General features: G+C 40.0%; 3 protein-coding genes across 6 annotated transcripts in view; all 3 read left to right on the forward strand.

Annotated features, from left to right (window-relative positions):
* The first annotated feature begins 23,813 nt into the window (after positions 1–23,813).
* HTATIP2 (HIV-1 Tat interactive protein 2) lies at positions 23,814–38,904 on the forward strand. 2 transcript variants are annotated; one of them, XM_042958843.1, is made up of 6 exons: positions 23,814–23,858; positions 24,403–24,598; positions 26,927–27,034; positions 34,735–34,872; positions 36,908–36,969; positions 37,685–38,904. In XM_042958843.1, exons 2-6 carry the CDS (start codon positions 24,404–24,406, stop codon positions 37,908–37,910), a joined length of 729 nt encoding a protein of 242 aa, XP_042814777.1. In that variant the 5' UTR covers positions 23,814–23,858; position 24,403; the 3' UTR covers positions 37,911–38,904. The 2 variants fall into 2 exon arrangements, with proteins under 2 accessions (XP_042814777.1, XP_042814776.1); XM_042958842.1 differs by lacking the exon at positions 23,814–23,858 and adding an exon at positions 23,868–24,061.
* A 1,983-nt stretch (positions 38,905–40,887) lies between these two features.
* PRMT3 (protein arginine methyltransferase 3) lies at positions 40,888–178,814 on the forward strand. Of its 2 annotated transcripts, XM_042957741.1 has the most exons (16): positions 40,888–41,082; positions 41,366–41,501; positions 43,104–43,186; positions 44,883–44,932; positions 45,713–45,815; positions 52,811–52,970; positions 54,725–54,869; positions 58,975–59,040; positions 69,942–70,063; positions 89,441–89,540; positions 116,083–116,161; positions 129,465–129,652; positions 131,608–131,694; positions 161,290–161,340; positions 161,536–161,623; positions 174,914–178,814. In XM_042957741.1, exons 1-16 carry the CDS (start codon positions 41,055–41,057, stop codon positions 175,021–175,023), a joined length of 1,596 nt encoding a protein of 531 aa, XP_042813675.1. In that variant the 5' UTR covers positions 40,888–41,054; the 3' UTR covers positions 175,024–178,814. The 2 variants fall into 2 exon arrangements, with proteins under 2 accessions (XP_042813675.1, XP_042813676.1); XM_042957742.1 differs by lacking the exons at positions 161,290–161,340; positions 161,536–161,623; positions 174,914–178,814 and adding an exon at positions 147,559–147,694.
* Positions 178,815–229,252: 50,438 nt separating this feature from the next.
* The window catches only part of SLC6A5 (solute carrier family 6 member 5), a 64,913-nt gene continuing 5,807 nt past the window's right edge, over positions 229,253–288,358 (forward strand). The window contains exons 1-14 of one of the 2 annotated variants that reach the window (XM_042959191.1): positions 229,253–229,353; positions 239,977–240,528; positions 243,121–243,259; positions 245,941–246,072; positions 246,419–246,592; positions 254,749–254,890; positions 257,633–257,765; positions 265,594–265,728; positions 267,451–267,554; positions 270,464–270,588; positions 275,498–275,610; positions 276,360–276,491; positions 277,433–277,532; positions 285,226–285,326. In XM_042959191.1, coding sequence (XP_042815125.1) covers positions 239,998–240,528; positions 243,121–243,259; positions 245,941–246,072; positions 246,419–246,592; positions 254,749–254,890; positions 257,633–257,765; positions 265,594–265,728; positions 267,451–267,554; positions 270,464–270,588; positions 275,498–275,610; positions 276,360–276,491; positions 277,433–277,532; positions 285,226–285,326 — 2,061 coding nt within the window. In that variant the 5' untranslated portion in view covers positions 229,253–229,353; positions 239,977–239,997. The remainder of the gene's footprint in view (positions 229,354–239,976; positions 240,529–243,120; positions 243,260–245,940; positions 246,073–246,418; positions 246,593–254,748; positions 254,891–257,632; positions 257,766–265,593; positions 265,729–267,450; positions 267,555–270,463; positions 270,589–275,497; positions 275,611–276,359; positions 276,492–277,432; positions 277,533–285,225; positions 285,327–288,358) is intronic. The other variant, XM_042959192.1, reaches the window with a different exon arrangement.

Here is a 288,358-nt window from a genome sequence, read left to right on the forward strand (position 1 = left end):
TGGGAAATAGAGTGGCAAGATTCTTGCTAGGAGACCCAAACCACAAGACTGGTGTCTCTATTCAGGGGTTATAAACAGGATTTCTGGCTTTGGACCTTACTCCACTGCCACTGACAGAATACTCACAGTCTAGCAGCCTACCCTGATTTCAAGGGTTGTTGTTGCCAGAGAGATCACAAGCTTGCAAAATAATGTCTTGAAATCGATCAGCTTCGTTTGCAATCCCTAGATGCCAGAATTGAAACCAGTAGACAGAACTGCTAAAGCAGTACAGCCCTCAGAACAGGAATTCCCCCAGAATATACCTTCCTGGAGTGGCCACGAGGCAAAAGACAATTGGATTTCTGTCACTTGCAAACTGAAAAGCCTTTACTAATACAAACAGAACTTTGTTTCTCTCTTTTCCTGGCGAGGATGTCTCAAGACGCCTGATGTATATACTCCTCCCAGCTCTTACCAGACCCAAGATCCCCTCTGGGAGTCATCCCTCCAAGTTCATCCTGAGAGTAGAACTGAAAGCAGAGAAGAAAGAGGGACCATATTCCCTTTGAACCCAGCCGACATCTGGATGTTCCAAGCCTGGCCTGGTATGTTTTTCCCACTTTAAGAAAGATCCCAGTTTTGATAGACTTCATCACTACTGATTGCAATTTCCTTATTATCTGTTAAATTGAGAGTTTGAACTATAAGAGTATTCAAGTTTTTTTTTCCAGATTCCTCTGGGGCATGGGACTCAGGCATCTCATTAACTAAAGTGCACCCTATTTAAGGAGCCACGGCATATGAATGGGTCCCTCTAATTCCCTGGCACAATGCCATGGCTTCAGTAGGTTTCTTAGTTACTATTCTATTGATTACTAATCTGGGGCAAAGCCAACACAGCTAAACCTTTTTCCATATAGGTTCATTTTGCCTTACTGTTCTTGCCTTGGGCTGTTGTAGTCTTTTGATGAAGGTCTTAAATTAACAAGCTCATTTCACATCTAGAACTAAGACAACCCTTCCTGTTCTCCCCATTCCAAATGAGAACAATTTCATCCCTATCACTGCAAGATCCCTCGTCCCCAAAAGCTCAGATACCAATTAGCCTCCATTGGAGATTAATAAACAATACAATAATGACAGATAAAAAGACTAATTCTTTGGCTGGGAGAATCACTTTAATTAATTTAATCCCGGCTGAAAGATCAGCTGTGCTCAGGCCTGCTCACCAGCAGGGTCCATTTATCCCAGTCTGTCCCTTCCTTGAAAGCCAGGGTGAGCCTGGGAGCTGGCACTTAAGCAACAATGAGAAACAGATTGTACTGTCAGGCTTCATTAAAGGTCATCATTAGTATTCCAATTTGAAGACTGTCGCTCTAGCTCAACCTTTTACCAATTCTTCCCTGGCTCATTGTGAAGTTTGGTTCAGCTGTGAAACGTAAAAATTCTCCCTGGGCTCCCCATGTCAGGATGGGTATCATTTGACGCCTGTCGCTTTGCAGCTTAAGGGGAAAATCCCCTGGGAAGTGACGGTCCCAGGACTCTATTTGAAAATCAAGCCATGTGCAGCTGCCTGGGATCCAAACATTTCAAGGGTTGGAACTTTCTAGGAGTCAGCCATAGCAATCAGAAATAGGACGGTCTCATCATCTTCCCTGGGAATCTATTCCAACTGTTCTCTTGCAAAATAGCTGAAAAGGGATTCTTAGTGGAACCCAAGCTGGGGACAAATAGGAATCACCATCAAAGTGGGAAATAGCTCTGGGTCAAAGACTCAATAGAATGACGGGAAACTACCCTGGTCTGCTTTCCAGTGCTCAGAGCACATACTCAGCTGGCTTTGGGAGACCGTTTTCAGCCTGCTCACTTTGCACCGGATATGAAATGATCATTTTCTTTCTCTGCAAACAGCCAATTTTTAACTGCTTTCCCTCTGCTGAAGCAATCTTTATTTTTAGGTGATTTTGTGCACAGGGGTAAAATTTTACGTGCTTTTTACTCCTTTTTTTCTAGTAAGTAGAGCAACAGCCTAGTCTGCCTGTTTTTGGAATTAGGTCACCTCCGCTCGGTACTGCTCCATCGCCTTTCTTTTCTCACTTACTCCTGCCAGGTTGTTTTCAGCTGCTTATTTGGTTGTTATTATTTTGACTTTTTTTAAAATTTTTTTTAACATTTATTTATTTTTGAGACAGAGAGAGACAGAGCATGAACGGAGGAGGGTCAGAGAGAGGGTGCACAGAATCTGAAGCAGGCTCCAGGCTCTGAGCTGTCAGCACAAAGCCTGACGCGGGGCTCGAACTCACGGACCGCGAGATCATGACCTGAGCCGAAGTCAGACACTTAACCAAATGAGCCACCCAGGCGCCCCTCTTTTGACTCTTAACCTTCTTGTCTCACATCTTATTTGGTGCTGGGCCACGCTGTTCCTTTTTAAAACTCTCTCTCTTTTTTAATGCTTATTTATTTTAGAGAGAGAGATACAGAGAAGGAGCCAGTGGGTGAGGGGGACAGAGGATCTGAAGTGGTCCCCCACTGACAGCACAGAGCCTGCTGGAACTCAAGAACCATGAGATCATGACCTGAGCCGAAGTTGGATGCTCAACAGACAGCCACCCAGGTGCCCCTAAAACTAGTGTCTCTTTTGCACTGGATTCTAATCTCCAAACCAACATGTCTCTGGAATAATCTCTATCCCTTCCTTCTTTCCCTCCTTTCCACCATCCCTCCCTTCCTTCCTTTACTCTCCCTTCCCTCCTTCCCCTCCTCCTCCCTCCCTCCCTCTCTCTCTCTCCTTTCTCTCTCCTTCACTTTCTCTCTGCTTTTCCATTGTTCAGGTTGGTAAACATTGTCTAGGAGAGAAAAAGTTAAAAAAGGAAAATAAGGGGGCGCCTGGGTGGCTCAGTCGGTTAAGCATCCGACTTCGGCTCAGGTCACGATCTCACAGTTCATGAGTTCGAGCCCCGCATCGGGCTCTGTGCTGACAGCTCAGAGCCTGGAGCCTGTTTCAGATTCTGTGTCTCCCTTTCTCTGACCCTCCCCCATTCATGCTCTGTCTCTCTCTGTCTCAAAAAGAAATAAACATTTAAAAAAATAAAAAAAAAAGGAAAATAAGTGGACTGTCAACCACACTTGTCAACAAATCCCTGATCTCACAGTGGTATGTTACTGATGACAAGGTCTCACTGGGGACATTTTAACAAAATCAGGGGAGAACTAATTTTTAAATAACTACACATATAAATGAGCCAAATTAAGCCTAAATCCACCTTGCTGCAGTAGTTTCTGTTTCATGAGTGTCTTCTGAAGCTGGATATTTTGAATGCTACAGCATTAACCGTAAGGATCAAGTCTTAACATTCACAGATCCGTCTGATGAACTCAGCTTCTGACAAAGCTCAGCCCATGTCACTGTTTCCTTGGAGCTTCCTCTGACACCCTCTCTTCAATTAAAAGTAACAGCAGTGGGGGCACCAGGGTGCTTCAGTCAGTTAAGCATCAGACTTCGGCTCAGGTCACGACCTCACAGGTTTGTGGGTTTGAGTCCCGCGTCAGGCTCTGTGCTGGCATCTCGGGTTGGGATTCTGTATCTCCGTCTCTCTTCCTCTCTCTCTCTCTCTCTGCCCCTGCCCTGCTCATGCTCTACCTGCCTCTCTCTCTCTTTGTCTCTCTCTCTCTCTCTCTCAAACAAACAAACAAATAACATTAAAAAACAAAGAAATAACAGCAGCCTTCTCTGTGCCTGTAGCTGTCCCAGTACATGTTGGATGATAATAATTTTAGTATGTCATTCTAGCTGCTTATTTGTGTGTTTGTGAGTAGCCTGTCAGCAGGGAGGAGTTGTGGTTGTTCTCCTTTATTTTATTTTTTTTTAATCTTTGTACCCCCAGCACAGGCCTGGGAGGAAATTATAATCACCACATGGCTCTCAGCCCTCAGCCGGCTGGATTGTAAATTCCGTGAGGACACCTAATGCAATATCTTGTTCGCTGCTGTATCCTCGGCAGCTACCATAGTGTCTGGGGAATATAGTAAAAGATCAAATGCTCAAAAAATAGTTTTGGAGTTCCTTCCTCATCAACACAAGGCTCTAGACTTCTGGAAACTGAAGCAAGGATCATATTTTGAACCTCTCAAATCTGCTCCATAATGATGTTGATAATAATGGAAATCCCTAATTATCTGTGTGATACTCTATAGTTCACAGAGCCTGGCTCTCTAACCTGCCCTGTTGGACCTATGGTACCAGTGCCTTTCAGAAATAGTGAGTCAAGAAAAATGTTGATGATCTCTTGGAGATCATCTTGTGTTTTGCTAGACAGATCAATCAGTTGACAAGTACCTGCTGCCTGGGAGATAGCAGGTACATGAATATTCATCAAATGAAAAAATTAGTGAAGTATTTACTGAGCATGGACTGAATATACAGCTCTGTGTTAGGGGTCCTGGGAAATATGTTTTTTAAAAAGTAAAAGACACAGATTTTTGCAAAATAGGCAGAGGCAGCCCTCAGCAACCCTGTTTGTGCCCTGCCCTTCTGCCCAAAATGGCCCTACTGCCTTCATTCACCTGGATATCTGTGCTCTTTGTGGTTATAAGTCCTACTAGTTATAAGGAAAACAGATCCAATAGTCATTCACACTTTAGTGTAAATTAGTGACAAAAACTCCCACCATAGGTTGAATTCTGCTTCTCAAGCATCCAGAGTAGGGCCAAGCACTGAGTAGACAATGTATAAATTTGTAGAATTTGATTGAAACAGGAGTGGAGGAAGAGGACCCCAAAGGAGGGTGTCACCAATGGAAGGATTTACAATATACACTAAGGTGGCAGGGTCTGCTTGCATTCTGTTAAGCCCTAAACAGTAACGCTTTCTTTGCCTAATCCACGCAAGACCCCATGCATTCCGCAGAACCGTAAGAGATCAAATAAATGCCCTCTGTTACAAATCATTGAGTTTGGGGAATGGTTTATTATGCAGCTTTATTGCAGCAATAGATGACACAGTGTTGCACAGGTACCTGGAGGGGCTTGTCGGGCGGGGGCAGGGAGGATGTGGATGAAGTAGGGGAAGCTACACAGGTGGCTCAGGGCTGCACCCAGCTTTAATCACGGCAGCCGTACTTTTATCTACTTTACATACCAGGCTTTGAAAAAGGGTGTCCAAAGCAAAAGCATTCTCAAACCAACGTGCTATTTGATCTAACAATTTTTACAGATTGGAGCTGTTAGGATTCTATGAAAACTCCCAAGTTCTGAATTTTAGTCTCACTGGAAGTAAATGTGAATCCCAGAAATAAATACCACAGGGAAGGAGAAAACAGCCCTACCCATTGGGCCTTTCCCGAGCCATCCCTCAGACACCCTGCATGTCACACAAATGAGACAAATGAGAATTTGGAACTTCGTTAGGTCCCTTCTTGGTACTCATCAGTGGTGCTGTCTGGCTGCCCATATCATGCTACCTTTCAGTCCCCGGGTGGTGGGGTAGGTGGCTTTTTCAGATGGCAAGCTCAGTTGTCTTTGGAAAATGCTTTAGTGTAGAAGCCCCTGTACTGGGCAATTGCCACTATTTGGCTGCCCAGCAATTAGTCCCACTACGTTTTAAAAATGCCTTTTATTGAGATAGAATTCATACACAAAAACTGCACGTATTTAACATATACAATTTGATGAGTTTAGACATATGCGTACACCTATGGAACTAACACCACAATGAAGGTAATAAACGTAACCTTCACCTTCAAAAGGTCTTTTGTGTCCCCCTTTTTTCTTTTGTGTCCATCCTGGTAAGAATGCTTAATGCGAGATGCACCCATTTAATAAATCTTCAAGCGCACAATACCAGGCTAACTATAGGCACGATGTCGTACGGCAGAACTTTAGAACTTATTCATCTTGTATAGCTCCTGGCAACCACCATTCTACTCCGCTTTTATAAGTCTGACTGTTCATGTAAGTGGAATCCTAGGTATTTGTCTTTCTGAGATTGGCTTATTTCACCTCCAATGATGTCTTCCAGGTTAATCCATATTATTGCAAGTGGTAGGATTTCCTGCTTTTTTAAGGCAGAAGAGTATTTCATTGTGTGTATATGCCACATTTTTTTTATCCATTCATTTGCTGATTGCAATTCTTTTGTATATATACCCGGAAGTAGAATTGCTAGATAATATGGTAATTTAATCTTTAATTATTTGAGGAATCTCTATACTGTTTTCCTTAGGAGCTGCACCATTTTGCGTTCCCACCAACATTGTACAAGGGTTCCAATTTCTTCACATCCTCGCCCATGCTTATCTTTTTTTTTTTTAATAATAGCTCTCCTAAATGGTGCGAGGTGATACGTCATTGTGGTTTTGATTTGCATTTGCCTGATGTTAGTGATGTTGAGCACATATTCATGCATCAGTGGCCATTTCATATGTTGTCTTTGGAGAAATGTCTATCCAAGTCCTTTACCCATGTATTAATCAGGTTACTTGGGGTTTTTTTGCTATTGAATTGTAGGTAGTCCCGCTTCTTATTTCCTTTCTGGATACTTCTCTTTTTTGTGTAGTCTTGGTAGGAGGTAGTAGCTAGTTCCTACCCCAGAAGTCCAAAGTGCTAGATTTCACAAACTTTGGCTTGACTGTTGGTGTGGCCGATCCCGATGCTTAACCTTCCAGGTATCTCATGCTTTCTTCATTGTCTCCAAGCCTGGTCCCTCAGCCTCCCGTCAATTCTGTGAGTACCTAGTGTCTACTTAATGGACTTCTTTTTTCCCTAATGTGGCCAGAGTCTGTTTTCATTGTTGCAATAAAAAAGTTTCAATGATATTCTCTGTAAGTTCACTTTCCATCTGCCTCTTCCTCTATAGATTCCCATGTGAAGAAAGTGGTGTATGTATTAAATGTTCGAAGGGACAGATACAGGCAAGAGACCTGAGCTCTTGTTTATAGAGTATCATGTATAAACATGAGTCTCAGACCTCTTTCTCTCTGAGTACCTTTGGAATAAGAATAAATGGACTTGTGCTTTACCAAGTAGTTAGCTTAGAGCCTTATAGTCATTAAAGGTTGTGACAGGAAAATCTGGAATAGACTATGTTCTTCCAACCTTGCTCTTTCAGGGCTATCCAATGGTTCCCAGTCTTTAGTATGCTTAAGAGTTACCTGAAATATTATTAAGACATAAACTTCATGGATACTCCCTCCCCACCCTACATCCCCAGATTCTACCTCAATAGGAGATTTTGATGAGGGTGACCTCGGGATCATACTCTGAAAAACGTGGAAAGCCCATCTGAAAATGAAACCATTACAGAAAGAAGGAGAAATCAGAGAAATTCAGAAAGAAAGGTAGAGCCCTAATCAAGCTGTGCCTAAAGCTCAATCCATCTATGGAGTTAAAATAATACATTCCTTGTATTATTTAAGCCAACACTAAAATTGGTTTTCTGTTACTTACAACTGAAAGCATCCTAACTGATATGAAAACAGTTTCATCTCATACATATGATTGGTTAATCACAACCACCCATGAAGACAGTTTTAGTTTTAGTCCTATTATCAGATGATGAAAACAGCTTTTTTAAAAAGCTGGAATCATTGCTTACATCAAGCATAATTTGGAGCTGGATCCATGGAGATAGGTCTTCTTGAGGCTTAGGGACCCTCTATTAAGAAAAATAGGATTTTTGCCCCTACTCATACTCATTTTGTGTTCCATTATCTTCCTGAAGTCTTTTCTAAAAACTGGGCCCACTCTGATATTCATTATGTGGCTACCAATTGGAAACAGGTTCAGTGTCACATATAATTTAGTTGTTCTTATATAGTTTTATGTTTCAATGTTTTTCTTTTTTTTTTTCTCCAACTCGACTGTGAGTTTCTCAAAGACCACATCTTGAATCCCTCACATTCCCTAGACGATGCTCAACCTAGAAGATTGCTAGTTATTGGTTAACTGAATTAAAAGGACAGGTAAACCCAGGGGTAGAATAAACTGGTTTATTCAAATGTGTAACTGAGTTCCAGTAGTTTCTGACACATAGTTTGTCCTCAGTAAATGTTTGCTGAATGAATGAATGAGTATCAATTGAGCCTTTCTTTTATAATGAGACTCTACATCCATGACATTGGAGAGTGGGCCTTTGAGCGAAATGCTGAAAAACTAACAGCAGGTTAATAGAAGGTCCCACTTTGTCTTCAAAGAATAACGCTTTGAGGCTGACAGCAATTTGAAGATTCTACGGGATGCTTTTACATCAGTGCTAGTAGCACTAGCCATGAGATGTTTATAACCCAACTTTCATATAATTTAAGACCAATATTTCTTCTTTGTTTTACAGTGCAGAGCAAGAACTGCATGACACTCAAGGAAAATTCCAGCATACTCAGACCACAGATTAGGATCCATATGGCAAAAAAGATTTAAAAATTAAGGCATCCAAGCACTCCCGAGGACCAAAGATAGGGATTTTAGATTGTATAATATGTGCCTACCCCATTTTAGTAATATTAATAATTACAAAATCTTATATGTTGCCTAAGTCATAAAAGTTCAAGAATCTGCCCAGAGGTTGGCATTTCAACATGACGTGTTCGACCCAAAAGCAATTATTTTAGACTAGAATACCTGATTCCATTTCCGGCTCTAACACTTACATGGTATGGACAGACCTTAGGCAGTTCACAAACCTGAGACTTCTTTCCTCTTCTGTAAAAGGGAGATGACACTAAGACCCACTCTACCAAGTCATTGTGAGGGTCCAGTCATAGAATATAGAATGAGAAAGTACTTTATTAAATATATCATTTAGGATGATTTGTGTGGCAAGGACAGAAAATCAATTTCAAAGTAGCTTAAATACAGAGAGAAGGTATTGGCTTTCATAACTGAAAACCCTGAGATGGATTGGGCTCCACCTCTTTTCTCTATGCTTCTCTGCTCTGCTCTTCGGAGTATTTATCACTGGGTTGACTTCATTCTTAGTTTTACAATGGCTTCCAGCAGTATGCTGGGCTATGGACTTTCTCATTCACATCCTGGGAGGAAAAGATGCTTCCTGTATCCTTCAAACAAAACTTTTAGGTTTTCTTGGGATCGGACTAATCCTGAATACTGACAGAGGTCAGGATTATTCAGATTGCCCCGGAGCTATCAGGGCCAACCCTAAGACCAAAAGATGATGTCAATACTACCAAAAGTACATAGATGCTAGAAAATGAGTAATGTTTTCCCAAAGGAAAGTTAGGAAATGGGGGGGCGTGGGGGAGAAAATAAATGCTGAGTGGGTACAAATCCTCACTCCACTGTATAAATGGCACAGCTTTATATTTTGATTGATATTAGTGTCATACTCAACTTAGTATACATCTGTGTATTTAATCTATATTCCAGTTTGGCTTCAAGATATTTAAGTGGTTTAACTCATGCTATTTCCTTCCTTACTTTTGTTGCCACTTCTCAAATTACTGGGAGTGTTCCCATAATGAGAGTCATATACACATTTGATTTGTAGCATATGGAAGAGTGTAGAAAACTGGAAAGCACAATGCAAATGGCAGATATTTTCCCTGCTACTTTGCTTGTCAATATGGGCCTTTGACTTTGGGGATGCTGACTAGCATGTTAGGGCTGTGTGATTCTCTGGATGGTCAAATTCCTTGGAAGCTACATTTATTCATAAAGGATATGCTTTATAGGTTCCAAGAAGAAATCCCTCAACCCAGACCTTATTAGACAATCTAGCCTCAGGCTTTTCTTAAACAGGTGGCTCACTGGCTTTGCGTATAATAGTAGTAGTCATTTTGGTAACAGCTTAATTTGTGTAATTCTGACAGTTCATAGACTGCTTAAAAAGAGTCTAAGAGCAGTGGATGGATGTGGAATTTTTATAAAATTTAAGCCTAAATGTGAGATCCCTGAGTGAGTGGTATGTCTAGTGTAGCTTGAGAACAATCATAACCAAAATTCCGAGTAGCATAATTATTTAAGATATAAACCCTAAATCTTTATTTATAAACTTCCTAAATGTCTGCAGTTTTATAATTACTGTGTGTTGTCGCATACCTTTAGCCCGTTTGATTCCCACAACCTCCTTTGAGATAGGTAAGGATTATTAGCTTTACTTTACAGAAGAGGAAACTGAACTCCAGAAAGGATAAAGGATTTGCTGAAGATCAAATAGAAAGTGTCAGTGCACCTGAGTGACTCAGTTGGTTAAGCATCTGACTTAGGCTCAGGTCATGATCTCACAATTCATGAGTTCAAGCCCTGCGTCGGGCTCTGTGCTGACAGCTCAGAGCCTGGAGCCTGCTTCAGATTCTGTGTCTCCCTTTCCCTGTGCCCCTCCCCTGCTCAAGCTCTGTTTCTCTCTCTCTCAAAAATAAATAAACATTAATAAGATAAAATAAAATAAAATAAAATAAAATAAAATAAAATAAAATAAAATAAAAAGTGTCAAGTCCAGATCTTTTGATTCCAAGTTCAGTGTGCTTTCTACATGCATACTGGATTCACTCTGGACTCCAGGGAAGGACTTAAACATTTGTGTTAGTAAGCACATAGAATCAATTAGTAAGATAGGAATAGAATCTTGGGGAGTTTTACAAAGTCAGAAGACTCTCCACCTTAATCCAAAAGAGGCTGCAGGAAGAACTAAATGGCTTAAAAATTCCTCCAACTCTTAAATTCTCGAATTCTGGAATGCATAGTTCAAGGGTACATCTTCATTCCAAGAGCTTTGATTACATTGTCAGGAATGACTTACCCATATTAAAGCATCTGTTTCTGGCAGTTGGCATGTTTTGCTAACAATTAGGTTCACTTTTGAACCATGACGGCAGAATGAACTAATGTTCTCTGGCAGTCCATCTTATCCCAGGGAAAGAGTAATACCAACCAAATGAATCCATGTTGGCCCTGTCGGAAGTATGTGATCTCCTCCATGCAGTTCTAAGGGAAAGGGCTATCCGGCTTTAAATTGAAGAATTTGGTTGACAGATCAAGTCATTAATGTGGACACTAATCATAGTTACCCAAGTTTATAAGCATCACTCTCTTAGAATTAGACTAGGTTTGACTTAAATCACTAGTTTTCCTACAAAGGACATACTTTTGCTTTGTGTTGTATAGTCCTATCTACAGAGTCCTTGCAATTCAGATAGTTGCAGTGTGCATTTCATTACAAAAGCACAATACATTTAAGATATTGCTTTTGATATCCATTTTTGTACACTATTGGAAAACTGAATGATGATTTTGTAATAAGGAGAGCTAATTAAAGCTGATGCTTTTAAGTTACAGGGGAGGGTGGTGAATCCTCTCCAATCTAACATAGATGTGGGGAGATTGTGTTTTGTTATATTAGCAAAGCAAGAACATTGCCCAAATTATGTCATCTTCAAATAAATGCTTGAGTTTTGGGTGTTTTATCTTCATAAGCATGTAAAATTATTTTAACACAACAAGCACATGTTTATCTTAAAACTTAGTTACTGTGTTTGCATTTCATTCATTTACATGTAGTTGCTTTTGTACCAAAAAGGATATAAGGCAGGATGCTACATTTTAATTAAAAAGTAAGATTTTTTTAAATGCTTATAGGGAGAGTATTTCAGATCGTCATCAACAACAACAACAAAACCCCAAAATACTAGCAGCTAACTTTGCACTCTTCCTTTTGTTTATGTACAAATTTGAAAATAAACTTAAGCCTTTCCACTTTTTAATTCCCAAATGAATTCTTGATTCAGCCTGAGTTTGTCCAGGCCAGTAATGATAGTAGAAATCTCTCTGAACCTGCAGAATATTTACTGCTATTAAATATTAGACTCTCATGCAATAATCGCCAGGGGACAAGGGAGCTTCAGTGACTCCTGGTCATTGATGCTCCTTTCTTAAAACTCTCACCAACCAACATTTTTTTGCTGAGTGATTTATCCATAGCTCAGTAATTTATTGTGATTGCCATCATGGCAGGATGGCTGTTGCATGCCCAGGTGAATTCTTTTTACCAACGAAGGCTTGGAAAAATAAGCACTAACATTATCGTTACTACTGTTATTAAATCAGATATTGGGATTTGACAAGAAAAATGGGATTATGAATTCTTGGCTTGCTTGGCTCTACTCAGAAACCTTTCTTTGTTGTTGGTGGTGGTGGTGGTGGTTTTAAGATTTTATTTTTAAGTAATCTCAACACGCACCATGGGGTTCAAACTTACAACCCTGAAATTAAGAGTCGCATGTTCTACCGACTGAGCCAAACAGGTGCCCCTCATAAACCTCTCTATAACAACATTTTAATATATAATAGGACCTTTTCATCGGCTGTGTCTCTGCAAGAACTCTAATTTCTATATTCAAATGAGTTATACTGATCTCCATAGTCATTACATGGTTTTTTCGGCCTGAAAATGAATGTGGCAGGCCTAACATAATTACACTTTTCACCCAGGATGAGGATGAAAATGAACTGTCTGCTGTTGTAATCAGATTGTGTATTACTTGTTTTGTTCAGAAATGGTAAGTGTTGTGAAAATAAAATTTGGCGATAATAATAGTCATGCTGCTGCTATATTGTCCCAAGCGCTTCTCATGCATTTATTTAATCCTCCCAAGAATCCTGTGTCCCAAGGCATCCATTTTACAGAAAGTGTGTACCCTTTTATCAACTTTCCCTACTTCCCCCACTTCCCAGCCCCTGACAAACACCATCCCACTCTCTATTTCTAGGAGTTTGACTTTTTTCTTTCCTGATGGCCTGTTTGTCGAGAAGTCTTTGCAGTCAGCTCTGAGATATTTAGCACTGCACTGCCCTCTTGTGTTTTTGTCTGCATTTACAACATCAAGACAAGTAAATACCTCTCCCTGCCTCCCTCCCACCCAATCTTTCCTTTTGCACTTCAACAGTTGAGTTTGCCCTCTAGTTTTAAATTTAAATTGAGGTTTTAGAAGGCTCTTAGCAGATAATGGTGTCTTTGTCCACACTGGAATCCTGAATGCTTCCTCCCCTGCACTCAAGATTTTCTCCCCTTCATTGCTCTCTCTTAACAGTAAATTGCATAAAAGTGGTAAAAAGACCCAAAAATAGCCAGTTTCTCAGAGCTCAAATGTTTGAAAGGGAAACTGCAATATTGATTGAGCTAAGAAGTTGACTATGTTCTGACAATTCATTTTTATAATTACTCAATTATGAATTCCCGGTTATAAATAATTAATCAATGCTAAACAGATCTCCTGAGAGGAAACACATTTAACAAATGACCAAACTGATGAAAAACCCAACTCAAAGGAGTACTTAAAATGACCTAATAGGAAAAGAAAAGAAACAGAAATTCGTCAAAATGACAAAAATGCTAAAAGATGTTAAAAAAAAAAAAAACCCAAAAAACAAAAAACCTCTCTCCCCAAAGTAAACCAAACAACCAATTTTTGTAAAACCAATAACTGAGAAAAATAAGTCTTCTCACCGAACTATTATTTTGGCCAAATTGTCCTATGACTCAATTCATTTCAACCTAATTGCTTTCTTCCAAATCAGATTTGTCTAAATTACTTCCAATTTGCATTTGGCCAAATCCTATGCTACCTTCACAAGTCAATCACTATAAGGAATTCAGTCATCAAGAGGAGATTTTTTTTTAAACTTCTTTTACACAGCAATGGTATATATTAAATTTATGTCTTCCTGGGGCGCCTGGGTGGCTCAGTCGGTTGGGCCGCCGCCTTAGGCTCAGGTCATGATCTTCCGGTCAGTGAGTTCAAGCCACGGGTCGGGGTCTGTGCTGACAGCTCCGAGCCTGGAGCCTGTTTCAGATTCTGTGTCTCCCTCTCTCTGACCCTCCCCCGTTCATGCTCTGTCTCTTTCTGTCTCAAAAATAAATAAATGTTAAAAAAAATTAAAAAAAAAATTTATGTCTTCCTTTATATATCTTGCTTGGTTTTTCAGCCTTTTCATAACCATACAGTTTGATCCTCACAAAAAGCTGAGAGATCATTCCTATTTTACACCTGAGGAAACTGAGGCTCAGTGAAGCTAAAGGATCAGCCTTAGCAAGGCTAGGATGAGACCCCAGATCTTTTAGGCTCTATACTGGGGCCAATGGAACCTAGAACAGAGTTTAGGAACACTCACATTCAGTTCCAATGTACTAACCAGGCACTCACAGGATCCTGCTGTGGAATCTGCAGGAAAGGATTTCCTTTTAAGGATAGAGTTGAAATATCTATGAGTCATTGTGTGTGTGTGTGTGTGTGTGTGCGTGCTCGTGCATGCATGTTTAGCTCCTACAACGTGACAATATAGAAGAAATAAACAAAAAGGGATTTTTGACGAATGTTGTCAAATGTGTAATGTTCTCAAATAATCTAGTCTCCAAGTTGCCCAATGTGGTCAAGGAAAGCTAACCCACATTTGTTCATTCATTCATTCAGAAAACATTTATTTAGTACCTATATTGTGTCAGGCATCATCCTAGATGTTGGGGATACAACAGTGAGCAACACAAAGTCCTGCCTTCATAGACTGTTCATTCTAGTAAGGCAGTTACTAAATAGGAGAGCATAGTAGGTAGAGGGATAAATCTGGGGGCTCTGAAAGTGACCTTGACCCATACTCAGGGAAAGGAAAAGTCAGTAAAGGTTCTAGTGATGTGGAAATGTGCCTGTTACATGCAGCCTCAAGTGACCGAAGTCATGCTTTCTAAACATGTTGTACCAGCGCATATTTTTTGTCATTTCTGGGAATATCAATTTTGTAATAAGAGTAGGACTCGAAATGGATTCAGATTTTGATTCTTGCATTTATTAGTTACATGACCTTAGGTGGGCTACTCTCCTAAGTAATGGTTTTTACTCTCAGTTTCATCTGTAAAATGAGAATGATATCTCTCTACCTCTCTCATCTCTACCTCATAGAGCTCTGATGAGAATTAAAAGATATGGAGAGCGCTTTGCACAGAAACTGACACAAGTTTAAAAATTAATAAATATAGGGGGGCCTGGGTGGCTCAGTCGGTTAAGCGTCCGACTTCAGGTCATGTTCTCGCGGTCTGTGAGTTCGAGCCCCGCGTTGGGCTCTGTACTGACAGCTCAGAGCCTGGAGCCTGCTTTGGATTCTATGTCTCCTTCTCCCTCTGCCCTTCCCCTGATCATGCTCTGTCTCTCTCTTTCTCTTTCTCTCAAAAGTAAATAAACACTTAAAAATTAAAAATTAATAGATATAGCTGCCGTATCAGTCAGGATTCTTTCAGTTGACCCACTTAGTTGATTGAAACAAAAGGGAATTTATTTGCTTGCATAATTATATCAAAAAATGCCTTAGGACCTAATCTCTCCATCTGTGATTTCATCTGGACTCCCAAGGATGGGTAATATCTGAATGTGAATAAATAGACACTGAGCTCTTAAACATGACACAGTTCCAAGCACAACACCCAATGAGGTAGGTACTGTAACCACCCCAGTTCACAAGTGACGAAAGGAGGGCCCAGAGAGGTTAATAGCTGGAAAGTGGCAGAACTAGTAATCGAACCCAGCTGTCTTACTGCAAGGCCTTTGTGCTTATCCCTTCCATACACTTCCTGTGAAGACATTTAATGATGAATAGATGAAGGGGATAAGGAGGGTTCCAAATAGCATTATGAAAATTTTGACTTGTGAATTACTAATGGGTTCAGTGGAAGATCATGTGTTCACTTATTGCGGTACTGACAGCATCCAACCAGCAGGCACACAGAAAGCAGCTAATAGACGTTTGACAAATGAATTAACTCATCACCTGCAATCTCCTTTACTTCTGCATTCTCCAACACCGCTTACTTATTTTAGCTTTTTCATTTGCGAGCTACACACCTCACCCAAAAGTATTAGCCAGTGAACTTAGGCACACAGTCGTTTCATTTTTTTAAAAAAATCAAAAGAACTAATAATAAGCATCCTTATACATACATAAAGATCAGAGAGGATTTTCTAACACTGAGGGTTGGGGGGGGGGTGGTCTCTGAACAAAAGTTTCTGCCTTCTGTGGCGCCCCCTGGTGCTTTGTGGTAGAAACTAATTGAGGCCGCTGATGCCGGCTGGAGCTGAGGAGGCATGAAACTGAACGTGGGTTTGTCTCCTGCATCGTACACACACAGCCTTACAGATCACACTTTTGTTTTCTTTCTCAGCACGCTACTCTACCAGTGCCTGTGCCAGTAATTGTAAAATATTATGTGACCTGGGTTTCGCCAGTCCCACTAGGCTGTGATCGACCTTATCAACTTGACTTTGCTTCAGCTCCTCTTCCTAGAGACTCACACAGCCTATAAAAGGCATTTATAGGAAGTGTGTGTCATGTGTGTTGTCTGGCAAGACTGTTCTCATTGGCCTCTCTCTCTCTCTCTGTCCCTTTTCCTCAGGCCAACAATCTGAATTCCTTGAGAGGTTAAAGCTGAGGGAAGTTCTCTTTGGAAGAAGACGCACCTGCTCTCCATTCATTTTCCCTTTACTTAAAGGGGCGCTCAGAGCACCACTGCCTGTCCCTCGGTGAAGGCACTGAAGAACAGAGCGTGTTGTGTTGCTGCTAACAAAATGGGCCTTGTACCTCTTCAAGTCCTCCTGTGCACCGAAGGACCCTTACACGCGAGTGCTGGAAACAAACAGAGGTTCAGAAGTTAATGCAAGTAACAGGTCCCACGTTGCCTTGAATCAGGTGTCCTGCTTCAGCAGCAGGAAAATAGGCTCAGACCCTTAAGATTCTTAGACTTAAGCTGGAACCTGCATTATATTTCCATGTAACTGAATAATTAGTGATAAGTATATTAAAATTATGAGTAATAATGGCTGACTTCCATTTGGTGCTTAGTAAATTCTAAATACATCGCTAAGTACTCTACATATAATCTCTCTCTTCATTTTCACAAGTCCCCTATGAAGTAATGTTACACTTTACAGATAGGGAAAATGAGGTTTAGAGAGGTTACATGCGTGAGAGACACTATAACTGAGAGAATCCGTTTGATGTAGTTGTTCAAGCCAGAAGACTGCCCTTCCAATACTGGTGCTCCCTGCCACTTTTTAGCTGGGTGACTTTTGGTGAGCTGCTTAACCTCTCTGTGCCTCAGTTTCCTTATCTGTAAAAACAAAAATTCCTACTTCATAAGGATGTTGTGGGTATTGAATGAATCAATACATATAAAGTGATTAATGGTACTTGACATATAATTAGCATACACCTTTTTAAAAGGAGAGGTTAAGCTCAGGATGCTTCAGGTCACTTATATCGTCTCCTTAAAGACCGTGTTTGTTCTCCTTATGGATATTATTAGGAAATGGATCCTAATAACATGTCCTGCCAGGGTAAATTTCTCCTTTGTGCAACAGATTCATCTGAGGAGATTTAAAAACTGTAGATCTTGGGGCGACTGGGTGGCTCAGTCGGTTAAGCATCTGACTTTGGCTCAGGTCATGATCTCCCGGTTTGTGAGTTTGAGCCCTGCATTGGGCTCTGTGCTAACAGTTCAGAGCCTGGAGCCTGCTTTGGATTCTGTGTCTCCCTCTCTCTCTGCCCTTCCCCTGCTCATGCTCTGTCTCTCTCTATCTCTCTCACAAAAATAAACATTACAAAAAAACAACTATAGATCTTGATTCAGTAGGTGTAGGGCAAGGCCCAGACATATTCGTTTTTCTGAAGCTTCAAGAGATGTTTCCGTATAGTCAGAATTGCAAGTCACGGTCATAGTACTTAGATTCTTTTTTTTTTTAACAAAGTTTACAAAGTTCTTCCTTGTAATAAGATGTTTATTCAGTACTTGCTACATGCTACGTACTAAGTGCTTTATTTATTTATTTTTAGTGTTTATTTGAGGGAGAGAGAATGAGAATAAGAAGGGGAGGGGCAGAGAGACGGTGACAGAGGATCTGAAGCTGGCTCTGCGCTGATGTGAGGCTCAAACTCATGAACCATGAGACTATGACTTGAGCCACAAAGTCCCGACACTCAACCGACCGGGCCACCCAGATGCTCCACTAAGTGCTTTATTTGGATCGTCTCACTTAACCCCACAACAAAACCTCCACGATAGGTCATTATTATCATTCATGCTTTACAGATGGAAAAACCAAGGAATAGAAAGTCTAAGGAACTTGCTGAAAGTCACTTAGCTAGCTGGTGGCAGAGCCGGGATTTTAAACCAGGTGCACTGATGCCATGGCATATACACTTAACTACTAGCCTGTACTGCCCTCCCATGTCCTAACTTGAAATTTGCCATGAAGCTGCCCAATAAACTGGTTTTGCCATTACCCACCCTGTCCCATTTATAGATGAGGAAACTACAACCAAAGACTTGACCAAATGTATACAGCTAGTCAGTGTATATAAGCTGAGTGTCAGTGTATATACCAAGGATGATAGTTATTTTATAAACTTTTTCATATGCATTACTTCCTCCTCTTTCCTGCAGTGATTTTCTGGTTCACACCTTCATGCCATAGATTATTCTGGCAAGGGCTTCAACCACAAGCCTTCTTCTGTCTTTATTCCTTTTCTGCAACTACTTCCGGCTTCATCCTCATCCACTAAATGTAGAGCTCATCAAGCAACTCTTTTTTAAGAAATTTTAAAATTTCCCCATTTTTACATGCTGTATGAAATGTATCAGCAGTAATAAGTACTAAAAAATGTACTAATAGTAATTAAAGTAATATGCCACTACCTTAAATTGAAGAAACCATTGAATATACAATGAAAAGAGATCAAGTTAGTCAATTTAAAAATTAAATAGTAATTACACATGTTAATTTATCTTATGAGGTCTTCCGGTAAGAGTCTGGACCCCACCTGCCTCTCCAGTGTCATCTCCCCCCCCCCCCCCCGCCCCATTCTTTTGTCCTTCTATTTCAGCCGAATTGCTTTTTTGGCCCCTCAAAACCAGCCACACTTCCACCTACCTTCCCTCAACATAGATCACTGAGAGGACATACCCCAAAATGCTAGGGAAATTGAATAATACAACAAATACGGGACAATCGGCTAATTTAAGAGGCGCTATGCTTTCATGGAAAAGATCCTAGAATTGCTGTAGATATTTTGTCATTGACTTGGATATCTAGGTTCTTGTCCTGATTAACTCTGATCTTAGATAAAATATTTAACAGATATGTGACTCAGTTCTTCCACCTCTAAAATGAAAAACAAATTAGCACGGAGGCAGGAAACATAGGCACATATGCCAGCAGCTCTCAGCTCCCACAACTTTCAAAGGGGAAAAAAAAATCACTGTCAAGAACATCATAGAAAACTAAATCAGCTACCTAAGTTGTTGAATGCAATTAATGGTTACATTTGTCCTGTGATAGGGGAATATTACCAGATTTTCTTCTAAAACCTACCTCTACCAAAACCTACCCCTACCTCTACCCCGCCTTTCTGGCCCAACCACATGTCTCAGTCATGCTGTATTTATTTATAGGTCTCCTTTGCAAAAAAAAAAAAAAATAATAATAATAATAATAATAATAATAATAATTATCCTGTATAGATATTTAAGTATAAATGGGATAACAAATGGAGAAGTATGGCCACTTTAGATGCCATTTTACATCCATGCTTCTTTCTTTTTGTAATAGTGACCCCTACTTTCCTTGGGGGCTCTACCTCCTCCCCTACTCCCAGATGTGTGGAATGAGTTAGCCCCATCCAGGCTTCATTCCCTCAGTTACAGGGATGATCAGGATATAATCCGAATGAAGGAGACACAGCTTGGGACTTTGGCCTACAATTGTGCCCTTTTCTGCTAGACTTGAATCTGGGATGTTGCACTTGATGTCTTGAATGAGCCACTCTCCTCATTTCTTCCCCCTGCTCTATGCCCTGAAGAAACCTGGTCTGCACAATATAAGTTCCCCTAACTTCTAGTTGAGTTCAGCCAATTAGAAGTACCAGCAAGAGATCAAAGGGAGGGAGAAGAGAGGTTGGGGTATTATTCCCCTGACTTCTCCTTGGTGGGGGTCTCTTCGACTGAAGATCACAGCTCCTATGAGACAGTCCTGTCTAAGTTTTGGTAACTTATCCCCTCCCCCACCTTTGATCTTTCAAACACCATCCATTTAGTATACTTACCCTAGATTACCCACTTGAAGTGCCATTATCTTTCCTATCTTTGACCTGGGTAAAGGGCTGGAGCTGCTCACAAACTTCAGGTCATCATGTGGCATATGAGAGAAGATCAACATGAAGGAGACCAGAGCCAAGGGAGCCAAAGGGACTGAATCCTGGCCCTGTTGGCCAGGGCCTGACTCCGGTTATGTCTGAAGCTGTCACACACACTAATTTTTCAGTTGCATGAGCCAGTATATTTTCTTTTTTGTTGAAAACATTTTCAGTTGGTATTTCAATTGCTTGAAATGGAAAGAGTGTTAATTAAGGTGTAACTAAAAATATAGCTCTAAAGTGAAGATGCATGGATCCCCAATCCTAAAGCCCCTCCATTTGACCTAAATACAGAACTGCCTTCCCATTCCATCTCCATGAGGCCCAATCCTACAGAAGAACCTATTTTCAGATTTCTCTGAGATTCTGTCTCCCTTACACAATTTGTGTATCCTTATAATATTCACCATCTTTACTCAAGTTTTCATGCGTGTGTCTCTGTTCTTTGGAGCAAAATGAACATAATAAAATGGTTCCCATTTTACAGATAACAAAAAGGAGGCCAAGATAAATGAAGAAACTTCATTTAAGTTAAAGGTGGATATCAAACCTGGACTTATCAGGTAGGTCTTCTGGCCCGAGATTTTTCTTTGTTCCTTTTTCCCTCCTTCCCTTATGCCTTTCTTTTCCTATTTGCCATAATCGTTTGTTACCCTATTGCCCTAGTAGCCTAGGACATGTCACATTATCGCAGGGCCTTGATGCTAGCCAACTGTCAGAGAAGAAAAGTCATGGGTTTGTCTTTCTCTGAGTTTCCATTTCTTGTGTGTATACTTATTTGGCATTTAGCATGTGCTACCCTATGAAGGTTTGGGGATGCTTGATAAGGTTTACATGTACTTCTATTTAGCTCCCGAAGTATTCATGACTTGCTGCCTCAGGTGAGAGTAAATTTATCTGGTATCTGATTCATCTTGGAAAAATCCATAGTGCCTAGCACAGTATTTACCTCACATTAAATAATCAGTAAATATCCATTGACAAGATTGACTGAAAGGATTTTATATAGGGCAAATGCTGGCTAAGCTGCTGAAACAAAATTATGGTAGCTCCAACATGACTTTAGTGTACTTTTCTCCCATTGCCCACAGATGGGCAGGCAGTCCAGGGTAGGTAAGTGTCTCTGTTCTTTGAAGTCATCCAGGGACTCGGGTTCTAACTTCTTGCTCTGCCATCTCCTAGGGTATTTTTCTTCCCAGGACCAGAGCTGGCCCACTAGTACCACATTCACATTCTGGCCTAATGATAGGAGGAAAGGGAAAATGAAGGGAAAGCAGGTAACTTCCTTATTAAAATCTGATTCAAATATGTACATATTATCTCTGCTTGAGGTTCATTGGCTAAAACATTGTCACATGGTCACATTGTCTTGCAAGTGATACCAGGAAATATAGAATCTAAATGGACAGCCATATGGTCAGATATAACTTAGAGCCCTATTGCTCAAAGAAAGACGAGGAGCCCTGTGATCATTCAACATCCACTAAATGACTAAAATTAAAAAGTTCAATGATACCAAGTGGGTAGGAGAAGAAAATGGTATGTGAACCTTAGCAAACGCTTTGGTCCTTCCTCTTGTAGGTATTTACCTAAAAGTTATGAAAACATATTCCCACAAAATGACTGGTACAAGAGTGCTCATACAAGTCTTATTCATAAGAGCCCAAACCAGGAAACAAACCAAATGTCCATCCACAGGAGAATGATGGAACATGTTGTGGGATATTCATGTAATGGAATGCCACTCAGCAACAGAGGAACAAAGTACTGATACAAATCTAAATTTAAATTTCTTTAAAATCAGGAGGAAAAAAATGAACTTTCAGGCTGAAGAAAACATTTTATTAATATATAATATGGATATGTTTGTTTTTATAGTAACACAGTTATAAAATATAATTTTTTAACTTCATTTTTTATGAAGAAAGGGGCCCATGAAGTCCCAAGGGCCCACGGAGGTCATAATGCAGCCCTACAAACAACAGGGATGAGTCTTAAGAACATTATGTTGAGCAGAAAAACTTGGGGCACAAAAGAGTATATGCTGTATGGTTTTATTTAATGAAGTTCTGTAACAGCCAAAGTAATCTGTATCAACAGAGATCAGAAAATGGTTGCTTCTGGGATGGGGAGGGATTCCCTAGAAAGAAGAATGAAGGTGCTTTCCAGGTTGACAGAAATGTTCTGTATCTTGTTTTGGGTGGGTTACCTAGGTGTACATATAATTGTCTAAAATCATGGAACTGAACCTTTAGGACCTGTGCCTTTTATTGTATAGCAATTATGCCACAACTAAAAACAGGAAAGAAGGGGAGAATGGACATTGGGGACAATTAATCTCTGCAACAGATATGATGAATAAATTCTTGAGACAGTGCTAGTTGACAAGATTTTAAATTGCATTTTTGTGGAAAAGCTTTAGGAACTCAAAGGGAAGGGTGCAAACACTGTGACAGGTCAGTGGGGAACAAATCACTCTGCTTTGTATCATTCAAGGTTTTTTATTGCAAGCAAGAGAAGTAGCTCTGGCTAGCTGAAGCAGAAAACGAAATTACAGGAAGAATAGCAAACTATAAAGAACAGGCTCTGTAAACAGGCAGGAATTAAGGAGGCAAAACACGGAAAGGATCACACCATCAGCTCTCTGACAGATCAGAGGATGATGCCCTTATCCTATGGCTGGTTCGCCCAGTCGAACCCTATCTGAGGCTTCCACTGCATCTATTTTCACTCCCCCAGAAGTGAAAACCTGGATGGCAGTGTCTGATGAGCTGAGCCTAGGTCTCACCTATATATAACAATTCACAAGGAGTTGGGTGAGGGAACACATGGTTCACTTGGCTTCTAGAGGGGGAGGTGGGGTCCTGTGTCCCACTTACTTTGGAACTCCCAAAAATAGGGATAGAGTTTGAATGCTGGGCAGCCCAAAATAACCAACGTTTACAACGCAGTCTGTCTCTGTTGTTCAGATTCCTACTTGTGATTCTGATTCCTGACAAGGACTTCAAGATCCAGGGCAGGCCCAATGTAGATTGTTATGTTGTAAACACCACTGATCTGGGAGAGTGAACCACGGGATCAGGTGTGGAAGATCACCCTGGCTCACAATCTGGGACCTGGGTAGGGAAACCAGTTTTACTGGTGAGCTCTGGTGAGAGAATTACACAAGAGAAATGTCTGAAAGGCATATAGGATGGCAGGACTTGGAGATTAATCTGGACGGTGGAAAGGCCAGGAAAAAGGAGTCAATGGGGACAGCCCAAATTTCTGACTTGAGAGAGGAGGGGTGAGGATGTGAGAATGTATAGGCAAAGCAAGACCCAAGGGAGGCAAGGAGGTTTGTTTAATTTCTGTTTGGGGTGGCTGGATGGGAACGGTTAAAGTTTTGTCATGGTGAATTCGAGATAGAGATGTCCAATACACGACTGAAATGACACGTTTTAGAAAGAGACCAGCGAAGGTCGGGTCTACTGGCCGAGGCCTTGGATGAGGGCGACCTTAGCCTAGGTGGCGGCACGAAGGTCGCAAAAAGGATGCAGGCGAAGGCTGGCATTTAGGAGGCGGTCTCCAAGCTTCCCACCCAGTCGCGCTGCGCACGTGTTCGCGGCCCGCCCCGCGCCCTCCCCCCAGGCCCCGCCCCCCCCCTGGGCGGGGCGAGGCAGCGGCTCTGCTAAGTCACCGGAAGACATAGTCGGGTAGGCGCGCGCTTGGGCAGCCAGCGACCCCTGCGCGCACTTGGGAGGGGCATCCGCCGAATGGGGCGAGGGGACGCGGATCCGCGGGGAAGGGGGGATTCCCTGATTCCCGGGCCCGCGGCGCTAAGCGCGGCGGCGGCGGCACTGCTGGCCGCCTTGCTCCTGCTGTGGCTTGAGGACGCGGGGCCGGGGGCCGGCTCCAGGTAACCCCTCCGTGCAGGGGACCGAGCTAGGCCCCTGCATCCCAGTGGGCGGAGGAAGGAGGGGTTGGAACCGGAGGTAACGGTGGAGAACCAGGCCCATGGGTGCCGTGGCACCTGGGCGCATTCTCCTTAGGGCCCCTTCCGAGCGGTAGATTGACTCAGGTGCGGGGACGGCCAGGGCGCCACGCCCTGCAGGTGATTCAGCACTTTCCCCTGGGCCCAGACTGCGGAGAAAAATAGTACTGTTTTCTAGAACAAATAAACCACCATTGTTCCCCAGGATAAGCAAGGGCCATCCTTTAAACATCCCAAGACCACATCTGTCGATGTTATTTCTGTAGCATGGCCAAGACTGAGGCGCTGCCGAAGCTTCGGGAAGACTTCAGGATGCAGAATAAATCTGTCTTTATTCTGGGGGCCAGCGGGGAAACCGGCAGAGTGCTCTTAAAAGAAATCTTGGAACAGAACCTGTTTTCCAAAATCACGCTCATTGGCCGGAGAAAGCTCACCTTCGATGAGGAAGCTTATAAAAATGTGGTGGGTATTTTAGCTGGGACTCAAAAATGTATTTGCAGCGATTCTGCGGAGTGAACATATTTTTAAGCCTAAAGGCTGAACATTGCCTGTGCAGTGGTAGAGGTGATCAGAATGTGGCCAAGAATGGTCTGTGAGAGCCCATTCTGGAAGTTTTTGTCGCGGTTTTAAGCCCAGGTCAGCCTACCCACTCACCGTGTGACCTTGGGCAAAGCCCTTCTCTCAATCTAGACTCCTGTAAGGCCGGCCTGGATTGTAATGGGGCCTGGGGGGACAGAGAAGAGCACATTTTCAGGGCCATTCAAGCTGGGTTCTAGAAGCAGACCTGTAACCTGGGGCAATTTTCTAAACCACTTTGCTTGTCTTGTTTACCTGTCCACTCAATACTAATGTCAGTGAATTACAAGCAGAGTCTATGGCAATGAAAGGTGCGGTTATTCACTTATAAGATTGCCCTCTTAACTTCCCAGGGCTGCAGCCTTGTGGATGTAAGTGGAATATTCTCTCCACTGCCATGCTTACATGGTTAGCCAAATGGTATATGCCAGATTCCCCTAAATATTTGAAGTCTGAGCTTTGTAAAGATTCCTTTCCTCATTTAAAGGGAGTTGTGAACTGTGGCAGATTAAACTATAATGTAATTCTGAGACCCCACAACTACAGAACTTGGTCCCATAGGCTTCACAGGTGGAACATTCTAGGTAACAAGTGTCTCACTATACATGTTCTTAACCCCTGTATACCCACGGTCAGTCATTTTGCATAGATCTTATGTCCACCAGGACTTTTCTATTTAAGATGGACATCTTTGCTCAGACTTAGGTAATAAGTAGTTTTCATAGTCTGCCTTCATGGAATATGTCAAATACTCCTGGTAATTAAAAACGGAAATTGAGTTCTGTGCTTTGATAAATGAGTTCTGGTGGCACATCTTTTGGTTATGCACTTAATGCGAACATACTTTTCTTCAGCATTGCACATAGTGCCCTGAAAATCCTTTTGAAAGAGTTGTTACTAGGGAAGGAAAACTACATTTTATTTGAACTCCTGGGTGATGGGAACTTCTCAATCTTTTTTTTTTTCCCAGTCTTTATTTATTTTGACAGAGAGGGTGCACACACAAGTTAGGGAGGGGAAGAGAGAGGAGGGCAGAAAATCCTAAGTGGACTGACAGCAGAGAGCCCTATGCGGGGCTTGAACCCACAAACCGAATCCACAAACCACGAAATCATGACCCAAGCCAAAATCTGATGCCTAACCAACTAAGCCACCCAGGCATCCCTCAATCTTTCTTTTTTAGGTTTCACAACAAATTTATGAGGTTTCATGAAGGTTCTTAAACCTGAGTGAGCATGAAAATTACTGAGGGTGCTTATTACAAGGGCATTTTCTGCTTCAAAAGTATTGGTGCAACACCTAAGAATAAGCCTTTCTATCAAACACTCACTGGCCGATTCTAAAATAGGTGGTTCATGAATTGGACTGAAGGAAAGATTATCATTCACATTTTATTGGTGGAAAAACAGGCACATGGTAAATAACTTGGCCAAAATCATAGGCTTAGTAAGTAGCAGGCTCAAGAGTCGAACCTAGGTCTTTGAGGTTCCAAACACCGTTCCTTGCCCTGAAATTATACCTCACTGATATCCCTTCTGGTGGTATAGACAGGTCTTATTTTTCCAGAGAGAAAATGATAATTGAACTTGACTTTAGAGATCTAGGGATCACTTAAAGTCCAATTATATATACCGTGGACATCTAAGTGCATTGTTGATTTTGAATTCAGGTTAATAACTTTTTAGTGGGAGAAAATGAGCTTGCAAAATTTTTAAAAAATATGATTATGCATTTTCCTTAATTGAATTTCTATTATGTTACTAAACTTGGTTTTTCTCCTGGCAAAGTATCAATTTTATAAATAGTATCTGTAACAATCCTGTGATCATAGGTCTTAAAAACTACCCAGTACCTTATTAATTCTGTATAAAGCACAAATGTGTCCATGCTTAATGTCTAATGCCCCAGCTTTCTGCCACTCTGCACCAGTGCCGCTCTGGCCCTTTCAGAGGTTTCTTACTAAGTAAAAGAAACACTATGCGGCGTCGCAATTTCCGTACCTAGGAATCTGCCCTGCTAAATAGTCTAACATGGAAAAGATAGAAGGAGACTGGCAAGAGAAAGAGATGCCAGAGCAGAGAGCTTGCAAAATTTAATGGTAAGTGGGCAGCCTCTTCAATAATGTTCTGTAACTTATTCTTTAAATCTAGAGGGGTATTTTTCTCTGTCTTTTAATAACATCAAGTTATATACAGCTTTGTCCTTGTCGTCTAGAATCAAGAAGTGGTGGACTTTGAAAAGTTGGATGACTACGCTTCTGCCTTTCAAGGTCATGATGTTGGATTCTGTTGCCTGGGTACGACCAGAAAAAAAGCCGGGGCGGTAAGGAAGAAATAGACCCCTTTCCCTTTTGCTGGCCAGAAACGTCAAAGATTCCTTTCTTCCTCTTTTTCTTTATGTTTGTGGTGCTTAAATGTAAATAAGCTCTTATCATTTAAGATTTCATAGGCTGCCCTAGCTTTTACTATTCTTTGGCTAGTACTGATAAATTCATCTTTCCTTCAAAGTAATCCTTGAGTTCAGTCCTCGTGCTGAGAGATGTCGTAAATATTTGCAAGATCTTGCCTCTTGCAAATGTTGCTGTCACCACATCCCCTGATGAAGGCAAACCATTATGTCTGAGTAAAAGTAACTGGCTCATGCTGTTGGCAGTAAACTTTTTTTTTCTTTATAAATGTTTTAAACTTAAAGCGTTCTCTCTCACATGAATGATTTGCTGGAACCTATTTTCATGCCAAGCTTTAAACTTCCGATATAGGACGTCAGAACGGAGGCACGATTCAGCTAGCCTTTAGTGATGACTCAGCCTTCGGCGATGATTCAACCCCAGTGGTGATTCAGCCTTAACTGACGCAGAACTGTTCTAATCCATGTTTTATTTTCTTTTTAATGGTATTCTAAATTGCATCAGCCTCTGTCCAGAAGGCATAGTTTACTACCTAGTTAGAAGTCATTGCTTACTATGTAGATTCTGGGCAAGTGTTAATACATCTTGATATATACCTTGACTATAGTTTATCCCTCTGGCAGAAGATTGCTGGAGCTAAATGTATCTGTTAAATATGCAGGACCACAATGCTGCTATGGGGGCTTATCATAGATTTATACACAGGCCCACGCATCAGCACCATTAGGAGAGCGCATGACTAAGAACTCTTGGTTTATACCAGCTAAGGAGTTTAGCTCAGATGTGTTTCTCTGGGCCTGCTGGTGATCCAAATAATAATTCTATTTATGCTTTCGGTAAGGATGTATTTCCAAATTTTTGCAGTTCTGTTATGTCCACTTGGAACCCAGCTGGGTTTGAGCTCTGTGCTGGAAAGTATGGATTATAGAGAAATTGGACTTTCCCGGGAATGGGCAGATTATGTCTCCTAGAAAGGGTCATGTTCCTGCTCAGCAGCTGGTGCAGGCTTTTCTGTCCCAGGGCCAGTCACAAGCAGTGTGCCCTCTGAGAGCATTGAAGAACTTTTGTTCTAGTGCATTGCAGGTTGAAGTGTCTCAAGTGCCAACCTGATTTTGGTGGTGACTCAGCAAAATTAAAAACACTGCATTAGGTATGGAGCAGTTGATATTCATGACACAAGGCAAATCTCATTATAGGATGCTCCAGGAAAAAGTCTAAATTGTTTTGATGTATTCAAATCATGTAAAGCAGTTTTAATAAGAGGAATCAAGTGTCTTCCCTATCCAGAATATTTTTTTAGATGGAGTTGGTTCCCCTCCCGCCACCCCATCCCACCCTCAGGCTACTCGATATCTTTTGTTTTCCAAAATCAGTTTGAAAAGAAAAGTATTGGTGGGGAAGCAAGAGAAATAACCGCTAAGCCAGCTATAATCTCAGAAATGAGTTGGGGTTTAAATGGTTCAAGAGGATAGTGGCAGCAAGTAAGTTGACGTTTCCTCCAGAAAGTCTTTTTTTTTTTTTTTCTAATTTGAAACTAATTTAGATTGGATGCAATATAAAGTTTGAGAGTTGTGACAACTTTAGGTAATTTAAAAGAGGCGACAGTTCACAAGTGGCTGGGTAATAATAGTTGTCTGAAGGGGGATTGTGGATTTCCAAGCTCACCCTACTCCGAATTATGAGTTGGCAGCCCTCTCTATAGAAAAAGAGCTCATCAGGTAAATACTGTAAAGCCAATGCAAGCCTAGTGTCATTCTGTAGCTGTTTGGTAACTGGAATACCCCACATTTTTCCTCGGCGATATGACTTTCCATCAGAGAAACTCCAAGAAACTCATGGTTTCTGTCTCATTCACTGTTGACACTCTGAGTAGCCATCTTACCTCCTTATGATCTTCAGTGTCTAAATTTGCTGTGGCTCTCATAACAAGGTGCCATAACCAGGGTGGCATAAACAACAGAAATGTAGTGTCTCACAGCTCTGGAGGCTAGAAGTCTGAGATCCAGGTGTTGGCAAGTTTGGTTACTCTGATGGCTGTGAGGGAGGGAACTTTTCCAGGCTTCTCTCCTTGACTCATAGATGACCGTGTTCTCTGCGTGTCTCTTCACTTGGCGTTTTTCCTGTGTGTGGGTGTGTGGCTGTGTCCAAATTGCTCGTTTTTACAATAGTCCAATTGGATTAAGAATCATCCGACCCAATATGACCTCACCTCAACTAATAATGTCAGGAATGACCCTGTTTCCAAATAAGGTCACAGTCTGAGGTACTGGAGGGTACGACTTCAGCACAGGAATTTGGGGGAGAATATTCCAACCCATAAAATTCAGTCAACCCAGATTTCTCTTGAAACTGGAGCTAGGGATAGGTCTGTTAGCCTCATCAGCTATTTGGATAACCATTTCCTTTAGTCGTGTTAGGTGCTGATCTTCTTTTTCACCTTCACAAGCCCCATTTGTCTCATTGGTGCAGCGGCTTCCTTACTTGGCCTCCACCCAGATCTGCTGGATCAGAATTTCTAAGGTTGGAAGCTTGGCAACTTATTTTTAGCAAGCTCCTTGGGAGATTGTGATGTGAGCCAACCTTCCTCTTCTTGTTGGACCTGCTTTCAGGAGCCTGCTTTTCTAGGTACTGTAGTCCCCAGGTGGCCTTCACCTTGCTTTAATACATAACTCGTGTGCTAGTGAAGGTTGAAATACCCTTTGAAACCCAGATCTACATTGGCCTGGGCTGTGGAGCAAAAACTCACAGATGTCACTGAGAGTGGTGCTTTCCCCTTATGTGTTTTAAGGGAAGGATGTGGTTAGTGAGTTTGAGGTGGTGTAATATGGTTTCACCTCTTCATTTGTTTCCTCGCAGTCCAGGTTCTTGGATTCTGTTGAATGGACAATGCCCTTAATGTGATTCATGGAACGATTGTAACGTTTATTAGGCATCGTTAGAGTCTCCTGGCTTCTGATTCTAATGATACATTCTTTTAATCCAGGTTGCAGACCACAGACTGTGGGTCACATCCAGCCCTCCTGTTTTTCTACAGCCCATTTAGCTAAGAATGTTTTTGTATTTTAAAATGACTAAAAAAAACCCCAAAGGGGAATAATACATCATGACGTGAAAATATAAGAAATTCAAATTTCATTATCCACGAGTAAAGTTTTACTGGAACACAGCTGTTCTCATTACCTAATGTATTGTCTGTGGCTGCTGTTGTGCCCTGCTGGCAGAACTGTGTAACTTAACATAAGCCTGCAAATCTGATAATTTTTGCGATCTCATCCTTTATAGGAAAGGCTCTCTGACTCCTGTCGTAATCTGTACTGTTTAATTTGATGCCTGAGAGGGTGCTTGGGAAGTGATAGGGCCCCCGCTGGTTTGAGGCTCTGGATACCAAATAGCCATGGGTGTCCTGGTTAGCTCCCATGGGCCACTGCCTCCTCGTTGGTAATGAGAAGGAGGTGACCACTGAGACCCCTTTGGTCTGCAGAATTCTTTGACTTCCATCACACAGAAAGAAGAATGCCCCAACTGGAAACATTTTGTGAGAACGTAGAGATGAACTCAGGAATCTCAGTACCTGTTTGATTTTTATTTTTTTCTCCAGAGCTTTTTCTCTAATCAAGATCTTGGTTCCCGCACTGTGCATCAAATACAGAGATGCCCTCCAGGACACAAACAGACGGGGTTCAGATTATACCATTTGTTGTTTGTCAGCATCTCTGTTTTCTAGTCTAATTTTATGGGCTGGATTGCAAAGGGAGTAAAGGAGAAAGAATCTGAAGCAGGAATATGGCTAAGTGGGCCCCTTTACAGGATGATAGATCCTCCCTCCTTGGAGAAGGAGTCCCCAGATATTGAATTGTTGTGGCAGGCTCGTTGACCATGCCAGTCAGCGCTGAAATACCTTGTTAGGACGAGTTGTATCTTAAGTCACAGTGTTCCCACTTTTGAGACATGTGTAAAGAAGATGAGAAGAAATACTTAGTAGCTTTGGATTTTAATACAATTCAAAGAGTCAATGGAGAATATGTCTCCCTGGATGTTTGTGGAGCCTGTGAAGATATGTCTGCCGAGTTGTATTACATTGTGCTTATTCTTTTGAGCAGGTGCTGGGAAAGGAAATTTATAGCGGGAACTTATTTGATCCATTCTTTTTTCTAGCTTAAAGTAAGGCACACTGGCTATAACAGAATGGATGTAATGTTCTCAGAAGAGATATCTTTTTCTCCTGCCATATGGTTAGGGAAACTAAACACTGTTTTTCCAAAAATTGTGTTTCTTGGATATGAAGTAGCTTGTTTCAGCTTGTTTTTCCTATTGTTTTTTTTATTTGTGCAGTTAGAGAACAAGAAAGGATGTTATTAAGATTTCAAAGATAGCTTCCTCCTGTCTCTAAATGGAATCTTCCTCACTCCAGAGAAAATTAGTCTGGGTTGGTATCTCCGAGTCTGTCACCAGGATCCACGTTTAAGTTTGGTTTCTAAGTCCTTGAAAGCCGTTGACCCCTTTGCTTTTGAGTTTCATTCACAGCTAAAAGGCCATGCATCAGGGCGGGGGAAGTGAAATTCAAAATTTGTGGGCTTGGAAAAATGCGTATTTATAATCAGCTTGAGGGCTCAGAGGATTTGTGAAATCATTTTGGATTAACAGCCATTGATTGCTAATAAAACAATCTTTAGCTTTGTCCAGAGAACAGCAATGGAAAAAGGTATGGGCACCTTGTCAACAGGGCCCATTGAGCAGGGATGACGGGCTAAGCGTGGGGGTCTCTGCGGCAGCGTGGGTGCTCGTCCTGCAAGGAGTGGTTGTCAGTTGTTCGCCGGGCCGGTGAAAGGAAGGACGCCAGAGTGTGATGGCTGGGGTGGTATTGATGTGCTTTAGCGGACTAATCAGATTGAAAAAGTCCCATGGCATTTATGTCACTCTAATTTTCATCTAACAATTGGAGACGGCAGCACTCTATTAAGGAGAGGTTGATCCAGAACTAAAGCCAAATAAATTAGGGTCTCAGTTTAATCAAATTATCCCTTTACTGGCCCTGGATTAAGCGAGAGAGACAGCGTCGGTCCAGGCACTTGTGATTGGCCAAATCTTTCCTTTATTTTTACAGAAGCCGATGGAAGAGAAAGCATTTTAACAGCGACAGCTATGATAACGCTCCCAAGCAATAGTGCTAAAACAACTGAAAAGACAAAAAGGAATTTATTCCCCTAGTCCACTCTGTAATTTCATTGTGAATAACGAACCTGTTATTGAAATCAGAGTTTGGGGAGTGGGGTTGAGGGGAAGAAGTAGATGTGGAAGAGGAGCCAAGGGCTTTAGAATTTTTCTTTGTAGCTTTGGATTATTTTTCTTGGCACACGCTCAGCACATGTAAAATCTCAATTCGGAGACTGGCCCTGAAGGGAATGCCATCCCTCTCTCAGGATGAGCTGAGTCGTAAACTCAGTTTGCTTCATACTGGTGTAAAAGAGCAGCATCGTGAGTTGGAATGAGTGTGTAGGGGAGTGTGCTGTGAGGAATGAAAGTGCAAGTGTACAACACAGAAGGAGATGGTGATGACGTGTGGGGACCGACTGAAGTTTCTGTTGTCTCGAATAAGGCAGAAACGTAGCCCTGCCCTGCAGGTAGTGGATGTAGTTGGAAATGTACTCTCAGTGATGACCAAGGACAGGAGAGGCTTTTGGGGGAGGAGTGACGTTCTAGTTCTCGATCTGGGAGCTGGTTGCAGAAGATGCTCAGTTTATGAAAATTCATCGAGCTCTATATTCACGACATGTTCACCTTTACGATCTGTTTTTATACAAAGTTGGAAAAGTTTGCTTGGGCCTGTTGTTTTCAAACTGAAATCTCTTAGTTTCCTATTGCTGCTGTCACCAGTTGCCTCAACTTTAGTGACTTGGGACCACATGAATGTATCATGTTGCAGGTCTATAAGTTAGAAATCTGACACAGATTTCGCTGGGATAAAATCAAGGTGTCGAGTGGGCTGTGTTCCCTTCTGGAGGCTCTGGGGAGAAATCCATTTCTGTACCTTTTCCAGCTTCTAGAGGCTGCCTGCATGCCTTGCTTCACCGTCCCCTCCCTCCATCTTCAGGGCCGGCAATAGGGGACTGAGTGCTCCTCACATTTCTCTGCTTCCTTTTTCCACCTCTAAGGACTCTTGTGACTAATTGGGCCCAGTTAGATAATACAGAATGATCTTATTTTAAGGTCAGCTGATTAGCAACCTTAATTCCACCTGCAGCCTGAATTCTCCTTTGCTGTGTATATTCACAGGTATGGGGGTCAGGACATGGACATCTTTGAGGGGCCATTATTCCCCCCCCCCCCCCCCCCCGTTATGAATTAGTCATTGTCATTAGCTAGAGGCAGTGTGAGATAAGAAGGAAGATGGATACAATGGAGACACCACTCAGAGTCAAGAATTTGCATTCCACTCTCAGCTTTCTCTTCTTAGAAGGAAGTTCACCAGACACCGGCCCTTGTTTTCACATCTCCATGATGACGGGGTTGGATGTGATGCTTCCTGAGGTGCAAGACAAACGTCTCCTTACGAAATAAAACATGTAGGATCCAAAACTACTACAGGGAAAATTTTTAGTGAAAATAAAAAAAATCACCAGGGTAGTAATATGGTCTTCAGATTTGGAATTGTCATTATAGAAAACCTCATCATAGAGTTGTGGGTGTGTATGAAGTTCAGCTTCACTAGGCTTTAGACTCCTGTCCAGCCGTGTGGAGATCGAGGATGCCAGCATCCTGGTCCTGAGAAGCCGTTGCTTCATGGAATTCTGTGTTTTGGGTACTGGCATGTGACCTTCCGTTAGTTAGGCCCTGGAAGTGAGTTTCCGTTCTGTTGTTTGCACCATGCTTCCCCTTCCTCCTTTATTGCTACTTAGTTCTTCTTTTTTTTTCTAATTGGATTTGCCTTTTCTCTTCTTTCGTTGGACTTGTATTCGTTCATTCAGATATTTTTAGAGTACCTCTTGTGCGCCAGGCACACACCGATGCTGAGATATGAATTAAGAAGAAAGACCCAGCCACTGCCCTCACCAGACTGAGTCTAGACCGGGGGCCCCCAAACATTCCCGATCATATACCTCTCAGTAAAACAATTTGAGGATTCACTCTTCATTAATATGTAAAGTATGATGTAAAACATATACAAAAATTAGAAATTAAATAGACTTCGTTCTGGTAGTGCCCAGATAGTGTTCTCGGCTGTGCCTTCAGACCCTGTACGTTAAACCTGACACAGACAAAACAGAGAAAAGAGAGAGAGGGTTGTAAGCTTGTAAAGTTATTAAAAGACAGAGAAATGTGTGAGTTAAAGCAGTTTCTCAGCCTGACCTTACTGTTCCTTTTGCTCCTTGCAGATTTGTTTGGTGTCTGTGTTTCCATGTCACCGTCCTTATTTTCTCACTGGCCTCGCTGCTAAAGCTGGTCCGTCTATCCTGAGGATCATATTTGGAGTCTTTCCCAGGGTCTATGCTTGGTTGCATTTTATTTAGATCCCCATTCCCCTGCAGGCCTCCTGGCCTGCCACCCAACCTGAATAGTAATCTTTAAGATGAACTCACAGCTTTTTGGAAATAACTCCCATCCTTTTCACCCTCAGGAAGGATTTGTTCGTGTCGATCGAGATTATGTCCTCAAGTCTGCGGAGCTGGCAAAAGCTGGAGGCTGCAAACATTTTAACTTGCTGTCCTCTAAAGGAGCTGATAAGTCGAGCAATTTTTTATATCTGCAAGTTAAGGTTTGTGCACATTTCTGTCTTTCATATATTTTGGAGAACCCTGGTTAATTGGCAATACTAAATAACGTAAAATTATAAATAATACAGAAAGGCATTAAATGCATTAGATTCATTTTTTTTTAAATAATGACAGGGACTGTTTTTTGCAGGGGTATGTTTAATAAACAGGAGTGATTGGAAAGATAATTCCCAGTGTCTTTCCCCCTGTTGAATATCTGGTAATTATGAAATAAGATGTAGCAGCTCTCGTCTTGAATATTAGCATGGAATCTTAGCATGAGAAAAGACTTCGAGGCAGTGATTCTTAAACTTCCTGAGTAGGTGATATTTTATTATTGGGTATGGCTCTTGCGCTCAAGTTTTCTTGTTCGGGGATCCCGAAGGCTAGCCCCCAGTTTGGCAAATTGAGAGAAGTTCTCACAGGCCTCAGCATATAGTTACACTCACAGCCACAATTTATTACAGGGAAAGCAAAGGCAGTAAACAGGGAAGGATGAATGGGGCGAAGTCCAGAGGAAATAGGCACAGGCTTCCAAGAGTCCTTTCGCAGTAGAGTCGCACAGGCTTAATATTGCCGCAGTGCGTGTTGAGAATATGAGAGAAAACTTTCTGACCCCAGGAGTTGAGAGTTTTTATGGGGTCAGTCACATTGGCACCCTGAGCCTGGAAAAAATTATAAACTTCCAGAAGGAAACCAAGTGTTCAGCATAAACCACATTGTACAGGCAGTTTAGGCGCTATAAACTACCCTACCGGTTGGGTAATGACAGGGACACTCCTGAAATCCAAGTTCCTAGACACAAGCCAAAGGTCAAGTGGGCCTTTCTAAGATAGTAGAGTCTCAGCCTGCTATCTTAACTCTTTTATGCACGCTGCAGATAGAGACAAAACATACCTTTGTAAAAACTAAGGGATTTGTCCACATAAACACTTGCATGTGAATGTTCATAGAAGCATTTTTCATAATAGCCAGAGTGTGAACAACCCAAATGCCCATCAGCTGATGAATGGGTGAATAAAATGTGGTATATACAAACAAAAGAGTATTATTCAACTATAAAAAAGACATGACACATGCTATAACATGGGTGGACGTTGAAAACTTTATGAGGGGCTGGTCACAAAAGGCCACAACTTGTATGATTCCATGTATATGAAATACCCAGAATAGACAAATCTATAGAGACAGAAAGATTAGTGGTTGGATAGAGCTTGTGGGAAGGGGATGGGAGTGAATGCTGGTTGGTGTGGGGCTTTTCTGGGGGGGAAGGTGATGAAAAAATTCTAAACTTACATGGTGGTGAAGGTGGCAGAGCTCTGTAAATATAGTCAAAAACATTAATTTTACAAAAGTGTTTAAAACTACCCAAGATTATGTGATGCGTCAGGTTAGGTGCCGAGTGAATGGTATGAACAGGCCAAGAAAGAGGGGGAATTCGTGCCACTGAATCCACACGGCCTTTAGACGTTCCCATGGCCTGAGCTCCTCTGGCATTTCTGTTCATAGAGATGTCTGGCATGAAAATTCATAGTTTGTTTAATAAATTTAATTGAAAGCCATCATGTAGATGTAATCTCACTGTCTCTTGAAATTTGATGGGATTTGTTAGGAAGACAGTAATGTAGAGGATCATTGGGTCTTCTGACTTTACTGGAACTACCTGGAAACCAAAAAAGGTTGATGTTCATCAGCCTGCGACATTAATTCTAGACTAAGGGGAGGTTATTCATTGATGGTTGAACGCCTAACATGTTACTTACCCTCTGGATCTATTTTAAAATCAGTCACACGAGAGGCCGGGCTGACCATGCAGCCATCCTCTCATTCAGTACATCTTTTTGAAGTCTCTACTGCCTATGAAGATTAAATGATCTCTTCCTTAACTTCCCAGAATCTAAAATTCTGGATAAGGATATTTATAATTATTCGACCTCCAGAAGCAGATTATCTTCAAAACCCCAAGGTATTCCCTCTTAAGCATTATGATGCATTGGTCTTCTTGATTAAATGCCAAAATTTCGTTTTTATTAACAGGGAGAAGTGGAAGCTAGGGTTGAAGAATTACAATTCGAACGTTACTCTGTGTTTAGGCCTGGGTAAGTATTCATCCTGCCCACGAGTATGCTGCTGTTCATTCTTCTCTAGAAGTTAGTTTTTCATTTGAAGCGGCTGACAACTAAGCTCTCGAAGATATGAAAGAAGCTGGCTGGAGATAGATTGCTTCTCTGAAGAACATACCTTTGGCTTTGGAGGAAAGGGTGGACAGTTTGGTAGTGCCAGGTTCAGAGTAGTCTGGAATTTCCTGGGTAGCTTTTGCTGCCTTAAAAAAAAAAGTCCTCTTCATTCACCAAACAAAATATCTTTTACCCATTGGATTAATCTGTTCAGGCTGCCATGACAGAATAACACCACAGACTGGGAGGCTTAAGCAACAGAGATTTATTTTCTCACAATTCTGGAGGCTAGAAGTGCAAAATCAAGGTGCCATCAGAATTAGTGTCTGGTGAGGCCTCTCTTCCTGGTTTGTAGATGGCCTGACGTGGTCTTTCCCTTGTGTGCACATGGAAAGATCTCTGCTATCTCTCCCTCTTCTGTAAGGATACCAGTCCTATCAGATCAGGGTCTTACCCTTATGACCTGGTTTAACCTTAATTACCCTCATAAGTGCACTGTTTTCAAATACAGCCACACTGGGTGTTAGAGCTTAAACATGAATTTGGGGGAGGGCATGGGCACCGTTCAGTTCATAACACCCTCTATGGTCTGAATACAATAAACCATCTCTTCCTCGGTTTTTCTTTTTCCCTTTAGAGTTCTCTTGTGTGATAGGCAAGAATCTCGTCCAGGTGAATGGTTGGTTAGGAAGTTCTTTGGCTCCTTACCAGAATCTTGGGCCCATGGGCACTCTGTGCCGGTGGCGACTGTGGTTAGGGCAATGCTGAACAACGCAGTGAACCCAAGTGGCAAGAAGAAGGAACTGCTGGATAATAACGCCATCCATGACCTGGGAAAAGCCGATGACTCTCTCAAGCCGTGACCACGCTGGGGAAATGCTTCCCTCTGTAAGATGCAACACTCCCCACCTAATTGGTACTCTCGGTGTCTAAAAGAAGTCATTGTGTCTTAACTGCGGTTTCACTATTCTCAGCTGCCCAGATCCAGTGAAAAAATTATTGTGTTCTGCATCAGCAGTGCAGAGCCTGCTTGTATGTATATGGACGTCACCCAGGGAGCTTTTCAAAAGTAGATTCACAGGCTGTGCCTCAACCTCTGAATCAGAATCTTCAGGGTGTGAGCACAGCGATCTGTTGATTTGTTTTAGCTTCCCCTGGTGGTTCTGGTGCCACTGGTGGGGAGGCCTGCTTTGAAAGGCTTGTCTGCAGTCAGCAGCAGCAGTACAGACCTTTCATATTTTGCAGGTGAGTTCTGCTCCAAAATTGTCCTATTTGTGTTTCTTAGTTACCCGGTGCTGACTGCTGTATTTGTGTAAAGGAACATTGTGCCTTACTACTTCTTTAGAATATGTAATAAAATGTATTACATAACTGAGCTTGTATAATCATGGGGAAATTAAACATAGGAAGGAAAATAAATGAACAAGTCCCGGGTGCCTCTTATATGGTTAGGAAATGTCCAAGTATTAGTGGAAATATGTAGCATTTTGGTCAGTTGGGTGGTATAATACTGGTTAGTATTTATCAAGTGCCAGCCTTTACATATGCTATGTGTCTTGTAACCCTCCAACAATCCTTATAATCCTTATAGGTTTGAGTATTATCCCCATATCTTAGATGGAGAAACTGAGCCTCACTGTGGTTAAGCGCCTTGCCCCAAAGTCCGAAGCTGAAGACCTGAAGCTAGGAAATGGCAGAGCCAGGATTCTAACCCAAGTCAGCCTGACTGCATAGCTTGTATTTGTAACCGCTCTATAAAAGCCTCCAGTATCTGTGTATTTCCAGGAAGTTCCATTAATTGTGACTGGATTAGTACATGCTATGGATGAATAAAATTGAAATATGTGGTTTCTTTTATAGGGTCTAGGATCCCTGTAGTAATTAACCATAAAATGTTCACATAGCCAGTAGAAGTGTATGTCAAGGTGCACACTTTAAAAACTATGGACAAAGAAAGAAAGATGCAGAAGGAAGGATCAAAGTCAAGAGGAGTACACAGTGTTAATTTCCATCCAGGAACAAAGGGTAGTGGTGAAACTTGTCTTAACTTCTGTGCTGAGGAAAACAAAGTGATTTGAGTGATTCAATTTTTACAGGGTCTAGGGGATGCCAGGTACCTTTAAAGCTTCAGTGAACACCAGAGGATAAAGGCTATCCCCTTTAATTGGGAGGGTCTATCTGTAGAATGGACTGGACATTCCCATTCTCAGTCACCTAGGAAAGAGATGTATTTTAGGATGGGGTAGGGTCTTAGGATGTGGACTTCAGAAAGGAGAGGGAACATCTTGCTCCTGCCAGGCGGGGTTCCTTTGGGGCTGGACTCTGAAGAGCCTGTGGTTTGGGTGATAACAAGCGTGGGCTCCAAGAAGGGAGGCATGAAATGAGGGGACCCTATGAGGATATACTGAGGCCTGTGGGAAACTAATATTTGATAGATACTGTCCTCTAGGAAAGGAATACATTCAGAAGAGTTTAGCAATACAGGGCATCATTTTCATTCAGCAAATTTAATGAGTACCTATTAGGAGTTAAACCATGTTTATGTGCCAGAGAAATGAAAGCAAAGAGACAAGGCCCTTACGTTCATACACAGTGCTGGGGGTAAGACAAAAAAACAAACAGAAAACAAAACAAGCAAATGGTAGGTGCTAAGAAAGAAACTAAGTGGGGGCTGCTGGAATGGCAGTGGAAACTTTTAGAAATGGTGGTTTGTATTTGTAGAGTATTCTTAGCAAAGGCCTCATTAGCTCTAAATCAGAGGCTGGAGGGTGGGACCCAGAGCGAAGGGTTGAGTTGAGATGGAAGTCAGGATTACGCCCAAGCCAAGGTAGTACATTTAATGGGATAAACGTGCTAGCCTCTGGGACTAGAAGCCTGCGACAATTCCCTACAGAAGCGACTGCTGTCAACTCCCACCTGACAAAGCATTCTGTGGCTTGAGTACATGCTCAGAAGGAGGAAAAATGGCATGAAGTAGGAGAACGTTTGTGTTCCTCCCACATAGTGGCCGTAACATTACTTTATAAACGTATGGAAGAGCATCTCTCCTTCGCGTAACCGACAGGGTCAGCTGCTTCCCATTGTTCAGGACAAGTTAACACTTATGTCTAAGCACTTTACATGTATCAAGTCATTTTATTCCTACAGTAGTTCTGTGGCTAGTGAAGTCACTATCCCCGTTTTGTAGTTGAGGAAGTGGCGGCGGTGAGAGGTCTTGATCTTGCCCAAGACCACAGTAACAAAGTGACGGAAGTAGGATTCAGACTGAGTAGGTCGGCTCCGGAGTCTGTGCTCTCACTTAACCACTGCACTTTAAAGACTAAAATCCTTAAAACGGCGCCAGGCTTTGGTCCCTACGTAGGCTCTTGTACACCCACAATGCCTCCTGTAGTTCCCTCTCCCCACCCTGTTGCACCCTGCTGTAGGAGATCAGGTAGCTCAGGAATTAAAGAGTGGAGGCCCAGGCTCTTGCCTGCGCTCCGCCGCCTCCGCCACCAGAGGGCGCCCCAAGCGGGCCGCTCCTCCACTAACTGCCGGTTCCTAGAATAAGGGACGCACAGTGGGCGCGGTGCCCGCTGCAAAACCGCTGTGGCGTCTCTCCGCCTCTGGGCTCCGGGGCGCGAGTGAGAACCTCCCGCTAAGACCCGCCGCAGCGCGAGGAGGAGACAAAGTCACGTCAAAGCCTGCGACGTTCAATCCCCGCTTCAGCGCTTACTCTGCACGCACTACGTCAACCCGGAGGCTGCAGGAGGCGGAGCTCGGGCTCTCGCCCCGCCCACCAAACTCACGTGACCAACAACCGTGGCCTCGGGGCCGGAAGCGCTCCCGAGCCCACGCGCGCGCTCTCGCGTTTCCAGGCGACCGGGAGCCTCCCCAACTCTGGGCCCTGCCGCGCGCTGGCGCTCGTTCCCGGTTTTCCGGGCCCGGAGAGCTCGGAAGCGGCTGCGCGCACGCTGCCCAGCCCGGTCCCCGCCCCCAGGCGCGCGGGGTTCCGGGGCAATACAGCCATGTGCTCGTTAGCGTCGGGCGCTGCGGGTGGGTATTCCTGGTCCCTTAGCACCCGGTTCGCCCAGCCCGAAGGCCGCGCCGCAGCGGGGCGGGAGAAAGACCCTCCTATCCCGCTGCGTCCCCTGGACGCGGGGTTGGACGGTGGGGCCTGGCAGGGAGGGTGAAGGAGGTGCGCCGGCAAGGGCCGCGGGGAGCGGGGCGGGGGCAGTACCACCCCCCCCCTCACCCCCCCCCCCCGCCCCAGTGCTTCACGTGTGCCCTGCTCGCACTGGTGTCGTCTGGGGCAGGGCTAATCGTTTGCGTGTGCTAGGCGGCCGGGGCGCTATGGAGGACGAAGACGACCTGCCAGAGCTGTCCGACAGCGGTGACGAGGCCGCCTGGGAGGATGAGGACGATGCTGATCTCCCCCACGACAAGCAGCAGACCCCCTGTCTGTTCTGTGACAGGTTCGTCCACCCCAGTGCCAGGCGTCACCCCCAGGGTGCCGGGCCCTGTGGGTACCTGTGGTCCGCAGTCGAACCCGAGCGGCCTGCCCTCAAATCCTTGAACCAGTGGAGTGATGGTTTGTTGAGAAGGCAGAAGCACAGTAGCTATAGAGGGAGAGCCATGAACTGGAAGGCAGGTTATACTAGTTCTCTTCGACAGCCTCAGTTTCCCCTTGTGTGAAATAAGAGGGTTTGGACCGAATCTATGGTTCCCAAATCTAGTTGAGCACCCTTTAAAGTCTCACCTGAGACTTTGAAAAGATACTGAACTCTGCACCACAGCACTTCTAAATCAGTCATGGGATCTAGGAATTTCCTATTTTTATAAAGACATTTTCTGAGGTTATTCTAATGAATAACCCGTTTGGGAGTCACTAAACTAGATAATCCCTTGGGACCCTTCAAGCTTTACCATTCTATAATTCATTTATAAGTAGAGAGCTACTCAAGTTACAGCAGAGCTTCTCAAGTTACAGCATTATTTCCATTTGAACTACCCAAAGAATCGTCTTTCCTAGGTAGGAGCTCCCCACCTATGGAAGAGAAAGGAATTGATGCATTTTTCACTTAGGGAAAAAGAGACTGCAGTTTCAATAACTGGTTCAAGGTCACAATGCTGTGGTTTTCTTATATCCAAATCCCTATACTTTGCACTTAAAAGTTCTGCCTATTCATCTCAGTAAGCTTTGACTTTGGCCGACTTTCTGGGCAAGTGGCTTGGCTTTGGCCAGTATTACTTTCATAAACATTTGCCAGTTTCCCATAAATCTGGGCATGGTGCTGATTGGTGGTGTATTAACTCCTCTTGATTCGTCATTGTTCTCACATGTAGCCTCATTTGCGTAGGTACAGAATGTCTACGTTTCCTTTAGTTGTCATAAAATAATATTTATTGAGCATCAGGGATGTACTTCTCTGTGATAGGCTGTATATAAACACAGCAAGGTAAACATTGGTTGTAAACTAACTGCTGCATTTGTGCCAGGCGCTCAGAAGTATGCAGCTTCTCTGCTGTGTATTTCTCTCTTAAGTGTCCTTCAGTTTTGCAGGTCACATAATAAAGAGGCCTGGTCCTCACAATGTCCGTAACACAAGTACTTTCAGAACACTACAAGATTACCTTTGAAATATGGCACTTTGGGAATATGCCGGCTGTAAAAATTACATGTTATGCTTTATTTCTAAAAGCAGTTTGAGCTGTTGCAGTTCAAAGCCTCTGGAAGCAGCACTGACAGAGAGGAGAAAAGAATCTTCTGTAGGGAATTTTCATGTCTTGAGGGAAATAGAATCTATCAAAGGGAGTTCTCTTCCTTAAAAGCCTTCTGATCATCTCAGTGCTATTATTTGGCAAATAAATTAACTTTGACATTTAAAAAGGTTGTTAGGGGTGTAAAATGGGACTCAGAAGTTCTAATTCCCTGTAGTGGTGCTGGGTTCCTCTCATGTACAGGTACGTTTGGTTTTTTCTTAGAAACCCCCAGAAGGGGGGTATATATTTTACATGAAATCCATATTTAGACTTTTGAGGGGACTGTTTCATAAAGCTGTCACTTGATTTTTCAGGTTATTTACATCTGCTGAAGAAACATTTTCACATTGTAAGTCTGAGCATCAATTTAATATTGATAACATGGTCCATAAACATGGTGAGTATTTTTTAGAATAAAGGAAATTTTTGTTGTGAAATTTAAGTTCAAACTTTGTATTCTTCCAGAACTTTCCCTTCCTCTACAAGTTCAATATGGTGAAAAATATAGGAGCAGCCTATCTAATGAAGTTTTTTTGACAAGTGGCCTTTGAAGGACTAATTATAAGTCATTCTTCTAGATAAGATTCACTGTATTTAAGCTTATATTGACTTCACAACTAAAAAGGAAAAAACAACGTTGGCATGTGATTGCATTTTTATCGTATTAGAACTAGGGAGAGCAAGGACAGAAGTGGACTTTGGAAAAGGTGGTGGTCATTATGGGAAAAGCTCACCAGGTCAAAGCATAACATGAACTTCAGGGCATACAAAGTTGAGTTTGGTAAGAGTATAGAAAAAGGAATGATGAAGTTAAGGTGGTAAGCAAAATACTTAGATGATGATTCTTTTGAAACTTGCATTTACACATGCTTTATAATTAAAGTCTTCTACTTCTTTAAATGGATGCAGAAGTGCTACACTATTCCACTAAAATTAAATACAGAATTGTTTTTTTAGTCCCTGCATTTACTATCAACTAGAAAAGACATTAAACATGTGATACGTTTATAAATCATAAATTCAGCTGCAACTGCTTTTGTAAGACATGAATGACTTATTCTCATTCGTTTTTTTATGTGCATTTTTTAATGTTTATTTATCTGAGAAAGAGAGCGTGCGCACGAGAGGGGGAGGAGCAGAGAGAGAGGGAGAGAATCCCAAGCAGGCTCTGCGCTGTCAGTGCGTCCCTTTATGTGCATTTTAAAACTGAATTGGAATCATACTTTAAATATAATTTTGAGGTATGCCTGGGTGGCTCCTTTGGTTAAGCACCTGACTTCAGCTCAGGTTCGTGAGCTCAAGCCCCACATTGGGCTCTGTGATGGCAGCTCAGACCCTGGAGCCTGCTCCGGATTCTGTGTCTCCGTCTCTCTTTCTCTGCCCCTCCCCTGCTTGTGCGTGCTCTCTCTCTCTCTCTCTCTCAAAAATAGTTACGTTTTTAAAAATAATTTTGTAATTTTTTTCATTTAATAGAGGTTTTTGTATGCTATTACGCATATAAAACATTTTCAATGCTGTTATATTTCTCATAACAACATTATTCATGACAAATAATACCCAGTTGGTTGGACATTCTATTGCTTTTCCTTGCTTTAAATCCTGCTTCATTTCCGGAAAGAAGAGAACCAGAGAACAAGCCTCATTGTTTTTTAACTTACATCATTTAACTTAATATAAAAGCTATTTCACTTTGTATACTCCATGTCTGACAAAATTATAATTTGGTAGGCACCCTAAAAATAGGGGATTTAAAACTTTTGGCTGTAATATCAACTGTCAAATAGTTGTTAAAATCTACAACCAAATTTTCCTGATTTGTGTTGTTTTTACAAATGAGGATTTGAATTCTAAAAATTAATTTCCTACTTTTTAGAAATGCAAGAAAAACATTAAAAATTGTCATCCATGTGGCTGTTTCTTCAGATATTCAGAAGTATTAAAGTTACTATTTCTAGTTCTTAAGAAATTCAAAATATTGTAAGTTGTAGTTTAGAGGACAGAAATATTTTATTATTTAACCTCTACAGAACAGGTCAATTAGACAAACTCCTCTTATATGAAAATAGATGAATTATCTTTTTTTTCCTTTTTAGGACTGGAATTTTATGGCTACATTAAACTAATAAATTTTATTAGACTTAAGGTAAGTTGGTAGCTTAATTTATAATTTTGTTTGGAAACAAAAGAAACACCACAGTGACTAATGATGCCCTGGTTTTAGAAAAATACAAAGAACTGCTAAATGAGAAACTGTTTTAGATTTAGTAGTCATCACATTGGGGGAATCGTGGACGTTAGGAACTTGTCCAACATGCAGCACCAAGTAAATGAATACACACCATGCTTAGTAACGTTTCATTTTTAACTGTGTCTAGGAGGTGAATTGCTGTTATGTGAAAAAGTAATTGAGTGTCAAATAATGGGAAATACTGATACACAATATTTCTCTAAGATCAGAAATAATTTCTAGTGTGATTCCAAGTACTGTGGTTGTCTTTTCTATTTTTCAAATACTTTGTCCTTTTTTCTCTTCTACTCAAATGAATGTTTATGTTGCCACTTCCTCCAAATCCAAACAATATTGAATCCAACATTGAAACCATATTGCATATTAACGTAAGCAGTCATCCAATCAAGTTAATGAAGTGAGAGGTGAACATAGACTCCGTAAATAGAGGTTTTACATAAGGTAGACATGGTTCCTTTTTTTTTTACTTAATTTTCCTAGTTTTTGCTAGGGGTGATTTGTGATTATATACAATGGAAAAACATGCAATTAATTTTTTTTGTTTGGGAAGACCTTTATCTCTCCTTCTATTCTAAATGACAGACTTGCTGGATAAAGGATTCTCGGCTGTATATTTTTTCTGTTTAGCACATTGAAGATATCGTGCCAATAACATGCAATTAATTTTATATCCAGAATCCTACAGTTGAGTATATGAATTCCATATACAACCCAGTGCCTTGGGAGAAAGAAGAGTATTTGAAGCCAGTATTAGAAGATGACCTATTACTTCAATTTGGTAAGATGAACTTACAGTATCTACTTTAATGTAGGGTCATTTGTAATGGCAAAAGGGTGGTTAAAAGTGTTCTAGGAAAATATATTACCTCCTTAATTCTCTGAAGACTTCACCAGGTGGTTGGTCTCAATAGGAAAGTTAACTTTAAGAATTGCTAGTCACACTGATCATTACCAGAGAGAAATTTAGAAGTAGGAGCTTGTTTAAACATTGTATACAAGATGTTCTGAAACATAGGGAGATTTGAGAGAATAATTTTTAATTGTAGGCTACTTTTTAGTCTACTAAAATTGACTAAAATTTTAATTTAGTTTGCTAAAATTAATTAAACTTTTAATTTATTTTAAATTAACCATAATTTTAAAATCTACTGATTCAAAATAATTTTAAAGCAGACAATAATATTTGCTTTTGTCTGACATATTTAAGTCTGATAATTGACTTTTCTTAAGACATCCAGTTTACTGAGATTTTATTTTGATGCAGAACAGATTCCACTCATTTCCTTGGGCTTGCCTACATGCACTAACTCTACGGCCTTCCTTGGGGCAGGGCCACTCTCATCTCCTGGCTGTAGCTTTCTTACTTAGTTACTTGCTCTGTGCATTGACCATTCCTTATTGAACAGGGATCTTATGAAAATTCTGTTGGTTTCTTACAGATACTTGAATGTTCTAATTTACCAGGGTTAATGATTTATGTTTTTTCCCCTTGTTTATATTTGCTTCTATGTTTCTTGTGTCAGTAAGGTGAGGTAGAGGGTTTGCTCTTTTCAGACCAGTGAGACCAATCTAAACAGACATGTACCTTCACATATAGTAATTTAACAGTGTGTATTTGAGCAGTTCTCTGAATAGTGAGAACTGTGGAAAACTACTCATTTCCTTGAGTAGTACCATCATTTGGTTGTGTGGTGGTACAGTGTAGTATTAAGGACCTTAATGTAGGAGTCAGGAACTATGTGACCCTGGACAGAGCTTTCTGTTTTTAGGTCTTCATGTATAAAATGAAGAACCCAGACCAGATTTCTGATATTCTTGCTAGTTCTAAAATTTGTTGAGTCCCAGGTTGATTCTTTCCTGTTTTTACAAATTCTCCTTAATCCAATTTCTCCCCAGAGTGACCAAAGTGATATCCTTAATAAATGACAAGTGCCCACTAAGTGTTCTTCATGACTTCCTAAATTCAAAGTCATTCGCTGAGCACTCACAGGATGAAAGTAGTATGTTAAATGTAGTAGAAACATGAATAAGTGAATCCTTCACACAGGGAGTCTGCAATCTTAATAAGAGTGCTTTGTTTTTAAATGTCTGTCATGTATGATAGTATAAGGTCAAATATGGTAAGTTTCATGAGAAGTAGAAAAGGTAGTACAGTTCAGAAGAGGAAGAGATTATTCAGATCAACAAATATTGAGTGTTGTATGCTGGTCACTGTGGGTACAGATCAGTATTGAATCTAACTCTCCAATGGTATAATAAAGTTAATTTCTTTCAGCCTTAACTTGTAAAAAAGGTGATAATGAGCCCTACCTTATAAAATTGTTGCAAAGATAATGTGTATTAGCACAGTACCTGTCAGAGGGCAAGTGCTTAATAAAGGAGAATTTATTGTTATTAGTAAATGACTAAGGCCTCCAGGAGTTTGGATGAAGTCATGACTGTGATCTGGAACACTTAAAGAGACCTAGTTAAAAAAGGAGAATTTGAACCAGGCATGCCCTTGAGTGCACTGCCTGTGTTCTCTGTCTGTGCTCCTAGCCATTGGTGGAGTGGAATGGAAGAGAAGGTCGTGTCTGTTAAGTATTAGGCTTTGAGGATGTAAAGATGCTAAATTAATAAAGATGACTAAGAAAATAAGCAATGAAAGTATAAGGGAGGAACAGTAACTTTACAAGGGATAAACCTGGCAAACACTACCATAGCCAGATAATCACATCAAAGATAAACCATGTTGATAGTGTGAGCTCTTTATATGATGTCATGAGAATGGTACTTTCCCTCTGGTCTTTCTCCCCAAAACTGATAACCTCAGTCTGACCATGAAAAACCATCAGACACACAAAGTAAGTGTCATTGTCCAAACTACCTGACCAGTACTCCTCAAAACTGTCAAGGTCATCAAAAACAAGGAGCGTCTGAGAAACTGTCATTGCTGCAGATAGGCTTAAGGAGACCTGACAATTGAATATACTGAAGTATCCTGGATAGGATCTTGGACAGAAAGGAGACATTAGGGAAAAACTAATGAAATACGAGTAAATAAAATGAGTTATTTTTTTAAGTACTGTGTAATATTTGAAACATACTCTACAAAGGGTTAATATTCTTTTATATAAAGAACTCTTAACCACTGAGAGACAAAGATCTCTTGATAGAACAATGGGGAAAATTACATGATTAGACAGTTCACCCAGAAAGGTTCAAAAATTGCCCAACAGTGAGATACCATTTCTCACCTGTCAGACTGGTAAGTATTTTTAAAGTATGACAACATTTCTGTTGTCAGCGTTGTGGAGATACAGGCAGCATTGTGGAGATACATTGCCAGTAGAATGCGCGTTTGGCAACACCTCACCAAACTGCATATGTACTTACTTTTTAATACAGCAGTTTCTCTGATAATAATCTGTCTTGAAGGTATACCTCCAACAGCCTGAAAAGACATATACACAAGATTATTCAATACAGCATGATAATTTCCAAATATTGGCAACAACTTAAATCCCCATACATAGGAGAGTGATAGAATAGGCTATGGTGTGTCCACACTATGGAGTAGTATACATCTATTAAAAACCACGGAGATCTCTGAACTGATAGAGTGATATCCAAGACATACCGTGAAACGAGAAAAGGCAGAGCTCAAAGGAGTATCTATGGTATGATACTCTGTTCATGTAAGAAAGAAAGGGATTTGAGAAAGTACATGTGTCTGTTCGTTTGTTGAAATAAATACAGGAAGGATACACTAGAAACTAGAGAGAGTAGTTACTTACGGGACTTAGTGGGACAGGGATGGGAAGAAAGGCATAACGGGGTTGAGGTTACAGGGATAATGAGGGAGTGACACTTCTCTGAGGGTACCTTTTTGTATAGCTCCAACTCTTAGAACTGTGGGAATATTTCTCCTAGCCTTCGTGTAAAACAACAACAACAACAACAACAACAAAGCATCCTGGATGTGTGTGAGGATACTGGGGGTGCAAAATGGAATACAAACACTAACAAATGAACTTAACTATATTACAGAGGAATAATGTAATAGCTGAAGTGGGTAGGGAAGAAAAGAACTGTGTGAGTAACTGAAATCTTGACTGGATATTGTGCTGAGGCTATAGGTAAAAAGAACTACATAAATGCTGTAATCTACTAAGTAAAGGTGTTTCTCGCAGAATATGGATTAGCAATTCTGGCACTACTTTCTGTATGTAACAGCATGGACAAGTAAGTAAATATATTATGGATAATAAGAGCTAGGTTTTCACTGTTGGAGAAGGAGGTTTCAAATAAGGAAATAGGGAAGGATAAAATGAGTCCTATGGTGATAGATTGGAATCAGAAGTATCAGTATAAATTCCACACTTTTTAATATATATTCAGATAAATACAAAAATATAGATGTGTGTGCATGTGTGGGTTAGTATAGACACATATATTTCCTAGCTCTGTTGAAAGAGCCTAGAAAAACCCCAGTAGCAATGAGTACACTTACTGCCCAGATTTTAACACCATTATCCAGTAAAAGGAGCCAAAGCTCTTTAGAGAAGTGAGTGATTCCTTGGATGGGGCAGGATGATACAGGATGAGTCTGGGAAAGCTTGTGCCACAGATTAAGGACGTACTTGAAAAGGTGGTGGCGGGGCGCCTGGATGGCTCAGTCGGTTAAGCGGCCGACTTCGGCTCAGGTCATGATCTCATGGTCCGTGAGTTCAAGCCCCGCGTCGGGCTCTGTGCTGACAGCTCAGAGCCTGGAGCCTGTTTCAGATTCTGTGTCTCCCTCTCGCTGACCCTCCCCTGTTCATGCCCTGTCTCCCTCTGTCTCAAAAATAAATAAAACGTTAAAAAAAAATTAAAAAAAAAAAGGTGGGGGAGGAGGGGACTTAACAAAAGAATACCAGAGCCAACCTGAAGGAATCCTAATGGTCAAAACTGGAGTAATTTGAGCAACACAGAAAGTGATACTATTGGGTTTTATCCACATGGATATTAATAAATATCCATGAATCCATAATAACATAGTCAATCAAATAAATGGAGAAGGAACAGCTTGATCTTAGAGTAAAATTTTCATTAATAAATGTGGAAGAGAAGAGAGAAATAGAAAATCACTGTTAGGCAAACACCACAGTAATAATTTGCAGAAAAGATCCACCAATGGATGCTAAGATTAGTGGGCAGAAATTTAAGGTGAAACAGGTTCAGAGTATCTCCCTCAAGAAATTTAAGTACAAAGGAGATGTTAACTTTTCCAGCAGACACTACCACAACCAAGTGATCAAGGTTAACATCATCATTAATGAGTCATACTGACACCAAGAAACCCCTTGGTAAAATGCACTCAGAACACAACATCATTTTTCTGCTGTTCTTGCCAAGAATGTGTAACTTTATTCCACTAATGAAAAAACATCAGACAAACCCAGGTTGACGGACAAACTACAAAATTAGTGATCGGTACTCTACGAAAAGTGTCTGATACAGTTCTTGGGTGCAGGATTCTAAAAATAATTCGTTCAAGGTGCTGATTATTTTAGTTCTGACTTTTGTATATTTTTGGATTTTTCTAATCTAATTCATCAGTTGTTGATAGAGGTGTATTTACATTTCTGTGATTGAAGAATTGTCTGTTTTTCCTTTTAATTCTATCAGTTTTTGTTTTTGTGAGATTTATACTCATTTATAATTGTTATGTCGTCTTGACAAATTGACCATCCTTTGTGGTAGTTCTCAGCTGCCAAAATGAACCTCCTAAGACAGAATGTAGGTGATTTGAACCTCCTAAGACAGAATGTAGACGTGGAAATTCATCTTCCTGAATATGGTTTAAGACTTTGAATTAGACTGTTTTGATAAATTGTAGTTATGGATCTTAATGTTTACTGGATCCTTCCTCCTTTTCAACATTTAAGCTTTAGTATATGGTTGTCTATGTATTATTAGTGTTGAAAGTTTTTACTTTGCCTTTCATTGCAGCAAAAAGCAAAACAGAAACTTGCTAAAACAAAGAAATCAATTCCTTTAATCAGTTCTAATCTGTAACTTAAACTAACAGCTTGGCTGGCAAACTGTGTGGAAGTTTTTGTTTTTTTTTTTTTTTAATGTTTATTTTTGAGAGACAGAGACAGAAAGACAGAACACAGTGGGGGAGGGGGCAGAGAGAGAGACACACACACACAGAATCCAAAGCAGGCTCCAGGCTCTGGCTGTCAGCACAGAGCCCGATGAGGAGCTTGAACCCATGAACCGTGAGATCATGACCTGAGCTGAGGTCAGGCACTTAACCGTCTGAGCCACCCAGGCGCCCCTTGGAGAAGTTTGAAAATGAGATACACAGTGAAAGTTGTAGTACGAAGTAGAAAATATGGTGCTGTCCTTAAATAGTTTGGACATACTTTGTTGCTCTCGTTAATTTTTGGTGAATTAAATAGTGAATGAATCTATAGTTTTTTAAAACAAATGACTCAGTATTCTGCCAGATGGATTAGAGTTTAGTGGTATACTGCTGTACTGTTTTTATAAGAAGTTGAACTTAGGCTCTAGTGTCTAAGTTATAATATTCTAATGTACTTGTTTCCCTTTTTTTTTTTTAATCTTTATTTTTTGAGAGAGAGAGAATCCCAAGCAGGCTCCACACTTAGCATGGAGCCCAACACAGGGCTCAATCTTACGACTGTGAGATCATGATCTGAGCTGAAATCAAGAATCGGATGCTTAACCGGCTGAGCCACCCGGGCACCCTCTCGTGTATTTGTTAAGCTTGGTTATTTTGTCCCAACTCTAAAGAAGTATCACCGCTAACAGCTGGTGATAAGAAAAAAAGCCATATTTCTCCCAGTGCTATACTGAAGAGAAGATGTATCTTCATTGCTTTTATTGCTTTATGTTGATCTGAAAGTTAATTGGACTGGTAAATAGACATGGGATTTTATAACACTCACTAGCTCCATGTGTTAACCTCTTTTTGCAGAGTTATTAGTTCTACAGTGGAAGTTAATAATTATACATAGTGAAATCAAATTTAAACCAAGAATTTTTAATAATGTTAGGAATCAGGATATTCAATATCAGCAATAAGACCTCAGTGTATAGATTGCACTACCCCTTACGCAGGATGAAAAACTTACCTGACTATATAGAATTCTTTATGTGCATACTGTCCTTAGTGAATATGTAAATGTAATACCTGTTATTCTATAGATAAAGACTCAGAGTCTGAGAAGGAACCATGTGTAGTGGCAAGAACGTGAGCTAGGAGGGCAGGCATGGTGGGAATCTTAGTTTTTTTATGAAACGTTCAAATGACTTTGGGCTAGTCACTTAATTTCTCTGAAATTTATTTTCCCATGCCCTAAAATAGAAATATTTATATCCTAGGTTTGTTTTGAGGAGAAATGAAATGTAATATGTGTACTTGAAAGAAATATGGTGATAAGTACATATTAGAGCTGTTTCCTTCCACTTTTTTGTTTCTTCTTGGGTTTGGTTCAGTGTAATTAATGCCTTTTTGTTTCTTTCTGGGTTTGGTTCAGTATAATTAACACTTTTATATGTGGTTAACTTAGCTACCTAATGAAAAACTTTAATAACATGCTCTTTAAATTTAAATGGAAACAGCTTCAGTATTAAATATTTATTTAATTAAAAGTACTTTTACAAGTTTTTCTCAGCTGGCTGCATAACAGGCCCTCAGAATATATTTATTCTGAGTTAACATGTTTGTATTTGCTTCATTGTTAGAAGATAGCTTAATAATAACGTCCATTCTTTCCTTAGATGTAGAAGATCTTTATGAACCGGTGTCACTCCCATTCTCGTACCCCAATGGACTCAGTGAAAATACATCTGTTGTTGAAAAATTGAAACATATGGAAGCCAGAGCACTGTCTGCTGAAGCTGCATTAGCTAGAGCACGTGAGGATCTGCAAAGAATGAAGTAATTTATCAGTCTTAACAGAAAATTCGTTATTTAGATTCTGAAAGTAATATGACTTATATAATAAAGTGGAATATGGTAAAACATTTTGTATATTGGAAAGCACAATGTAGGTATCTAACGTTAATTTATTTTAAATTAATTTTAATGATATGCAACATTTTAATATGTTATAGATATAGTTGATTAACATAAAATTCTGTGGTTTTACCTGTTCTCACATACTTCTTTATAATTACTTTTGTACTAATGGTAATTTTTCTGGGAGTGTTACCCTCTTGAGAGCTTTTGTTCTTTGAATTACTTCATATCTAATAGATTTCTCCATTTTACTTTTTCTCTCCTAGGCTTTTAAAGGGAAGTGATTAATATTTTTTAGGTTTGGGGAAAATACAGTGTTGAAATTTTTGTTTTTAAAGAATCAAAGTATAATTAGGTAGTATTTAATTAGAAAACCACTGGGAGCCTGGGTGGCTCAGGTCATGATCTCATGGTTCTTGAGTTCAAGCCCCGCATTGGGCTCTGTGCTGACGGCTCAGAACCTGGAGTCTGCTTCGGATTCTGTGTCTCCCTCTGTCTCTCTGCCCATCGTCCCCTGCTCATGCTCTGTCTCTCTCTCTCTTTCTCAAAAATAAGTAAATATTAAAAATAATTTAAAAAAAAAAGAAAGAAACCAGATACATAGGATGATTTTCTTCAGTGGGTAAATTAGCTTTCTACTGGCACTACACAGAATTTAATGTGCATATGAATCACCTGGGAATTCGTTAAACTGTAGGTTCTGAGTCAGAGATCTGAAACAGGGCCTGAGATTCTGCATTCCTACCAAGTATAGTGTTAGCTATTGGATTTGTAAGTTGGTTGCCATTCCCTCAGTACCCATTTGATGGTTTGCTAGAATGTTCAATAGGGAAGATAGTATAGGTGATTGTGGTTCTCTTTCCCTGTTTTTGAGATTATATGCTGGGTAATCCAGTAACCAACAACAACTCTCCCCCATTATATACATATAGATTCTTTTTTTTTATGTTTGTTTATTTTTGAGACAGAGTGAGAGAGCCCATGCATACTTGTGAGTGGGGGGGGGTGCAGAGAGAGAGGGAGACAGAGAATTTCAAGCAGGCTTTGTGCTAGCAGTGCAGAGCTCGATGTGGGGGCTCGAACTCAGGAACCGTGAGATTATGACCTGAGCTGAAATCAAGAGTCAGATGCTCAACTGACTGGGCCACGAGGCGCCGCATTATAGATTCTTAGTGTATTGTGATCAGAGAGAGAACTGAGTTTTAGAGCTGGAGTACATGGTGGTGGTGTATGTAAATAATTCTCCATTTGGGTCAACTTTCTGCCCTTAACTACCTTTCCATGACATACATAATATGGTTTTAAAGAATATTAATAGTGTTGAAATAAACCACATTGATTCAGCTGCTACAATAAGATTTTAGAACAATAGAAATAATAAAGTTGAATAAAGACAATGTGCTTTTGTTCAGTCGAAAGATACAAACAGCTCTAATCTGCAGTTGGCAGTGTTTTTGTGGTTTGCAGAAGGAATGTTTACAACCGGGTTTGCATATGCCATTGCTTGAGATCCAGCAGGGGGAGCTTTCAGTTGCTTAAGATAGAATGGAGTTAGAAGGCTCATCACACTGCACGCCCCACTCCCTCCCCATTCCTCTCCCTCAACCTCTAGCCTTTCCTTTTTTCACGGTCCAATAAACCTGTCTCAAGGGTCTATTTCAAATTGATTACAGACAATTTGCTCAGGATTTTGTGATGAACGCAGATGTCAGAACCTGCTCGTCATCTACTACTGCCATTGCAGACCTCCAGGAAGATGAGGATGGTGTTTATTTCAGCTCATACGGGCATTATGGGATACATGAAGAAATGCTAAAGGTTAGAGAAGAGCACGAAAGTACCAAGTCCATACTAAAGGAAAAATAGAATAAAACAAGTTCTTAATACATATGCTATAGGAGAACTGGTCATTTTTTGTTTTGTTTTGTTTTGTTTTGTTTGAACTGCTTGTTAAATCTCTTTGGTGCTTAATAGCACATCTTGGGTTCAAAAGGCTACAGGAGCATCACAGTCACTGTAAATTCTATTGAAGATCATTATTAATCTTTATTAGGAAATCTTTTGCTTGAAATAGAACATCGGAAAAAAACAACTGCTGCTGATTTTTGTCTTCTCAGGAGCAACTGTTAAATAGGAACAAATAAGTTATACATTTGCCTTTTAATGTACAAAGGGAATGATTAATTTTAGTATGTTATATGGTAATATTGACCTCAGTTTGAGCAAATAATTCTTTGGTACAAAGTTAAGAAATAATTCTCACAGTTGTCATGGCATAACTTTTTTACATTTGAAATCAATTTCCTAAATTGATCAAATCAGGTTTTTAAATTTGGTTGGTTTTAATTTTTATAATGATAAAACCTATGTAAAATATAAGTAGATTTCTAGCTGTACCTGGCAATTATGCATTGTATCATGTATTATAGATTATAAAACAGTAAGGTGTAATTTTTTAATGCATTGAAACTAAAAGTATTTATAGTAAAACAAACATTGGAATGTAAAAAATTTATTGAAAATGTTAGATGTTCATCTCTGTGCATTTTTGGAGGCCACTACCTTTTCTTAAAACCAGCCAGCAAAAAATTCATTCGTAAATCCTTCCACACAAGATTGTTTTATTTTATGGAAGCCCTAAGACCATGTTCCCCTGACAGCTATGCATTTAAAATAACCAGGGATATTTAATAACATGTATGTATTTATTGAGTCAGATTTGCAAGATCACAGAGTGGAGGGCTGCTGATTAATAGTAATTGTAACTACTTGGGGTCTTTTAAAGTAGTGTCATGTCATTTCTTTACCAATGACATGTCACGGTTGTACTTCTTGTTGTCACTTGAGTTATGGCATAGCATTACAAATAACAGTTATCTTATAAATGATAAGTTATTTTAAGTCCAGAGTGAGTTTGTTTAAAAAAAATTGATTTGCTCTGTGTCCTTTGTTAAAATTAATTTTACCGCATCTAGAATTTTTCTTTTTAAGGAATTCACTTAAGCCCATGTTTGTAATTTTAAATCACCCCATCAATTTAAATGCCATGAACCTTTAATGGCTTTGGTATGGAAATTGTGTTGGATTTTCTGACAGATAAGATTACTGAGACTTCAAGTAGGTAGTACATAAAAGTGTCCTAGGTACAGTCATCAGGGAAGTCCAGTTTGAGTACTTACTTCCAAATGTCTGTCGTGGACATTTGTAGCTGTATGTCCATAACTAGAGGATTTTCACACCTGATCGTATATCTGTAAGTCATTTTGACATACACGTGGATTTAAGAAGTTCCGTCTTGAAGTTTCCAGTGCTACTTTTTTCATTTTAGAGAATCATTTAAGAATTCCTATCAATCCAGTTTTCCATGCCTCACTTCCTGTTAGCTGTTACACAACGTACTTACCTCTCCTTGGGGATGACCTGATTAAGTGTTCATAGGAAGTAAGTGTCTGCTCCATGCAAAGAGAACTATTTATCCATTTTATATTTTGCTAAGCTATGTGCTGTGGATGAGTAGGAAATGTTCTGTGTATCGAGTAATATTTTGTTTCTTATCAAAACATTTTTTAGCATACATAATCTATTTAATGTTGTGCTACTAGATCTCACTTGATCTTTGTCAAGAACTTAGAATGGAGAAACACGTATACAACTTATCTTAATGCTCAGAACTGGCCTTGCTTTTATAGGAATAGTATTTCGATTTTTGGTTGCTTAGCCTCAGATAGTTCAATGACACTGTTTTGGCATATGCTGTGATTATAATTATAAAGAAAGGTACTTTGTGATCTTACTTTCTGGAGTTCAGATGAAGATAATGGTTTTGAATTCCAGAGATACAGTCAGTGGAGGGATGGATTACATGAACTTACAAAATCCTTCGCCACTTTATCTTTCTGAAGTCATTGTTGACTAATGTTGTAAGTCTGAGATGCATCACTCTCTTTTTTTTCAAGAAAAATACTGTTCATCCTGGTGAACGTTTATCACAGATCGTAGTACCATTAAATAACTTTTCTTTACCGCATTCTTCTCATGGTGTCTGCAGCTGACTTGTGCAGTCCCTCCCCCTTCATCAGCCTATCCATTTGAAACACACTGCTGTTTATATGTACATAAAATTTATGCTATATAACTCTTCTGTAGTCTCATTTTTAATATTTTTTTTTATATTTGTAGGAATAATTCCATGGGACTTGACTAGTCTTAAAAGATTGTTTTGCTTCTTAGTAATTCTATTTTTCTTGTGTGTTTCTTAGTTTTAATAGGTTGGTGAAAACGGTAATTTTTAAAATTTCTATTTATTGCCTTATTCTGTATTGAAGTGTTAGTCTTTTCTGAGAATACATTCTTAGAAGTGGTTAGGAGTGCTAGTCTTTTATTTCTTGCATTTTCATGTTCACTGGATTTTTTTTTTCAGTTATTAAATTGAAACTCTGCTATGTCCAAGGCACTGTGTTTGGTATACTTTGGATTTTATTGCAGCAGGGTGAGCATGTGAACGAAAGCACATGAATCTGTAGGATGAGCCCGGCATGGAGGAGACGAAGGACTGCAGTTGCGGGAGCAGTGGTGCACGGATTTAGGACAGGAGTTGGGGTGCGAGTGATGAAGTTGGAGTAGTGGTGAGGCGGTGTGATTGGCGAGAGCTGACGGGCTGATGTTCACGCAGCAGAAAATCACCGCTTGTAGTGTATGGAGAGTATAAAAATGACCCAAAAATGTATGGAATGGTATATTTTTTTTAAAGAGACTTTTCATTATTTAACATGTGTGAGTTTATTTAAACATTGGATTCTCTCAGTAATTATTAAAATAACTTCAGGGAAAGGATTAATAAACCTGATTTAAAATTTTTGTTTGTGAAGCAATTAGAATTCCAACAGAAAACACAGAATTTTAATTGTGCACCTCCCCATTTTTATATCCTGTAATTAAGTAAAAACTACATGGCTTTTAATCTGAGAACTTCTTTATATTTTTTTAATAAAAAATTTCCCGGTATTGGCTTAAAAATGTCTTTTGAAGTATATGTATTGCCGAAATTTTGATATTGTAGCACTTGGTGTAACATTTCTTTTTACCTGGTGTGAAACCCCAAACTGGAATTGCTGACCTCTTTTTATTGTGCTCATTTTATTTACTTGGCAGCAGAGCCCCTTCCTGCTTAATTCGCTGTCTTTGTAGGTCTCAACTGAAGTAATTTAAAAGGGAATCTGCTCTTTTCATGAGCGAAACTAAGTGTTCACATTCGATGCCTGTCTTAGGTACAGGTCATGTGAGACTTCAGAGTGGAGAAGGCTCATAAATGTGGGCTGCAGGGCTCCAATGATTTATCTTCAGGATTACAGGCTTTTAAGCATCGTTTCCTACAACAGACATTTCTATAAACAAAACAGGATTATAAATCAGATAGGTGCTGATCGGTGACTTTCTTAGAATAACCATACTCAGTGTAAATTCATTTTTTGTATGTAACTGTAAGTTTTACATTTATCTGTTTTGGATATTTTTCTCCCATGTTTTGATACAGCATTTTAACATTTAACATAGCAGTGTCCCTCTACTACAAGGAGTCAGCCTCTATTGAAAGGAGCAAGACATCATGTTCATCTTCTATTAGCTTTAATTATTAGTTGAAGTCTTATAATGACAATGCATGTCAAGACAAAAAATGTATACATCTTTTAAGAACTTCGATTCTGTTTGACTTTTAGTGATTTTCTGAAACATGTCATTTGGGTGTTGCTGGTATTTCTGGTTTTTTATTGTTTCCTTTTAGGACAAAAAAATTAAGCTTGGCTTTCCAAGCAAAAAATAACTATGGAAATTAGCAATTTGTGATAAAATAACAAATAGCTTCCTAAAACGTTTTATATTTTTAGTCTATCCTGTAAACAGAATGTTTTTCTCTCCCCTCTAGGACAAAGTGCGAACAGAAAGTTACCGAGATTTTATATACCAAAATCCACATATCTTCAAAGACAAGGTGAGTAGCACAGGTTACAGAATTATAGCCACATTTCATGTGGATCTTGGGTAGTAGAAGTCCCCTCTTGGGTCATCGTTGTGATAGCAGTTGATTCAGTGCACTCTGGCTTTATTTCATGGAAGACTTACGATGCTGCTCTGTGGTGCAGGATACTGATAGCAGGCATGCTCATCGATGCTATCATTCAGTATACTGATTTTTTAAATTGAGATTCATTAATTACAGTGATGTGGTTTTAGTTAAACTTTGCTTATCCAGATTATGTTGCTGAAACCATATTTTTGATTTACTATGATGCCTATGAATTTCCAATGTATCAGATAAGCCCCATACCAAAGTGTACTTTTAATGATTACTCTAGTTTGTGTTAATTAGTTAAAAAATAATAATTTTAGGAAGTTATTAATAAGTAGGGGCAAATATTGTAAGGTAGGACTTACGTGCTTTCTTTTCAGATCTCATTTACTCCTTTATGAGACACGTTATATCTTACCATTAGTCTTAATACTCTTTCAGGTTATGTCAAAGATGAAATTTCACACAGTGTGTGTGTGTGTGTCTATTTGAAATTTGTGTCATTTATTTTTCCTCCCTGTGAATTGTGTTCATTTTTTCTTCTTCACTTCACTTCCTCCTTCCCTCCCTTTCTACGATGGCATGTTGACCTAAAAGTTCAGGTTTTCTGTTCTTCCTTATTGGAAATTAGTCCACTAATTTAGTCAAATATCATCTCTGCCACATGTATATCTTTGGGAATTTCCTCCACTCTTTCCACATCAAGAACATGTGTATTGATTACGTATCAGCTTTTCATAATTCCTTCTTCACCTTCACTTTAGAAGGTACTTCTCCAAGCTCTTTCATAAGCTTCACATGATATTGCAGCAATGAATAACAGTTTTTATATTTTGAAAAATTTCTTTCCTTGATTCTTATATTCTTTGGAATATAATATGGATAGGCTTTTCATTTTCCATATCTATTTCCCAAGAGCAGTGTTTCACTTATGACTTAGCTGAGTTAACTGAAATTTGTTTTGTTTTTTTTTAATTTTAATGTTTATTTTGGAGATAGAGCATGAGCTGGGGAGGGGAAGAGAGAGAGGGAAACACAGAATCTGAAGCAGCCTTCAGGCTCTGAGCTGTCAGCACAGACAGCTATCAGCACAGCCCCTGACATGGGGCTCAAACCCACAAACTGTGAGATCATGACCTGAACAGAAGTTGGAGGCTTAACCGACTGAGCTACCCAGGTGCCCCGACAGCTGAAATTTATATGGTACTCTGCTCTCTTGGCCAACAAAGCATTACCTAACATGAGAGGTTTATGATGGTATGTGTTTCTTTGTATTTGCTGATCCCCCTCTATAGATAAATAGGTGATTTCATTTTTAAAATCTTAGTTTTTATCAGTTCTTTATATTCAGCTTTTTTGTATGCTTTTTATATGTTATTACAGCAGAGACTAAGAATTTTTTTATAGTTGGCTCTTACATTTATACCCAAGTGCTGGAACATTTTATCTTACATGTCTAAAAACCGACTTTGTTTCCAGCGAAACAAATATATTACCATTAAAATTTTCACTTTATATTTATAGTTAGATTATGTCCAGATTTTTATTTTATTTTTTCATTAATATGTTGTGGAGAAATTAAGCATGTACTGGTCTGGGCATTTTTAATCCTGCTTGACTTCTCAGGAAGCAGATATATAATAATTTTAGACAAGCAGTGGATCTCTTTAGACCTCATCTGTAAAATGAAATCATTTTAACCCCTCTGGTTCAAAACTTTTATGATTTTTTTAAATTGTAAAATCATGGTCTTTGAGCCATCTTTTCTTAATACTTTTTGATATGAATACAATATGAATTCATTAAGTAAAATTAAGTTGAAGTTTCTTTTTCAGTATGCTTCTGAATAGACTTTTGTCCTATAATATGTAAGAATATACTGAAAAGGCACAAATTTTTTTTTTAATTTTTTTTTAATGTTTATTTTTGAGAGAGAGAGAGAGAGCGCGCGCGAGCATGAGTGGGGGAGGGGCAGAGAGAGAGGGAGACACAGAATCTGAAGACAGCTCCAGGTTATGAGCTGTCAGCACAGAGCCTGACACGGGACTCAAACTCACAGACCGCAAGATCACGACCTGAGCCAAAGTTGGACGCTTAATCGACTGAGCCACCCAGGCACCCCGAGAAAGCGCAAATATTTGTAATCAGAAGATTAATCATTGAGAAATTAAATAATTCTGAATATTTCTGTGTATATAGAATACATCTTACTAGATTTATCAATTTATATACATAGTTACTTTCTGCTTCTAGTTTTTTGTTTGCAACAGTATTATAGAAATGTTACGTATAGGGGGTGTCTGGGTGGCTCAGTCAGTTAAGTATCTGACAGTTGATCTTGGCTCAGGTCATGATCTCATGGTTTGTGATTTCAAGCCCCGAGCCCTGCGTCGGGCTCTGTGCTGGCAGTGCAGACTCTGCTTGGTATTCTCTATTCTGGCTGCTCCTCCCCTGCTGTCTCATGCTGTCTCCATAAAAATAAATGAAAAATCTTAAAAAAAAAAAAGTTTTGTGTATATTTTATACATTTTCAGACAAAATACATGCCTGTGGAAAATAATAATGTTTCAGTTATTTTGTGTTTTACTTACTGTTCTTACTGAAGACATTAACTCTGCCAAAGTCAGGAAACAGCTAATAAATAAGTTGGGAGCACTTTTCCTTAGCACTTTGTCTAAAATGCTTTCATGTAAGTTATCTATGTGTTATTAGTTTTGCTTGGCACTTACAACTTCTCAAACATGTATTATAATGTAAAATATTATACCTATCAATTTTTAATTCCCTAAAACACTTTAAGGGTTTAATCTTCTGTAATTATTAATATTAAATAATCTAGAGCTTTCATATTTTTAGATGATGTGGGATACTGTATTATGTTATGGCTACAGAATTAGAAAATATACTACCATATATTTAAATAGCACTTGATAATTTATAGATTGCTTTCAAACATGTTGTCTCATTATTAGTATACAATAACTTGTAACTGGGCAGGGCAAATATTTATCTTCTTTTGCACATGTAGGTATTTGAGGTTAGTAGGTTAATTGACTTGCCCTAACACAGGCAACTAAAACAAAAACAACTTACTCCTTGTTGAGTGCCTTTAACCCTGTGCCACTACACTTAAAACACCATTATGTTAGAATGAGTAATTAGAGTGAGATGCATTAGTTATGCTTTAGTTCACATTATCTTTTATATATAGGTTATATGATTTCTGTGTGCCATGACAGAAAATTACTTAATTCTTTTTAAAAATTTATGAAATGACTTGTTTTCCTGAGTTTTATTATCATTGTTTTTATTTGCTTTTATTTCTCATCAGGTAGTCAAACTTCATACACTAGCTTCTATATTATATTACGTAGTGCATAGTAGAGATTTATTTTTCAAAAAAGTACTAATATTTAAAACTGTTTCTTCTGCCTTTCCTTCTCTTCTTCCTCCATCCCTCGCTTCCTGCTTCCTTTCCTTGGTTTCTTTTTTTTTTTTTAGGTTTATTTATTTTGAGAGAGAAAGTGTGTGTGTGCACACGAGCAGGGGAGGAGCAGAGAGAGGGGGATGGAGAGAAAATCCCAAGCAGGCTTTGCACTGTCAGTGCAGAGCCCGACTGCGGGGCTCGATCCAGCCAACCGTGAAATTGTGATCCACCGGAGCCAAAATCAAGAGTTGGAAGCTCAACCGACTGAGCCACCCAGGCACTGCCCCTCCTTCATTTCTTTCTGAATATGGTTTCGATTCACAAAGCTCCTGTGGAGGCCATATGGTTTCTCAGATTTAATTTAACTTTGGGTGGCATTTAACCGTGTTATCACCCACTCATAATTAATTTCTATTTGCAGTACATTGAAGAAATTCACAGTTAGGTGCCTTCTCTATGCTTTTGGTTATTATCCACAGTTAAATAGATTCACTTTCTTTGTTTCTTTCTTTCTTACTTTTTTTTTTTTTTTTTAGAAGAAGTGACTCAAATTACTTCATTATTTTATAAAATAATGCTGGTTTATCATTTCTGCCTTCCTTTGATTCTGTTAAGTTTTAGTTTCTTACCTAATTACCTAATTTTGAGCTAGATGTAACATATCATTAATGTATAATTAAAAGTATATTTTAAATATATGCTTTAGAAGCAGATTGACCTTTGTTTGCATGCCAGCTTTACAAATTACCAGCTATATTATCTGGGACCTATTACCTTCTCTCTCTAAAGCTCTCTCACTTTCCTCATGTGCAAGATGAGGACTGAATAAGACTTTTATATATATGCATATGTATACAAATTATATATATGTGTGTGTATGTATATATGTACATGTTACAAAAGAACACATACTCTAATTGAAGTATATGACATATATTCTTCTCTGTTAGCTTTCTTACTCAGCAACTTTTCTTAGAGATGATTCCTTATCATTCTTTTAATGGCTCATTTGTCCAATGTAAGAATGTCTGTAAGTTTTAATTTTTAATATTAGAAACAATGCATATAAAAATATAAAATATTTAAAATGTTTTAAATACATGTGAGAGTCCGGTAATAAGATAAAATCCTAACAGTGGACTTCCTGGGTCAAAAAAGTAATTTATTGAGTGCATGGGTGGTTCAGTCAATTAAGCATCTGACTCTTGATTTTGGCTCAGGTCATGATCTCACAGTCCTGAGGTTGAGCCCTGTGTCAGGCTCAGTGTGCAGTGGGGCCTGCTTGGGATTTTCTCTCTTCCTCTCTCTCTCTGCCCCTCCCCCACTTGTGTGGTCTCTCTCTCAAAATAAATAAATTACTTTTTAAAAAAAGGTAATTTATACCTTGGATGGAGTTAGTGCTGCCAGCTTGTCTTTCCATAAACAGTATGTGAGTGCTGATATTCCCAGTCACCTTTGCCAAATATTATAGTATCAAATATCTAAATTCCACACTGACCATTTAGGTTTAATTTTTTAATTTTGCAGATATCTTATTTCAGTGAAAGTTTCTGGAAACTTATCACTTACGATTGTGTTGTATATATTTTTCCATTTTTATTTTAGCCATATAATATTTCAAAATAATGTACCATAACCATACTCTAAGCATACATACTATCTATTACAATATTTTCTTGCTGATATGGTTAACACATTTTATTGGTAACATAACAAAATGTTTCCTTTTTGTTTGCAATGATACATAGTTTCTGTCTTAAAATTCTTAACTTTTTTTGTATGTAAAAGTACTTACCTTAAAATATGTTGACTCTCTCAGACAAGCCACATGTGCAGGAAACAAATTGTCCCTATGAAAGCATCTGGGCCTTGTTCTTCTTGGAGGGGCACAGGATAGGAGACACAGTGGTAGCCTTTCAACAACTTTATTTCTTCAATAGAAATCAGGCTGTTTAATAGATTTTCTCTCTTCTGGAGTCAGTTCTGTAAATTATATTTTCAAGACATAATGGATTGAAGGACTCCACTTACAATAGTAAACAATATAGAAGATAAAACGCATAGGAACAAACTTAAATAACGTGTAGGACTTACATGAAAAAGAATTTTTTTTTTAAACCTGAAGAATATGATAGATGATTTAAACAAATTGAAAATTTTACCATCTTCTTAAATAGGAAAACTCAAAATTATCCATTTTCCCTGTATCAACTTATAACTTTAGTTCAATCCCCATAAAAATACTAAGACTTTTTAAAAAGCCTAGATAAGTTGATTCTCTTGTTCTTATTAAAAAATAAATATACAAAATTTTCCAGAAACATTGTGAAAAAAATTTTGCAGTGAGCATGGACTAGAGAGTGGACCAACCTTTTTAGATACTAAAACATTCTGTAAAGCTTCTGTAATTATAATGGTTACTGGCACATGATTATATAAATTAATGGAGCAAAATAAAAATCCAAAAGTAGACCAAAGTATGTACAGAAATTTTACTTAATGTTTAAGATCCCTGTGCATTTGGGTTGCTACAACAAAAATACCATGAACTTAGTGACTTATAATTAAAAATTTTTAAATTGATTTTTCACAGTGAAAAGTCTGGGAAATCCAGAATCATGGCACTAACTGATTGTGGTGAAGGTTTGTGTTGTAGTTCACCACAGGCATAGACATGCCTTCCTCCTCCAGAGAGGAATCTTCTGGGCCCCTTTTATGAGGGTACTAATTCCTTTCACGAGGGCTTTGCCCTGATGACCTAATTACCTCCCCCAAATCCTCGCTTCTAGGATGTGGAGAAATGGGAATCCTCTTGCGCTGTTGGTGGGAATGCAAACTAGTGCAACCGCTCTGGGAAACAGTGTGGAGATTCCTCAAAAAATTAAAAGTAGATCTACCGTATGACCCAGCAATAACACTGCTAGGAATTTACCCAGGGGATACAGGAGTGCTGATGCATTGGGGCACTTGTACTTCAATGTTTACGGCAGCACTTTCAACAATAGCCAAATTGTGGAAAGAGCCTAAATTGTGGAAGAGCCTCCATCAACTGACGAATGGGTAAAGATGTGGTTTATATATACAATGGAATACTACTTGGCAATGAGAAAGAAGAAAGTCATGCCATTTGCAGCAATGTGGATGGAATTGGAGGGTGTCATGCTAAAAGAAATAAGTCAGAGAAAGACAGATACCATGTGTTTTTACTCATATGTGGATCTTGAGAAACTTAACAAGACCATGGGGGAAGGGAAGGGGAAAAAACAATAGTTACAGAGAGGGAAGGAGGCAAACCATAAGAGACTTTTAAATACAGAGAACAAACAGGGTTGATGGGGGTGAGGGGGAGGGGAAAGTGGGTGATGGGCATTGATGAGGGCAATTGTTAGGATGAGCACTGGGTGTTGTATGTAAGCCAATTTGACAATAAATTATATTTAAAAAAAAACTGTCCCAGATGTTGGGTTTACCAAAGACTTTAAATCAAATATTGTAAATATGTTGAAAGAACTGAAGGAACCATATCTAAGTAATTTTTTTAACCAAGCTACAATTACCATTGATAAACCTTATGTCACTATAGATTGGTTTACGAAGTGTAGGATTTTATAAATGAAATTATATAGTATGTTTTCTTTTTTATTCAGCATAATTAAGATTAATCCATGTTATTACATGCATCAGTAGTGTGTTTCTTTTTATTGCTGAGTAGCAGTTCATTGTATATACATCCAGCCTTGGCAATTCAGTTGGCCAACTTCAGCTTGTTGTTGGCCAAATCTGACCATCCCTATCTGCTTGTATTATTGTTTATAGTCACTTTCATGCTACAACAGCAGAACTGAGTAGAGACTATATGGCCCAGAACACTGAAAATATGTTTTATTCGTCTCTTTACAGAAAAAGATTGTATGCCCTTGTGTACATATATAATCATTTTTTAATCCATTCACTTGTTGATGAAAATTTAAGATTTTGTTTTAGTTTTTGGGTTTTAAAAATAAAGTTGTTAATGAACATTCATGTACAAAAAAAAAAAAGATCTTCTAATACCATCCTCAAAACTAAATAAACTAAAAAAAAAGTATATTAATGAAACCATAAATGTACTAGAAGAGAATGTATGAGGATAAAATAGAATGAAATAGGAGAGAATATGGGGAAGGTCAGTCTAATTATAATCAAAATCTAGCAGGAAGCCATAAAAGAAATGATTAATGAGTTTCACTGTAAGTAAAGAATTTCTGCATAGCCAAAATCACTATAAGCAGAATCGAAACACAAAAATATATGCTGAGAGAAACCTTGCAGGTTATATTATAGAGGTGTCATCTTCTTCACTTACAAAGAACTGTTATTTGATAAGAAAATTTTGATTCAAAATTTCATAAGAAAAAGACAGCTCACTGGAAAAATAAAGAATATAAGTAGATACTTTACATAAAAAGAACTACAGATGGCTCTACAACATAAGGAATGATGCTAAACCTCATGATAATGGAAATGCATGTTATAACTATGCCAGTGTATCATAATTTCGTACTTGCAAGATTGGCAAAAAGCCAAAAGTTTGATCATATGGTTCATAGGCTAGTCTCACCTGTAAGGATATCAACACTTAAACATTGCTGGTTAGGGCCCTCATGAGCAGAACTGCCCTATGGAAGGTAGTTTGGTCATATCTGACACAATTATAAATATGTATATTCTCTCTTGACACAGTATTTTCACTTCTAGAAATGTATTCTGTAGATTTACTCATGTGTGAATGGGGTTAGATATAAAGCTATATTTACAGTAATGATTGTCATAGCAAAATTTCAAAACTACCTAAATGTCTATCAGAGAACTAAATCACTAGATTATGGTATAGCCATAATACAGAATCCTTTACACCCATACGAGAGAAAGAAGTTCTGTAAACTGATACGGAAAGATCCCTACATTACATTGCTAAATACAAAAAGCAGTGTGTAGCAAGTGCAGTGGCATAATATGCTTCTGTTTATGTAAAAAAGGGACGGAAAAAATGTGTTACATCATCTTTACACGAAAATTCTCTTGAAGGATAAATAAGAAATACAGTTTTTGATGTTAAACTATGTGGCCTATATTACCAAGCTGAAGAATAAAGTAATGTTGAACAGTTTGATAGATTTTTAATTGTAGTTCTGTTGTTCTTACGGTAGCTTCCCATTACTCAGAATAAAATCCAAAGGTTCTGTGTGATCTGGCCTCTGCTTAACCTTTACCTCACTATCGAGCAACCTTTTCTCACCCAGCTCAGCCACATTGGTCTTCTTGCTTTGCCTGGAATCTTGTGTTTTGCTGTTAATATCCTCCACTGCTTAGAAGAAACTCCTCCAGATCTCTACATGGCATATTCCTTTATTTCATTCAGTTCTCAGCCCACATATATCAGAGGTGTATTCACAGACCTATTTAAAATGCTTAAAGTATGTATCCCCTCTTCTCTGCTCTAACTTCTATTCCGGGGCTTGATTTTTCTTTATAACACTACTGGCTAACCTTATTTTGTATTTATTTATTCATTGTCTGTAGCTCCATTAAGACAGAAACTTGGTCTTGTTTGTTGCTGTACCCCATCACTGTGATCATGATTGCACTTAGTGATGCTCAGCAAATATTTATAGGAGAATACTGAAATAATTTCATTTTTTGAGATAAGTACATAGGAGTTTAGGCCATTGATATTGAAAGATTTAAGGCAGTGCAGATTGCAGTCATTTCACAGAAAATACTGTATCTCTGACTATTTTGTTTAATATGTTTCCTCAGTAATTTGTTTTTGTTTTTTACTTTGAATGGGGCAGGTTTCACTATACTATATTGGAAATAGCATGCAATTCTTGATTTGGAAATAATTGCTTTTTACCTGTCCCCAACATCATCTTAAACTTTGATTCTTTTTACCTTCACCATTGATAATGAGTATTATTTTTAAAAACTTATATTCTTAAATGGCTGAATTCTAGAAGACAGTTTGTTTTTATTGTACCTGTATTATTTAAGTGAGTTGAATATTTAATTTTGGAAATGGAGGGGGTATGGCAATATTCTACATCTAGGATTCTTTTATAAGCATTTTTTAGTTGTATTGGATGATGCTCTCCTGCTAAACTTAATTCTTGTCTCTCAAACTTGGAGAAATTTATTTCTGCTACAGTTTAGAACTACTAAGCCTAAATTAGAGCATGCATGCAATGGGGAAATTAAAAATAGAGAATATTATGGTGCACCTGGGTAGCTCAGTCAGTTAAGCGACCGACTTCAAGTCAGGTCATGATCTCACAGTTTGTGAGCGAGCCCCACGTTGGGCTATGTGCTGACAGCTCAGAGCCTGGAGCCTGCTTCAGATTCTGTGTCTCATTCTCTCTCTGCCCCTCTCCCGCTTGTGCTCTGTCTCTCTCTGTCTCTCAAAAATAAATAAATGTAAAAAAAAAGTTTGTAAAAAAAAAATAGAGAATACTTCCCTGTTAAGTCTGTAGAAATTGCTTATTTTGTGTAAAACATCTCTTAATTTACATTGTTGCATCTGATTGTAGCAGAATATGGCCAGTATGGCCAAAAAGACTGTTAGGAATTTAAAACAAGTTGGGGTGCAAACAACTTGGTGTATGTACCTGGCTAGCTCAGTCGATAAAGCATAGGACTCTTGATCTTGGGGTCATAAGCTCAAGCCCCATGCTGGGCATAGAGCTTATGTTTAAAAAAAGAAGAAGAATTTAAAACAACTCATTGTAGTGATATCTTCAGCTTCTTCAAATAGAAATCACTACCATAAATGATCAGTAAAATTTTAAAATACTGTGATCAATTGGGGTGTCTGGGTGGCTCAGTCAGTTAAGCTTCAGCTCAGGTCATGACCTCACAGTTCACGAGTTCAGGCCCCTTGTTGGGCTCTTTGCTGACAGCTCAGAGCCTGAAGCCTGTTTTGGATTCTGTCTCCCTGGCCCTCTGCCCCTCCCCTGCTTGCTCTCTGTCTCTCTGTCTCTCAAAAATACATAAAAAACATTTTAAAATTTTCAAAAAAATATTGTGATCAATTACTTGCCAGAAACATCATAATATGTGATTAGAACTTAAAATATTAGACCTATCGGGGCGCCCGGGTGGCGCAGTCGGTTAAGCGTCCGACTTCAGCCAGGTCACGATCTCACGGTCTGTGAGTTCGAGCCCCGCGTCAGGCTCTGGGCTGATGGCTCGGAGCCTGGAGCCTGTTTACGATTCTGTGTCTCCCTCTCTCTCTGCCCCTCCCCCGTTCATGCTCTGTCTCTCTCTGTCCCAAAAATAAATAAAAAACGTTGAAAAAAAAAATTAAAAAAAAAAAATATTAGACCTTTTCAATAATACCTGTTTTTTTTTATTTTACCAGGTAGTTTTGGATGTTGGTTGTGGAACTGGAATTCTCTCTATGTTTGCAGCTAAAGCTGGGGCAAAGAAGGTTCTTGGAGTTGATCAATCTGAAATACTTTACCAGGCAATGGATATCATAAGGTAGATGTATTTTGAGGCTTGATTTAAGATTATTTTTAAACATGATGATTAACAGGTCTTCTTGTCTTTAATAGCTGTCTAATGCAGACTCAAGACATTTGTCTTTTAGTAAAAATTCATTCCAAAATAATAGGATTTTAGGTTATATTGAGCCAGACATGTTTAAACTATGAATAATCTCTTCACAGTTCTCGTTGATGGGAATTACTTTTATATAATTTCCTGTCTTTCCAGTTATAGCTATAAATATGCTAATTATAATAATACAGAATTAGAGGGGTGCCTGGGTGGTTTGGTCCGTTGAGCGTCCAACTCTTGATATTGGCTCAGGTCATGATCCCAGGGTCATGGGATAGTGCTCCCCATTGAGCTCTGCACCTAGCGTGGAGCCTGCTTAAGATTCTCTTCCTCTGCCCATCTCCCCCATTTGTGCCCACACATGATTTCTCTTCCTTTCTCTCTCTCTCAAAAAAAAAAAAAAAAAAAATTAAACCAAAATAATAATACAAAATTAGAAATTATTGACATAAGCGTAGTAATTGTTAGAAGACTACAAAACTGAATATTTCAGTTATGTTTCCTTTAGCAAATATCAATCAGACTAAAGACTAAGGGGTATCCTTTTTTATAGCACTAACCTTTGTGCCTCAAAATTAAAATAAGTAGAGTATCTCCTACTTCTGAGGAGTTAGGTTAATCAATCAAGGATTGATTTTTATGACTGGCTTATGTCATAGTAAGAAGGCCTTTATTCGAACTACAGCTTGTAGAACTAGATATCTTTAGCTGTGTACTTAAAAGCACCTTACATTTGGAACTTAGGAGTAATTTTCAGAGTAAATCACTAATAGGAGCTTCTCAGTAATTCTCTTTTCCCCCCAGCTTTATTGAGATATAATTGACACATAGCATTGTATTAGTTTAAGATACACATTGTGTTGCATTGATATTTTTATGTATTAGTATAATTATCACCATAGCGTTAGCTAACCCTTCAATTGCATCACATAATTACCATTTCTTTTTTTTTTTTTGTGGTGAGAATATTTAAGAGCTATGCTCTTAGCAACCTTCAAGTATATAAATACAATATTATTAACTCTAATCACCAAGCATACATTTAATGCCCAAGTTCTTAAGTGGTCCTCCCATTGATACTTATGTTCTGTTTTTAAAATTGATTAATGTTAATTCTTCCTTGTTAGCATAAAATATATATAAACATCTTAAGTATAATTAAGATGTTTAAGTTTTTAGATATTATTGCATAATGTAGAAGTATAGTGTTGTGGTTAAGAGTATAAGGTTTGAGTCAGGATTGGTTTGAATCTGTACTGTCTCACTTACCAGTTAGAAGTGAGATATACATATAAATACCTCTCTGGCACATTGCTTGGCACATAATAGGTATTTGAAAGTTACCTACTATTATTATTATTAACAAGCGCCAAATTAATGTTAATGAAAACATTACATTGATCTTGCTTAGATTTTTCATAGATCTAGGTTTGTGGTTATGATTTTCTTTTTTTTTAAGTTCATTTATTTGAGAGAGAGAGAGGGAGAGAGAGAGCAGGGGTGGAGCAGAGAGAGAGGGAGAGGGAGAGGGATAATCCTAAACAGGCTCTGCACTGTCAGCACAGAGCCTGACATGGGGCTCCATCCCACAACCCTGGGATCATGACCTCAGCCTAAATCAAGAGTTGGATGCCTAACCCACTGAACCACTCAGGCGCCTCTGTGGTTATGATTTTCATATTGGAGAATGTGCATATGTGTCGCAACTCTGTAATCTGGTAAAGTTTTTCCTAGTTCTTATGGTACCATATGGACATCTTCATCATTTTTGAGGTTCCATAAAGAGTACCTACACTTGCTTGTGCTTTGCCATACAAACAAATATGAAAAACACTAAAGAAGATACTGTTTTAGAAGAATTATCAAACATTTATTGTGGATAGTAAGATTATGGTAAGATATTTCTTTCCTTCTTTTTTTTTTTTTTTTTTTGAGAGAGGAAGTGCAAATGGGGGAGGGGGAAAGGGAGAGAGCATCTCAAGTAGGCTCTATGCCTGGTGCAGAGCCCCACCCGGGGTTTGACCCCACAACTGTGAAATCATGACCTGAGCCGAAATCAAGAGTTGGATGTTCACCCGACTGAGCCACTCAGGCACCCTCATAAGACATTTCTATTAGAAGCTTTATCTTGTAAAAGATCATGTCCATTTACTTGTCATTTTTAATTTCTATGAAGTGAGACTAGATGTGTTCTCATTTTAATTTCTTTATGGAAGAAAAGGAAAAGGATAGTAATAACACTCATTTTATTTTGTTTTGTTTTGTTCCATTTTATTTCACATGAAATTCCTACTGACTTTTTAGAAATATCTTTATGTAGTGATTATATTCATATTCATTGTGTATAAAATGTAGTGCTGCTGTGTGTGGAACTTTTGCATAAGAGCATTTATTGAAAATAACTTAGTACTCAATTTTAGGTGCTTCATTTTAACAATAAAAATTGCTAACGTTAATTTAGTACTCTCTATTGAATTTCTTTTGCAGTAGATATAATTACAATATATTATTATCCTTATTATAGAGATTAAGAAATTGAGGCACAGAGATTAAGTTACTCTCCTTACTTGTAGTGGAGCCAGGATTAGCTCCCAGGCAGCCCGACTCTATCTTCATTCTCACAGTCAATTTACTGTGCTGTATCTCCCTTTAACTACTTACAGGGCATGTGTTAGTTGCAGTCAATAGTTTGCTTTACTTAGAATCTGTAGAGTTTGAGGGATACCTGGGTACCTCAGTCAGTTAAGCATCCCACTCTTGATTTCAGCTCAGGTCATGATATGTCTCATGGTTCATGAGTTTGAGTCCCATGTCAGGCTCTGTGCTGACAGCATGGAGCCTACTTGGGATTCTCTCTCTCCCTCTCTGCCCCTCCCCCACTCGTGTGTGCACTCGCTCTCTCAAAAAAATTTTAAAAAAGAATCTGTAGAGTGTGAAAATCCAACCTTTTTGCTTTAGATTAATTCTGTTTTGGATAAGCCAACATTATACCATTTCTTCAGAGATATTATCCATTGCCTGTTTTATATTGTGAAAAAGTTACTTCCATAGTGTCTATAAGCATCTCTCCCTTGTCTTCCATTTAAAAATTTGAAATTTATACTTGGGTGAAATAACTTCTGTTCTTCTGTTTGTGAATGTCTCTCTAAAAGGATATGCAGGAAACAGTTTACTGTTAATATTCCCACAATTTACTGGCTCATTATTCTACCAGTTGAAGAGGAGTATAGCATATTCCTCTCAGCATCTGTAATCACATGACTTGATTTCTGATTTTGGCTTTTTGATTAACTAGCTACATGATAATGGGAAAAGTACTTAACTTCTTTAGTCTCTGGTTTCTTCATTTATAAAATGAGGTTGATGGTGATATCTATCTCCTAAGACTGTTATAAGGATTGAATCCATTTATGGTGCTTTGCAAAGTGTCTGGCATGTGACTGCTTATTAAATTTTAGAAGTGATTGTAATCATATTAGTTAGTAGTAATAGTGGTATATTTAGCTTGGCACCAGTGCCCCAAATAATATTTTATGTTTGTTGGTTATGTTTCTAAAATAATCATTTGGGGTGCCTAAAATAATCATTTGGGGTTCAGTTCAGTCAGTGGAGCATGTGGCCCTTGATCTCAGGGTTGTAGGTTTGAGCCCCACATTGGGTGTGGAGATGCTTGAAAAAATAGAATCTAAAAACATAATAATAATATTATAATAATAAATAAAAATAATCATTTATTGTAGTTGTCCCCCCAAAATATGATAGCTCTCTTTTCTACATTTTTTCACAGTCTCTACTCTTCTGTGCCATAAAACTTCCAGATTTGGCCAGTTTTTTTTCTGCACGGACTCTCTTTCCTTGAAATCCACTCGCAACTTCTCTTATATTTGTCTGTGTTGTATATTGAGGCTTTCTGGAACTATCATCAGTCAGTGAAAACAGCTCTTCCAGTTAGCAGGCTGTGAGTTGTCTTTGGCTCTTCTGAGGCTTCTTTGTCAGAAATGTGTACACAGCAGAATTTCTGTAAAACTCTGTAAGCTTACATCTATAAAAAAGTACTTTAAATTCTAAAAGAGAGACACTTTTATTTATTTATTTATTTTTTCAATATATGAAATTTATTGTCCAATTGGTTTCCATACAACACCCAGTGCTCATCCCAAAAGGTGCCCTCCTCAAGACCCATCACCCACCCTCCCCTCCCTCCCACCCCCATCAACCCTCAGTTTGCTCTCAGTTTTTAAGAGTCAGAGAGACACTTGTAAATGCATTTTTCGTTACTTTTAAATATACTTAGTTTACAGTCCTTGAATTGTGTTCAAAATGATAAAATAATTTGTATCTCTCTTTTTTTTTTAATTTAAAAGAGAGACCTCATGTTTTAAAGAAATGAGTTTAGAATGGAGTAAATATTGATTTTAATGTAAACTGACATACATATTAGGGCTTATATGTAATATATAGATATATGTATATATGAGAGCTTAAGGTTAGGCTTGCAGTTTTGAGGTTGCCGACTTGAATAAAATCAAATATAGGTTTTCAGAGCTGTTACATTACAGGGGCAAATAGAACTCAAAGTGATACATGGAGGGAATGAGAAATTGTTTCTTATCTGTACTGTCATACTTGAAACTCTGCAGTGAATGATCATTTTAGAAACAGACTTACCTAAGGATAGGAAAGCTATTCAGTGGCAGACAGTCGTATGCTGTGTTCGCCCTCAGGAAGCAGGGGTAGCTTCTGGTAATACTTTTACCATTACTCTGGCTGCCTTTGGCTTCTCATTGCCTCAGCCATGGAATAGCTCATTATTCAGACGCTGAATGTTATTGCAGAGGAGCTTTCATGAGAAGGCTGATCCGTCGTACAGCTGCAGTGCAATACTTTCAATCTCACTGTGACATTAAAGATGCAATCTTTTATATTGCCTGTATCTAGAATACTGTTAGAAATGAAACATTAAGAAAAGCCTAGAGAATATTTGATCTGTTGTCGTGTTTATGTAAGTGTCCTCTAGATTCTAGGATGGGAGCTATATCTTCTCAATCTTTTTATCCCTAACACCTAGCAAAATGTCTGAATCACAGTAGATGCTTAGTACAGGTCTTTGAGAAGAACAAATTTAACATAATGATTTTGAAGATAGTGGTGACCCCACTATGTCAGATTTGGAACAAGATCACAAAACGTACCAGGAAAAATTCTTGAAGTAAGGGATGTTCCTTCATATTTTGTTTCTAAATTTCATGGAAATAACATAGAAGAGTAAGTTAAAGCTGAAGAGAACTTTGAACTGCTGATGAGGCTGAAATGGTGAAAAACATATTTTCTGCTAAAAAAAAAAAACCAGAATTCTACTAAAGGTAGTGAACGTGATCAAGACACTTTACAAGGAAACTAAATTCATTTCTTATCCCACCCCACTAAACCCTTAATTTCCTGTCCACTCAGTGCTCCTGGCTTGGGCTCTCACAACTACCCGCTAGTTCAGTGGTTCACTGGAAGAACAAAGCTTAATATAAAGTTGTATCCACAGCTAAGATTTGTTACAGCAAAAGCCACAGTCCAGGGACAGCAAGAAAAAGATATCTATCAGTTATAAGTCATGTACAGGCTCCCAGGTAATCCTTTCTTTGCAAGAGTCACACAAAATGTACTTTTCTCTCTGGATGCAAAACTCAAAGACACATGTGAGATGTCTCTACCCAAGGAATTTTGCTTGAGTCTTAGAGTCTGTAGTTCTCAAAAAGAGCTGATCATACGAGCACCTGCTATGTGACCCGCCATGGTGTACATGCATGTCAGACACCAGGTGCCCATCAGGAACATTCATGTTTGTTTAAAACATGCTGTCATCCTTGTTTAGCTTGGTCCATGGCTTTGCGCATATAGAATAGTATCATTACCCAGTAACTATGTGAATGTTCAGTTGTTTTGTTAGAGTTTGGCCGAGAATTACTGCTATGGTTACAGAGATAAGTAAGAACTAAGGGAATAGACCTGCATTGACTCTTTTCTCACACGTAAAAATTGTAAACCTAGGATTCATACTTGACCTTTGCTTCTTTTTTACCAACATACCTATTGGAAAGAGTCCTGTTGATTAAGAATCCCCAATGTGTCTCGATCCATCCCTTGTCTGCCATTGAGGTTCTTAAATCTGTCTTAATTCACATTTTTACTTTTCTCACCTAAATTAATACAGCTGCATGTAACTGGCTTGGATATTTGTACTTCCTCTTTGCCTCCCAGCAGCTGTCATCCATTGTCTCCAGGACAGCCAGACTGATTTCCCTGCTCAATTTTCCTCCCCTTTAAGTAAAAAGGAAAGGGGCAGTGGGGGAAGGATGTATTTTGTGTTGGGAACACATAAGAGAGGATAAAAAAGAAACTAAGATTACCTGTGATCCTAGTATGAGAGATCACTATCGATATTTTGGTAAGGCTTTTTAAAGCCTTAGGTCACAGGAGATGAAATACATAGAAATGGAAGCTTACCAGAGTATCAGCTCCTCAAGGTTAGACAGGAATTTTTCTCTGTTTTGTTCATTGATGTGTCCCAACCACCTGGAAGGGTAACATGACACATAATAGGTATTCAACTTAAATACTTATTTAATGAATGAATTCATAAATTCATGAACTTTCAAGACCCAGAACATTGAACATGAAACCCAGGTAAATCATCATCAAACCTGAAAACCCATTGTCTCTGCTTGAATCCAGATGATTCTTTTCATCTTTTTTTTTCATCATATTAGAAGTTGAGTTATTTCTCGTTTTAAACAATAAATGTTCTCAATGTTAGTAATTCCACAGCTGCACATCTGTTATCACAAATGATACATTCGGGAGGGATGCAATTCGTTGAGTAGCTTTATTTTGGCTTTGTGTCTGGGCCCTGCATTTGAAATGATCAGCCTCGTAGTGTTTATTTTTCATGAGATGTACTTAATCTGCCCTTTGTCTCATATGTTTGAGAATCCTTGTTTTTTTATTTGCATTTATGAATGGAGAATTAGGTTTTTTTAATAAAGGTAACTGGTATATGTTTTGTCTCTGATGGGATTGGAGGGGAAGCTCCCTTTCTTCCATTGATTTTTCAGGCTCTTGTTACTTCCACTTTGTATACCTCTTGACTCGAGGAGTTTGTGTTGTAAAGAATGGCTTCTACCTCCACTCTAATTTTCTCTCATAGGTGCACTGAGCACTGGATCCATCAGATTTACCAATGTAATTTAATCCCCCCTTTTCTCCCATGAAATTATCAGAATCTTTGCTTTTGATATCACCTTCTAAAATCTTTATGCATTTATAAATTTTTTATTGTATTTTATATTAATTTATTGTCAGTTTGCTTTGGGAACAAAAGAGAAGTATTTGCCCTTGGATGTCATAGTGAAATGAAAGCAAAGTAATATACCATGTGTATTTTTATATGAGGGTATTCCCTCCCTGCCCTTCTCTAGTACTTATGTATTCTTCTAGAGGAACTTTATAATTATTTTGTCACAAACTTTAAATGCCACTTATTTGACTAGGTATTCATTGCATGAACTACCATACTTTATGCTGCTTACATGTCCATTTCTCTACTAGACCATGCTCTTCTTTGGACCTAGACCAGGTCTTTGAGTCACATTTGCAGAAGTACATTACACATTTGATCCTATGTTTCCCATTTTAAAAATCCTGAAATGACTCTTTATTGTCTTGGAATAAAATCGAGACTCTTTAATATCACCTTTATCTCCCAACCCTGTCACTATATACCTTTTGTTGCTCTAATCATACTGTGAACTATTTATAGCTCTTCAAATTTGCCATTTCTCTTCCATTCACACACACACACACACACACACACACACACACACACAGACACAGAGGCAGTTTGTGCACACAAAGATGTATGCACTTCCTTATCCCCATACCCATATACGTCTTCATGGGTGCTCTGTCTTTTCCTAGTTAAACTCAAATGTCTCTCACTTAAGGGCTTTTTATATAAGCTGCTGTGGTACCCTATGCTGTTTACTGTTCTGTCTCCCTTAGACCATGTTCCTAAGTGTGTGGACTGTGTCTTTGATCTCTGCATGCTCAGTCTAAGAATTAATCTTGCTCATGTTCCTATATCATGAAATAAAAGTTAAATTGCTACTTTTCAGCTAGAACAACTATACTTTCCTGTCTTATTTCCTAACAAAATTTTCACTCAGAAAAATAGATGATTTCAGTGCTTATTGGATTAGTTAAGAGACATACTTAAAATACCCTTTTTATTACAATGTTATATTTCTGTAGATTAAAGCTATGCTAGTTTTTGAGCAAGTAATTCTAGAGATAGAATTCATTGGAATGCTTTTTTGCTGAAGAAAGGTTTAGTGAGTAGCCACTTGAGAAAAAGTAAGTAAAATGTATAGTTTTTTTCATGAATGGGAAATCAGGTGGTGATTAAGACGAACAGTCCCATGAAAGAGGTTATCTGTGTGAATGATATCTGTGTTGAGCTGTTTAATACAGAATTACTGGGAATTATGGCCTTTGTGTGTGTGTGTGTGTGTGTGTGTGTGTGTGTGTGTGTGTGTGTGTGTATTGCCTGAAACCTTAATCTTTCCTGTTATATTTATATTTGAACAAGTAATTACTGATGCAAGTAGGATTATGACTTGTAGCAGACAATAAACAGCCTGAGCAGATGGCCTCTTACAAAACACATCTTGTTTCAGCATTAGCATTCCGAAGGTATTTCTAGGCAATGGGAACATTTTGCTCTTTTAAGAAGCTCACTTTTTGTTTCCTTTGAAGTGTTTGTAATTCTTAGAGCCTTAATAAATATTTCAGTAAATAGTAAGCAACTACAGCAGTTCTATTAAGAAGGATTTTATTAACTATTTCTTTGATAAAACCTAAATATGATGGAAGCATCCTTTTCTTTTACTTTTGTGTGAAATATAACATACATATTAAAAGCTCATAAACCATAAGTAATGTTATAATATGCATAAGTATGCACAAAATAATAAGAAATAGAATATTACCTCACTTTTGAATCCCACGCACCTGTATTGCCCTTTTTTAGTCAGATGCTGCCCATCCTGATTAAGGTTACTCCTGTCCTGACTTTGATGGTAATCACTTTGTTTGCTTTACACTTTAGCCACTTATATGGCCATCCATTTAAGATAGTTTAGTTTACTAAACTTTGATTTTTAAATAAATGAAATGATATGTCAGGCATTCTTTTTGTCTAGCTTGTTTTGCTCAACATTATTTTTAGTGTTCATTCATGTTATGTCTAACCGTAGTTCATTCATGTTTATTATTGTAAAGAAAGCCACTAATGAATATATCACAATTTATCTGATCTGTTCTTGATGGACATATTTTGGGTTTTCCAATCTATTATGAACAATTCCGTTACGAACTTTTTGTACATAACAGTTCTGGTTGGCGTTGTCTTATCGTTAAAAAAATTTTCCAGGTGGTCTTATAGCACCTCATTGCAATTTAAATTTGCATTTCTGTGATTATTAATGAGGCTGAGCACCTTTTTATGTGAATATTGGCCCTTGGAGTTTCCTTTTCTGTGAAATAACCTGTTTATATCTTTATCATATTTTTGTTAAGTTGGATCTTTTTCTCATTTATCTGTAGGCGATCTTTATATAGTTAAAAGTTTTATTTATTTATAGGTTTTATGTAATGCAGATGTCTTCTTTCATTCTTGCTTGCCTTTTTACTCTTTCGTAATGTCTTGAGGTACTGATGTTCTCAGTTTTCACGTAGCAACATTCTTGTTTAAGGCCACTATTTGTGAGTTGGGTACAAAACCTTATTGAGATATTCTTTTATATCTCTTCTCGGCCTTTTGGCTAAGATCAAGTGGAGATATTCTTTTATATTCTGTTGTAAATGCTTTATAGTTGTGGGTGTTTTTGCATTTAGGCATCGTATTGGGCATTGTTTTAGTATATGGCATGAAGTAGGGGTCCAGTTTTATTCTTTTTTTTATAATCTTTTCATATGACTTGGTTGTCCCAGTCTTGCTTATGACAGAGACTGTTCTTTCCTTTCCACTTTGCAGTGTCATTCATCTTTGTCAGGAATCAAGCATCCATATATGAGGGCAGTATAGCCTTTATACCAAAATTCTACTGAGGCAATAGAACAGAAAATTACAGGTTACTCATTCATGAACATATATGCAAAAATCTTCATCAAAATGTTAGAAAACTAATTGAGCAATATATTGGAAGGTAAAGTTTATCCCAGGAATACAAGGTTGGTTAAGTACAAGAAAATCAACCAGAACAATCTATTGAGATCATCTCAACAGATGCAGAAAAAAAGGTTTGATAAGATTCCATGTCCACTCAGTACATCAATGTATTAAAATTCTTAGGAAACTAGAGCTAAAAATGAATGTTCTAACATGATATATAGTATCTCAAAACACACAAACAAACAAAAAGAAATCTACAGCCAATATCTTGATGAAGCTTTGAAAGCATTTGCTTTAAGTTCAGGAACAGGCCAGAGATAACTGCCATCACCTCTTCAATTTAATACTGTAAAGAAGATCCCAGTACAGCAAGGCAATAAAAAGAAAGCTATAAGAATTGGAAATGAAGAGAGAAAACTATCCTTACTCATTAACAATATGTTTGCAAATATGAACTTCAGAAATAAACTATAAATAATTCCAATAATAAAATTATCAAGGTGCTGAATACACAATTAATACATAAAAATCCATTTTATAAGGAACATAAAATACTTAGACATTAAAAATTAAAATATATCAAAGTATATTGTTAATATTTCTAGACTCCCAGACAATGCAAGGACATTAAGTCACTTTTAATGGAAAATTCACCCAGGGGATGAATATCCCCCAGTAAACACTGTGCATGAGTCATGAGTCAGCTGTTTTAACTTCTTCCCCAGTCTACCTTCTGACCTTGGTCACTATCTCATTGCCTTACATTTCTGTAACATTCTGTATCTGTAACATTATAACATTTTCTGGAATAATTTCTGCTAAGAATAAGCCTGTAAAGACCCTAACAACCCTACCATGATTTGAACCATCCTGTACAAAGTTTGTTAATAACTCCTCAATGAAGACCTCATCTAATTCCTCCACTGTTTTTCAAAAGCCATTTAAACTACTTTTCTCAGTGAGCTGGTGTTTGTTTCTTCCATCTTTTTTTTCTCTTACTGATGCTCCCTTTCTTTTGTGTATGTCAAGAACATCAGGCAATCCCATTCTTGGTAATTAAATAAGGTAATCACATACTCCCTCTTGATTACATATCAAGGTTACATAAAATGGTCAAGAATGAAGAGTCACTGAGTCCCACATCTATCATCATCTCTGTCAATAGCATTCAATTATATTGTTTTTGTAAAGCCAGTCTAAGTTTATTTGCACTCACAGTTTTCCTTCTGCTCTAGAGGACTATCTGTGCATTGGGAAGAGGGCAGAGCAGTTACCCTCTTGGAGGTAAGCACAGTTGTAGACCAGTTTTCACCCAGTTTATTTGTTGCCTGTTGTAGCACCTGTTCGTTGCCACATAGGGATGGATCTATCATCAACCCAAGTAATTATACTCTGTTGTATGTAAAATAAGTGATGCATCCTTCTGATTGTCCATGCCAATAATGATTCACCAGGCTTTTCTGGTATGTGTTTGTGAAATACCAGACAAGAAATACGCTATTTCTTTCACAGAATACTCTCAGCACTCAGGCGTTCTCTGACCTTGACCTCCGCCTACCTATAGTATCTTTGGGATAACTTATAGCCTTAAGTTCATTACTTTCTTAGTGGATATTTCATCTCCCCAGAGTAGCCATATAAGCACAAGAAGGCCTTCCAGTGAGAGGAAAAACTGTTCTTATATTTTTTTCTCTTGCCATTATCTCCTCCCTAAAAGGATTGGCATTTATCAAACATGCTAGTAACAGCTAGACAATAGAAGTTTTCACTATCTTCCCCTCTGCCTACTGATCCCTGTCAGGCTAGTGGCCAGTTTGTCAGAGTCTTAAGTTTTCCCATTTCAGACCAAAGAGGTCTAGGTAACCATCCCAGGACTATATCCTCCTGGTTTTTTTTTGTTTGTTTGTTTGTTTTTTAGTCTCCTCCTTTTTCTGGCTTTAAAAAGTACCCTAAGCCTTTGTGATTCATGGATCTGTATGAGAGTCCTCCTAATAACATCACCCTGAGCTAACAGATTTTCCAGTCAGACTCCCACAAACCTGATTACCCAGGGATGTTACCCAGTATTAAGCTTCATTAATAATTTCAAAGACATTGGCAATCAAGAGATTCACAAGTAGGGAGCGATCTGGTACATGGAGAGGAGCCTCTTACTTAAAGACCATGTCTACTCTGGGTGACAGAGTACATGCCTGACACAGAGAAGGAAAGACCTAAGCAGCCGCCTTTATCTTTAATGTCCCAGACTTCTCCCTAATTACTCTGGACCATTTAATTGCCCCTATTTTTAAAATTGTTTGTAAAGCTTGACCTTGGATAAAATCTGTGGGTTCGTGTGAGTTAGATTTCACAGTCTGATCCTTTGTATTCACTCACCCATATATGTCCGTCCTCTTTTCTTATTCCTTCATATTTCACTATCTTGGATCATTTTCCTTCTTCCTGAACTAATTCTTTAACATTTTTTTCATTGTGCATTTATGGCCATAGCCAAACAACAATGATGTTATTTCATTCGAAAATGTATTTTGCTCTGTCTTGGAGGTGTTTTTCTCTGCATGGAGACCTTAGGTTGGTGGTGATAATGCACTAATATGGAAGTCAATAAACTTTAGCCATGGACCAGCCATTTGTTTTGTAAATAAAGTTAGGACACAGCCATACCCTTTTGTTTACATATTGTCTATGGCTGTTCTCATCCAGCAATAGCATTTGAATAGTTGCAGCAGAAACCATATGGTCTGCAAGTCTAAAATATTTATTATTTGGCAGTTTAATAAAAAGTTTGCCCACCTTTGCTCTTTGGTAATATCATTTCATTGCCTTCTGGCTTCTGCTTTGGTTATTAAGAAGTCACCTGTCACAGTAATTGTTATTTTATTGGAAGTAATCTGTCTTTGTTGAAGGCTTTTTCTTTGTTTGATTTTTTTGGAGTTGTACATTATGTAATATATGGATCTAAAAAAAATAGTCTTTTGGAGATTCTTTGGATTTGCCTGTGGCTTCATTCTTTTTATCAGTTCTGGAAAATTCTCATCCTTTATCTCTTCAAATATTTTTCTGTTCCTTTTATTTCTTCTCTTTCTGCAACCTCATTTAATTCTATTCTAGATGTTCTCATTATTCTTTGTCCAGCTATGCTTCTGTAGTGTTTTTTTTTTCTTGAAGTTTATTTATTTTGAGAGAGGGAGGGAGAGAGTCAGTGGGGGAGGGGGAGTGAAAAAAGGAGAATCTCAAGCAGGCTCCATGCTGTCAGTGCAGAGCCTATGTGGGGCTCAAACTCATGAGACCACGAGATCATGACCCAAGCCGAAATCAAGAGTCAGACACTTAACTGACTGAGCCACCCAGGCGCCCCTCTGTAGTGTTCTAAAGCAAGTGTTGGCTTGCTTTTTCTGTAAATGGCCAAATAGTAAATATTTTAAACTTTGTGGGACATCTGTGGTCTTTGTCACTTGTGCTGCTGATGCTTCCTCTTTCTTTACAGTGCTTAAGCCCTCAGACTGCACAAAAATGGTCATAGGCTAGAGAAAAAGGCCATAATTTTCCAATCCTTGCTCTAAAAATCCAGTTAAAGGAGATCATTAGACAAGATAAAAAGTAAGACCCATCTGTTTTTTGTCTTCAAAAAAATCCAGTCTAAATATAAAAATACCATAGGCTGAAAGTAAAAGAATGGAGAAAGATATGTTACGAAAACACAAAATCATTTAAAAAGTTGAAGTGAATATATAAATATCATACAAAGGAAACATTATCAGGAATAAAGAAGGATATTTCATAATTATAAAGGAATCAAATAATCAAGAATATATAATAATACTAAACCTATAATCATCTAATAAAGTCTTTAGAATACAGGAAGCAAAAACAGAAATTAAAGGGGAAATAGACAAGTTTATAATCATGCTAGGAGATATCAATACTTTTCTGTCAATAATTGGTAAAACAAGTTAGATACAAAATTAATAGCAGTATGGAAGACCTAATTGACATTTATATAACACTTTATCCAAAAATAGCACTTTTTAAGTGTACATAGAATATTCATCAAGATAGATTACTTGTAGGACAATAAAAGAAGTCTCAGTAAGTTGAAAAATATTTAAACCTTACAGACAGAGCTTCTGAGCTTACTGAAATTAAATTATAAATCCATAACAAAGATATCTGGTATATTCCAAAATATTCAGCAAATAACATACTTCTGAGTAACCCATGGTTGAAAGAAGAAGTAACAAGGGAAAGATTTTAGAAAATATTTTGAACTGAACTAAAAGCACAGTGTATCAAAATTTGTGGTAAACAGCTAATGCCATACTCAGAAGGAAATCTAAAGGTTTTTTTTAATATGAAATTTACTATCAAATTGGTTTCCATACAACACCCGGTGCTCATCCCAACAGGTGCCCTCCTCAGTGCCCATCACTGACTTTCCTCTCCCTCCCACCCCCCATCAACCCTCAGTTTATTCTCAGTTTTTAAGAGTCTCTTATGGTTTTAAATGCTTATGTTGGGAAACAAACAAACAAACAAACATTTAAAATCCATGACCCATTGCTTGGGTGGCTCTGTTTGTTAACTGGCCGACTTCAGGTCAGGTCATGATCTAGTGGTCTGTGAGTTCGAGCCCCACGTGGGGCTCTGTGCTGACCACTCAGAGCCTGGAGCCTGCTTCCGATTCTGTGTCTCCTTCTCTCTCTGTCGCTTCCCTGCTTCTCTCTCTCTCTCTCTCAAAAATAATAAACATTAAAAATATATAAATAAATAAAATCCATGACCCAAGCTTCCATCTTAAGATATGGTAGAGGAGCACCTGGGTGGCTCGGTTGAGTGTCTGACTCTTGATTTCAGCGTAGGTCATGATCCCAGGATTATGGGATCAAGCCCTGTGTCAGGGTCCGCACTGAGCATGGAGTCTGCTTAAGATTTTCTCTTCCTCCGCCTTTTTCCCCTGCTCATGCACACTCTTGTGCTCTCCCTGTCTCTCTCTCTCTAAAATAAAAAAAAACTTTTAAAATTTTTGAAAAGATATGGTAGAGAAAAAGAAAAGTTAAATGTACCTGAGAAAAAAGGTAAAGAACAGAAATCAGTGCAGTACAAAACAATAGAGAAAATTAATGATATGAATACAAAGTTAATTTAAAAAAGAATTGATAAACTTTTAACTAGAATTAACAAGAAAAGGGAAGATACAAATTACCAATATTAGGATTGAAGGGGAAATCTCTACAGATCCTATAGATAAAAAGAATAATAGAGGAATATTATGAACACCTTTATGCCAATAAATATGACAGTTTAAAATGGAGAAATTGTCTGAAAAATGAAAGTTATCAAAATTGATTAAAGAAAAACTAGAAATTCTGAATATCTCTAGATCTAGTAAAGAAAATGAGTTGGTAGTTATAATCCTTCCCACAAATTAAACTCCAGTCTCAAATAACAAACATAACATTTAATGAAGAAGTAATACTAAACTGTTAGAAGTGGACAGAATCTTTTGCAACATATTTTATAAGGCTGGCATCACAGTGATACTAAAGCTGAACAGAGTTTCCAAGAAAAGTAAACCACAGACCGGTATGAACATAGATGGAAACATTTTTTAATTGAAAAAGCTAATATACAATATTACATTAGTTTCAGGTGGACAACTTAGTGATTTATATACATTATAAAATAATCACATTAGACATTTATATACATTACAAAATAATCAGCATGGTAAGTCTAGGAGGTGGAAATATTTTAAATAAAAAAATTAGCAAATGGAATCTAGTAATATATAAATAGGATAATAAGCTATGACCAAGTGAAGTTAATCCTAGAAAGGCAAGATAAGCATAATATTTGAAAATTAGTATAATTTATCATATTAACAGAAAAGAAAAGAAAACTAGAGAATCATCTTAATAGATGCAGAAAAACTATTTGTCAGAATTTGAAAATCATTCATAAGGAAAACTCAGCAAACTAGGAAAGAAGGGAGCTTTCTCACCTGGTAAAGATAAGTAGTGTCATATTTAATAATAGTTAATGAGTGTTTTCCCCCTATAATTGGAAGCAAAACAAGGGATGTCCACTCCCACCACTTCTATTCACTGTTGTCTTAGGGAATCTAATAAGTGCGATAAACCAAGAAAGGGAAATAAAAGATGTGAAGGAAGTAAAACTGTCATTACTTCCAGATGACATGATCATGTACATGTAAAGTCCTAAGAAATCTATAAAATAAATCACTATATTGCACACCTGAAACTAATACAATACTATGTTAACTATAAAAAGAAATGAGTAAAATATATATTTTTTAAAGACATCTATAAAATAGCCATTAAAACTGCTAAAACTAAAACCTTTATCGCAGTCATGGGATTTAAGGTCAAAACATGAAAATTAATTATACTTCTTTTTATTAGTAGCCACAAACAACTAGAAATTGAAACTTAAAAAATATACACTGTTTAGAATACAACCAAAATCATCAAACATGTAGGAATAAATTTAACAAAGTATGTCTAAGATATCAACACTGAAAAGTACATTACATTACCAAGAGCTGATGCTAAAATTTATATAGAAGCACAAATGACCCAGAATAGCCAAAAGAATTTTCTTAAGGAAGAATAAAGTTGAAAGATGTACACTGTCAGATTTTATTACTTAATGAAAAGCTATAGTAATCAAGAAAGTGTTGTATTGGCATAAGGATGCTTATCTAAATGGTGGGGCGGAATTGAAAGTCCAGAAATAAACCTACACATATATGGTTAATTGATTTTTGACAAGGATACCAAAATAATCCTATGGGTTAGTGATACTTTTTCTTCAAGAAAGTTGAAACTATCCCTTGTGGGAGATTTCCAACACCATATCAATAGGTATTGATATGGGGAAAAAATGAAAATGATAGCATATGGAAAAATTAACTCAAATGGAAACAAAAATGTTAAAAGAAAATACAGGTGAAAAGATTTGGTGAAGGCAAAAATGAGCCACAAAAGAAAAAAAAAATGGTTAATTGGTCATCATCAAAATCCAAAACCAGCTCTTCAAAATATGCCATTAAAAAATGAAAAAGCCTGGGGCGTCTGGGTGGCTCAGTCAGTTAAGCGCCAACTTCGGCTCAGGTCATGATCTCCCAGTTCATGAGTTTGAGTCTCCATTGGGCTGTGTGCTAACAGCACAGAGCCTGGAGCCTGTTTCAGATCCTGTGACTCCTCTCTCGCTCTCTGCCCCTCCCCCGCTCACACGCACTCTCTCTCTCTCTCAAAAATAAAACATAAAATTTTTTTAAAAAATGAAAAAGCCACAGTATGGTAGAAATTGTTCACTATGAATGTATCTCACAGAGTTTTTATCTAGAATATGTCAAGAACTCTTAAAATTCAATAATAAGAATACAGCAGATCCAATTTTTTAAATGGGCAAAAAATTGGAACAACAGGTGATGTGGGAATATGACCAATAAGCACATGAAAAAAATGCTTGGTCATTAGAAAAATGCAGTTGGTAACCATGAGATCTCATCACACAGATAAAATCTAAAAGCTTAATAATACTAAGTGCTGACAAGGATGTGACACAGTAAGAATGTACATATATATTGCTGGCGGAATTTAAAAATTTATATGTACTTTGTAAAACAGATTGACAGTTTCTTTAAAAGCTACATAGACACTTTCATTTGACGGAACAATTTTACTTGTACCCAATGTTTGTGGTAGCATTATTCATTATAGCCCAAAGCTGGAAATAATCCAGAGTTCCATCCACGTGTGGATAAACAAAATTGTTTTATCCATGCAGTGGAATACTACTTAGCAACAATAAAGAATGAACTACTGGTATACACAAAAGTATGCATGAATCTAAGAAGTATGTTTATGGAAAGAAACCAGACACAGAAAGGTACATTTGCTATGATTCCATTTATATGAGACTCTACAAAACACAAATCTAATATGTAGTGAAAGAAAGAAAATCAGTGGTTGCTTCTTCAGGATGATTTTCTGGGAAGGGGGTGCTAATGAATATTTTTGAGGAGATAGAAATGTTCTATATATTGATGACAGTGATCGTTCAAGTATCTATGTTTTAAAATTCAACAAAATTTACCCTTAGAATGAATGCATTTAATTTTATGTAAATATGTCAATGAGTTTGAGGAAAGACCCTATCCTTTGTTAGCAGAAAAAATCCTTTGTAATTGAGATGTACATCCTCTGAGGATTGAGAGCTTATTTATTTAACTAGATAACAACTTTGTAGTTTGCTTTTAGCTTTTTAAAATAATCTCCTTAACTCTGTTGTTTATTTCAAATTGCAAAAGGAGGATGAAAAATATATGCTAGTCTTAGATCGAGCATATGAAAATACCTAATGAATATCACTCGACAAGGTTAAATAATTTAAGATTGTAGTAGATATTCAGGTTTTATGCAGCATATATTTTGAGAAAATATGTGCTGAGGATGTATGTGCTGCTTTCACAAATCCTTGATTCTCATAATAGGCTATGAAGTAGAGCAAGTATCATCCTCTTTTACACGTGAGCACACAGGCTTAGGGAGATTATGATAGAATTTGGTGAAGATTGCCTAGTGGTTGCTTCGGCAGCACATATACTAAAATTGGTGAAGACCACTTAGCTGACAATTACTAGAGGATCTGGAGTTCAGAGAAAGAGCTTTTGGCTCCTAGTTCTTTCTGCACTGTGACACACTACTTGCCTTTAAAATATTTTTTAAATATTTTGTCGTCTGGTTTATACGTCTCTCTCCTCCCCTCCCTTAAAAAAAACACAGTAATTTTATTGACATGTCTTCTTGATAAAATTCAAATTTCCTTTCAGGCTATAGTTTTAAATATTTGTTCAGAGTATTGCCATATTAATCAGAAACATTCTTGGACATTCATGTAGTGATCAAAAGTAATTCTAATGCCCAGGGAATAACCAAACTTTGAATATGAAACAAAGTTTGAATACGAATAGTTGCCAAGAAATTATGTAATTTGACTAGTTTTCTGAATCTGTTTAATGTACTAATTTAATTCATTGTGATAATTTTCAGACTAAATAAACTTGAAGATACTGTTATACTAATTAAAGGAAAGATTGAAGAAGTTTGCCTTCCTGTAGAAAAAGTGGATGTTATTATATCTGAGTGGATGGTAAGTGTTTGCAGAAAAAACTACTTTTATTGGTTTTAAAAAAAAGAAAACAGGGAGGAAGTAGTTTTTCTGCATTAAATTCTGTTTGACAACTGGCAGAGTGGTGGGATTATTTTAAAAACAGCTACAATCTTTTTATGGTAGTTTATTCTGATACGGCACTTGTTTACTGACCATTCATAATCTTTTTAAAAAGAGAAAATTAGCTTCTTTACTTGTAAAATCATTATAAAGAATTATTGTTTTTCTACTTTCTAAATTTGTAAAGACGTGATATGTTTGCTAAAAAGCCTCTGAGGACTAGTAATAACTTGTGCTGTTTCATCAAAATTAACAAGATGTTGCCACTATTGCTGTCATACTGAATGTGCTTTCTTATGTCTGGTCATGTAATCAGTGTTCTTTATCACAAAAAATAGAACTTATTAGCATTATTAAGATAATAATATCAAGATACGTCATATAGCTTTAGAATTTGCTTTTGAAATTGTAAGTTAAGCACAGAATGTTTATTTTTAAAGGTATATAAAGTGAAACTAATGGTATTTAACAGGTGATTTGACTTGTTGATATGCCAATTTGATGAAGACAAGTTAGTATTTAATAGATAAAGATTTCCTAACCATTTGGAGAGGTTTTAAGACTTAAAAATTATATGATACATATATTTTCACTAAATCAATTTATCTAAAAATTTTGAAAAGAATTCATTTTGATTTATAATTATGTATAAATTTTGAATAAACAGTAACAATTATAGCAATATTTTAGCAGGAATTTCGGGGAGCTTTTGAAATGTGCAGATTTAATGTATTAGTAAATTTCACTCGAGTCAGTGATGGTCACTGTTGTTGGTAGTTACTCTTTTGTACATGAAAAAGTATATTAATTTTTTTATCCTAGCATTGGCTTTTAATAATTCTTTTTTTTTTTTAACATTTATTTATTTTTGAGCGACAGAGACAGAGCATGAGCAGAGGAGGGGCAGAGAGAGAGGGAGACACAGAATCTGGAAGCGGTCTGCAGGCTCCAAGCTGTCAGCACCGAGCTGGGCTCGACACAGGGCTCGAACTCCCGAATCGTGAGATCATGACCTGAGCCAAAGTCGGACACTTAACCGACTGAGCCACCTAGACGCCCCGGCTTTTAATAATTCTTAATCATAGTGTCTTATAGTAAAGGATTTGTATCAACACTGATTTTTTTTAATGAGTCGAATAAAAAGGTATGGATTTAGTTCATATAATTAAAAATCCAAGGTGTGCTAGGGCTTGGATGGCTCAGTGGGTTGTGTCCAACTCTTGATTTCTGCTCACATCTTGATCAAGCCCTTGAAGGTGCTCTGCACTGAATGTGGAGCCTACTTAAGATCCTCTCCCTCTGCCCCTTCCCCACTCGTGCTTGCTTTCTCTTCTCTTTCTCTCTCTCTCTCAAATAAATTAAACCTCAAGGTATAGAAGACAAAAATATTTTAAAACATAAATAAAAACCCAGCGTATAGAATACAAAAATATTTTAAAACATAAATAAAAACCCAGCATCTCTTTAAGGATAACAAAAAGGTTCTTTGGAGAAAGCACATTAGAGACAGTTACACAGCAATAATTTAAAATACTGTATACTAAATGTTGGATGACATCCTTATTTTTCCAAGGACCGTTTTATTTTTCTTAGAAAATGCATCTCTTAAATTATTCTAAATTAGGCTATAAGCAAACTAAAAGACAGACTTTACTAAAATTCTTGTCCCCTCAGTTGAACATTTTTTATATATCTGGCTATAACTATTTGAATAATTCTTGCCCTACCTAGCAGAATTTTAGTTATAGATACTGATATTCTAGGGATTTTCATTTTAAAATCTGAAAAGATGATCTAGAAATATTAATATTCAGTTAAAATCTTAGAGCCTGTTGGCATAATAACAAAAAATTGGCTTGACTGAGTGAACTTATAAGATCGTCACATTTACAATATGAATTTTCTTGAAAAGGTATACTGGTCTTGGACTTGTTTGCCCTCAGATGCATTTTACACTCTTCTCTTGCTTGCTTCTGTACTGAATGAGGACTAACACTGCAGGCCGCAGTTTCTAGGCTTCAGGGACAGCTATCTTCCACAGTGTTTGGGAAACATGGAAGATTTCAGAAAGGGAGAAGCCAGGGCATTTCTCTGCTTCTGTTCGCCTCTAGTTATATTGCTGACAGAAGCTATTTCTCTTGTGACTTCAATTCCCACTGGACAGGTATGTCATAATCCCAGTGTCCACTGTATGACTCACCCTGGACTCTTGCAGCACTGCTTTTTCCTTCCATCTCTCTAGCCTAGGAGTGTTAGTTATTTCCTGGTGTCATTGCTGTCCAGTTGTCTCACTTCCTTCTTGATGACTTCGTTTGTGTAACCAACTTCCTGCGTTAATTTTTCCCTATTTTCATAGCCTGTGGTTTCTGCTCTCCTAGACTCTAATTGATGTAAAGGGTACCTTTCATTTTGAAGATTGGTCAGGTGTAATCTCTTTGTGTTTGTAACACAAATAATAGTCAGTCAGTAGAACCTAAAATGTAAGCCAATTGTTTGGGACCACTTGCTTTCAGAAGCCCTTCACTCAGGGAAGTAAATCAGTGTATTCAGGAAATGTTAATTAAGTAAGAACTTTCCTTATTCCTCTTCACAACGGTGTAACTTGAGTTTGCATTATCGTACTGTCTACCCTCCTTTTAAGCATCAGTGGAACTGAAGTCTAGCAGATTGTGTTAATTGCATTGGGTGGAGCATTAGACACTAATTTACGGCAGTTATTCTAAGGCAATCAACTTTGGACGGCCTTATTTCTCTAGTGAGATTTGCATTAAGCTTTTTAAGTAGGCTTGTGCTGGAAAGTTTTGAGACAACTTTGTGGATTGGCAATATCATTTATAGTACCTTCTAAATCCTGTAAACTCCCTCCTAACTTGGGTACTTCTAATAGGATTTCTGAGTTGAGTAGCTGGAAAATTCCAAGTATGTAATGAAACAAGGAGCGGGTATGCTTTCTAAAATATCCAACATTTTTCACATATTCCTACTTGGGCTGAAATGAGGGGCAAATGGTAAATGGCTGACTGTTTTAAATGCATTTTAAAGCCACATTTTCATGAACCAGCATTTTAAAATTAAAATATACTGCATAGAACCCTGTCTTTGATTTTTTTTTCTTACATATAGTGGTAAGGATGCAAAAATCTAGAAAAAAACACAATTTTGAGCCACAGCTTACATTTTTTTGTCCATTTTTAAAAGTATTTTCAACAAGGATGGACAAAAAAGGAATATACCCTACATAGTTGGGCACAGATGTTTAATGGACTTGTAATGCAGTATGGCACCGTAGGCATCCTGTATTGCAGAGATGTCCATCTGTTCTCTTCTCCTGTGGTCCACTAAGTATTCCACGTTAATCTAGATATGCTTTTTGTCTACAGCTATTCATGAACTTTGCCTTTATTTTGGAAGATGTTCTTAGTTAAGAATGTAATTTTAAAAGCCAGGTCATTGCTGTTGGCATATTATTTAGTAAACTATCACTTGCCTCTTATGTTTATGAATTTCCAGATTTAGGCTTCCCTTGAATTTTACATTTTCATTTTTATTGAATGGGATTTCTATTTGATAAAATTATTAGTTAAATAACTGATATTAAGTAAATATCATTTAAATCAGTTTAATCTCCACAAAATGTTAATATTTATTCTTATGAGTATCTCTTTTCATTTTTCATGGTTTACTGTACCTATAGAGCCATTCATTGTGACATCTTATTTCTGACTGCCTAATAAAACTGTTCAAAGTGGGGTGCCTGGATGGCTCACTCAGTTAAGCGTCTGACTTCAGCTCAGGTCATGATCTCACTGTTGGTGAGCTCGACCCCCACATCAGCTCTCTGCTGTCAGCACGGAGCCCGCTTTGGATCATCACTTTCCCTCTCTCTCTGCCCTACCCCCACATGCTTGCTCTCTGTCTCTCTGTCTCTCAAAAATAAACTTAAAAAAAAAAAAAAAAACTATTCAAAGTAAACGTCCCCAGTTCTGTGCTACAAACCAGTTAAGCCAGATTGACTCATTTGGTGTTGCTGTTTTCCATCTATGTTTTCATTATGACCTCCTTAGGAATACATAGATAAGATCCTCACATCATATGGTACTGTTGCCTATGATGATTCTTGTTTGCACCTTTGTTTTTTTCTGTCATCAGGATTATCAGCAGAATTACACATTAGGTGAACTTTATATTTCATTGTCATGATCATTCATGACATACATTCAAATTGTCTGAAGTCCCTTGTAATGTTTCTATCTAGGCCTGCTTTTCACAGAAGCTACCTAAAATTTCTCCTTCTTGCATTTGTCCTTGAAATTTAAAGAGTTAACTTCCCTCCCTTCACCAGCATGAGTGTATCTGTGTGATATGCATTCCCAAACCTACACCCATGTGATGGGATATCTTTTATTCATATTTAATACTCTTTATAGTTGATGAATAGCGTTTCAGGATATCATTTAGAAAACATGGCTGTGATTTGGCTTATCAACAATCTTAAAGTGACCATGAAGCCTGTCACAGGTCATATTTTAAACTGGTGGATGTTGAGATGTTTTTGTTGACTTTAGTCTGACAGTGAAGCCATGCTATTTCAGCCAACTGCCATGAGGATAGGTGGCCTTTCCTGATCTGTTTTTAATAACACAAATTTTCACTTATACAGGTGCACTTTTACCTTTCTTCTTTTGGCAAGAAATATGCTTATGACCCAAATTTAAGAATTTTTAAAAACTCTTATATTTTTCTTCTTTTACATATATTACTCTGAAAACTTTAAGCTAACTAAATTTTACAAATTTAGTATGTATTGTTTACTTACTTAAAATGTTTTTTGGGGGTGCCTGGGTGGCTCCATTGATAAAGCATCCAGCTTCAGCTCAGGTCCTGATCTCTTGGTAAGTGGGTTAGAGCCCCCATGTCAGGCTCTGTGCTGACAGCTCAGAACCTGGAGCCTGCTTCAGATTCTGTGTCTCCCTGTCTCTCTCTCTGCCCTTCCCCTGCTCGTTCTCTGTCTCTCAAAAATAAATAAATGTTAAAAAATTTTTTTCTAAAATAATTTCAAATGTTCAGTGGATCAAGATAAGAAATATACTTCTTCCCTAACTCTATACCACTTAAACATTTTTTTCTTGCATTTTTTTGTTCCTTTATTGTTCCATTAGAGAAAAAGATACCTTTTCACTGCAGGATTTGTGGTACTTAAAAAAAATTAATAAAAATAAAAATGAATAATAAAAATATCACCAAATTTAAAAAAACAAAAATAAATGACAAAGTTACATAAAATGGACTCTTCAAAATGTTCTTTTGATGACAGAGATTATTGTTGTTTTAATGTCTTTTATTTCTCTTTCTTGTTTTTAAATGTTCATTTATTTTTGAGAGACAGAGTGCATGAGAGGGGAGGCGCAGAGAGAGAATGAGACAGATAACCTGAAGCATTCTTCACGCAGGCAGTGCAAAGTGCAATGTGGGGCTCAAACCCATGAACTGTGAGATCATGACCTGAGCCAAAGTCAGATGCTCAACTGACTGAGCCCCTATTTCTATTATCGTGTTTTTGTTAGTGTATTTCTAGCAGAAACAGTTTGTCCCTTAATGGAAGATAATGATGATTAGTGAGAACAAAATACGTGTTAGCAAATTGTCTTATTTTTCTTAATGTGTTGTATCTTCCCTGTCTGGCAGACTCTTAGTAGTTCTTTTAAGACTCATCTCAGACACCACCCCCATGAGGCTTTCTGATTTGTTCTTTGATCACATATAAAATCTCTTTTCTCTCTCTTTTATACTTCATTTTAAGCTTCTATTTTCCGGTTTTCAAACAGGTATTGTAATTAATTGTTCATGTACCTTTTTCCATTCTCTCAAGATGGGAAGCCAGGATTTATTTGGTATGGCCAGATTTTATCACAGGGCATTGCATTAGTGAATGATGACAGAATGTACATGAGAGAACTTTCCCACATAGAAATTCACTGGCCACAGATATGATCTTATTTATAATTTTCTGTACAGCACATGAAGGCAGGGAGGTAGCATATGACAGGGACGTGGCTGAAGAACATTCTTTAGTGCTTTCCCCTTGGTTTATGAGCCCTTTGTTAAAGCACATGACCCTCTGTTTTCGTGGCTAGCATTTACTCCTTGACCCTGCCTATAATTAGTGCAAAGAAGTATGAAAATAAACTGATAGATGTGGATTATTAGGGCTTGGGATACTTTTAGTATTTTCTTAATGTTAATTAAAATTATATGTATGTTTCATGCAAAATTCTGTTTGTCCTAGTATACAATTTCTAGGCAATACTGACAATATGTAATATTTTAAGGAAAAGTATAAAATGCACTTTTTACAGTAATATTTTTTTTAGTACTATAAGTATTAACAGGGAGACAGTTACAGTTCTTGAACAATGAAAGGAAAGTTGTGGTTTATCAGATTTTTTTGCATAGATATGCTGACATCTGCATTGAGAATAAAATGAAAACTAAGAGAATAAAAATGTAATTAAGAATATGTCCCTTATGTATAATTATTTCAGTTTTATAATATTTACACTTATCTGAGCTCTTAACTACTCCCCAGCCTCTCCTTTATTGAATAGTACTATTTGTTTAAATTAGAATTCAGATCGCACTCTGCAGCCATTTTATTTCATACTCTCGCAAGGGGACTATTTTATAATAGTAGGACGTTGGTATCTATAGAGAGCATGTAACCCTTTGAGAAATCCTTAAAGTGGAACTCAGGCTATTTTATAGTTGCAGGTACATAAAAAAGTTTAGTAACGTACATTATTCAAATATATGCTCTTTTTTTCCTATGCTTGATACCAAATCTAAGTAAAAATATTTAGTGCTTTAAGCAAAGTCGTCTCTATTGAAACAATTATGTGTTATAGGGAAATTTTATTTTAGGTGTTTTGTATTATTTTCATCAAATTTCTGGAGATTGTCTTTGCCAAGAGATTCAGCGCATCATGTGTGATTGATTTGATTGTATTTATTTGCTTTTTTGGCCCTATATAATTCCCTTTGCCATATTCCATTTTAGGTGCTTCTATTATGGCCTGTTACGAATTGCTTTTTTAGTAAATCTTTTTGTTCATTAAGTAAATTACCCTGATTATGAAGATAAAGAGGATAAGTTATTCAGGAATATGAGTCAGTTGCCCTTATGAAAATTTCTCAAGCTAGTCTGAGAACACGAACTGTTTGTTAGTTTTGATCTCAAACTCTGAAATTATGTATCAATTTATGAATTTGTCAGTAATACTGTTTACTTCTACCTCATGATGAAAGAAAGCTCCTAAAATTTACAATATGCATTTTCAGATATTTGGGCATTTAATGTAAACACAGATTTTCCTATGTAACTGAGTTGGCAGTTGTAATTATAATGATAAATATGAAGTGGTTCTATTTAAAAATTATCCATGAACAAATAATTTGATTCACAAGACTTGAGTAATCCTATAAATGCTACCAATTTGTAGTAAAGAAAACTTGTTCCTGTACTTGCATCTGTATTTAGATAGCTGCCAATCATGTGTTTGAGCAGTAACAGGTTAGATATGGTATGAAGATTTGGGAGGAAAAAGCATTATTTATATATTTTTGGAGTGGAATATAAAATTCTCACAAAATTTTATGATAAACTATTAGCCTTCATAGCTACTTGAGCCCTTGCTGTGCTGATTTTAGTAAGTCCTTCCTAGGGAATTTCAGTTCATTCTCCTTTGCCTTTAGAGATACTTCAAGGGACAAGTTTAAGAAACCATGACTTACAGTTCTTTTTGAAACTGATTCAAAAGGGCTTGATGAAGATAATTGTCCTCTTTGGTTTTCTTTGAGTATAGATCTTTCACATGTTATACTATCTATAATAGAGTCTCCAAATTGGCAAAATTTAGATGGCAGGACTATGAAGTCATTGTTTATTTAGGTTAAGTGAGAATTTTAGGGTAGGAGTTAGTTACAGTAAATGTTGATCTGTTCTTATGAATGGTTTTTCTGACCTGTTCTTGGTAGATTACTTACTTCGAGTAAATTTTTCAGTAGTGGTGATACATTGATTTGGTCTGCTCCATTTTCCATTCTCTTCCCTCTATCCTTTTTTAATACTAGAATATTTATTTGGGAGTACCCAATTTAAAGTAACTTGAAGTTGAGTGAATGTGAGGCTAGCTGACCTTTCCTGGAATTCAGTCTTCAGGAAGACTTTTATTACTTACTTACTTTTATTAATATGTGCTACTATCCAATAAAAGTACCATGACCAGAGACAAACCCAAGGCTTAATCTATTCCCTGTTATTAGGAAATAACATGTAATTTGTCTTGATCAGTTTTGCTAAGGGTTTGTCCCTTACTGCTCTTTTCAAAGAACCCAAATTGTGGCTTTGTTGATTTTTCTTTATCAACATTTGTTTTCTTTTGTACTGATTTCCACTTCAATCTTTATTATTTCCTTATTTTCTCTTAAAGTTTGATTTGCCGCTCTTTTTCTAGCTTCTTGAAATGGAAGCTTAAGGGCGTGTGGTTGGCTCAGTCAGTTAAGCATACAACTTCGGCTCAGGTTATGATCTTGTCGTTCATGAGTTTGAGCCCCACGTTGGGCTCTGTACTGACGGTTCCGAGCCTGGAGCCTGCTTCGGATTCTGTTTCTCTCTCTCCCTCTCTCTGCCCCTCCTCCACTTGCCCATGCTCTCACTCTCTCACTCTCTCTCAAAAATAAATAAAAACATTTAAAAAAAAGTTTTAAAGTGGAAGCTTAGATCATTGATTTTCAGTTTTTCTTTTTCTAATATTTGGCATTTGAAGCCAATATTTCTTTTTTATATATATGCTTTTTTTCATTTTATTTATTTGAGAGAAAGTGTGAGTGTGAATGGGGGAGAGAGGCAGAGGGAGAGAGAGAGAAAGAATCCTAAGCAGGCTTAATGCTCAGTGCAGAGCCTGAGGTGCGGAGCTCTATCTCCCGATCCTGGGATCATTACTTGAGCCGAAATCAAGTCAGAAGCTCAACTGACTGAACCACCCAGGCGCCCCAAGGCCAGTATTTGTAAGTACTGATTTAGCTGAATCCCACATTCAAGTGATTTCTAAAAACAGTTCTAACTATTACTTTTTTCTTGAATTATTATTCTTCATGCTATTATTAAAGAAGAAACACACCAGTACTATCATATTTGAGAGATAATTTACCATTAGAAAAACAAAGGCATTGGCACTTTTGCCCTCCACATAAGTTGACTAAGTGCTCTAAGGAACCCTTGTTACAGAACCAATAAGCCCTGAAGAACAAACATTTTGTATTTTTTTTCTTATGGATATTAGTTTTGGTGTTACTTCCTCTTCCCTTGTTCAGTTCTATGTGACTACTGTGTTTTAGAAGAGAATGAACACACTTTTCTTATTAAATAAGCATTAAGCGAGAATGTGATGCACATCACAGGCAATTGCTAAGAGATTGCAGAGAGAGAGATCTCCTCTTGTATATATCCATGAAGATACAACTAATGCATTACAGGCATGTTCCCAAGATAAAAAATAATAAATACTTTGACTATTTCAATTGCTAGTTTTTTCCATTTCATTTTGTATTCAGAGGGAAATTCTGGAGTACAATTTTATGTAAGAATTTCAGAGGGAGTACATAATTCAAATACTTAATAATGTTTAAGAACAATGTGTGCATGGCTCATTTTGGCATTTTCAGCCAATTTCTTTTGCCTGTCTTCCTCTTGGGGCTTTTTATCTTTTTATTATTTTTTGAAAGAGTTCCTTATTTATTCTAGTTGCCAATTTGCTAGAGCTCTTCTGTCTTCTGCCTCTCCTGGTTTCTGGGCACATATTAGAATTTTACTCTATCTCCTTTGAAGTTAGATGCGGCCCTGTGAATTACTTTGGACAGTGAAAGTCGTATACACACAGAATGTTTAACAGCCAGTACACAATTTGCCACATCCCCTTTCTATATATCAGTGATTGTGGAAGCATTTATTAATATGAACCTTCTGTCAGCCTGACTCCTGGGTAATTATAATAAGCAATGACTCTTGTCAGCCTGTGATGTAAGAAATAAATCTTTTTTTGTTTTAAGTGATAATTTGGATATTGTTTGTGAATGTAGGGTAACCTAGCTTGTCTTGATAATTGTCTGTCACTTGTTTGTTAGCAGCATGTGGCTTGTCATTGCACTATTTTTTTGATGTGATTTGATGAATAGACATTCTTAACATTTAATGTGTTGTCAGAATTCTTTTATCATTTGAGTTTTTGTATCTTATTTAATAAATCTTTCTAGAATTGCTATCACACATTTATTAGACTTCTCTATCTTCTATACCTCTCACACGACTTTGCATTTTCTATTGTTTTGACTTTTGGGGTTGCATTCCAGATAACTTCTTCAGTTCAGTCTACCAATTCACTAATTTTTTCTGAAACTCTTTCTAATTATCAGTTAAACTCATCTATTGAGTTTTCAAAATTTCAGTTAATCTTTTTTTTTCACTTGTAGGAATTCTCTTAGGGTCTTTTAAAATTTTGCTTGCTTGTTATGATCTTCAAGCCACTTTTAATCTCATGAATCATAAACAGTAGCAGAGAGTTTGCACATCTGCTTTTGCTGATTGTTGTTTCTACTAGCCTTCATTCATGGTGCTTAGAACTTGTTTATTTGAGTGTTTAGTACTGTTTGATATTCTGCTATATATTGACCTAAGGCTTTTATTTTATCTGTGAAAAATTCTTTGATGCTTGGGTTTTACCCCAAATGATTTGTATTTGTTTTTGCTTTGTACCTGGGACATAAACATATGCAGACCACTGTTACTTACTGTTTTTGATTTTTAAAAACACTTTATTAGGGATATTTTCCAATGTGAAAAATTTAGAATGAATATTTCAGTGAACAATTGTACCTATCACCCTGCCTCAACAATTATCAGTGTTTGTAATTTTTGTTTTATTTATCTTTGCGCTATTATATATTTTTTTTGCTATCTTTAACTGATAAGTACTTATAAAAGTGTGTGCTTATTATGCCTTTATTCATTATATTACTGAACCTAAGAAAATTACCAATGTGGCCACAATTCCATATTATAAAAATATTCTTTAAAATTTTTTTTAACATTTATTTATTTTTGAGAGACAGAAACAGAGTGTGAGAGGGGGAGGGGCAGAGAGAGAGGGAGACACAGAATCCAAAGCAAGCTCCAGGCTCTGAGCTGTCAGCACAGAGCCCGATGCAGGGCTCGAACCCACAAACCATGAGATCATGACCTGAGCTGAAGTTGGATGCCTAACTAACTGAGCCACCCAGGCGCCCCTTAAAAATATTCTTAATATTCAGTCTGTTCACATTTCCCTGATTGTTGCATGAATTTTATATATATTTTTACTTTTGATTTGTTTGAATCAGGATCTGAGTTCTGTATACATGTTGAATTTGATTAATTTGTTTCATAAATCTTTTTGATTAAACTTTTTATTTTGAGATAATTGTAGGTTATCACATGCAGTGGTAAGAAATAATACAGAGAGATGCCTTGTACTGTTTACCCAGTTTCTCTCAATGATAACATCTTAACTATGGTGAAGCAGCACAACCAGAATATTGATTTTGGTACCATTTAGATACAGAACAGTTTCATTGGTACAAGGAACCCTCCTGTTATCTTTTTATGGCCATACACACTTCCCTCTTCCCGTCCCCAGCCTTGACCTCTAGCAACCACCAATCTGTTCTCAATTTCTATAGTTTTGTCATTTCAAGAATGAAATGGAATCATATAGGATGTGACCTTTTTGGATTGGCTTTTTTCACTTAGCTTAATTCCCTGGAGATCCATCCAAATTATTGTACATATCAATAGTCTCCCTAGTTTCTGAGTAGTATTCCATGGTATGGATATACCATAGTATTTTAACCACTTAACTTTTGAAGAATATCCAGTTTGGGGCTATTACAAATAAAGCTGTATGAACATTTGTGTATATAATTTTGTGTAAACATACGTTTTCATTTCTCTCATATATATGCTCAAGAGTACAATAGCTAGTCATATGGTAATTGCATATTTAATTCCATAAGAAACTGCTAAACTGTTTTCTAGAGGGGCTGTACCATTTTATATTCTTACCACCAATATGACTGTTCCAGTGGCAACATCCATCTACATTCTTGCCAACATTGTATATTGTCACTGTTTTTTGTTGAAGCCATTCTGATAGGTGTATATTGATATCTCATGTGATTTTAATTTGCATTTCCCGGGGGCGCCTGGGTGGCTCAGTCAGTTAAGCGTCTGACTTCAGCTCAGGTCACGATCTCACGTTCCATGAGTTCGAGCCCCGCGTCGGGCTCTGGGCCGATGGCTCAGAGCCTGGAGCCTGCTTCCGGTTCTGTGTCTCCCTCTCTCTCTGCCCCTCCCCCGTTCATGCTCTGTCTCTCTCTGTCTCAAAAATAAATAAACGTTAAAAAAAAAAAATTAATTTGCATTTCCCTAATGGCTAATGATGTTAAACATCTTGTCATATACATATTTGCCTTCTGCATCTTTTATTCAGTAAAATATCTATTTGTGTTTTTTGCTCATTTTCTAATTGGATTGTTGATTTACCGCCAAGTTTGATAGTTCTTTTTTGTGAGTTTTTTATTCGATATGTGGTTTGCAAATATTTTTTCCAGTCTGTAGCCAGTCCCCTAACAAGGCCTTTCACAGAACAGAAATTTTTCATTTTGGTGAAGTCGGTGTTTATTCATTTGTATTTTATGGGTCATGCTTTTGGTATCAAGTCTAAAATCTGTAGTCTATAGGTTCACCTCTTCTTTTTCTTGCCATTTTTCGAAGACACTGGGTCTGTTGTCCTGTAGAGTTTTCCATATTCTAGATTTTGATGATTGCGTCCTCATGGTGTCATTTAACATGTTTTTCTATCCCTTGTATTTCTTGTAAACCATAAATACGAGGAGGTCTAGAAATGGAGGATTAACAAATTAAAGTTGTGTGTGTGTTTTTTCTAGAATATTTCATGGAGGGTGGTGGTAGTTTGTTTCTCTTGCATTGAATCAAGGGACTCTTAATGTCTCTTTCTATTATATTAAGGTTGATAAGTGGCTTTTGGAGTTGTCAGCCTAATCTATTCATTATAAACCTACCTAATGGTTTTAGAAGCCGATGAAAATGATTTCTTGGATTCATTATTTCATTAAAAGTTGCAAAATTTTGATATTTTATATGTATCATTTGTTCTCCATGTGTTAGCTGAAATTATTCCTTAAGTATATTCTCTCATCAAATATTTGGTTATGAACTATAGTTTATATAGGAAAATTAGGATAAATTCTCAATCTTTTCTATTTATTTACCATTTTCAGATTAATGAACTGTCATTGGAATGTCATTGCTTGTGTGTGTCTTTTAGTGGACAGATGTAGCTATTTTTTAATATAAAAAATATGAGTTTATACTGATTTTTCCAATTTAAGATTATAGAATTTTTACTTGAAGTTTTTAGTTTTATAGTTGTATTTTTTCCATGCAGAAAATCTTGATTCTTAAGATAATTCTGATTATTTATTTGCTTTATTATGGTTTCACAAATTTTACACCAACTTTACTACTAAACAGTAAGGCTTCTAAATGCAGTTGAAGGTCTTTTATATTTTGTTCTAGAATACATCTCATGAGAAATGTCCAATCTAAATATTGTGTTTGAAAGTCATTTGAAGGAATTACTTTCACTGGTTAAAACGTAACCAACTTGACATACAACCAGACTTATTTATTTCCTTTTTCTCCAATTTGGGGAATTGCTTTTTCCTTTGTTTAGTTTAATTGTTATGTTTTAATTATGAGGAAATTATGTGGTTCCATTTCTTTTGTCCCTAAGTGAATAGATAATCTTTTTAAAGCTTTTAACTTATTTTTAAAAATAGTAGCTATGTATCTATTTATATTTTTACCCTTATGTCTTATATGCAAAAGATAGCATACTTTATACATTGTTATATGTATATATATATGTATGTACATACATATATATATACACACACACACACACACTTTAATGTAATTTTCTTTAATAAAAATGCTAGTTAATATTTTAGTTGCAATTTTTAAAGTTGACTATCCAGTTATAATTAAAGATTTTTTTCATCTGGCATGGGGATTAGGAACACTTTTAAAAATCAGTACGCATTGGGGTGCCTGGCTGGCTCAGTCGGTACAGCAACTCTTGATCTCGGGGTTGTGATTTCAAGCCCCATGTTAGGTGTAGAGATTACTTTAAAATAATTTTTTTTAATAAAAATTAATATGGATATTCTACTCTTATCCTGGGAAACCAATTCTGTAACTCTGGAGTAAGGGGGAGACCCACGTGTGCATATGGAAAGATCTTGAGATGATTCAGTTTTGCTTTTGATATACTTGCTTATTGGACCATTTGCTGCAATTTGAAGAAAAGAACCAATTTAACTCTCAGTCTTTTGTTCATTAAATGAGAGTGCCATCTAGTGGGAGAAAGACTTTTAAACTGATAAAAAGTTTTTCAAACTTTAGAAGAGAATGCATAAAGAATTATTACAACTATATGTTGTGAGGTATGAGAAGAGGCAGGAAGTAATCCTGCAGGGGAGTAGCAAGCACATAATAGTTGCTTAATAAATGGTAGTGGGGATGGGAATGCAAGCTGGTGCAACCGCTCTGGAAAGCGGTATGGAGGTTCCTCAGAAAACTAAAAACAGAACACCCTATGACCCAACAACTGCACTACTAGGCATTTATCCACGGGATACACGTGTACTGTTTCGAAGGAACACATGCACCCCCATGTTTATAGCAGCACTGTCAACAATAGCCAAAGTATGGAAAGAGCCCAAATGTCCATCAAAGGATGAATGGATAAAGAAGAAGTGGTGTGTATACACACACACACACACACACACACACACACACACACACACACACAATGGAGTATTACTCGGCAATCAAAAAGAATGAAATCTTGGCCATTTGCAACTACGTGGATGGAACTGGAGGGTATTATGCTAAGTGAAATTAGTCAGAGAAAGATGAAAATCATATGACTTCACTCATATGAGGACATTAAGAGACAAAACAGATGAACATAAGGGAAGGGAAACAAAAAAAAAACAGGGAGGGGGACAAAACAGAAGAGACTCATAAATATGGAGAACAAAGTGAGGGTTACTGGAGGGGTTGTGGGAGGGGGGATGGGCTAAATAGATAAGGGGCACTAAGGAATCTACTCCTGAAATCATTGTTGCTCTATATGCTAACTAATTTGGATGTAAATTTTAAAAAATAAAAAATTAAATTAAAAAATAAATGAATAAATGGTAGTGGGGAGCCTGGGTGGCTCAGTTGGTTAAGCGTCCGACTTCGACTCAGGTCATGATCTCATGGCTCGTGGGTTCGAGCCCCAGCATCAGGCTCTGTGCTGGCAGCTCAAGCCTGGAGCCTGCTTCAGATTCTGTGTCTCTGTCTGTCTCTGCCCCTTCCCTGCTTATGCTCTGTCTCTCTCTCTCTATCTCTCTCTCAAAAATAAACATTAAAAAAAATTTTTAAATAAATGGTAGCTACTAGAATTATTCCTCTTGTATGGAAAATAGTGATCAAGTAAAATAATGAAATAGCTGCTCTGACAAATTATTTGTTATATACATGTAAAATTTTATTATTGCTTTTTGACTAATAATACATAGAAGTTCCAAATTTCATCTTGTCTTTACCACTCAGGACCTACACAGAATCCCCCAACAAAATTTGTTACCAGTTTCTAGTGTATCCTTCCTGAGACATAATAAGTTATAAAATGGGTATTTATACTCCTTGGCACACTCATTCCGTGAACAAATATTGTGTGGCTTCTAGGTGCCCGGCACTGTTCTAGCTAGGATAAAACAGTGAACAAAATACCTGACAAACCCCACCCTTAAATTTAGGGTAGGGTAAGCATATTTTGCATATTGTTCTACACTTTGCTTTTTTCATCTCTTAAATAAATTTCCCATTATGACCGTTGTAGCTTTATCCCATGATTTTTTTTATTCAACTCAAAATATTACCCCGGGATCTCTGCTTTGATCAATGAATTATTTCGAAGTATGTTGTGTAATTTCTAAGTGTTTGGCAGTTTTTTTTAGGTATCTTTCTTTTACTGGTTTATGATTTAATTTGGTTGATATCAAAGGACATACTGTGTATTTTGTCATTCCATTAAATTTGTTCAGACTTGCTTTATGGCCCAGAATATGGTCTATTTTGTTGAATGTTCCACATTAATTTGAGTGAATGTGGATTCTGCTGTCATTGAATGGACTGTTACATAATTGTCAATTGGATCAAGTTGGTTGATAGTATGATTCACGTCTTTTAAATGCTTACTATTTTAAGTCTACTTGTTCTGTTAACTATTAAAAGAATAATACAGTTTTTACCTGTACTTCAGGAGTTGTTTCTCTTTTCACTTCTGTCAGTTTTTGCTTCAGATATTTTTATGTGGTTTTGGGGTACATTTACATTAGAATTGTTATGTATTGTTGATAAGGTTTGGCTTCTTTATAATTATGAAGTATTGTTCTTTGTCCCTGATAATATTCTTGGTCCTTTAATTTACTTTAGCATTTTTCTAATTAATTGTGTACTATTCCAGATGTGTTCTAAGCATTTATAAACAGATTTGAGTATGTGTTCCTTTTGCTTTCTCCCAGACTATTGCATGTTATATAACTAGGCATGTAAATCTTTCTTTTAATAAGTTGTGAAATATAACATACACAGAAGATTTGCTAAGCTTACAGTGTAAGAAATAGTTATGTAATGAACACCTGTATAATCACCAGTCAGATCCAAATATAGAAAGCAGCTGCCAAGTATCTTTTCACCTTTCTTTAGATATCTTTATATTCTAATTTCATCTTCAAATGTCTTTCTTATATATTTTTTCAAATGTCTTTTCAGTATCTTTTTATCTTTTAATTATATGTGTTACAACTTCTTTCCTACCCCAGAGAGGTTACCACTCACCTGACCTCTATGGTGATCATTTCCTTGCTTTTCTTTACATTTTTTCCACTTTCATCAATATTGCCAGTATGCATAATTTGTTCATTTTCATTTCTATATATTCTCCTGTGTGAATATACAACAGTGTGTTTATTATTCTGAAGTTGGTGGGTACTGGATCATTTCCATTTCTTTTACAATGACGAATAATAATGTTATAGTATACTTGTACATGTATGATATAACAGTCGAGTGTGCTTTTTTAGAAGTATTTTTAGAAGTAGAATTGCTAGGGGCACCTGGGTGGCTCAGTTGGTTAAACGTCCGACTTTGGCTCAGGTCATGATCTCACGGTTCGTGGGTTCGAGCTCCATGTCAGGGTCTGTGCTGACAGCTCAGTGCCTGGAGCCTGCTTCCAATTCTCTGTCTCCTTCTCTTTCTACCCCTCCCCACTTGTGCTCTGTCTCTGCCTCTCAAAAATTAATAAACTTTAAAAAAAAATTTTTTTAAGTAGAATTGCTAGATAACAGGGTGCACTGCTCTTCTGCATTATTAGATAATGCCAAACTTTTCCAAAGTAGTAAAATTTTTCTTTATTACTCCATATACCTGTCAACACTGAACATTGTATGGCTTCATAATTCTTGCCGCTCTGTTATCAGTAGTAGTTTCTCACTGTGTTTGAATTACTAATGAAGCTCATCATTACCATATGTACCATCTCTACGTATGATTATTGACTATTTGGACTTCCTATTTTGTGAAGAAATTGTGTATAATTCTTTTGTCCATTTTCCTTTGAATTGCCTGTGTTTTTCTTAATGATTCGTTTTCTTTGTAGCAGGTAAAGGGGTTGTGTGTGTGTGTGTGTGTGTGTGTGTGTGTGTGTGTGTGTGTGTGTTTGATATCTTTTCAAACTCGGATTTGCCTTTTAATTCTTTTTATGTTTTTTGATGAACACAGGTTCTGAATTTTAATCTAGTCAAACTTACTGGTCTTTTTCTTTATAGTTAGTTCTCTCCCCCACCCCACTCCAGAATATGAAAATATTGTCTACAAATTTTATCTCTTTTTTATCCACATATAAGTCTTTAATTCAGTTACACAGTTGTGAGGATAAAAATTGTCAGTCTTTCTGGAGGCAGCTTGATGATACGGATCAAAATCTTTTTTTTTTTTTTTTAACGTTTATTTTTGAGAGAAAGAAAGAGAGAGTGGGGGAGGGGTAGAGAGAGAAGGAGACAGAGGATCTGAAGTGGGCTCTGAGCTGACAGCAGAGAGCCCGACGCAGAGTTTGAAGTGAGATCATGACCTGAGCTGGAGTCAAATATTTAACCAACTGAGCCACCCAGGCACCCTGATACAGATCAGAACCTAAATGTGCCTGCCCTTTAATCCAGAAATTCTGCTTTAAGAAATTTCTTAGCTAGACACATAAAACATCGAGAAGATATCTGTGTGTGTGTGCGCTCATGTGCGCATACATGTGCAAACATTATTTTTCCTACCCATTCTATAGTAACTTAATGTAAAGGATACAGATATTCTTGTTGCTTAATATCAACAGCTACCTTGCATTTGCCAAGTGTGTAAGCATAATATCTCTCTCAGTGATTTTAGAGCTGTCAGTAAGGAAAGTACCTTACCCAAAATGATTTTATACATAATTTTTAAATCTCATATAATTTCATTATCACATTTGTGATAAGTTCATTAGCATTAGCACATTTTAAATTAAAAGAGTCAAGGGATAGACTGGGGAATCATTGAAAAAACTTCACAGTTCAGGTATTCAGTGTGTAAGACTATTATGAATGTGACAGTGAAATAAATAGAAGTTACATCATATCTTGTAAAAACTTAAGTTTGGCACATTTTTAGCAGAGAGCACTGTAGATTAGGAGAAAATACTTATCTAATTACTTTTTTTGATATTTCTAGAGCAGTGGTTCTCAGTGGTGAGGGGTGTCCAGTTTTACCCACCTGGGGATATTTTGGCAATGAGAAATGTCTGGAAACATCTTAAGTTTTTACAATGGGAGGTTTGGGAGGGAGAGAGACAGGAGGGGAGTGCCGGTGGTTTTGGTAGGTAGGAGCCAGGGGTACTCCTAAACGTCATACAATGGACAGGCTTGCATCTACAATAAAGTATTATCTGGCCCAAAATCTGTCAACGGTGCCAAGGTTGAGAACCCTTGCTTTAAAGTTCTCATTTCTATGTATTGATAATAACTCAATCTCTAAACGACATTATATTATAAAGCCCACCTGACCTAGTATGGGACATAAGAGAAAATTTTCCTTAAAAGGTGGCATCATTAAGAATACATTTTGTCACATGAATATACAATAGACACTTCTTTACCAGCCTGTGTTTAGTTCATCAAATTAATGATGTTCTGAATTCTTTTTTTGTATAAGGTGCTAAATTCCATGCCTAACTGAACACTTAAAGCTGATAAATTACCTTTTATTGTGCTGCTCTTGTTTTGCTCCTATTAGTTGTATTACATGTTTACCAAGAGCTTATTGTGTTTGTTTCCCTGCCTCTTTATGTAATATCAGTTAACATTAACTATATCAGTTAATATAAGCTTTTGAACAAGATTTTAAAAAATATTCCTGTTGAATAAAGTAGTAACAAATCAGTTGTGAAAGACTAGAAGCAGAAAGGTGGGAGTCACTGTATTCAGAGATTCTCCACTTGCCAAGTACCCTTAGATTATTTTTTCTATTTTAAAATAGCCAAAACTGGAGATTACTTACAATCCATTACGAATATGGTTTATGTAAGGAAGATTGTGAAGATTCTAATTCATAGATTCACCCTCAAAGAGTATTAGTAAACAAAACTATATGTGTATTTGTATTTTTTTTCTTAAAAGTACTGTTTTCAATTAACAACAAACTAATAGTCCCAGTACCATTGGATAACAACTCTGTCTACAGTAAACTTAATAGAATTGAGAGTAGTATTGGAAAAAGATGTCATAAATATTTATTATGCTTCAGAAATATACTAAAAATTGGGGTTTAGATTTGATAGCCATACTTATTTGTTAGAAGTAATCTTGTACTTTTATGTTTAGATAAATTCAATTATTGAGTATTTGTCACTTGACTTCCTAGATTAACTCTTCATTTTATTTGTGATCTCTCCTGCCTCTGTTTTTTTTAATAAGTTAATTCTGCCTAGGAGTATATCTGTAATTCAGTTATTTGCATGAAAAAAAAAAATTAGAGAAGACCTTAGACTGAAGGTATCACGTTTCTTTTACCATTAATTTATCCAAGATATGAGCAAGCACTTTAAAAATAAGATTCCCATTTCAATGAACAGTGTTAATATCTTAGTCCCAGATTTAATCCTGTGTGTTCCTTTTGTAGTAATTAATTTTTGAAGTGTAAATGCAAATTTTAATTTTAAAAAGTAAATGTCAGTTTGGAAAGAAGAGTGCCCCATGAGCATCATGGGAGAAAATATTGGGTATAATTCTCTTCCAGATGGCACCCCTACAGGTGAGGCAGCAGCCTGTGAAATTACAGTCTGAATTACACTGCAGATGAGCCGGGCATTTGGAGCAGCGCCTTCTGATATCAGTAATAAATGACTTGGTTCAGAACCAAGGACAGTTCCCAGGAAATTAAAGGCTATTCTATCACATAGGGAGCCTATAGTAGAATGAAGTTTAGCAAAGTGGAAAGTTGAGGGAAAAGTCAACAGTTAGCAATACATATATGAATCTTTTCATCTGCTAATATTTTAAGCTAAATGTATTTTTCTCATAGACATCATGTATTGGTTCTACATATATTCTAATGTTTGCATTGATTTTCCACACATAATTTTCATAATGGACAGTGGCTAAGAGCCAGTTGCCAACCAATTATCACTTTGAAATATTATAAATCATATATCTATTATAAATTCTAATCTTGTTTAATATGCTCTATGGGAAATTTTTCATTTCAAAACACTTGAGTCCTTGTAAATACTAAATCTTATTTTCAATTAGGTAAATCAATTTAAGAAGCAACATAGAATAGTTATACAGAACATACTCTGCAGTTAGACCAAGGTTCAAATTCTGGCTCATTCAGATGTTTCTGTAACTATTAACTTTTTTTTTTAAGTTACTCAACATTGTAAGCCTTATCAGTTAAATGGAAATAACAATAAAATGTGCTTTAGGGAAGAATTAAATAAGTTAATCCTTATAAAGATACTTAATACAATACTAATCACTAATAACTATCACTACTATTACTATTTGAGAAATTTAATTTGAAAGCAAAACAGCATTTTAAAATAACCAGTTTTATTTTGCACCAGAAAAATAGCAAAAAGCAGATAGTTTCATTTTAACAAATATAATGATGTATGATATTAGTAACTCTGATTCTTTTATTCATTCAGAAATTCCTTACTGAGTTACTTCTGTCTACCAGCCACATTTGTAGCCTTAGTAATATAACTTCAAACAATATAGATAGAGGCGCCTGGGTGGCTCAGTTGGTTAAGCGTCCGACTTCGGCTCAGGTCATGTTCTCACAGTTCATGGGTTCGAGCCCTGCATTGGGCTCTATGCTGACAGCTGGAGCCTGGAGCCTGCTTCAGATTCTGTGCCTCCTTCTCTCTCCCTGACCCGCTCACTCTCGATTTCTCTCTCTCAAAAATAAAACAGATATCTAGATAGATAGAAATATAGATAGATAGATAGATAGATAGATAGATAGATAGATAGATAGATAGATAGATAGAGTTCTTGCACCTCTTGGAGCTTACATTTTAATTTTAGTCAGAAGTTAAACACAAAAATACACAACATTTTAATTCATGAGTGCCACAATGAAATACCAAGTAGGGTAAAGAGATAGAGCTCAGAGGAGGAAAAAGATGATATTTTACGTGGAGATATCAGGAAAAACCTTTCTGAGGAGGTAATACTTGAGCAGAAATCTGACTACTAAGTGAAATGAATGGCCAGTAAAATGGCCAGTCTCCATTGAGTAGCATATTTAGGAGGTACGTTAAATATGAAGAAATGTATAATCTATTGTTGGTTCGAAGGAATACTTTTCTGTTAATTTACTAGTTCAGCTGTTCTTTAACTTAAGGTTTATAAGCTATTTAGACAGAATAGAAGCCTCATCATATACTTACATAAGCAATACCTTGATGCTGAAGTGAAAAACATATCAGAAATAGATTCAGAATACCATTTTTAATTGTATACCAATGAAGAGAGAAAAAGATAAAAATGGGAACAATGAAAGAAGAAAGACTTGGTTTAGCCTTCTGCTTCTAGCCATTTTAGCCCAGTTCTACCACATGGTAGCTGACTCCACATAGTGCCTTCTGCCAAACTAAAGAATCATGTGATACATCCTTTTATAGGTTTTATGTGTTAACCCTTTGCCAAACACTGTGCTAAATCCTTTACCTGTATCAACAAAAGTGTTTCATCATCTACTTTCAGAAATTCTCGGACCTAATAATGATGACTGTCTGAAAAAATGGGAAGGAAAAGCATGGCTTTTAAAAAAGGATATTTTTACTGCCAAGAATGATTGTCTTCTTTCTTTTGTTTGTTTGCGCTTGAGTTTAGCAACAGTAGGAATTGAATCTTAAAGCCAGTGTTTTATAAGGGGAGCTAAAATTTGAATGGTATTATTCATCTGATCATTTGACTTAAATCATTTAACCTGTCTAGTGCTGATTTCTATAATGTGAAAATTAGGTTATTTGAATAGTTAGAACTTTTGAAACTATCTCTTACTGTTTGATCAGAATTTTAAGCTTAGCTAAGGTAATCATTACAGGGTATGTGGAAAAATGCTTATTGATGTTTGTTATTTTATTTATTTATTTTTTTACTGTTTATTTATTTTTGAGAGAGAGAGACAGAGACAGAGCACAAGCAGGGGAGGGGGAGGGAGAGAGGGAGACAAAGAACCCAAAGCAGGCTCCAGGCTCTGAGCTGTCAGCACAGAGCCTGACACAGGGCTAAAACCCAGCCGAAGTCAAACAGTTAACCAACTGAGCCACCCAGGCACCCCATATTATTATTATTTTTTAATGTTTATTTATTTTGAGAGACAGAAGCAGGGGGAGGGGAAGCAGAGAGGGAATCCCAAGCAGGCTCTGTGCTGTCAGTGCAGAGTCCAACTCAGGCTCAATCTCATGAACTGTGAGATCATGACCTGAGCCGGAATCAAGAGTTGGATACTTAACTGACTAAGCCACCCGGGCGCCCCTAATGTTTGTTATTTTCAATAGAAGAAGACATATGGGAGAGTCATAAGTATAAATACCAAAGTTTGAAGTATTAAATAAAACTGTTTTGTTTTTGTTTTTGTTTTTGCCTAGGGGAAAAAAATCCCTGTGATTATCTTTGTGAGAAGAATCTTAAAGTAGGAATTCCATGGCACTAATTTGGTGAATGTGGCCAAATTATTTTTATTGGGTTTTAAAATTCTGTTTCTTAATTGTATAGAAATTTTGAGCGTTTTATTTTATTTTTTTTTTTTTGTATGTGCACAGATATGCATAGTCTAGCCTGGTCTGAGAAAAGAAATGATACAAGATCTCTGAAATGATTCATAGATCCCTGAAAAAGCAAAGACAGGAATTTCAGTTCTGACTCATGGATAGTAATATAGGACCATTGAATAAACATATGATTCTGAACAGACTGATAAGCCTTTATTCTCTAATTTATTAAACATAATTTTAGGGGCGCTGGGTGTCTCAGTCTGTTGTGTGTCCGACTCTTGGTTTTAGTTCAGGTCATGATCTCATAGTTTGTGAGGTCAAGCCACACGGGCTCTGCACTGACAGCACGGAACCTGCTTGGAATTCTCTGCCTCCCTCTCTTTCTGCCCCTCCCCTGCGCGCACACGCTCTCTCTGTCTGGCTCAAAAATAAATTTTAAAAAACCCATAATTTAAAAAAATTGATTAGCCTTTACAAATATATTCTTAAATAGCTCTTAATTTTTTAGCTAAATAAATAAGATTTATTTTTCCAACCTTTTACATGTATTAACATATTTAATCCCCACAGGAGCCAATATAAAGTAGAATACCATAGTTGTCACTTTACAGATGAAGAAACTGAGGCACAATGATGTTAATTTAACTTGTCCAAGGTCACATGGAGAAAAGAATTTCTCTGGGATTTAAATCCTGAGGTGTACCCTCTTTGCCACTACACTATTGGTATTGACTGCAGCACCAGTATAAAATATGCTGCAATTTAATCTCTGGTGGATGGCTAATAATAACTTTGTCATAAATGCAGTAAATAAGCATGTTGTTAGAAGGAGCTACTTTCAGTTACTGATGGAGAAGACTTTTGGTTTGTTTGTAGTACATGGAATTAAGACAGAGTTTGGACATAGGGAAGTAAAGTGCTTAGATTTTGCCAACCAGTTCGAGAGTAAATACTAGAAACAGTTTGACACACTGCCAAATCAATGACAAACTAATTTTTTTTGCCCCCTTCCAAAAAAGACTAGACTATAATGAATAATTTTTGCCAATATGTGAATTTATTTTATTTATTTTAATGTTTTAATATGCAATAATCTTACAAATACGGACAATTTTTCACCTAACCTATTAACATGTTTTACCAGCTGATCTTTTTCCCATGAGGTAAATAGAAGACTTCTTTTTTAATAATTCCTTGGCATAAATTATAATTTGCTTTAATCAACAGTTGAGTGCTTATTTATAAGCATTTGTGTGCATTGATCTGCATGAATTATGTTAGATTGATAAAGATTTCTTAGTTGACTTCCAAAAGTTCCCTGTTCTTTGAGTACACAGATGATATTAATAGGGAACTAACTTGTAACAGTCAGACGTATTACTGAAATACTCTAGCCAGAAGAACAGTTTTCACCAAGTCCTTAATTTTCCTAACGTTAACACATTAATAAAAGAGCTTTGTTGCTTAGTCTTTTTTTTGTAGGCAAGCATTTTCTTCTCAGTGAATTGGTGTGTTGCTGGGAGTGGGTAAACATCAATGTAGAGTTGCTGGTGTCAGTTTAATTAGGTTGTTTTAAGTGATTCAGGCTTGAGAGCTATATTTTCTATAGGTTTAAATGTGCTGTTTATTAATCTTTTGTGAAGATTATCCATCCCAGGTGTGCAGGTTTTTCTTGTTCTCGAGACCCCTTTAAAAAGTCTTTGCTCACGTGGTTAAAGAATATTGTATTTATCCTGTCAGTTATTTGTGCACAGAACAAATGAAGTAAGAGCAGTTTTGATTTAGAATGCTGTCATTAGGGCAGAATTCATGTTGTTTCACTCTAAGCAGTAATAAAGTGTTTTATGTGCTAAGCACTGTGCTGAGCCCTTGACTGTCCCTGCTGCCCCGGGGTAGTGGGGGGGGGGGGCGGTGGCCTCTAGAAGGAGAAGGACTGACTCAAGCTGACATCTGCCCTTCACTCATGATACCAGTAGTGGTAAATTTTCTTTTCACCTGTACTGAAATTGTCCTTTCATAGCAGAGGCATTACTGGTCTCTAAAATCTGGAGTACTCCAGAGCTGTAGTCCATGAACATAGAACAACACTAGTTGTGCAAGGTGTTGATAGGTGTAATATGTGAAAAAAAAAGAGGTTTGTAGTCAAAAAGTGGGTAACACATGGTTAAGGTATGTTCAACAAATTTCTTTAACAGTTTCCAGAACTATTGAAGCATCTGTGTTTCTTAAAGATTCCCTCCCTTCCTTTTTTTTTTTTTTTTTTTTTTTTTTAAACAAAAGAGAAAGTCACTGGACAGGAAGCTCTTTGGAAAATGGTGTTTTAGACTAGGATTTCTTAACCTTAGCCCTATCGACTTTTGGGGTTGGACAGTGTGTTGTGAGGTCTTCCTGTGCATGTTGTAGCCTGTTTGTCAGCATCTCTTGGCTTTACCTATTAGATGCCAGTAGCATCCTACCTTCCCCCGACCCCGCCAAGTTGTGACAATCAAAAATGGCACTAGACGTTGCCAGATGTCCTGCAGGGGGGGTGGGGGGGGGGAGACGGGGACAAAATTTAGTTGAGAATCACTGTCTAGATTATTAATATTGCAATACTCCAAGGGGAGTTAGAGGGTATTTTAACAATTTCTGTCTCAGACTTTCCTTTTAATGAGGAAGAAATAAATAGTCTAGAAAGTGGAAGCACAGAGAAAGAAGGTTCAGTACATTCAACCATAATAAACTTTCTGTGTCCACGTTATAATTACTTGGAGAATTTAATGCAAAAAGTAATTTCAAACTTTGCAGAAAAGTATATGGCAGAGACAAAAAAACATGCCTTTTATAAAAAGAGTAGCCCAGATATTTAAAATGTTCTACATATGAAGATATTGATTGTGCATTTCTAAAATCCTTTTTTGTTTTTCATGTTTTTTATGCAGGGCTATTTTCTTCTTTTTGAGTCTATGTTAGATTCTGTCCTTTATGCAAAGAACAAATACTTGGCAAAAGGAGGATCGGGTGAGTATAAAATTCTAGTTTTAATAATGTAATTTTAGTCTGGCAGAACCAAGTGAGCCTTTGGATTTCAGATAAACTATGCATGACGGAGAAAGTTCCCAATAGAAATGAAAGATGTTTCAATTAGCTGAAGCTTGAAGACAGTCGTTTACTGTTGATAGTAGAACATTATAGAAGATATGCAGGACTCTAAGTTAATGGTATTCTCAAGAATGCTTTTTCAAAAAATACTAAGGACTAGACTTAGAAGCTATTTGATAATTGAAATCAAAATCTAACAAACTCCTTTTGATTCTTAATCCTTATGACATTTAGTTGTTGTTTTTTTTCCAATAGAGTATTTCATACTAGGTTGGAAATTACACACTTTACTGGCAAATTTTCCATGACTTCACTAAATATATAAACCTGTCATCTCTGTGTTTTAATGAGAACATTTAAAAACCGACTGGTTTCTAAGTTTTTAAAGTGTAGCATATCCAAACAGTATTTTTATACTGTATATATTAGATTTTTTATCAGTATTTTTATTGGATCCCAATAAATTTGGAAAGCTTTCTTATATTAATTCTGTATACACAAAGTGAAATTGTGTTTTTATAAGCCTTCTGCTATGAACAGTTATATACAAACAGTCCCTTTCAGAGCAGGGATTATGTTTTGTTCATATTTGATTCTTCAACGAGCTCCACAGCTCCTGGAACGTAGATGGAGCATCATGTAAGTTTATTGAATCAAATCATTAAAACTGAATTGAATAGCATCTGTCTCCCTTTATTCACCTCTCCCTGCACCTTCACTTTCTCCAAAGTGTCAATATCATCAAATGGTTTCCACAGTCAGAGTACAGTTGATAAAATTGTTATATAAAAGTAGATGAAAATGAGACATTTTGAACTAGTGACATAAAGCACTTAATCATACTTATGCCTCCTGCCCATCCATATTCTATGAAATCACTTTGGCGATTATGATACAGTAAAAATCAGTGAGACCAAAACATAAAGCACAGAAAATTCTCCAGCACAATAGAATTCTTTTATAATAGCTTTTAAATGGATTGCCTTTCTTTTTCAAAATGCTCTCATTTATTTTATCACTATATTTTCTGCAAGCATTTCAAGATGTGTTCCTGATCTCTGCCATGAATCTGGCTAGAATTTTTAGATATACTTTACCCTACAAAAATTAGCTATATCTGATATATTCTATAATTTCAGTGGCTTTTTTAAAAATGACTGTTATACCTAATGACTGAAACTAATATTATCTGCCATTTGTGGATTGTCTACCAGCTGCCAAATACTATACTTTTTTTTATATTATTACACATGTAATCCTCACAACAGCCAAAGGTGTCCTAGAGGATACATACTAAGTGGCCAAGCCTTGACTTTTTTTTTTTTAAATCGCGATCTGTCAATTCCAATATTCATGTTCTTTTCAGCATCCCTTTTTATTTCCCTGTTAAAATGCACTTTATTAAATCTGATTCTCGTTTTGATGTTCTAGGGAAGATTCAGTTTCCATACCTCCCTGAATGGTATTCATTGATCTTGCTGAAGGACTGACAGCAATTTAATACATTTAAATTGACTTCTTGGTGAAATTCATTAAGAACTTACAGCATGAATATAATGAGGTTATAGTTGAGGAAACAATAGCAGAGTATTTCCCACCATCAGGAATGAAGTGAAGGCTCCTAACTCTAGTTCTTTTTGTATTTTTATATAGCTAATATTAACATTGAGGTAATCTGGAGGCATATTGAAGACAGATCAGCATTCAACTGCCTAGGCAGTGCTAGTGAATGTTGCTTGTTAACAGAATTAAGAGAAAAGAAGGAAAAGTCAGAAATGAGTAACATGAGGTAGCCTATTTAGCGTGTTTTGTGTTTGAGTGTGCCTTCCTGAATATCACCAGTCCTGTATTGTGCTTGTTCTTCTGTTGCAAGGAAAGTTTTCTTTACGTTTTTCTGAAGGAAAGATTTACTAAGCAATTAGTAGTGCAAAGACTTTGGAAAGAGTTATTGAATTATGAGAGAGGGAAAATATTAAAATTTCATATAAGCATAAAGGAACCACGGTTTATTTTTACATGACTTTAGGTTCAGTGTATGTCTCACTATATATATAATGGTATGGAGTAGAAAACACAGTCAGCCAGTAGTGAGTATTTATTCTCCCTGTTATTGCCATTGACAAGCAAATTCTGTAGTACTTTGGAGGTATTCATTTACTGCTATTGCTATTAATAAAAATAGTTTTATAAAGTTAATGAAAATGGGTTTACTAAAGACTACTTCTGTTTTTAGCTAAGATTTGGTAAGCACGAGTTGTATGTCAGAAATTGTAGTGTTTTACATTCAACCAACTTATAGATGAAGAGGAAAACTTAAAAAGATGATTTATTATCAGAGGGAAGGAAGATACAGTAAATAGGTAATGGGTATTAAGGAGGACATTTGTGATGAGCACCAGGTGTTTTATATAAGTGGTGAATCACCAAATTCTATACCTGAAACTAATATTGCATTGTATGTTAACTAGCTAGAATTTAAATAAAAACTTGGGTGGGGGGAGAAAATGATTTGCTGTGACCAATGCATATTTTTACAATTAGAATTAAGACAAAAACAAATGTGTGTTTTAGGATAACTACAAAGAATGTAAATATTTTATACTCTAACAATGTCAAATGCTGCATCTTACAAAAATTGGAAAGAGAATGCAGAAGGCAGGTGGGAGGAAGTGTATATACTTGAGTTGCTTTATCTTTGATAGGAATTCATTGAATCTCATTTAAAGCTGACAAATCAAGTAATAGAATTATAAGCACATTTAGCACTACAAAGTTAATGTTAAAATAATACTATTGATTAAAATTTACCATTGAGGTTTGTGACCATAGATTCTGTCTATATCTTGATTGTGGTGGTGACTGTATTTATCAAATCACGTAGAACTATACACCAAAAAGGCCAAAAAAGAGTGAGTTTTATTACTGCATGTGAATTATACCTTAATAAAAGTGATGTTTAAAAAGAAAAAAGTGAAGTGGCATTTCCCACCTTCAGGTCAAATGAATTATGACATGTTTTGATTGCTAACTTTTCAAAAAAAACGTATTAAAGCTGTGTACTAACTCTGTGCCCACCTCTGTATTTGCTGTTAGTATTATCAATACATCTCTCTTTTAATTAAAAAAAATTATAATGGAAAACAAGGAAGGGGAGGAATAAAGAAATATACTAATTTTATGATTACTCATGATAGGAGATTAAATAGTGTTGAAAATAGACAACAAAATGTATTTTATAATGTAATTACAAAGTTAGCTAGTACTAAAACAAAAACACAGAAGTTCTTAAATAGAAGAACTAATACTTAGGAAGAAGTCAAAAAGACCATGTAGTCAACTACTTAAAAACAAAACAAAACAAAACAAAAACTAAAGATACAGAAAAGATAACATAAAATGGTGGAGTATGAACAACAACAACAAAAAATGTCCTATTAATAAATGTAAATTAGGGTTAAACTGACCTATTCAAAGAAAAAAAACTTCAGATTGGATCACCAAAAAAAAAAAAAAAAACAAACCTAATTCTGTATGCTTTATAGAGTCACACTTAAAACAAGATCATTTGGAAAAGTTAAAAGGATGAAAAAAGATACTCAGTGAGCAAATCCCTCCAAAATGAAAGTAGCAGTCACGGTATTGATACCAGACAACAGGAACTGGAACAAAATATTATCTAATCAATCATATGAATAAAGCTTAGAGCTAAGGCATAAAATCATGCCCATATTCATAGATACTAAAAAGGTTTTTGACAAAATACAATTTACGTTCTTGTCTTTTCTATGAGAAAATAAGAATAGTTGGACCCTAGCTTACATGATAAAGTAGATTGTTTCAACTGAAAGCCTGCATCATGTTTAATGGGGAGATACTAAAAACATTTGCCCTATAGTCAAAACAAGATTTGGATGGCCACTATTATACCATTTACTTAATATTATACCATTACTTAGTATTTTATCAGAGGTACTAGTCGGTGCTATTAGAAAAGAGAAAGAACATAGAAGATAAATAAAAAGGGAGATAAAACTAATATTATTTGTAGATTCTGTGATTCAAAGTAGGCACCTCAAGTGAATCAACTGAAAAATGATAACAATAAAAATTTAGTACATTATTGAGTTACAAAATAACATAATTAGAAATAAGCAAAATTTATATGCAAACAGCATTACTACTAAAGGACAGAAAGAAGATAAATAAGTGGAAAGATAGACCATATTCTTGGAAGGAGAGAACAAGAGAACAAGTGCCATAAAGATATCAGTTTTCCCAAAATTAATTTAAAATGTGTAATCCAAAAACATTGACATTTGTTGAAGACAGATAATAAGTACATGAGAGTTAATTATGCTTTTTCAATTTTGTCTGTATTCGATATTTTTTATAGGATAAATTTTATAAAATGGTAATTCCAACATACAGGTTTTTTTTTTCTTTTTTAATTAGGCTTTTTAAACTTTTTAATGGCAAGAAAACTGAGATAGAAGGGTACCAGACTAGCAGACTAGTGCTACCAAATATAAAACATATTACAAAGCCTCAATAATTAAAACAGTGTTTATTTCATTTTTTTTTAATGTTTATTTATTTTTGAGACAGAGACAGAGCATGAATGGGGGAGGGGCAGAGAGAGAGGGAGACACAGAATCGGAAGCAGGCTCCAGGCTCTGAGCCATCAGCCCAGAGCCCGACGCGGGGCTCGAACTCACGAACCGTGAGATCATGACCTGAGCTGAAGTCGGACATTCAACTGACTGAGCCACCCAGGCGCCCCTTATTTCATTCTTGAATGGACAGATAAGTTGAACAGAATTGAGAATCCTGGTATAAATCCAGCAATATATGGCATCTCATATAATTAAGGAAATAGTTTACTGTAGTAAATTATGTTGAGAGAGTTGGGTAGCCCTCTGTGTTAAAAAAAAAAAAAAAAGAAAAAATGAAAAAGTAATGTTTAATCCACACAATTAATTATAAAGTAATAAATCTACACAAAAAGTCACACACTGTAAATATTAAATGAGTCAAGGTTAAGTGCAAAAAAGAAAGGATAAAAATACTAGGAGACATAGGCATATTATTTCTTTATAAACTTGGGGAGAGAGGCTTTCTAAATAAGAACTTCATTCAGATGCGTGTATTGAAAGAGAAATTGATAAATTTGGCTATATCTAAATAAATAAATTTCTAAGTGGCAGCATATGCCATATGGAAAGTTACAAAAGAAGGTACAAACTGAAAAAATTGGTCTGACCACAGACTGGATAGAAAGTTGGGCAGGGACACATGGGTGGCTCATTTGGTTAAGCATCCAACTTTGGCTCAGGTCATGATCTTGTGGTTCGTGGGTTCAAGAAGCTCAGAGCCTGGAGCCTGCTTTGGATTCTGTTTCTTCCTCTCTCTGCCCCTCTCCCGCTCATGCTCTGTCTCTGTCTCTGTCTCTCAAAACATGAATAAACATTAAAAAAAAAAAAGTTGGGCAAAGAATTGAATGGCAGCTCCCAGAAAAGGAAATACAGTTGACTCCTTTAAACATGTGCTCAGTCTCTTGTCATATTAAGAAAAATATCCAATATAAGAAATCTTTGTCTTTTTGCATAGAATATTCCTGTGTTTTTCTTGAAGTTACAACTTTTCACGTTTAGGTCTATGATTCATTTCAAAATAATCTTTCTGTATGGTACACAGTAAGGATGGATGTTAATATTTTCTAGTCATTTCTTTGTTGAAATGACTATCCTTTCCCATAAGTTGCTTAGCATCTTTGTAGAAAATTAATTGGCCATATATATGTGGGTATGTTTTTGTATTCTGTTCATTTAATCTGTAAGTCTCTCTTTCCACCAATTAGCATGCTATCTTAATTACTGTAATTTGTTTTGGCAATGTGGTAGTGTGTGTGTGTGTGTGTGTGTGTGTGTGTGTGTGTGTGTTTAAAAAATTTTATTTTATTTTTAATATATATTTTTAAAGTTTTTATTTATTTTGAGAGAGAGACAGAGACAGAGAGAGCGAGCTGGGGAAGGGCAGAGAGAGAGGGAGAGAGAGAATCCCAGGAAGGCTCCATGCTGTCAGCACAGAGCCTAACACAGGGCTCAAGCTCACAAACCATGAGTGAGATCATGACCTGAACTGAAACTAAGTGTCGGACGCTTAACCAACTGCACCACCCAGGCTCCCCTAAAACTAAATTTTAGAATCTTATCAATTTGAATCTGTCAGTCTGTCAATTTTAAAGAGATTGCTAGCATTGTGGTAGGATTGGCTTAAATGAATAGATCAACTTGAGAATAATCAGCATCTTAACAGTGTTGAATCTTTGAAACCATAAACACAATATACCTTTTGTTTCTTCTAAGTCTTTAATTTCTCTTGGCAATATTTTCTAATTTGCAATATAGAGATCTTGCACATCTTCTGTTAAGTTTATTCTTAGGTATTTAAAATTTTTTGTCATTCTTACAAGTGGAAATTTTTAAAATTTCATTTTTCAGTTGGCTACCGCAAGTATAAAAATACAATTGACTTTCGTTTATTAACCTTGTATCCTATGACCTTGCTAAGTTTACATGATAGTTCTAGTAGTTGTTTAATAAATTCCTTAAGTTTTTCTATGTGACCATTCACGTTGTTTGCAAGTAGAGACAGTTTTTTACTTCTACCATTCCATACTTTCTACCTTAAATTTGGGGGGCAGGGTGGGGTGCCATAACTCTTTGAATAAAATAGGAAACAAGTTTATTGAGATACAAATAAATAAATAATCTGAAAGTTTGATTAAGATTGGAATATTTACCTATTTTCAAAGAACCTCCCCACACAGTATTTACTAATTACAAAAAGCGTAAATTTCAGCCCAGAAGCCTACCAGTCTCCACCTTCACCATTAATCAGGGTTGACATTCTCAGGAATGGGTCAGACTAAAATTGTGGTCTGATAGGAGCACATAGAAATAATTCATTTATTTGAAACTTCCTCAAAACTGGTAATAGTTTTGTAAAATCATAATTGTTGCATAGAAATGTTAGGGGCTCATCAAAGGAGATATCTTCTTCCATATTACTAGAAAAAATGTTTTCATTTCCTTTTATTACAAGCAAAATGAAAGATTTTTCCCCCTCACAGGACTAAATTCACATTTCTTATGGGGTTCTTCAGAATATACATCTTTGAGTTGTAATTATCAACATTAGGGAGTTGAGGATTGCATCCAGTACGATGCGCAATTACTAAGGCAGCCAGTTCCAAACTCACTGTTTTCTCTTCTTGACAGACCATCACCGTCACTGGGGTCTTTTTGTTAAAAATATGGATGTTCAGGCCCCACATCCAGATGCTTCTGAACCAAAAAGTAGGAGGAAAGTCTTGTTTTAAAAATTTATTTAAAATATACATTTTCCTTTCTATCAATCAAAGGTATTGTTGGAAGAAATAGAAATCTACCCTGGCTATTCAACAGAGAAGGAAGGACTTTATTAAAAGGCTAGGTAGGGTAGGTTACTAAGTTTTTATGAGAACTAGAAAACCAGGCTGGAAGGTTATGCAGCCAGGAGTAATGTCCAAAATTATGTTACAGGACTGGTTTAGAAGTGATACCACTCCCCTGATACTGGGCACTAGCTGACATATTACATTGCTGATCTTACCAACAGAAGGCATTGCTGCCTCTGAAAAGTAGCCAGAACTTTAGGTGCTTATCATTAGTGGACGTAGGTCATGTGTGCATGCCTAACCTGCAAGGGAGAGAGGGAAAGCAAGCTTCTGTCGTTTTCAGCTTCTGTAGGGTAAAGCTGGCCCTGCCTTGTAACATAGAGAATTTCACAAATAGTTTACAAGGGGGCAGCAAAATAGAGTGGCAGATACATAAATATATATTGGTCCACAATAGATCTGTCTTGAAGGTTTTGCATTGGAATTTGCATTGGAAACCTAACCTATGCTAATAAGAAATTAAGAAATTGCTTCTGTTACAAAGTCCAGATTTGCTGCTTTATCTTCCTTATATTTCCTTCTGTATGTGGAAAGCTGAACTGTACAGCTTATTCACTGTTCCCTCATTTCTACTTGTTTGCTTTCCTTTTTAGTGTTTCTTTTTGCCCCATGATCTCCTTCCTTAACTCAGCTCGAATAAGTAAAGCTGAATGTTTCCGTTTTCTTCACTTTGCCCTGAAATTTTATTAATCTCCAATCTTTCTCAACTCCTTTCTCCTTCCTCTTTCTCTTCCAACTAGTACCCATTTACCTAAGGAAAATAGGGTTCCTCTTTCCCTTTCTTCCATTTGAAAAGCATAAAATGTAGCATCATGCATAATGGAAAGCATATAGATCTTGCAGTCAGACCATAAATTGACCCACCTTTGTCAGATGACTTGTTATCTAGTTAGCTGATTAAGACCAGTAATTTGGGCAAATTACTTTACCCCTTGGAACTTTACTTTTCTTATCTGTAAAATGAAGATTATGATCTAGCTTTAAAGAATCAGACAAAAGTCTAAATGAGATGCTTCTAATGAAGTAGTTGCTCAATAAAGGTGAATTCTCCTGAGTTACATCTGGTAAACTGTAGATTTATAGTAAAATGAGCTATAGCTAGTAAAATGAAGTTAGTGTTAGGTTTATACCTTATAAAAGTTTCAAAATGAATTTGGGCGTCATACTATTCAGACTTGATTTTCACATAGCTTATCTCAGCATAATCAGCCACTGACCATGGTTCATAGTGTTTGGAGGTTTCCTTTAGTATTTCCATAATACACTACTTCCTCCTCTTCAGATCTGTGTTTTTCACATTAGTTACTTTTCTTTTGTCCAGTGATACTACAGTAGTACCGTTTTCTACTTTTTTCAGTACATAATTTTTCAATGCATATTGCAGCTACATTTTAGCCTAGCTAAGCTAGGATGTAGATATCCATATTATATAAATTAGAAATTTATTTCTAAGCTTACTCAACTCCAGGATATTTGCTCATTTAGTAACTTAGTAGTATACGTCCCTTGATGGATATCAATCATTTTGTCATTGACCATTAGTTTACTAAAATCTTTCTCCATGTTGTTGATGTATATTGTGAAAAGAATAGTTTATTTTTGACTTATTATCCTTCTAAACCTTTTTACTCTCTGGTTTTAATATATATGCAGTGATGCCAGTGCTTACTAGGAATTGTTTCTTTACGCATCTCAGTCTTATCCTTTAGTGTCCCAAAGTTTTTGAGGCATTTCTAAGGGATAAAGGATTCCCATCTTTATCTGTTCACCATGTGAGCTGTTCTAGTGACAAATGAATTCTGGGCAGTGAATCGAGAAGGACACAGATGTCAAAGCCATGAATTTATAAATGGTCTGGTAAGAGGGTGCTTTGTCCAATCAGCACTTTGTTAATTTCACCTACAAGAAGGAGTAATTATTCAATTATGCTTCTATCTGACAAAAATCAAATGACAAATGGGTCAGGATGTGAAGGTAAAGGGTTAGTCAGGATTCTGGCAGGTGGCCCAAAATTTTAGACAGCTGTGAGGAGGTGGATATGGAACTAGATTGACCTATAACATTGATTACAGGTCCTTTATGAATATTCATAGCTCTTACTAACAAAGATTAAAAATAATTTCATTTCCAAATGCTAACAAATACAAAAAACATTTTTTCTGTACCTTTGTGAAATATAATTAGCTTGAAAAATATACCTCAATACTAGAAAAAGTAAAATCATATTTCTCTTTACTTCTTCTTAGTACCAAAATATTTTTTTAAACATTTGCAAGTTTATTGGGGTAAATTCTAGTTTTTCCTTATGAAAAAGTTATCCTTACTTCTGAGTAGTATTGCTAGTATATCCTATTGCTTGATACAGAGCCTGAGGACAGCAAACTTTTCTACAAAAGGCCAGATAATATATTTTCAGCTTTGTAAGCCATACAGTCACTGTCTCAACTACTCAACTTTGCTACTAGAACACAGTGTAGCCATAGACCATAGGGCAATAAATGAGGGTGGCACTATTCCATTAAACTGTTTACAAAAACAGCCAAGGGGTTGAATTTGACCCATGAGCCACAATTTGCCAGCCTTGATATAGAGACTTATGATATTTTAAATTTTTTCACTAAGATTTTAATAATATCTGAAATAGAAGAACTCTGTGGGCTGTAGTAAGTAATTTGAATGTCTGTGCACTGCACGACTCCAAAGGCTATTCAGTTTCCCATAGACTATAGTGTGAATGGCACTCCCTGAAGGTTTACAATATGGTGGCCCTGATAATGACCTCCCTCATCCATTTCTCCCACGTCTATATCAGTGGTATCCATATCTGGCCTGCTGCCTGTTTTTGTAGATAAAGTTTTATTGGAACATAGCCAAGCTCGTTTATTTACATATTATCTGGGGCTGCTTTCACAGTATAGCAGCAGAGGTGAATAGTTTCAACAAAGACCATATGGCCCACAGAACCTGAAATAGTTACTTTATAGAAAATGTTTGCTGATCCCTGATCTGTGCCCTTATTATATTCCTCTTTAAGTATAAAATTACAGGGCAAAATGTGGGAAACTTGTATGATTGTCGTATTAAGTCCACCAAAGGATATCTAAAGAAGTTGCCAAATATCTAAAGTTGCTGTAAAATTTGAACTCTTCATTGTTTCTCATATAAGGACCTGGTTTGAGAAAGTAAACATACTTCCACGTAGCTGATAGTCTTACTGGTTCAGCATATTCAACAAAAAGTCACATTCTTTGAAGAATTTGTATTATCAGGAATTTAAACCCAGTCAAGAGGCTCACCATGTCTGTGAAGGAGGAGAGTAGAAGTAACTCACCTTACACAGCAGTCAGCTCGAGCCCAGTCAGCTGTCACATCTAACTCCCATGCCCCCTTGCGGATGACTTGAGAAACTTCGCAGTGACATAGCACCAAGTATTTTGTCTGGATGTCTCACGTCAGGCTTGAAAGGAGCAGTTGCTTTGATGCCAACAGATCTTATCATGGGCTTTATTTGGAAGATAATTTAATGCTGCTGTCATTGAATAATAAATTCCTAAGTCTGTGGATAGAAACAAAATTTAGGGGAAGGGAAGGGTTATTTCTCTGCTGTTCAAATCCGAAGGCTGGTTAATAATCATGAAATTATTTTTGTGCATTTCTTTGCTACATACGTACTTGCTTTCAGTTTATTGATATAAGAAAATGTGATTTATATTTTAATTCATGAATCCCCTGAATCTTACTTGAAGGACAAAGTTAACTTTGTTATTTACTTATCAGAGAAAAAATCAAATCAATATTATTTTTTAAATTTGGTGTTATACAGACTTTTTAACTCTTGGAAGAGAGTTTCTTCCTGAATTACTCTCTTCCCTCCCCTCTCTTAACACTTACTCTCTTGGTTTTCTTCCTACTTCAGTGGCCCCAGCTTCTCAGCTGTTTATTACCAGTCTCCTTTTCTTCTATACGTACCTTAAATTCTGGTATGTATCATGTACTCTCGCTAGATGACCTCATGAGCTCGCATAACTTACACTTCGCTTTATATGATGATGGTCCCAAATTTATATCTTGAACCCAGATCATCTCTTGAATTTCAGGCCCATCTATTCAATTGCTTATTGGATACTTTTACCCATTTGTCCCATAGCGTTGGACTTTCATATTCCTCTTGAATCTGACCTTATTTATTCACTAATTTAATGGTTACTACTACAATCTGCCTAGCTGCTAAAACTAAAAACCTGTGAGCTCTTCCTCCTAAATATCCCTTGAATATGCAATTGATCCCTTGAACAATGTTGGAGTGAGGGGCATTAACTGCCCCACCCCCTGTGTAGTCAAAAATCTGTGTAACTTTTGACTCCCCCAGAACTTAACTATTCATAGCCTACTGTTGATGGAAGCCTTGCCAATAATATAGTCGATTAACATGTGTTTTGTGTGATATGTGTATTATATACTGTATTCTTACAATAAAATAAGGTAGAGAAAAGAAAATGTTATTAATAAAATCATAAGAAAGAGAAAACACATTTACACTACAATACTGTATTTATCAAAAAAAAACCATGTGGAAGTGGATCCGCGCAGTTCAAACCCTTGTTGTTCAAGGGTCAGCTGTATGTATCTACCCCTTTCCATTCCCACAGTTGTCACTCTTACTTCAGATCGCCTGGGCTATTACAACTATCTCTTATTCTGTCTCTGTCTTAATCTTGCACCTCCATTCATTCCCCACATTATATTCCATCTGGCTTTTCCAAAACCAACATCTGCTCAAGTTGCTACCCTATGTAAAATTTTTCACAGGCTTGTCATTATTCTTAGGATAAAATCCATTTTACTAACATGGTTTATCCAGCCATGTTTTCTTTGCTCCCTTGTTATCTTTGTAGCCTTATATCTCTTTCTCTTAAACTAGAGCATATATTAATTGTGACCCTATATGCACACTGCCTGCTGTACCTAGAACACTGCTTCCCACCCCCACTCCTAACTTATGTGGTTTTCAGTTCTTATTTTACATAATATCCCTGCACCCCTGCGATAGCCAAATATGAATTAACTATTTTTGCTGTGAGCTTCCCCAGTACCTTATACTTCCCCTTTCTTAGTATTTATTACATCATGAATAATTGTCCATTTATTTATCAAAATTGTCTAAATATAAGTTTCTTGATAGTAGGGACATGGACATGGATCCACAGTCTATAAATTAGAATAACTTATCTGGCACATTCTTGATGCTCATAAATATTTCCTTTTTTAATAAATAAGAGAGGTTAATATAAACTGGTCTTCTGTACAACTGTCAAATTCCATCATAATGTTTTTTACATGCCCCATATATTTTTAAATGATGTCTCTGTATGTTTCAGAGTAATGTATAAAGATTTAGTATCTTTTTAAAGTAGGCATATTGTAAGTTTAATGTTAATAAATTTGTTCTTTTCATGTTTATTTAATTCTGCTATCTTGTTTTAATTATTGTAATAGGAACCTTATTTTAATTTTGCCATTACCATAACAGAATTTTTTTTTTAGAGATTACAAGATGGAACTTGGTTCTTTTCCCTGATCTACACCTATGTTAATACCCCACCGCTAGTTATCAATTGCTAATAATTCATACTGATGATTTTGGTGTTTATACTTAGCCTTTTAAAGTATATCTTGCCATAAAGGGAGATAATGGTAAATTGTTGGGTATTTTATCTGTTACAGTGTACCCTGATATTTGCACTATTAGCCTCGTGGCAGTAAGTGATATGAATAAACATGCTGACAGAATTGCTTTCTGGGATAATGTTTATGGCTTCAACATGTCCTGTATGAAGAAAGCAGTTATTCCAGAAGCTGTCGTGGAAGTTTTAGATCCAATGACTATTATTTCCGATGCTTGTAGTATTAAGGTAGGTGTTTTTACCAATTTTATTTTAACAGACTTGCCGTTTTTATTAGTTTCCATTTATGAGTTCAGTATTCGAAATTAATATATTGATATTATGTTTGGACCTTAAAAACTATGATTATTCTTCCTATATTAATCAGTCTAATGTACCTTGAGGTTATAATATTTACCAGTTGATTATATCAGCCTTTGGGATCACTTCTGTTTGTATTGAAATTCCTTATACTGAGGGGCTTACAGACAAAAAGTCATTTCTGCTTCATTACCACCTCCCTGGCCTTATTCTGGTTTCTCATTTACAGCCAGATTATTCATTCATATCATATATTCTATACAGTTTAACTTCCCACATTCACGTTTCTTCCACTTTTTCAGATTAAGTAATAACAGTGAATTTGCCTATGAAACTAAAGTCCAACTGTCTTCAGATTTCTCGGTTAATTCCTTTTCTGTTTTAAAATCTTATTATTCACAGTGTCAGTCTCTAGTTTTATTGTGAATTTTGCTGTGTCAAATTTACATGGGTTAAACAGTAAATTTTCAGTGAAAAGTCATATTGCTTCAATTAGATATAAATGAATATAGTTCAGTTTTAGGTTCAGAACATTGTCTGCTTTTCATAGTCACACTGTTACTTTCATAGCATCAATAATTGTTCTCTGCATAAAATGGATATTCAGTAAATATTTGTTAATTTTCTTAATAGGTAAAATATTTAAAGTTGGCATAGAGTAATAACCATGTAAAGTTTCTCAACAAGAGCAAGCTGATTAAAATTGCTTTCAGCTTTTAAGAAAAAAAACTATAGCCTGGCTAATGATTATAGGATTGTTCAATGCTGTGGTACGCTGATAGTAAGAGATTTATTTGGATTTTTTGGTTCAGGGTAGGAGTGTACAGTTATAGCCAACTCAGCCTCAAGGCTAAGCAGCAAAAAGGAGAGTTGTTAGGGGGAGGGGCTAATTTTTGTCTCCAGTGATCTCTCTGTTTAATGCCAAAGACTACTATGAATAAATAGTTGAAATACAAGTCTTTAGACTGAAAACAAAGGTGTTTAAAAGGTACACATACCCTTTCTCTTTGTTTTTTAAACATCAATCATTTATTTGTTTAGGTAAATATATTTTGTTCCCTGTTCCACAGTCCTCTACAAGTAACAGGCAACCAAACTGTAACTTCTTTTAAATTTTCTGAAGCTCTCTTAAAGAGGGTAATGCCTCAAGTATATAGTCCTGTGCATGGTGTATGCTGTGTCATAATCTGCTCATGGCAAGTCAGGCCTCCACAGCATCCCTTCTGGTTTCCCTGCCCTGGCTTGTCTCCGTCCGCTCCCCATAGTCAAGTGAAGAAGGGCTTGAACTAGGGCAGAACAGGAACATGAGGTTCTTTGGCCATTTTTTTCCTGAGTGGAACCTTCATAATTGGTTTGGCTCGTTGGTTATAACTGTTACCGTTTTTCCTAATATCTAACAAACTTCAAATCCAATTACAAAATAGAATTCTAAAACACCTTATCCTTTTCATTACCATATGTTTTCAAGTTGGCATTTCCTATGAAAATGTTGACTCTTATCATGCATAATTTATAGCAAATGTGTACCACTGGTTGTATACAAAATGATTTTAGTTGGAGCACAGGGAAAAATTTGTATTTGAAAGTATTTGAATGTATCTTAGAAAAACTATCAGAGCCATGATTTGATATATAGTATTCTTACAAGAAGTCTAACTAAAAATACTAATTTGGTTTAAATAAAAATTAACTAAATGATAGTGCTAGTAGCCCTTAAATTTGCAAACAATCCCAGAAGTGAGGTGTGAATGATTAAACCTTGCAAAACATCTGTTTACAGTAATTCTTTTTGCATAAAAAAGAAGTAATATTTACCTGTTTGTTTTTGGTTTTGTTTTCACGATTTTAGTAAATTCTTCCCTCTACTCTTTTTTAACGGGTAGCAAATAGATTGCCATACAACCTCTGTCTCAGCTTTGGAGTTTTCTTCGGATTTTACCCTGAAAATTACAAAGACATCCATGTGCACGGTAAGCTATTTCATTCTACTCTCACAAATTTCACTAGCAGTACAGTTGATTGTCAGGCTAATGAATTAATTACCAGACTTGTGATAAATGGAAAAGACTATTGCCTTTGACAGTCTATCTTTGCCTTTGTTAGGCTATTGAACAGATCTGTTTTGATAGGTCAGTAGACTTCAAAAAAGTTAGTTTAGTTCAGAGGAGAAAGTCATGTTTGCATAATGATTTTTTTATAGACTCTTCTTTATTGCCTCTCATGTAACTAATTGAGAACACGCATCTTTATCTTCATAGACAGAAGTTCATGTCATACAACTCTTAATAACTCTTTTAACACTCCATGTAGATGGAAGTAAAATACGTTTATTTGGTATAATATTTTATATTCCTGTGTGAGACATAATAAACTGATGATTTATCTTTCCTTAAAGAAGCATCATGGTGTAACAGAACAAGTATGGGCATTAGAAAAGTTAGACAAATATGGATGCACATTTGGTTCTGCCACTCACTAGTTTGTTACTTTATTTAAATTACCTAAGTAATCTATACCTCAGACTAATCAACTGCTTTAAGAAAGATGGTAATAATTTCTATCTTAAAAACTAATTAAACAGATTAATGAGTTAATCTATGTAGAAGCACCTAAAAAGTAACCAGAAGGGTTATTAAAATATATAAATATTTTTCTTAAATAATTTGTAAATGTATGTTAATACTAAGATAACAGTATTTGTTTTTTCCAGGAGACTCAGAATATTAATAAAATGTGGGCCTTTACTTTAAAAAGTATGAATTGGGGGCGCCTGGGTGGCTCAGTCGGTTAAGCGTCCGACTTCAGCTCAGGTCATGGTCTCGCGGTCCGCGAGTTCGAGCCCCGCGTCGGGCTCTGGGCTGATGGCTCAGAGCCTGGAGCTTGCTTCCAATTCTGTGTCTCCCTCTCTCTCTGCCCCTCCCCCGTTCATGCTGTGTCTCTCTCTGTCTCAAAAATAAATAAATGTTAAAAAAAAAAAAGTATGAATTCACATAGGCGATATTGATATATTATTTAAAAAATTATATAGGTTTTGAAATATTAATCATACCTATACAAAATTAAAATTTTGGGGGCTCCTGTGGGGCTTAGTCAGTTAAGCATCCAACTTCAGCTCAGATCATGACCTCACGGCTCGTGAGTTCGAGCCCCACATTGGGCTCTCTGCTGTCAGTGCAGAGCCTGCTTTGGATCCTCTGTCTCCCTCTTTGTCTGCCACTCCCCCACTCGTTCTCTGTCTGTCAAAACAAAAATTCACTGAAAACTGTATAGTTAGGAACTGTGTGAAACAGATTATAGTTATGTTAACTTTGACTCTTAAACCTGATTTTTTGAACCATTGACACATAAAATATTTTACGGCTTTTTAAAAATTGTCTCAGTTTATTTTGATCCAATAATTATTTTACATCCAAATGAGTTTAACAGTGTGCTTTGATGTTTTGAGGAATTCTTTTTGTTAAAGTTGGTTTTACAATTTTAAAAGGTAAATATCTAGATTACAGATTTATGATTTGGGGCAATCATTATATTCATTTAACTGATAAAAACAAAATTTCATTCTTCTCATTCATTTCTCTCAGATTTTCTAATTGTCCGTTTTAGTAACTAAAATGATTTGGTCAATTGAAATTATAGGCTAAGGGCTTTAACTCTTAGATTTACCCTGTGTTTTGATGTTAGTGATCCGTGAGAGTTAAAAAAAAGAAAAAAAAAGACCTCTAGATTAATGACATTTGATCTATCTGTAAAGGAATTCGTAGATAGAAAATGCCATATTACCAATATTATTAAATAATATTATTTCAAATCTACTTTCAGTGTCCTTTGCATGAATCAAAGTAGAGCAAATGTAAAACTGTAGTGAAGACCTCAAAAGCTGTTTTCAGTTGTGCATATTTTTTAACATTAGGTAGACAGATGAGTTTATTGAGTTTTTTAAAATGTTCTCTATTTTTGGGGTTATTGGTCAGGGTTCTTAGTTTCAGACAACAAAGTCCAAATCACTCGTTAAAGCAGAAGGGGATTTACTAAAGAGTTAAATAACATCGTTCTCAGACACATTGGAAGAGGTAAAGGAATAGACTGTATTTTGAACTTCTAGAAAATACTCTTTTTTTATGTTTGTTTATTTTGAGAGACAGAGAGAGAGAGCGTGTGCACATGCACAAGCAGGGCAAGAGAGGGAGATCTTGCAAATCCTAGGTAGGCTCCAGAGCAGGGCTCGTTACAGGGGCTTGAACTCCTGAACCACTGTAAGATCATGACCTGAGCCAAAACCAAGAGCCAGATGCTTAACCGACTGAGCCACCCAGGTGCCTCAGTAGAAAATACTCTGAAACCACATCTGAGAATTAGCCTGCTACAAAGCTGCCCTCGCCACTTCAGGCCCTGTAAGCCCTAGTGCCCCTGGCCCACTCAGTAAGTGGTAGCCACCACTGTCAATCCCAGGTGAATAAAACTCTTCACTATCATCCTTGTTCCTGTGCCCCCGGCCCAACTCATGCTGTCCAGTTCCTCCTTACAGATCTTCAGTCAACATATCTGTTTGGCTACACATAGGTCATGTTGTACCCTAGCAATTAAAAAGCCTTAGAAAGTAGTTTTAGCTGCAGTAGTGTTAATGCTACAGAAAGAGTTTCACAATGCATATATAGAATTATTTTCTATTCCTATTATTTGCCATAGAGTACAAGAAACTTTATGTTGGAAGAACTTGTATGTATCTGTTAATTATCTTTGTTTTATTCTGTATATTTAAAAGAGTAAAATAGAAATAAAACATGAAAAAAAGCTGGTAAAGTCTGTTTAACACAAAGATTGTAATCAAAACTTTTGTATTAAGGAATATATCAAATAAGTATTTGCTGCATTTGTTCCTGTACAGTGTTCCATAAGAAAAATGAATAAAAAATAAACTGTTCTCTTATATCTGTAAAGAACCTTTTAGATTTATATTTTTATTTCCAACTTGCCTGAATGATTTTAATGTAAAAGTCTGGAAATGAGAAAGTGGCAGAAGATTGGAGTGGACTTGTATATGTCTGGTCACTGCTGAAAACATAGTTTGTAATTCACCTTGAGAGGAATGTATAGTTTCAAATGATATGTATTAGATGCATGCCAGGTACCAAACATATAAATTCTAGTACTTACTCAGTGTTAACCCTGCTGAGATTATTCTGTCAAATAATTAGTCAATATAAACTGTCTAGGTGATAATGTCTAAGTCCTTGAACACTCGCATGTCAGGCAATGTGCTAATCACTTTAAAAACATTATTTCATTTGGTCTTCCTAATAACCATTTGAGGTGGGTACTAATATTCCTATTTTATGGATGGAGAAAAATAAATCACTATGTTTTGCTTTTGAAATATCTTGACCCCAGAAGACCACCTTGGTGGGATTGTACAAACTATTAACATAAAGAAACTTAGGAATGAGATATTCCAGATGTGGAAGCATTCCAGGTAGCATGTTGCATTTGAAACAGATCTGTAAAATCTGAACCGTGTTGCATATAAAACAGATATGAAAAATGTGATTCTCGGCCTGTAGTCTAGCAGTTCTTGGAAGGGAGAGAGAAGGAGAGTGTGATCAAAATGCACTCTTCCTCAGAGATAGGGCTGACAGATTTATATGATAAAATAAGTCACATATCCCATCGTCCTCTTTGCTGCAGAGAAAAAGTAGATCTTCGGAAATTTTTTCTTCACTCTTTCAGAATAAATGTATCGTTATTTGGTCAAGCATCTACATTTCTTGGGAACTTTCCTGCCTTCCCAGCATGCTTATCCTAACACGAGCCTGGCACGAGTAAGGTTTTGTGGCCTGTGGTGCCTTTATTACGTTTTCATTATTTGTAGAGTCCCAACTATCCATCCATATCTACTCCAACTATCTTCTGTTCTTTGAGGTGGTGCCAGCTCCTTATACTCTTTTGCTACCAACCATCTGGAGCTATTATGCAAGCTTAGTCTCTAAGGCTACTTTTGAATAGATAGATTATTCGCCTGGTTACTTGGGAATAATCCATAACAAAGGTATTAAAAAGGATGCGTGCCTAATTGGAACTTTGTTTCTCCTTTATATTATAAGAAGAGTTAGTGAAAATACTAAAGAAAAGCGATGCCTGGCAAAAAAGATGGAAAGAGTTACTTTGGGGAGGGAAGAGGTGTGGCTTTTTTAGATAGAATGAAGAAAAATTTATCTGGTTTTATACTGCTAAGTACAAACCTTCAAATGTAATACATACTTCTTTTCTTGGGCTTAAAACTTGAATGCATAGCTAGAAAGTAAGATGGATGATCTCTCCGAGTAGTTAAGCCCATTTTAAATAAATGCATAACCATGTATTTCTAATGAGATTCCAAAATTGTAGCCTAATTAAAATATTAGAGGAAATTGGATTTTTCAAACTAACAAGATGCTAAGAACACCCCCTTTGCATTTAATTTCAAAAGCATGTGTGCTGTAGACTGATAGTGTTTTTAGATGGCTTTCTCAAGTTTCTTAGAACCCTTAATAGAAAACATCTTTTCTTTGTGGTCTTCACCACCAACACACACAGGCACATACACATACCACAGAAGAAATTTGATAGCAGTTTTAATGTAGTGTTTTGCATTAAGAAACCGGTTTCTGTGTTTTGGGGGGAATTTAACATGATACGATATTCATATGTCAATGTCTTGGGTCTTGGTTACAGGATAATTTTCCACTGAATGCTAGTAGCACATACATAGCAATTTTCTGAGCATTTTTTATGTATCATGATATTATTGACAGTTTAGGTCACATTGCCTTTGCTTTTATGATGGGATATAAACTTTAGTTAGCAACTGACTTTCTATCATAGCAGCATGCCTAACCTTGTAGTAAATAAACAATAAGGCCCGTAATTTTATGGAAAGTGTGTAAGTGTTCAAAAGCAAATGGTTTAAGGCCATACAATTTAGAACTAATATGGTTTATGTTGTGAGTTCTAGTTTATTTTTAATGTCATTTTTGTAATTGTGTAATATTCTCTCCCTCGTATCCCAGCAGCATTTATACTGGCATCTGTCTTTATAAGCTCCTTAAAGTTACAGCCAAGCATCCTTTTTCATAACCCTAGTTATACATTAAATGACTTTTCATCCTGCCTTTTGTATACAAATGAGTTGTTTACTTTAAAAATGAAAAATTTAGGATGATTTTTTCAGGTTACGTACTCACATAAATCTTTGACATGTAAAGATTGATATGTTGCTATTGATATTTGATACAGTTGATATGTTTCCTTCACATACTTATAATCATTCTTTTAAGGTCCATTTGCTACTTCCCTGAGCCAACTGTGATTCTACTTCTGTGGCTTTTTTTTTCTTTTGATTATGGGTCACATTTTGCTGTTTCTTCTTATATTTCATAATTTTATATTTTGTGGTAGCCACTATAGGAAAGGACAATACAGACTAAGATAGGTAATATTTTCTTCTAGAAGGTCTTCCACTTACCTCTGTCTGGCAGCTAGGATTGTTGGGTGGGGCTGATCCTTTCATCTAATCTGGAATTGAGCTTGGTTAGGGCTGGGTATCACTGCAGTTAATTTCCAAAGTCTTGGGCACAGGATCAGGCCCCCTTCCTCTCACGAACTTCCTGGGAAGGCCATCGAAATACAGCTGAGTTTAGGGAGGAAGACAAAGTCAGGATATTTATAAGGTTTGAGAAATCTGATTTGCAGTGGATCTCTCAATGCAGAGCAAGGGGTTTACCAGGGAGAGGAAAGGTCCTGACATGGATTTGGCATGGCTCATGGCCTTGCTAAGAATTGGTAGACCCAGTGAGAGGTGAGTTTCAAAGTGAATCTTGAAGAATAAAGTCTAGTTGAGCCTCCTCTTCCTAAGAAGAGGGTATTTGCTCTCAGGATTAGTTGAAAGGTCTGTTGTTCATATAAACAGGTTTTCTTGAGGTGCCTGAAACAACCTCGTCTTCCTGGGCAAGAGTTTCTGGAATAGCAGAGAGTTGAATGGTAATATCATGTTAATGGTGACAGTGAATTGTGTGGTTGCATATGATTTTGGCTTTGTGATCCAGGCATTGCAAGAAAACCTCTGCCAGCTTTGCAGCACCACCACCAGCTTCATCCACCTTCTTGGTTTGCTAGCTCTGCCTTTCAGGCTTCCAGTTTCTAGTGCACCATGCTAGCTCAGACCCGCCCATTAAAATTGCTTGGGTTCCCCTTGTCCCAGCTAAGTTGCTGTGCCTCTGGTATTTTTGCTCCTTTTCCCACCCAGGGCCTAGCATTGGGTAAATGCCATTAGGTATGAAAGCCACTGCTTCTCTCTCCTCAGCTAGGAGGGAGAGCTGGCTCATTCCTCTCTGAAAATAGTTTACCTAGACTTCTTTGCATCCACGGCTCTTCGATGGTTAATGAAAAATATGATGATTTAGCTTTGCCAATGCATTTTTTTTGTTATTGTTATGTCATAGTGAGGATCTTTTGCAAACCTCTAAATCCTAAGTAGAAACAAAAGTATGTGTTGTTTTTAAAAGCCGTCTGGAAAATCTGGGCCTACATATTGAAGAGTTTTGAAAGTTAAGAAAAGAAAATGAACATAAACAAATTCATAAACTAAAAATAAATCGTGTGTTGCTTCCCAATTCTCATTTTGGTTTTATCCCTTTTTTTTTTTTAAATGAAGTACTTGATAAATGGTAGAAAGATATATTTAAGAGGCACTGATATTTAGCTTTCAATGGAGTCAAAACAAGTCTTTGGGTTAAAGGGTTTTTTTTGTTGTTGTTTTTTTAGGATACAAATTGTATTTATTTATTTATTTACTTTTTTTTTTCAATATATGAAATTTATTGTCAAATTGGTTTCCATACAACACCCAGTGCTCATCCCAAAAGGTGCCCTCCTCAATACCCATCACCCACCCTCCCCTCCCTCCCACCCCCCATCAACCCTCAGTTTGTTCTCAGTTTTTAAGAGTCTCTTATGCTTTGGCTCTCTCCCACTCTAACCTCTTTTTTTTGTTTTTCCTTCCCCTCCCCCACGGGTTTCTGTTAAGTTTCTCCGGATCCACATAAGAGTGAAAACATGGTATCTGTCTTTCTCTGTATGGCTTATTTCACTTAGCATCACACTCTCCAGTTCCATCCACGTTGCTACAAAGGGCCATATTTCGTTCTTTCTCATTGCCATATAGTACTCCATTGTGTATATAAACCACAATTTCTTTATCCATTCATCAGTTGATGGACATTTAGGCTCTTTCCATAATTTGGCTATTGTTGAGAGTGCTGCTCTAAACATTGGGGTACAAGTGCCCCTATGCATCAGTACTCCTGAATCCCTTGGGTAAATTCCTAGCAGTGCTATTGCTGGGTCATAGGGTAGGTCTATTTTTAATTTTCTGAGGAACCTCCACACTGTTTTCCAGAGTGGCTGCACCAATTTGCATTCCCACCAACAGTGCAAGAGGGTTCCCGTTTCTCCGCATCCTCTCCAGCATCTAGTCTCCTGATTTGTTCATTTTGGCCACTCTGACTGGCATGAGGTGATATCTGAGTGTGGTTTTGATTTGTATTTCCCTGATAAGGAGCGACGTTGAGCATCTTTTCATGTGCCTGTTGGCCATCCAGATGTCTTCTTTAGAGAAGTGTCTATTCGTGTTTTCTGCCCATTTCTTCACTGGGTTATTTGTTTCTCGGGTGTGGAGTTTGGTGAGCTCTTTATAGATTTTGGATACTAGCCCTTTGTCTGATATGTCATTCGCAAATATCTTTTCCCATTCCGTTGGTTGCCTTTTAGTTTTGTTGGTTGTTTCCTTTGCTGTGCAGAAGCTTTTTATCTTCATAAGGTCCCAGTAATTCATTTTTGCTTTTAATTCCTTTGCCTTTGAGGATGTGTTGAGTAAGAGATTGCTGCGGCTGAGGTCAGAGAGGTCTTTTCCTGCTCTCTTCTCTGGGTTAAAGGTTTTTAAGGCTAATGCAAGTGTTATTTTTAAAAACTTTTTTAAATTTAATTTAATTTTATTTTGATAAAGAGTGAGTGAGCAAACAGGGGAGAGAGACTGAGGGAGAAAGAGAATCTTAAGCAGGCTCCATGCTCAATGTGGAACCCAATGTGGGGCTCAAGCCCACAACTCTGGGTTCATGACCTGAGTCAAAACCAAGAGTCAGACACTTAACCAACTAAGCCACCCAGGCACCCCTATCAATGCAAGTGTTATTAAATAAAACTTTAAAATGTTTAAAATTCAAACTTTAGTGATTCCTTACTGAATAGTACTCTTTTGTTATTTTACTTTTTAATTAAGCTTTAAATTTTTCTAATAGCTTACAGAAAAACTTTAGATGAACCTATTTCTTTGTAATCGTGTATTTAAATCTTCTTTCAAGGCTCTTGAAAAATCTCTGACAGTAGAAACCTGCTAATTCCAAACTCATTCTTGGGTTTTAAATCAGTTCTTAGTACTTTTAGGTGTAAATTGACCTAATTTTGACCTTGCAAAGCTAATCAGCTAGAGAAACTAATTATTAAAACACATCTGTGCTGCTTAGAAATAGTAAGATTTGTTTTGAACTTGCATCATAGATTCTAGTGGGACATCTGGTATATATTTTAATAGGCTTCATTAAGTAAATTTTATGTGCAGGGGGAGAACATTTGTAATTATGTGGTTCCATCTCTACAGTCAGTTTTAGGTTTCTCCTGATATAAATGACCATATGATCTAAGGCATGGTCCTGAACTTGGTACTCTTCTCTGAAACCTGAACCTTTGTAGTTAGTTTTAGATGGTGGTGAGGATACTTAAATCTCTTCACGTAGTCCCAGAAACTATTTTTGAGTAGTATTATGTGCTAAGAGCTACAAGGCATTGGGAATATAATAATAAGCCAAAACAGTTTACGAAGCATAAATGAGGGAAACATATTTAAATTCACCTTATGTTACGTGTAATAAGGGCATTCTAGTTATATAAGAAATGTCCATATTTTTCAGAGATATAAATTGAAGTACATATGTAAGGGAGAAATGACTTATCAGGCATTTGTTTCAAAAACAGCTCAGCAAAAAAGGAGATAGAGGAAGAATAGATGAAGTAAATGTGCCAAATACTGGTAGCTTGAATATAGAGGATAGGTACTCAGAGGTTCTACAATTGTATATATGCTTGAAAATTTTCATACATGGATGTTTTTAAAGAATCACACTAGGGGCACCTGGGTGGCTCAGTTGGTTAAGCATCCGACTTCAGCTCAGGTCATGATCTCACAGTTCGTGAGATCAGGCCCCGCATCGGGCTCTGTGCTGACAGCTCAGAGCCCGGAGCTTGCTTCCAATTCTGTGTCTCCCTCTCTCTCTGCCCCTCCCCCCCACGCACTCAGTCTCTCTCTGCCTCTCAAAATAAAGAAAACTAATAAAAAAAAATTAACAAGAAAGAAAGAAAGAATCACACTAATGACTGCATTCTAAGAAATGCATAAGAGTGATGAGGCAAAGGCACTGTGCTCAATTGTTTCCATACATCTCAGCTCCTTGCTACAGCTATCAAAGCTGAGCAGGTGCTTATTCTATGGCTTAACCATTTCACTCTTAGGTCTTCACTCTTAGAGATGTGCTCATATGTTTACCAAAAGACATGTACACAAGTGTCCATTGCAGTATATATACTTCATTATAATACCAAACTGAAAACAAGCTAAACATTGTCAGTAGTAAAATGGATAAAAAAATGTGGTATATTTGTGGAGTAGTATACATCAATGAAAAAAGATGATCTTGACTATACATTACAACATGGATGAATTTTTCATGAAAGAAAAAGCCAGATACAGAAAAGTTTCAATATTTAAATTTGTAAAACAAGCTAAACTAATAATGTAGTGATAAAAATGTAGGGAGTACTTAATCATTGGAAAGAGGATGATAAAGGTCTGGGGTATCTTTTTTTTCCTTTAAAAAATTTTTTTAATGTTTAGTTATTTTTGAGAGAGAAAGAGAGACTGTGCACAAGTAGGGAAGGGTCAGAGAGAGACAGAGACACAGAATCCGAAGCAGGCTCCAGGCTCTGAGCTGCCAGCACAGAACCCAACATGGGGCTCAGACTCACAAACGGTGAGATCATGACCTGAACTGACGTCGGACACTTAACTAACTGAGCCACCCAGGCGCCCCCTGGGGTCTGTATCTTGGTCTGAGTAGTGGTTGAGTGTACTCACTTTGTATAAGCCTGCTGAGCTAAATCACAATGATTTGCTCACTTTTATACATGTGTGTTGTGTATTTTATACTTGTGTACTTCAGTAAAACTTTTTTTCAGAATAGAAAATAATTCTTACATTAGCTTTAAATGTCTGTATCTTTTGCATGTATGTAATATTTAAATTAAAAAGTTTATAAAAGAGAAACCAAAAGAAGGGCATGTAGTGTCAGAAGCATAATGAATGAAAGGGCTGGTGAAAGAAGCCCAGGCTGGAACATGGAGACCATGGTATTTAGGGAGGGTGGAGAGCTGTCTGGGTCATTAGCACCTTGTGCTATTGGGCCTTTTCCTTAGACTAGTGGGAAATAATCAAAGCTTTTTAGCAGAGAGTGATGTATCTGAAGGGCACTTGGGAAAGATCATGGCTGGAACATAGAGAACAAATGGAGATCAAGATGGATGTGAGACACCTGTGAGTAGGCTGTTATGGTAGCTCAGGCAAGAAATGGCAGTGCTTTACAAAAGACAATTTTATTGGAGATGAAGAAAAGTAGACTTATTCAAGAGTGATCTGGAAGGTGAAATTGACAGGACTTGAGAATGGAATAGATAATGGAGGATGAGGAAAGGAGATGACAGTGGTAACTCCAAGGTTTCTTCCTTTTACATTTTGAAGAGTGATGGTACTCTCTTTTAAGACAAAGAAAACTGGAAGAACAGGGTTAGAGGTTGAGGATCGGAGCTCAATTATTATATGTTGAATTTGAAATATCTTTAAGATATCCAAGTAGTGATATCCAGTAGAGAATTGGGATACTCATTTATGGCTTGTCTTGTCAGGTCTGACCTATGGCACACTTGGTCCAGATATGATGGATGAGAATAGAACCAAAGGATGTTTTGTGGGAAGATGTTTTGAAAATATCCCTCAAATATAATGACACTGTTTAACAAAGCATTGAAAAGCAATTATAAAATTACATAAATTGCTCTTGAACTTAGGATGTATTATTTTTTAACTTGTGCAACTTCATGAAGTTAATGGGCTCTAAAATGTTTTTTAGTTTGTTTGTTTAGCAAATCCAGTGGAGTAGCAGCTTGTGTAAATATAACTTGATCCAAATAAACTATTAAGGTTAAAAAAAGAGAGAGAGAGAGAGAGAGCCCAAGAGAGAAATAATGGTCTAAATGGCGCAGATGATTCTACCTTCCATTTTATTTAGTGAACATGTACCTCCAAATGAGGACAGTGTGGAAAACACATCTGCCATTTCTTCGGTTATTATCAGCTTCCAAGTCTTTCTCTAGTATGAGCATCTTGGTGGAGTGTATGTGATTCTTACCTCTAAAAGTATTTGTTTTAATACAACATGGCACTCTATTACAAGCCATCTACTTCCTCTGGAGCCCAGCCAAAGAAATTGTGATTTGTGCCATTGCCAGGAGAACTGGTTGTATTGAACTTACTGAGGGTTGATATATACGTGAGTCTCTAATATAAAACTTTATTAAGCATTTTCCAAAGTAATTTAAATTACCTGAGATTTTCCCATTATGTGACTAATTCTGTACGTAATGTAGGACTGTCCTATAAAAGGAAGCGTTGTATCATATTCTATCTAGTTCTAATATTGTTTAGATTTGATATAAGTCCAGGTATACCCTACGCATTGCCTATAAAATTTTGGATACTTTCACTTGATTCTGCTCCCCTGCCCTTATCTTTCATCTTTCCCAACCACAGAGTCTAGGCTTCTGAATTGGACCCCAGAGGATTTTAGCCTTTTTAAAATCTGGATTTCTTCAACTCATTTTCCGTGTTTAGTTGCTTTTCTATCTATTTCTGTACTCTCTCCTTGAAAACATAAGAAAAAATTTTTTTGTTCTTTTTGAGAGAGAGAGCGAGCACACATGAACAAGGGAGAGGCAGAGGAGAGAGAGGGAAAATATCATAAGCAGGCTCCACACCCAGCATGGAGCTATGTGCTGGGCTTGATCTCACGACCGTGAGACCATGACCTGAGCCGAAATCAAGAGTTGGACACTTAACCGACTGAGCCACCCAGGTGCAAGAAAACGTAATTTTTTAAAAAGACACGTTTCCCACTTCTTATTAACTTTGAGGTGTATGTTCATTGAGTAGAGGAAACACCTGCAGTATTAAAACATTATTTAAACCTACTCAAAGAGGATGCCAAAGTCCACAAATTAAAAAACTCTGAAGTTGAGTAAAATAACTTGTCCTTAGAGTGGATAGAAATTCCTCTGCTTGATCCTCCTTTGAAAGCCATGGAATAAATAGTGCCTCTGAGTTGGCATTTTAAAAAATTCATTAACGGTGATTTTAAATCTGCCAGTTGAGTTATATTATAAAAGGATTAGCACATCATATTGTTCTAAAATATAATTTGAGTAGAGTGTTGAAATTCTTAAGCTGTATTACAATCATAATTTAATTCTAGATGGGAATAGGGTCATGCTTGAAATCATTAATGCCAAGAGGCAGAATAAATCTGAGAGAAATAATCACACTCAAGCAGGACTGAAATAGTTATCTCAAGCACAGCAATAAGCATAAGAATGGTTTATTTATCAAATAATCAATAATAGTGGACTCTTGATTAGACATGTCAGGGGAGTTCTCCTTGGACTTATCTTAGAGGCTGCCAATTAGCATTATTAGACTGTGATAGTAAATGAGTTTGACCAGGTATTTTCCTCTTTGATTTAGGCAGTTATCCCTGGAGTAATAACCTACAAGGAAGTAATCTTTCTCAGTTCAGATTTCCTTTGACTTGTGCTCTGGCAGAAGCCATCGTGAATATTGGCATTCAGAAATTCTAAAAATCCTAAAGCACCTAATGCTTTGGGATACTTAACTGACTGAGCCACCCAGGTGCCCCTATTTTTAACATCCATTTGGTAAGGGGGATTTCAGATTGTGAGAATTGATAGATGGAATTTACTTTTTCCATCAGGATTGAGTAAGCATGATTAATCTGGCTAGAAGTACCACCTCACTAAGACTGGTTTCTTTACAGGCAAAGGTAATGCAATGAAAACTCTAATCTGTCCATATACCAGAATGGCTAAGGTATTGGAGAAATGAGGCCTTTCTTCAGAATGCTTCATTTATGCATATCAGCTGCTTCTCAAATCAAAATCTCTTCTTTTCTACCTGCAGTTTTACAAAGAGTCACATTTTAAATTTCTAGATCGCAAAGACAGTGACATAACTATTACAGAATACCCTTTGCTTTATTTAATAAGTGATATGTCCTGGCTGTCCCCAAAGGCTGTACCATCATGTTCCGTCTGATTTCTTTTTCTCTTTTCCTCCTCATCCTTTCATTCATCATCCAACCCCATGGATATAGGATGGGCCAGAGTGAGTCCTGGGGCCCCAGAGATGTATGTCATTGTCTCACCCAGCAGTGTGCAGAGGTAGCACTCAAAACAAACAAACAAACAAACAAACAAACAAACAAAACCCACTGAAATTACACATATAAAGGCAGAACTTAAGACAACTGGTATAATTACCTTCTTTGAAAAACTGTAGCCTCAAAGGACACACATAAATGAATGCTACCAGGTTTTTAGATCTCACTTCAGATGCTGGATACTTTTTTTAGTAAGGCTCACATGACGAAGTGGAAACCGTCTTTTTACCTCAACGTTTCAAAAGAGAAAATATCTCGTTCGTTTCTGGAAAGTAAAGTATATCACATCTTCTGCCTACCCCTTTACACTTTCTGTCAGAATTTCTTTCAGTGTTCCGTCCCTTCATTTGTAAAACAAAAGGCTTGTAAAGACAAGTAGCATTTGGTAGAACTTGATCACCTAGCCACAAAAGTGAATTAATATTTTTTAGTTTTAAAACTCTTCAGCTGTCACAAAACTAGTATCCTTTTTCTTCTGCATTGATTTTTAAATTCAATATATTTTCTATTTTGTTCTTAAAATGTATAACATTTACTTACCTCTGGTAGTATTTTCTACCATTTGAGGAATTAGGAATGGGCCATAGAGCCTTTGGGCGATGGTTTCTAGGGAAAGCATGCTGCCTTTTAATGGAATATAAGGAAATTTCAAAGGAATATAAGGAAATAATAAGCACTGATATAAAATAGTGAGAAACTGATGATATATCAGGAAACAGGTAACAGAAATCTAGAGAAGCAATGGGCTGCAGGAGTTTTTAAGTGGCAAGCACACACACACAAAATACTTCCCAAGACAGCTTTTCATTTAAGCAGACCTGTGTGTTAGGCACTGTGAATATAACACAGAATATAATCTCTGACCCCGAAGACCTTTGTTTAGTAGGAGAGGCCAACATATAAATAGATCATTGTAATACAGGATTCTATGAGAGAATTTAATAATAGAGGCATGTAAAAGATGCCCTTGGCCTGGTGTACTCCTACCTATTTTTCCTCAATAATCCTACTCATATTTAAGATTATACTTTAGGTGTGGCTTCTTTCAAGAAGCCTTCCTAATACTGTAGCACTAGATTAGTAGAGAGTGAGTAATTGTTGGGACAGACATCAAGGGTTGTTTCTCAAAAGTAGTTGACATCTAATACCACTTTAGAATTTTAAAAAATAGTAAGTTATAAGAGGTAAAGCATCATGATTTTCTTTTCCCAAAGGTTGATAGGAGTTGAGCATATTATGTCGTTTCATCATTTATTTTTTGGTTCACTCAATTAGTGAATCGTTATTAATTTCCTATAGTCCCTGCACATCCCACACTCTTTCATGCCTTTGTAACTGCACAGTTGTCTTCACTGTTGAGGTAGAATGTCCAGGCATTGTGCTTGGGCAGTGAGGACACGGAAATGAGCACAGACATAGTGAGACTGCCCTTAAGGGCCTATTAGGGTCTGTAATTAAACAAAAAGCATTATCAGCATGGGAAGTGTTATTACAGGTAGTGCAGAAACATCTATTCTGTGGGATTAGGGAAGACTGCCCAGAGGAAGTAACATTTAAATGGAGACATAGTAAGTGAGAAGAAGCTAGTTTAGGGAATGGGGGAGAGTGTTACAGGCCAGGAGCCTTAGGTAGGAAGAAATAATGCAATAATGAATCTGCCTCCTGTAATGGTGGACTACACAAAATGGAGTGACCCTTTTGCTAGAACAACTACAGAAGCTAAAGAAAATACATAAAACACTGTCTGTTTGAAGGCATCACAAAGATAAGTTAGTAAAGCATTACCAAGCTGAGACTCAGAAAAGAAGAAAATCCAAAGAAATGAGACTGACATTTGGGACTGCTTTTGCCTCATAGGCATTTACTAATTCAGAAGAAGCAGTTAAAAGACTTATGTAGCCCTTTGATAGCCTCACATGGATCAGAATATAAAAATAGGGCCTTTACGATTTCTCAGTGTTTGCAACGTGATCCTGAAAGACTGCACCGAAGAATAGAGTAAAATTAGAGATAAATAAACCTTTGCATGGACTGCAGCCTAGCTTCAAATCATCTGGGTGGCCCAGGAAATTCTCAAACCCCATTATTAGATTTAAGATGATCTCAGTGTTTGCTAGCACTCCTAGATTCCTTGCACAAACTAATTCTTTTTAGAAGATTATCATAATAGGTCTTAAATTATTTCTACAGTGCTTCAGACATAATGTTCAGAGCATAATCAAAGGTAATCAGTCACCCAAGGCCACAAGACAACCAGCTGAAATAGTAAGCAATGAAAACAGAGCTCCAGGTGCTCCAGGTATCAGGTATGGACTTTAAAGATAACTATGTGGGGTGCCTGGCTAGCTCAGTCAGTAGAGCATTCAGCTCTTAATCTTAGGGTCATGAGTTCAAGCCCCATGTTGGGCCTGGAACCTACTTAAAAAAACGAACAATAAAAATAACTGTGCATACTAAGTTGAAGGACAAAAGAAAGTGCAAATTTCAAGCAAAGAGTTAGAAACATTTAAAAAGCAGTATAGCAGATTTGAAAAAGTCAAACAGATATTCTGAAACTGAACTTAACATGAATTTAGCAGCAGATCTTAACACACTGGTGTAGAGAGGTTTATTGAACTGGATTTTAAGTCAGAAAGAAATATCCAAAAGGAAGCATGGAAAGATACAAGGATGAAGGTTTGGGAGGGGCAAGAGATACAGAGCATACAAGAAAAGGTCTAATATAAGTTTAAATGGGAGTACCAAAGGAAAGGAGGTGAGAATATTTCAAATAGTATTTCAAGAGATAATGGCTGAGGATTTTCTAAAACAGATGACAGACAATGAGCTGCAACTCAAGGAGCACAACATAACTTGAATAGGATTCTTTTTTTCCCAATTTTGTTTTTATTTAAGTATGATTAACATACAGTGTTACATTAGTTTCATGTGTACAGTATAGTGATTCGGCAGTTCTGTACATTACTCAGTGCTCATCAAGATCAGTGTACTCATAATCCCTTTTATTTCACCCAGCTTCCCCCCACCTTCACTTCCCCTCTGACAGCCACCAGTTTGTTCTCTGTATTTAGGAGTCAAGCTTTTTTGGTCTCTTTTTTTCTTTGTTTTGTTTTTTAACTTCAACATATTAATGAAATCCTATGGTATTTGTCTTTCTCTGACTTATTTCACTTAACATTATACCCTCTAGATCCATCCATATTGTTGCAAATGTCAACATTTCATTCCTTTTTATGGCTGAGTAATGTTCCATTATATATGTAAACCACGTCTTCTTTATCCATTCATCTATGGATGGACACTTGAGCTGTTACCGTATCTTGCCTATTGTATATAATGCTGCAGTGAACATAGGGGTCCGTGTATATTTTCAAATTAGTGTTTTCATATTCTTTGGGTAAATACCCAGTAGTAGAATTACTAGATAATATGGAAATTCTATTTTTAATTTTTTGAGGAGCCTCCATACTGTTTTCCACAGTGGCTGCACCAGTTTGCATCCCCAACAGTGCACAAGTGTTCCTTTTTCTCCACATCCTCACCAGCACTTGCTATTTCTTGTGTTTTTATTTTAGCCATTCTGACAGATAGAAAGTGATATCTCATTACGGTTTTAGTTTATTTTTCCCTGATGATTAGTGATGTTGCATATCTTTTCATGTGTTTGTTGGCCGTCTGTATGTCATCTTTGGAAAGATGTCTGTTCAGGTCCTCTGCCCATTTTTAATCAGATTATTTGGGGTGGGGGAGGGGGTTGGTATTCAGTTGCATTAGTTCTTTACATATTTTGGATATGAAGCCCTTATCAGATATATCATTTGTAAATATCTTCTCCCATTCAGCAGGTTGTCTTTTTGTTTTGTTGATGGTTTCCTTTACGGTGCAAAAGCTTTTTATGTTGGTGTAGTCCCAATAGTTTAATTCTGCTTTTGTTTTCTTTGCCAGAAGAGACATAGAAACAAAAATGTTTATACAGCTGATTCAAAGAAATTACTGCCTATGTTTTCTTCTAAAAATTTTATGGTTTCAGGTCTCACATTTAGGTCTTTAATCCATTTTGTGTTTATGAATAAGACTGATTTTACCACTTCTAGGTATATACCCAAGAGAAATGAAAACATGTCCATACAAACGCTTATACATCAATGCTTATTGCAGCATTATTCATAATAGCTAAAAAGTGGAAACAAACCAGATGTCCATCCCCTGAAGAATGAATAAACAAAATGTGCTATATCCATACAGTGAAGTAATATCTGGCCATAAAACAAAATAGGTTCTAGTACATAATACAACACAGATGAGGCTTGAAAACGGTATGTTAAGTACAAGTGCTAACTACAGAAGGATTCCATTTATGTTAAATGTTTAGAATAGGCAAATCTGTAGAGAGGGCTGGGATTAGAAGGGGATACAGGATATCTTTTTGGGGTAATAAAAATGTTCTAAAATTAGATTGTTGTACAAGTCTGACTATTCTTTAAAAACTGAATTATACAGCTTACTTAAATAGAATTTTATGATATGTGAATTGTATCAGAGGAAGAAAAAAACCTACACTTAGGACATCCTAGTAACGGTATAGAATTCAAGGAGAAAAAAAATTTTCTTTTTAATATTTATTTATTTTTGAGAGAGAGCGCACGCACAGGGGAAGGGCAGAGAGCAAGAGAGACAGAGGATCCAAGCAAGCTCTGCCCCGTCACCGCAGAGCCCCATGCGGGGCTCAAATTCACGAACTGTGAGATCACGACCTTTGCTGAAGTCAGGTTCTTAACCAGCTGAGCCACCATATGCCCCAAGAAGAAAATCTTAAAAGCAGTCAGTGGGGCTATGAGTAGAGTGCTGGAATTATCTTCAAGGGAGCAGTAAATAGACCAATAAATGTTATCTTAACAGAAACAACAGAATTAAAAAGATAATACAGTGATGATATCCTCAGTGTACTGAAAGAAAATAGCTGCCAACCCTGAATTTTACACAACTAAAATATCTTTTAGAATGAATCTGGGGGCACCTGTGTGGCTCATTTGGTTGAGCGTCCAACTTCAGCTCAAGTCATGATCCCACGGTTTGTGAGTTCAAGCCCACATTGGGCTTGCTGCTGTCACCTCAGAGTCTGCTTTGGATCCTCTGTCCCCCTCTCTTTGTCCCTCCCCCACTTGCGTGCTCGCTCTCTCAAAAATAAATAAATATTTTTCAAAAAGATAAAAGGGGTGCCTGGGTGGCTCAGCTGGTTAAGCATCCGACTTTAACTCAGGTCATGATCTGGCAGTTTGTGGGCTCGAGCCCCATGGTGGGCAGGCTGGAGCCTGCTTCGGATTCTGTGTCTCCCTCTCTCTCTCTCTCTCTCTCAAAAATAAACATTAAAAAAAAAAAGATTAAAAAAAAGAATGAATCTGAAATTTAAAAAATTTCAGATGAACAGATAAAAAGAGGGAAAGACAGTTTGTCCCAGACAACCTGTACTAACCTATATTATACTCAGGAGATACAAATAGGTATTCAGGCAAACAGAGAACGACCCCAATGGAAGGCCAGTATATAGGAAAAAATAAAGATTAACAAAAATGGTAAATACGCACATACCAGTAGTTCCACTGTTAGGTGTATACCCAACAACAGTTAATACATATGTTCACCAAAAGACATAGTCATAAGAGAATGTTCATAGCACTACTCATAAAAGCCCCGACTTAAAATTACTTAGTGCCTGTCAATCGTAGACTGGATAAATAAACTGTATAGTCCCATATGCCTTACAGCCATTTAACAGTTTAAGTAATACACAACAGTATAAATGAATCTAAAAAAGCAACAAGGAAAGTAGCCAGTGACAAGCACTACCTGATGTATGATTCCATTTATGCTGAAGTATATAATCAGGAAAATGAATCTGTGTTCTTAAAAATCAGTATAGTAGTGAGGTAACAAGTGTTGGTGAGGGTGTAGAGAAAAGGAAACCCTTGTGCACTTTTGGTGGAAATGTAAATTAGTATAGCCACTATGGAAAACAGTTATGGAGGTACCTCAGAAAATTAAAAATAGAACTAACAGGCACCTATGTGTCTTAATTAAGCATCTGACTCTTGATTTTGGCTCAGGTCATGATCTTAACTTCAGGTTCATTGGTTAAGGTGCTGGCAGCGCAGAGCCTGCTTGGCATTCTGTCTGTCTCCCTCTCTCTTTGCCCCTCCACTGCTTGCTCTCTATTTCTTTCTCAAAATGAATAAAAAACAAAAACTTTAAAAGAAAATAGAACGAGCATATGATCCAGCAATCCCACTTCTGAATATCTGTCCAAAGGAAATGAAAATAGGATCTCAAGGAGATAGATGCACTACCATATTTTTTGCAGTGTTATTCACACCAGCCAAACTATGGGAGCAACCTAAGTGTCCATCAATAGATGAATGGATAAAAAAGATACGGGGGGGGGGGGGTGTGTGTGTCCACACATAATGGACTATATTATTCAGCCATAAAATGAAGGAAATCTTGCCATTTTTCAACAACATGGATACTCCTTGAGGGAACTACACTAAGTGAAAGAAGTCAGACAAAGACAAGCTGCATGCTATCATTTATATGTGCAATCTAAAAAAACTAAATGCATAGGGGACGCCTGGGTGGCTCAGCCGGTTAAGCGTCTGACTTGGGCTCAGGTCATGATCTCGTGGTTCGTGGGTTCGAGCCCCCCACCAGTCTTTGTGCTGACAGCTCAGAGCCTGGAACCTGCTTGGGATTCTGTGTCTCCCTGTCTCTCTCCCCCTTCCCTGCTCGTTCTCTCTTTTCTCCCTCTCTTCCTCTCTCTCTCAAAAATAAACATTAAAAAAGTAAGACAAAAGCTTTTTAAAAATGAAAATGTTAATAAATGTCAGTGAGTTTCGAGTGTACAAAACAGTATCTTGTGTTTATAGCTAGGAAGAAATGTAGAGCAGTTAGGATATGTCAAATATCAATTTATGAAATGTCAGAGGGAAAGTACTTTTATTCTAGGCTCTAAAGAGGTGATCCCTTCTGCCCCCTAAAATCACTTTAATAAGCAAGTTTGAAATTACAAGGGAAGCAGACTAAGTAAATTTAAAAGAAATTTCAGTTATAATCTGGGACTATTTTATGTAGATCAAAAATTAATTACATTAAGGTTTTCAGTAAAGGTACCTTTTTAAAAATATTTTTAGACGTATCGTCTGTTTTGCTACTTCCCATATTGCTTGGTCTATTTCTAAATGCTACTCAATTTGGCAGTATCCCTTGAGAGTTATATGGCACTTAATGTGTACTGTTCCCTAGAGGAATCATGAAAGAAAAGAAAGATGCAAATTTTCTCTTGGGATAAAATAGAAAATTAATTGAAGAAGAAAGAGTCCATAATTTAAGCTATAGTTAATATTGTGATAAAATCATAATGTATAATTTTCATATTGATTGATTACATCTTCTTAGTTTAATTACCAGTTATTACTAGCAGTGTTTGTAGTCTTTATGCAGCAGCTTGCATGGTTTATGTTTGTATTTTCATCTCGTTTGTATACACTAATGTAAGCTGTGTAATCATTCTTAGGCATTATCTTCTTACTCTTTCTTTACTTGTTTCAGACTCATCATCAGTAGGCTTTTGAGTTCTGTATTAAGATTTTGAAAGAAATACTCCAACAAAAAATGAATTGTATTTTTGTCATAGTGATTCTGCTGCATGGATTACAAACACTCTATCTCCATGCTTGGATAAACTCCATCAAAAGCACATTATCCTCCTACTTCTGTGGCCAGCTGCCTAATTGTATCTGCTGTAACCACACGCTGTTGGAACATGATACCAATGAAGAACAGAAATGATAAATTACTCCCTGCAGGTGATAGTGATAATGATAATTTTTAATTTCCTTCTTCCTCATAAGGTCTAGTCTGGTCTTATTTCATTGGCTGCCATCCTGTTACATACACACGATACGTTTTCTTTAAAGAAATACTCACTACACGAAAATATATGAGAAAATAATTTATTTTTATTCCAAGTCATTGTTCTTCAAACGAGCATGTGTAAAATGAACTGCATCTGCCTTTGTGTATATAGGATAAACAAAATGTGGCTTAAAACAGATTTTTAAATATTCAGTTTACAAATATTGTCAGTTCTTTTCTTCCTTTTTGTGAAACCCACAAAGAAGAACAAAGAACTCATTTTGAAAAACCGTATTCTAATGCTTAGGAATGTTTAAGATGCACAACAAAGCTATCTGCCTGAATTATTTTCCTGTATATACTTCAAATGAATTGTGGAGGATTCGCACCAAATTACAAATGCGATCAAACTGCCCAGAAGTTTACCGTATGTGCATGTATTTTCCTTTTATTCTGTTTACTTCTATTATAATCCTTCTTGTTGTTAATTAGCACAGATTCTCCTATCTCTCAGTCTAAGGACGTTTTAACTAAAATTTTTCTGACAGTGGTACAATTCAGTGAAATTTTATTTATTTAACTGTGACCTTGTCTCCGAGGATTAACCCAACTCCTACAGATATTTTATTTTAATGCTTATTTTTCCCCTCAGCAGCTCCCTTTGCTCCTGACAAGATATACATGTGGAACAAAAGAGAAATTTATTCTGTGCTCAGGCCTTATAACCTATCTGATCTTTTTCAAGCACGTGTCAAGCTGTGCTCTAGTTATTTATTACCATTGCCTATTAGTCATCATTTTCAATTTCCTGTGGTTGTTGTTTATTCTTACATTTGAATGACTTTAACAGAAAGAGTGTAAGTTCATTGAAATTAACATTTGAAAGACCTAGAGATAGTCTGTCAAAGTGCTGGTAACAAGGTGGTGAAACTAATTGAAAAATAGTGTGGCATGTTTACGTTCTGCAGCAAAATAAATAACTTTGTCTCCAAGTCAGCTCACGTATTTGATTGGTTATAATGGCTTTGCAGAAATAAAAACACTAATCATGGTTCAGTTGGGTTTTAGGACTGTGATTCAAGTTTAAGATTTTTTCCTCTTTTTTCTAATACCTATTTTAATTATTAAGGAGCACTTATACAGTGGCGGGGGTGGGGGTGGGGGGACATGGTGGTAGAGGGAGCCCTTTCCCTTTATTTAAGTGGCATTCTATTTGAGGGTTAACACCCATTTTAAAACCAGAAATTCCCTTTGGTTTTTTCAGAGCAAGAATTTTCTACTTGCTCAGTTAGGGGGATGTTCAAAACCTGATGAGTAGATAGATTATTTGCACATAATTTTTTATCATAGGTGAATTTCTTCCTAACTTCTCATGGTTCTGCTTAATGTATGCTATGGAACTGATTTTAATACTACCCTCCACCAGACATCATTAGGAAGGTAAATCTGCTTGAGGAGTTGAAGAAACTCCATTTCAAAGGGAACTGTAAGCTAGATGTGATTTCAGATCTATCTTTGTCATAGATCCCTGCCAAATTCTCAAAACCAAAGTGAATTTATGCTTTTCATTTTTATTTATTCATCTTGAGACATAAAACCTGTTTTCTTGTTACCCCAAACTATGTAGTATCTCTTTCACTGTATTTTTGGGGGGTTAGGGGAAAGTTAGTTTCTTTTTTGATTTTGAACTAAATTTGATAGGTAGTGCAGTTTGGGGATTGGAAGACAGTTCTAAAGTATCTTTGTATTCACAAATATTTTGACTTTTTAATTTCACTGTAAAGTCATGCATCAACCTCTTCTCTTTGTTATGACCTTCTCTTTGTTATAGTGTATTGTAATTGCAATTGTTCTACCATGATAATATTGCCAGTCTGTCTTTTACCAGAGTTAAGTATAGGATGTTTTACTTTGTGTGTTTTATACATTTCAGACTTAGGTCACATTTTCTGATCATGTATATTGTTATTATTATAGAAATGTTATTGTATTGTAATTGGGGAAATTGTCTTTATTTTCAAATTCATGTAGTTCCTGTTACGTATTAGATACTGCCGTAGCCCTGGGAGTGCAGATATGAGTAGTTTTTGGGTGTTAATAAGGGAACTGATACAAAGGTAATAGTTGAATTGAGTGCATCTTCATGCAGTACTGTAGACCATTTAGCTCAAAAATGATTTATTATTATCACAGAAGCTGTTTATTTTTTTGGGGAAATGTAAATTATAGATAAGGATTAAGAATATGAACTTCCCAAATCTGTCATCCACTTTCAGTAGCTTGGTGAATATCTTTTCAGACATGTACATATATACTCATGTTTGTATAACATATAATAAGTGCCCATAATACATGTACTATTCTTTTTACCTAATATCCAAATCGATAAATATTTACCTACAAGATTACTTTTGATGGACAAAATGTTATTCCATGATATGGAAATATTATGATTTATTAACTGGTGACCTGTTATTGAAAATTTAGGCTAAAATTGGCCTCTTGTGGCTAAATCTTTGCAAGCATACTTGATAATTTCCATGGAATTTTTTTTTAAGTTTAGAATTACTGAGTCAGTGAGTATATGCATTTGATTGAGTCCACAACACATACATACACAACAGAAAAGTCCACAAATCTTAAATGTAGTTTGAAAAAATTGAACAAAGTGAATGCCTACCGTGTATCCAGCACTCAGCTGGAGAAATAGAATATTACCAGCAGCCAGGAGCCCTCCATCTGAGTCTTTCCAGTTTCTATCGCTGTTGCAAGGGCAACTACTATCCTGACTTACAACACTGTAAGTTAGTCATACTATTTTTGCATTTTCTATATATAGATAGAATCATATATTTTGTGTCTGACTTCTTTTTAATGCAAATGTCTTGCCTTTTAATATGTATTGCTAACTGAGTTCTCTCTAGAAAGGTTATTTCAGTTTGTTCTCCCAGTATGAATGCTACTTTCCCCATTTACTGTGGATATTATTAAAGATTTGTTTTCCTCATCATTATCAAAGAAAACTGTATCTGGTTGTTTTGTTTTGTTTTTAATTTTTTTTAACGTTTATTTATTTTTGAGACAGAGAGAGACAGAGCATGAATGGGGGAGGGTCAGAGAGAGAGAGAGAGACATAGAATCCGAAACAGGCTCCAGGCTCTGAGCGGTCAGCACAGAGCCCGATGCAGGGCTCGAACTCACGGACCGCAAGATCATGACCTGAAGTCGGACGCTTAACCAACTGAGCCACCCAGGCGCCCCTGTATCTGGTTGTTTCAATTTACTCTTTTTTCTAAGTAGGTCAAATATTTTTTATATATGCTTTATTATTTGATTTTTCTTTTATAAATTTCCTGCTTTATCTTAATTTTTGACATATTCTTACTAATTTTGTAGTAGCTTAATGTACAAAGGACAGTGACTCTTTGTAATATATATTGCAAATGTTCTCAGATTTATTCAGCTTTTAATTTTTACACTAAAATTTTATTTTTTTATTGAAGTATAATTAACATAAAGTGTCATATTAGTTTTGGGTGTACAACATAATGGTTTAACAATGCTCTACATTACTCAGTGCTCGCTGTGATAAATGTAGCTACCATTTGTCACCATAGAACATTGTTACAATATTATTGACTATATCTTCTATGCTCTACTTTTCATCTCCATGACTTACTTATTTTATACTGGAAGTTTGTACCTCTTGATCCCTTTATCTGTTTTACCCACCTCCTCCCACCTCCCCTGCAACAACTGCCAGTTTATTCTCTGTATTTAATAGTCTGGGTTGTTTTGTTTGTCTGTTTTTTAGATTCTACATATAAGTGAAATCATGTGCTGTTTGTGTTTCTTTGACTTACTTCACTTAGCATAATACCCTCTACATCCATCCATGTTGTTGTGAATGGCAAGATTTCTTTTTTTTTTTTTAATTTATCTTGAGAGAGAGAGAGAGAGAGCACGTGGTAGGGTGTGGGGCAGAGAGAGAGAGGGAGAGAGAATCCCAAGCAGGTTCCACATGGTCAGCATGGAGCCTGACATTGGCCTTAAACCCACGAACTGTGAGATCATGACCCAAGCTGAAATCAAAAGTTGGACATCTAACCTGATTAAGCCACCCAGGCGCCCCTAGATTTCATTCTTTTTTATGGCAGAGTAATATTCTGTTGTAAATATACACATCCTTTTTATGCATTCATCTGTTGATGGACATTTTAGGGTGCTTCCATATCTTGGCTATTGTAAATAATGCTGCAGTAACCACAGGTGCATATATCTTTTCAAATTAATATTTTGTTTTCATGGGTAAATACCCAGTAGTGGAATTACTGAATCATATAGTATTTCTGTTTTTAACTTTTTGAAGAACTTCTGTATTGTTTTCCACAGTGTCTGCACTAGTTTACATTCCCACCAACAGAGCACAAGGGTTCCTTTTTCTTCACACTGCCATCAACACTTACTATTTCTTGTGTTTTTTATTCTAGCAATTTTGACAGATGTAAGGTAGTATCTCATTTTGGTTTTGATACCAAAGTTTTAAATTTCCATTATATTAGTTTCTGCCTGTGTGTGATGCTTAAAAAGCCTTCTTCAGTTGCAGATTTTATAAACACTTGTATATGTTGGTGTAATTTTACTCTTCCTCCTTCTAACCCCAACCCCCTGCCCTGGTCTTTTTGATTACATAAGCATACATGGAAAAATGCTACCAGATGATACAATTTTGCCTTAAACAATCATAAGTATTTTAAAGGAATTCAGGGGGAAAAGGTAGTCTTTTGTATTTACCCAGCTATTTATCATTTCTATTGCTTTTCTGTTATTTTTGATGTTTCAGGTTTCCTCCCCGTACTGTTGCTCATTAGCCTGAAGAACTGGCTTATTTAACATGTCTTCTGAAAACTCTTTTGGCAATGAATTCTTTTAGTTTTCCTTTACTAGAAAATGTGTTTATTTTGCCTTCATTTCTGAAGGATAATTTAGCCAGATAAAGAATGTTTAAAAGTCTTTCCTGCTCCAATATTTTTTTTCTTTTCAATCGGAATTTCCAATTACATATATGTTAGATCCACGGGTCCCTGACGCTCTTGCATTTTTTTTTAATCTTTTTCCCCGTTTTTTTTCCTTTTTTTGAGAGAGAGAGAGGGAAAGCACACAAGCAGTGGAGGGTCAGAGGGAGAGAGAGAGAGAAAATCCCAATTGGGATTCTCTCACAAGATCATGACCTGAGCCAGAATCAAGAGTTGGACACTTAACCAACTGAACCACCCAGGCACCCCCACCTCTGGTTTTTCAAATTAGATACTTTCTATTGATTGGTCCTCAAATTCACTGTTTTTTGTTTTTTTTTTTTTCCTCTGTAATCTCCGTTCTGCAATTCAGTCCAGGGAGTTTGTTTCAGTTATTGCATTTTTTAATTCTAAAATTTCCATTAGGTTTGGGTTTTTGGGGGGGCGGAGGGGGGGGTTTCTATTTCTCTACTGAGAATTCCTGTTTTTCACTTCCATTTCAGTGTGTTTTCTATAACCTCATTTCTATTCCTTCAAAACAGCATAGTTACAATTCCTGCCTTACGATCTTTGTCTCCTAGGACTCAGGGTCATCTCAGAGTTGGCATCTTTTCTCTTGAAAGTTAGCTACATTTTCCTGGTTCTTTGTATGTTGAGTAATTTTGGATTATGTTCTAGATGTGCATGCTATGTTGTGTGTAATCTCAGTCATGTTATAATCATCTGGAAAATAGTGTTTGGTGTAAGCAGGCAATCATACCAGTTAAACTCAAAACATGAATTCTGTCAACAATGCCTGGGCAGATGGTGGTTCACATCTCAGTTTTATTCTCTGAACATTTGCTATGCTGTTTTGGGTCTCTCCTGCACATAAGCTGTTCAGGGATCGTCTGACTTGTACAAGTTTTTCAAATCTTTGTTTTGTTCTCTAGATCTTTACCTGTTGACTTAAGGTTTTCCCATGCACATTTTATCCAGAGTTAATCCTGAGACCTGTGCTAGTGATTCAGGTTTTAGTTCCATTCCCTCAGCCTTTGTTATGTTGATTTGGATCTAGCCTGCATAGTTCAGAGGTTAGGTTGAAACTTCTGTAGGTTCATGCATAGAATTAATTAGAGGATCCTCTCCTCCCCCATACGTAGCTCACATTCTTCATTTTTTTTGGAGTCTAAAATTATTAGCTCTAAGTTTAGTTATTCATTGATTTCATAAAGTGTCCCAACTACAGAAGAAGACTAGCTATATTTAGGAAACTGAAGACTGAAAATTTTAATTAAAATTTATTGAGAACCTGTTATTTAACACACTTGTTCTAGGTAAGGGGCACAGCAGTATGAGTTACACATAGGCTTTCCTCTTAAATGGTTTGCAGTCTGGTAGGACAACTAACTATAATATGGTAAGTACTGTGTATAATAAGCACATTCTCTCAGCAAATATTTACTGTGTACTATGGGCCAGGCACTGCTGTAGGGACTAAGGATACAGTGGTGAACAAGACTGGCATACAGGAATAAATTTAAGAAAACACTTGAACTAACCTGTGGAGGAAATCAACTGAAGAAAGTTATGTTTTAGATATGTTCTGATTAACTGCATGGTTTTCTATAATAATTTGTATTTGAGTACCATATTGCTTTATTTATATCTATTTGACAGAATTATAAAGAGTATTTTGATTCCCTCTTGGTATCTAAAATATAATGAACCTCAACATTGAATAGTGAGCTGGTTTTGGACCCAGTTCATATTAACCTTACAGACCAATAAATTAACTTCACATTCTCAACAAAAGCAGCAGGATACACAAATTATCTTTATAGTGATTTTTCAGTAATCAGTGTCCTGTTTTTAACACTTTATAAGCTTTTTTTTAATGCCGGTTTTAAAAATAGATTATGCTAGGTCTATTAGTGAAAGAAAAACAAATGGTATCACTTAAATTTTAAATAAAAAAATGAAAAATATATATTTATCTGAATAATCATCTTTTAGAGACCTCTTTATACTATCGCAGTAACCCTTAGAGTTATTTCAGAGGTTCTCCTTTGGGTATATGCTTAAACATAAGTTTTACTTGAATACTATCACATGGTTTATCATCAGAAAAAAAAGTGACATTTAAAAATTCCATTGATTTCATCATAAAAATAGTCATAGTACTTTAAGATTGGATGCACAAGATCAGAAGAAATTAAATGAGATCTTTGTATAAAAGAGTATGTTTAAATTACGTTTATTGCTGTGTAACAAACCACCCTAAAACTGAGTGCCTTGACATCGCAGTCATTTGGATTTATTTGTGTATGATTCTGCAATCTAGACTGTACTTATCTACTGTTTCTTCTGCCGGTCCCTCCTCGGGTCCCTCATGCTGCTGCAGTTGTCTGGTTTGACTGGAGCGAAAAGGGTCCAAGATGGCTCAACTTGTACAGCAGCCTCCTTGGGACAGTGGGTCAGCTAGGGGCCGATTGAGCCTTCTTCCTTCGTGTAATCTCTCACCTTTCAGTAGTCTACCACAGTCATTTCTCTAATCAAACATGTATTGATTATTTGATTAGCCTTGTTGCCCTTCTTATTATATTGTTTCTGTGGGGGAAAGTCAAATTACGTTACTTTATTTTTACATGTAACTTCTTTTACGGGAAAAATAGTGACCTATCATAAGTTTAAGAAGTATCTAGTCTTTGAAATGGATTCTTTTGCTAAGTTTTTTTGTTTTGTTTTGTTTGTTTGCTTTTAAGAGAGAGTATGTGAACGGAGGAGGGGACAGAGCGGGAGAGAGAATCTCAAGCAGGCTCCATGCTCAGTGAGGAGCCTGACACAGGGCTCATTCCTGCTACCCTGGGATCACAACCTGAGCTGAAATTAAGGGTCGGACGGTCAACCAACTGAGCCACCCAGGCTCCCCTCTTTTTGCCAGGTCTTGAAAGACTGAATAATTATTATGTCATGTAATTAGTTTAATAATTATTTATATCTCTTTTCTTAAAAACAGGCAATTGCTGGCTACTTCGATATATATTTTGAGAAGAATTGTCACAGGAGGGTAAGTATCCTGAGTTTTCTCGTAAGAATTAATTATGTGAAATACATTTATTTTATTTTTGTGCCCCCAGGTGTTTGATCATAAGCATTTTGATGTTGTAAGCAATTGGAGCTTGTATTTGATGTCGTAGATTAATGTAGCATGATATTAAAAATCTTGTACTTCATCAGATACTTTTGAACTCTACCAATGCAGGTTGTGTTCTCCACGGGCCCCCAGAGTGCCAAAACACACTGGAAACAAACAGTATTTCTACTGGAAAAGCCATTTTCAGTGAAAGCAGGTGAGAAGTAATAGTAAAAGGGGAGAAGTGTCTTATTCATTTTGAAGTTAACAATATCCCTTCATTCCGCACAATTTTTTGTGTGCCCACTGTATTTAAGTAACAACAGATCTAAGATAAGATGTTCTCAGAGCTACATGAATTTTAGATGGAATGTTATTTCATTAAAGTAGTAATTTAAAGAAAACTCTTAATTTAAATCTAGTTCCCACCAGTTAAAATGTATGTGACTTACTATGTGGCTTTTGAGTACCACAAATAATTCAGAAAACGTTTCTTTAAGCAATAACTAGTATTTCCTAAGTTGCAACTATAACTAAAAATATTTTCGTTTCCAAAGTGACTAAAGAGAAGTATCACCAACAGAGGTGAAGTATAAATTAAAGAGAATGCCACTCAGTAGTTATTGTATTCAATATATATGTCTAGAATGCTCTCCACTGTCATCACCTGCTCAAATCTTAAAGTGTTCAAGGACTGGTCCAATTCTACATTCTTTTGTTTTACACCTCATTGATTTTTCACTTAGATGAGCACCTATAGTTCTGATATACCTACACCCTTAACTCCACAAGTTAGAATTTGATTATGGGATCTTTTTTTTTATTTAAATTACTCATTACATACAAGTTGTCCTGTCCCACTTTCACTGAAACCTTCCTGACTATCTTCTTCCTTCGTGTACAGAGCTGAATGTACAGCTGAATGTACAACTAACTTTGATGAAAAGATACTCAACATCACTAGTAACTCAGGAGAGGCCAGGTAAAACTATGTAAAAGACTGTGTTTTAAACATCACTACAGGAAAAAAACACGTAAAATTTAACAATGCTGAGTGCTGACAATAATGCAGCCAAATGGAACTTTTAAACTCTCCTGCTGATAGTCATGATTGGTACAACTTTAGAGAACAGTTTGCTGCCATCAAGTGAAGTGTAGATGTATAAGTATCCATCACTACAGCCAGTTTTCTTCCCTAGGCATGTATTCTGAAGGGTCTCCCCCACAACCTGTGTACAAGTATCTTGACGACAGTATGGTTTGTAGAAGTGAACAGTTGGAGGCAACCTTGATGTCCATTAACTGAAGATAAATATGGTAGTTACATACAATAAAATCTCTGTAATAAATCATATATGCGTGTCTGTCAGAAGCAACTTTAAACAAAAGAAGTTGCAGGATTCCTACAATACACTGTTTATATGGAGCTTGAAAACATGTGAAACAATTATACATACACACACATAGTAAAAGTAAGAAGCAACACTTAAAAATGATAACTACGGAATTCAGTGAGTGGTCACTTCTGGGGAAAGGTAGAAGTAGGATCAGGGAAGGCTATAAAGAGGGTTCGGTGCCATATATCTGAATCATTCCTTTTAGAAATTGAGGGAACTGTGGGAGGATGGTAAGATTTGGCAAAGCCAAGTGTTGGGTCCCGGGTGGTCATTATATTGTTCTCTGTATGTTTAAAATACAATTTCATAAAATTCATTTCTAGCTTTGATTTCATTGTTGATGCATAAATTGAATTTAGTAGATGCAAATAAACACTATTAGAGTAAAGCAGCACCTTGTTGCCCTGTTTTCACTTTAAGATCGCAATGATATGGAATTAACACCTTGATAGTATCATTTTCTCTTTCTCCAAAAAGCTTGAACACAGCAAAGCAAGTGAAGCAAGCACAAATGAAATTTTATTGCATTTTCTTTTTGTTTGGTTGGTTGGTTTTTATATACCTTTGGTATTTGGATGATATTTGGAAACTTGAAAATGTTGCTTTCTTCTTTACTGTAACCATTTTATTGTTTCAGTGCTAGAATTGTATTTTTTTTTTAAGTTTATTTATTCATTTTGAGAGAGAGAGACAGCACAAGTGGGAACGGGGCAGAGAGATTCCCAAGGAGGCGTCACACTGCCAGCGCAGAATCCAATGTGGGGCTCAAACCCCCAAACCGTGAGATCATGACCCGAGCTGAAACCAAGAGTCGGACTCTTAACTGACTGAGCCACCTGGGAACCCCTTAATGCTAGAATTTTAAATACAGTACTAATTCATTCATGTTTTAATTTTAGAGGAGATTTAAGATAATATTTTCATTTTCTCCTACCTAATTATAACAAAATATTATTTGATGTCTAGTGAAATTTTGAAATCCTAACTACACTCTACCTAGTAATCCTTAGACTAATTGATTCAGCTGTTTTAGAATACTATGAAGGAGGTGTGTGATTTTAATGTTTCCTTCTGGCACCATCTACATTCTATATTTCTTTCACTGCTATTGTATATGTACTTGTATTTAAATAAATAGTAAGGCCAATACATCAAAAATATTAGAATCCCCTTTTAAAGTACAACCAGGAAAGTCTTGAAGGGGAAATTTCAAAGTAAGGAAAATGTGGTCATTTCAGCTATGGAAGTATAAAGGAAGAATTATACAAGGAAATATAACACTTTTTTTTTTTTTTTTTAACCCTGCTGAGCCTCAGGTGGTAGTACTAAATGAATAGAAGCTAGAAGTTGCAGGGCCAAGTACTAAAAAGGACACACTAATCAGAAAAAGAGCTCCAGAAATCTACACATGATGTCCCCTTCTGTTTTGGATGAGTACTAAGATGTATATGTGTAGGATGAAATGCCTGAGGTTAGGCAGAACATCTGGGGCAGCTGTGAACCAGACAGTTCCCAAAGTTTACAGGAGGCTGTTTAGGGTTTTGACTTTCAACCAGCAAGAGTGGGGAGTCCGTAGCTTTATAGTGGAAATAAACTGTCCCTAGAATAAAGGCTAACCTGCATGCTCCTTAACAAAGCTTAAAAACAAGCCTTAAAAGAAAAAAACTGGACCCAAGTGACTTTAATGGCAACAAAGGAAAACAAAAAACTCAGACATTGCACAACATGAAATTCATCATGGCAAAAACTTTTCATCAGTGACTTTTCATCAATCAAAAAGACTTTGTTTTCTCATTTTTTAATTTGGTAAAAGATAATTGACTATTTAAAGCAAAAATAATGTACTATGGGTTTCAAAACATAGACTGAGGCGCATGGGTGGCTCAGTTGAGCATTCAGTTCTTGATTTCAGCTCAGGTCATGATCCCAGGATCGTGGGATCAAGCCCCACATCAGGCTCTGCGGTGAGCGTGGAGCCTGCTTAAGATTCTCATTCTTTCTCTGTCTCTCTCTTCTTCCCTCTCCCTCTGCCCCTCTCCCCCCTCTTGCTTTCTTTCTAAAAAAAAAATAATAATAACTTTAAAAACATGGAGACATAAAATGTATGGCAGTGATCAAAGACATTAATGAGAAAATGGAAATACATTAAGTTCCTACATGGTACATGAAGCAATTTAATGGTAAATTATGATAAATTAAATATGTACATTGTAAACGCCAGAGGAACAGATTGAAAATTTAAGCTACAAAATATAGCTAATAAGCTAGTAGTGAAGATAAAATGGAATCTTGAGGAAAAAAAAAGAAGATACAAACATAACCAGGTGGACCAGTAAAAAACAAATGGTATGATGGTAGACTTAAATTCCAACATTAATAACTATATTAACAATGAATGGTCTGTCCATCAACTGATGAATGGATAAAGAAATTGTGGTTTATATACACAATGGAGTACTACATGGCAATGAGAAAGAACGAAATATGGCCCTTTGTAGCAACATGAATGGAACTGGAGAGTGTGATGCTAAGTGAAATAAGCCATACAGAGAAAGGCAGATACCATATGTTTTCACTCTTATGTGGATCCTGAGAAACTTAACAGAAACCCATGGGGGAGGGGAAGGAAAAAAAAACAAAAAAAAAAGAGGTTAGAGCGGGAGAGAGCCAAAGCATAAGAGACTCTTAAAAACTGAGAACAAACTGAGGGTTGATGGGGGGTGGGAGGGAGGGGAGGGTGGGTGATGGGTATTGAGGAGGGCACCTTTTGGGATGAGCACTGGGTGTTGTATGGAAACAAATTTGACAATAAATTTCATATATTGAAAAAAAAAATGAATGGTCTGCACACCCACACAATGGAATATTTTGAGTGCTAAAAAGAAATAAACTATCAAGCTATGAAATGATATGAAGGAATCTTAAATGCATATCACTAAGTGAAAGGAGCTCATCCGCAAAGGCTACCTACTGTGTGATTCCACCTATAGGACGTTTTGAAAAAAGCAAAACGACGGAGACAGTGAAAAGAACAGTGGTCGCCAGGGACAAGGGATACAAATGAGTAGAGCACAGAGGATTTTTATGGCAGTGAAAATAAGCTCTTTCACTGAATGCAACTTCAAAACCAGAATGCATGGAATAGCTACTTGACATCTCTGAAAAATAAATAATAGCAGATAAATTGGAGAAGACCAGAATTCAAAGTACCCCGAAGTGGTGGTAAATATATGATTTATTTGCTTCCAGTATCCCCCAGTTTGGACTCCAGGCAGCCTGAAACCCAAAAGGAGGGCATTAGCACAGAAAGAACTCCCAACAGAGCCCTCTAACTCTTAACTTAAGGAATGGGGAAAGGGTCTTCTAATTAATGCTCAGAGAGAATGGAGGAAATTCCTTTTTCTTTTCTATTTCTCTCTGTTCTCTCATACACCAATCCCCAGTTAACCCCACAGTAGTAGCAAAAGTAACAGTGGCAGCAATGGGGACCCAAAGACAACTTAAACTGTGGGGAACAGTAGGTAAATGAGTGCATATGGCTGTGCCCCATTAAATTATATTTACAAAAACAGGAGGCCAGCCTCAAATCCATCTCCAGGTATAGATTGCTTCATTGCAAATTCTTCCAACCTTTAAAATAGAAATAATACCAATTCTACACAATGTCTTCCAGAAAGTAGAAGAGAACTAAATTTGTGAGGGCCTTGATACCAAAAACTAGATAAAAATTGTACAAGAACATTAAAACTACAGAACAGTGTCTCTCATGAATATAGATGCACAAATTTTAAACAAAATACTAGCAAATTGAATCCAGCAATATATTTAAAAAAAAACAAACAAAAAACAGCACACTATGACCAAGTGGGATTTGGTCCAGGAATACAAGACTGATTTAATAATTTAAATTTTTTTTTAATACTTTAGAATCTTAATGCAGTCAACCATGCTAACCATCTAAAGAAGAAAAACCATATGGTCACATCAGTGGATGCAAAAAAAAAGCATTTGACAAAATTAAGTATCTATTCATGATAAATACTCATACTAGAAATAAAAAGAGAACTTGCTGAACCTGATAAAAGGTGTCCACACAAAGTCCACAGCTACTATCATACTGACTGGAGCAAGACTGAATGTTTTCTCTCTGTTTGGGATAGGGCAAGAATGTTCACTCTTATCACTCCTATTCTCTTATTTTGGAGGTCTTAGCCAGTGCAATAAGGAAGGAAAAAAGAATTAAAAGCCCTTGGAAGGGAAGAAATAGAAGTGTCATTATTTACAGATAACATGATTGTATACACAGAAAATTCCAAGGAATCTCCAAAAAAACCTACCAGAATTAGTAAGTGAATTTAGCATGGTAGAAATCGATAGGCTGATTCTAAAATTTGTGTGCAAATCCAAAAGACCTAGAGTAGCCAAGCAATTTTCCAAAAATCATATTGGAATCCTTACACTATGTGATTTCTAAACTTACTAAAAAGTTATATTAAGCCAGACAGTAATGTATTATACTATAGATAGACGTAAACATTGATGTAACAAATAGAGAACCCAGAAATAGACCCACTTTTGTATAGTTAATTATATTTTTCCAAAGAGTCAGTGTAATTCAATGGGTAAATGATAATCTTTTCAAGAAGTGGTGCTTAGAACTAAATATTTGTATAGGAAAAAAATCTCAATGCTTACCTTATATAAAAACCAACTCTCTCTCTCATGGGTCATAAACCTAAATATAAAAGTGTAAAACTGCCAGATTTCTAGAAGATAACATAAGAGATAATCTTTGAGACTTGGAGTAGGCAAAAGTTGGCAAAGATGAGATAATGGTAAAACTCATTGAACTGCACATGTAAAATATGCACATTTTACTGTTAGTAAATTATGCCTTACTAAAGTTAATAATTAAACAAAATCCCTCACTGGATTGTCAATATCTCCAGGATAATATCCAAATTCCCTACCATGGCCCTTTACAATCTGACCATTTTTCATCATTTCCAGCCCTACTCTGTTACAGCCCCACATAATAAACACATCATATGCTCCAGCTCATATAGTCTTAGACACATTGCTCATTTTTTAGCTAACTTTCCTTTCTTAGTCCTTGTCTTTGTCTAAGATAGTCTACCTAGAAAGCTGTTTTGACCTCTTTCACTTGATAAATTTCGATTTTCTCTTTATTGCCCAGCTTAGTTTTGTAAATCTTTACTCACTGTCCTCAGAAAACTAATTGCTGTCTTTGTTCTCCTAGATCATTTCATGCATACATCTGTGTTATCACATCTCAGTGTGCTGTGATAAAGGGTTCTAATAGAAGATGAGTTGTTTGTCTTTCTCCATTTTGATCTGATGTAGTATTTGCCATATTGTAAATATTCTGCAAAATCTACAAATAAGTATAGTAATATGCAGTGTCATTGAAATTTAATTTCCTGTAATCACCTTGGTGATATCATGCCAAAGGCATTTACTAACTTTTATTTGGTGGTCCCATTTTGTCAACTCTGATGTTCTTAAAAATTTCATCATACTATTGCCCTTGAATAGACTGGTGTTCAAATTTGCCTTGGCATGACTGCAGAGTTCCCTATAGTTGGGTTTAGTTAAACTAAAAGTAGTTTTTGACTCATTATTCTGCTCTAAAATTATTAGATAAAATTAAATAAAGCCAAGAGTCTAATCAGAATGATTTACTATATATGTAAATCTTATCTTAGTGTTCAAAAAGTAATATAATATTTTTAAAATAAAAACATTATAAATGTTCCTATAGAGTTATGCTGCCTAGATTGGGGGCGGGGGAGGGTGGATGTCTTCAGTAATGGTAAATCTCATCCAGTAAATATCTTCAGTAAATGGTAAATGGTAATGGTAATTCTACCCTTCAGGGTAGCCTTGATATTTAGAAAGCAAGAAAAAGCATTGTGAATAGGGAATTTCTCAGATTAAGAATTGTACATTTGGCCAAAAGCAAAATGGAACATAAAGTAATGAGCCTAATTTGTTTTGTTGTGTTGTGTTTGTTTTTATTTTTTGTTTTTTGTTTTTATTCACAACCTAGATTTAAAAATAATTCAGAAAAAAAATGTTCTCAACATTTGAGCCCTTCCAGCATTCTGGGAGTAACAAACCAGCCTCCCAGAATAAATACTTTTAACACTTAGCTTTAAATTTTAAATTCACCATGTTTTTCCTCTTTGCTTTAATGTGCAGTTTTATTGTGCATTAAATGTACAATAGTTGTACATTTCACTGCCAATGATGGCACTGTTTACTTTTAAAATCCAGATATTTTTCATGTAATTTGGCTTTGAAAACATGACTAAAATCAGTCTATTTATTTTTCTTTCTTTATATATATCTAGTAAGCTTGATGATAGAAAAATCCATTTATTTTTTTCTTTCATTCTTTACCTCTAAGCTTTAATAGTGATAATAATGATTTTTAAGTTTTTCTCCTTTCTGGGGAAATGAAATTTCATTGCTCTAGAAGAAATTAATTTAAAAAAAACACAAGAACAGAATTGAAATGAAATCAATTTTGTTCCTTACTGAATGCAACACTGCTTTGTGGTTCTAATAGCCGTCTGCCGATGATAAAAACAAGGTGATACAGCTCAGCTTCACAGAGTGTCCTTTCCAGCTCTCACCACAGTATGCACGCTTAACAACATCAGTCATTTTATATCTATTTGACACTGATAAATGACTACGATCTATTCTCGTATTACAGCCACAGTCTTGGCACTTTTGTCAGGCCTGAGCAATTGAAGGGAGTTCAGCAGTGTGAATTATGTATTTATTACCGTGACCCTTCGTGCTATTTAATTAACTTAAATAAGTGCTGTTTGCAACCTCATTTTGAAATTAAGATTATTAGAGAAATAGTTGTTTTGCTTGTATTTCATTTTAAGACATTAAAATTACCATATCAGCTTATAAGGCAGTTACTGTTAAGACTTTTTAATTATTCAGATGTTTTGTTTAATATTGATGCTTAAATTTTTTTATGAAAATGTAACGAAGGTATCCATTACTATTTTGACTTGTGCTAGATTTCTGAATTAAATGAAACAGCAGGACGTGCAGTAAAAAGAAATAATTGCAGCAGTACCTCATATATATCAACAAAACCACTCACAGGAATGCACAAAGGATTTTTTTGTGTGTGGTGATTAAGCATTTGAAATAATTGAGATAATACCCTTCATCACTGATAATCACTGAAATGCAAAACAAAGCAGGCAGATTCTGGGGGTTGTTTATCTAAATAACAAAAATATTTTTATTGTTTTCTTTCACTCATTTTTTATTTGGTTTCTTTTTTTTTTTTTTTTAACATTTATTTATTTTTGAAAGAGCATGAGCAGGGGAGGGGCAGAGAGAGAGGAAGACACAGAATCTGAAGCAGGCTCCAGGCTCTGACCTGTCAGCATAGAGCCCGACGCAGGGTTTGAACTCACAAACTGTGAGATCACGACCTGGGCCAAAGTTGGACACTTAACTGACTGAGCCACCCAGGTTCCCCTTTTGTTTGGTTTCTCGTAACACCTCGAGTTGATAAAGATGGCAGGAATGTAAAACTGGAATATACTTTATACCTTTTATGAAGGTATTCCATTTCTGATCATTCTTCTTAAGGAATCAAATCAAAATTCACTTTAAGTATTTGTGATTCAAAGAAGTGAAAGGAATAGTGTTTTAAGTTGCTTTTCTTTCTTTAGAGTATCTTATTTTATAGAATTTTGTTTTTACTTTTATGTAATCAAATCTTCAAACTTTTCCTTTTCATTTCTGACCGGCTTCTTATTGAAAAAGATTGTATTACTGTATTTACTGTGCACTAAATTGCGATAATGGATTTTTGGTTTCTCTACTATATTCCATTTATCTATGAGTCACTTTGTTCCTAAGTCACCACAGTTGTTAAACAGTTCTATTCTATAATTCACATATAATAAAAATTCACATATCTTTATTGTATGCCTTGATGAGTTCTGACAAATGTAGGCACCATTTGTCTAATCAAGATAAAGAGTATTTACGTCAATACAAAAAGTTTCTTCCTTGATCCCCTGTGTGGTTAGTCATCCCGGCTCCAATCCCCAGACCAAGACAACCATTTATCTGCTTTCTGTCACTATGTATTAGTGTTATTACTACTACTAAGGTATTAGTATTCTTTTAGAATTTTACAATCAAAGTAGTTCTGCAGAATGTACTCCAGCTTGTTAGCATATTTGAGCTACGTCTGTGTATCAGTAGTTTGTTCCTTTTTATTCTCAAATAGTATTCCTTTATATGGCAGCACCACAGTTTACTTACACATTCAGCTGGTGCTAGACTTTGGATTGTTTCCAGTTAGGAAACATTATGCATTATGAATGAATGAAGTTCATTATGAATGAAGTTGCTACAAACATTCATGTAAAAGTATTTCTTCATGTGGACAGAGGTTTTCATTTCTTTTGGGTAAATACCTAGAAGTGGAATCATTGGGTCTTAATGGTAAATGTATGTTTAACTTTATAAAAAAACTAGCAAATGTTTTCAAAATCACTCATTATTCAGCAGTCCTACCACCATTGTGATTTCAGCTGCTCCCCATCCTTGTTAGCACTTGTAGGAAAGGTCAGTCATTTTAACTGAAGTCATTCTGTTGTCTGTGGAGCAATAGCTGTACTTCTAATTAGCATTTGCCTGGTGGCTGACAATGTTGAGCGTCTTTTCATACGTTTATTGGTCATTTGTATATTTTGTGGGTGTGAGGTTTCTGTGAAAATGTTTTGCTGCATTCTTAATCGGGTGTTTGTCAACTTACTGAATTAAAAGAATCTTTATATATGTGGGTACAAATTCTTTGTCATATATATGTGTTGCTAATGTTTTATCCCAATCCCTGGCATGTCTTGTCATTGTCTTAACATCTTTTGAAGTTTGTACTTTTGTGTCCTAATTAAGAAATCTTTGCTCCCCTAAGTCTTTCTTACATGTTTCTTCTAAAACTGTTACAGTTTTGCCTTGTACATTTAGGTCCAGAATGTATCTCCTGTTAATTTTAAGAGTAATAGTTCATCTTTTCCCAAACGTATATTAGGTTATTTCATCATCATTTCGTGAAAAGTCTGTCCTCTTCCAATTTAAACACTTGGCTCCTTAGTCAGAAATTAATTGACCATACATATATATGACTATTTTTGAGCTCTGTTTTGGTCCATTGGTTTGTGTCTATCTTTATGGCCGTTAGACACTGTCTTTATAAGATGATATAAGAGCTCCTACTTTGTTGTGTTTTTTTTCAAAATTGTTCTCACTATTCTAGATCCTTTAAATTTCCATGTACATTTTAAAATCTAGTTGTTAAGTTCTACACAAAAAACCTGCCAGGATTTTGATTTGAATCTATAGATTACTTTGAGGAGAACTGACATTTTCACAGTATTTTGTCTTTCATCCACAAGCAAAATGTATCCCTCCATTAATAGTTGACTCTTGAACAATGTGGCCAACCCCCCCCCATACAGTTGAAAATCTGCATATAACTTCTGACTCCCCAGAGTCTCAACTACTGATAGCCTCCTGTTGACCAAAAGCCGTTCCAAAAACATAAACAGCCAATTAATACTTTTTTTGTATATGTATTATATACTGTATTCTTACAATAAAGTAAGCTAGATAAAAGAACATGTTAAGAAAATCACAAGAAAATGCATTTACAGTACTGTACTATATTTATTTTTAAAAGGTCCACATGTAAGTGGACCTGTGCAGTTCAAACTTGTTTTGTTCAAGGGTCAACTGTAAAGTGATCATCTTTAACACTATTTTATAGTTTTATGTGACTAAATAGTACACATGTTACATTTATCTTTAAGTATGATATGCTTTTTTTGATGCTATTGTAAATGCTCTTGTGGGTTTTTATTTCAGTTTCTAATTCTGCATGGCTAGCATATAGAAATGTGATTTTTTTATATTAACCTTATATCCTAAGATTGCTAAACCATCTTACAGTTCTAGTAGCTTTTTTTGCATATTAGGATCTTCTTTTTTTTTTTTTTTTAATTTTTTTAAAATGTTTATTTATTTTTGAGAGACAAAGCACAATCGGGGGTGGGGTGGGGGAGGTTGCAGAGAGAGAGAGAGGGAGACACAGAATCTGAAGCAGGCTCCAGGCTCTGAGCTGTCAGCACAGAGCCCGATGCAGGGCTCAAACTCCCAAGCCATGAGATGGTGACCTGAGCTGAAGTCGGACGCTCAACCGACTGAGCCACCCAGGCATCCCGCATATTAGGATTTTCTGTAAGATCATGTGTTCTGCAAATAAAGACTTTCGCTTCTTTTGTTTTTTCTCCAATCTATATCCTTTTTTTATTCCTCCCCCCGCACCTTAATACCCTCACTAGTACATCCAATAGAATACTGATTAGAGGTGATCAGAATGATCATCCTTACCACAGTCCCAGTCTTAGGAAGAAAGCAGTCAGTCCTTCACCATTAAGAATGATATTACCAGGAGTTTCTCATAGATTCCCTTTATCAACTTGAAGAAGATTCCTTCTATTGCTAGCTTGCTGAAAGTTATTACAAATTAAAGTTGTCAGATGGTTTTTGTATATTTTATGAGACAGTAATATGATTTTTCTCTTTTGTTCAAAGGATGTTTGAATCTTTGTTTATGAGGGATATTTAGCTGTAATGTAATGAATTTATCTTGTTTCAATATCAGGGTAGTGCTGCCTCCCAAGGTGTGTTGAGGAGTATTCCCTCCTTTCTTTTTTGTAAGAATTTACATAATTTGTTACTATTTTTCCTTAAACATTTGATAGAATTCACCAGTGAAGACCTCTGTGCTTGTTTTCTTTGCTTTCTAATGTGAACATTTAAAGCTATAAATTTTTCCTCAAAGCACTATTTGAGCTGTAGGTCACATATTTTTGTATTTTGTGATTCATTATTCAGATTAAATGCTGCCTAATTTTCCTTCTGATTTTTATTTTGATTTATGGAATATTTAGAAGTCTGTTGTTTTAATTCCTAAATGTTTAGGATTATTCAAGTATTTTTATGTTTAAATGTATTAAAAACATTTGTTTTATGACCCAGCATGTATAGATGTAATCGATCTTGGTTCTGTAGATGTCAGCCAGGTCAAGTTGGTTAATAGGGTGTTAAGTCTTCCATATACTTTCTGGTTTTCTGTGTAGTTGTTACTGCAATGTTATTGCAATTATTGGAAAAGGAGAGGAGAAATTTCCAGTGATAATTATGGATTATCTCTTTCTTCCTATGGTTCTGTCAGCTCTGCATCATGCATTTTGAAGCTCTGTAATCATACATACATAAAAGTTTCTTATGTCTCAGTTATGAATTGAACACATCATTTTTAAATGTGTCTCTTTATCTCTGGTTATATTTTTTTTCCTGAAGTCATCTTTGTCTAAGATTAATACTTCTATTTAAAACTCTTTATGATTAATGTTTATATAGAATATCTTTCTCCTTCCTTTAGTTTGACCCTGTCTTTCTATTTAAAGTATATTGAACACATTTCCATATAATGTTATTATGTGTGATATATTTAATTCTGTCATTTGTTAATTTGTTTTCTATTTATCCCCTCTGTCATTTATTCCTCTTTCCCTTCTTGCATTTTTTTTTGATTGAATACTCTCTATTATTTCATTTTATCTAAACCCTTGCCTGATTAACTATACGTGTTGGGTTTGTTTTTGTAATTGTTGCTCTAGAGTTCCAGCATGCATCTGTAGCTTACCACAGACTACCATCAAACATTATTACACAATTTCATTTATAGTTTAAGACTCTTTCAGTATGATACTGTCATTTACACCCTCCAATCCTTTGAGCTATTATTATAAAATTTTCACTTCCCCAAATATTGCTGTACCTGTATTGTAGATCTACTTTGTTAAAAAATTAAACATAAAATTGCCCTAAAAATTAAATGTTAATTTTTTTTAAATAATGAAACATCTCACAACAACAAAAAAAAAAGAAGTACCAGGTATACATTATTACTTTTCTGCTAGATTGTATCCCTTGAATTCTCAAACACATATTTTGCCTTTCTTTTATAGGTGAAGCCTTGAAAGGAAAAATCACAGTCCACAAGAATAAGAAAGATCCACGTTCTCTCATTGTGACCCTCACATTGAATAATTCAACTCAAACTTACGGTCTCCAGTGAAAAGCCCACAAAAGCACAACTAACTTGCGGTTTTTATTATGGAGGGTGGGACATGAGTAGGGGGTGGAGAGAGGGGCTTTCTGTGAGCATGTGGATGATCCTTCCCTAATGATTCTCCTCAGTACCAGAAACACATGGTAGGAATCTAATATAATTCAGCTGAGGGGAACCAACTGATCCTAGTGGACTGCCTACATAATCACAGTCTTAGGAGTCTGGTCAGCAAGATTTTACTAGATATAACCCCTACATTGAGTTTAGCTGCATTGAAGATCATTTAAATAGGCCTAAATTTGGAACAGAGATATTCTTTTGTTGTTTTTAATGTTTCTTACTATAAATTTTAAACACTAGTAACTGATTATTTGGGTAATGTTTTATTAAACTAGTAACTGTACACAAGCTATTATACATTTTATTGCAGATTTCTGCTCTGAGGAGTAGTTTTTAATTGTATTATTTAAAAGAATATCGGCAAGTGGAATGGACCAAAATATGTAAAAGAGCGTCACACAAATCACATTTAAAGGACAGCTTAGTTGATTATCCTCTAGTTCTGAACTTCTCATTTTGTAGCTGCTTTCCTCTTTGCAAACACACAGTTTTCTAGTGCTGCCCAGGAAGTCTAATTTCAGTACATTTATCCTAGGTTTCATGTATGTTTTCAAAGGTTGGGAAGAATAAGTACTTATTTACTAATATATCTTTTTCAAACTAGATTTATGTGCAAAGTTAAACATGTAACTGTTAATGTACTTCTGTCACTCTGTACAACTGTGTCACTTACAGCTATTTACACAGTTTGAAGTGCAGAGTAGAAAACATTCAATAGAATGTATACAATAACCGCTAGCATTATAAAATGATATTTTAACATACTAAAGCCTTTTATACAATCAGAAACATTTAAAACAAGTCTTAAAGGAATCATCCTTAAGAAAACAGGGATTTAAGGACAGCTGGGTCACAGTTTCTTTTCAGTTCAAAAGCTGGTTCTTTTTCAAAATAAGGCACACACAAGGCAGCATAGCATAGTGTTGAGAATCATGAGCTCTGGAGTCAGTGCCTAGGTTCAAGCTTTGGTGCCCGCTCTTACTTGCTGTGTAATCTTAGTCATGTTCCTAACCTCTCTCCCCCACTATAACGTGCCAGTTCATGAGTTAATACATTTCAACTACTTTGATCAGTGTGTGGCACACAGAAGACAGTAAATGCTGGGTGGTAGTATCATAACTATGCAGTCAAGGATCCCTTCCGTGGAATATGTGGTGTCTACATTAGATTAGGAACTGTCACTTCAATGCTACCCTTAAGTACATGAATGCATGGGAAGATTTCAGCAAAACTTAATGTTTAATATAGCAAAAACTATCAAAAAGTTGTCTTTTGGTGTTTATTAGAGAATTGGAGTTCTAGCAATGGGAGAATTAACACCTTCAGATGATGTATTTCAGACCATACATAGTCTCTTAAGTCTTGCTTCTTACATAAGCATGATTTCTGTTTTCACTGGGTTAAACAAGCCAGCTTGTTTTCACCATTTGAATTCAGAACATGACTGGAAATGTGTGGTGCTAATAGTATAGTTCAGAGTACTTCAAATTTTGTCTGGAAGGGCCTCATGTAGAAATTTGAGTGTGTTGGGGTGATGAAAGTAAGGAAGCCCCCATAAGATTTAATGGATGTTTAAAGTAACCAAAAACCATCTATTTTTTTTTTTTGCTTTGTTTTTCTTTCTTGTAAGTGCATAACCATTTTTTTTTTTAAGTATTTCTTAACAATGATTTTTTTTCCCAAAACCCTTGTTTGTTTTACATGGGATTTTCATCCAGTGGCTCTCTTCAGTTTCTCCCGGTTATAAATAGCCCAACCACAGTTGGTAGATCTCTGTTCTTTTCAGTTTCCATTTTCGGGGTAGAACATTTTAATGTATGTACCTAAACATTTTATGAGAACACGAGAGTCCAAATATTAGCTCTTTGATTGGAATTTCAGCTGTCAAACTACTTTGAAAAATAAGTACTTCATATTCTTTAACAATGATAAATACAGTGTCCTTTCATGCTGTGGCAGCTGCACATTTATGAATAGCAGACTACTTTGTTGCAAAGATTTTATTTCATTTCAATTAAGAAGATACATTTTTCCTCCTATTTTTCATTGTGAAAATTAACATTGTTATGTTGTAATGTGTGGGTTTCATCCAAATATAATCATCATCTCTATTCAGTGGAACAGTATTTTCTGAACAAGCATTTGGAAGGACCGTTTCAACCAAACAACTCTTGAGGGCGTACAGCATTGCACAAAGTGGTCTAAGAAGTAGCCCCAACTGCTAAGAACACACTTTAAAATAAATTAGGGAGCTGTCATTTCACTTTGAAATAATCCCTGTTTGAAGGGAAGGGCAAGTAATTCTGGTCCTACAGAGTTAATTGCTTTCTTACCACTTAATCTGGATTAACCTGGTGGTCCACCTGTGTCTTTCAGCATTCTACCTTTCTCAGTTTTTAAAATGAAATATCTAAAACGTATTGTGTGAAGTAAAGGACTTGAGATCAGCCCATACCGATCTCACCAATCATACTATCAAGTGAGGCAAGTATGCTAACAGTACTGCTAAGAATATTCAATAGGAGAGATTAAAACAGGATGATACGGATGATACATTACTTAGCTCCTGCCAGCCATGCCAGAAATGATCACTTAGGCTACTGGGCTGTCGCACACACCCAAAACAGCTAGGGATTCAGATTTTTCTGTGGAGAATATTCCCAAAACATATTAAGCATGCAATACTGTCATGGAGTTTGAATCTATGATGAAAGGCAAGGTCAGTGAGATAGCTGAGGTCAAGCATTGCCTGCCGTAGGGTTAGCAAACTATAGCCTGGGGCCAAATCCACCCCATTGCCCAGTTTGATAAAGTTTTATTGGAGCAGAGATAGCTAATACTGAAGGCAGAATATTTCTTCACAAGATTCATTAATGGCCATGGCAGAGAATATACACCCAATAGGGCACATTACAAAGACTACAGTGTTTACAAACATGGAGCTAAGCAACTAGATGTACTTCATTTATGAGACTTCGAGGACTAACCAAGACTTACCCTAATTTAAAAAAAAAAAAAGTGTGTGTGTGTGTGTGTATATATATTATATTTACATACTTGAGACTGGTGTCTGGAATTGTAACAGTTGTAATTGTGCAAAGGGAATCCATACACTAAAACTTTATAGCTGATAATCAATTTTATTTAGAAAGTTTTAAGACCAGAAAAGGGTACAGAAGAACTTTTCAAAGTTAGAGATGGATGAACCCCGCCCACAGCTACAAACTCAACTAATAAAGAAGGACTTTTATGAATCTCACTAACCTCTGGGTTTTTAAGAGGGCTCTGGATCCAAAACCAGCTGCCGACATTAGGAGAGACAGTTGGGAAAATTGCTTTATATCTGCACTTTTCAACATGCCTTGGCGTCTTCCTTGCTGGGTTCTCACCGTAGAATGTGGTGTTCCTAGTTCCCATGCACTAGGCCCCGTGGGAAGGTATGTAAAGTTCCTGCCCACCTATCAAATGAGACCATGTTGCCTTAGAGGTACATATATTTTTAATGATTTTGTTTCTTTCCTTGCTATAAAGTTAGGGTGAACTTTTCCAAGCAGAATGATGAATGAGCAAAGTACTTTTAAAGTGTCTTAGCAATTCACTTGTCCTTTCCAATAAAGTTTTGGGTGCAAAAAAAGTGTGGGGGGGTGCCTGGGTGGCTCAGTTAGTTAAGCGTCCGACTTCAGCTCAGGTCATGATCTCTTGATTCCTGGGTTTGAGCCCCATGTTGGGCTCTGTGCTGACAGCTTGGAGCTTGGAGCCTGCTTCAGATTCTGTGTCTCCCTCTGTCTGCACCTCCCCTGCTCATACTCTCTCTCTCTCTCAAAAATAAATAAAATATTAAAAACAAAAAAAAAAGCCTACAAAAGAAACGGTTTTCATATATTGCCACAACACCTTGGCTGATGTGGAATGGTTAGCATTCATTTATCTCTAGAGTGTAGTTAAATATATACAGAAATTGTCTATCATTGAGTTCATTGTAATTGTTTAAAATGAAAACAACAATAACTTAACAAATAGTCAAGGAAGATGAAGCCACTGCCTCCCAGATTGTTCTGCATCCCATTTCTTACCCCAATACAGTTCTGTATATCTCCTTTTCTCTCTTAAAATCCCTTGCCCTTCTGAGGATATTGCTTACCCTGTGGACCTCATATTGAGACTGTCCTCTCCAACACCACTAATCTCCCTAGACTTGGGTGTGAGATAGGTGACTTCCGTGCTTTTGGTTGCCAGCGATACATCATTCTCCCCCAGAGTCCTTTCCACCCCCTCTCATTTTTATCTCTTGTCAAGACTGTAACACAAACACTTTTATTTTGTTGCTATTGACTCCCCACCTCCAGATCAGTCTCCATTCCTTAAAAGTTTTAGCTGCCAACACTACCACACAGTGCTCCTGCTTAATCAGTGAGTTTAAGATCTCCTGTGGATGATCCTTTTATACCCTGACCTTTTGGCTCATTGATCTCAACCAGTGATCTTGCCCTCCACCTTACCTCAGCCACTTACCATTATGGTCATCCTCTGGAACTGGCCATACCCAGAACTCAAGCTCTCCTGTAAAGCTCCACATTAAGTACCATTCTAACTACTTCTCTTTTCAGCTCATTCTCTTTTGAGAATTTCAGCAATCCTTCAACTCCATCAAGACCAAATCCATTAATTCCTATCACATTTTCACTGTTCCTCACCTCTTCATGCTTACACCTCCCTCTTGGATCAGTTTAAAATCCATAGTCCATCATTATAAACACTCCCTTTCACATAGCTGCAATTTCTTTGCCTCTCCTTCACTTTTCTGTACTCATGGGTATACCACAGTTCCACTTCAAATCCAAATGCATGACTCCACATGTGTAGCTCAGTGAGACTGGAAGAAAACAACCATGTTGATGGTCTAGTCTTAAATTCATGAGCCCTAATCTCAAGTGTCCAGAGTCCGTCCTTATTTCCCTAGTCCATTTGTCTCACACTGTCATCAATGATTATTTTATACCTTCTCTCCTCCAACCTCTAGAGCATCTTCCCTCATTCTTTCAGCTGAGGTCCTTATTTCCTATTTTACTGAGAAAATAGAACCAATCTGAGAACTTCCACAGGTTTCCATAGCACACCCCCCCAGCCAACATTTACCTGTGCCCAGATACTGCCTTCCCGCTAAGTGAACCTCTACTTCTAGCCAAAGCCAGCTTCTCCCTGTGTCCCACATCCCACTCTCAGTAGTTCATTGTTTCAGCATCTCTCCTCTATCATATTTCCTTCCCCGACTCTTATTAACCTACAAATAGGCTATTTCGCCTATGATTTAAAAAAAAAAAAAAAAAAAAATTGGGGCGCCTGGGTGGCGCAGTCGGTTAAGCGTCCGACTTCAGCCAGGTCACGATCTCGCGGTCCGTGAGTTCGAGCCCCGCGTCGGGCTCTGGGCTGATGGCTCAGAGCCTGGAGCCTGTTTCCGATTCTGTGTCTCCCTCTCTCTCTGCCCCTCCCCCGTTCATGCTCTGTCTCTCTCTGTCCCAAAAATAAATAAAAAACGTTGAAAAAAAAAAATTAAAAAAAAAAAAAATTAACTCCACTTCTCCCTTCTGCTATTGCCACATTTCTAATTTTCCTTATACATTGAGTCCACTCAAAGTTGTCCATGGGGTGCCTGGGTGTCTCAGTCAGTTAAGCGTCCAACTTCGGCTCAGGTCATGATCTCACAGTTCATGAGACTGGGTCTGGCATCAGGCTCTGTGCTGACAGCTCAGAACCTGGAGCCAGCTTCAGATTTTGTGCCCCCCTCTCTCTCTGCCCCTTCCCTGCTCACGCTCTGTCTCTCTCAAAAAATAAACATTTTTTTTAAATGCTTTTAGTTAAAAAAAAAAAAAGATTTGCCCATGTTCACTGTCAGCGTTGCCTCTCTTCCCATTATTTTTTTAAACTGTATTGGGGTATAGTTTATATACAACAAAATGCACCCAAATTAAGTGTACGGCATGATGACTTTTGACAAATTTATGCATGTACTCATCACCCCTATTAATATTTAAAACACTTCCTTCACACCAACAGGTTTTCTTGTGCTACTTTGCAGTCAACATTTATTCCCACTCCCTTTTCCAAACACTAATCCGATTTCCATAAAGATAAATTTGTTTTGCCTGTTTTAGAACTTCATGTAAATGGGGTCATATAGTATGTACTCTTTCATTTCCAGCTTCCTTTAGCACAGTTTTTGAGATTCATCCTGTTGGTGTGTGTCAACAGTCCATTCCTTTTTATTACTGAATATTATTCCATTTTATAAATGGAATTCTACTCCTTTGTTTATCCATTCACCTCTTGATGAACATTTAGATTGTTTCCAGGCTGTAGCGATTATGAACATTTGTGTACAGATCTTGTTTTTTGAACCCATTCTCATGAAGATTTCTGCTTCCACTTCATTGAAACTACTCTTATCAAGGTCACCAGTGAACTACATGTTGCTAAATCCGGTGACCAAGTCTCAGCCCTCGTTTTGAGCTACTAGCAGTATTGGATGCTGATGATCACACTCCTGGAGACATTGATCTTGGCCTTCCCCACTCTCCTTCCTCCTTGACCATTCTTCAGGTTTCCTTTGTTGGCTTTTCCTCGCCTCTTCACCTTTAAATATTGGCACCTTTGTCCTGGGATCTCTTTTCTGCCCATCTTCTCTCCCTTGGTGATTTCATCCAGTGTTGTGGCTTTAGATACTTAGATGTTGATGACTCTTAAGTGTATCTCTAGCCATCTATCCTCCACTGCAGACTGTATCCAGCTGCCTACATGACATGTCTACTGGGCAGCTCAAACTTAGCATTTCCCCAAACTGTATTTCTGATCTTCCCCAAACCCTGCTCTTGCTATCTTTCTCTACTTCACTTACTAGAATTTCTTATTTCAGTAGCTCAGGCCAGAAACATGAGGGTCCTCGACCCCTTTCTCCTTGACTCCACATCCAAGCTGGCCAGCAAACCTTAGAGGATCTACTTTTAAAATCTATCCAGAACTAAAACAGTTTCGCTACTGCCATGCTGGTGCAAACCAGCATCATCTTTCACCTTGTCATTAGTTTTCAGAATGTAGACAGCAGACCCCTAGTGACTCCAAAATAAAACTCTTGCAGGAGTTCAAAACTATTTTTGCAATAATACTAACACATTGTCTTTTTCACTGTATTGGCATTTACACTAATGATGCAGAAGCAATTGTGGATAATAGTGCTGGACCTTTAGCACAAATCAAGGCATCAAACTATACTGAAGTAATAATTTTATTCTTCACTGACACATACTCTAAAATCTCCTCAGTGAAGTGGTAAGTATTAATTTCACTAGATCTTGACCCTTGAGTACAACTATACTGAAGTAATCATTTTATTCTTCCCTGACACATACTCTAAAATGTCCTCAGTGAAGTGGTAAGTATTAATTTCACTAGATCTTGACCCTTGAGTACATGTCTTTTTAATATTCTGTATGATTCTAATAAAACACTTCTGCTTCATGCTGAAATACAATATTTTTCTCCAGGGAATGCACTGGTGCAATTGATTTGTGAGCTAAATTAGCCATTTTTTTCATGGAATGTTATTTTTATTTGAAAGAATGGCGAACTGTGGCAGACATTGTCCTGCAAAAGAACAAATTGAGCTTAACACTTCAAAGAAAACAACTGGTAGAATTTGTTGCTAATGATAAAATACTAGTTTTCAAGCTAAAATTGTAATTTTAGAAAGCCTGTATCTATCCCTATGAGTTTGAGGGTTTCCCAGTTCTTTAAAGATAAATGGTATAAGGGAAGAGAAATATCTTTTTTGTCTACTTTTAAGTTCTTGACTATGACCCATGTAACAAAAGACAAATTCACAAGAGAAAAACTTACAAATTTATTTAACATAGACATACTTTGTTTTATTGCACTTTGCTAAAAAATTTTTTTAAATGTTTATTTTTGAGGGGCGCCTGGGTGGCTCAGTCGGTTAAGCGTCCGACTTCAGCTCAGGTCACGATCTCGCGGTCCGTGAGTTCGAGCCCCGCGTCAGGCTCTGGGCTGATGGCTCAGAGCCTGGAGCCTGCTTCCGATTCTGTATCTCCCTCTCTCTCTGCTCCTCCCCCGTTCATGCTCTGTCTCTCTATCTCAAAAATAAGTAAACGTTAAAAAATTTTTTTTAAATAAATGTTTATTTTTGAAAGAGAGAGAAAAACAGCTCATGAACAGGGAAAGGCAGAAAGAGAAGGAGACAAAGACTCTGAAGCAGACTCCAGGTTCTGAGCTGTCAACACCAGAGCCTGACGTGGGGCTCGAACCCATGAACTGCGAGATCACAACCTGAGCTGAAGTCAGATGCTTAACCGACTGAGCCACTCAGGCACCCCTACTGCATTTTGCTTTATTGTGCTTCACAGATTTTTTGCAAACTGAAGGTTTGCAGCAACCCTGCATTGATGAGCAAGTGTGTCAGTGCCATTTTCCCACACTTTGTGTCTGTAATTTCAGTAATTGTCACAATATTTCAAACTTTGTCATTGTTACTGTATTTGTTATAATGACCTGTGATCAGTGATGTTTGGTGTTACCGTTATTGTTGTGGGGCACCACAAACTGCACCCATATGAGACAATGAGCTTAAGTGTGATTCTTCTTACTCCTCCATGGACTAGACATTCCCCTCTCTCCCTCTCCTTGGGCCTCCTCTATTCCCTTTTGAAAACAACAGTATTGAAATGAGGCAAATTAATAACCCTATAGTAGCCTCTAAGTGTTGAAGTGAAAGGAAAAGCCCCACATCTCTTGCTTTAAATCAAAAGCAAGAAATGATTATGCTTAGTGAGGAAGGTAGGTCGAAGGCAGGGACAGGCTGAAAGCTAAGCCTCTTGTACCAGTTAGCCAAGTTGTGCATGCAAAGCAGAAGTTCTTGAAGGAAATTCAAAGTGCTGCTCCAGTGAACACACAAACTAAGAAAGTGAAACAGCCTTATTGTTGATATGGAGGAAGCTTTAGTGGTCGAGGTAGAATATTAAACCAGAGGCAATATTCCTTTAAGCCAACGGCTAATCCAGAGCAAGACCCTAACTCTCTTCAGTGCTATGAAGGCTGAGAGAAGTGAGGACACTGCAGAAGAAAAGCCTGAAAACAGCAGAGGCTGGTTAATGAGTTTTAAGGAAAGAAGCCATCTCCATAACATCAAAGTGCAGGATGAAGCAGCAAATGCTGATGCAGAAGCTCCAACAAGTTATTCAGAAGATCTAGCTAGTTAATGAAGGTGACTGCTAAACAACAGATTTTCGGTGCAGACAAAGCAGCCTTCCATTGGAAGAAGATGCCTTCTAGGACTTTCATAGCTAGAGAGAAGTTAGTGCCAGCCTTCAAAGTTTCAGAAGACAGGCTCTTACTGGGGGCTAATGCACGTGATGACTTTTAAGTTAAAGCTAGGGTTCTTTAACCATTCTGAAAATCTTAGGGGCCTGAAGAATTATGCTAAATCTACTCTGCCCATGTTCTGTAACTGCAACAACAAATCCTGGATGATAGCATATCTGTTTGCAGCATGGTTCACTGAATGCTTTAAGCCCACTGTTGAGATGTGCTGCTCAAAAAAACCTTCATTTCAAAATTTTACTGCTCATTGACAATGCATCTGGTCACCCAAGAGCTCTGCTGGAGATCTATCTATAATGAGATGAATGTTGTTTTCATGCCTGCTAACACAGCATCCCTTCTGCAGCCCATGGGTCAAGGAGTAATTTCAACTTTCAAATTTCATTTAAGAAATACAGTACAGCTGTAGCTGCCACTGATAGTCATTCCTCTGATGATCTGGGTAAAGTAAATTGAAAACCTGGAAAGGATTCACCATTCTAGATGCTAATAAGAACATTTGTGATTCATAGGAAGAGGTCAAAATGTCAACATGAACAGGAGTTTGGAAGAAGTTGATTCCAACCCTCATGGATGATTTTGAGGAGTTCAAAACTTCAGTAGAGGAAGTAACTGCAGATGTAGTGGAAATAACAAGAGAACAGAATTAGAAGTGGAGTCTGAAAATGTGACTTGCTGAAATCCATTATAAAAGTTAGGCTGAGGACTTCCTTAATTTTTTTAAATGTTTATTTATTTTTGAGAGAGAGTATAAGCAAGAGTGGGGGAGGGGCAGAGAGAGAGGGAGGGACACAGAACTCGAAGTAGGCTCCAGGCTCCATGCTGTCAGCACAGAACCCAACGCAGGGCTTGAACTCACAAACTGTGAGATCATGACCTGAAGTCGGATGCTTAACCGACTGAGCCACTGAGGCGCCCCCGAGGACTTCTGTCTTATGGATGAGCACAGAAAGGGGTTTCTTAGATAGAATCTGGTCCTGGTAAAGATTGTTGAAATGACAACAGAGGATTTAGAATACTCCATAAAGTTAGCTGATAAAGCAGAATTTGTGAGGATCGACTTTAATTTTGAAAGAAGTTCTATAGGTAAAATGCTGTCACATAGCATCACATACTACAGAAAAGTTGTAAAGGGAAGAGTCAATCATTGTGGCATACTTCATTGTTGTCTTAGTTAAGAAATCGCCACAGCCACTCCAACCTCAAGCAACCACAACCTGATCAGTCAGCAGCCATCAATATCATGGCAAAACCCTCCACCAGCAAAAGGATTAGACATGATGCTATTGCACACTTAACAGACTACAGTAGAGTGTAAACATAACACATGCACCAGAAAACCAAAAAAATTCATTTGACTCGCTTTATTGCAGTGGCCTGGAACTAAATCCACAATACCTCTGAGGTATGCCTCTGTAAGTTTTACATGACACAGGAGCCTTCATAAGGAAGTAAATGAAGACCCAAAGAAACAAACCTGAGGTTTTTATGTGAGGTTTGACGAAGAACGGAAAGTTGTAGGAAGATGTGATGGGACAAAGATAAGCTAAGTGTAGTTAACTAGGGAAACTTAGCAAGGCGTGTTTGTTTGAGGGCTATCTTTTCTGTGTTCCTTCCATTTTGGGAGATACTATATTCCTTTTCTCCCAGGACAGAAGAGACCCTCTCACATGAGGGTTTTATGACCTATTTTGGAGGAAAGTCAGGTTTTTTCTGAAAGAAAAAATCATAAGAACAGATGAAATACATGTTTGCTCTAATGACCACTGTTGAACACTGTGGGTTCACCTGTGTACTGACAAGCAACAAGTCACAAGCAGAGCTAATGAAATAGAAAAAAGGGAGGGAGGAAGAATTCTTCCTTCACATGCCATTTCTCAAATCCCTTCAGCTTGAATATGCCAGGATGCTGCATTTTAGGGTAGCATATCCTGAACCTGATTAGAAGTAGTAATAACATCTGTGGGTTTTGATATTATGTAATGAAATGTGTGAATATTTGAAAGACTTACATAACTCAGTGAACTAATATTCCCCCACCCACCCAAAATGCATAATGTTAACAAATACCTCAACCAGAAAACATACTGTAATAGACTAAATGCAGAAGCAACTATGAGAATCCAGGTGTATTCTACTAAACCAGAGAATAAGGTGATTTGTAAAAATGTTACTAAATATTTTTTGTTTTGAAAAATACAAAATTTATAGAAAACTTATTTCCATAAAATATGTTATTTCTGTTAACATGGGTTTATTATTTAGTGAATTAATAACCAAATATTATAAATGTTTCTCAGTTTTAATTTCTACTATGGTAAAATACCAATAGATGTAACCCACATGAGCAAAAGCTCTTTGGAGTTCTTAATAATTTTTAAGAATTTGTAAAGGGGTCCTAAAACCAAAAAAGTTTGAGAACCACTGACTTAGATTATTTTAAGAGCCTCTTTTCTGCTTCTGACCCATTTCAGCCTTCCCTCTCCTATCCCCAGTACTTCAGCCAAGGAAATCCTCTTAACATAGAAATCAGTTATTCACTTACTCAAACACTCTAAAAAGCTTCTCGTCTTGCTCAGAGTAAAAGCTGAAGTCCATACATTCACCTACAAAGCCCTACTGACTCATCTCCATTCCTGCTGGCTTTCGTGCCCATCCTCACTCTTGATGGGCACACTTCCATCTGAGGCTGTTCCTTCTGCCTAGAAAGCTCTTCCCACAGATGGTCACCTGACTCTCTCATCTCCTTCAGGTCTGGGCTTAAGAGTCACTTTCTCAACAAGATTTCTCTCACTGGCCAATTTAAAGTTGGCAAAAACACATGCCCACACTCCCAATTCCTTTCCCTCCTTCATTTTTCTCATGGTACTTATTGCCATCTAATACACTGTTTTATCAGTTCATCCTTATTATTTTTCTTTCTCCCTCCTCTATCTGCTGAATGAAAGCAATTGTGAGAAATAAGCCTACTGCCCCCAATCAAAGGACGAACATGGAGACTCTGAGTGAACCCAGGGTTTAATCAATGTTTTTGCAACGGCAGGTGTGTGATGGACAAGCACACTGGGGGCAGTTACAGCAGGCAATTTATCTCCTAGGCGAAGTGCCTCCCCTGATTCCTCATTGGCTGAGTACTACAGAGGTTACAGCCTTATCTGGGAGGTGCCGCAGAGACTTCAGTTCTTTGGCATACTCGTTGCAAAGCCCACGAAAAATAAGCCTGCAAAATGGATACGTCGGGGAGAAGAACCAGAAGCGAAGTGTCTAAGGGTTTGGGACTCCATTGTGGTGGGCGGGGTGGGGCGGGCCAGGGGGAGTGTTGCACATATTTCTAATAGGCTGTAAACTCATTGCTAACTAGACAGCACAGCTTTTATTTGGTATTTCTGAAAATTAATCCTCTCACTTCTCACAAAATGAATACAGCCTCTAATGACCAATAATCTAGGCTGGTAATTTGTTAATCAGTGATACCATGGCAGTTTTTCCTCTTCCATTACTTATTTTATCTATGAATTAGTTTATTTTGCTTCTCTGAATTAGGAAACCTTTCAGGTGTCAGTAGTGCACGTTTAAATGTTTCTTTTTTCTCAACCACAGTGATGTTTTAAAACTTCAGAGCCTAAAACCTCAAACGGGTTTGAGCCCACAGAAAAACCCTTAATTTGCATATGGATGGCTCATTTAGGCAGCATATACACGTTTAAATGACTTTGGGGTTTTTAGTATAGTTGACGCACAATGTTACATTAGCTTCAGATGTACACCATGGTGATTCCCAAGCTTATACATTATGCTGTGTTCACCACCAACAGCATCATTGACTATTTCTTATGCTGTGCCTTTTATTCTCCTGACTTATTCATTCCATAGCGAGAAGCCTGTGTTTCCCACGTGCCCTAATTTAAATGGTTTTTTATTTACTTGCATGTTGATCCTTTTCAAAAAGTAGATAATTTGGTATATTGGCAGACGCTAATTCTGCTGTATTAGTTAAGTGTGTGAAAACTCATAGGTATAGTTTAAACTTCCTTTAAAAAATCAAATGTATTATTTCTAGATTCTCTCCCTCTCTCTGCCCCTCCCTCACTCATGCTTTCTCTCTCCCAAAATAAATAAATTTTAAAAGTGGGGGATGTGCCTGGGTGACTCAGTAGGTTTAGTGTCTGACTTCGGCTCAGGTCATGATTTCACAGGTTCATGAGTCTGAACCCCCACCCCCGGCCATCGGGCTCTGCACTGACAGCGTGAATCCTGCCTGGGATTCTCTCTCTTCTCTCTCTGCCCCTCCCCCACTCATGCTTTCTCTTTCTCTCAAAATAAACTTTAAAAAAAGATCAAATATATTATTTCTGAAACATAATATTTCACTTATTTATTTCATTTTTTAAATCTTTTATTTATTTTTGAGAGAGAGAGACAGAGTGAGAGCAGAGGAGGAACAGAGAGAGAGGGAGACACAGAATCCGAAGGAGGCTCCAGGCTCTGAACTGTCAGCACAAGCCCGACGCGGGGCTCGAACGCACCAACCGTGAGCTCATGACCTGACCAGAAGTCTGACACTTAACCGACTGAGCCACCCAGGCGCTGCTATTTCACTTATTAATTAATAGGTAAGAAAACGAGGAAAAATTATGAGTCACTCCAAAAATTTATTCAACACATGGCTACATAAACTAATATCAATAATTAGGAATAGTTTAATGAGAAATCTTGACCAGAAAACTTATTTAAACCTTAATGAAGTTTTATACCAATGGTGACAGCAAGAATTTCTTTTAAAGTGGTGTTTTTATTCCCATCTCTCTCCTAAATGTTTTTGAAAGAATAAAACCTTTTGCATAGTTTAAGGAGTGCTTTTGAAGTGTTTTCAGAAAGCAAGCAGGATATGTTGTTTTCTTTTTAGAACTGGAGCTGAGACTATGTGAACATGAGTGGAGCCCCAGGTCTTTCTCTCATAAGTGTGTGTGTCTCCAATGATGCTCCTGCTGGGACCCTAATGAGATTTATTCCCCTTACACCTTTGTCTGCCCTGGCTCTTCATGCTGCTATATGGTGTTTGGTTTAATGAGATAACTCCTGTGATCCAGGGCAAAAAAAAAAAAAGAGAGAGAGAGAGAGAGAGCCTATCTTTTCCTTAAATGGACAAAAGGATAGCTGAGGGAATTCAAAATTATGTTCTCTGTTTGCTGTCATTTTATGTGACCAACATTTGATGGCAATCTTGAGTATTCTGAGCCAGGAAAATGATCGTAGCCACTTAATCTCAAAATCTCAGCCATGGCTAGGCAGACTGCATCTCACAGAAGTCTATTTGGTCTTAATGTAGAAAGACAAGACAGTAGCTGGGAGGTGTCTGGGGTGGAGTGCAGAAGAGCCGAGGAGAGGCTAGGAATTCTAAAATTCTTTTTATGAAATAACTTGAAACAATCTAGGGTCGATGGAACAAGCAATAAAAGTATATGTGTAAAATGTTTAGAGCAATTGGGAAGGTTATGGCAGTAGAAGTAAGTGAAATCCTCTTCTGTCATAGAGAAAGGAAACAGATAATGTCTAAGATGAATGAATCAAAAAATAGGGATAATAAATACATTATTTAGGAAGGCAAAAGTGACCACAAGAAAATTTTTAAACAAATTGTTTAATAAATTTAAAGAGGTTGGTTCTGAGGAGGGGTTGGTTTGGAGAGGACTGGAGCAAGGGAATCTTGTTTTATTATTTTTATAATCTCTTGTACTCTTTGATTTTATAACCGTGTGTGTGTATACATATATACATATGTATATATATATATGTATATATACATATATATAAACATTTTTATAAAAAATATATTTTTATATATAGTATAATAGATAGAGTAAAAATGAAATAGGTAGCAAATCTGACTTTCGTGAAGACACGAAATAGCTTTGGAGAAAGTAGGCCCCCTCTCTTTGCCTCAGCCCCATAACAAGTCATACTTCAGAAAAAGAAATTTTGATTTTGTGCTTGCTGCTTATGCTGGAGTTGGAACAGATACATGGCTCTTCACAACTCGTCGGTTCAGAAATCTTCTCTACTGGTAGCTTTAACCACTTGTCCCCAAAAGCAGATCTGCATGTTCCGGGGAGCTTTATAGAAAGTGCAGATCTCTGGGTATCATCCCAGGAGATTCTCTGCTGGAGGTCTTGAATAGCATCAGGAACCTGTAGGAATTCTGATGTGTAGTCAGATGTGGGAGCCACTGCTTTAATCCAGTCTGGTTTATGTAGCCCGCACAACAATCTTTTTTTTTTTAATGTGTCTATTTTTTAATTTTTATTATTTTATTTAGAAATTTTTTATTTAATTTATTTTCTTTAATTTACATTCAAGTTAGTTATCATATAGTGAAACAATGATTTCAGGAGTAGATTCCTTAATGCCCCTTACCCGTTTAGCCCATTTCCCCTCCCACAACCGCTCCAGTAACCCTCTGTTTGTTCTCCATATTTAACAGTCTCTTATGTTTTTGTCCCCCTCCCTGTATTTATATTATTTTTGCTTCCCTTCCCTTATGTTCATCTGTTTTGTATCTTAAAGTCCTCATATGAGTGAAGTTCTATGGTATTTGCCTTTCTCTGACTAATTTTGCTTAGTATAATACTCTCCAGTTCCATCCACGTAGTTGCAAATGGCAAGATTTCATTCTTTTTAATTGCTGAGTAATACTCCATTGTATATATATCCACATCTTCTTTATCCATTCATCCATTGATGGACATTTGGGATCTTTCCATACTTTGACTATTGTTGATAGTGCTGCTATAAACATTGGAGTGCATGTGTCCCTTTGAAACAGCATACCTGTATCCCTTGGATAAATACCTAGTATTGGAATTGCTGGGTTGTAGGGTAGTTCTGTCTTTAATTTTTTGAGGAACTTCCATACTGTTTTCCAGAGTGGCTGCACCAGTTTGCATTCCCACCAGCAGTGCAAAAGAGATCCTCTTTCTCCACATCCTCGCCAACATCTGTTGTTGCCTGAGTTGTTCATGTTAGCCATTCTGACAGGTGTGAGGTGGTATCTCATTGTGGTTTTGATTTGTATTTGTCTGCTGATGAGTGATATTGAGCATTTTTTCATGTGTTGGTTGGCTATCTGGATGTCTTCTTTGGAGAAGTGTCTATTCATGTCTTTCTTCGCCGGATTATTTGGTCTTTGGGTGTTGAGTTTGATAAGTTCTTTACAGATTTTGAGTACTAACCCTGTATCTGATATGTCGTTTGCAAACACCTTCTCCCACTCCGCCAGTTGCCTTTTAGTTTTGCTGATTGTTTCCTTCGCCGTGCAGAAGCTTTTTATTTTGATGAGGTCTCAATAGTTCATTTTTGCTTTTATTTCCCTTGCCTTTGGAGACGTGTTGAGTAAGAAGGTGCAGTGGCCAAGATCAAAGAGGTTTTTGCCTGCTTTCTCCCCGAGGATTTTGATGGCTTCCTGTCTTACAGTTAGGTCTTTCATCCATTTTGAGTTTATTTTTGTGTATGGTGTAAGAAAGTGGTCCAGGTTCATTTTTCTGCATATTGCTATCCAGTTTTCCCACTTGAAGAGACTGTCTTTATTCCATTGCATATTCTTTCCTGCTTTGTCAAAGATTAGTTAGCCATACGTTTGTGGGTCCATTTCTGGGTTCTCTATTCTGTTCCATTGATCTGCATGTCTATTTTTATGCCAGTACTATACTGTCTTGATGACTACAGCTTTGTAATACAGCTTGAAGTCCGCACACAACAATCTTAAGGAATAGAAGACCAAAGCTCAAAAGCACAAAGTCATTTTCCCCAGATCATACTTAACAGTGAAGTCAGCATTTTAAGCATATGTGCCTCCAGTGGTGTGCTGGTAGACGTTTAACATCCAGTCTTCCTAAAATAGACCTCTTCCCCTCAAAAGAACCCTGATGGGGAGGCTTTGTTGATTTTGGTGTTGTCAATACCCTTGCTGCAGCTAATTTCAAGTTACCAGCATGCCATCAGTGAACATGGAGCTGGGAAGAGATGCTCAAGAGCACCAGAATATTTCTACCATATAGATACAATGATCTAAGTAGATGTATAGCCATAATCTTAAGAGCCTAGTTTATAGTAAAGTGTGGTAAAATAATGAGGAAGTGGTAAGTCTTGAGTAACCATTACCTGTGTGATATAATTTATTCAATTGTAAATTTAATTTTTAACAATGAGTTGAGCCACTGGCTTTCACAATCACCTGAAAATCTAACAGCTGGCTCTCACACGCTGACACAAGTCTGTATGCCTGACTCAAAAGCCCTCTGTACTAGTGTTTAACAGCATGCGGTCTGTGGAATACAAGTTCTTTAAAATCTCTTCTGAAGCAAGATTTTAAAGGTCAAATATGTTTGGGAAGTGCTGCATAGTTGATTTGCTTTTTTTTTTTTTTAAGTTTTTATTTATTAGAGAGAGAGAGAGAGAGAGAGAATGAGTGGAGGGAGGGCAGAGAGGGGGAAACAGGATCCAAAGAGGGCTCTGTGCTGACGACAGACAGCCTGCTGCGGGGCTTAAGCTCATGAACCATTAGATCATGACCTGGCCTGAAGTCAGACACTTACCCAACGGGGCCACCCAGGTGCCCCTGATTTGCTTTTTTGAAAATCTGCCATTTAGATTGGTGTATTGTAGTCCCTAAGAAGTGCTGGAGTAAAGAGACCTATTAACCTCAACCCCAAGTTTCCCTTTGCATGAGACATCATTCACCATCCTGAGGGATGGTTGCTCCTTCGAATCCACTTTGGGACATGCTATACATCTGGGGCACTCCTAGCCAAGTGATTAAAGCACCAGCTCTGGAGCCAGACAACCTGAGTTTGAATCCTAGTTCCACCATTTACTAGTTGTAGGTCTTTGGGCAAATATAAATTGTCTTCGTTTCCTTATAATAATAATTCCTATTTCATATGGTCATCCCCAGGATGAAGTGAGTTAGCGTGTATGTAAAGTGTTTAGAGCAATGCCAGGCACCTGAGAAGTGCCACCTGGGCACATGCCATGGTTATCATTATTCTCCTGCCCTTGGCCTCCAGCCAAATCCTGTCTCCCCAAATCCTCCATCGCCCCGCCTCTCAAGTTTCCCAGCAAGTGGTATGGAAGAAGGCAACAGAAGGGGAAGAAAACATCTCTTGACATTCTTGCCTGAGTTCGAAGCATTTCTAGCCACCCTAGAAGGACTTAGGATTTGTCATTTTCTTCCCAGAACCTGCCAGTTCAGACTGTGATTTTAGATTTTACATTTAAATTAAAATGCTCTTAATTAGAAACCACTTAGATATCCTGTCACACTGATTAGAGGGGAATTTTCTCTTGCCATCAAGAAAATAATGGTGACTTTATAGCAGGCCTCTTCCTTCTGAGTCAGCATTGTCAGGAACAGGGACTGCCACCCTTCACAGAAGACTGGTTCCAGGTTCTGGCCTTCCTAGCTCTGTCACATCCATGGCTTCTCCCCGGTCACCTGAAGGGCATGAACCCCTCTGATGCTTTGCCTTCTTGCCAACTTAGTCAACTGCATTCTGCCTGAGTAAAGGGGATGGTGATGAGGTGACAGCATACCGATTCCACAAAGCTGGGTTGGGAGAAGCTAGTTTTTACTTCAACTTAGTTTTCTAGGAATCTTATTTTATTTGAAAAAGAGTGAGTATAGGCAAAGGACATGAGGAGGTCACTCAAAAAAATATGTAAAAGACCAACATAAAAATATTTCTAACCTCACTAATAATAATCAAAGAAATGTAATAAACTTAAGGCATCATAGTTCTTATATTGGGACAGATTTTTTTTTTTTTCTAATTGACAAAACCTAGTAATGGCGAAAGTGTGAGAAAACCAGCACTCTCTTAGACTATTATTAGAGACTATGGAATCTTTTTGGAATACTATTAAACAATACAAATCAGGTGCTCCTGGGTGGCTCAGTCAGTTAAGCTTCTGACTTTGGTTGAGGTCATGATCTCAGTTCTTGGGTTTGAGCCCTGCATCAGGCTCCGTGCTGACAGCTCAGAGCCTGGAGCCTGCTTCACATTCTGTATCGCCCTCTCTCTCTGCCCCTTCCTTACTCACACTCTGTCTCTGTCTCTCAAAAATAAATAAACATTGACAAAGTGTTTTAAACAATATGAATCAATGTTTGAAATGTGTATGTCCTTTGACACAGCTTCGACTTTAGAAATTTATCACAAGAAGATAAAATTGGATGAGTAAACAGAAGTATATGTTCAAAGAGCCTCATGATTATAAAAAATTGGAAACAAGAATAATTATGTATGTGGTAGATTGAACTATAGGTCTCAATTCTTCACCACAATCTGTACTCACAAAGTCTATTTCCCCATCTCTTGACTTTGGACTTGGCTACGTAGTGTGCTTTCAGTGGCACGTGGGCGGATTCTTTCCTTCAGGAAGAGCATGAGAGACGTGGAGGAGAGCCACTCTTGCCCCTATGGACAGTGCAGCTACAAACTGAAGCCGAACTGCCCAGCCGAGGCCAGCCTAAGTCAGCCAAATTCCAGCCAACCTAGACATGTGATACATATATCACATGTGTACGCATCCATCTGTATCTATATGTGGAATTTAGATAGGATATGTTATAATTATATACATTATGCATTATGTATAAATCACTCTTAAGTCACTGCAATTGCAGGGTGATTTGTTAAGCAGCAGTTAGTTCACCAATACAGCCCATCAACAGAGCATATATGTAACCATCCTATGCAGCTGTTACAAATGATGGTACGATCTATGCTTACTGGCGTGGAAAGAAGGCTACTCAATATTGTTAAGTGAAAGAAATCAGATTTCAGAACACAACCTATCTAGGTACAATTACACAACTATACACATACAGATGCGAGAAAGGATGCTTTTCAATGGTTCTTTCTCGAGGGTGGGAATCAGGATTTTTTTCCTTTCTCTGGAGTTTTGTGTATTGATTTTATTTTTCAAAGAGCACTCATGATTTTTTTTTTATAATTGGAAACATGGCAATGGTAATGATTATGACATGTACTGAGAGAATAAAAAGATGAGTCTTTTTAGAATAAAGAGAAAGGCAGTTAGGGAAAGAGGAGCCCAGGTTACATGCAGCCTTTGAGAGGCGGACAGAGTTCAGATGTCGACATAATAATAGCATTGATTAGTGTTCACCCTGTGTATGCTGGGAAGTGAAGGATCTCATGTGGTCCTTGTAGCAACCCCATAAGGTCATAATTTTAATTTTCTTCATTTTACAGAAAAAGAAACAGTTTCAGCGAGGATAACTAATTTTTTTCTGGATCACACAGCTTGGATTTGAATCCAGGTCTGTCTCCAGAGCCCATCCTCCTTTCCAGTATACATGCTTATTCTTATCGCGTGGCTTTGAGCAGAAGGAATGAAAGGGAGGAGTGACAAGGAGGCACAAGGTATGAAATCCAAATACCTGAGCTCTTACAACTTGAGGGGCTGTTGATAAAGAATAGGCAGAGGATAGCACAGAGGATAGGTCGGAGAATCAGCCAGAATCAAAGGTGCAAGCCTATCTCTGCACTTAGGAGCTGAGTGATTGTGCACCAGTTCCTCAGGCCCCTCTAACCCTAGCTTTATCCTTCCATGAAAATATAGAATAAATAATAAATACCTCCTTCATAGTCATGAGAATCACTTCAGTGCCTGGCACATAAGTCACCAATAAATGGTTGCTAGCATTTTAATATAAGTAAAAGCACTTTGGAAAATGTAAAATGCTAATCAGATACTAGCAGCTGCAATCTACGATTTCCCTAAACACAATGTTTAAGGGAAATTGATCACGTGGGCTGAGGGGCGGTTAGAGTGGACTGAGAGACTGCCTGCCCTGCCCCAGAGTGCCCTCGTGAGCTTGGCTAGGGGGCTGGCAGTGGGGATGCCAGGTCAGGCAGGGAGACGTTCCCATGCGAGAATCCACAGGACTTTGCAGCTGCCTGGCACCTGCAGATGAATGAAACGTCACAAGTGTAAAACATCACGAACGTTTCAGATCCGGAAAAATAGTGATGATCGTGATGAAGGCAGCTTCGTTACTGATTTGTGAAAAATGTGTTGAAAAGTCAGTTTGTGGCACTGAAAGCTGTCTGTGAAGGATATGTTCATTTGCCCATTCGCAAATATCTATCATGTGTCTGCTGTGTGCCTGGCACTGTAGTATACTCAATCACATTATGGTGTGAGGCAGCGGTGGGGAACAAAGATCACACAAATAAATGCAAAATGCACCTGTGATCAATGTGGAGTGAGGAGGGACATGGGGTTATGAAAACGAAGAATTGGAAAATGTTTCCAGAGAAAGTGATGATTCAGATGAGATCTGGGGATGAAAAGAAATTTAAACAATTTAGTTCAGGTTGTTATTTTGCAGATGTGTGACCAGTTTTCTGAGAGGCAGTTTACTTTTTTAAATTTTGTTAAAGTTTATTTAGTTGGGGGTGGGGACGGGCAGAGAGAGGGAGAGAGAGAGAATCCCAACCAGACTTTGCACTGTCAGTGTAGACCCCGACATGGGGCTTGAACCCATGAACCATGAGATTTTGAGAAAAAATCAAGAGTCAGATGATCAACTGAGCCACCCAGGCGCCCCATGAGAGGTAGTTTATATTTGGTCACGTAAATCATAGGTTCTTAAACTTGAGTGTGCACCTGAGTCACGTGGAGGGCTTGCTGATACACCCCCTGCTGCACTTTGCCCGCAAAGCCTCTGATTAAGAGGGTCTGGGCTGGGGCCTAAGAGGTAATGTTGATGCTGCTGATCTGGGGCCACATTTTGAGAAGCACTACTGTAAATTAACACCCATACTACCTCTTGCCAACTAACAGAACTAAACACGAGCAACTTCTAACAAATGTTTTCCAGGTTGCTTACCGCAAAAATCAATTTCCAAAGTCTTTTGGTTGAAATGTTTTTACACCAGGTTGAATGTTAACATTACGTGTTCAACCTTTCTCTTTATTGAAAAATGAAAAAAACAAAAAACACCACTGTAATTGTAGCCTCGCCCCGCAGTTAGGTCTGGGTGAACAAATGTCAAAGCCCTGTAAACAACGCTAATGGAACCTTTGAAGGGGAAGATGAGTGCCTGGCCTCCAACACGGCAGTGGGCGCAGACCCAGATGAGGGGCGTGCTGGCTGGGGAGTGGGTTAGTTTGGGATGATCCTATCATTCATGGCAAAGGAATTCTGTTCCTTGGAGGCTGGGGAAAGGAAAAACTGTCAACCATCAACCACTGATATATTTTAATACAACAACATCATACAAGAAATACGTGAATATATTGCCATTCTAAACAAACTAAAGCGGTAGAGATAAAGCCTCCTCAGTGGTCATTCTTCTCTTCCTTTCTCCAGAACTAATTTATGTTGTCAATTGGCGTTTATGTTTTCAGACCCTCTTGTATGCAGTTTCTATGGGAACAATTGATTGTGGTTTCCTGTGAAGGTGTCATACTCTGCATTGTTCCACAACTTACTGTTTTTTTCCCACTCATTTGTATGTCCTATGGATTCTTTCATGTCTGTACATAACTCCACCATGCTCTTCTTTTTGCATGTTTCTGCAGAATACAGAACTAATGAAGTTCATTTATAGACAGACATTTAAGCTGCTTCCTCTTCTGCCAATTTTGTTGCTATTTTGTTCTGTTTTTTTAGTACCTATAAGCAATGCTGGAGCGAACATTCTTGCGTGTGCCTCCCCATAGGCAGGTGTGGGTGCTCCTTGAAGGCACGTATTGGGAAGGAGAACCACTGAGGCCCAGTATTTGTTTCACGTTTTAACAGATAATTGCCAGATTGGGTCCCTAGTCACACCCACAGGGGTCACTGGCTTCCTTATACATGTGCCAATAATTGGTAGTCCCAAATGTCTTTCGGGCCACCATCCTGGTGGGCGAGAAAACAGTATTCCATTTGTGTTTTAATCTTCATTCCCTTCATTGGTAGTAAATTTGAGCATATTTTCATATTCCAACTGTCCAGTTGATTATCTTAGCTATGAATCACCTAGTCATGATCTGCTCATCTTTCTTTTGGGTTAACTTTTTCTTATTGATTGGAGGCATTCCTTATGTAAACATGAATCTTTTGTCTCTGTGTGTTTTGCAAATACTTTTGCCCACGTGTTTTCATTTTAACTTTTTGTTTATGGATATCTCTTCTAGGATGGAGAAGTTTTAATTTGGAAGTCGTCAAATTCATCATCCTTTTCCTTTTAAGGGCTTTGCTTTCTGCATCTTGCTTAAGAGATTTTTATTTCCATCTGCAACTATCTTGGAACCACCTACGTGAATTACCTTTCATGTCAGTGAGTTGTAGAGCCAAAAGTGGTCTTACAAATGTGGCAGTCTAAAGCTGAGGAAATGAGGCATGAGCAGGGGATGGGGTGTGTAATGCCAACACCGTGCCGCCACCCTGTAGCCGAGTGACGGAGCCAGGCCCCAGCCCAGGTGTTCAGACCCCAAGGAAGGTGACTCTAAATCTGTCCTTGATGCATCCACCATGACTTTGAACAAGCTCACACAGAGAGGCCTCTGACAGAGAGCAGTCCACTACAATTGGCACCAGACACCAGATGGTCAAAGGGCCTGGGGGAAACGTAAGACCCTCCCCAGAGCCAGGCTGCCTATCCACTCTGTTATGGGGATTCAGCATGTCTCCACTACCTACAAGCTGCATGACCTTGAAGAGGTGACACGCTGCCTCAATTTCCTTGTCTGCATGGTAGAGACCAATAATAACACATACGGCAAAAGGGTATTGTGAGGTTAAGTGAAATGATTTATCCATAAGGATTTAGCATGTAATTCATGTCCAATAAATACTAGCTATTATTTATTAATAGCAATGACAGTGTATCATTATTCTTGCTTGTTTCTAGAAATTTCTCTAAATCTGAGAGAGGCCTCACCAGCTCATAGGTGTCTGTTTTGGGCACCTCTTGTCTACTCTTCCAGATCCCACCAGCCCACTTTGGACTCCAGCCACTGTGTGGTGACCAGTTGAACATAGACTTTGGCCTGCTTTGAGCAGGTGCATCTGTCAGTACCTCCCCTTGGGCCACCTCTCTTGCCACAGGCCTTCTATGACTCCCTGGGTGGGACTCCTGAGAAGTTGCTGGAAGTGCTAAGCAATTAAAACCCATGGGTCACTGTGACCAATGGGGGACTGAAGCTTGCCCCTTTCTTCGCTGGGCAGACAGTCCTGAGATGATGCCACTGAACTCACAGAAGCTCCCATGCATCATGGGGTGGCTGACCCAACAATACATCCTTCTATAGTGATCCTTCTATGTTTCACTTGTCTCTTCCTCCTGCTTCTTGGGATCACATTCCCAAATAAACTAATTCCATGTAGGCCTTTATCTCAGGCTCTACCTTCAGGGAGCCCAGGCTAAGACCTAATGGGATAGAGGTATCTAACTGTCACATATCAGTCTCCAGCACAGGACCTCAGGCTCAGCCCCCTAATCCAGCACCTTCCTCGTCCTGCAATATTTCTGGGAATCCTCAAGGTCAGCTCACTTGTTTCCATGCATGAGTTTCCCTCATGTGTTCTTTGCCCCAGGACCCTCACTGATGGTCACTGCCTGAGAAGCCACTTAAGGTACTATATTGTCCCTTCCGGTCCTGCCTGTGCCTGGTGAGGATGCATTCCTCCTTAAAGCACTGTGTTCTGGCGTTCCCAGACCTCAGCCCGAAGGAATGAAGGCACCATTTTGTTCCTGGAAATTCTCCCTCAGTGGAGCCACAAGAACATATGGGAAGAAGGACATGCCCTCTGACACTCTCATCACCTGTCGAGATGACTTCAGCAGGCCACTGAGGTCCCCAGGTCTCACACAGTCCCTCATGAAAATGGCTCCTCCAGCCTCCATCTGTCCTCTGTATGGCTCAGACACAAGTCTTTGGGACCAGGCTGGGGACCAAGAGCCTGGAAGATACCCTACTCCCCTCCCCAACCCTAACTTTTCCCCTAAACTCCAACCACTTTTCAGGATTAGGAACCCCAACTCATCTGTTTATCTCACAGATGTCTGAACCCCATTTCAGACTATAGCCAAGACTTCTGGTATACTTGAAAGATGAAGGGCTGCAAGCATTTTATTGGTGCTGATGTCTGCATTTCAGAGAGAATCATTTCACTGGGCCTGAGACATACCTGGTAATTTTCATTCACTGGGACTTGGTTCAGCTGTTATGGCCCTTGTACCCCTCCTCCAGGCAAAGTTTAGAGTTCCTTTTGATATCAGACAGAACCCTATATGGGATCTGACTCCTGTCTATGTTGCAATCATTTATAGTGCTGACACTCCTACCACATTGGCCAAATCTTGAAAACAGATGGTCTTGCTTGCCTTTAAATTACCAGTTTACAGGCTGGCACTTCTAGGCACTCAGAAAATGTCTTTCAAGTGAATGAATAAGGCAATAATACATTGAGATCTTCTGGGGAGTGGAACTATCACTAACAGCTGGGTTCAGATACAGACCAGCTCAACAAGGCAACAAGGCAGGGTAGCACAGAGGCATCTAAATGCTTGCTTGTTGATTGTCCCTTACTCTAGGCTGTATACTTCATGAAAACAAAGAGTCCACATTTACTGCTGTATCCTCATATCTAGAAGAGCTGGGAACATATATGCCTCCCATCAATATTTATTGAATAAATGAATGAACTATAGATATATTTCCATCTGTTTTCTTTCTGGATGCACTAATGGTCTTGATTTTCTGGTTTTCCTCCCTCCCCACCCCCCCCCCCGGGAGGAAGAGAGCATGGAGCTAATCTTCCCCCTCCCAACACAACAGTGTACTGCAGATACATTTTTGCAGATGTAAGCTTGAACCTTAATGTCAGGCAAGCCAGAAGTGCACTCCAGAGAGCCAGGGTGAGCAGTCATCCAGAAACACAGTGCTATAGATGGGCTGAGGGAGGGCAGGTGAGAATCTGGCCAATGAACTGAAACTGTAGGGCAGAAGGTAGTGGGTTTTGTGGTATATTTTTCTTTTGATTTATTGCTTTTGTAAGAAGTGGATCATGTACCCAGAGAGTTATGAAGATAACGTAAAAATCAGTACAAATCCTGCAATCCTGAGGGAAACACTGTTAACATGATGAACATCCTTGAAGGAATTTCTGTATGCGTGTGCACACCCACATGTTTGCATGTGTTAGGTTACATTCACCTACAAATGACAGACGACCAAAATAATGATGATGCAAACATGACCAGCTCATTTCTCTCTCACATGGAAGTCTGTGTAGGTGGTTCAGGATTGGCAAGGTTCTCCCCAGCTATCAGTCACCCCGGCTCATCCCGTCTTGTTGGTGTATTGTATGTGGCTTCCACCTCATGGTTCCAAGGGCAGCATCTGCATTCTAGAAAACAGAGGAAGGAACAAAAAAAGAGAGGTTGTGAGAGAGGCCAAAGGAATACAAATATTTCTGCTTATATCCCATTGGCCCAAACTAAGTTACATAACTGCAAAGGGCATTGGGAAATGTAGTCCTTGTTTTTGGCAGCCATATGCCCAGCTAAAAATCCTATTACCATGAAAGAAAGGAGAAATGAATATCCAAAGGTATCCGGCAGTCTCTGTCATAGTGTTCATGCAGTATTACGTAACAGGATCAAAGAGACAGTGTAATACAGATTACAAGCTCTGGAGATAACCATGGGCTGACATCTGGCTTAGCCACTTGCTCTGGTTTGCTTGTCTATAAACTCAGGGATTATAATGGAACAAACCTATTTCATAGGACTGTTGTGATGACTGAATGAGCTAATGTATGTAAAAGGGCTTAGCATGTTGCCTGACAATAAGCTCTCAGTAAAGTGGCCTGTTAATCTGCTTTTTTTTTTTTTAACACTCACCAATATAGCTTTGCTTATCTTATCCTTTTAATGGCTGCATAGGATTCCATTATGTGGAGAGAACGTAATTTATTTAGCTAGTCCTCCCTTGATCACCATGTTCCTAATTTTTGCCATTATCAACAATACTTGCATCAACATTATTTTGTACTTGCATGATTATCTTCTTAGGGTAAATTTCTACACGTGGGACAGCTGGATCAAGTTCATGCAAGCAATTTTTACAAGTAATGACATATCACCAGATGTGAGTATTATTAACAGCTAGCGTCTGAGGACATGGGAGCGTTCCATTATAACCAAGTTTTGAGCACCTACTATATGCTGAACCTTGTACTAGTTGCTACAGAGGGTCCAGAGATAAATACACCATGCCCTGAAATCCAGGAGGAAATAACCAATCAGGATTTGTGAATACAAAATTCGGATGCTGTGAGTTGACCTGGGGCTGGAGCGAGGGTGGGAGTCTGAGAGGGTCTCTGTGATGAAATGCTCTTTCATCTGGGACCTGATTCCCAAAACATGTGTGGGTGTGGGGAACGGGAGGATTGGAGCAGAAAAGCATATTCCAAGGCGGGGAAAGAATGTGTGTTGAAAAGGAGAAGATAATGGTTAAGAGCATACACTCTGAAGCCAGAGTGTCTGGGTCCAAGTCATGGCTCTGCCACTTGTTACCTGAGAATGACCTCTTTATGCCTCAGTTTTCTCATCTTTACAATGGGGGTGGTAGTAATAGTAGGGCTATTATAAAGATTGAGTAAGTTAATGCACGGAAATATTTAGAAGAGCTTCTGGCAGCTAGAAAGCACACTGTACCAGCTAGTATTTTTCAAAATTTTTTAAGTTTATTTACTTTCGAGAGAAAGCAAGAGCATGAGTCAGGGAGGGGCTGAAAAGGGGAGACAGAGAATCCTAAGCAGCACGGAGCCTGATGCTGGGCTCCAAGTCAGGAACCTGAGATCATGACCTGAGCCAAAATCAAGAGTCAGACGCTTAACCGACTCTACGACCCAGGCGCCCTTTGTCAGCTAGTATTAATGCTTTCAGCTTCCCACCTCTGCATAAAAGTCAGCTCAAAACTGAGAGTTCGTCAGTATTAAAGCCACTTATTCATTTTCCCAAGGGTTTCCTCTTTTCACTCTTTCAACATGTATTACTGAACACCTCCTAGAGTGTAAGCAAAATAGTCCCAGACCCAGGCCTCAAGAAACAACCGTCTGGTGGTGAGAGATATCAGTAATAAAAAGTCTTACACAAGCAGAAGCCCAGTTACCTAGGAACCAAACTGTGTTGTGCAGAGAAGCACAGGGTGAACTGTGAAAGGCAGGATCCAGAGGATTAGGGGGTTAGGAGACCCAGTAGACCCTCAGAAGGAGCAGCCTTCTGACCCAGAGGAGGGCATGTCTAGCCCATCGGAGGGACTGAAAGATGGCAGTGAGATAATAGGAGAAGCTAGAGAGGACAGAGGCACAGAGGGAAGCGCAGTGGGAGGCAGGGGCTGGATCACGGGAGGTCTCCAGCCCCCAGACAAAGACAATCCTTGGAGTCTCAGGATGAGCAGGCCAACTGAGTCCTAACATAAACACCTGGGTAGCCTCTCCAAGGTCTTCATTTTTACCGACCGAAAGGTACCCTCCTTCCAGCCAACAGTTTCTCAAAACTTTCCTTGTACTTGGCTCCCAAATAATCCTGAAGCCCAGCAGAGAAGTCCAAGGAATGCTTGGACCAAGGAATGCTCTTAGCTCCTAACCCATCTTAGCTCATTTACTGCCTGATAATCCATGCAATAAGTGGTATTACCTTCTTTTGATAAATAAGAAAATAGAGATCCCGAGAGCGTAAGTAACTTGCCCAAAGTCATACAGCCTACCAGACAGTAGAGTCAGGTCTCTGAGGGCAAAGTCTGACCAAAGTCAGACCATAGGGCAGGGATGGTGTTTCACGTGGGCGTGTTAGAATGTCAGGAAACCACTGTGCAGTGTGATACGGTTTCAGGCAGCAGCAAGCTGAAAATTATAGAAACCTCTTTTCAACCAAGTGTAGAGTTCATTAAGCTGCAGGGAGCTCTTAATATCTTCAGCATTTCAAGGCAGCTCTATGCTCCATGAATAAAGGAAAGAACGAATACCCTCCCTAAAAAGGTGAATGAAAGCTTCTGCTAACTAAATACTGCAGATAAGCATCTTCCCCATTTGGCCGCAATTACCTCGGTTGGTCCCAAGTTACATCATTGCTAGTGAAATGATTAACAAAATAATGGTAATGATACCGACGGTAAATTAAATGCAAATAAAAGGAGCTCAGTGTACTATTCAATTTCCCACTTGGGGACCACTCCTAAGTTGTGTTCTTCAGCTTCCCACTGGGAATTTCCACATGTAAATAAATATGCCTGGTTGAAACTGAAAACTTAGACCTCTGTACGGGGATAACACTGAAATCTATCCCTGGGATTGCTTCTTCTCATCCCAGGGACAGTTCCTGAGGCTAATGTCAGTGAAGATGGATTCCCCTCCCCCCAGAATGTTCCAATGAATTATGTAAATAGAGACAAACACCTTATAGGACTGACCTCTGTCACAGAATTTGACATCCTCCTGCCCCAGCCAAACCAAGTGGAAAATTGGATTTAAAGAAAATGAATCAGGACTTCCATTGCAACCCAGATGCTTTGTGGTATCTGGGTTCTCACCACCACAAATCAACACAACCCCACCAAGAGAAATTACCAACAGATGTGACAAGAAATGGGCATATCACTTGGGGTCCAGTTCATGTCATCAGCAGGTTCCTATCTTGTCAGAAGCCCTTTTATTAGGGTTTCAGCCATAGTCATTAGTTTTTTTAATAGTTCACCCTACAAGAAGAATGAGAGCCCTGGGTTTAAAATCTAGCCCTGCCTCTTATTAACTGTGTGATTTCAGAAATGTTACTTAAAAAGCTTTTTGAGAACTATTTCCTCATCTTTAAAATAAGGATAATAATAGTAGCTATTTACCATGTGGCTTTGAGAAGTAGAAAGAGAATACATGTTGCAGTGCCTGACTGAGACTAATTGCTCAAGAAATGAGGTCTGTTCTTATTACTATTAGCCTTCAATTAAAGGGTGATTCCATTTCAGGATGAGCATAAAGTTGGTTTTAGACTCTGATTTTTAACACGACTTGAGACCCTCTTAGGTCTTGAAGTTATATTGATATCAGGTTGTATAAAATTAAACTGTTTTTTTAAAAATTACTTACCTGACATGGGGCGCCTGGGTGGCTCAGTCAGTCAAGTCTCTGACTTTGGCTCAGGTCATGATCTCATGGTTTATGGGTTCGAGCCCCATGCCAGGCTCTGTGCTGACAGCTCAGAGCCTGGAGCCTGCTTCAGATTCCGTGTCTCCCTCTCTCTCTGCCCCTCCCCTGCTCATGCTCTGTCTCTCTCTCTCTGTCTCAAAAATAAATAAAAAGATTAAAAAAAATTTTTTTAGGGGCACCTGGGTGGCTCAGTCGGTTGAGCTTCTGACTTCAGCTCAGGTCATGATCTCACAGTCTGTGAGTTTGAGCCCCGCGTTGGGCTCTCTGCTGACAGCTCAGAGCCTGGAGCCTGCTTCTGATTCTGTGTCTCCCTCTCTCTCTGCCCCTCCCCTGCTCATGCTCTGTCTCTCTCTCTGTCAAAAATAAATAAACATTAAAAAAAAATTTTTTAATTACTTACCTGACACTTATTAGCAATGCAATTTGGAGCAAATCCTACCTTCATGGGGTCTCAGTTTCCTTTTTTGCTCAAGTGAAATTGAACAACGATAGATAAAATTATAAGACTCTTAGAAGATAAAATTATAAGAGAAATGAAGTTATAAGACTCTCAGAAGAAAACATAGGAGTAAACTTTATGACTTTGGATTAGGCAACGATCTCTTACATGTGACAAAAAGTGTACAAGCGATAAAAGAGAAGATTTACAAGTTGGACTATATCAGAATTGAAAAGTTCTGTGCTTCAAAGGACACCATCAATGGAAACCAATTTGACAATAAATTTCATATATTGAAAAAAAAAAAACAAAGGACACCATCGAGACAAGAAAGTGGAAGGGCAACCCACAGGATGGTAGAAAATATTTGCAAGTCATATATATTAGATAAAACTTGTATCCAGAATAAAGAACACTTACAGCCCAACAACAAAAAGGCAAACAAAACAATTTTAGAATGGGCCAAATTTTGAATAGATGTTTCTCCATAGAAGACATGCAAATGGCCAATAAACACATGAAGAGATGCTCAATCAACACCATTGGCCAGCGGAGAAATACAAATGAAAACCATATGAGATAGTACTCTGCACCTATGAGAATGACTGTAACAAGGACAGACAATAACAAGCATTTGTAAAGATGTGGAGAAGTCAGAACCCTCATACATTGCCAGTATAAAAGTGAAAAGGTGCAGCCGCTTTTGGAAAACAGTCTGACAGTGCCTCAAAGGATAAACACAGAGTTACTTAGTCACCCGGGAGCTTCATTCCCGGTAGCCAAGAGAGATGAAACCGTATGTCCACATGAAAACTCGTGCAGAATGTTCACAGCAACATTATTCATAATAGCCCCAAAGTGGAAACAACCCACAGGTCTACTGACTGATGATGAACCTTGAAATCATTAAGGCAAGTGAAAGAAGTCAGTCACAAAAGACCATCTATTATATGATTCCATCTTTATAAAATGTTCAGCATAGGCAGATGGGTGTAGACAGCCTCCACAAGCCTGGGAGGGAGAGGGAATGGGGAAAATGGGAAATGATTGCTAGTGGGTACAGTTTCTATTTAGGGGGCTGATGAAAATGATTTAAAATTCGATTACGGTGATTGTTGGTCAACTCTGCAATTCAAAAAGCATTGAATTTACATTTAAAAAATTAAGTGGTCTGGACAAGATGAGTTATTTGGATCTTGCCCAATTTAAAATTTTATAGAATAGAAGCAGATCTTGAAATGGCGCTGGGTGCTACAGGAAAAGAATGAACCGCTTTATGTTTGGGCACAATGAAGGCTGAGGAGTGAACTTAGCCCGTGCACAGTGAGTGACAAATCCCACCACCCTACTACAAAAATTTGCTAATTCACAGGTTAGCTGCTGCTTATGCAAACCAGTGGTCAAGGGCTTACTCGCCACTTATGTTTGATGGGATACTCATCATATGCCTGGTCCTGTTCTAAGCACTTTCCATGTATCTCATTTAATCACAGCAGCCCTGTGAGGGTTCCAAGATACTGAGGCTCAGAGGGCTGCAAAGAAGTTGAGGGGTTATGTGCAAATGCAAACAGCTTGACTCTAAGGCCTGTGGCCACACTTCTTTCTACCCTGCCTAGCTTTCTCCATCCATCTACCTGGGTACAAGGAAACTGTGTGCTTAATCAGCAGTGAGTAAATACGTTAAAAATAACCTTATCATCTCTTGTGCTAGTTCTTTTTTTTTTTTTTTTAATTTTTTTTTAACGTTTATTTATTGTTGAGACAGAGAGAGACAGAGCATGAACAGGGGAGGGGCAGAGAGAGAGGGAGACACAGAATCAGAAGCAGGCTCCAGGCTCTGAGCCATCAGCCCAGAGCCCGACGCGGGGCTCAAACTCACAGGCCGCAAGATTGTGACCCGGGCTTTAGTCGGATGCTTAACCGACTGAGCCACCCAGGCGCCCCTCTTGCGCTAGTTCTTAAACGCGGGTGGTATGATCATTTCGTATTTTAAAACCGTGAAGTCAGCTTTCCCGGATGCTCAGGCAGGCACTGTGATTTGCTTTCAAGGCACACACTTCCGGCTTCCCTGGGCTAGATACGCGCCTCTTATCTAAACCAGGCTGACTGTTCTTAATTTTTCCTTTGTAAATGTCTGTAATGGAGCGGCTTCCCAGAGGGCTCCTGGAGCTCCGGATTACTCTACAGCTAGGAAGTAGAAGCTACAGGAGCCCTAAAGAAGCCAGATTTCAAAGTGCCTGTCCCACAGTCCTTGATTCCTCCATCATAAACACAGGATAAGGACTCCTGGAACTTAGCTATCTGGAGGAGGCAGCAAATTCTGAAGCCCCGCCTTTACCGCAGGCTGTCGGGCTGGGCCCGTGGGGGCGGATGCGGCTTGGGCTCGTGCCCCTCCCGGACCTCCTCTTCCTGCGCGCACTGGAGGCTGGGCCTCCCGCTGCTGCAGCCTCTTGTAGCTCCGGCCCAGGCCCAGACCCGGGTCTAAAGCCAGCGGAGGCTGTCCAGAGAGCCCGACTGTCGGCTTACTGCGTGCCTATAACTGAGAAAGCTCAGTTGAGCTCTGGAGCTTACCATAGATAAACGGAAGGTTGGAGCCCACGGTGGGCGAGAGCCGCCAGGCTCCACATGCGCACCTGGGCCTCCACCATGTGCGTGACCCTGGGAGGCAAGGCGAGGCTGCTGTCCAGCCCGGGTCCCTGCCAGGTGCACGTGGCCTGCGGCCGAAGGAGGCCACGCAACGGTGTCCTGGGTGGGCTCCCCAGTCGCCAAGGCCCAGTGGGCTGCTGTGGGCGCCAGAGGCTCCATTGGAATGACGCTTCCTTAGCAGATAACCAGCGCTTGTAAGAAGTTACAAGGTGTGTGTGTGTGTGTGTGTGTGTGTGTGTGTGTGTGTGTGTGTGTTTAAGAGTTTTTATTTTTTTTTATTTTTTTCATGTTTATTTATTTTTGATAGAAAGAGGGACAGTGTTAGCAGGGGAGGAGCAGAGAGATAGGGAGACACAGAATCCAAAGCAGGCTCCAGGCTCTGAGCTGTCAGCACAGAGCCCCGTGCGGGGCTTCAACTCAAGAACTGGGAGATCATGACCTGAGTGGAAGTCGGATGCTTAACTGACTGAGCCACCCAGGCACCCCAAGGTCTGTGTTTTAAAAACAAGAAAAACCCACCCAAACCCTAAAATCCAGAGGTGTATGATGGCCTCACCTGGAGTGACAAAACAACCCCAGAACACTAGATCCCCACCTCCTTCCTACCCTCACTTCCAAGGAGGGCTCCCTGGGGGTGCTGAGTCCAGCCTCCGCATTCCCTGTCTACAACCGATTTACAGGAGGGGCTAGAGAGGGCCCCCTCCCGGCATGGCCTGATCTCCCAGGGTCAGATGTACTGCTCTGATGGACGTTCATCTCTTCTTTAATTGCTGAGGCAGCCCAGAGAGTGGGAAGAGCCCGACAGGATGCAGAGCCAGATCAAGTTGCCAATCAACTGTGTCCAGTCCCTGCATGGAGAAGCAAGAAAGCCCTGAGGAAGGGAATGCTCTGGAGAGCATTTAATTTTCCGGGACTTCAGAGAGGTAAGGTAACACAGGCACATGCTTTGATAAACCGCTTGAAGTGGGTGCAGGTGCTGAAACCTCCCAAACTCCCTTGCCTGAGTCGCACCGGGTAAGTGCTGCCTTCTTCCCTGGGAAGGTCTGTCAGGTTAATTGGAGAGGAGGCAAGTCTGGCCAGAGCTTCTTGAACAAGGAGGATGGAGCCTGAGGCCTGGTCTCTGTGTTCATTTCAGCCTCTCCCTTCCCAGGCTCAGTCTCTTCTCTAAAAGATTAAAGAAGGTCCGATGGAAGACGTATCTAGTTATGAGGCTTCCAGGATCCCCCAGACCTGGTTAGCTTTTGTGGCCTGTCAGTCTTCCCCTCCCCCCACCTGTGTGCAAACAGCACTTTCTGCATTTGTACAATGTGGGGCTGGAGTTGCAGGGTCAGCCCGTGAGCATGTGTGTGCCTCACAGTGAAACCCAGAGTAATAGAGTCTGAAGCTCTTCCTGTGCATTTAAAAAAAAAAGTTAATGTTTACTTATTTTTGTTTTTTGGGTTTTTTTTTAAAATGTAATTTATTGACAAATTGGTTTCCATACAACACCCAGTGCTCATCCCAACAGGTGCCCTCCTCGATGCCAGCACCCACTTTCCCCTCTTCCTTACTCCCCATCAACCTTCAGTTTGTTCTCCGTATCCAAGAGTCTCTTATGGTTTGCCTCCCTCCCTCTCTATAACTTTTTTTTCCCCTTCCCTTCCCCCATGGTCTTCTGTTAAGTTTCTCAAGATGCACCTATGAGTAAAAACATATGGTATCTGTCTTTCTCTAAGTGACCTATTTCACTTAGCATAATACCTTCCAGTTCCATCCATGTTCATTCTTTCTCATTGTCAAGTAGTATTCCATTGTGTATATAAACCACGTCTTCTTTATCCATTCATCAGTTGATGGACATTAAGCCTCTTTCCATAATTTGGCTATTGTTGAAAGTGCTGCTGTAAACATTGGGGTACAAGTGCCCCTGTGCATCAGCACTCCTGTATCCCTTGGGTAAATTCCTAGCAGTGCTATTGCTGGGTCATAGGGTAGATCTATTTTTAATTTTTTGAGGAACCTCCACACTGTTTTCCAGAGTGGCTGCACCAGTTTGCATTCCCACCAACAGTGCAAGAGTGTTCCCGTTTCTCCACATCCTCGCCAGCATCTATAGTCTCCTGATTTGTTCATTTTAGCCACTGTGACTGGCGTGAGGTGATATCTCAATGTGGCTTTGATTTGTATTTCCCTGATAAGGAGTGACATTGGGTATCATTTCATGTGTGTGTTGGCCATCTGGATGTCGTCTTTGGAAAAGTGTTTATTCATGTCTTCTGCCCATTTCTTCATTGGATTATTTATTTTTTGGGTGTGGAGTTTGGTGAGTTCTTTATAGATTTTGGATACTAGCCCGTTATCCGATATGTCATTGGCAAATATGTTTTCCCATTCCGTCGGTTGCCTTTTATTTTGTTGAGTATTTCCTTTGCAGTACAGAAACTTTTTATCTTGATGAGATCCCAATAGTTCATTTTTGCTTTTAATTCCCTTGCCTTTGGGGATGTGTCAAGTAAGAAATTGCTGCAGCTGAGGTCAGAGAGTTTTTTTCCTGCTTTCTCCTCTAGGTTTTTGATGGTTTCCTGTCTCACATTCAGGTCCTTTTCCATTTTGAGTTTATTTTTGTGAATGGTGTAAGCAAGTGGTCTAGTTTCATTCTTCTTCATGTTGCTGTCCAGTTCTCCCAGCACCATTTGTTAAAGAGACTGTCTTTTTTCCATTGGATATTCTTTCCTGCTTTCTCAAAGATTAGTTGGCCATACTTTTGTAAGTCTAGTTCTGGGATTTCTATTCTATTCCATTGGTCTATGTGTCTCTTTTTGTGCCAATACCTTACTGTCTTGATGATTACAACTTCGTAGTAGAGGCTAAAGTCTGGGATTATGATACCTCCTGCTTTGGTTTTGTTTTTCAACATTACTTTGGCTATCGGGGGGTCTTTTGTGGTTCCATACAAATTTTAGGATTGTTTGTTCTAGCTTTGAGAAGAATGCTAGTGCAATTTTGATTGGGATTGCATTGAATGTGTGGATTTCTTTGGGTAGTATTGACATTTTGACAATATTTATTCTTCCAATCCATGAGCATGGAATGTTTTTCCATTTCTTTATGTCTTCTACAATTTCCTTCATAAGCTTTCTATAGTTTTCAGCATACTGATCTTTTACATCATTGGTTAGGTTTATTCCTAGGTATTTTATGGTTCTTGGTGAATGCTTATTTATTTTTGAGAGACAGAGTGAGAGCAGGGGAGGGGCAGAGGTAGAGGGAGACACAGAATCCAAAGCAGGCTCCAGGTTCTGAGCTGTCAGCACAGAACGCCACACGGGGCTCAAACTCAGGAATAGTGAGATCATGACCTGAGCCGAAGTCAGATGCTTAACCGACTGAGCCACCCAGTCACCTCTCTTCCTGTACATTTTCAAGATGTTTTCTTGGGTTGGTTTGCTCCTCTGTCTCCAATTTTGGCCTGAAAGAGCTCGGCCATAATCAGATGATCAAAGCCCCCGGTGTAAGACGATTGCTTTGATTTGCTGTTTGCTTCAAAATCCGGATTACCAGCCTTTCTAATGAAGCCACTGTGAGCACAGGATTTAAAAACTCCCAGGTATCAGCGCCCTGACAGTCATTAGTCCTTCCCCATCTGTCTCAAGACCCCCTTTCTCTAAAAAATATTTTATACACCCTCTTTACTGTCCTGAAACTCATAAATAATATAAGCAATCCATATACATGATTTTAAAAAATCATCCTCATACCCTTATTATATAGGAGCAATTAAAAGAAAGTAATTTATTAGAAATAATACATACTTTAATATAGGCATGTTTGGGTACAATCCAACTAGAGACATTAGGAAGAAGTCAGAGCCTATACCAGCCATGAAATCATGTATATGATTCAGTGTATATGCCTGTGTAAGCTGTACATGGATGCAAGAGTGTTGTATTGGTGATGCAGACACCATTAGTAGTGTCAGTTTTCCAGAATGAGTTCCAAAAGAGTTTAAACAGCTCTTGATTAAAGTAATAGTAATAATAATAAAGTAACCCAACAAATCCTACCCTAAGTACATGTTCAAGAGAAATAGAAACACACGTCCATGCAAAGACTTGTACAGGAATGTTCACAGCAGCGTTATTCACAAAACGGAACAGGGGAACAGTCCAAATGTCCATCAGTTGGTGATGGATTGAAAAGAAATGTGCAGTACACTTCAGTGGAATACTATTCAGCAATAACAAGCAGCAAACTAATGATCCATGGCATGATACACATGAACCTCTAAAAACATTATGCTAAGTTAAAAAAGAGAAATACAAAAGACTACATATTGTATGGTTCTACTTATGTAAAATTTCTAGAAAAAATAACTCGATTGAGACAGTAAGCAGATCAGTGGTTGCCTAGGGTTGGGGTGGGAGTGGGAATTGACTGCAAACAGGTGCAAGGGATGGAAATGTTCTGAGTCTGCATCATGGTGATGGTTGCACGACTTACCAAGCTTACCAGCACCACTGAACTGATTAAACACTTAACTGATAATGCTTTAAAAATGAGTGAATTTTATAGTATGTAAATCACAACTCAATACAACAATTTTAAGATGTACTCTACACTTGATTTATGTGATAATTCCATTTTTCAAAAACTTGATGTATACCAGTTGTGCCAAAAATGAATTGTGTTCATATTTAAAGCAGAGCTAGATTTCAGCATCAGGTAATTATGAGCAAATTTTTCCTGCACATGAGTGTCCGGTAGGACATGGGACAGATGTGAGGGACAGTTCACTGTGAGGGACTGTCCTACATGTAATAGATTATCTACCATTCCTGTCTCCTGCCCACTGAATTCCAGAAACAGCCTCTAATCACAGTGACACTGAAAATGTCCCTATAGAAATACAAATCGCCCCCTAGGAAGTGGTTTCATCCCCACCAACGATTCCTGATGTAGCCCATCATCACATGGGGAAACTAAAGCCGAGTGAGGGGCGAAGACTTGCCCAGGGTCGTAGAATGAGTTAGTGCTTAGTGGCATTCGACCCAGACATTCTAAACCACACTTCAGAGCTCTCTGGCCTGTATCAGATCTTATCAGCCTTGTTTTTCTTTCCCTCCAGACTGCTCCATCCTTTGGTACCTAGCGTGTAAAAAGCTCAGCCTCATTCAGAGTTATGCAAGAGGCAGGTAGGGGTCCAGAGATTGTCAGTATTATACTAGCACAGGAAATTCACCTTCAGGGAGCTGTAATGGGGGCAGCTGGTTCTGTGAGTCCCAAACGTGAAGCTTCAGCCAGTTTATGAGCCCAGGAATGTCAAATATCCACCATACAGGCTGCAGTTCCAACCTTTCCTCCTATGGCAAACATGACTAATTGATTATGGCACGCCTGCCTTCTGAGGCTGGATACGGACTCTGCCTCTTTCTCAAGGCAGCCATTGTTAATTAACTGAAATTTTCAGAAGAGGCAAATAGTTATTGTCCTAGAAGTGCTGGGCCCAAAGAAAGGAAATGGGCTGGATGCAGGTATGAGACAAAGAGCCACCCTATACTCCGGGAGGAGGAGAAGGCTTCTGGGTGTAGTAAAGAAAGGAACAGACCAAAATGAAAGACTAGACAAGGACACTGGAAACAACATTTCAGGCTTTGGTTCAGACAGAGTCCTCAGAGAGCAGATGCTCAGTAACTGTGTGATGAATGACCACTGAGAGAATAGGAACTGTCTGTCCTGGTTGTAGAGTAATCTCTTGGTCAGAGCCCAAGTAGGTAGGTGTGCGCTGCTCCCCAAAGTGAGGCTGAAATCCAAAGGTCTCTGAAGCTGAGCTCATAGCCTAGGCTCCCTGAAGAGTCCTTGTTTTATATTCGAGGAGATTCATCCTGGACCCAAGGAGTTCTCCAGCACAGAGAGATGTGATCACAGGAACAGGTTTCTCTTAGAGGGAACCAGAGACCCATGCAGTGTATAAGATTTGGGGAATAGAGTCTAGTGGCCAAGTACCTGAGCTTTGGAGTCAGATAGACATGGGTTTTGATTCCAGTGCTGCCAGTTACTAGCTTTGTGATCTTGAGCAAGTTGCTTAACTTCTCAGAAGTCATTTTTCTCATCTCTCCATGGGATCTAATTCACAGAGTACTGCGAGGATCAAATGAATGGACATTCATCTTGCTCTTACATTTATCTCTATGCCCATTTGAAAGTAGCCATTGCCATTTAGTAAGGATGGCCTGCATCCCAAGCTTCAGGGATAGGCCATGACTGATCTAATCACACAGGACCATCCCAGCCCTGTTGCTCCACTGATGGTTCAGGGATGAGTTACTTAGGCTATGCCAATCAGCATGTGGTTTTCTCCTAGTTAGTTCAGTCTGGTTTTGTTGGAATAAAGTTTAGAAATGGTGTGTGGTGGTAGGAAAAGGGCTGACTCTGTCTCTTTCTCTTTGTCTCTCTGTTTCTCTGTCACTCTTTTTCTTTCTTTTCTCCTCCTGGATATGAATGAGGCATTATGTGGCCTCAGTTTCTGCCAGAAGCTATTTTGCATCCATGAATAAAATCTGGCCTGTGGAAAGTCGACATATGGAATAGGGCAGAGCTAAACCACAGAGAAACCGAGCCAGACCCCTGATCAAACCTCACCTGACTCAATCTGAATTGTCCCTGGACTTTCAAAGCAAAATATGGATTGGGCTTCCTGTTACTTAAAATGTAAAGGGTTAGCACACTAAAGTGCTCAATAAATGCTAGTAACCAAAACCATTTGTATTTTGATCAAAATAATTACCAATTAAAGCCCCCAACAGGGCTTGACAGTTTCATCCCGAGATACAGCACAAGTTCCCAATGGTATTCATTCATGCCACAAACTTTTCAAACAAATTCATCAACAAATAATGATCCAGTTCCTACTGTGTGACGAGCCTTGTGCTAGATGCAGTTACGGTGGTGAGCCAGACACACTTGGTGCTGCCAAACGCACAGCCCCATTGGCCTGGGAAGCCCCACCCCGTCGCCACCCTCGGAGAGGTCTCCTTGCTGAGCTGAAAGGTTGACCTGAACGCTCACAAAAGTGTGCATACTTGAAAGGAAAACCTTGGAAAGTGATTATACATGTGGAATCTCTGTGTGAAATTCAAATGGTTTTTAGTGTGGGGATGGCAGGATTCACTCTTCTTTATTTTTAATTTTGTTTCAATGCTTATTTATTTATTTTGAGAGAGAGAGAGAGAGAGGGAGAGAGAGAGAGAGAGAGAGAGAGAGAGAGAGAGAGAGAGAGAGAGAATATATATCCCAAGCAGGCTCCATGCTATCAATGCAGAGACCAGTCTGAGGCTTGATCTCACAAACTGTGAGATCATGACCTGAGCTCAAATCAAGAATCAGATGCTTAACCAGCTGAGCCACCCAGGTGCCCCCACTCTTAGTTCTTCCTGCCCCCACATACTGCAATTCAGCCAGGTATACCCTCCTCCCCTTCCTCTCCCTCTTCACCTTCATCTGCCTTCAAGACTTCAACAGAAACTCTAGAAGAGGCTCCCTGTCTGAAGCGGCTCACTGTTCTCCTCTTGGAACCTCATATCTTTCCTTTGCATCTCACACTTCTCTGAGCCCTTAGTCACCATGCGTCTCCTGGCTTCCAGCTGCCCATTCTTCCAGCTGTCACCTTGCCCTGCCCTCCAGGCTCTGGCCTCTTTTAGTTTATACTTAACCTGTGATTTCCAGCCCACTGCTCTGCCCCAGTGGCTCACTTTTAACCTGCCCAGATTCCCACTTGCCCACTGGTGGCTTCTAGGGGTTCTGAAGATAATTCCATGGTGCCTAGATTGCTAACTTCTATTGTAGCTCCCGGCCACCAGCCTAGACTTGCCTGGTACCTAAATAAATTCCTACCTTTAACATAATGGGGACAGTGCCTTGTCCTGACTCAAAAACTACATTGCGGAAAAGAAAAAAAAAAAATGCTACAATGCTGTCCTATTTCCCCCAGCCTTGCTTTTTCTTTTGTTATATACACTTAAACCAAACAAGTAGCACATGTTTAAGGGGGAAAACTCACATGATAGCATTTGATAAAGTAAAAAGTGAAAGCCTTCCATCTGCTTTCCCTCAGTCCCTCTCCCCAGAGGCAGCCATGCTACCATTTGGCTGTGTAGCTCTGACCCAAGGTAGTCGTGGGCTCTAGAGGCAGGTCACCTGGATTCAGATCCCAGCTCTACCACTTATTAGCTATAGATGTTGAACCATCTAGCTTACTTCCTTGAGCCTGGGTATACTTACGTGTAAAACTAGGGTAATAACAGGACCTCCTCTTGAGGTTACCCAGGGTGAGGGTGGGGGAACTGAAAATAAAAAAAGCAGTAAAACACATAGAATAGTGATTGACATATGGTTAAATGCTTCATAAATGTAAGTTATTATCTACCTCATTTTTAGTAACAGCCATGTAGGGTTCCATAGTTGAATGTCTTTTATTATAAGCCCATGCAGTTTATAGAGTCACTGACCAGTTACTCCAGACTCGTGCTCCAATGCTGAGAATGTGTATTTGGAGTTGGGCATGCTTGGAAAACCCAGAATATATGGTTTTGGTTTTCTTGTTTGGAACCCAGTGACATTGTTCATCCAAGCTTCCAGGTGTTCACATCCTGGCTAGAAGGTATGGTAAGAGACCATATTTAGCAAAGGTCACTTCTGCTTTCTTCTAGACATGTTCTCGAACCACACACCCTTCTTTCCTCCCAAGGTCTGTGTCCTGGGTAGCCAGCACCCTGGATGGTGAGCTTTGCTCTGAGCTGAGCTTGCTACCAATTAGAATTAGAACAGTTTTTCTCTCTGCTCTTCAACATGCTGGGCAGGCAACACCCTGGCTTCCTAGCAGGTTAAAGCAATCACAAGGTATCTTTGAATAGTTCTTTCCTGGAGAAAAAGAAAGGGGAGAAGCAACAGACCAGATGGATCTAAATTGAACACACTTTTCTCGGCACTTAACTTCCCTTACACCGAGCACAAGAGTCATTTGGCGGCCTTTTGGGAATACTTCCCAAGCAATGCCTGGAGTTTTAACCATTTGACAGCCATTAACCATATTGAACCTCACAGGGCTTAGCTCCCCACCCACCACTGAGGAGCATGATCAGGAACTACCATTTACCCTGAGAAAACGTCCTGTAAGTGGCACCAACCAATCTTCCCCAATACAAGCAGACCACAAACAGTGCTGACAACCATGCTCAGCAGAACCTTGATGCAGGGGAGAACAAGAAGGATCCGGGATAGCCCCTCAGAAGCACATTTTTCACCTTCCCCAATTAAGATGTCCATGCCTCTGTTGTCCCCTTTTGTCTGTGGTGCTATCCCATGGTCGTGGGATTCACAGTCATTGTTTCTTTTTCACCTCTCATACCCAGTCAGCCAGCTGGCCGAGTCTACTCAGTGATGCGTCTTACATCCATCCCTAGCTTTTGCAGCTCTGCCATCTATTTTCTCGTTCAACAAAGCCTATTGGAACTACCAGGGGCTTTGTTAATACTAAGCTGAGAGAACAAATCTTAGCAATGCTCCTTATTAATTGTGTGACCTCCAGCAAGTCCCTTCACCTCACTGAGTCTTGGTGGTCTCATCTGTTAAAGGGGAAACCAATGCCTAATGCAGTGTGTTATTGTACAGATTAAATGAGAGCTGCATCACAAGTGCTAATATCCACTAGGTCTCAGTATAGATCTCTTGGACAGATGAAGAAGTGAATGGAGACTTGCAGTTGAATGTGATGGAATTGACTTGAATGTCTACTTTTATTTCTTTCCAAAACCATAATAAAATGGAGATAAAGGGATAAAGAGAAGTGTAGCCTTACAGGAACACATAGAACAAAAACAGCATAGCCTTGACTTGTGATCCCTAAATACACAGGAAATAAACGAGGAAATTTCAACGTGACACCTGTGTATCAGTTAGTACTTGCATAACAAACCACAACAAAACTCATGGCTTAGTACAAAAATCATTTTATTTGTTCACAAGTGTGTAAGTCTATGGTTTGGGCTGGGCTGAGGTGGGTGGCGCTTCTGCTGATATGAACTGATTTCACTTTTTTGCAGTCAGCTGGTAGCTGGTGTGACTGAGGGCTGGGATCTGCTGGGATGGTTAACTTCTCCCTCCCTATTGTCTTTCACTTTGCAGGAGGCTGGCTTTTGCTTCTTCACCCTGTGGTCTTGGGGTTCCTAGCAATCAGAGAATAATACCCAGTTCTCAAGCTTCTGCTTGACTCATATTTGCTAATATCTCATTGGCAAATCACAGATTCAGTGTGGGAGGGGGCTACAAAAAGTCACAGGTACCTTGATTCATTGGGGGACATTATTGCACAACCTCTGAAGCATATCCCCCATCTTTCTCAGTTAAGACGATCATGTCTTTGTTGCCTCTCGATAGAGATACTCTCCAGTGGTACTGACAGAGTCAGAGGTAGACTGAAAGAGATAAAAGCAGGTGGGCAAACGAGATCGACTTAGCAGACCTAATGGAAATGGAAATGGAAAGCAAAGCCTAACGTGGGGGACACCAAGAAGGTAACTAGTTCCTGCTATAGATTCCCAGAGATTCAGAAATTGAAGGCACCAAGTACATCTGGAATTCAGAGCTCAGGTGGGGCTACCAACAGAAGAACGGGCTGAAAGTCTGTGTAAGAGGAACTATTGTGACTCTCTGTGTCTTTGGCCCTGCCCCACACAATCAAGTGAATACCTGTCCATATCCCAGAGTTAAGATGTACCCTGGGAGAGGTGAAACCAGAAGGATTCATATCTTGGAATACAAGGCACTGCTGAAGGTAGGGGCACCTTATTAAACTACAGGAGGATTACTCAGTTGACAGTAAAATAACAATATTAAGAAAATTAGATGATGCCACAAGTGATTAATAGAAATACCATAGAGAAAAAATAAGTGAAGTAGTTATCAAAGACTTCAATAAATTTCCATAAAGTTTCTCAGAACTTAAGGAACTGAGTTTCTAAATTGAAAAGGCCCACTAAGCACTTTGCAAAATGAAATTGAAAGGGAAAAAAAATAGAACTAAGGCAAATCACTATGAAAGTTCAGGATACTGGGAATAGAGAAAATCCTAACAAACAATCAACAGTGAAAACATGGTAGTGAAATACACATGGCATCAGACTTGGTGGCCACAGTAGATGCTAGAAGATAATGGAGAGATGCTTTCAAAATACCGTAAGGATATACTCAAACTGTAATTGTGATGGTAGGTTGATGATATTTTAGACATTAAAGACCTAAAGAAATTATCTTACACGCATCTTTTTTAGGAAGTTGCAACAAATAAGGAAGACATAAAAAACAGAAAACAGGACCTGCCCATTATTAGCATATTGTCTCACAACTGCAAACTCATATTTCTAATACTCTGCTACATGATGCTGAGGTCCAGACTCTGAAAGCCCCTTCTGCCTTGGCCAGCTGGCTCCCTGTTAAGTTGTGCTAATGAGGAAGGGGCTTGCTAGAAGGAAACTGGAGGGCTGGAGAAGGAAGAAGGGACTTGCTTCTTCCTGTTTGCTTCCTGTCTCCTTGCAGTTCCTGAGAGGATCACACTGGCCACTTCTTCACCCTGGTAGAAGAACCTTTTTCTTGAGCAACAGCTAAATCCAGTCTTCCCAACACTTGTAGAATCTACAGTGCCCTCAGAGATACCAGCACCAGCTGAGCCATGACCTTTACCCCCACCCCTCTCAACCCCATCTTCCTGCATATGCGGTTAAAATCACTGCTATGGTTTCAGAAACCTGATGGTAGTGAGAGGAGACCCCAGCACAATGGCTATGCATCAGACTGCTGAGTTGCTTCAGTTGATAGCCCCAGTTTGTGACCTTCCCATATCTGTGCTCTTTGCAGACTGACTTTCAGAATCTTTCACTGAAACTTGGAATCTGTTCTACCCCTTGATTATAGACTGCCATTGTGACTTGTTTGGCCAGTAAAATGTGATGGAAGTCATACCAAACCAGTTCTAATCCTAGCCTCAAGAGGTCTTGGTTAATTACTTCCTGTCTATGCAGCTCTTGTCTCCACCATGCAATCTGGGCTAACCCACTGGAGGATAAGAGATCATGGGGCATACCATCCTATAGCCAGCTACTCCACCCCCAGCCCCATAAGCAGGGCTGCAGTTAACTGCAGATGCCTAAGGAAGTCCAGCTGAGCCTAGGAGGACCAGTGTGCAGAGCTCAGCCCAATTCACCAACCTGCAGAATTGAGCTGAATAATTGTTGTCTTTAACCACCACATTTTAAAGCAATTTGTGGTGCAGAAATAGGTAATTGGTGCACAGGCTTAGTTAGAGAGCAGCCAGTCCACATTGGAACAGGAGGACTGAAGGCTCACCAATGGATGTATTCAAGAAACAAAATGATATCATTAGATAAGCTAATGTGTTTGAATATATTGAAACAATATTTACATTTCTAGGGGAGAGTTACATAATGATTTACTTTTAGATCATAGGAAGCTAGGCAATTTATAATAAAAAAAGTTGTAAAGGAAAGAAAATGCATCATAATGTTCAACATGTCTCCCCTATGAATAATATTCACACAACCATAATAAACGCTGAATATTGTTTTAACCCCAAATTATGATACAGTGATATTGGGATATCATTGTGAAGCTTGGGGGCTGGATGTGACTTGTGCACGTGTGTGACGGAAGATGGAGAGGTAAAACAGGGAGAAATCTAAATCCTGTCTTCAATAATTGGAAGTCAAGAAATAGTATGATTATGTTGCAATCATAGAGATAGATTTCAGAAGAGACAACTAAATTAAGTAGATGCCTCCATGGAGTAACAATGTTAATGGTGTGAGTTGGGATTCTTATTGTAAGCCTTGAGGAACTATTTAATATGAGTGTGTGTGTGTGTGTGTGTGTGTGTGTGTGTGTGTGTGTGTGTAAAATAAATTTCAAATTTATAAAACTGAATGACCTTTGTGGATTTCTGTCTGTAGTAATTGCCAACTCACTATTGTGAACTTGAATCCCAAGGCTTGGTTTCGGCAGTTCTGTCTTTTCATGAAAGTGTTTTTACTAACAGAAACACGGATAATATCCCTCACAGTTCCCTTGTGCCCCTGGGCCCTTGCTCCCAGATTCAATCACCATCTTTAGCTCTCCCTCCCAAATATGGCTGCCTACCTCACTCTACCACCATGTATGTGCAAGAGCTCAGGACATCTTCCCAACTAGTTTCCCTGCCTCTCATCTTTCTTGTTCCCTTCAAATATTCTTAACTAAGCTGCAAAAAAATGATAAGTCATCTCAGGTCATGCCCTGTCTACAATTCTTTATTGATTTTCCTCAGTCTACAGGACAAAGTGTATACTCACTAAGATGTCATGCATGGTCCTTCATGGTCTGGGCTCTCACCTTCCCAGCCTCACCTCTTGCCATCTGTTAAGCTTATCTCCAGCCACACCAAACTTCTTCCCACCCCTTGTTTTTGTCATGTTCTGGTTTTCTGCTTAGTTTTTGCACTTGGGATTCCCTTTGGCAGACCCTATTTGTTACCAACTCAAAATTCACCCTTCCTTTTCTTTTTACCTAACAGAATCCTAGAAATTTGTTGGTCTCAGGGAAGGTGGGCCCTTGTCCTAGTCCAGAGGTGGGCATATAACCCAGTTCTGGCTAATGATTTGTAAGAGGAAGTTGGTATAGGACATCTGGAAAGATTTTCCCTTCTTGATAAGAGAAAGGTATGCAAGCAAAAACTCTCAGCCTCTTGTCCCCCTAGCTTTCTTTTCCAGAGATAGGCTAAGGACATGGACATGTGGTAGAGCAGTGGGAGGCCCCTCCTGGAACCCAGACTTCCTACACCCTCTGCACCAATGCTAGAAACACCCCCAGACGTTTTACTATAGAAAAATAACTCCCTCCTTGTTTATGCCACTGTTGGCTGAGCATTACTTGAAGCTAAAAGTGTTTATGTTGGATATACTTACAGTTACCTGACTAAATCCTGCTCATTAAAGAGCTCTGTCTGCTGACCTTGTGCACCTAGAGCTTCTTTAATTATAGCATAATGGCTAAAAGCACCAGCTCTGAGGCCAGACTGCCCAGGTCCATCACCCAACTCAACTGCCTACTAGTTGGTAACCTTAGACAAGTTATTTATCCTCTCTGTCTATTAAATGGGGGTAAGAAATTATTAACTTTATCTAATGTTCATAGGGGGTAAATTAGTTAATGTATATTAATGCCCTTTGTAGTTCACTCCCGATAATCATTCCATTAATGTTTGCTGTTTTTAATACAAGCTTCATCATACTCCATCACAATAGCCTTATAATCCTCTTCCCTGATAGGTTGTAAAGTTAATGAAGTCAGGGGTACATCTGTCTAGTTTATTATATCCTCAGGGATACTTTGCCTAGAGAAACTGCCCAATAATTATTTACTGAATAAATAAACATAGTTCATACAGTGTGAACAGTGTACAGAAAGTAAACCAAGTCAAACATCAACCCAATTGGGAAGTCTTTTTCACATGAAGTCAGTGAAAGGAGTTATAAATTGGCAGCTTTGTGAGTTCTAGAGGGCTACTGCGGGAAAAATTCCCATCGTTGCTTCAAAAGACAATACACCCATGTGCTTATAAGACCCCCAATGAACAAACGTGATTCCATTAAGAAAAACCACAGGATCAGCCAAAAGATATTCAACAGCCCGTGTTGGGCCAGGTGTCCATAAGCAATTGCGTTGACCTTGTCCACATTTGGCTTTCTAAAGATGGAGGCTGTAATCAAAGACAGGATGTAGGAACTAACAGTAGTTTAAAGGACATCAACTCCAGATAACTGTTCCTCCAGTATCTTTCTTGATTTCTTTTGTTTTATCCTGCTTTTCCTTGCCACTCACACTAGTAGCAGAGGAACACCCACTGTCTGGGCTTTTAACTCATCCTTATCCCCCACTTTAGTTGGATTGTCCTGACAAAGTTATCCTTTACAGTGTGTGTGTGTGTGTGTGTGTGTGTGTGTGTGTGTGTGTGTATGTGTGTGTGTAAATAGAGGAGAAAGATCTAGCACAGGAATGGTTGCAGTACAAGTATTTTCTGGCTAGTATGCAATTTTTGTATGTGTGTGTGTAAATAGAGGAGAAAGATCTAGCACAGGAATGGTTGCAATACAAGTATTTTCTGGCTAGTATGCAATTTTTCTTAAAAATTTTTAATATTTATTTTTGAGAGAGAGACAGAGTATGAGCAGGGGAGGGGCAGAGAGTGAGGAAGACACAGAATCTGAAACAGGCTCCAGGCTCTGAGCTGTCAGCACAGAGCCTGATGTGGGGCTTGAAACATGTGAACCATGAGATCATGACCTGAGCCAAAATTGGACCTTTAACAGACTGAGCCACCCAGGCACCCCATTAGTATGCAGTTTTATTCCCTCATGTCTCTTGACAGGCAAGACAGGGGAAAATACTTCCTGGGCCTTCAGAAAGCTTCTACTATCTATCCTCATGATAATTTACTTTCTTACCTCTTTCTTTTCCCTTCACCTTGAGCAATTATGGCATCTTTCTTTTCAAAAGCTCAGTAATTGGAAAACTGGTTTATGAATCTGGTAACCCTTTCTTCCCTAAAGGTTATCCCCCACCCCCATCACACAGAGAGCTACGGGAAAGAGAAAAGAAAGGGAGGTGTATGTATTTTGTGAGATCTAGAAGGATGAAAATTGAATTTACTTAATAATCCCACTTGTTGCTTTTTAGGAAGAACTTGGAAAGGCACAAGAATTTGTTTGGGTAACAAAAGGGCTGAAGCTACATGAGACATTTTCTTCTGAAAAACATGTATACTTTTGGGCTGCCTGCGTGGCTCAGTTTGTTAAGCATCCAACTCTTGTTTTCGGCTCAGGTCATGATCTCACAGTTCATGAATCTGAGGCCTGCATCAGGCTCTGTGCTGACAGCGTGGAGCCTGCTTGGGATTCTCTCTCTCTCTCTCTCTCTCTCTCTCTCTCTCTCTCTGCCCCTCCCCTAATCTCTCCCCCCACCCCATCAAAATAAATAAATAAACTTTAAAAAATTAAAAAGATATGTATACTTTTTGTTTTTTAAGTAAGCTCTAGGTCCAATCTGGGGCTTGAACTCATGACCCCGAGATCAAGAGCTGCATGCTTTACTAACTGAGGCAGCCAGGCATCCCCTTTTAAAAATATTTTTAAAAGTTTGGTAGTCTCTGAATTGATCAGATTTTAAACCACCATCACCATACGGTATCAGCTCTAGAGATCACTCCATAACAAAGAGAAATAACAAAAATAATAATATTAGCAACAGCTCATATATATCAAGGACTATGCTAAGCAGTTTTTACATATTACTTCATTCATTCCCAACAAATACATGGCATAGGTCCTATTGTATCTCATTTCTCAAAAAGGGAACTAGAGCATAGAGAAGTTAAAAATTACTTGCCTGAAGTCATAGCTAGTAGTAGAGGAGCTAAGACCCCAAACTAGGTCTGACTCGAAAGCCCACACTCTCAACCAATATAGGAACTTCTATAACATGCATGACCTGTATAGGACAGTCATCTGAACCCGTTGTCAAAACTGCATCCAGTTTTCCCAGGGCTTTTTCCTTCTGAGTGTTCATGCTTTGAGAAGTCTGGTTTCATCAAAGAGGTAACCACAAAGAGTGGAGACAGGAGGTGCGAAGTACAGCTGGCATGTGTGCTTTTTTGCTCTAGAAGTATTTTTAAAGACAATATTATTAGGAAGGTATTTTTCATTTGCAGCAACAGTCTCCATACCTTTCTGGGACCCTCCATAAACCCAGAGAACATCTGTGGAGGGAGTCCCTGCAGTCAGCCTGGGGGAACATCACCCTCATCAGCCTCTCACTGGCTATATGATCTTGTGCAGGTTCTTTACCACTTAGTGCCTTTTTCTTATCTGTAAAGTGAGCATATCAATAGCATGTGCCTCAAGTCATGGGCCCAGATGCAGAACCTCCAGCCATAGAGGATTGTTCCCAGGCCTTGACACCTGATGGAATTTTCACTGATGGGTTTAGAAATTTTGAAAGGTTGACCTCTTTCTTCTTTCCATCTTCTCCCTTTTGGAATGGGAATGTCTATAACCGCCTGCCCCACTGTTGTATTTTGGAAGTAGATAACTTGTTTTCTAATTTTATTGGTTCCAGGATGGAAAGGAAGTTTGTCCTAGGATGGATCATACAGTTTCATGGAGATGATTTATCAATGATGAGATTTGGGACTTCTTCTGACTTGATATTTAGATGAGATTTTGGGTTTGAGCTGATTCCTTAATGGGTTGAAATTTTGGGGAATTTGGGGGGGGGTGACTTTATTGTGCCTGCCATCTATGGCAAAAAAATCCCCCCAAAACAAAAAACCTCTTTGCAGATGTGATGAGGTTAAGAACTTTGAGATGTTAAGATTATCCTGGGTTATCCAGAGGGGTCCAAAATGCAATCACACATATCCTTATAAAAGGGTGACAATTTTCACACACAGAGAAGGTGATGTGGAGACAGACACAGAGATTGGAGAGATGTGGCCCCAAGCTAAAGAATGCTAGCAGTCTCTAGAAGCTGGAAGAGGCAGGAATAGATTCTCCCCAGAGCATGCGGAGGGAGCACAGCCCTACGAACACCTTTGCTCTAGCCCAGGGATACTGATTGCAGACTTCTGGCATACAGAACTTTGAGAAGATGAATATCTGGTTTTAAACCACCAAGTTTATTGAATATTTATTAGAGAAGTATCCCACTTCCAAGTACCAAAATCTGTATTAGCTTCTTGTGGCTGCTGCTGTTACTGGAAACATTAAATGATTACATACACGTAAAGCCCTTAGAACAGTGTTTTAAAACAGTTCTTTGTTTTTGTTAGGATTGTCATTATTATGGACATTGGAATGTTTTCAGGAAACAGAACTTTGCAGTGGTCCTTCAACAGGGGTCCATGGATGAATCCCCAGAATTTGTGTGCAAAACTCATGGTGTATGTGCATATGTGTAGTTTTATATCATTTTGCCGGGACCACAGATTGGGTGGCTTAAACAACAGAAATTCGTGGTCTCCAGCTCTGGAGGCTAAAAACTTGAGATCAAGGTATCAATCAGTAGGGTTGATTTCTTTGAGGGCCGTGAGGGAGAAATCTATTCTAAGCCTCCCTTGATGGTCATCTTCTCTATGTCCCTTCACAAGATCTTCTATGTTTGTCTGTTTCCGTGTCCAAATTTTCTCTTTCCATAAGGATACTGGTCTTATTGGATTAGGACCTACCCTGATGACTTCATTTTCACTTGATTACCTCTGTAAAGACTTTCCTCCCAACAAGGCCACATTCTGAGCTACTGTGACTTTGGACTGCAAAATATTTTGGGGGGAGGACACAATTCAACCCATAACGGTGTGAATGTTTCCATAGCTTTCATCAGATCTCAAAAGTACCCAGTACACATGCTCATAGGTGCATAGTCACACTTGCTCACAGACATTAAAAATCCTCTCACAGTATAAAAGCCTAGAATGGTTTTGGGGAGGGACTAGTGAATGGTTTGGGGGAAGGACTTCCAAGCCCTAGGATTCTCATCTCAATAGGTAGATGCCATCTTTACTTAAGCAACCTCAAACCATACTTGGAAGTAGGCGTTTTATTTGAAGGCAGTCCATGTAGTAGAAGAAGCACAGGCTGTAGATTGAACCAATCCACCTTGACACCTAGGCTCTGTATTGCATCACTCAACCTCTGAGACTGTTTCTTGGTCTGAAAAATACCACCTGCCTTAAGGCTATGATATGAAGTACCAAACTCAGTGTCTGGATCCTAGCAGGCACACAAATACCTATTCTCATGAGTGGGGTACAGCTAACTAATGGGAGCCAGCTCAACAGCACACAGAATGACGGAGTATTCTTTGACACATGCTCTGCCCTTAATCTGATATAGACACTGCTTGCCTCTTCTAGGTGACCTTGGCAGGGCAGGCTGACAGAAAATGGCTTTTAAGAAAAATGGCCCATTGGTTTTCGAATCAACCAGAACGGCAGGTAATCCTGTAGTCGGTTGCATGGACACTGCCTCAACTTGACAGAAGACTCAAGCTCCCACCTAGGGCAAGCTCAGTTTCACATTGTATGGAACATGCAGCGTGTTAGTTAGGGTAAAGTGTAAGTTGCTATAACAAAGAAACCTGAAAGGACACCCGTTTAACTAGATACATTTATTTGTCTTTCCTGTCCTAGCTAAGAGATGGTAGGCTGCCTGGCCATTCTTAATATGTAGCTTTTACTTGTGGGTCTAGAGGTAGTTGCAGCTCTCATCATCTCTCAGCCAACAGGAAGGGGGAGCATACGCTCAAGGTTTTTAAGGCAAGATCCTGAAGGTGCACATCATTTGCTCACACCTCGTTGGCAGAATTTAGTGACAAGGGCTCATTGAGCTCTAAGGAAGATAAGGATATGTCATCTTTAACTGGATTGCTATGTGCCCAGCTAAACCCAATTACTATGGAAGAAAAAGAGTACAAATAGTGGAGGGTACAGCTAGCAGATGGCCACATCTGGCTCATGGGATCATTTTCTTGTTCTAGGTCTATCAGTGGCCCTATCCTTAGGATAAGTGACTTTCTCAATCATGCTCCTCTTCAAGAAACACCCTTGTCTTGCAACACACATACATACATGGACACCTGTGTGACTCAGAAAGGATCTATGGGCCTCAGATCCATGAACAGTGGAGTAGCAGATTCAAGTTCTTATGACTGCATGGTATTTCAGAATTGACTAGCTCTCTCCATTCTATTATCTTATTTGATCTTCGCCTCAGTTTTGAGAGTTGGGCAAGATTTATTATCTCCATTTTACAACTGTAGAAACTTTTTCCAGCACTATGGAAACCTGCCCAGCTCAAGTGCAGAGTACCCACAAGAACTGGGGATTAACAGCCTCAGGAACAGTCTTCAGCCAGGAAGCGATGAGAGTCTGTGACAAATTGCCTCCTACCTTCCTTGTCCCTTGGTGGGAGATTTCTGCCATTGTTCCACATGGTGCCTCAGAGGGTCCCCAGTGGGCCTAAACTACAATTTCCCACAGTGGTAACTCACTCACTCATTAGTGCTCTCCTTACTGACTCTTTTCCCACCCCTGTCTTACTTTCCTTGCTCCCTCATCTAGGACACCCTCCCAAATTATCCACCTACATCAAAGGCCTTGTCTCAGGGTCTGGCCTTTTACAGTCTTTTCCCAAAACTTCCCAAACTGAAGTAGAGATATAGCTTTCTCTTTCCCTGTAGACGATAGTCTATGAAAATGGGAACTTAGAACTCTGGATGGCATGACTTCTATGACATGACAATCTGAAAACATGTGGCAGATGGACCAATGGGGTCCAAGACTCAGAGCGAGGATCCTGATACTGTGGGCAGCTTGGGATCCAGCCCACCTTGAAGTCCATTCCATTTGTACCTTGACCTCGCCATTACTTGGTACCTTGCGCTTCAGGTAATTTTGAGTTTGTTTCTGTCCCTTACAAACAAAAGAGTCCTGGTGAGATGATGTTTATTTTCTTCCTTATGCTTATATTTTTCTATAGTGTAAAACAAAAAACCCATTTTAATGCCCAAAATGACAGAATAAAGTTCCAAAGGAGAAAACAATTTTTGGAAATGTCTTTGACAATGTCACCTTGAATAACCCATGTGGGGGCACAATCCACATTTTTCTCTTAGTATCAGTGAAACCAGGCCTTCATGAAACAATGGAATCACTGAACCATGAGTTGTCATAGGCAATCACACTCTCCAAATGCTCCCACAGTGCTGAGTGACAGAGGGCCTTTCCTTTGTCAGCTCCACCAATCACCCAGACTCTTAGAATGGTTTGGATGTAGCTTCTCATTTGGCCCCAAAGCTGTGCCCAAGTTAATGACTTGGAAAAACATGCCATCATCCATATAATCTGTAAAAAACAGAGAGAGCCCTGAATCAGGCATTTCCACTGCAGAGGAAGCATTCACAAATCCTGCACATTTCAATGATGTTTGCATTATTTCTCACAACTGTTTAATTAAATCCTGTGTAAACAGATGGGCTTATCTGTTTGGTCCTAATAGTTGTAAAATTTGGATATTGTGTGATACTGACAATTACAAATATTTGTATTTACCAAGTAATATCCTTTCCATTAAAAAAAACTCCTTTATGCTAAAGAGAAACTGATTTAGTCTTTATGGAAACATACTATAGCTTTTTGTTCCCATGGCCTTTTTATAGCCAGAGGGATTCACAGATTGCTGGGCATCTCTGGGAAGAGAAATGGAAACAAACCACAGAGCACTGTCACCCTCTGCTCGGAGCTCAAGTACGTCTTCATAGGCAGCTCCATGTCCGTGTCTTGGGGTCAGACATAAAAAAAAATCTGGTCCCGATAAGATAGGTCCAATTTTCAAAAATATGCAAGTCCTTTAAATAGTAATTTATATATAACTTATATTAAATATTGGAAACAATGCAAATGTGAAGTAATTATTTTTTAGTTAAATTGTGTACAATGAAATCTGTGTAGCAATTAAAAATGGTTACAAATGATAATGTACATTTTATGGCAATAGGGCAGAGATGTATCAACTCTATATTATAAGTGGAAAAAAAAAGACAGGTCACAAAAGACTATGAATAGCATTATCTAAGTTTTGTAAGAACAAAAGCCATCTTTCTACACATGAAAGTCTAGAAAATCTTATAGCAAAATGTTAATAGGATGTATTTTTGGGTGGTGGAATATATATTTTTATGTTCTTTGAGCTTTTCCAAATTTTCTGTAATAAACGTTATTATATTTGTAATGAGAAAAACAAAAATGAAAACTAATAAAAACACAAAATAATAGGTTTTAGAGAAGGCAGTAAGGTGACATATAAGAAATTAGGAGGCTTGGGGCACCTGGGTGGCTTAGTCGGTTAAGTGTCCAACTTCAGCTCAGGTTGTGATCTCACAGTTTGTGAGTTCCAGCCCCACATCAGGCTCTGCGCTGACAGCTTGGAGCCTGGAGCCTGCTTCAGAGTCTGTGTCTCCCTCTCTCTCTGCCCCTCCCCACTCAGGCTCTGTCTCTCTCTCAAAAATAAAATAAAACATTAAAAAAAAAAAAAAGAAATTAGGAGGCTATTCTAGGATTTTTAAGGCACTCATTCAAACGCACTAAGTGCCTACTGTGTGTCAGTCCAAGTAGAAATACATAGGCTTTTAAAAAATCAAGCTCTGGGGCGCCTGGGTGGCTTGGTCGGTTAAGCGTCCGACTTCAGCTCAGGTCATGATCTCATGGTCCGTGAGTTCGAGCCCCGCATCGGGCTCTGTGCTGACAGCTCAGAGCCTGAAGCCTGTTTCAGATTCTGTGTCTCCCTCTCTCTGACCCTCCCCCGTTCATGCTCTCTCTCTGTCTCAAAAATAAATAAACGTTAAAAAAAAAATTTAAAAAAAAAGTCAAGCTCTTCTGCCTTTGAAGTGTTCACAGTTTAGAATAGCACCATCTAATAGAATTTTCTGCAATGATGGAAATGTTCTCTGCACTGTCCAGTGCAAGTTGCTTTTGGGTACTAAGAATGTAGTTAGTGTGACTGAAGAATGGAACTTACACTTAATTTAAACCTAAGTATCCACAAGTGGCTAGTGGCTTCTGTAGAAGAAAAGACATACACAGAAATAATTAGTATTCACTAAGTGCTAGAGAAGCACATGGGATGGAGATATTAACTCTGTTCATTAAAAGCCTCTGAGAGGAGATACATTTTTGGCAATGAGTCTAAAGGTGTAGTTAGAAATTCACCCTGGAGGGAAGAGCATTTTGGGTAAAGGATACTGCAGATGCAGAGGGAGAGACATGACTGGGCCTGACACTTGTAAGAAAGAAAAAAAAAACAAAAAAAAAACAAAACAAAAAGGCACTAGGCAAAGTTCATGTCCCATCAAGAAAGATAGGGAGAATAAAACCTAGACAACAATCCTGTAATATTAAGATCTACAGAAATGAGTCATTTTCTTATTTGTCCAGGGGAATAGTGTCACAATTCAGGTAGTAACTTTCAAGTCCACTAAAACTGGATTATCCCAAGGGAGGAGGAGCTCTTTGAGCCAAATACTATTACAGACGCTTTCATATACTTTATCTCATTTAATCACTACAAAAACCCCATTTTACTGAAAAGGGAAGCAAGGCTCACAGGATGAGTAACCGCCCAAGAACACACAGCTAGTAAGTGGCTGGACTTAGGTCTAATATTAAATTACCATAAAAAGATCAACATATGTAAACATATCATATTAATCCCACCCAGGAAGACATTGAGATTGAAAATAGAAACACTCTATTTTTAATAGAATGTAGAATGTAGACCCTGAGAGATTATGTTAAAAGATTTCATGGATCATTTCTAAGCTCTAATGGTGATATCCCAGGAGACAACTACCATCATGATAAATTAACTCTGGGCTGTCTGTCAAAGATCGTAGACTGAGCTGGCCAGTGTTTTATATAGCCTCATCTTGTATCGAATGCTGCAGATTGCTAGAACCAACATTACCAAATTTGATGCCAATGTCCATGGCCCCTCTAAGCCCAATTTACAAGGGTACCACCAAGTGACAAAATTATAAGGTCCTGAAACTTATCTGTGTTGCCTACTGGTGTATAAAGAGTCTTGAGTTTTCAAAGTCCCACATCCTGGACCATTCTCTTCACCATTTTGCCTTCCTGAACCTTGTTCAGATTCGACTCAATAGCCTTGGTTAACTCCATCAACTGCTTTTATGGTGATGCTTCCCAACATCTGTTCCGCTCTACTTGTGGGAATTCCTGCTAGGTTTGCATGACGTTGAACTCAATTTTTTTTTAATCTCACTAACTAGGACAGCAACAGAAGGCTAGGGGAAAAAGGAACATTCAAGAGAAAAAAGAATCTTCTTTACTAACACTGTAAACATAAAATAGCAATTTTCTTGTACTTCATGTATTAGAAATTTCTTATTTCCAGTAATGTGAGAGTTGACCTCGGCTACAAGGCTGATATCTCCCATTTCGGGGTTTGAGAAATTTGAGCAGATGAATAAACATAGAAGACTTGAACCTGGAAGGAGAATACTAATTAGTAAGCGTATACAACTAGTAAAGCAGTTGTATAAAGGACTAGCCAAAGAATGACCAGAAAAAGGGACAGAGGAAAGAAATAAAGATGTTGTTTACCAGAAAAGCATCTATGTTGTCATTATGGAAGGATTAGAAATCAAATTTTCTGATTTAGTTTAGTGTAATTTTAGTTTATTTCATAGTTTAATGTACTCTACAAGGATGGGGGTGGGAGACTGAAGATCATCTTCGTATTCCCCAAGACCATGTTCTTTAAAGGTTCTACCCAACAGAGCTAGGAGATAGAAATGCCAGGACTTTAGGAGGAAGACTAGCCAAATATTAGTGGCTCGGGTCCTTAATTAACTGAATTCCTTTTTCTGAGCTCTGCTCCTCAGAGGAAGACAGTAAAATAGATGGAGGCTGAGTACTTCCTAATAAAAGTAGCCTGTTTGGTGAATATCCTCATTAATTAAACTAGTAGTTTCTAGCACTGAATTAAAAAAATTGTTTATACATTTTTTACATAAATGTATAAATATGACAATTACAACACTGATCGCCAGTCTGTGTGCCTTTCTCTCTCTCTCTCTCTCTCTCTCTCTCTCTCTCTCTCTCTCTCACACACACACACACACACACACACACACACACACACACACAATGGGATCATATTATACACACTTTAATGCATCTGGCTTTTCTCACACAGTGAAAATTTCTCACACCTCATAAAAATCTGAGCCAACTGTGTGGCTCTAAATCACTCTTTTTAACAGCTGGAAATCATTCCATATTTTAGCTATACTATTGATCTAATGTGGATATTTCTCCCCTAGTCCTTTGTTTATCAACCATGCTATAATAAACATTCTTGCACCATGCTGTTGTTTCTTTTGGGTGAGTTGCCAAGAGCGAGATTGCTGGATCAAAGGGTAGCATAGGTTTTTTTTTTCTTTTTCTCTCCCTTTTAAAGAATAGATGCTACTATTTGTTTCTAATTTGCAAGTAACCTTGAGCACTCACTTTTCCTCCCTTGACCTCTGTTTTCTCACTGCAAAAGGAGACGTGTGGGACTATAGATGACCTTGAATGTCCTTTGCAGCTTGTTCTAAACTTGTCTGCTTCTGCGCCTGCGCCCACTGCCCTGTGTTTTGCTGCAGTGTAGTGAGAATCATCACTACTGCTGACTCAGGAACAAATGCCCTGCCTGTCTGAGTCTCAGGATTTGAGACCTACATTTTGCACACAGACTAGTCACTTCACTGAGCCCTTGATTTCCAAGTTCAGACTCTGCTGAAATGCCTTGGTGAGGGAAGCTGCCTTTGATTAGTTGGGTTCTCCCTGACACCCAAGGTCCAAATGAGAGCTGGACAGCAAAGCTGATTACACAGCTCTAAGCTTCTGTCATTTTTGTTGAGATTTACCTTGATCTAAACAAAAGGTGTCTCAGGACACATCCATAGCAGCCTCTGTGTTTGAGCACTTTTTCAGAATGCTCCCAATTTTCCTTTAATGAAGATAAATACTGGATTATTGTGTGACCAAACTACTGAATGAGAAGGGGAAATGTTGCAAAATGATGATCTACTCTGTAAGGCTTTCTGCTCCGTGCATGTCTATCCATTTTAAACCATCCGGACCAGGGAGAAACAACGATTTTACTTGCTAAATCTGAGGGACTTCACGCAGATCATTTTTCCAGACTGAATAATAATAATTGCTTATTGATAGCAAACCAGGCAGCTGACCTCACTCTAGGCACTTCACATGCCTACTCTCAATCCTCAAACAACCCCTGAGGTAGGTTAATATTCTTATTATCCTCATTCTACAGATCGAGGATCCCCCCCTCCCCCTGCAAGGTCACAGAGGCTAGGAGGTGGTGTAGTCTGTCTGCAGAATCCATATTCTTAGCACAAAACAACACTGCAGGGGAACTCAGCAGTAGTGGGCAAGTGGGACAAAATTACTGCACGGGGCTTCTTAACTATCTTGTTAATGTCACCTGAAACCCACACTGAGAGCCCTCACATCCACCATCTATAGAAGTTTAATGTGTTCACGGCTCAAAATCAGCTGGACACCGACACAGGCGCTCGCTATAATTATATCCGGAGTGGTGGGGTGGACCAGAGGCAACACAGATTTGGGCTCAAGTCCTGGCTCTGCCCGCTGGCCTTGGGCAAGTTTCTTCCTCTCTCAAATTAGTCCCTCGGCTCTTTCTCACCTGCTGCCCTGGGGAGGCGAGGAGGCTGTAGGGTACCGCCAGCCAGGCTAACCCCAGAGCAGTCGCGTGTAAAGGGCCGGCTCCTCTCCCTCCAGCCCCGCTCCCCAGTGCTGTGGAGGGCAGCACCTGGAATGCGCAGGGCCACCTCCAGGCCCTCTCCCTCTTGGGTTCCAGTTTGCCCCCCAAATGTTGTGGCACAAACACTGGGTCAGGACTGCCACGGGATGGCCTCTTCTTCAGTAGACTCCCCACCCTCATCCAGCAAATGCCGGAGAGACATGGGTTTTCAAAAACAGCTATTTATTTGCTTATCTGCAAGGAGCGGGGGCAAAGTGATCGAGGGCGAAATCAATTACTATTTTTCATCTTTGACAAAGTAATTAAGGCCACAGTGACTGGTTAATTCCGACCGAATGGCTGCGCGGTGATGGATGCGGATTTACGGCCTCTTCGGCGGCCGCGCGCGGGCCGGATTATCACTCCAAACAGGCGGCCGCGGAGGGCGGGGGCGGAGACCCAAGTCCGGAAGACTTGCGCTTTTTATTCTAATTCTTTTTTAATGCTGCGGCTCCATCCCGGCGCTTCCAAGCGTTGACACACAGCTGTACGCACGACGAGCTGCCCCGGGCCACCAGCCTCTGAAGGCTGGCTCTCTCCCGCCCTGCCACCCCCACTCTGCTGCTGGACGGTGCCCGACCCCCCGCCGGCTTAGGAGCTACCCCTCTTGGCCTCCCCGCCCAGACCCCCGCCTCCACTCGGAACGTAGCCCCTCCTTTCTAGAATCTTGCGTCTAGAAGTGGGGTGAGGTGGGGAGCTCAAGCAGCGTCTCCACCACCATTACGCCCCCACCCCGCAGCTTTCCCTGAGCGTCAACCGCCTCTGAACTGCCTGACGCGTGACGGGCGCCACGCTGGAACTCAAGTGCGCACTAGGCCAGGGAGGGCCCGCAGGCGACACGTCAGGCCTGGGGACCGATCGGGGGCGGGAGCGTCACTTATGCTCAGGGCTGCAGTTCACCTGGCTCCCCCCCCCCCAGCCTGGAACGTCAGTGCGCCCCGGAATGTTGGGGGTGCAGGTGGACGCTCCACCCGCTTCCGCATTTGGCGGGGGAGGCTCAGACGCACGAAGAAAGGCCAGAGCCTTTCCAAGTCGTGACTGTCCACGGTGGAAGTCTGCCCAGGGCCTGCAGAGGGGGGGCCTAATCCGACCCAGGGGCGCATCTCTTGGCGCGGAAGTGGGGGCTGTCAGGCCTGCCCTTACCCTTCTTCTCCTATCCTCGTTTGGCTCGTTGGAAACGGGTCTGTTTCGGAAGAAGCGCCCAGCAGGCTCCCTCGGCTTTCCGGGTGGTTCCCAGAGTCTAGGATGTTTCCCAGCGCCCACCAAGACACGCGCCCCTGCGGGCTTCTCGGCCCCGCCTGTTGTGCTGACCCTTTTCCAGCCAGAGCCCAGCCCGATCCCACACCAGTCTCCCTTACTCCTCCTCCCCGACCCCGCCTGACTTCCCTCGGAGCGGGCCTCCGGAGACAGTGCAACTGGGCCCCCGCGACGTCCCAATGGGCAGGGTGGGGAAAATTTCCCGGGTTTGAAAGCGACTTTCTAGACCCCAGTTTCCCGGGCTTTAGAACTAGGAATTTCTCAACGGTTGTTACCAAAGCTAAATGGGATAATTCATGGAAAGCTCTTGCACAATGGTTCAATATTGAGAGCTTAATAAATGTTAACTCAAACTACAATAAAAAGCGGCCTGAACCCCGCAAGGCGGCTCGCCAGGAAGGCTTTATCAAGAAAACCTACGCATCGTTCCATCCTAGTGCAGATCGCGGGTCCCCAGCTGGCTGCCCTCGGAAGGGCCAGACTGGCGAGCCGGTGAGCGGCGGCACCCGAGCTCTCTCGAGCAGTTCGGAAGGAGGCGGGAGGGGGCCCCCGCAGTGCCCCGGGCGCTCACCGCAATCTGCCGCCGCAGCCTCCGCCTGCGGCCTCCGCGGCTTTGTCCTCCTGCCGCGTGGGGACGGCCCAGCCAAGTGCAACGGAGCCGACCCCGAGGCTGTGGGCCGGGCTGCGAGCGTCAGGGAAGGGACAAAGTGCCCTCCTTGGCTCCCCACCTCCGGGGCGAGGCGTTCCCCGAATGAGGCTGGCCAGAAAGGAGACATTGGTTTTGTTACCAATCCCCTTGGAGTCTCCAAACCAACCCTTCTTTGCAAAGGTGTTTTCCCTTTCTTCTGATGGTAGCCATTGCTTTATACCAAGAAAATCCATTTTTTTAATCTTTAGGGCCACCCCTCACTTGCCCCGCAGTACAGTAGAACGTCCTCTTGTGGCTTCCTGGTTGGCCATCCTGCCGCCTGGCTCTTGAAGATCGCTCTCTGGAGGATCTCTCAGACCTTGCGCTTCCACATCTGGCCTGGCTGTGGTGGGTTTTTATTGAGAGGGCTATGAAAAAAGAATGGGTTTCCGTTTGACTTTGAAAGTGACCTAAGAACGAGATCACTGTTGGAAATAATGTCCTCTTCATTTGTCGAAAGTATTTTCAGAGGTGTCTAAAAAATACAATGAGAACAGTCATAATTTTACTCAGAATTTCTTTTGTGTTAATAGAGATACAATAGGAATGCAAATACTAGACCTCAACGTATAAGCGAAACTCCTAGTTTTCTGGAAGGGCTGTCTAACAGCCCTCTAACAGTGGTTGTCTGCGAGTAGAGCTGTGAGGATCTGAAGCCCACATACACTCAGGCAGGTACACCATTATAAATGTTATAAATGCAGGACCCGTGAGCACTGGCCATCGCAGAGCTGTGCCGTTACATGCAGACCCTCGATCTCAGGGTAATATTGTGGAACCCGCTGCCTGCAGATTCAGAGAGACAGCCAAGGGAACCAGAGGAAGAGAAAAGCAGAAATATGACAGTAATTTAATTCCTTCCCCCTCGCCCACCTCGTAGCCCAATCCGCTCTGTTGGCGGCTGCGCCTCGCCTTGGGTGCAGTGGGACGTGTCCCTCCCATGTTTCCCTTAATTAGGAGGAGGCAAACTTCTGTCATCCCCTCCCGCCAGCTTCGGTTTAGTAATCAGACCCATATGAGTCACGCCGAACACGCAGCCCCCTCCTGCCCGAGGGACAACTGGCCAGCGTACTCTCTGCTGTTGTCCCTTTAAAACTCGAATCCAAGGGGGTAATGATTTATCAAACTTGTATTATCAAGAAAATGTCAAACGAAGGGCACCTTGCTTTGCACTGACGCAAACCTGGCCTTTCCCAAGGAGATATAGAACGCCTCTCTTGTTGGAGTCAAACCCAGTCTTCTCAATAGCTGGTTTCACTCTCTGCCGGTTCAATCTGTTGCCCGTGTCAGACATGGTGAGTGTTTGCTTTTGTTCTTTTTAGAGGAAAGGGAGCTGCGGGTGGAGGAAGGGCAGATTCGTTTAGAGTACTTCTTTTTGAAGTGTTCTATGCATTTTGGAAGAGGAAGGGAGGGCAATCTTCACAGCCGTAGGTATTTGTTCTTGTGAGCATCACCTGAGGTGGGAAAGAGGTTTCTGAAGCTCTGTAGAACCGAGATCCCTATCTTCTAACTGTGATCCCAGGCACTGTCCTCGGTGCTGAAAAGCCAGGTGCCGGTACTGAGGCTAGTCGCTGAGTCCTAGAGGCTTTTGAGATAACAATGCTTGCTGGAGACAAGGTGTTTAGATTTGGTGCAAATTAATGAGTTCCGACCTGTGCATTTATGAAAGACGGTTAGACGAGATGCACGAGGTTGAGGTGAAGGTAATATGGTCATTCTTACAGTGTAATAGTAAATATTGGTGCTAATATTCAGGAAGCCCTGAAAGATTACACGAGTGGAGAAACCAGATGGAAAAACCATCACTTGCAGATCTTTTAATTTGAAACTCAGTTGAGAAAAAGCAAATGAAAATCAGTCCTGAGTTTTGGTCCCCAAGCATGAAGGGCATTGGACACTCTTGTAACTAGTTACTGGAGGGAGAAAGAGAACCAAAAAACTTTGCATGTTCTTTTACATATCTGGAAATCCGGGAGTGAATGTAGGTTGTGTAAGATAACAAACCTGGTTACTGTCTTGTGTTTTACATCTGGTTTGTTATGGTTATTGTGTGGTGGTTGTTGTTCTTGTTTTGCTCGGGATCATTATTCCTGCCTTTGCTACCTGGAGGGCGAAGATGGGGTTGGAAAGCTGGGATTCGTTCAACCCATTTGGCCTGAAACACTCGTAGGTGCCAGGGCATCAGCTTTGTGGCCACAGCTTGCCTATAGCTTATTTAAAAAAAAAAAAAAGAAGGCAATGTGCATTATTGAATGACAAAGGAAATGGGGCGGAAAATTAAAGAATCTTTCTACTATGGTGATGGGGAGGTGGGCACCCTACAGCCGTGATGTGAAATCCAAAGAGGGCGGGGAGCTCATGGCTGTAGGGTTATTTCTACCCTCCTTTGCTACCCCCTACAAAAACACATTTCTGCCTATTTTCTTAGTTATCCCACCATCAGGGAGGAGAATATTAACTGCTTTATGCCATCTGGTTATTGACAAGACAGGCAAATTGAGAAATACAGTTTTTCTTGGAGAAGGAAAAAAAAATCCAGATGCCAGTTTATTCCCGAGATATTGGGACCTGAGTGGTGAACGGACGGACCCGAGTGGTGTCTGGACCTGAGTGGTGAACGTCTTTACATGTAGATACAGGTATTTTTAGAGCTACCGTGACTTTCTGTGCGTGTGTGTATGTTTGTGTGTGCACGAACTTCACGTTGTATTTGCAGGATTGCGGTGCTCCCAAGGAAATGAATAAACAACCAGCCAACAGCCTGGGGGCGGCGATGGCGCTGGGCCACCATGCTGGCCCGTGCGCGCCCAGGACGAGCCCGGAGCAGGAGCTTCCCCCCGCCGCCGCCGCCGCCGCCGCCGTGGCGCCGACGCCGCGTGTGCCCAGGTCCGCTTCCACCGGCGCCCAAACTTTCCAGTCCCCTGACGCGCGAGCCTGTGAGGCGGAGCGGCAGGGAGTGGGGGCTTGCAAACTCAGTAGCCCGCGGGCGCCTGCGGCCTCGGCAGCTCTGAGGGACTTGAGCGAGGCGCGCGGCGCGCAGGCCGCAGCTCCTTCTGGGGCCGCCGGGCCCGGCAACGCTCTGCATTGTAAGATTCCGGCCCTGCGCGGCCCCGAGGGGGATGCTAACGTGAGTGTGGGCAAGGGCACCCTGGAGCGGAACAATACCCCGGCCGTGGGCTGGGTGAATATGAGCCAGAGCACCGTGGTGCTGGGCACGGATGGAATCACGTCCGTGCTCCCGGGCAGCGTGGCCACCGCTGCCGCCCAGGTAAGCAGGTCGTGCTCGGCCCGCGCCGCCTCCCGCCCCCTAGGTGTGCGAGGCGAGCCGGGCCGTGGTGGGTGCACGTGTGCTGATGGGGAGACCGGTTGGCAGTGCCAGGTAATGGACGCGGGAGGCAGCTTTGGGGCTTTGGAAGCTCGCGCTGCGCTGGGGTCCCCAGTTCAGGGCTCAAGGGCTGCTGTGACCCTGCCAGAGGAATCACGATCTCAGGAGCCGCCACGACCTGTCTCTTACCAACCTCAGTAGTCGCGCAAATTCATGCAGGCTCATGAAGCGGTTGAGACAGATAGATTATGAAAACAAGACTCCCCCTTTTGTCCATGAGTGAGTCTTTTCTTTAAAATATTTTTCCTTAATTAGAAAAATTAAGAAATACAGAGGAACCCTCTTCCCCTCCCCCTGCAGGGAATAACAGTTTAAGTGCAGTAGTACCTTTCGCTTAGAGTGAAATTATCACACGAGAACTCATTGAGGAGAGGTGGGTGTACATGAAGCTACTACTGAAGCTTAAGCTTCAGGGCTCTTCCAAAACCCAGTACCTAGTTTTTCATCATAACTTTGTATATGTTGTTGTTGTTGTTTTCTTAAAGAGAATCTATCTCTTTAGCTCCATGCCTGGACCTGCCTCTACATTTGATCCTTTACACTCAATGAGAGGCATGAAAAACTCACAGAGCAAATCCCAATCCTGGGTTCAGGATAAGGCAACTACTACTGCTTATTATTACTCTCTCCCATACAGGCTCTTGTCTTCCATTTCCCTCCAGTCTCTCTGCTTCCTCTGATCTCTTTCTTTCTCTGTCCTGTCTCACCTACTTGAGCTCTTCCTTTTCCATCCCCTGCCTTTCTGCTGTCTCCTCTCCTTCCCCTGGCTGGGGGGCTAGGCATGTGTTGAGCACCTGAATCTAAACATCTGCCTATGTGAGATTTCTGGTTTATACAGCCCTTCTGTTCGGTGACATCTAGTATGACACACACACACACACAGGCCCACACCTCAAGAACCCAGCTGTTGGAATAATAACTAGAAATGAACATACACTTAGACCTTCCCACTTGCCCCTGTTTTTGGTGTCCACTTCTGGAGCGTTTGTCTGTATATATTAACTGCCTCTGACAGCATGTGCCCAACAGTGTGACCCCAGATGGAGGCAGAAGATTGTTTCAAATACCTTGCTTAACCTCCGCACTGCGGCAAAAGCGCAAAAGCGGCTGAAACTCCCACCCTTTTAGCCTGAGAAGAATTGGAGGGTGGGTGGGGTTGGAGGTGCTGTGCCTGGCAAAGGACTGTGGAGGGGGATGCTGAAGATGTTCAGAGTAGATTAAGCCCTGCATTTGCCTACTCTCAGCTCTGCCCATTTTTCTGTTCTTGCCTTCCTGACACCTACCTCAGCCCTCCTCCCTTCCAGAGACTTCCTCTTCTCCTGACAGCTCCTTTACTCTCCACAGCCTGTGGAACAGTGTGAGACATACCAGAGTGCTAGAATAGCAAATGGAGTGTGATGGAGGAAGTAGAGGCCGGGCAGTGGCTTGGGTCCTTGGAACCTTGGTGTGGTGTCCAGGCATCCTGAACATTTAGAATTTGTTGAGGTGGTTTCATCTTCTTCCTTTTCTGCTTAGTAGTGAGGCATTCCAGAAGGAGATACCGCCCCTAAGAGAGCATCTTAGTGTGAACTTGGAGAGGCAAGCCTCAAAGATCCATAGATGGTTGGAACTGGAAAGCGCCTCAAGGGATAGTTCTTCTCAGCCCCTCATTTTATAGATGGGAGCACAGAGGCTCAGAGAGCATGTGGCTTGCCTGGGATTATCCAGGTGGTTAGTGGTAAAGTTTAGACCAGAACTCAATGCTTTAGATGTCTTGTCTCTTGCCATATCTACCTTCTCTGTTCTGCCTCTTGTTTCACACCCACACCTCTCTCCAGCCCATTTCCCTTGCCCTGGTGTTGAAAGGTGCCCCCCCCCCCCACCTTACACTAGCAAATCAGGTAGGTTCTGCCTATAGGCTTTGGCAGAGAACATGAGGCAGGGGCTCTGGCTGGCTTCAGGCATTGCGGCTCTATTTCTGACCTAGCAGACTCCAGAGGGAGAAAGGGCTGAGGAAGGAGTGTGTTGAGGGTTTTGGGGAGAGAGGGGTTGGTTAGGGATCTGCTTGCTGGGGATTCTAGGCATGATATTGGGGAACTGCTTGCCAACTGAACTCTTGGTCAGGGGTTGGGGATGAAGGGACTTGCTTGCAATCAACCAACAGGTTCAAGGTTTGGGGAAAGCTGCTTGCTGGTGTGCCCTGACTGCAGGATTTGGGAAGGAGGGGTCTAGGGGTGTGTTGAAGATGAATCTTCATATCAGAATTGGGGGCCTGCTTGCTGAAAGACTTTCAGTGCAGGGGTGAGGGGTAAAGGCTCTGCTTGTAGATGCATCCTCTCTCTTCAAAATTGGGGTCCTGCTTGCCAATGCATCCTCAGTTGGAAAATGGGGGCCTGCTTGCTGGGAAAGACCCTCAGCAGGGGGGATGGGCAGAATGGGGCCTGCTTGCCGGTGGCCCCGGGGCTGTTATCCGACAATGTGCTTTTCCGCCCCCAGGAGGACGAGCAAGGGGATGAGAATAAGGCCCGAGGGAACTGGTCCAGCAAACTGGACTTCATCCTGTCCATGGTGGGGTACGCAGTGGGGCTGGGCAATGTCTGGAGGTTTCCCTACCTGGCCTTCCAGAACGGGGGAGGTATGGCTTTTCCGGTCTTTCCGCCTGCGGAGGGGCGGGGCGGGCACTTGCGGGTTGGGGAGGCACCAGGAGCCTCGGAAAGGGCAGGGAGGGGAGGCTGGGAGCAGCCTCCTCGCTCCGGCTCCATCCCCCATAGGCATCGGTGCTAAGCCAGAGGGCAGGAGCCACCGTAAGGGTTTGGCACTAGATCCAGGAGGCTTTTGTCTGAAGATGGAGCTCAGGAGAGAGGGGGGCCTCCATGATCCCCCACTGGTCCAGCTTGGGGGACTGGTTCCCGAGCCAAGTGGGCATGGCCGCATTCAGAATTCAAACTCTGATTTAGCCAAGAAATATTCTTGTAGCAGCGCACTCTGTGCACTTAAATGGCAGTAGCTGTGTGGTCCTGGACACCAAATTAAGGACCGTTTAAGATTATAACCTGGAAATCCGAGCCTACATAGGAGACCTTGCAAATGGGTGTTTGAGTTGTGCAGAATGCAGGGTGCTGGGGAGTGCAGAGGGGCCGGGGTCTGTACTCTCCAGAACCTCTCAGAAGTACCCACACACATACATCCCCTTGGGCACAAGCAGGACATATTTTGACTTTAGCCAAGTTGTTTGGCAAAAAATAGTTTTCGTTTTGTCTTCACTGGGTGGAAGAAGCTGCTTTTGAAGGAAAACCATTTCTGAAATGGTGAGGATGCCAGTTGGGTACATACCAGCTGCCAGGCCCCTTGGATCCAGTGTACCTCTTATGTACACACTGAGGAGGAGAGAGCCCGCTCATTCAAGGTCCTCTGCTGGCGCTCTCCACCTTGAGGCACCTTGGCCAGGGCCTCGCCCCCACATTGCCTAAACTGACAAGTCCCCCTCTAGGAATAGGAATTTGCAACTAGGACCTCCTCCTAGGACCAAAGAGACCCCCTCCCCACCAAGTTAGGGTTTTTTTGTTTTTTGTTTTCTCTTGGGGGAGCTCCAGACAGCAGACAGGTGCTGCACCACCAGATGATTAAAACGGAAAAATATGCCTTCTCCCCTCCAATACCAAATTAGGACACATTGACAAGTACTTATGAGGATGGCCGATCATTTGCAAACGGAGGTGCCCTGGAAACAGAAGAACATGTGCTGGCCACACAAAAATAGGAACCCTAGCTGGGTTTCCGCTTGGTTTTCTGTAAGAATCCCAGTTCAGGGTGCAAGAAGTGGGCCGGAGATGCTGTAATAAGGCTTCCAGTGACATGTAGTGGTGGGAGGTGGGGGAGGAGCTAGGGAGGGCCTTTCAGCCAGGGCAGTTTGGCATGCCAGAAGTACCCAAGTTTTGCTCCCCTGGGGATCCGCAAAGGGTGGGTCTGCGTCTGGCCCAGTGGCCAGGTTCCTGCTCCTGGTTCCAGGAGCTCCTCACGTAGCCATGCACGGGGAGGGGGAGGCAGACTTTTCTACACTGCGGCTCCCAGCTCCGCAGCCCACAGCACTGGGTGGAGAGCTGGCCTCCTCCTCGGGAGCAGGGGGAAGGATTGCATAATCCACCTTTCTCCAAAACCCCATCTGGAGAGGCCAGAGCAGGACCCCCCCCCCCCCCGTTTTACTCCCCAAGAGCTTGAGGGCCCTGCTGGGCTTTCCTCACCTGGAGGGGCCCAGGCAGGAAAGGCCTTTCAGCCCAGACAGGAAGTTGGAAGAAGGGTGACCAAAAAGAGTAGACCAGAGAAAAATCAGCTTTCCTTTCCTGGAGCACAGCATTCTGGGTTCTGGCATCCCTAGTGCCTGAATTGGCTCTGACCCATGCAACAGTGCTTACTGGTCCAAGTCATTTCAAAGATCATGGCTGTTCCCTAAGGCCCTCCCAAATGATCTTAATTCTTGAAGGGAATGAACCCCAGAGAACCCCCATCAGTTGAGGCAGCCTCCCTACTACTATTGTCCTGTTTGCAGGGAGCAGGGGCGGGGGGGGGGCATTCCAGGGAATAAAGAGATGAAGGGCTGACAACCTCTGGGGGCTCCAGTCTAGGTAAGACACTATGTAAATATTGGGAGGTGCTCAGTGCCTAGGGAAGTATTGTGGGAGGACAGAGAAGGGAGGCTTCTTGAAGGAGGAAGCATTTGAGTTGACCTTGAAGGATGGAAGGGATTTTCATGTGGAGAAGAAAGTTGAGAAGTGTGTGGTGGCTGGGGTGGTGGAGAGAGGGATTTTCTAGCCACTTGTCTGGCAGAGCAGACCCAGCACTGAGTGGCAGGAGGTGTGCAGGTAACTCAGGGTATTGCACAGGAGGGCTCCTGGAGTCTACCTTAGTAGATATCGGGTCCTTGGAGGGTGGAGATGCTGAGACGATTTCACCAAATATGACTCTAGTAGTGAGTCACGGGTGTGGATTTATTGAATGCTGGAAGAGCTTAATTTGGAGGACGTTGAAATGCTGTAATAAGAAAAGGAAAAGAAGAGAAAAGAATAAAACCCCACCATGACACAACCCCTAGCAACCCATCCAGGAGGGAATTGGGAAAAGTAGTGTGTTTGTTGGGTACTCTGGACTGAACTTGGTACAGGAAGGCTGTTAAATGTCCCAGGGTCCCTGTGGTTGAGCTGGAATGTCAAAAGTTTCTTGGAAAATGAGGGGGAGCCAGCTCCCACCTCAGAGGGTGAATGTGGGCCAAGGTGGCCTTGGCCTCCGAGGGCTTCTCACTTCTCACTCTGTCTTTCCAAGGTGCTTTCCTCATCCCCTACCTGATGATGCTGGCTCTGGCTGGGTTACCCATCTTCTTCCTAGAAGTGTCACTGGGCCAGTTTGCCAGCCAGGGGCCAGTGTCTGTGTGGAAAGCCATCCCGGCCCTACAAGGTGAGTCCGCCCTGCCTCCCAGCCTCCTCAGCCCTCTTCTGCTCTCTCTGGCACCATGCAGCCCCCAGGAGGGAGACCCGCTTTTGTGAACAGGATAACTCACATTTTCCTTTATTTGATCTATTCTACCTCTGGGACCCTCTGAAGAATGGCCCAAGATTGCCTCTGGCATTGGTCCGTTCCTCACAGAATGCCTCAATCTCCCTGATGGACACAGAATCCACTCCACTATTTGTGTATCCATCTGTGAAAGAGAGCCAAGACCTAGGTCCCCTCCCTGTGCCCAACTGTAAGAATTCCCTAGGACTTGGACTGGAATGAGTCCCTGGAAATCTTGCTTCCACAGGCTGTGGCATCGCAATGCTGATCATCTCCGTCTTAATAGCCATATACTACAATGTGATTATTTGCTACACACTTTTCTACCTGTTTGCCTCCTTTGTGTCTGTGCTGCCCTGGGGCTCCTGCAACAACCCTTGGAACACGCCAGAATGCAAAGATAAAACCAAACTTTTATTAGGTAAGTTTGGATATCCCTACATTAACTGGTGGGCAGAGATGAAAACAACCAAATATACTTAATTCTAACATTTAAGGAGCTCATGGCTCAGAGGAGGGGTGATGACATTTTTGTTTGCCCATGACTAACTGGAGTGTTTGTTAAAAATGCAGACTTAGGGGCCCACTGGGTTGTCTGATATATTAGATTTGGATGGGGTTGGGAAATGCGCATTTTAGCAAGGTCTTCAGGTGACTCATATGTACTGTACAATTTGAAAGCAATGGGGTCCTAGAGTCTAGGAGAGTGATGCCTGTGATCCTGGATCACACTTCACAAAATACTGCTCAGTGCATGAGGTAACTAGGAGAACAGATACTTGAGTGGCAGACCTCTGATAGAGATTAGAAACGTGCATAATGTAGTACCTAGAAATGGAGAAGTCTGCCTGGGGAGTCAGGGAGAGTCCCTGACGGTTCAAACCTGAAATCCCCTAGGACGTGAGGGCTTGTGGGGAGCTGTCAGCTTGCTGCGTCAAAGGCAGGTGGGTGGAAGTGAGGAGGAGCAGAGCAGACTTGTCAGCAAGGCTGTCTGGCCTAAATGACATCTTTGCCCTTGACAGTACATGGGTCTTGGGCAGGTAACCTTTCTCTCTGGATCTGCATTTTTGTCACTTGTAAAGTAGGAATAATAGTGTTCTTTATCCTACCTACCTCACGGGATTGCTGTAAGGAAGCCAGAAACAAAGGATATGGGAGCAGCTGGAAAAGTATAGCCTTCTACAAATAGAAGGTGCCTCAGTCACCTTTGTCACCTTTGAAACCTCTCTGTCATTTCAGTGGGCACCAATAAGCAAGTAGTTTCTTCTTTTTCCAGCAGATCTGTTATTCCCCTTAAGCTCAATCTGTGCTGAGGTCAGAATCTGTGATCTCTACATGATTGGCTCTTAGTGTAGGCCCCCAAATCAGCTCCTTTGCCCTCACAGCCAGCACATTGCAGAATGAGGGCATTATTTAACCCTTTGAGTGTGTTATGAGAGAAAGATGAATTCTTCCCTGCCATATCCTTGGAGACATGCACATACCTAAAGGCAGTAATTCACACTGGAGTATTTTTACGCACATTGTGCATATACATACATGCCATGACCACCCTCTACCTAGAGTGGCTTTGACTAAGACTGAAGAAGAGCTAAAACTAAAGACATGTGCCCATGAAAGTCAAACCCTGTGCATCTGGAAGTATTCAGGAATGGGGGATGGGGTGTGTGGAGGTTCCCAGGTGGATGGCTCGACGAGAAGCGTCCGTTAGACTCTCTTTGCCTCAGTGTTCTCACAGTCTCAGTGTTGGTGGATTCTTGGGTTAGGGCAGCAGTTGTCAGCCCAAGCTGCTATACATCAAATCACCTGGGGAACTGACAAATCAAGACATCCCTTAGGGTCCACATAAGACTAATTAAATCAGACAATTTAGGGATAGAGTCAAGGATCCATAGTTTTAAAGTGCCCCAGGAACCAAAGAACCACTAGGTTGGAGTTTGATCACACCTCTTATTAATTTAGATGCCCTTAACCATTTTTGGAATGGAATGCCCCCTCTCCTTGCCTGCATTTCTGCCATCCCAGTGGTCACCTCTACAAAGCTGTTCTCTGGGAGAATTCCACTCAAAAGCTGTTCATGGATTCACAACTAACAATTAGCTGCTGGAGTGCCCTCCTGGAACATTTTCTAGGATGTAGATTCTAGAATGCAGAAATACCTCAAGGTCATTCCCCAGACTTGCCTGTCCTTCCCAGATTGTGCCCAGGAGGGAGGTCACTTTTCAAGGGAGAACCTGCTGGAGGAGGACTGCTGGCTTGAATCAGGCTCCATGGGAAGTTTGCCTGGGGACTTCCATCAGGAACCATAGATGTCATGGTGATCAGTGTCCCACAGCTGTCCTCCGGGAGGGGCAGTAGTTCAGAAACAACATTCTCTTCAACAAACATATCCACTAATATTTGTGTGGCACCTTCACACTTAAATAACAGCTAGCACCACTTTCGACATGCCAAGCACTATGGGAACCCTTTTACTTGTATTACCAACACACAACAAGTCAACCCATGGCTTCTATTATTATTCCCATTTTACAGATGAAAAAGCTGGAGCTCAAGGTCATAGAGCTAACTCTATGGTAGACCTGGGATTTGAACCTAAGTTTGCCTGCCTCCCAAGGCCACGGTTCTAAAGCATCATGCCAAATGCTCCCCAGTCTACAAAGCAGCTTCATAAAAGATGTCCCTGCTGTTCCTAATAAGAGCCCTAAGAGTTCCAAGGGGCAGGTGACATGATTACCATTTTGCAGTTGAGAAAGTGAACTTGAAGAGACTGGAAGGGTCAGGCTGTAAATCGAAAGGTAGAACCAGCACTGAGATTTAGATGTCATGATTCCTGATTGCCTGCTCATCCAGGATTCCCGAAGGCTCCTTGGTCCAGCAGGTTCTGCCCCATCAGTCCTGGCAGAGTGACATCAGTCCATGTGTTCCCTAACTGTCTGTTAGGGACTGAGATTCCCTGGGCTAAAAAGAAAGCTTGTCCGAACAGTCGTTTGACTTAGTAGATCCACTTCTGGGGATCAATCTTAAGGGGGGAAATCAAAGACCCAGATAAGACTTATACATGATTATTCATTGTAGCCACATTTACAGTCTTGGAAAACACTAGAAACACTTAAATGTGTGACCAAAATCCAAGTAATTGTTGAATAATCCCATACTTCAAATAAACTGTAGTGCATCCATAGAATGAAGTATTCTGTAGTCATTAAACATGAATATTCATAAAACACGGGGAAATCCTCCCCCAAATACACAAAATGTTTACTGACAGGTTTGGGACCATATTTTCTTTTCTACCTTTTCTATCATGGACACATTTATTTTATAGCCAGAGTGTGTGTCTGTGTGTATATATACACACTTATATTCGTGTGTGTGCTTTTTTTTTTTTTTTGAAGCAAGCTGAGCATGTTGTCTAGACCAGGAATGTGGGAGAGGGTGCTCCTGGATTTGTGAAGTTTCCAGTCTGGTGGATGATAACCCAGGAAACATTAAAGGCAGAGTAATGGCATTTTACAGCTAAGCTCCTAGTTGACTGGTACAAACCATAAAAACTATGCAAGCTCTGAGCAGAGAGAGATCATGGACATTTTTCACTCTGATTATTCCCTGGGAGCATATGAACAGGCTGGACAGATTTTTATCTTATTCTTAGCAAGTGCTTTAAATTCCACTCCCATTGAAAACAATTTTTTTTAATGTTTATTTTTGAGAGATAGAAACAGAGCATGAGTGGTGGAGGAACAGAGAGAGAGGGAGACACAGAATCTGAAGCAGGCTCCAGGCTCTGAGTTGTCAGTGTAGAGCCTGACGTGGGGCTTGAACTCATGGACCACTAAATCATGACCTGATCTGAAGTCGGACACTTAACTGACTGAGCCACCCCGGCGCCCCAATCCCCCACTTTTTTAAAGCAAGTTTCCAATCTTCACTCTTTCTCTGTGCAGTCCCTCCATCTGTTCGCTGTGCTGTCTGCACATGACTGTGTTCCATTACTGAGGCCAGGCTCTCCCTTGTGGAAGTATTGGTCCTTCGGGGTCCTGGGGTGACTTAGAAAGGGCGGTGGTGGACTGACTTGCAGCAGTCAGGCTGCTCTTGAACTTGCTGCTCTTGAGTTCTCTTGAACTCACAAGTCATGAGTTCAGATGGTGGATATCCCAGACCCTTTCCCAAATGGCCATTCTGAGAAATGTTTAGAAAATGGAAAAATCCCTTCCCCTAGCGCAGTGTTCCACAAATAACCTCCAGGCTCAGCCTCTGTCCTCTAACTGCCCTACCATGTGATAGCGGGCCACTGGTCTCAGAGGAGGGATTGGATAGCTCACAGTTATGACTTTCAGTCATAGCGAGGAAGTGTTTATCCCATGGCCGGCTCAGCATTGCTAGGGTCATATCGCTCCAGGAGCCTGACTCACCACCGGGATGCCAGGGCCCTGTACCCCAGCCCCCCAGCCCTGGCTCTGTCCATTGTTAGAGGCTGGGCTTGCAGCATGTTTCTAAGGTGTAGGTTGTAAGACTGTCTTCCTTAGGAGGACTCAACCTTTCAGATGTCTAATGGAGAATAGCTAATCTATGCCCTGCCAACTGAGACCAGCGACTGTTCTGTGAAATTAGGAGCCGACTGGGTCATTTAAAATGGGAACAACAAAAATACCATTTCTATTCCTGGAATGGCTTAATTTTCATTAGAACTTTAATTAAATGATCCCTTTTCTCCCTGGTCTTTCGTGTGCTTTCATTTATTAATAATTGCCGGAGTAAAGAGAATCCCATTCGAACAGCTTCCAATTTAGCACGATCGTTATCGCTGTTCTTTGTTCAGGGTTGCTGGGCCGCGGAGGTCTGATGACACGGCCCATCCTTCCTCCACTGGCCCACCTGAAGGCGCTGCGCGCTGGGAAGCACGCTTCTGCCGCCCAATGGTGGGAAGGGACATTGCAGGAGGCTGGAGGCCGCAAGGAGCCCGCTGCAGTGACGCAGGAACAGCGTGACTTTGCACTGCCGCTGAGAGTAGGGATCCAGAGACGTCCGGGGAAGCTCTCTAGGGAAGCTGCCCGCATGACTCACAATGGCAATTCTGGAAGCAAGCGATTTGGCATTTGCCCGCGTGTTAGCGGTTTCTTCGGTCTTAGGGGATGGACGTACTTTTTGGCAGGAGGACAGGAGATCGCTTCTGCGCTTACTTACAGAAAAGGGCTGTGGATGGTCCTTTGTTGTCTTCATTCAGATTGCTGCTGGGGGAAACAAATGCTCCCTTTGTAAATATTTGATAATTAGGTCAGAACTCCTCCGGAACTCTGTTATTTGATTAGACTAAAGATAATATTGAATTCGAAGGTATTTTGAGGACTCTAAAATCAGAGGTTCTCAACTCCGGGAGATTTTTCAGGAGACATTTGATAATGTTTATAGATATTTTGGGTTATCACAACGAGGGTGGTGGGGTGGTGGTGGAGGGGCGGAGATGCTCCTGCCATCTAGTGGGCAGAGGTCAGCGATGCTGTTTATCCTGCAATGCACAGGAGAGCTCCCGGCAACAGAGAATTAATTATCTGGTCCAAAAAGTCAGTAGTACCCCTGTTGAAAACCCTGGTTTAAAGAACTAATCAGAGGGAATAGGGGCGCCTGGGTGGCTCAGTCAGTTAAGTGTCTGACTTCTGCTCAAGTCATGATCTCACAGTCCGTGAGTTCAAGGCCTGCATCAGAGTCTGTGCTGGCAGCTTAGAGCCTGGAGCCTGCTTCTGACTCTGTGTCTCCCTCTCTCTCTGCCCTTCCTCCGCTCATGCGCGCGCGCGCTCTCTCTCTCTCTCTCTCTTTTTCTCTCTCTCTCTCTCACACACACACACACACACACACAAATAAATAAACGTTAAAGAAAAAATAACTAATTAGAGGGAAGAGAGTCTTATAATTGTTATTTAAAAGTTTTTATATGATATAATGAGATATTCTGGAGGAACGAGCGGGAGGTGGTAGGTGATTTATGGCTGGCCAGTGAGATTGTGGGAGATGTCACTGAGGACTAGAGATGCCCACCCCATAAAAGTGTATGACAATGATGACTGAGTTATGGCTAAAATTTATTGAGTCCGGCAGCGCTCAAGGCATTGTGAGATTTTTTTTTTTCATTCCTGATATCACTTGCTTCGGTTATTGCAACAATCTTGTAAGCTAGATATAACAATTATCAGACAACAGAGGCTTGGACAGATAAAGGGACTCCTCTAACTCCTCTAAACTCTCGGGGCAGAGGAGCCTCTGAACCCATAGTCTTATCCACTTTACTGTTCCACAGGTAGTATGCATTAGGAGTCCATGCACCAGATTCAGGTGGCCCTGTGCTCTTTTTTTGTTGTAGTTTGGTCCACGACATTTAAAAATAATTTGACCTTATTTCCAACATTTTAAAATGGAGAGATTTCAGGGCACCTGGGTGGTTCAGTCAGCTGAGCGTCTGACTCTTGGTTTCCACTCAGGTCATGATCTCACAGTTCATGAGTTCAAGCCCTACATCAGGCACTGTCAGTGCCGAGCCTGCTTAGGATTCTCTCTCTCACTCTGCACCACCCCCCCCCCGCCCACTCTCTCTCTCTCTCAAAATAAATAAATAAACGTAAAAAGATAAAATAAAGTGGAGAGATTTCATGTAAATATCCAAATTTTCTGCATCTTTTGCCAGAACACAAGGAAAAGGCATGGCCCCTTTTGTCTGGAGTATCGTCTGGTTTGCCAGAGTCCCCACCTCTCCTTATCACCCTCTATTTTATGCCTTCATCATTTGTGTCACCAGCCTGGTTTATGAAGGTGTTCGAATCTATGATCCCTGCTCTCTGCTTCACAGTACAGTGGTTAAGAGCATGGCCCCCAAAGAAAGAATGCTTGTTTGCCTCCTGGTTTTGCTGTATGACCTTGGCAAGCACCTGCTCTTCTCTGTGCCTGTTTCTTTATCTGCAGCATAGACAATGACAATACCTACCTCATGGGGTGATGTGAGGCTTGAATCAGTCCGTGCATATAAAGCACTTACAAAGGTACATGGTATGTGCCCTGTGTTAGCCATTGTTATCATTACTTTTCACTCCTTTGTAAAATAGTATTTTTGGGGATAAAACAGTATCCTGGCGGACTCTATTTAAACTGCCAAGTGATGGGTATTTCTAAGGCTGTCAGAGAGGCATTGTAATATAGTCAGAAAGACTTCAGCTTCTTCCTATTTGAAATAGCATACTAATATACACCTCCCAAGGTTGATGAGGATTTGATGGGATAGTCCTTGTTAAAGTGTCCAGGGGAGTGCCTGACCTACTATGATCCACGTGGTGAGTCCCCCCTCCCCATCCCACCCGAGGTCAGGCCTTCTCAGCCTCGAAACCCTGGACATTTTGACTGGATAATTCTCTGTTGTGGGGGGCTGGCCTGTACATTGTAAGATATTTAGCAGTATCAGTAGCCTGTACCCGCTAGATGCCCATAGCATCCTATTCCCTAGATATGGCAACTAAAAACGTCTCCAGACATTGCCAAGTGCCCCGTGGGGGACAAATTCATCCCCAATTGAGAAGCACCGTGTTAGGTCTTGTCACAGGCTTACAAGCACATGGCATGGTCTCTGCCTCCTCAAACCCACGTGTGTGTGTGGAAGGCAGACGCAGCATGTATCTTAAGGCACTTACCGTCTGTCAGCCATGTGCCAGGCGGCGGGTTCAAGGTGAACTCATTAGTAAGCCTCCTGTGGTAGTCCTTCAGAAGGTTTGCTTATGTCTGATTCAATTTCAGATTGCAGATTTGAATTTTCAAATTTCAGTTACAGATTCGTTTCTGCAAGCCATTTGTTTCTTATGGAGTCCTAGGATCTGGATTTGAATCCCAATGCTCTTCCTTATTGGCTGTGTGATTTGAGTAGAGTTACTTAACTCCTCTGAGCCTTTTTCCTCACTTTAAAAATGGAGGTAATAGGGGTGCCTGGGTGGCTCAGTCGGTTAAGCCTCTGACTTTGGCTCAGGTCATGATCTCGTGGTTCGTGAGTTTGAGCCCGGTGTCAGGCTCTGTGCTGACAGCTCAGAGCCTGGAGTTTACTTCAGATTCTGTGTCTCCTGCTCTCTCTGCCCTCCCCAACTCATGCTGTGTGTGTGTGTGTGTGTGTGTGTGTGTGTGTGTGAGAGAGAGAGAGAGAGAGTGAGTGAGTGTGTGTTTGTGTGTGTCTCGAAAATAAAAATAAACATTAGGAAAAAATGGACGTAATAGCACTTACCTGTAGGCTGTTGTGAACATTAATGAGATAACCATGCAAAATGTGTAGCATGGCTCCTGCCACATAGGGAGTTCTCCATAAATGACAAGCTTTGTTAGCACAGGGCACTGCTGTGGGTCCTGCAGGCTCTGGGATGACTAAAACATAATCCTGGGGTTCATCTGCACCTGACAGATGCACCTTTGTTCAGGTAACACTTTCCAGGTTAGTCTCTAGCATTTGGCAAATACTTTTGGCTCTTGTTCTTCAGTTGCTAGAGAGAGGAGAGAGATGTGTGTAATTTCTGTACAGATTTCACTGTGTCTGTCCCATCTTCTTCTAAATAGATTCTTGTGTCATCAGCGACCATCCCAAAGTACAGATCAAGAACTCCACTTTCTGCATGACTGCCTATCCCAACTTGACAATGGTTAACTTCACCAGCCAGGCCAATAAGACGTTTGTCAGTGGAAGTGAAGAGTACTTCAAGTAAGACTTTTTTTTTTAAATAAACTTGCTAAGGGAAACCCAGTGAATTAATGAATTTTCAAGTTGTGGTCCAAGGTGTGGGTGGTCCAAGGGATGAGCTGCCTCCGTCTGCGCCCTCTGTATCTACTCGAGTGATCTGGGAGGAAGTCTTCTTCCCTGGTTGGACTTCTGAGAGCAAATTGTTGTGTTTCTTGGCTTTGGAGAGGGGACGTGATTGCATGCTCTTGGGAACAGAACTGGTATTGCTGTCACTCCTGGTGTTGGTGACAGAACACTGCAAAACCTTCAGCCAACGTGACTGAAGCAGACCTTCACTGAACTAGGTTTTGTTTATTTTACTTTGTTATTTTATTATTTATTATTTTTATTTATTTTTAAATATAATCTATTGCCAAATTGGCTAACATACAGTGTATACAGTGTGCTCGTGGTTTTGGGGGTAGATTCCTGTGATTCATCGCTTACATACAACACCCAGTGCTCATCCCAACAAGTGCCCTCCTCAATGCCCACCACCCATTTTCCCCTCTCCCCTGTACCCCATCAACCCTCAGTTTGTTTTCTGTATTTAAGACTCTCTTATTGTTTGCCTCCCTTGTTTATTTGTGTTTTTTTCCTTCCATCTAAACTTGGGAAGGGAGGCAAAAAGTAAGAAAACAGTCATAATTTAGTTTAAAGAAGAACACTCTCTCTTTTTATTTTTTTATTTTTAAAAAATTTTTAACGTTTATTTATTTTTGAGACAGAGAGAGACAGAGCATGAACAGGGGAGGGGCAGAGAGAGAGGGAGACCCAGAATCTGAAACAGGATCCAGGCTCTGAGCTGTCAGCACAGAGCCCGACGCGGGGCTCGAACTCACGGACCGTGAGATCGTGACCTGAGCTGAAGTTGGACGCTTAACTGACTGAGCCACCCAGGCGCCCCTCTCTCTCTCTTTTTAAAAACAGTTTTGCCTTACTTTTGTACTTTTTACATTCTTTTTTTTTTTTTCAGTCTTTGAGGATTAAAGTTAAGGAATAGTAGGAAATCCTTAGCCACCATAGGAGGATTTAATAAAATTTATGGAATCATTTATTAAGGGAGATAAATGTAGACAGGGTTCAGTGGAGGGTAAGTAAGGAATGTTCTCCAGTTAAAGCTTTATGTCGGGGTTGTAAACTCGGATGTGCCCGGGGGCTTGGCAGGGAGGTTTTAAAATACAAACTGATGATGGAAAATGGTGGGGACAGTGGCAAACTGGAGAGCCCGTCTGCCACATGAGAGGGAGGCTGCTCCGCTCCAAGTGTCATTTGGAAAGGCAGGCCGGTGCTGCTAGAGCTTGCATTCTGTAAGACAAGTCGGAAATAAAATCTGAATTTCTTACGTGTGTCTCCCATTTTAGAGGTTAGCAAATTCATTCAAATAAAACACTGGGGCCAAATGAAATCCCCATATCAGTGGGCCCCTGGTTTGTGGCCTTTATTTAGATAGTAAGAAGTGGTCTCCACTACCTCTCCCAATAGCCATTAGTTCCGATTCCAGGTTCTCTCTCCTGTGTGCACTCAGAGGGGTCATGGTTGTTTCCTGCAGAACAGAAGTGAGAGTTAGACTGAATGATAACCTAATCCCTTTTGAAGATAATGTAGGAGCAGAGAGAGTGGGTCACCCCGATCACTGGGAAACTGGGTCTTGACTTGGTGGTTAGGTGAAATCTGATCACATAATCCATGTGGTTAGGTATATGGTACAATGATTTGTGAATATGTTTTTGGTGGTCTTTACTATTCTCTGGGACTAGTCTTTATTTCCAAGAGGATTTGTTATCAGGAGCCATTTGGGAGGTCCCTCGTTAAAGCATGGGCTAGTTGACATGGCCAAGATGCTGTGGAACGGTTGCCTCGATGGTTTACCCATCTGGGGAGTGGGGACATGGGGGAGGACTTTTTATTGCTTGGGAGACATGGTCCCTAAGTTTGGGGAGTCTAGGCCAGTTCCACACTTGGCCACTTTTACCAAGCTCTTGAGCCCAGGTTGCCCCAGGGGTTGAGACCGAAAGAGGCTGGGGCTGTGCCACTGTGGAGTATGGCCATCTCTGTTCCCAAAAGCAGGGCTATGCGCTGCCAAATAGCCTCCCAAGTGCATACCCGCTAGCTGCCAGAGGGCACCGCTGCCAGCTAGGCCAGGAGTGGAGCCACCACCTTCACGTCCCTGTGCAGGTCAGGACACCCTGGGCCGACATTTCTGCAGTCCTGTCCAGTCTGGATTCTGGCTGGCCCTTTGTTCAGGTCACAGAAAGCTACAAGCGCAGCAGCTTCATCCAGGGTGCAGGACTTGATCGTTGCAGAGCTGAAGGGATTGTCTGAGTCATGACTCAGTGTCCCTACAGCTACCTCGTGTCACCAGGAGGGGGGAGGGGACTGCTTGTGCCAGAACCCCCAATGCCCTTGGACTTGCACTTGTACTGGGGCAGCTCCCGATGGCAGTAGAGCTGACTTAGCCTTGCTCAGAGGCTGCCAGGGCCATAATGGGCTTCCCACAACATAATTAGAAACCCAGTAAATCCAACTGGCCTCTGTGCTAATGTATGGGCTTGAACCCAGATCGGCACATCCCTCACCCTCATCTCATCAGGTCTCTAACCAGGACGGTATGAGTGCTGGGGTTTATTCAAGGCTCCTGGCTCTGCTGGGAGATAAAAGCCTGCAGACTCTCACCTCCCTCCCTCCTCCTTCCCCTCCCTGATCTCTCTTTCTACCTCTTAGGTACTTTGTGCTGAAGATTTCTGCTGGAATTGAATATCCTGGGGAGATCAGGTGGCCACTAGCCTTCTGCCTCTTCCTGGCTTGGGTGATTGTGTATGCATCCCTGGCAAAAGGAATCAAGACTTCAGGAAAAGTAAGAACTTGTATTTATCTTAAAAAGTCTGGGACTCCCAGGGGTGGTTGTGTTATGGAGCCGCAAAAGAGCCAGGAGACGTGGGGATAAATTCTGACTTTGGCCCTGAGTGGCTCTGGGACCTTGGGCAAGTGACTTCACCCTTGCCTTTAAAATGGGATAAATAGCATGTTTCTTTCAGGGCTGTTTTAAGGATCAAATGAGACAAATACACACAGAGCTCCTGAGTGATGGTGTGGTTGCTGATTAGTTTCCTTCCTCTCCTGTCGGGGGCTGCCACTTTGTTCACCAGATGGGATCTACCTCGCATGATTGAGTCACTCTCCCTAAACTCCAGAATTAGTGCCGCTGGCTTTTTGCTTCTTGGTCTGGCTGCCTGGTCAGTTATTGCTTCTGCTGAGAAGCTGGAAAAAGATCAAAAGTGTGAAGTGGATTCCCTCTCCTCACTCCCACCAGCATATTTTGGACTTTTCACACCCTTTTTGCGACCCTCAGCCCAACACTCTTCCACTCCGCGTGCCCAGAGCACTAAATGGGGACAGTCCTGACGGTGAGATTTTGGTTGAGCGAATTCTTGGCCGCTCTTGCTGATTAGTGGCTTGGCCAGCCCTTTGGAGACATTGGAATTCCCACCCCGAGCTCAGTTCCAAGGCACAGAAGGCAAGGAGTCCAGGAAACCTCAGGACACACTGGACGTTCTTGTAAGGGTCACGTTATTTTCCCTCATTTTCCTGCCGCTTTGGGAAGAACCCCATTAAACAGTTAACCAGTCACTCAATGATAACCAATGATACTTAATCATCCTCAGAGTCCATTTGTGTGGCTTGGGATGAAACCCGATGTGCCTTTAAGGCCCAAGGAATGAGAATGTGGTGGTGGGCTCAGACCATAGGTTGTGGAGTTGATTTGGTCTGGGTGTCCCAGCCAGGGCTTACGGTGGTGATATCCAAACAACCCACTTTGGAAGGATCAGGCCTCAAGGGCACATGAGTCTTTGTCACCTCCCACCTCCCAGGCAGGCCTCACACCCCCCACCAGGCACCCAAACTTGGCACCCATCAGTACAGAGGGGAGTCTGTCTTCTTCCTGGGTGCATGGTCGTGCTCATAGGTACCTTTTGATAACAACTCTTTCTGCTGCCCTCCCTGTAATCTGGGACCACAGGGACTTGAACTGTAGACCCCCACAGGATTGTCAGGATTACAGGAGGTAATTGGTACACCTAAAATCACATAAGGTTGGGGGAGAAGCAGACTGGGGGTGAAGAGACCTGGGTTCTAGTCCTTTGGAACTTCTCATGGTGTTTGCTGTATAGGAACATCTCTGCTTGGGCTCTGGCTGAGGTTCTGATTTGCTCTTAGCTTTTATTTGTTTTTCTGCTAAAGTGAAAAGCAGAAACCTAACTATTGCAGAAGTCCTCAGTTTCCCCATTTTTAGAGTAAAGGCAATCAGGCTGGGTGATGTCTAAGACATCTGTCTGAACACTTGCTAGGTGAGCTGACCTCAGTTTTCCCCTCTGACCTCAGTGTTCCCTTCTGTAAAATGAGAGTTAGGATCAGATGACTCCCAAGGAGCCTGCTGGGTTAGACTAGATTGTTCTTCTAGGGCAGCAGGAAGATGGGGGAAATGTTGACATGACCCTCACAACAATGGCTGGCGTGTCCTGAGGTTCCCGAACTCCTTGCCTTCTGTGGCTTGGAACCAAGCCAAGTGACTGCTTAGCAAGAGAGGCCAAGTGTTCTTCAAACAAAATCTCACTGGCAGGATTGTCACTTACAACTCGAGACAGGACAACCTCAGCTTGGTTGAAGTGGCCAGACAGGTCTCTAGCAGACAGTCTCTAGCAGGATAAGCTAGAAGGGGTGACTGCAGGAGAAGAGGTGATGGGTGAGGAGGGAGAACAGTGGCCCTGTTGGTGACCTGGGGAAGGATGGCCTGCTGGCTCTAGAGTCAGATCAGTCTGAGTTCAAATCCTGCCCCTATCGCTTTCTCATTGTGTAATTCTGGACCAACTATTTGGCCCATGGAACCTCAGTTTCTGCATCTGTAAATTGGGAAAAACAGTACTTACCGCATAGGACTGTTACAAGGATTAAATGAGATCATATATGTATATGTATAATACCTGGTATCTGGTCAGCTCTTCACTAGCATTAGCTTTTCTCATCTTTGTTATTATGAATGACTGATGTCTTGAGGGGCCACTGCAGCACTCTGACATCCTGGTAGCTGTGGTGGGGAAATGGGAAGAGAAAGGGAGCTTTGTGGAACACTGTGTGCCAGGCACTACGCTAACTGCTACACACGCATTAGTTCATTCGATCTGCACAACAGCAGATTGAATAAATAAGGACATTTATTCCCATTTTATGTATAGAGAAGGTGAGGCACATCAAGGTAGAGGAAATTGCCTGAGGTCACACAGCTTTTAAGTGGCAGTGGTGGGATTTGAACCTACCTCTGTTTCCCTTTAAAGCCTGGACTCTTTCCACTACACAACATCATTTCCCCAGGAGGGGCAATGTTAGGAAGATATGGGAATACAGAATTGTGGAGCCATCTGTTTGCACAGAGGGGATAAAAGTCCCCCTGCTGGGAGCCAGGACCCTTGTACTCCCACCCCATCTCTGCCACCATCAGCTGTCATTGCCAGGAGGGCAAGTCACAGAGGCATCCAGGCCTCAGTTTCCACATCTACAAACTCAAGGGTCAGATTGAATATTCTCCAAGACCCTGTTAGCTTTGTTAGTCCATGATTTTTTAGGACAGTGTTATAGCTAGAATTTAGTCCTTGGTGCTAGATTTTACAGGTTTTCTGGAATGGGAATTTTTGAGGAGCCCTGAGCAGGTAAGCTTTTCTTTTAGATCTGCTAACTTATCATTCTGCTTCATGGAGAACAGATGCCAACTAAGGATCACTGATCATTTTTTTTAAATGAGGAATGCCACCAGAAATAATGAATCACAATTTATTACCCTGCTCTGGGGTGTGCAGACATTGGTCATGGAGCATCGTTTGGAAGCCAAGGTGAATGCTGACGCTCCTCATTATGACAGGCTCCTTTGTGATTGAAATTCCACGAAGACTGTCATTTCTAAGCAACAGAGATGTCCACCTTCTCCCGCAGCAAGAGGAGCTCAGTTCCTCTTGTTCAGGGCCGTCAGAGACAAGAATGGTCTGCTGCTTCCTAGGAGATCTCCTAGGAATGGGTCTCCCATTGAGGAGCTAGAATTCCAAGGGCAGGGGTGACAGCAGGCAGCCAGAGGGTCAAATGCATCCCATCTGACCTTGGGCCGCTCTGCGTGAGAGTTATGGCAACAACACAAAGTAGCCTAATTAGCTAGCTGGTGGGACCTTACCTGACCACCTGGTTGGGGCTCCTGCTGCGAGGCGGATGCTGCCAGGTGTCTGGGCAGCAGGCTCAGATCAACTAGTCATTGCCACTCCTGCCAAATATAACTCGTTACCGTTGGAGCTTAATTCCTCTGACAATACATTCTGAAAACAAGTGTGTTCTGAGCCCCCTTCCCCCAACACAAGCTGTGCATAAAGCCTCCATGTACACCGGACTCACACTTGAGTCGAAATCCCCAGGATGTATAAACCAAACTGTGGGCCCTTTCAGTTCACCCAGATCACCGGCTCCGCAGTGACGTCATCCTCCCACAAACCAGGGCCTGGAGCTGGGTGAGGCCAGCAAGTGCCTAGGGTGGCAAAATTGGAGGTGGCACTCACTCTCAGGCTCCTGCGTGTGTGGGATTGGCCCCTGGGAGTGAGTGCCTCCTTAAATATTACACCTTTAGTGCTTTCTCTTGCCTCACCTTAGTCCCGGCTCTGCCCCACCCACTTGTGATCTTGTGGCCTTTGAGGGAAGAACAAAGGCTTTGGAATTAGAAAGCTTTAGCTGTGGATCTTGGCTCCAGCTGGGAGACCTTAAGTGAGATATTTAACCCCTTGTGAAATACTTACTCTGAGTCTCAGTTTCATCTTCTGCAAAATGGGACTACTAACAGCTGATTTGTAGAGGGAACTCCAGAAACAGTCACGTCTACACAGTCTCCCGTAGTCAGATGAGAGCAGATGTCTCAGCTGGGTAGACTGCTGCCAGTCTGGCGGTTTTCTTCTGCCGGCCCCTGCTGTCCAAATCACCTCTTCTCCCCTGCCTCCTTCCATCCTCACTTCCCACTAGCCCCGTGGTCAGGAGGTGAAACGGATATTCCTTAGTTGTGGACTGCCCTACTGTCTTGGTGGGGTGGGGAGTTCAGACTGGTCAGGATCATCCCTGCACCCAGCCCCATCCCATAGCCTGGAGGACAGTCCAGCCCTCCTGAGGCAGGCGATTTTCTCCTGAGATGTCAGATACCTTTGGGTTTCACAATGGTCTGTGTGTGGAAGGATTTCGCTTCATGGGAAAGAGAGAGGTGCGTTTGGTGGGGTTGGGAGGAGGTGGGCTGCCCTCCCCCATAGCCCCCTAGTAATCATGTTGTCCAGGCAAGGGCAGCGGGGAGGCCGCAGAGGCCCCCTGGTCAGTGGAGGCAGCAGTGCAGAAAAAGGACACCCGTCTCTGGTCTGTAGCCAGAAGGAAAGAGTTGACCTTGATGGTAGGTTGGGTTTAGAGGAAGCAGTCGCTTCTGCTGTTTCTTTAACCTACAGCTTTTGGACAGTGGCAGCTCTACCCTTTCAGCTCCTGAGGCCAGAAACATTGGGCTCATCCCTGACTCCTCTCTCTCTTCTCGTTCCACACTGAATCAGCAGGAAATTCTGTAGCTCTTCCAGCAAAATAAAATCTGGTGTCTGAGCATTTCTCCCAGCGGCACTGAAACACCCTGGGTGGAGTCATCACGGTCCCCGGGACAAGGAGTACAGCCCAGCCTCCTAGCTCCTGGCCAGGCATCTACTCTTGCGCCCTGCTGTATACTCGAAGTGTAGCAACTGGATGCTGCTGGAAATGTTAGATCTGTTACCCCTCCATCCAAATCTCTGCAGTAGCTCCCCATTTCCCACAGTAAAGGCCCCACGAAGCTCTACATGATCTGTCCCCACTCCCTGCCCCCACCTCTCTGACTTCCTCTCCTACTTGTGCTCCTGCCAGCCACACTGGCCTCCTTGCTGTTACTAGAAGTCAGGAACACTCCTTACTGCAGCCGTTCCCTCTGTCTAGAATGCTCTCCCACATATCTAGTTGGGTCACTCTCACTTCCTTCAAGTCCTGGCCAACCTCTCAATGAGGCCTTCCCTGCCCATTTCAATATGGCCTTCTTCCCAACCGTCCTCCCCAGCACACCCCACCCTCCTTCTACCCTGCTCTACTTTCTCTTTTCTCCAGTACACTCACTACCTTGTAACCTGCCACAGATAATATGATTATGACCACTATTGGCTAGGGAGATCCTAGCTAGAATGTCAGCTATTTGAGGCCAGGGGCCTTTGCTGGATTTACTGATCTACCCAAATGCTTAATGAAATGACCCTGAGATAGATTGGTGTGTGTGTGTGTGTGTGTGTGTGTGTGTGTGTGTGTGTGTGTATATATATATATATATATATATATATATATATATATATTTAAGTTTATCTTGAGAGAGAGAGAGAAAGCATGAGCAGAGGAGGGACAGAGAGAGAGAGGGAGAAAGAGAATCCCAGGGAGCCTCTGCACTGTCAGTGTAAGAACTCACAAACCGTGACATCATGACCTGAGCGGAAGTTGGCTGCTTAAGAGACTGAGCCACTCAGGCGCCCCAACCCCAAGAGTTATATCTTAATCTCAATCCTAACCTTCCCTTGGGGCGCGTGGGTGGCTCAGTCGGTTAAGTGTCCAACTTCAGCTCAGGTCACGATCTCACGGTTAGCGGGTTCGAGCCCCACGTCGGGCTCTGTGCTGACAGCTCAGAGCCTGGAACCTGCTTCGGATTCTGTGTCTCCCTCTCTCTCTGCCCCTCCCCCACTCACACTCTGTCTCTGTCTCTTGAAAATAAATAAATGTTAAAAAAAAAAATCCTAACCTTCCCTCAACCCACCTCTGCAAGTCCCTTAATCAGTCCTCATCCCCTGAAAACCCAGTGCCTGCTGGTCCTGCCATTCTGGAGCCCCCCGCCAGGTCCTGGAGTCTGTGCAGCCAGTGCGTGGTGGTGTCTCTGTTTCTCTCCCAGGGCACAGGGGTCCCAGGTACCCTGGGGGGAGGGCTACAGGTGGGAATGCGGGAATGGGGAGGCTCTGGACCAACAGTGCTTGCCTAGCTGGCTGTATGCACCCACGTCAAGGATCAGAGAGGGTTTGGGGGGAGTCTCATCCTTGTAAGATCTTTTGATGCATTCTGGGGACTCAACTGGCTTGTGAGCAGAGGGTTGTCAGTGTTATTAAATTTAGGATTGGCATAATTCCCGAGTAAGACAGAAGTGTTGCTTCTGTTTCCACTACAACTTTGTGTGAATCATCCCATTGTACTCCTCCAAGAGTCCCATGAGGAATATGCTGGCATTATCACCACTTCACAAGTGTGGGCACTGAGACTCAAAGGGGTTAAGTCATTTTCCAGCTGGCTCAGCTCATAAGTGATGGGGCTGGATTTGAACTCAGGTTCGTAGGATGGGATCCTGATCCCAAGCTCTTCCTTTACCCAGATGTTTGATTGACAGATAAGCCCCATCCAAAACCACAGTCCCCATGTTCTGCTGATGTTACTTCTAAATGTTTCTTCACTCTGTCCCTCCCTCTCATCCAGAATGCGGGAGTGTCCTTCGACTGACATTCAAGGCCTCCCATGGTGTGGTCTCCTCCCAGCGCCCCTGTCACTCTCAGCCCCCACTCTGTGCTGTCCTAATAGTAAGTCATTGGACCTTTGCCCTCACACGACTGCCTTCCCACTTTCCCCCTCCACCTTCCACCTCATCTCACCTCCTTAAGTTGTATTTGGCCTCTAGATCTGGCTCAGGTGTCCTCTCTGTGAATCTTTTAGTAAACTCCCAGGTTGAGTACAATGCTTCCCCCGGAATTCATAGTGTCCCAGGTGAAATGGTGTGGCCCCCTGTGCAGACATTGTCTCTGGGTCTTGCAGGCCCTCAGTCCCTTCATCTTTATGCATCTAACACCTGGCACAGTGCCTGGTTCATAGCAGGCCGTCAATAAATACTAGTTGAGCTTCACTGCACTGAATGGCCATCCATTCTCAATCAGGCTATGCTAATGGCTATGCTAGTTAATCCACAAAGTAATTTTTTTAAAGAAAGGTGTTATTGTGTCCAGTTTATAGTTGCAGAAACAGATTCAGAGAGCTTATGAGCTTGTTGAAGGCTACTCAGTGCCAGACGTGTGATTTCATTTGAACCTAAGTGTTTCTAAGATCATGCTCTTTTCACCTGGCCAGGCTGCCTCACCTAGGGTGTCTGTATAAACAAGGATGGAAAGCTGAAGCTAAAAGACTCATCTCTAACGGTGGATTTAGTTAGGGTCCTCAAGTAGAGGGTGGGGTTGGAATTAGGGAGGAGGGAGGCTCCTAGCCTGCCTCCCTCGGTAGTTCCTCAGAGAGGTGTCCCCTCAGCAGCTGGGCGGGGTAAGGTCTCCCCAACCTTCCGCACTGCAGCCGACTCACCCACAGCCTTCACTGTCCCCTCACAGACCTTATTTCTGGTCCTCTCTGATCTTGGGTCCCGGTGCCTTCCCTGTGTCCCCAGCCCTGGCAGAGTTTGGGGACAACTACCGTGACGCCCTCACCGTCAGGTGCTTGTGTCCAGATGACAGATCACCCTCCACTTCTGTTGATGCCTCTTTGGCACGGACACGTCTTGCAGGCATGCTCATTCTGGTCACTCTTTCGCGTGGTTCTTCCAGGTGGTGTACTTCACGGCCACGTTCCCGTACGTCGTGCTTGTGATCCTCCTCATCCGAGGAGTCACCCTGCCCGGAGCTGGCGCTGGGATTTGGTACTTCATCACACCTAAGTGGGAGAAACTCACGGATGCCACGGTGGGCTTATGCTTTCATTCACACCCCAGGGATGAGTCTCGCTCTGGGACAGTTTGACAAAAGGGGTCAGACTTCCTCCCCCAGGGTATCTCGCTGTCCGCGTTTACAAGGTCCTGATAACCAAGGACCATTACGCACTCGGGAAATCTTTAACGAGAAGTGGGCAGCTGGGGTTTTTTTCTGATCCCTGGAGTGGTTGTCCTACATAGCTGTCCTGTATCCGGGGTTGAGGTGCAGGCGAAAATGAAGAATGCAATGCCCGTAATAGCACTGGGCCACCTCACACGACTCATTGGGTACTAATTATAGTGTGTTGGGAATGGAGTTTTGCTGGGTGGAAAATAACAGCACTTAGGCAAACCACAGCAATTATAACTTAAAGGGCTCAGGCACATTTGCAGACTTCTGGCACACCCACACGGAGCCAGCACACATTTGGACTTCCTCTTTGCATATTCTGTACAGGCATATCCTATTCTTACATTCCCAACCCAAAAACCTCCAAATGAGGGGGTGATTGGCTGGTAAGTGAATTTCCTCACCTTGAAGAAAAATCGGCTTATACACAGTATATTAAGAACCTATAGCTTGGATTGGGTTTGGCTGCATGTAACAGAAAACCCCAGGTAATGACAGTGTGAACAAGACAATTTTCTTTCCCTTTGATGCACGGAAGTGGCCCAATGTACATAGTTAAGCACTGGTTGGGTGGCTTCGTAGAGTCCCAGGCTCCTCTCTCTCTGTCCTCACGTGACTCACTTCTGTGTAGTCGCCAGAACCCCTGCCATCGTATCCAGCATTCCAGGTAGCACAAAGAGAGTGCGGAAAGAGGTGGAAATAGGTACCCTCCCTCTCTTAAAATAAAGGAGAAACCCCAGAAGTTCCACATGATACTTGTTTTTCACATCATTGGTCAGAAACTAAATCATAGGATAATCTTCTCGTAGCTGCACTTCCCCTTGATGCAGGGAGGGGGTCCTTTCACTCGATGAATGGCTGTCTTTACATGAGACCACAGCTTTGTTACTCAGGAGTGTGGGACAGTGGATGGTGGGGTAGGTGCACACTTGCCAGCACAGGCTTGAACTTTCTCTTTGCACATTATAAGCACAATTTAAACACTGGGTTTAATTTATAAAAATGATGGGAGGTCTATTGTACAAATCACATAAACCTCTAGCTCTGACTCCTGAGTGGCCATCTGGAGTTTTATGGGGACAATTAAGAGAGATCACCAAGAGAACCAAGAGGCGTTGTCAGCCAAGTTCGAGGAGGATGTGGCACCATGCAATCCACTGTGCTGAGGCCCAGATGGTTTTACTAAGGCGAGGAGCTGTAGAACTCTAGAGTTTTAATACCAGCTGTAATCTGTAAGGACGTCAGTTTAAGAAGGTATTTCTTTTGTACCCATGACTACGTTTGCTGTTCCGGTTATTTATCGAGCACGTATGCAGCTAGAGAGAGGGCTTCTGTTCACTTCTACGTGGCAGGACGTACAAGCATGGCCTGTATGTGTAGTCTGGTTTCCTCTCCTTCGATTAGAATGGAGGTTTAATCTCCCAGGGAATTTACTGCCCCTTTTTGGCTGCCAGCACAAATGATGTATGTTTCCCATTTGTGTTGGTGTGCCTTTCCCCCTGGGGAGATGATGTGGCCCTGACTTTGGGAGACTCCCCTCCCCTCCTCCAGTGACCTTGGATCTTCTCTCCCTTTGCCTCCCAGGTATGGAAGGATGCTGCCACTCAGATTTTCTTCTCTTTGTCTGCTGCATGGGGAGGCCTGATCACTCTCTCTTCTTACAACAAATTCCACAACAACTGCTACAGGTACGTGGAGGCACTTGATAACCCAGAGGTGGCTGCTGCGTGGGAATAAGGTCTGGGAACAAATCAATGGACTGACTCATCAGACACCTAAGGCCACACCATACCCTCACACTTAACGTGAGGTAGAGCCAGAGGGTTGCTTCTGGCATAGATGGAACCACCTGCTAAGTCCTAGCTGCCGGCTTCTGGTGGCCTGGACCCCAACCTGCAGGGCCGACTCTGACACATGAGCTCAGTGGCTCTTTATGTGATGGGGTTGAGCCTCCCCAGAGGTTGCTGTGCAGCTGGCTGTGTCCCGGGATAGTCATTTGTGAGCTATCTAGTCTATGGATACAGTTGTATGCTGGTCCCTGACGCAGTGTGGTCACTGTCCCTTGGCAAATACATTGCCAGAGACCCCAATAAGAAAGGCAGCAAGGTACAGGGGAAAGAGAACTCTGTTGATGAGCATGTTAATTCACGGAAATGTTAGTAGATGTGGTGGGCATCTTTTCACAATGTATATATGCATCAAATCATCAGGTTGTATACTTTAAATATATTATAGATTGTATTTTTCAGTTATACCTCAGTAAAGCTGAAAAAACAATGCAAGATTTGAGTCCCTTTCTAGATCTATTAATCAGAATATTTGGAAGTGGGGTGTGCCCAGGAATCTATATATCCAGAGAGGATCCTCAGGAGATTCTGATACATAGTGACATTGAGAATATTTGGATGGTGTGATGTTAGGGAAGCCCAAAGACCTCCACCCAGGAGAGCCTGGACAGCTCCTGGAGGAGATGACGTCTGAAAGTTAAATACATCTACGACAAACAATAAGAAAATACAGTCTATTCTATTGTTGAGCTGATCTAAAATAGAAAAGAAGGGAGAGAGGAAGGAAGGAAGGCAGGAAGAAGGGAGGGAGGGAGGGAAGGAAGGAAGGAAGGGAGGAAGGAAGCAAGCCAGCCAGCGCTAGAGTCAGTTGGAATTGGATTTGAGTTATGACTTCATTTACTAACACGTGAGATGTGGGCAAAATATCTCATGTCTCTGAGCCTCTTTTCTTTCATCTATAAAATGCAGATTATATATATATATATATATACATATATATATATATATATATATAATATTATATATAAATGGAGAGGTAAGAGATGATGTATGCAAAGTTTGTAGAACAATATTTCACACATAGTAGGTACTGAATCAATGGAAGCTGCCATTATTATTATTTTCTAATAATGTATGAGATATTTTGTGAATGAAGAGGAAAAGATTATAGTTAAGCTGTGAGCTGAGGTGGTTGGGATGGCTTCATGGAGGTGAGATCTCTACTGGGCCAAATTTCAGCAGGTGCAGGGGAGGTGGGAGTTTATTTCAGGTGGCAGGAACAGCTAGAGGTGGGAATGAGACTGAATGTGATGGAGATGTGAGGTGGGAGCGGGTCTGTGGGACTGGAACAGAAGGTGTGTATGCAGGAGGCTAGAAGGAAATGGGCCTGAGCTGGGCGGAGGCCAGGTTAGAGACAGCTTTTGTACTAGCTTGCTAGGGCTTCCATAACAAATACCGCAGAGTGCGTGGCCTGAACAACAGAGATTAATTGTCTCACAGTGCTGGAGACTAGAAGTTCAAGATCGAGGTGTCGGCAGGGTTGATTTCTTCTGAGGCCTCTCTTTGGCCTGTAGATGGCCTTCTACTCCCTGGGTCTTCACGAGGCCCTCCCTCTGGGTGTGCATCTGTGTCTTAATCTCTTCCTGTTAGGGCACCAGTCATTTTGATCAGGTCTCACCCTAATGACCTCCTTTTAACTGAGTTACCTGCGTGAAGACCCTATCTCCAAATATAGTCACATTCTGAGCAGCTGGGGTATTAGAACTTCAACATATGAATTTGGGGGCACACAATTCAGCCCATAATGGCTGGAATGCCAGCTAAGGTATGTGAACTTCTCTGGTCATGGCTGCTCGTGAACTTATGACCCGAGAATCAGTCTGAACACTGTCCAAGGGGACGCATGGCTCTGTGCTTTGGTAGAAAGGAGGCTCTGTGATGTGGCAGAAAGAACATGGGCTGAGGCAGTAGGTCTGGGTTCAAATCCTGACCCACAATTAATTAACCCTTTTCCTTCCCTGTGCCTCAGTTTCCTTATCAGTAAACTAAGGGGCCAGATAAGGTGGGTTGTTTACTGAACACTTGCTCCGTGCCAGGCTCTGCACTGTGTAGAACATCACATGGTTCTCTCCTCACAACCACCTATGAGAAAGGTGGGGTCATTGCCACCACTTAAAATCACTGTGGAAGGAAATAATTTGCTCAAGGTCACGTGACCAACAGGTGGGAGAATCAGGATTTGAATTCTCTCTGAGGTTCCATCTAGCTTGACCTCTCTTTTGAGTCTGGCCAGGTTGGCTGGACAGGCAGGCTGGGAAACTGCAATCATATTGCCAGTAGAGGGCGCCGGGGTGAAGGCAGAGGGCTGGTCTCCTAGCCTGCCTCAACCCCTAGGCTTTTGTGTGCCCCACCCCAAGGTGTCCTCAAACCCTGGTGGCATTTCATGGTCCCACCGCCTTCTCTTCTCTCATATATGATTCCTGTCCTGGAGTCCTTGAAAGGCTCCATCCCGTCCGCTTCTGCTCTGATGGACAGTCTTGCCTCTGCTACTTTGATGAGGGCAGTCCTGGTTCGAGAGCACGTAGAACTAGAGTCTTGACCCAGGGGCCCTGGAGTAGGGCAGTTAGGAGAAATCTTTGGTCAAGACTGGTTGTTCCTTTCCGGCCCACAGTGAAAACATGTTTAGAAATGGGCACGTACACACATACACGTGTGCATTCAAACACAGGGGCACACATTTGTGTGTCCTTCTCCTTGTCCCTTCCTGCTCACAGAGCACACCTAATGGCAAACTCTTGTCTCTTCCCCAGGGACACTCTCATTGTAACCTGCACCAACAGTGCCACAAGCATCTTTGCCGGGTTTGTCATCTTCTCGGTTATTGGCTTCATGGCCAACGAACGCAAGGTCAACATTGAGAACGTGGCGGACCAAGGTACGGTGCGTTTGTCACTTCGCTGGTGCAGGACAGGCTCCAGGCTCACTTCACGAGCTCCTGACCTATGCTCCTCTGGGAAACTGGCCTTCTGGAATAGGAGATGGTGGGACAGCCCAGCACCGCCTTGTGGAGAGACTCAGACAAGCTTGAGTAGGAAGCTCATGCAGGGTCAGAGCTGGCCAGTTCCCAACCAGAGGGGCTGGTATAGAAGCCCCATTCCTGCTTCCTCTCCTCTCTTTGGTTTTCCCTTTCCTCTCTTAATGCAGTTCCAGCCTGAATAAGTAAGATCTATGCCTGTTATGCCTGTCAGGGGCAAGTGGAGGATTCTTTGGGCAGCGCCCAAAGAGGATTCTCCAGCACCCTGGAGCTCATGTGGACACAGCCCGCTGCACGGTGGCATCCCTCGCAGAGGGTCTGTGGAAACCGAGTGCTGATGCCTACTACCCGGAGCACCGACTTCAAAGCAGCTTTTCCTGACAAAGCATTTTCTGTTTGTTTGGTCAGGTGTGCTCTCAGGGCCTTCTGCTTAGTTAGCAATGCAGACCTGCAATTTTTTTTTTTTCCCCAGTGAGTGGAAAGGTTGGATGGTGGTGGTGGGAAGGATGTAGAAAAAAATGTTTACTCTCCATCCAAGTGATCCCCATATTAATGGGTACTCGTGAGTTTATAGAGAGCTTTCATTTTCATCTCAATCTGTTATTTCCAGCACAGCGTTTTTGTAGATAGTGTTTAATATTTTTATTTAACTCTTTGTTTCCTCCCAGCCTTACTCCACAAAGGATCCCGTGATTAAGGGATTTCATTGTGGCTACTGTCTGTCATTTCAGTCATTCTCTAACCAGATGTTCGTGGGATGCCTTGGTGTTGGAACTGCGCCGGGACTGTGGGGACAGGACAGGGCTTCCTCCAGGGAGCTCACTGCCATTCCCAGATCATGCTCCAATGCGAGCACTTGAGGGAACTAAGCCCTAGAAATGTCACCTTCTCCTCGGGCTGCTGCTGGGCTCTCTGCTGGCTCCCCAAGGATAATTAATTAGGGCTTCAGTGATGCTGCTGGTGCACAGTGGGCCTCAAAGAGTTAAAGAGCTGGCATACTCCAGGGGGGTAATTACCTCTGCCAGGAGAGAATGTTAACCCCCCAGGGTGTTTGGTTCTTCAGCACTGCATTAAATTAGAGTTGCTGAGTGAATGCTACCCCCCTGCCCTCCTTGAAACCTCTCAAGTCCCTGGGGAGCAGGGAGGGGAGGGAGGGGAGAGAAGGCCTTGTCCTGGGCGGGGGGGGGGGGTGCCTGTGCACCCCAGCTGTCCTCATTTCCTCTAAGCAGAGTAGCTGGAGCAGGGAGGTTCTGGCCCACTTTTTAGCAGATCTGAAGTGTCTGTGAGTTTTGTGACATTCCTGAGCTCATCGTGAACCAGTGGCCATGTTGCAGGGTTATGATTCCTGAGATGTGTGGCCACCTTAGCTAACTCTTCTGAGCTCTTTCCTGCCCCAGGAAAAGGATTTGGAGGCACCTGTCGCTAAAACCCAAACAGAATTTTGTTTTTCCTTTATAAAGAAAGACTAAGACAATTGCCCATGTTTCTTTCTGAAAACTTCCCCTTTCCAGATTTTTTTCACTTCCTCTGATTTAAATGGGGAGAAGAGCACTTCTTACAGGTTCTAATGTGTTAAATCTCTGGTTGTCACTGGCACAGGGACAGAGTGCCTCATTCGCATGAGGGAGTGGGCACTGGCTCATAAGGCCTCCTCTCAGACCCCCTGGGGCAGCTATCCCTTCATCTGAGTTTACACACATTCTTAAATGTGATTGGCAGGATGTCTGATTTTCTCAGGTATGATGGATGCTATGCAGAATCCAGGAGAGACATCTGGGGTCGGGCCCGCAGTCAATGTCAGCCCCACCCCCTCCTAGCTGGGCCATGTTGGCATGCAGACATTGGGTACATTTTTGCTGACCCAACACTAGTAACTGTGTTTTGGTCTTTACTCCAAAACAAGTTCTCTTTAGTGACCTAACAATATTCTATTTTGTTTACCACTCCCTTCTTAGGGAGGCATTTTTGTCAAAGTCATTGCTGTACATCTCAGCCATATCGGTTTGGGGGGAGCTGAGGATGGGATTAGTGATGACACCAGCTGTCCTCTGCTTTTACGATGAGCATAGGGAAGGGGGCATGTTCTCAGTCATCTACCCCAGAAAAGCACCTTCCTGGGAAGTCAACCTTTAGGGTCACCTGCCAACCACCTTCTTTGCTGCCTATGGAGCTGAAACTCATGGTCAGAATCCAACCAGAAGCTCTATCAGCAGCAGAAATGCTCATGTACCCTCAGATAGACTGGGTTAGACCAGAGTAGATGAACACAGATGTGCATATTGGATTTAGAGTTCCCAGATCTAGGTCCCTAATCATTCAGAGACACTGCTGATCAAAATGAATACTCTCAAACAGGACTGACCATCCATCCAACTGTCTGTCTATCACCTGGATGTCAGTCCTTCCTTCCAAAGGCACAGTTCAGGCAGTGTATCCTCTGAGAACTTTTCCATTCGTAATAGGCTTCCCAGCAGAGTGGCCATATCCGGTGTGTTGTGATCGGTGTATTGCATTGACCAGAGCCCTGGTTGTGTTTTTAGAGACTCTCTAGGATAAAGCAAGACAGAGACCTCCTGTCCAAGTTGCTGACATGCAGAACCTCTTTGATCCCCTCTCATAGGAAGAGTATTGACGATCTTTGCGTACTGAGTTCTCACTATGTCCAGGCATCGTTCTGAGCCCAGTGTGGGTACTATTATCCACATTGGTAAGGAAAGTGACATCTGTCCAGAGAGAACAAGCCTCATCTAAAGTCCCACAGCTGGCAAGAGGAAGAGCCAGTTTTTCAGTCCACAAGGGAAATGGAGTATGCCCTCCAGCCACTGGGCTATACTGCCTCCCAGTGGGAGAGGAGAGGAACAGGACTCGGACTCTATGGGACATAAGGGCCTCTTTGGGGAAAACTCTGCTGGGGCTCAGTCAATCCATTTTTCCAGTGGGGGAGAAAAAAAACCCTGAACTCTACAAAGTAATATAAAAATGTATTTTAAAAAAATCCACTTCCCAGCCACCTTAGATACACTGAGTTTGCTGAAAGTGATGCCTTCACCTGTGTACTTCAGGGAGGCAGATGTAATAGAAGCAGGCCGAATATTTTGAAGTCATTTCCTGTCCCCTGAAAAAGCAGTAAAGCCCAAAGGGCCAAATCCTGTTAAAGCAATCAACCAGGTCCTCGTGTCGTGGCCGTTTCAAGACCTTCTTGTCCGCTTTATGGGCCCGGCTGTCGCCAGAGCACTAAACTGGATTCCTTGGTGTTCTGCATTTGAGACCTATTTTGAACTGTAGTTTAATACAGACTTTTATGGTTCACATAGGAAGCCTTCAGAGGCTGGCTGTGCCGTCTGTTCAATAAATGCATAAAGCGGGGGTATCTTAAGCATTCAAGGTTTTATATTTTAAATACCCCAAGGCCTTCGGCAACATTAGGAACTAACAACCTGATAAATTCCAGTTTAAAAAAGTGCTGTTATGCTTGAGTTATAAAAACTCCAGGTGCTGCAATATCTGATTTCCAAACGTGCGGTGGCTGTGGATTAACCTGGCATTCACTTGTCTCTGCCACTATCATTTAGTTTTCTGTTTACGAGGAAATCTGTAACTGCTGGGTCTTTAGCGATCGTGGGTCACAGTAATCTTCCCAGTGAGGCTGCGAGGCAGGTAGGAATGTCTGGCAGGCTTTGTGAGAGCAGAGAAATGGCAGCTCAGACCTCTTCTGCCAAGGCCACGTGTTGTATTTGCTGAAAACCCTGAATCAGAACCGCTAGTTTCCAAGTTCCTTGTCCACTCATAATCACAGTGAATAATCTGTGGGTTCTGATGATGTGTGAGGCATTGGTCTCAGTGCTGTGCCTGTGCTGTCTCATTTGTTCCTCGTAAACACCCTGTGAGGTATTTTTGTTATTCCCATTTGACAGATGGGCAAAATTAAGGCTTATAGAAATGAAATGGCTTGTCTTGAGTTGCATAGCTGGAGTCCTAGAGTCTGAATTTGGACCTGGATCTGTCTGACCATTAGAGTCCAATTTCCTTTAACCTTTACACTGTGTCTCACAGCTCCCTTTCCCCAACTAATTACCTGTGGATTCATGTAGCCCTGTCTTTACCAAGCCTTTGAAGGCAAGATAATAAAAGCAGTAGATGGATTCACGATTTATGCAAAAGGTTTCTCCTGGAGGAGTGACTAGGAAGACTGTGAAAGGCAGGAAATGATGTCATTCTTGGTGTGGTCTAACCTAGTGCTGGGTTTCTCAACCTCAGCGTTATTGACATTTGGGTTGCATAATTCTTTGTCATGGGGACTGGCCTGTGCATTGAGGGATATTTAGCAGCATCCCTGGCCTCTGCCCTCGAGATGTCAATAATCATCCCCCACCCCAGTAGTGAGAGTCAAAATTGTCTCCAGATATTGCCAAACGTCCCCTGGGTCAGGGGTGGGGGCCTAAACTCACCCTTGGTTGAGAATCACTGTTCTACAGGGTAATTATTATATATGCTCCCCCAACTCATCAACACAGAGATGGGGGGTTTTGTGGCGTATGTGTGGGATACAGCCTGGCCTTGGAGTCTGAGTTTCTGCTGTAGCACTATTTTTAGCCTCACCTCTGAGTTCACTGAAGGGTGGGCCTGATTCCCTTAGTCCTTCCCTTCAAGGAGTTTGAGGTCTAACTGGGGAAATGAAAGGAGATGAAGAAAAACAACCAGTGGAAGCAGCATATAATATGTCTGTGGAGAGGCCCCTGTGGGCTTCCTTCCAGGACGAGGGGGTCCGGAGCTGGGCCTGTGTGCAGTCATCTGTCTTGTTCCTTTTCAGGACCAGGCATCGCATTTGTGGTTTACCCAGAAGCCTTAACCAGGCTGCCCCTCTCTCCGTTCTGGGCCATCATCTTTTTCCTGATGCTCCTCACTCTTGGACTTGACACTATGGTGAGCCGTGTCCCCTTATCAAAGGAAGAGCCTTCCCCGAGGCCCTTCCCGAAGACCCTCTCGCCTGCTTCCTCTGTGCAGCCTGTGGCCAGGCTGGCCTTGGTGGTCTCTGAATGTTTCCCCGAGCAATGTAGGATGGTGAGGTACCTGTCCAGGGCTCAGGACAACTTTGTATTCGTGGGTGACTCGTGGGGTCGTGCAAAGAAGCCGTTCCCTCTCCTTCCCTCCACTCTCCATGCAAGTTTTAGCCTGTGGACTTCCATCTTTGGTGTCACTTTGCCAATGCAAATTCTGTGGGGCTGGATAAGAGGGAATAATATGAAGTCGATTTTAGGGAGATTGCCGTGGGGCTGAGACTGCCACGAATCTTGCTGGCAGGGGCTCAGACTTTAGTGGTTGGCGCAAAGAGGGGTTTTCCTCAAGTTGAAGATCAAATTCGAGGTAAACTGGAGGAAAGGAATTTACATCTCATGAATACCAAGTGAAGCTTCACATGCCCTGATGGATGAGTGTGTGCAGTCTCCGGGGGCTGGATACGCAGTTTCTAGAGCTCACATCCTTTTGGATTCCCCTTGCTGGCCTTGTGGGTTGGACCCCAACAAAGCCTTTTAGACCCATCAGGGGAATGCAGTCCTAAGAACCAAACCTCATGCAAATACCTCTTTCCCCGGTGGGAAACACAAAGGACCTTGGGAACATTTTGGGTTGGGTGGTTTGTCTCAGATGCCCCTCTCCTGGCACCGTTCCAGTTTGCCACCATCGAGACGATCGTGACCTCCATCTCAGATGAGTTCCCCAAGTACCTGCGCACACACAAGCCGGTCTTCACTCTGGGCTGCTGCATTTGTTTCTTCATCATGGGCTTCCCTATGATCACTCAGGTGAGCTGCCTGCTGGCCACAGGCTTGGGGTGGGGCACGTGGGGGCCCGATGGCTATCTGCTCGAGACTCTTAGTAGTAGTCAAGTCACTGCCATTCCAGTGTGGACAGCACCCAGTCATGAGGGATTCTGGCCACAGATAAAAACCCGTCACCTTGGCTACTAGTGTTACTTGTAGCATCTTCATAATTGAGATGTCGCTTCCCTGAGCCAACAAGACAGGTGTGTCCTACTTTTAAGAAAATAGAATACATGAAAATCCAAATTTACTGACCAGAGAAATTCCCAGTTGGTTACTCATTACACATGGGAGTCAAACAGCTATTGGATTCCTTCTAGTCCTGCACGTTAGCTTGCTCAGTATATGTATTGCTTTTGCTCTCTCTCTCTCTCTCTCTCTGTGACCTTGAGCAAGTCACTCCTTTGGGCCTTAGTTTCTTCATCTGTAAAATGATGAATTGGCATAAGATAGTCTCTAAGCCTCATCTGTCATGGAGAGGCATAAAGAGCAAGGTAAAGGTGCAGGGGGATGTGTGAGGAGTGCCCAATGACACCTAAAGGTCATATGAAGGTCAGGGGAGTGCAGATTTAGGGGTAGAGCTGTCTATTGCTTAAGGCAAAAATGAAACCATCTGCCTGCTTTCACATATACGTCTTCAGATGTTGACCTTTGCCTTTTAAGAGTGAGATTTAGATCACTTTTCTGTGCTTGTTTTATTGATTGGCTCAGAGTCTCTCTCGAGGAATTGCTTTGCTAACATGGCAAGGCCCCCAGCCTGCATACTAGACTGGGATTAGGTTACCACTGTGGAGGGGAGGGGAGAGCCTTTGACTCCTGCTTGTATCTGACTCTCTTCCCCACAAGGCAAGGATTGGCTGTTCTAAGTGGGAAGAGCCAGGATCCAAGCCCACCGGTGTTGATCGTTTTCTTTTACCTACCAGGGCGGAATTTACATGTTTCAGCTTGTGGACACGTATGCCGCGTCCTACGCCCTCGTCATCATTGCCATTTTTGAGCTTGTGGGGATCTCCTACGTGTACGGTAAGGAGATTGCCATGCTGACTGCCAAGGGAGGACTTAGTGTCATAAGGCCTCCGTGGCAAGTGGGTTTTCCATATTTAATAAGATAATGACAGGTTTAATTGCGGCTCCTTGGGAAACATAAGAGGGCTGCACCTTTATTTCCAAATTTGCCTCGGGACCACCGTGATCCGAATTTAACTGAGAAGAAAAAGGTGGCTGATGGTGAAACTCAGAAATCCCTCTTTGTTTCAGAAACTCCTAAGACCATGCCTTTGGGTATGGTCTGACACGTGATGACTTAGGATCTGTGGATGTGGCCAGATTAGGGAGGAGGAAAGCTGCTTTGCAGGTGTGAAATTATTTCCTGGTCTTGCAATCCTCATCGAGCTTGAGGCAAGAAGTAGCTTCAAGGCTGGGCCTCAGATACCACAATGAGAAAAGAGACCACCAGGCTCACTGGTCTTAGGAAACTTTATTAACATAATGGAAGTCTGTGATGCAAGAACTCAATCCGAGCTTTTCCCAGGAATGAACTTCCAATTTCCTTACAGTTTAGTCTGTCCTATTATCACCATGGCAACCTGCATCCCGTAATTAATGGGGGCTATTATCAAGAACAATAGGAAGGTAGGGCAGCAAATGCCATTTTTGCCTTTTGTGTGGAGGTGCTTGTGCTTGGTGGAGGGGTGTCTCACCAGGGGATCTCCTGGCCCCCTTGTGTGCACTGCCAGTCACACAAGCAAGCCCTGCTGGGTTCAAGGCACTAATGACTTCTCCGTACCTGGAAGTCTTAGAACCATCCACAGACTAAGGCCTCCCTAACATAGATAAGGTCACCAGAACCAGGAATGTGAACAATGCCAGTAGAGACTATTTGTATATTAAAACCAAAAAGACATAGCAGCATGCTCTAAACTAAAAAGAAATGCAGGGTATCACTTGGAACACACGATACACATAAAGGACAAATGTCTGGAGGAAGAGGGGTCAGGCCAGACAACTCTGCAGAACTCCCCCTTTTAATTAAAGCTGGGGGCCCAGAAAACTTCACTGTATGGCCAGGTATCTGTCGTTGGTAGGAGCATCTTGCTTTTAACGCAGTTGTTAACTTCCTGCCCAACAGGTGCTCAACAGCTTCTTGCTCTCCTGAAAACTTCATTAAAATGGAGGGGTGGTGGTGATGATCACGATGTGAAAAGGAAACGTCTTGGGTGCAAAACTTGGATGCCCCAGAAACAGGAAGATACTACAGTCATTTGGGTGTTGGTAGAAGGGACATTGGTCTCAGTCTAGAAATCACATCCCCGTTGCCGGGAGAGTTTAGTTTCTGCTGGCCACAGACATGGGGCCAGCACTTTGGGCGGAAAAGATAGCCTGGAGTCGGCAGTGAAGGCTGATTGAGGACCTGCCGTTGAGTCAGGGTGAAGTGTCAGAGAGCCTTCTACCTGAGCAGACACTGGCAGGAACCCAGTCAATGTACCACTGTGAATCTTAGCTCTGTGCCCAGACACCAAAGGCTTTGCCATGGAGAGGCAAGAAGAGGCCCAGAGGCCCCCTTTTGGAGACTCAGCCCCTCGTGGTGGTCCGCTGGCAGAGTCAGGACGGAACTTCATTTGCACCCTTGGACCAAGTGCAGAGAGCTGTCTCGACCTCCTCTACTCTGTGTCCTTACTGCCGACTGCCACAAAAGGCACACTTGCACAATTCGATTCTATAAAACAGTGCTTCCCAGTGTGGATTACATACATCATTAAGATAGAGGCCTTTAAAATTTTCTGTTTTTAGAAGTGAAATTGCGCCCCCTCCCCATTATAAATCTGATAGATTTCTTGGTTCGGAAGGAAAAATAAACCCTGAGTGCCTTAGTCCCTGAGCTGTGCTAATTTTTCCGGGACCATCAAGAAAATTATCTGGACTCTAAGAGAGCTGGCGCTCAGCTGCCTCCAGAACCAGGCTGACTCTGTGTTGAGCTCAGGGTGAGCACAGTAAGTCGGCATGAACCTCTGATTTGGACCTGGATAGAATTTTAAGATTTTTTTTAAGTTTATTTATTTATTTTGAGTCAGGGAGGGACAGAGGGAGAGGGAGACAGAGAATCCCAAGCAGGCTCTGCACTGTCAGCATGGAGCCCGATGCAGGGCTCGAACTCACGAAACTGTGAGATCATGAGATCATGACTAGAGCTGAAACCAAGAATCAGATACTTTACTGACTGGGCCACCCAGGTGCCCTAGATCTGGATAGAATATTAAGAAGTGAATCTTAGAAGAAAGGAAAAGCCTGAACATGTATATAATTTATACTCCAGAAAGTGGTATGTTCTTTACTCAGATGATGAGGCCAGACTAATGCAAAGTTAGTCTTAGGCCATTTAACATAGACCTGTGAAGAATGAAAGTGAACCTGACTGATGTGAGGCTCTCCCTTCCTGACTAAGCAAGTGAATGGCAGAGATTTGTGTTTTCTTTTTGGTTCTAATAGTCTCTAGACTCAAGATTCCAGAGGAGGAAGAGGTCATTTGAACACATAAAATATGATGGGTGTACTTTGCAAGTTTTATCTTTGGATTTGAGTAGCTGATTCAGGTTCTGCAGTCAGGATTCCTCAAAGGCCAATATCTGGGTTTGAGGGATCCAGGTTGAAAAGTGGAACTCCCTATGTTCTGTGTAGGTGAGATCCCTTTAAGAGATTTTTAAATAAATAGAGTCACTTGGAAAAAATGATTTGTACCTTCCTGGAGCTCATCAGTTCAGGAGACTTCTGTCTGGGGGACCTTGTGCCTGAACTGCTATCACAAAGACCTCCTGTCTGCTATCTGCTAGACTCTACATTGTATGTTTCCTCTAAGATGCAACATGTTAAATTATCTTGCTTGTGTTTTCAACTTTGGTCAGTTACTTGTTTCATATCTCAGCCCCCAGACTGTCTTTCTCCACATCCTCATGAGGGATGTTAGATTCACACCAAACAGTGGCTTTTACGTGATGGAATATGTCCTTCTTCAATTCTTGTTACCCATCCTGCGGGCCGAACTCATCGAGGGCTTTGTAGTACAAAACAAAACAACCAAGTCTCTCCAGAACTCTACGCATGCAAGCTTAACTTTGTTCCTCATGACTCCACCTTCTTTAAGAACATTGTTGACTGAAATGTCACTGTCTGCCTCTCATTCAGAGTGCAAATTCCCCCAGCAACATTTGCTGGGGCTCAGTAAACATTAGGAAAGACAGGCTGCAGTCCATTAATAACTCACACAGGTAAATGTGTGAGTAAATGAACAGGTATTTATTAGGTGCTTACTGTATGTCCTGTGTGCTCCTAGGAAGGTGGGGAGGGATATTCAGGCAATTTGCCAGCTAGCTCCAGGAAGAGTAAGGCCACTTCACACTTAACATTGAGAGGAAGGTCAGGACTAAGCTGCACATCCCTGGTCAGGAGCTTTTGCTGCCCAAAGAAAAAGGAGGGCCAGAGTAGCCAGGAAAAATCTCAAGAAGGTACTGTCTGAGAGAGAAAAAGATATAAAAGAAAATAAAGACTGAGATTTAGTGAGTGTTGAGCTTATTAGTAACCAAGGTGGGAAAAATATGAGCTAACACATAGGGTTTTGGCTTTTAGAGATGGGGCCTTCGTTATAAAGGAGCAATTTGAGGTACACACAGTGCCAGAGGCCTAACTTGTGGGACCTAGTACAAAGTGAAAATGCAGAACCCCTCATTAAAAATGTACTAAGAATTTCAAGATGGCAACCAAAGACCATTAATCCAGGGGCAGCACCCTTCTGAGTGTGGGGCCCAGTACAAGTGCACAGCTCACATGCCTGGAGGCCAGCTGTGGCTGCACAGGAGGGAGAGCAGTCCCCTGAAGATCATGTTTAGACCAAGGGCAAGGTATGGTTTATAAAGACAAAAGCCACAAAGCTGCATGGGTGAAAATGATTGGTTGGTTGAAACAAGTTTTTTATTTCTCAGTTTAGGGTTGGTTGGTTATAAGGAGCTTGTGGGAACCAATTTCTGAGCCCCAAATCTGTTTGTTGAGTCTAGAATAGTAGCCATGATTTACCACATTTTTCCTGCTGTTTTCCTGCTAACTCAGTAACAAGCAGTTGCTCAGATCCCTTTTGGAGCTTATCTTACCCCTCCAGACTCGAGATCATGCAGCAGGCAAGTCCCTATGCATGTGCCCCAGGCTCCATGAACAATTCTTTTTATCAAGAGTTAGGCCTTGGTGACTGGGTGGCTCAGTCGGGTAAGCATCCGATTCTTAGTTTCAGCTCAGGTCATGATCTCAGAGTATTGAGATAAAGCCCTGCATTGGGCTCTGCACTCACAGTGTGAAGTCTGCTTGGGATTCTCTCTCTTTCTTTCTCTGCCCCTCCCTTTCTCTCTCTCTCTCTCTCTCTAAAATAACAAATAAATTTTTAAAAAAGAAGAGTTAGGCCTTGAGGGTGAGGGGGATTTGGGTCAATGGAAAGAACAGAGCAGGAAGAGGAAGCCACATAAACAACGGCCTGAGAGGAAGGTAGCCATTGACACAGTAAGGGACCCAGGTGGGGACTTGGGTGAGTCGGCCATGGGATGGGTATCACTGGACTGGGTTTAGAGCCAGCAGAGGGTAGAAGGGTTGGAGAGCCTGATCAGGAATGAGTGGGAGGCAGGAGGACGAATGCCTGGTGGCTCTCAGCCCGTTCTCCTGTGCTATACCTGCAGGGCCAGACCACAAGTTGGCAGAAGGGGCAGAACCATCATGGGACCTGGAGCTAGTGGGAGGCCAAGGCCAGGTGTCCAGAGCCCTCATGTGAGTCCCAGAGAGGGATGTGACTTTCTGGACACTGAGCTGGCCCTGGAACCCAAGCCTCCTCCCTCACCATCTCAGCACCATGCTCTCTGCATCAAACTCTGCTTCTTGCTGAATCTGAGCAGCCCCCATCTGCCCTTTCCTACAGTTCTGCATCTAGCTCCTTCACCCCTCTGGGAAAGCTGGAGTGCTCTTTACCGCCATCCCTCTCCTCCTATAGGAGGCCATCTCTGTGTCTTCCTCGGGTCTAAAGCTGCGCTCCATCAAATCAGTTTCCGAGTCAAGCTGTACATCATCATCTCTTGGGGATGGTCTATTGGAGAGGAATAATCTGGTAACAGAATTGAAAACAGTAGCAGAAACTTCTAGAATCTTTTTTTTAAACACTCAGGCTTCCTTCAGTGTCTTGTGTCTATTTTTCTGGGTCTTAGCTTTGATTTCTATTCCTTTGAGTTTCTCCCCTCACTGCTCGGAGAGGCCACTCACTTGAAGGCATTTGATAACACTAAAGAACATGCACAAATAACAAATCCAAAGAGGGTCAGGTCAGCTGCTCATGGCATGAAGTTCTTGCCTGTAAATATAAGGAACCAACCTGGAGCCTCTTTGTGTCATGGATTGATCTCTCCAGTCCCCCCAGCAAACCAACAAAGGCTCAGAAACAGAATACCTTTCCTGAGATCACACCATGAATTAGAGGCGGAACAGGGGTTCAATTTCTTAGATCCTAACTCCCCATCCAGCACTCTTTCCCTTGTACCACATTGTGATTGACCCTGATCAGGGTTTAAGACAGAATAGGAAGCTCAGCTGCCACCTGAGAAACTTTAGAGTGAGTTGAGAACAGCTGTCTTTGGTGAACCTCCCACACCGTTCCCAGAGCAGGCTGCTCTATAGCTAACCTCAGGCTTGGCTGTCCTCCATCATGGCTGCTGTCAGCAGGGCCTGGTGATTCATGATCATGAGAGTTAGCTGACATTCTGGGTCTGGGCTTGGCATGGAGTAGAAGCAAATAACAGGAGCTGAGGACTATGGAAGGTCTCAGGATCCATTATTTTTTTTTTTGTTTTGTTTTTTTTGTTTGTTTGTTTGTTTTTTTTTTTTTGTTTTAAATTTTTTTAAAAATTTTTTTAATGTTTTATTTATTTTTGAGACAGGGAGAGACAGAGCATGAACAGGGGAGGGTCAGAGAGAGGGAGACATAGAATCTGAAACAGGCTCCAGGCTCTGAGCTGTCAGCACAGAGCCCGACGTGGGGCTCGAACTCACGGACCGCGAGATCATGACCTGAGCCGAAGTCGGCCGCCCAACCGACTGAGCCACCCAGGCGCCCCTCAGGATCCATTATTTTGAGGATGATGGCTAGAGTGGACTTTTGAGGGTAAACTTTAATATTGAAGTATAACATCGTGTATACAGGAAGGAACACATAACTGAGTGTACAGCTGAATGAATTTTTACCCCTAGGTAACCAGCATCCAGATCAAGATATAGAATATTATCAGGGTCATTTTTAAAAAAGGGGTTGAGATGAACTATTTTGTTCCCTGAAGGAATACCAGTGTCTGCTTTCTACCCCAGCAAGAGATTGCTTTTTCATATCACATTATTCTTTCCTGCTGCCATGCAGCACAGAGCAGGCATTGAGGGGACAAGGCTAGAGGATAACTCTGGGCTGAGGTGGGGACAGGGGCACAGGTCAGGTGAAGGCAGCTCGTACGGGCGCTACACAGGGAGTGGATGGCCAAGGGTAAGAGATAGCAAGTGAGGAGTGGAAGGGGAGTCCCCAGCGACTGAATTACGCTGCTCCTCATGGGGCTAAGGGCAGAGGACCCAGAAACCTAAGGGGGTTGGGAGAGCCCGGGAACTGGAGGAACAAGTGGCCAATGTCTCAAACAAAAAGGTCTCAAGATGTGCAAGGGATTATTCCTGAAAGGAGGAGGCATAGTGGAAATGGGGGCTTTCCCTGAGGAGTGCCTCTGCTCCTCTTGACCTGCAGGGTACCCACTTTTCACATAAATGACCAGAGGATAAAGGAATGGGGAGATTTAAGCTGAGGCCCCTGGGCCCCTGGTCAGAAATACTGACTCACTGAAGCTTGAATTCAGGGAGCTTTCCCGTCCCATCAGCATGGCGACCCACACTTGGGGGAAAACCATGCTTCTGATGAGCTCAGGAAACAATGTGAGAAGCTGTCCTTTTCCAAAACCTTCCTCAGTGGCCCCTCTGTCCAAGGAGTAGCTTAAAGGTCTTGGTAAACTGTGAGTGTGTGGGGATGGTAGTTATGTGTGGCCATGAGAATAACCATCTCCTCTGCTTGATACTTCAGTGAAGTTGATTGGTGACCAGGACAGCAGTCCTTTGAGCTCCAACAGAGTGGGCAGTGGCCGTTGCCATCTTACACAGAGTGAAGATAAATTGGCTCATGGAAGAGTGTCCTTGGGAGGGTGGGGACAAAAACTAATATGTAGTGACTCTCACTCTAAATCCCAAGGCTTTCGTAATACACTGTGCTTATTGACCACGATCGTAATGGATTTTGCCGAAGTTGTTGCTAAGCACATAAGGCCATCTGTGAAAACAGCCGCACAGGTGACTATGCCTGGCTGTGGCAGTGCTGAGACGCCTGGGGTAGACTGCAACTGAGCTTTTTAGATGTTACCTTGGGATGACATTTTTGACCCTCACTGCAGAGCATATTTAATATCTATTTAAATGTTCAGTTTGCCCTAATCTTCCTGGCAGCGAATCATTTGTCTGATGGTTTCTTGCATAATAGGGGTCATGCTGACACCAGTCTGGGGCCATCCCTAGCCAATGGCACTTACTTGAGGGCCTCTAGACCCTGTCCTCTACCCTCCCTTCCCCCAACCCCCTGCCACTGCACCTCATGCTGTCTCCACTTGTCTATTTGCAGGCTTGCAAAGATTCTGTGAAGATATAGAAATGATGATTGGATTCCAGCCAAACATTTTCTGGAAAGTCTGCTGGGCGTTTGTAACTCCAACCATTTTAACGGTAAGGATTGCACGCTTTATCATGTAGTTGGATCTCGCCTGTGTATGTGGTGCTTTACGTTTGAACAAAGTGTATTATTCTTGCCTTCCAGAAGAGGAAACTGAGGTTCAGAGAGATCTAGTGGCCCACCTGAAGGTGCTTAGCGGTGACTCATGCAGTTTGGAGCAACCTTACAGAACATTTCCTCATGTACTGTTAGCAGATTACAGTCACATTTCCCACGTGCTAACCACGGTCCGGGCTCTGTTCAGAGAACTTTATGTGTGCCACCACATCTCTCCCTCACAGCAGCCTTGTGGGGCTGGCGTTGCAGTCGCCTCCATTTCACAGATGAGGAAGCTGACACCCAGAGGCTATGTGACTTACCTAGCACTGCACACCTAATAATTAGCAACCACCGCCTGGGTTCGAGCCCAGGCAAAAGGCTCCAGGACTCTTGCTCTTAACCACTACTCAGTAGAGCTGCTCTACAACGAAGATAGCATAAATTAGACCTTTATGGTTCACTTTTATTGTTTTTTGAGAACTATCTCATCATCCTCAAGTGTGACGATGACATTTTGAGATCATCTGACATTCATCTTAAAGATCAGAGCCCTTCATGTGTCAGTAAATCTGCATAGGGACTTGCATGCACATCCCGTCCCTTCCTTTATTGTGATACAGGCTGAAGGCTTTGCCTTAATTCACCCTCCAAGGACAGTAATTGACTGCGACCTTGCCTTTCCTCCGCTTCCCTGGCTTGTGATGGGTGCTATCAAAGCAAGGCGGCGGGAAGCTGGCTGTAGTTCTGGTTGCAGCCGGCAGGTGGCACTGGAAACCAGATTAAGACCGTTGTTTAACTTCAGCACCAGGTTCTCTAAAGGAAAACAAGACAGGATGAAGTAAAATTGTAAAGAAAATATGTATTTCCTTTTTTTAAAATTTTTTTTAATTAAAAAAAATTTTTTTTAACATTTATTTATTTTTGAGACAGAGAGAGACAGAGCATGAACGGGGGAGGGTCGGAGAGAGGGAGACACAGAATCCGAAACAGGCTCCAGGCTCTGAGCGGTCAGCACAGAGCCCGATGCAGGGCTTGAACTCACGGACCGGACCATGAGATCATGACCTGAGCTGAAGTCGGACGCTTAACCGACTGAGCCACCCAGGCGCCACTCTTTTTTTTTTTTTAACTGTCACAGAGTGCATTTTAATCAAAACACCTCAACTGATTTCCGAAAAGACATAAGTTTAGACAGAAAAACCATTCAGCATTTATCTCCCTCTGCACTGACATGAACACCATACTGAGAGGCCCACATCAATGCTCACATTTTAGAGGCGATAATTTGTCAGAAAAGTCCCACTAGATTTGGGGCACGAGGGGTGAAAAGAATCAAAATGGATTTTCCAGTTTCTTGAGTTTAGGACTGAAATGTATATGAAGAGCTCAGATTTACCTAATTGGTGGGGGGTGTGGGGGGGGACTTTGAAACTCTCCTGCCTGGGGGCATTCTCTGGCTCTCCTGAGCTTCACCATTTCCCCCAGTCACCACCACATATGATTTATTCTTGGGTGAAATCAAGACCTGACTTTCCTTCCTGTCTTGGAAGAGATTAAGCTTCAGAGAATTTTATTATATTTTGCAGAAACGTATCACATAAACGTAAGAACCGGCACCACCATTTGTGGAGGTCTGTTTGGAGGAAGGCACTTTGCCCCTAAAGCTTCCGACCACTCTGCTTAGTGGGTGATTCTTCCCCCCATTCTACAGTTATGTGAGCTGAGGCCCGGGGAGGCTAAGGAGCTTGACCAAGGCCACAAAGCTTTCAGGAGGCAGAGCTGAGACTTGAATCCAGGGCTTCTAAGCCTCAAGCCCACACTCTAATAAATTTCTAGAAACTCAGTGCTTTCATTTCCAAGTGGAGTTTGGCCAGTTTGGAATTAAAATAATTCTAATCTCTGTGAGCAGAGAGTCAGGGAAAAGAAATTGCAGGGACTTGCTGTGTTTTTTGAGAAAGTTTCTCAACCATGCTGTGCTTTCTTGATTTCAATTATGCAACTCCCATCAGAAACCTGTAGAGATCCCAGAAAAGCTCCTGATCCAGATTCCCCTTCTGTGTTTGGGAGCTATGGACAAGTAGAAGCGGTCAAATCCATTGTCAACTGATGTACCTCTTTCCTTCCTTGGCTGCCATCAGCAAAATGTCAGGGTGGGCCTGACTCAGTGGTTAAATTATTATCTCTCATGGCCAGGCTTGTCTCAGGCAGGGTTTTATCAAAGTTGGCTTGGAAGAGGGAAATTTATGGCAAGAACAGGTGTGCACACATAAGTTTGATGTGGAATTTGTGCAACTGGAAATGGGTACCAAAGGACCAAGCCTAACACTTATTTTTTGCCACTTGCCCTTCTGTAAAGCGAGTATTTGTGGTATGCTGGAATGAACTGAGATTATGGGTTTAAATTACTTAGAAACCTCTGAAATGAAATTGATCATTTTTATATGTGCCTTCTTGGATTTATAGAGCTATAAATATTCCCCATGCAATTATTGTATACATAGTCAGATCACGTTACTGAATTATGTGCACACATAAGCAGATGTATTGCTATTTATATAGTAAATGAAATGGAGTAACTTACCATAATTACATTAGGCCATACTTCCAATAGACTGGTTAATAAAGTTTATAACTCTAGGGGCAAATGTTTAAAAAGGGGCCTAGAGTAAGGCATCTCTTTCCGTAGGAGCAACGTTTTCAACAGCCGTCTTCAGGCTCATGTTGCTTCAGATCAATACATTGAATTATTGTTGCATTGAAATAATCACTTGGCCCAGCAGCCTGGGCTTTGCAGCAATAATATAGATATGCCTTACATTTGTATACTGCTTCATGCTTTTCTAAAACACTTCCATATATCATCTTTGCTGACATAATTCCCTCCAATCATTTTTGGGCCATTATTTTACTGCTTAAGATAGAATGAGATGTGCGGGGTGGTGGGGGTGGGGGTGGGGAAGGCAGGACTTATGTCATCATTATTAGG

Source organism: Panthera tigris, chromosome D1 (assembly GCF_018350195.1).
Source record: "Panthera tigris isolate Pti1 chromosome D1, P.tigris_Pti1_mat1.1, whole genome shotgun sequence".
NCBI lineage: Eukaryota > Metazoa > Chordata > Mammalia > Carnivora > Felidae > Panthera > Panthera tigris.

Coding starts and splice junctions, on each gene's coding strand:
- HTATIP2 (XM_042958842.1), top strand. CDS start 23,919: ATGGGGCGAGGGGACGCGGATCCGCGGGGAAGGGGGGATTCCCTGATT. Junction 27,035..34,734: donor CCAGAAAAAAAGCCGGGGCG/GTAAGGAAGAAA, acceptor TTTCACCCTCAG/GAAGGATTTGTTCGTGTCGA. Junction 36,970..37,684: donor TACTCTGTGTTTAGGCCTGG/GTAAGTATTCAT, acceptor TTTTCCCTTTAG/AGTTCTCTTGTGTGATAGGC.
- PRMT3 (XM_042957741.1), top strand. CDS start 41,055: ATGTGCTCGTTAGCGTCGGGCGCTGCGG. Junction 70,064..89,440: donor CAGGCAATGGATATCATAAG/GTAGATGTATTT, acceptor GATAATTTTCAG/ACTAAATAAACTTGAAGATA. Junction 129,653..131,607: donor CCGATGCTTGTAGTATTAAG/GTAGGTGTTTTT, acceptor TTTAACGGGTAG/CAAATAGATTGCCATACAAC.